This window comes from Macrotis lagotis, chromosome 1 (assembly GCF_037893015.1).
Source record: "Macrotis lagotis isolate mMagLag1 chromosome 1, bilby.v1.9.chrom.fasta, whole genome shotgun sequence".
NCBI lineage: Eukaryota > Metazoa > Chordata > Mammalia > Peramelemorphia > Peramelidae > Macrotis > Macrotis lagotis.
In genome coordinates this window covers 241185467-241443948 of record NC_133658.1, presented here as the reverse complement: position 1 = coordinate 241443948, position 258482 = coordinate 241185467, and the positions used below count along the sequence as shown (strand labels likewise).

General features: G+C 37.6%; 4 protein-coding genes and 1 long non-coding RNA gene across 5 annotated transcripts; 2 read left to right on the top strand and 3 right to left on the bottom strand.

Moving 5' to 3' along the window:
* Window positions 1–47827: 47827 nt before the first annotated feature.
* Window positions 47828–58990, bottom strand: LOC141515535 (uncharacterized). The gene is made up of 3 exons (XR_012476348.1): window positions 58912–58990; window positions 48808–49004; window positions 47828–48058 (listed from the first exon to the last, which is right to left on the bottom strand). It is a non-coding gene; the product is annotated as an uncharacterized LOC141515535 (long non-coding RNA).
* A 938-nt stretch (window positions 58991–59928) lies between these two features.
* On the top strand, window positions 59929–77130 carry GAREM2 (GRB2 associated regulator of MAPK1 subtype 2). Its single transcript, XM_074188338.1, has 6 exons — window positions 59929–59998; window positions 63232–63372; window positions 69467–69597; window positions 70855–71925; window positions 73761–73918; window positions 74620–77130. Exons 1-6 carry the CDS (start codon window positions 59929–59931, stop codon window positions 75641–75643), a joined length of 2595 nt encoding a protein of 864 aa, XP_074044439.1. The 3' UTR covers window positions 75644–77130.
* A 1454-nt stretch (window positions 77131–78584) lies between these two features.
* Window positions 78585–132889, bottom strand: HADHA (hydroxyacyl-CoA dehydrogenase trifunctional multienzyme complex subunit alpha). Its single transcript, XM_074209927.1, has 20 exons — window positions 132679–132889; window positions 119239–119280; window positions 119077–119147; window positions 117775–117908; window positions 116393–116531; window positions 115422–115541; window positions 113856–113958; window positions 112136–112258; window positions 111634–111752; window positions 107540–107596; window positions 103262–103371; window positions 99571–99705; window positions 94995–95166; window positions 91460–91546; window positions 82343–82483; window positions 81599–81667; window positions 80819–81014; window positions 79821–79935; window positions 79180–79325; window positions 78585–79092 (listed from the first exon to the last, which is right to left on the bottom strand). Exons 1-20 carry the CDS (start codon window positions 132743–132745, stop codon window positions 78947–78949), a joined length of 2292 nt encoding a protein of 763 aa, XP_074066028.1. The 5' UTR covers window positions 132746–132889; the 3' UTR covers window positions 78585–78946.
* Window positions 132890–133040: 151 nt separating this feature from the next.
* Window positions 133041–179582, top strand: HADHB (hydroxyacyl-CoA dehydrogenase trifunctional multienzyme complex subunit beta). The gene is made up of 16 exons (XM_074209925.1): window positions 133041–133121; window positions 138572–138646; window positions 138754–138795; window positions 143139–143238; window positions 149232–149276; window positions 154908–155007; window positions 159552–159639; window positions 162782–162969; window positions 163357–163537; window positions 164699–164820; window positions 168740–168819; window positions 168900–168947; window positions 174032–174119; window positions 174909–174983; window positions 175591–175755; window positions 179313–179582. The coding sequence occupies exons 2-16, from the start codon at window positions 138580–138582 to the stop codon at window positions 179346–179348; spliced, it is 1425 nt and encodes a 474-aa protein (XP_074066026.1). The 5' UTR covers window positions 133041–133121; window positions 138572–138579; the 3' UTR covers window positions 179349–179582.
* A 4773-nt stretch (window positions 179583–184355) lies between these two features.
* ADGRF3 (adhesion G protein-coupled receptor F3) lies at window positions 184356–198425 on the bottom strand. Its single transcript, XM_074209926.1, has 12 exons — window positions 198306–198425; window positions 197365–197538; window positions 195773–195991; window positions 193720–193935; window positions 192478–192621; window positions 191963–192159; window positions 191592–191771; window positions 189272–190654; window positions 187983–188024; window positions 187832–187894; window positions 186578–186767; window positions 184356–184503 (listed from the first exon to the last, which is right to left on the bottom strand). Exons 1-11 carry the CDS (start codon window positions 198400–198402, stop codon window positions 186729–186731), a joined length of 2754 nt encoding a protein of 917 aa, XP_074066027.1. The 5' UTR covers window positions 198403–198425; the 3' UTR covers window positions 184356–184503; window positions 186578–186728.
* Between the last annotated feature and the right edge of the window lie 60057 nt (window positions 198426–258482).

Here is a 258482-nt window from a genome sequence, read left to right as displayed (position 1 = left end):
GGCTTAATATTTGTAAAAATAAGGTAATTGGATTAGCTATTTTTTTGAACTCTCAGTACTATCATAGTAATTTACTACCTAAGATTATAAAATGATGGAAAAATTGGCCAACTAATGCTAAAATCACTGACCATTCTTTGTTCAGGGCACTAAACTATACCCCAAATTGAGCATTTTACTCCATTCTGACCAGTGTAGAAGGAGGATCATAAGAAATGCTGTCTCCTTTCTGTGACTTTTTTTAAAATTTTTGTTTTTAAAACAAAAATAGTATGTGTCCCTTTTTATTACATTTGGTAGCATATTCTGGTTCAGAGATTCTTTGGAACTTCCATGTTAGCTATATGCCTTCCAACTTTGGGTCATACTGCACATTTTGTTATTAGTATGACATTATGCATTGTTTCAAGTCATTATATGTTAAAATACAATAGGGTATAACTTCTTAGGGCATGACACTAGCTGTACTCTTCTGGAATGACATCATCTATTCACTAATCGGATATATTTCCATTTTCATATAGTTCACTTCTCTCCACCTTGTCCAAAAAGAGAGGCAGTCCATACAACTAGAAAAACTAAATGCCTTGCTTTTAGGGGGAACTTTGAGAGTTAATTTAGATTTCTTTAGGCAGTAGGAGGCCAGTAAAGCAGAGGAATTAGAAGCTCCTAGAAATAGTATCCAGCCAATTAGTTATGTGAGACAGAGCAGTGAATTATGTAATGGACTTTTGAGTTGGAATACATGGGATCAGATTGTTTACCCTCACACTAGCTGAATGAATTCTGGGCAAGTCACTTCAACAGAGTCCTGGTTTCTTTTGTAAGAGATAATACTTAATCTTGAGAAACTCAAATGCAAAATATTTAAACCTTTAGAGTTTAACATGATTTATTCTTAGGGATTATGTATAAAATAAGATATCCAGGAGGGAATCAAACTGGGAAGCTGCTGTAATCTAGATTTCAGTTGATGTAGGACCTAGCCTTTATTGGCAGTGGGAATGTAGAATAAAGGATATAGATAGGTAGATAGATAGCTTCTTTGGCTAAACTACCTGAAAGCTAAGTTTTGAATGTAAAACAGTCCCACTTTAATACTGGAAGGACATAACATTTAAGAGGACACAAGTAAAATTGGGCATGAAACTGATAGGACAAGTTTAATTTCGAACAATAAAAAAGTGCCCAAGGCAAGTGATGCCTAACCCAGGATTTTTTTTTGTATTTATCCTGCAGTATTTCCTCTGCATATTTTCCGCTTCCCTTTGGTTGCTCTTCTCTAGTCTTCCGTATGGTCAGTTCTACATTGGAAGGACATTAGCATTCACTGATCTTGACATACTAAACCCAGCATATTTCTCTACCTCAGTTGGAGCTGGGTGACCAAAGTGAAGAGCAAACAGGTAAATATAGTATAATAGGAAGAACTTTGGGTTGGGAAGTCAGAATTTTAGTTCCCCATGGACAGAAAACCAAACCAATCATTTTCCTCATTTCCAAACTGAATACAATGATGTCTAAGGTTCACTTATTCTAGTTCTGATATACTTAGATTATTTTAAATGTAGCAGACTACTGCCCAATGCATGTGCAATTGCTCCCCAAATTCCCATTTGATGGCACCCTGTTTGCTACCTTTTGAACTTCCAGATTGCTAACTCCTATGTAGTTAATGTCATTGGTCTCCTTTTATAAAGCTCTGCCTGGACTTGGTTTTTTTCCTCTACAGTCAATATGGCAGGGATAAAAGTTGAAGTCTCTGAAGGATTGAGATAGAGGTAAATAGTGACAAACCCATAATGGGCTACAGGTTAGATTTCTGGGATAGCGCTTACTAATGATTTCCAAATGTTATTAAAGCAGAGGCTGCTTCAATTAAAGCATTTATTAAGATTAATATTTTTTACCCATAATCCAAGATTAATTTGTATTTTTTTACTCCGTTTTCCTTATTTCCCTCCTGCCACTACCTTAATCCTCACAGTCCTCACATTTGGAGTCTCCTTATCTTTATTCTCTGCCCTCTTGTTCTGCATACCAAAGACAGTCCTCTCCAAAACAATTCATTCTCTGCTCAGAAACTCAGTATTTCTCACTGTTAATACTAAACAGTATTCTCCAACAGTTAGAATCTCTTTGGAACTATTTATCACCATTCCCTTATGATTATAGGAAGGGGAATTAACACAGTGATTGTCACTTGGGTATTCAGAAACTAGTACATACTACTAATAACTTTCCGCCCTGCCACTCAAAAGATTTAAGGGGGAGCAGTTAGGTGGCACAGTGAATAAAGCACTGACGCCAAAGTCAGAAGGGCCTGAGTTCAAATTTGGCCTCAGACAATGATTACCTAGCTGTGTGACTTGGGGCAAGTCATTTAATCCCAGAAAAGATTTAAGGCAAATCAAAACAAGCTCCTCACATGAAAATGGTGAGTAGAACCTGGTGTTAATGGAAGACAGGCTTTTCAACCAAGCATTTAAGGTCTGTCTGCAGGTCTCACATGACCTTTCTACATATTCTCAAAAGAGTCTGCATTGCAGAAGACTCAAATGGCAATGGAACTCACCACGCTAGGTACCAAAAAAAAAAGTGCTACATTGTTGGAATGAAAATAATGCCTATGAAATAAAAGCCAAGAAAACTGGCAATTAAAACCTTTGTCCTTGGATGTTAGAAAACAAATTAATCCAGCCTCTAAGGTTTTTATCACCTCTGTAACTTTGGGCAAGTTCCTTAATCTGTTTAATAAACCAGTCTCTTCACCTGTTAATGAGGAGATTGGACTAGTTAAGTCTTTCAGATCATTTCCAATTCCAGACCTATGATGTAACAAGTGTGCATGGCAAGCAAATGAACAATAATAAACCTAATGGGAGGAGAAAGGTTTGGCACAGATAATCACTTGATTGAAATTTGATGAGATGAGAACCCATGACTAAGGCTTTGAAAAGACATTCAAAAGAAACTGGATAGGTAAAAGAAGGGATAGGAAAACGATATATGAAGATAGACTCGTGAAGGATTCCAGGAATTATAGGGCAGCATGGTGAAAAACATTTGAGTGAAGAAGATTCATGAGAAGAGAAACAAAATTAGCTATGCTCCAAAACCCTTGGACAGAAAAAATATATAAATGATATAAAAAGAATTCTTTAACAGTTGGGGGAAAAGCAATTCAACATGTCAGAGTTTTTAAAGAAGGGAAAAGTGATTCATCTCAAGTTTGAAACATTGATCACTCTTCTTTCACAACAAAACTAACATGGATCTTTTATACATGATTATATATGTATGGCTTCTATTGATTTGCTTTATGTGGGGAGAAGCAAGGGAGATGTAATTTTTTATATCATTCAATTATAATTTCATAGGATTTCTTAAAGCTTAAAACATTGTTTAACCAAAAATAAAACATTGAAAACAAGCCTGGCTTAGAGGCATTTCAGAGTAGTAGAAGATAGTTCTAAATATTCTGAGCTTAAGTTCATAGATATAGGACCTAAAGAGAGGTTTTAAGAGGTACAATGAATCCAACTGCTTCAGTTTGCTGGTAAGAAACTTAGACCCACAAAGGAAATGTGACTGGCTCAATCCCATGTAACCAGAGCTGGTATTCTTATAGCCATGTCCTCTAGCTCTAAATTCAGCATCCCTTCCTCTCTCTTACCATCTCACAATCTATTGGACTTGTTTGTCATATGCATAATGCATAATCATTCTTGGCCTTAATGACAATTTCATCCTTCAATAGAAAAAAATGTGGGAGCTGCAATTCTAGACCTGATGCTGATTGAGAAGAATGGAATTGCTAGTGACAGTGATAGCAATCTTGAGGAGAAATGACCTTTCATCCTAGATTTGGTGGTAGAGAAAATATTAGGAAAGTAGATTTCAAAGAATTTAGAGAAGGGACATGTATATTTATATAGATTAAAATTAAGGAAGTCAGTTCAGGAAGGAGACATTGAAGGGGACATCTAGGTGGCACAGTGGATAGAGCACCAGCCCTGGCATCAGGAGGACCCAAGTTCAAAGGGGGGCAGCTAGGTGGCACAAAGAATAGAGCACTGGACCTGGAGTCAGGAGGACCTGAGTTCAAATTTGGCCTCAGACACTTAATTACCTAGCTATGGGTAATTACTTGGGCAAGTCATTTAACCCTATTGCCTTGCAAAAAAAAAACCCCAAAAAAGTTCTCAAGAAGATTATAAAACCTCAAAGAGAAACAATTATAAAAGGAGATAAAAAAAAGGGGGAATTGTCCGAAGAGATCAATGTGAATGAACAAAAAAATTGACTAGATTTTTTTTTAAAAGACATACAGAAAATGGTTGCACAAAAGTAGATTATGAAGGGTAGAATAATAGAAATTCGATGTATATAGGAGAAAAGCCTGGTTCTATAAGAATAGGGTCTAGGGTGATTAAGTTCATAATGGAAAAGTAATGATAACAAAAGTGCTTTGTGTGGGTTGTGGTGGGGGGCATGTTGTAACCTATATGGGGAAAAGAGGATCAAAGAATAGACAGGACCACTGCTCAGGGTGATGAAATGAATATAGCTGGAGAAAAGGTCAGATTTTCCATTCTTTTCTTGCCAGGGAGAATACCAAGCTAAAAAAAAAGATTAGTTATTAGGTATTTAAAATAAATCAAGTAGGGAATAGAAGAGTTCAAGTCAGATGAAATTCAACCTAAAGTACTGAGGGAACTAGTAAATATAATTGCTGAAGCAAGATCAATGACCTGAAAAACTACAAAGAATCAAAGAGATACTATAAAATTGGAGAAAGGCAAACAAAGATCCAGATTTTTCAAAAGAGCAAGTCCCCAACACAATCCAAAAATTCTATAGCAATGAGCCTTACTTTGATTCCTGGTAAAATTTTAGGACATATAGGATACAAGGGGTAGTGGGGTGGCTAGGTGGTGCAGTGGATAAAGCACCGGCCCTGGAGTCAGGAGTACCTGGGTTCAAATCCGGGTTCAGACACTTAATAATTACCTAGCTGTGTGGCCTTGGGCAAGCCACTTAACTCCATTTGCCTTGCAAAAACCTAAAACAAAAACAAAAGATACAAGGGGCGGGGCAGCTAGATAGAACACCAGCCCTGGAGTCCGGATTAAGTTCAAATCCAGCCTCAGACACTTAATGATTGCCTAGCTGTGTAACCATGGCATCTCACTTAATCCCATTGCCTTGCAAAAACCTTAAAAAAAAGATGTAATTGGCAATTAGGTGGTACGGAGTACAGACTATGGAATCAGGACCCGAATTCAAATATGACCATAAACACTTACTAGTTGTGTGAACCTGGGCAAGTCATTTCAACATGATTACCTCTGGAAGAAAGATATGGTTAGCAAATGTCTAGGAAAAAAGCAAACAGAGAACCAGTAATGAGTTTAAGAACAAGTCAATCTAGATTGTGCATGTACATTACATTGGTAATCTTCAGAACACCCTACTCTGATGCTACATCATTATGGTAAGGAGGTAATCCTACAGGTAGGTTCAACTATGCTGGAAAGACTACACTGATCCCTGAGAGACCATATCTGGTTACTAAGAACCAGCCTAGCTTAGCACGAAGATCATTATTTTGACCTCCGAAACCCATGAAATTAAGAAAATGAAAATGATTCTCAGAATGACCTTTGTGGTCATTTTCATAGACAGTAACACAGTAGAAAGTAGTTTTAATAATTACACTGTTTATGGACTATCTCTAAAAGTAGCTCAGCTCTGGGTACTCTTGAGATCTTTTCCACAGACCAATTAGTGGTATACTCCTTATACATATTTACTATCCTATCAGTCTTGATATTCTCAATATAACTATAACCAAAAGACAAGAGTCAGAGCTGAAGAGAAGAATGACTTGCAGGTTCTTGGTGGAGAAGAGAAAAGAGTTGGTACATAATGGTTTTATTGGGAATTCAAAGGCAACAGTAGACATCATGTTATGGAATGTTAGGTAATCTCAAATTGCATAATGAATATTTAAATAGAGCACCATGAAAATTGTTGTAGAACTATGATGTTCCAGAGAATAAAGAGGTAGGGGAATTCTATGGGGAACTTGAAAAATTAAATCAAACTATACTTTTATATTTGATTTATGAATGAAAAAGTATGGGGATAGGCAAGGACCTAAAAAATAAGTTGGAAGGGGTGGCTAGGTGGCACAGTGGGTAAAGCACCAGCCCTGAAGTCAGGAGTACCTGGGTTCAAATCCGGTCTCAGACACTTAATAATTACCTAGCTATGTGGCCTTGGGCAAGCCACTTAACCCCATTTGCCTTGCAAAAACCTTAAAAAAAAATAAGTTGGAAAATATTGTTCAGCATGACGTCAGAAGACTAATAACAAAGCATGCTACTCACTTTCTGACAGAGAGGAGGCTGATTAAGGCAGCAGAATGAGACAAATTTTTTGAATGTGGTTAATATGGTAATTTTTTTCATTTGACTTGTTACAAGGAGATTTTTTTCTTTTTCTTTAAGGAGCATGGAAAAAATAATTTTTCTAATTAAAAAATTTAAAATAAAAAGTGAAATAGATTCACATATTTTAAAAAAATAGAAAAAAGAAAATAGAGCTTAGGAATAAGAAATTGACCACCAAAAAAACCCCCAAAACAATTATACATCCTAAATAGCTTCATTGAGAAAAGAATCAGAAGATTCCAGATAGGTAAGCACCAAATAACACTATAAAAAATAAAATTGATCATATTTAAAAAATATGAAATGACATAACTAATGTGGCAGTCATTCCTGAATCAGCTGTTTGTGTGTACTCAGACCACCAATTTATTAGAGCAAAGATTAAAATTAATACAAAGCTGGAAGATTAAAAATGAGGAAAAGATATGGTATTTAATCAAAACTACTGAATCCTGACCTAATTACTGAGAACAAAATAAAAGGTAAAAAATAGAGGAAACAATATAACACTAATTGCAAGATGTTATATTGAACTATTTTTTTGGTATTTTTTTAGTGTTGTTTTTATTTTTTTGCAAAGCAATGGGGTTAAGTGGCTTTACTAAGGCCACACAGCTAGGTAATTATTAAGTGTCTGAGATCAGATTTGAACTCAGGTCCTCCTGACTCCAGGGCTGGTGCTCTATCCACTGTGCCACCTAGCCACCCTTTTTTTGGTACTTTTGTTGGATTTTTTGTTTTATTTTTAAGGCAGTGGGGTTAAGTGACTTGTCCAAGGTCACATAGCTAAGTAATTTTTAAAATTTATTAATTTTAAATTTTACAATTTTTTTCCCCTAATCTCACTATCCTCCCACACACACACACAGAAGGCAGTCTGTTAGTCTTTACATTATTCCCATGGTATAACTAATCTAGGTTGAATGTGATAAGAGAAAAATCATATCCTTAAGGGGAACAAAATAAAGTTTGAGAGCAAAATCATATAATAAGACTTTTTTTTTTTAATTAAAGGTCTTTGGTCTTTGTTCAAACTCCATTTCTCTGGATACAGATGGTATTCTTCATTGAGCATACCCCAAAATTGTGCCTGATTGTTGCACTGATGGAATGAGCAAGTCCATCAAGGTTGATCATCACCCCCATGTTGCTGTTATAGTGTACAATGTTCTGGTTCTGCTCATCTTGCTCAGCATCAGTTCATGCAAGTCTTTCCAGGCTTCTCTCAATTCCTATCCCTCCTGGTTCTATTAGAACAATAGTGTTCCATAACACATATATCACAATTTGTTCAGCCATTCCCCAATTGATGGACATTCACTCTTCCAATTTTTTGCCACTACAAACAGGCTGCTTTGAATATTTTTGTACAAGTGATATTTTTGCCCTTTTTCATAATCTCTTCAGGGTATAGACCCAGTAGTGGTATTGCTGGATCAAAAGGTATGCACATTTTTATTGCCCTTTGGGCGCAATTCCAAACTGCTCTCCAGAAAGGTTGGATGAGTTCACAGCTCCGCCAACAACGTACTAGCGTCCCAGATTTCCCACATCCCTTTCAACATTGATCATTGTCCTTTCTAGTCATATTGGCCAGTCTGAGAGATATGAAGTACCTCAGAGATAAAGCTAAGTAATTATTAAATGACTGAGGGCAGATTTGAACTCAGGTCCTCCTGATTCCATGGCCCATGCTCTATTCACTTCACCACCTAGCTGCCCCCCCCCTGTTATATTGAACTTTAACAGATATAAATCAGTTGACATGAGAACAAAATTCAATTCAAGAAGCATTTATTAAATTTCTATTATGTACACAGCATTGTGTCAAATAGTGAAGATACAAAGACAAAAACAAAACAGTCCCTGCCCTCAAGCTTATAGCCTTTTTTTCTTTGCAAGTGACTTTCCCAAGGTTACACAGCTAAGTATTAAGTGTCTGAGGCCACATTTGAACTCAGGTCTTCCTTTCTGTCTGTTTGTCCTTCACTCTCAAAGACCATGATATCAGGGAGATGTCATGATAAGCACATGAATTGGATTTGAGTGGGGGGCTGGGGGAGGGGCTGTGTTAAGTCACCAGCCTCATCTGGGTCTAGTGGCCAGATATAAATCAGGACAACTGGAGATGACCCTGGATGTGAGGCAATCAGGGTTAAGTGACTTGCCCAAGGTCGCACAGCTAGTAAAAGTCGAATGTCTGAGGCTGGTTTCAACCTCCTGGCTCCAAGGCCAGTGCTATATCCATTGCACCATCCACCTCTCCCTAACTTATATCCTCTTAAAAAATAAAGATGCTCCTTTCCTATCAAGGCAAACCTAAGAACTATATGTACACAGTTTCAAGATAGTTTACACACAAAGATAGATCTCAATAATTGGAAAAATATTAATTGCATATGGGTGGGCCAAGCTAATTAATAAAAATGACAATTTTACCTAAATTAATTAATGCATTCAGTACTACATCAATCAAGCTACCAAAGAATTGCTTTATAGACCTAGAAAAAAATAAAATTCATCTAGAAGAAAAAAAAGGCAAGAATATTAAGGGAATCAAGGGGAAAAATGTGAAAGAAGGCAGCCTAGAAGTACTAATTTCAAACCATATTACAAAGTGGTAATCATAGTAGACATAAACCAACATCTTTTTTTTTGTTTGTTTTTTGCAAGGCAATGGGGTTAAGTGATTTGCCCAAGGTCACACAGCTAGGTAATCATTAAATGTCTGAGGTCAAATTTGAACTCAGGTCCTCCTGACTCTAGGGTCAGGTGCTCTATCCACTGCACCACTTAGCTGCCCCCATAGACCATTATTGTTTTGGCTATTTTTTCAAAATGAATAATATGAAAATGTTTTATATGAATTCATATGTACAATTTCTATATCTTGCCAAAATAAAGTGAAAATAGGAAAATGATTTAGACACAAAGGGTTGTTATAAGTAAATTAGGAAACATAGAAAAATTTGTCTGTTAGATCTATGGGTAAGGAAAGAGTTTGTGATTAACCAAGAGGTAGAGATGACTATAGGAAGCACAATGAATCATTTTGATTACATGTAAGGTTTTACACAAACAAAATTAATCAGTCAAAATTAGAAGGAAAACAGAAAACTAGGAATTTTTACAACAGGTTTCTTTGAAAAGGGTCTCATTTCTAAAATATATAGGTAACTGAGCCAATTTATAAAAATAAGAGCCATTCCTTAATTGATAAATGGTCCAAGCATATGAACAAGCAATTTTCATAAGAAGAAATCAAAACTATTAATAGTCACATGAAAAAATGCTCTGAAACACTATTGATTAGAGAAATACAAAATAAAACAGCTCTGAGATGCCATCTCATACCTATCAGATTAACTAACATGACAGAAAAGGAAAATGATATATGTGGTAAAATTAGGACACTAATGCAGTTGGTGGAATTGTGGACTCACAACATTCTGGAAAACAATTTGGAACTACAGCTAAAGGACTGGGCATACCTTTTAACTCAAGGATACCACTACTAGAAATCTGTATCCCAAAGAGATCAAAGACATAGAACAATATTTATAGCAGCTCTCTATGGGGTGGCAAAGAACTGGAAATTGAGGGGATACCTTACAACTGGGGAATGATTGAACAAGTTGCAGAATATTACTTGTGATGAAATATTGTACTATAAAAAGTGATGAGAAAACCTAAAAAAAAAATATAGGGTGGCGTAGTGGATAAAGCACTGGCCCTGGAGTCAGGAGTACCTGGGTTCAAATCTGGTCTCAGACTCTTAATAATTACCTAGCTGTGTGGCCTTGGGCAAGCCACCTAACCCCATTTGCCTTGCAAAAACCTAAAAAAAAAAGTGATGAGTAGGATGGTTTCAGAAAAACCTGGAAAGACTTAATGAACTGATGGAATGTGAAGTGCTCACAATTTACAAAGTAGCAGCAATATTGTGCAATGATTAAATGTGAATGATTTAGTTATTTTCAACAATACAATAAATTAAGAAAATTCCAAAATACTTTTAATGAAAAAATGCTATTCATTCATCTCCAGAGAGAGAGAACTGATGAACTCTTGATTGCAGAGTGAAGCATACTTATTTTGTCTTCTTTATGCTTTTTCTTTTTATTGTTTTGTTTTTTCAACATGGCTAATATGAAAATGTTTTGCATAAATTCATGTGTATATATTGCTTGCCTTCTCAATAGTGAGGGAGGGGCAGAAGACAGAATTTAGAATTCAAAATTTTTAAAAGAAAAATAAATATAAATTTAAAAAAGAAAAAATGATGAATCTTTTCTATCATCTTCATATATATATATATATATGTAGAGAGAGAGAGAGAGATGTTCTTCCTTGCAAAGTAAGCTACTACTTGTACCGACAGAGAAACAAAGACTGACTCAGAGAAAATAAGAGAGAGGGAGGGGAGAAAGTGTCACCATCTTTCCTAGAAAACCTAAGCAAGCATGGTCTCTTATCTTTACCCTGGGGATATCTGCAGTTTTGGTCTCTTGTCATAGCTGCAGTAACAGAATGGCAATAAATGTTATCACTATCTTTCTGGTTTCAATCACTCACTCCAAACTTTTCTTTTTTCTTTTTTAGTTTTTCAAGGTAATGAGGTTAAGTGACTTGTCCAAGGTCACACAGCTAGGACTTAATAAGTTATCTGAAGATTTCAACTCAAGTCCTCCTGACTCCAGGGTTGTGTTCTATCCCCTGTGCCACCAAGATGCCCATTCACTTCAAACTTTTCTTCCAAACTATATGCTGTCTCCTCATTTGGCACAGGGATTCTACTTCTCATGATGTTTAAATTTCACTGAAGCTGAGGTGGGGATGGGGGGAGCACATGGGGAATCAATAGATTTTCCTTTAAAACTCACTCAATTCTTTTATCTCCTAAAAGTTCTGTGTCCAGGTGCTGAAAGGTGCTATAGATCACTTCCTCAACAAAAAAGAGGTAAAGGATTGATAGACATCTTCAGAGAACCTGATATGTAATTTAGGTCAAAAATCTTAAAGAATTACTTTTAGAACAAGTAGATCTCATTCCACTGAGTGATAATAACTGAACCTCATATACCTCTGGATAGAGCCTAGAAAATGGTTAAGAGGGGTGGCTAGGTGGCGTAGTGGATAAAGCACCGGCCTTGGAGTCAGGAGTACCTGGCTTCAAATCTGGTCTCAAACATTTAATAATTACCTAGCTGGCCTTGGGCAAGCCACTTAACCCCATTTGCCTTGCAAAAACCTAAAAAAAAAAATGGTTAAGATCCAAGAATGAAGGCACAAAGTCACAAGTGGATAACAACAATGAACAATATTATGTTTCATCAAAGAAGCACTGAATAGTTAAGCTATGCAGGTATCTTTGTGGAAACAAAGGATTTATGATGGTAATTTAGGATCAGGTATTCATCACCAGAAATTACAGAAGGGTTATTAGTAAGGAGTTTGGACTTAGTGATATACAGATTATGCAAAAAAATCAGAATTGCAATGCATCATTGCAATCTACAAAAACTGACCATCTACCGAATACCTAGCTTAGACAATCTAGTGACTAGATTGCAATAAAGCATGATGGTCAACACTGAAAATCTGATCAACTGAATCAAATATGTATCTTCTATTGAGAGCCTTCCCTTACTCTAAATATTCTTCCCTTTCTTTGGCTAAGTAAACTGTTGGAGGAAGTCCAAGTGCTAGTTTTGTTTCAGTCTCAACTTTGAGCTTGGCCTGGCCTACTTTACTATACAACAAGCAGAGACCTCAAAATATCCTGTGCAAATGTGCCTTTTTCCTCTTCTTTGATCTCTTCAGGGTATAGGCCTGTTAACAGTATTACTTGATCAAAGTGAATGCACAATTTAATAACTTTTGGGGGATAGTTCCAAATTACCTTCCAAAATGACTGGACCAATTCACAGCTCTACCAACAGCATGAATATTTTCCCACAGCCCTTCCAAAATTCTCAAAAGATTTCTTGAGAACTCAGCCAAAAAAAGCTGAATTAGAACTGGAATATTATCATAGACTTAACTATCACCCAAAATTTCCTGGATATAACACTTGATGATTTAAAAACTTAAGAATAATGGTTTAGTATATGATATCATATGAAAAATTTGTTATCTCTAAGCTTTATGAAATGAAAACCTTTTAAATATCAAGATCTAATAAAAATCAAATAAGCACAGGACAGCAGCTTGGTGGTGCAGTGGATAGAGTACTGGTCTTGGAATCAGGAGGATCTGAGTTCACATATGACCTCAGACACTTAATAATCACCTACCTGACCTTAAGCAAGTCACTTAACCCCACTGCCATGCCATGCAACCCCCCCAAAAAAAAATCAGATAGCAATCTCAGTTCAAATCCAGTTGATGATGATATATAACTTCTTGGGCAGCTGAGTGGTCTGGTGGATAGAGCACCAGGCCTGGAGTCAGGAAGACTTATCTTCCTGTGTCCAAATCTGGCCTCAGATACTTATTGGCTGTGTGGTCCTGGGCAAAGCATTTAACTTCATTTGCCTTGGTTTTCTCATCTGTAAGATGAGCTAGAGAAGGAAATGGAAAACCACTTGAGTATCTCTGCCAAGAAACCCTAAATTGGGTCACAAAGAGTCAGACTCAACAGAAAATCACTGAACAACAACACTGCTCATCATCCTTGCCATTCTGATACTGGAATTGGACTGAGATGACTTTCAGTGACCTTACAGAAGAAGACCCTCAACCTTTTAGCAACTATTAATAGCACTTATTTTATTATCTACCTTTGCAATATTGTCTGCACAGTATTGATCATAAAGGAATAAAAGGGGGCAGCTAGGTGGTGCAGTGGATAGAGCACCGGCTCTGGAGTCAGGAGTACTTGAGTTCAAATACAACCTCAGATTCTTAATAATTGTTGTGTAACCTTGGACAAATCACTTAACCCCATTGCCTTAAAGAAAGAAAAAAAGAAAAGTTATAAAGGAATAAAAGCAGGATAATAGATAGCAACTTGTTCTAGGACTGTTTTTATCTGAACTCTATGAAATAAGATAAAAAGAATGAGAGAATAAAAAAACCAGGGCATCTAGAAGATGTCCAATCAAAAACCCATACAACAATAAACCTACAAGGGTCATTATTATCCCAGAGATCTTTGGAAGGACAAATACTTTTATCACAAGGGAGAATGAAAGTCAACAGATGATCTTAGAGCATATGACAAACAGATTTTTTTTTTTTTAGTTTTTGCAAGGCAATGGGGTTAAGTGGCTTGCCCAAAGCCACACAACTAGGTAATTATTAAGTGTCTGAGGTCAGATTTGAACTCAGGTCCCTCCTGACTCCAGGGTCGGTGCTCTATTCACTACACCACCTAGCTGCCCCCGACAAACAGATGTTTTAAATGTCACAAATACTTTTGGTACAGAGACCTCATTACACAAGGTAATAGTAAAGGATGATACTAGGTATATGCCACTTTTGACTTTGTCTAATATAACTAATCTTTGTAATGAACCAGTTAATGTGGACAAATCCAAACACTACATGGGCCACATCCAAAGGAACTTCAGCCACAAGGTGCTGATGTCAACAAAAAAATGTCAAACCATTGAATCAAGCACAGTTGTTTATAGAAATGGAGGAGTTTGTACAGGTGATGCAAGATCAGTCTTTGCTTCTGAAACTGGAAAAAGTTCCCCTTCATGAACTAGATTTGTGATACATCAGATTAAGCAGCGGATGGTACAAAATAAGTAGTAGAAACTATGCAACCACTTTATTTGTTTTGTTTTTGTTTTTGTTTTTTCAAGGCAGTAGGGTTAAGTGACTTGCCAAAGGCTAGGTAATTATTAAGTGTCTGGGGTCGGATTTGAACTCAGGTCCTCTTAATTCCAGGGCCAGCACTATCCACTGCACAATTTATCTGCCCCTGAAACCACTTTAGAATACAAAAATCTGTGTCCAGATATCTCAAGACACAATGTCTGACTCCTTGCAATCCCACTTTGGGGTTTTCATGGCAGTGATACTTTTGAGGAAACAAACAAAAAGCCTTAAATGACTTGTCCAGGGTCATTGAGCTAGTAAGTGTCAAGAGATTTGATTTGAACCCATCTCTTCCTGAATTTCAGCCCATCATTCTTATATTACATATTCTATTAAATATTACATATTTTTTTTAGGTTTTTGCAAGGTAAACGGGGTTAAGTGGCTTGCCCAAGGCCACACAGCTAGGCAATTATTAAGTGTCTGAGACCAGATTTGAACCCAGGTACTCCTGACTCCAAGGCCAGTGCTTTATCCACTACGCCACCTAGCCGCCCCATAACATATTTTCTTTTAAGCAAAGTATGTATATATAATATTTGTCCATATATTGTGTGAGATACTATTGTGATATAGTTTATGATACTCTATAAGATTTTTTAAAAGATATAATAATGAAATCACCTTTTTCAATAACTATACTATTAATAGCAGAGAAAACATAAAACAGGAAAACAAATTCTTGCCAAAGATGTTCACCACTGTCTTGGAGATCAAATTTAGTATTCAAGTTAGAGTGATCCCCTATAAATGGTGAAGTCTTATTTAAGAATGGTATTATACTAATTGCCCCAGTACACTGCAGGGCCTCCTAAATGATGTCCATAATCACTCAAGATAGTTCTTTCAGTCCAATTATCCTTACTGGAAAAAAAGTCTCATTTATGAGAAATGTCTGGCATCAAAAAAATGATGATACCCAGCTGGATGGATAACCTAGAGAATTCATCTAGTAGAGTAGATGTTTGGGAGAGACACTATAATTGGTCTATGAGTTGGACTGACAATGGGATAAGAGGTTGAGAATGGACAGGAAGACTTGTGTGAAATTGCAAGGTGCTTTGAACAATCCCATGATTCTCCCTGAAACAAAGTTCCATATTTTTTTTTAAGTTTTTTTTTCTTTTTTGTAAGGCAAATGGGGTTAAGTGGCTTGCCCAAGGCCACACAGCTAGGTAATTATTAAGTGTCTGAGACCGGATTTGAACCCAGGTACTCCTGACTCCAGGGCCAGTGCTTTATCCACTACGCCACTTAGCCACCCCCCCACTATGCCACCTAGCCGCCCCCCAAAATTCCATATTTTTAATATCAATTTTCTATTATTTGCCTCAGAATCATGGGATACTGCAGTCTTAGAAGGATTGAAAATAAGGTAGGTTGCAACACAACAGGCAAGGAGCTACAAAGAAGTTTAATAAGATAATAAAGGTTGTCATTAAAGAAAATATGATGAATGGATAAAAAAACAGTAAGGACTGGTTACATTGTGAGAATGAGCAATAACTGGTGTGAAGTCTGACATTTCCATTGATATATCTTCAATGTCAAGAAATAGCAAGGAGAGCCCTGGAATATAGATTTTTATCAAAGAATTTGAAAAAACCATTATTCTTGTTTAATATAAATAGGAAACTAATGGGTACAAACTCCCCATATGTGACAAGCATTTACGCTATAGTATATATGTAAAATGGCTTCTATGGCAGTATAGTTTCATGAGTGACATGGGTTACCGTCTTTCATATAGCAAGTAGTTGTTGCTAGTTTTGAAAAAATCAATGACATAATGTGGTGATGTCTTGTCTCCTGTGTAAATTGGATTTAAATGAGTCAGAGTTGCATAAAGTCATCAGTCTCACTTTTTTCTGAGTCATTTAAGTCCAGTGGCAGCCACCTTCATAGTCATTGAAACAAATTGCTTTTATCTGCCCAATCCTCTGGGGAATATGCTCGGGGTAGACAGCTCCCTACCTTATTGATGGTTTGGAGGCTCATAGCTTCTCCTCAACCCATGAATTGAGATGGTTTTACTGGAGTGTGGCCACAGCCCATGCTACATGTGGCTTCTTGAAACCACAGGTGAGAGTTGAAGGTCAGGTAGACACCAAAGGTGGATGAGCAGCTCTGAAAAATGCCTGGCCAGGGATCAGCTAGGTGGTGCAGTGGATAGAGTACCAGTCCTGGAGTCAGGAGTACCTGAGTTCAAATCCGATCTCAGACACTTAATAATTACCTAGCTGTGTGGCCTTGGGCAAGCCACTTAACCCCATTGCCTTTCAAAAAAACCTAAAAAAAAAAAAGGAAAAAGAAAAATGCCTGGCCAGCTCTCTCACCAGAGATGCCAGCCCTTCTTGAATGCCCCATTCAACCAGAGAGAGAAGTACAGTGCTTAAGATATGGGAGGCAACCATTTTCTCTAACCTGATCAGATTCCATGGAATCTTGTTAATCTCTGGACATCACAATTTTAAAAGCTATTGGTAAGTTGGAAAACATCCGAAAGAAGATAACTGTTCCCAACCCATACACCTTTTAAAATTTATCCCAGAATCTTCATGAGAATGGGTTCATTTGTATATAGACTCACACTGCCCCCTTGTGACTTTATCTGGAAATTGCACCTGGTGTCCTGGGAGAGATTCTGTCTCTCCATCTCCAAACTCCTGAGCTCCACCCCTACTCAGGTTCAGAGAACATGGACAGAGTCATAGCTGGGAAACCAGTTAATGACCATAGCCTCATACCCAGAGCTAGACACTGTAGCTCTGAGCAGGGGTGGGGGGGGGTGGAGGTGGCAGGTGGATTTTTCATTATCTCCCCCGCTGCCCCAGCACACGGGGAGGAAAATAACAGCCTTTCCAGCTTTGTGTTGACAGTGAGATGGTTTTCCTTGGATTCTGTGAGCTAAGGACACCTAGGACTACATCTCTAGTCTGCCACCTTTGCAGGTGAATTCTGAAAACTGAGGTAGCTAAATGATGAAGTTTACAGAGCATTAGACCTGGAGCACTAGAACTATCAACTGAGCCTGAGCAAGTTACATAACCTCAGTTTCCTCACCTGGCAATTATAATAGACTGCCTCCTAAAATTATTGCAAGGATCAAATGAAATAATATTTGTAGAGTGTTTGTTGTTTTTCAGTCATGCCCTACTCTTCATGATCCTATTTAGGATTTTCTTGTTAAAGATATCAAAGTGGTTTGCCATTTCCTTCTCCAGCTCATTTTACAGATGAGGAAACTGAGACAGACAGTGAATAGTGACTTACCGAGAGACACACAGATAACAAATGTCTGAGGCCAGTTTTGAATTCAGGAATATAATCTAAGCACTCTATTCATTTCTCCAACTAGCTGCCCAACCTGATAATAATAATAAAAAATGCTTGTATCCTCACTTCATATTTTCCTACACTCTTAAGGTAAGGGTTCATTTAACAAATATCTGTTCCATGGTCACAGATTCCCAATTAATATCATTGGTTGGGAGGAAGTGAACCTCAAAGTGTGACCAGCTTAGTTCAGAAAGATTTTGTATGCATTTTGACTCTGTCTATATAAAGACAGAGGTAAACCCAATTACTCTACTAAAAAAAAAGATTGAGATGCTCTATCCTCTGAAAGCTTTATCAGGTGAGAACGTATCTATCTACTCAATCAACCAAAAGCATTAGACTCAGTATGAAAAGTTATTAGTCAATTTTGGTGGAACAAAAGCTTAAATGAATTAACACAACACAGGGACTGTACTGGGACTGAATGAAGGGTAGGTCCTGTCCTATAAGTGCTCAGATGAAGTCTGAGATATAGCATACTAGTGGTGAACCAAATAGTAATGGAAATAGTTCAAGTCAGAGGATAAGTCACTAGGGCAGGAAGGAGAGAACTACTGACTCCTACCCCTCCCTTTCTTCTCCCTTCACTTCCCAACTTCCCCACCAGAGAATGTCTTGATGACCTTCAGATGGTTGTGAGATTTTAGACTTCCCAGTGGGTCCAGCAGGGTCCTCAGAGTAGCAGAGACTGACAGCTTCAGCTGTTTTAGGATCTCCAGAGACAACCTGGAGAAAAGCAACTTTGGAGCTCTACTAATAGCCCATAAGAAAGTTATATCATGCATCTAGGAAGCAATCCCAAGAAAGACAGAAAAGGACTTCCTACATCATTGCCCTATGTATTCTCTAAGTTATCTACCTTCCTCTGGATTCTATACCTATTGATAGGAGAGCATGAGCTCATGAGCTAGACTTTCTTTTGGGAGAAAGGAAGTATTCTTTCTATTCCAATAAAATGAAACATGCATTTAAAAAAACTATTTAACTCCAAAATAATAATCAGGAAATTTCCTGAGGAAGAAGCTATCAATTACCATATGGAAATGTTTGAAAATCACTAGTACTTAAAAAAATACAAATTAAAGCAACTCTGAGGTTTCACCTCATACCCATCACATTAATAATAATAAAATAATAATAATAATAGCTGGCATTTACATAGCACTTACTTTGTCTCTAGCATCGTACCAAGCACTTTACCATTATTATCTCATTCGATCCTCACAACAACCCTGAGAGGTAGGTACTATTATTAACACTATTCTACAGTAGAGGAAACCAAGGCAAACAAATGTTAAATGATTTGCCCAATTTCAGACAGTTAATAAGAGTTTGAGGCTGGTTTTGAGCTCAGGTCTTCTTAATTCTAGACCCACTGTTTTATCTGTTGTGCCACCAAGCTTCCTCTTATTGGCAAAAGAAGACAAAAAAGGAAAATAACAAATGTTAAAAGGTCTATGGAAAGCCAGGCACTTTAATGCACTGTTGATGGAACTGTGAATTGGTTTGGCCAACTGAGAATACCCTTCAACTGACTGATAACCCAACAAGATTAAAGAGAAAGAGAAAGAACCCATATGCACAAAAGTCTAGCAGCTTTTTTCATGGTGGCAAAGAACTGGAAACTAAAGGATTATCCATCAAATGGTGATATGATGGACTACTATTGTGCCATAAGAAATGAAGAGGAAACCCAAGAAAACTTGTATGTACTGATGCAAAGTGAAGTGAATAGAAATAGGAAAATAATTTATATGATAATTATAATAGGGTAAAGAGCAACAACTTTGAGACTTAAGAACTCTGATCAATATGATAACCAACCAAGGCTCCAGAAGACCAATGGTGAAATATGCTACCTACCACCTCACAACTGATAGCCTCAGGGAACATATTGAGAAATATATTTTTGGACATGGCAAATAAGGGAGCTTGTTTTGCTTGAATGCATATTTGTTAAGTGTTTTTCTCCTTTATGGTAATGGTGAGGGGCTAGGTGGAAGAGTAGGAGGAAGATAAAATAGATATTTTGTTAAATAAAAAAATTAAATTAAAACTAAAACTTACTGTAACTAGTTAGTTGATAACTAATGATAATCAGTGGAGAAGAATATACTGAGTGGGGTTTATAAGCAATAACATTGGGAAAATATTCCTAATCCTTCAGGGTTACCCCTAGAATTTAGCAGGGAAAACTAGTCAGCTTCTGGGAATTCCACCTGCCAGTGCAAATGGGATTTGAGAGCCTGGATCCTATCCTACTCATCAATGTATATGTTGCTTTCCCAGATCAGATCTAAGTTTGGAGCAAAAATAGTTTCACTTTTATTTTTTATCCCCAGCTCCTAGCACAGTGGCCAGCATATTGTATGCATTTAAGAAATACTTACTGAATTATGCCAGTGTGTACTACAGATAGGACTTAAATTTTGGTCTTCCTGACTCAAAGAATCACTCTCTTTCCTCAAAGATACTACTTTTTTGAGGCCTCCTTTGAGGCATATTTATCATAATCTTGGGAGGATATAAGCAAAAGTAGCACAGCTTGGACAGACATGAATAGATTAGGATCTGCATCATTTGAAGGAATACTATCATTGAGGAGATTCCAGATATTAAGAAAATAAAATATACTTTTAATGAGGCTTGACCTATGAAATATCCTTTATCAGACTATGTGGCCTGATATCAGATTTGATAAAGGAGAAGAGATTCCATGGGACATGAGAGAGTTATTGTTCTCTTTTCCCATGCTTGAGAGAACTGATCCAAAGATTCCAGGGATTGTTTTGAGAAAATCTGATAATTTAAATTTTAAAACATTTAAAGAATTAAAATCAGCAACAAGCAATAACCCTTATGTTTTAACTATGATAGAAATATTAGCTAGACAAAGATTAGCCCTAAAAGATTGGACTACAATAGTAAACACTGCTCTTACACCAGGTGATTACTTAATATGGAAAACTGAATTTTTTGAGAATTGTACTAGTCAAGCTAAAATAAATGAAGCAGTAGGGTTAAGAATAACATTTGAAATGCTCTCTAGCACTAATCCATGGGCAGTAGAAGATAATCAAATTGGCTATAGTTCACAGGCACACGAACAAACAGCCATTGCTATTTAACAGGGGTGGCTAAAATTGCCTGAAAAGGAAGGAGGCAATTACTTCATTTACAAAAATAAAACAAGTAGCTAATGAAGATTTTGCACAGTTTCTTGCTAGGCTGCAGCAGGCAGTACAACGGGGTGTGAGAGATCAGATCGCTTGCTTGCTTATGGCTTGTTTATCTAGATCTTGAAGTTAACTGAGAGAGGAATTAAGAAAAAGCACTAGATAAGAGAGAGGGAAATGTTTCATGAAGACTTGATAAAATAAAATAAAATGTTAAAAAGTAATTTATTTGAAGTTTTAGAAACAGAAAAGTGACAGTGAGTATTTGCAGATGAGAAAGATATGTGTTAAATAAATAACCACAAAAGAAATGCTATTTAACATTAAGAAAGCTTTGAAGAAGTAAATTTCAGAAAGACAAGATAATCCGGTTTGTTTGAAAGTATATAATTTGATTATTATAGAAAATAATGTGACAATTGAGGATTTAAAAAATAGAAGACTCCCCTCCCAGAAAAGATTTAGGACTCTTCCTTTAAAAAAGAAATTATTTGATTTACTCTAAGTTGAAGGCGGACAGGGGATATTCCAATTAGACTGAGGGATTTTTGAGTGACTGCTTTCTTAAAAGTTATAGTTAATTTATAGTTAAAATCAAGAAGTGTTAAATATTAAACCCTATGAATGGAAAAATGTATTGTGAAAAATGGAATGTTCTTTGCATTTTTCCTCTGGTTTCTTGAAAATTTGTCACCTTTGGTGGTGTTTGTTTTTGTTTTCCAGAGTCTATGTGTGTGTGTGTGTGTGTGTGTGTGTGTGTGTGTGTGTGTGTGTGTGTGTATCTGGTATCCTGTTGTTTTTTGTCTTTGTGTAATGTTTAAAGGGAGAGCAAGGTGGGGTTTCCCCGGATTTCGGGGGCCTCTCTGGTTCTAAATGCTCTGACTCCATTTATGTGTCTATATGTGTTTGCTTTAAAATACGGGCAGAGAGAAACTCTCAGCTGTCTCTCAGGCCTGCTGTTCTCCGTGTTCTGATTGGCCAATCCTCTTTTCATTCTCTCTTTTCAAAATTAGATCTTTTTTTCCAAAACTCATGATTGGCACCAAAAAAGGAGATTTTCCTGAGAATCATATTTTTTGGAGAAGAAGGGGTTTTATTATTTTCTCTTATTTTCTATTGTATCTTTTCTGGTCTGATAGACTAATAGAATTTTATTTACTGATTTGGCAAATTATACTTATAAGGGACCTAGAAGAAATTGAAATTGTCCCTAAAATTATTTTTGGACTGGTCTTAGCATGTTAAATATATATATTTATTTATAATATATAATATAATATGTTATGCATATTATATATAATATATATAAAATTAATAAATATATATAATATAAAAATTTGGAGGAGTGAGCAAGGAATGATAAACAGTAAAGGTAAATAATTAGTGCATACTACCTTGATATCTCAAAAATGTGAGGAATCTCCAATTCTCAGAACATCATTTTGTCAGTGAGGATAGAAAGCTCTTTTAAGTTAGAGCATTGAGAAATTAGAATAGTACTGATACAGATAAGAAGAATTTGCAAACTTTTATATTTTGAAAAGGAAAATAATTTAAGATAATTTTGAATATGAGTTTGAAATTTATAAGATTTTTTAAGAGAACTATAAAGAATATCTTGTAATTAAAAAAGGGATTTTAGAAACATCTGGTCTCAAGAAATTTTTATGTATAACAGAGTTTTAGGAAGTAAAGGGAATATACATTAAAATGTATTATGTATAATTAGTAAACTTTGTATAAGAACAGATTCAGAAATCTTTTTGAAACTTTAAGATTGTGTTACAATAACAAACAATGAATGAATTGAAGTATCATCCATCACCTTTGTAAAGATTTGTTATAAGAAAACTGGAAAATACCTTGCCAACAAGGTTATATTTCTCAAGATCTTTTGGTTCAGAAAGATTGTGAAAAGCTGTGCTCTTTCACCTAGTGTTTCTTAAAGGGAATATTTCTATGTAAGATCAAAGTAACTTATTTAATATCTGTTATTTAAGAAGAAATTCTATATGTATCCTGTAACCCTGGTATTGGTAAAAGTTTTACATTGGAGTTTTTGAAATTTCATATATATATATATATATATATATACATATATATGTAAATTTATAGAGAATCTTATTTTCTTTTTGAAAACAGTAGTATATTTGAACAAGAGGAAGATAAGCTTATAAAACAGAGATGTGAAAGAAACTTATGTGTAACAGATATTTATTTATAAGGTTAACTTTAAGAGAATGAGATGTCAGTATAGAAACATTATGTTTCATTTAAGTTAAGAATTTTATGTTTAATTTAAAAGAAGCAAAAATGATAAACCTAGAAGAAGGTTGTATAAGAGACTGGGAAGTATAGCTTAACTGCCATTATTTCCAATAATACGGAATAAATGTGAGAGGCTTTGAAAAATGACTGGGAAATTGAAAATTATGTAACCCATAGTTAAGTAACTTACTGATGAGCAAGATGTTGAAAAGTTATATGATTTAGTTTTATCAATATAAGCTATTTTACTGTAATGATGTCAAAGTCTGGAGTTAATGATTGATTACTCTGTAGAGGTAATGAGGGAAAGATCTGAAGTTCCTGAAATTTTTAAATGATGCGATGGACCTTATTCTAGACCTGTAGGTCCAAGAATAAATGCAATAATAGAAAAGAAATTACAAATTCCTTTTAAATCAGAACAAAAGAATGAATTATATGCCCAATTAATGGTATTAAAAGAATAGTCATAAATCCCATGTGGTCAGATACATAGAAACAGCTTTTATTGAACATAGCACTGATGAAGAATTATATCAACTCTCTAAAGAATTACAAGAAGTTATAAGAAATAGATACAATTCCTTTTTTATTGAAAACATACATCCCACACTGGATTGCCTGGACCCATATATGAAGGCAATCATAGGGCTGATCAATTTACCCTTCCACTTCTTGTAAGCTTAGTAGAAGAGCAAGCTAGGAGTTTCACAAAAAATTTCACCAGAATGCCTCTTTATTAAGGAAAGAATTTAAAATCACCAGATAACAAGCGAGGACTATAGTAATATCCTGTCAATTATGCATTCCATATTTACCTACCCCTCCAAATTATTCTAAGAATCCTAGAGGCCAGGTTCCTAATGAATTGTAGCAGATGGATGTGACTCATTATACATTTTTTTGAAAAATGAAATTAATTCATGTTACTATAGATACTTTAGTTCATATACAATGGCAACAGCATAAAGTTCAGAGGTTACACAAGGTGTGATTGATTATTTATTCCATTGTTAAACAGCTATTGCAGGGATACCAAAAGCCACAAAAACAGATAATGGCCTTGACTATACTTCTATGGCATTTAAACAAATCTGCCTGTATTACAATATAAAACATATTACAGGTATTCCCAATAACCCCACTGGTCAAGCTTTAGTAGAAAGGAAACATAAAGATCTTAAGAGATTTTTGGTAGTGCAAAAGAAGGGGGAATATATAGGAACAAAAGGGAAACAAAAGAGGAGAATAACTCTCACCTTATATACTATGAATTTTTTTAAACATTGAATGATAAACAATTAACACCTGCAGAAAGATTTTTTAGTAAGGATATGCAACATGAAGACATGGTCACATGGAAGGACCCTAAGGCATCAACAATTATAATGACTGGATCAATTATTAACCTGGGGTCCAGGGTGTGCTTCTCTTTTGTCCACAGATAGAGAAACTGTCTGGGTACCAGAAAGAAACATCAGACCGTATGGACCCAATGAATCAAGTAATACAGAAAATGGATAATTTACACTTAAGAAATCGAAAAAGAAAAGATAAGAGGAGAAGGAAGGACAGATCATGCAAAAGGAGAGCACATCATGGACTTATGGGACAATTTATGACGCTTACATTACTCATGAACAATTTGCGGATTGTAAAAGAAATTGAATATTGGACTTATGTTCAAAACCTTCCATGGTTCACTACTCTACAATGGGGAGAGAGTATAGCTGAAATTGTATTAATAGGGGAAGCTTCAAATTATTTGGGATATAACAAAGTTCCTATTGGAGATATCAAAGAAGAGATGCTGAGAAGAGAAGTTAGGCACAATTTTTCTGGTTTAAATACTATGACACCTATATATTTTTGTAAAATGTGTACTGTTGAACCATGTGTTAAATTAAGTAAAACTAATCATTCAGCTCATCCAAATATTTATAACATGGGAGTATTTAGGACCTTAGAAATATCAGGAATTTCATTTGTAGAAAGTATTGAAGGTAGAAAGCTATTTCCTACAGAACCTCCTTGTTTAAATTTACGTGCTTGGGATTTCAAACATGAACATTTTCCACCCTGGGTTGCCTGTCATATCCCAAATAGAAGAATTTATGATCATTCTATTTTGCTACAAGTGTGGAATTCTCCTTGTAGACTTATTCCATGGGGTATTCCAGGCTCTATTAAACCAATTATATAGCCAGAAATAGGGTTAGCTAATTCAGAGATATGGAAGGCTATGGCAGCAATAGATGAGATAAGGTATAGACAATGGAATAAGACATCAGGCAAAATATCTTATGCAGAAAAGAAATCATCTGTGACCACATGCACAGGACCAGACATTGCTTTCATGATAGGATCTTTCTTTTTTTTATTATAACATTTTATTTGTTTTCCAATTATATACAATAGTAATATGTATCCATCATTTTTTGCAAGGTTCTGAATTCTACAATTTTCCCCCCTCTTCCCTTCCCTCCCCGCCCCCCGCCAAAGGCTGTCTGATAGTCTCTACATTGTTTCCATGCCATACATTGATGTAAATTGAATGTTATAAGATTAAACATAAGAATAAACATAAAACCCCTACTCCCCTAAGAAGATGGGAAACTTCAAGAATAGAGAGAGAGAGAAAAAAAAGTACTTTAGTCTGTGTTCAGATTTCAATGGCTCTGTCTCTGGGGTGAGTTGCTTTCCCTATCATAAGTCCACCAGAGAAGTTGCTTCAATATTTTTTCCCTCAGTTGCTATAACTAGCGGTACCTCCATTCTATTTTCCCCCACTCTCATTTATTCTATTCTCTCTCTCTCTCTCATTTCATCCTGGCCCTGTCCAAAAGTATATTGCATCTGAGTACCCTCTCCCTCGATCTTCCCTCTCTTCTATCACCTATTCCCCCCTTCCCTCCCCTCATTGCCCCTCATCCCATCCCTTTCCTCCCATCCTTCTCCAGGGCAAGACAGTTTTCCTCACCCTATTAAGTATGTATGTCATTTCCTCCCTGAGGAATTTTCACTCTTATGTGAAATCTCTCAGCTTCTTCTTCATCTCCTTTTCCTTCCTCCCAGTACTTTCCCCCATCGCCCATTGACTCCATCCCTTTACCACATCATATCATTATATTCTGCTCCTTCCTATGTCTTGTCTATATATGCTCCTTCTAACAGCTCTTATAAATGAGAAAGTTCATATGAGTTATCAATATCTTCTTCCTGTGCAGGAATACAAACAAATCAACATTATCAAGTTCCTCATAGTTAGTCCCTCTCTTCCGCTCCCTCTATGGTTCACCAGAGTCCTGTACTTGGAGATCAAACTTTCTGTTCAACTCTGGTCATCTCATTAGGTAAGTTTGAAAGCCCCCTGTTTCATTGAAAAGCCATCATTTCCCCTGAAAGAAGATGTTCATTTTTGCTGGGTAGTTGATTCTTGGTTATAAACCAAGATCTTTTGCCTTCCAGAATATCATATTCCAATCCCTACGAGCCCTTAATGTAGATGCTGCCAGATCCTGTGTAATCCTGACTATGGAGCCTCGATAGTTGAATTGTCTGTTTCTGGCAGCTTTTAGAATTTTCTCTTTGATTTGGGAGTTTTGGAATTTGGCTGTAATATTCCTGGAAGTTTTTCTTTTGGGATCCCTTTCAGGGGGTGACTGGTAAATTCTCTCAATTTCTATTTTACCCTCAGCTTCTAGGATCTCACAGCAATTTTGCTGTATTATTTCTTGAAAAATGAAGTCTAGGCTCTTTTCCTGACTGTGGCTTTCAGATAGTCCAATAATTTTCAAATTATTTCTTCTGGATCTGTTTTCAAGGTCAGTTGTTTTTCCAATGAGATATTTCACATTTTCTTCTAATTTTGGGCTTTTTTTGGAAGAGTTTTATTTCTTCCAGCTTTCTTGTAAAGTCATCAGCTTCCTTTAGTTCCATTTTGCATTTGAAGGAGTTATTTTCTTCAGAGAGCTTTTTTTATCTCCTTTTCCAGCTGGCCAACTCTGCTTTTTAAGGCATTCTTCTTTTCATTTGACTTTTGTTTTTGCTTTTTTCCCGTTAGGCCTAAACTGCTTTTTTAACATATTTTCTTCAGTATTTTCTTGTATTTCTTTCACCAAGCTTTTGATTTGGTTTTCATGATTTTTCTGCATTGCTCTCATTTCTCCTCCCAATTTTTCCTCCACCTCCCTGAATTGCTTTTCAAAGTCTTTGAGCTCATCCACAGTCTGAGCCCATTTTTCTATTTCTCTTGGAGGTTTTGGATATGGAAGCTTCAATTTTGTCATCATCTGAGTATGTGTTTTGATCTTCCATAGGACTGAATTAATTCTCTATGGTCAGATCCTCCTTTTTCTGTTTTTTACTCATTTCCTCAATCCAAGACTAATTTACAGCACTTCCAAGGTTTAGGGTTGTTTTTTGGGGGGGAACCCCACTGGGACCTTTATTCCTCCAAGGTCTTATGCTCTCTAAGCCATGCTTTGATATGTAGATGACCACAGCAATGCCCTCTGCCCTGAGGCTATAAGGTGGGATCCAGCTATCTTAATATGGAGGCCCAAACTGCACCCTGGGTATAAGTGTAGGCAAACAGGAGAGTCCTACCCCAGGGAGAGCAGAGAAATATCTGCAGACTTGCCTTATGTCTCTAGGAGTGCAGGCTTCTTTTTCCTGGTTCTAGCTGCTGGTTCTGCAGCAGTGCTCCTCACTCTACACTAACCCAAGTGCAGCAGAGTTCTCTCACCGCCCCTTCAAGCTGTTGTGGGTGATCTCTGGGATGTACTGGGCTGCACCATGGCTTTTTTTCCCAATCCCTGGTCCTGGTGAAGCACACCTTTCCTTCGGAATTTCTAAGTTATCTTGGACTGGGAAAATGTATCACTTAGTCTTTCTGTGGGTTCTGCCCCTCTAAATTTTGGCTAGAGCCATCTTTGTTTGTTTTTTTTTGGGTTTGGGGGGCCGGAGTTGTCGGGGAATGCTGCCTTCACACTGCCATCTTGGCTCCACCCCCTCATGATAGGATCTTTCAAAAATGTCAATGTTATTAGAGAAAAAAGGGGGGTATAATGTTAATTGTTACTATTGCACTATTTGAGATGTGTAAATAAGGAAGTTATGGATTATGATTTTTTTTATGATAAGACAACCAAAATTTGCTATAATTCCCACCAAGGTAGAAGGCTGGTATATGTCTCCCGCTGATGAGTTCTTAGAAAAGGTATTAAAGAGAATTAGGCAAAAGAGATGTGTTAGTTGCATTGTGTTTGGAATATTAAGCGTTGTGGTGGCCATTGTGGCAGTCATCTCTACAGTTATTTCTGTACAAATAAGGAATAAGGAAAAAATAGAAGCTAAATATATTCAAGAATTATTATATAATGCTATTAGAGCATTAAAGGCTCAGGAGAGAGTTAATGAAGATCTTTATCATTTGACTAATGAGTCACAAACCTCTGTAATGAACACAAGGGACAATTGCAATGTAATTATAGATTTTCTGCTATTTGTGTTACTCCTTTAAAATATAATACTTCACTTATTCCATGGGACAATCTAAAAAGTTATTTGAATGGAATATGGTATAATGATTCTATTACTATGGATATGAATCAACTGCATAAAATAGTTAATGATATTGTATTGGCACCTCCAATATTCAATTTCTTTTACAATCCCCAAATTGTTCATGAGTAATGTATCAGGTATTGATAATTTGTTTAACTTTGTCATTAGGTTTCATCCTTTCCATTTTATGAACCTATTAGTGAGCATGCTTCCTAGTATCTTTGCATTATTTTTGATATTGTGTATTATTTCCATTTGTCTCAGATGTCTTTTTTCTCTGGGACAAAATATAGATGTCCTAACATACCATCTAAAGCTTCAGCATACCTAAGAAGGGGAAATCTGTTGAGGGCCAGCTCCTGGGAGTGATTTACACATATCTTTGGTGACCTTTTCCATCAGAGATATATATGTATTCTTGCTCATTAAATGAATTTGTTGGCTCTCCAGTGAACCCTGACCTGGGACAATCTGTGGCTCCAGAGATGGTTGTAAAAGGCTTTTCTGATAAAGAAGTATGCAGATTTCTAAAAATAAATATTGTACATTTAACCAGGAAATTGTGAAACTTGGTCTCCTTTAACCACTCATTCCTGAGATAAGTTTTTGTTATAAAAAGTCTAAGTTTCCAAAAATAAACCAGTAGAGTTGTATCATGACCTTGTGTATATGTCTCTATTTGACCTAACTCTCTCAAGTCAATGTCCAGACACACACACCAGAGCTATCGTGGGCAATAGAGGAATTCTGATAAAGGTCTCATTTCTAAAGTATATAGAGAATTGCATCAAATTTATAAAGGTCACAAATCATTCCCCAATTGTTGAATGGTCAAAGGATATGAACACACAGTTTTCAAATGAAGAAATTAAAGCTTTATATAATTATATGAAAAAATACTCCAAATCACTATTGATTAGAGAAATGCAAATTAAAACAACAATGAGGTATCATCTCACACCTATTAGATTAGCCCAGATGAAAAAAAGGGAAGATGATCAATGCTGGAGAGGTTGTGGGAGGATTGGGACATTGATGCATTGCTGGTGGAATTGTGAACGGATCCAACCTTTTATTTTGGAGAGCAATATGGAACTATGCCCAAATAGCAATAAAACTGTTCATACCTTTTGACCCAGCAATTCCAATTCTAGGACTATATCCAGAAGAAATTGCAAAAAAATGGGAAAAGTCCTATATTTTCCAAAATATTCATGGCAGCTCTTTTTGTAGTAGCAAAGAATTGGAAATTGAGGGGATGCCCATCAATTGGGGAATAGCTAAACAATACTATGGAATATTATTGTTCAATAAGAAACCATAAAGGTTTGGACCCTAAAGAAGCATGGAATAACTTACAGGATCTGATGCTGAGTGAAGGACGTAGAGTCAAGAGAACAATATACACATTATCAACATTATGAGATGAATAACCCTGATGGATGCAACTCCTCTTGACAATCCAGAGAGCTAGGACAACTGCATTAGACTGGTTATGGACTATATTATCCCCAACCAGAGGAAGAAAAACAAAACAAAACACACAGGGAAAAAACCCACCCCTACCAAATCTGACGAACACTTCATTAAAAAGTATCTCATGTGTATCTCTTTCCCTTAATCCTAATTCCTCATGCCAAAATTACTAATTTGTAAATATGTTTAACAAAATATGTATGTAAAATGCTAACCTGACTGTTCCCTACTGAGGGGAGGGGGTTGGGAAGGAAGGGTGGAGGGAATTTTTGTAACTTGGAAATATGCATGTATAAATGGACAAAAAAAAAAAGAAAAATGAGGTCAACATGTCTATAGACAGTTTCTTATCCCCAAATGACATTTTTCCTTCCTTCTAATTCAACATTCACCCACTGCTTTATTGAAACTGCTGTTTTCATGTTTCCTAACCAAATCCAGTGGTTTCTCCTTCTATTTTTTTTAGCTTTTTATTGATTTTTTTTTTGTTTATACACTGTATAAGGATAATCTGTATCCTTTCCCTTCTCTCCCAGAGAGAATTCCTTAGGACAAACAAGTTTTTGAGATTAAAAAAACACTCAGCAAAATTGATTAATAAATAAAAAATATTATGTGCAAAGTTGTACACCCATGGATCCAACTTTTACTCTGTACCATCACTTCTGAAATGAAGGGTTGGAAGGTCATCTTCTTATATCTCTTTTTGGGGGTTAAAAAAATTTATTGATGTTATTTGTCGTGTACATTACAATAATTTCTCTTAGCTTGCCACCCTCCTCCCAGAGAGTTATCCCATATAACAAATATTATAGAAAAAGAGGATAAAGGAAAAAAAAATCAATCAGCATAACTATTCAGTACATCAAAAGATCTGAAAATTTTATGCAATATTTCATACTTTGGAATTTCCAGCTCTGAAAAAGGGGTTGGGGGGTATAGTTGTAGTCTCCTCTCTTCTCTTTAGACTCATGTCTGTTTGTATTTTTGCAATATTTTATATCTCTCTCTCTGTCTCTCTCTCTGTTGTTCCTCCTGTTGAACTTATTATATAAATTGTTTTCTTGTCCCTGCTCACTTCTCTCAGATATCTGTCTTTCCATGCTTTGTGTGTATCATTTTAGTCTTTTCTTATAGAACACTAACAGCCCATGATATTCATGTACCACAATTTATTTAGCCATTTCCCAATCAGAGGGGCATTTTCTTAGTTTCCAGTTTTTTACTTCCATAAAAAGTACTGCTATAAATATTTTCATACATATAGAATCTTTCATGTCAGTAATGCTTTTCTGGGGACTATGTCTAGTGGTGGAAAGTCTAGGTGAAAAAGGAGGGACATTTAATCTTTTTTTGTAGAATTTCAAATTGCAATCAAGAATAGCTGAACTAATTCCCATTTTCCCCAACAATGCATTAGTGAGCCTGTCTTTGTACCATCCCCTCCAATATTTATTATTCCTCTTTAGACATCTTTGAGAATTTGCTGAGTGTGAGGTAAAACATCAAAGTCATTTTTATTTGCACTTGTAATTATTTATTGTTAATATCGTATTAGTCAATTAACAACCATACCATATGCTAAATACTGGCCATTGTTATAAGCATCAATATACCCAATACTTGAAAACTATTTACATTTAATAAATTCATTTTAAAGCAGAAAATGTCATAACAATTTTCTTCTTCCTTTTAATTCTCCATCAGGTGATTTTTGACTGTTCAGGGCTTTTCAACTCCTCACAATTGGTGATCTTAATTGTATTTCGACATTATCCTATCTTTAGATTTAGGGGCAAATACAAATAATAATTTCCAAAAAGTTTGGAAAAAGTGACTTCCCTGTCTCCCCCTCCCCCCAAATATTTTCAGTGTAAACTACGAACAATGCAATTATTGAATGACAAGTAACTTTTATTGTATATTGCCAGATTTCTCTCCAAAAAGGTTTTACCAGTTTGCATCTCACGAACAATGAATGAATCTATCAGTTTCTCTACAACTTTGTTATTGAGTTTTGTTGCTTTTAATTATTTTTACCAATTGTCAGTACAATGACACCTCCAATGAGTTTTAATCTCCAACCCTTTTTTAGTGAGGTTGAGTATTTTTCAAAGGATTATAAACAATATATTTCCTTTTTCATAAATCATCTTTTCATATCTTTTGGTCATCTATCAAAGGGAGACTTTAGAAACTTTTAACATTTGCATATATATACTTTAGATAGCATATCTCCAAAAGTTGTGATGAGAACCAAAGAAGATAATATTTGTAAAGTATTTAGCACAATCTTCCTGAATTCAAATCTGGTCTCAGACCCTCCTTAACCCTAGATAAGTTACTTAACCTAGTTTACCTCAGTTTCTTCATCTGTAAATGAGCTGGAGAAGGAAATGACAAACCATTCCAGTGTCTTTGTCAAGAAAACCCAAAATCATGAAAGAAGAATTGATCATGACTAAAACAACTGAATAGTAACAATGAAAACAAGTCTACTGATCCTTAATAAATGCTTAATTCCTTTCCTTGTCTAGATGTTGAGTTTCTGTCTTTCTAATTTGTTACAAAATTTTTTTCCTCTTCCAAAGTCTTTTTTTTTTCAGTGTGACCCAGGTTTGTCTGGGAATACCCAGTACTCCTGGGAGGGAGACTCCTTGAAGTGCCTTTGAGGCATGTTCAGATTGCCTAACATGGAGGACTCTAACCACTGGGGTAGGTGTAGCCTCCTTTGGTTGTGTAACCAGAATGGGCTAAGTCTTTAAAACAGGCAAGACTGAGATGGTTGCTTTCTTTTGTTTCTGTTCTTTATTTTTTGTCCTTCTTGATCTCAAGTGCAGGCCACAATCCTCAATGGATCCATGTGTTTGAACTTGTACAGCAACAACACCCCCAGGCCCTTTTTCTGAACAGGGTAAAAGAGAGAGTAGTTTAGTTCTTGAGACCTGTTCTGTGAGTGAACTTAGAGACAAAAAGAGATAAGCAGAAAGGCCAGAAGAAAGTGATTGTCTCAGTCCCACCAGTTTTAAAAACTCAACCTGTTCCAGTTACATGTCCAATCAGAGAAGGCTACACCTATCCCCATGGTAAGAGTCCTTCAAGTTGGGCAATCTGAACGTGCCCCAAAGGGGATACTTCATGTTGGGAGCACTGGACAGGCTCCAACAAGCCCAGGTTTCATCAATCCTAGTTCTTCTAGACATTTCAACAGTATTAGATACTATGGATTGCCATTTCCTTCAAACTTTCCACCCTCCACTTCAATGACACCAACAATGTCCTTTTCTTAGAGTTAGAAGAGACATTTTTTAGAAGTCATCTGATCCAACACCTTCTTTATTAGATGTGAGCAAACTGAGATCCAGACAAGTTTAGTGACTTCCTCAACATCTTATTCTGTGTCCTCTGACTTTAAGAGTCATTGTGGTGGAATGGACAGAGCATTGGGCTACAAGCTAGGAAGAAATGGGTTCAAATCCTGTCTTAGACATTTCTTAGTTATATGACCCTGGGGGAGTTACTTTTCTACCCCCCAGTTTGCTATCATTGAGTCTAATTCAATGATTTCTAAGATCTTTCCTGCTCCAAATTTATGATCATATAAAGAACTGTTCAAAAGGGATTTAATTTAAAAAGAACAAAACTGAAAGTGAATAAAAAATAGAGCCGTGGGGACCTTATCCTGGCATGAAGGGAATAGTTACATTTATGTCAACACCTAGTTGAGCTATGAAAACATCTAGACAGCAAGAGGGGTAGGAAGATAATTAGAAAAACCATATAACTAGAGCTACACAGCATAAGCCAGAGAGTGGTGCGAAATCAGAGGTCATTCAAGACCATCCAAAAAGACTTTCTGACAATGACTCCAGGGGCAGCAAGGTGGTGCAGTGGATAGAGAACAAGGTAGCAAGAACAGAGTTGGAATCCAGCCTCAAACACTTAATGAGTTGGGTGACTCTGGGTAAATCACTTAACTCTGTTTGTCTGTGTTTCCTTAATCTGAAAAATGAGCTGGAGAAGGAAATGGCAAACTACTCCAATAACTTTGCCAAGAAAACCTCAAATGGGGTCAGAAAGACTGGGACACAACTGATGCAACCATAGCAATGACTCCATCAGGTGACCTATAATATTTCTTACCAATATTCAAGAATGTGGCCCAAAGATATGGTGTCAAGGAGGGTGAGTCTGAGATCTAATTTATTCCTTTTCCTATCACTAAATTGTGAGATACTTCAGAACAATCTTTTTTTCCCCCCTGTGCTTAAAGAAATATCTATTTTTAACATTTGTTTTTAAATTTTGAGCTCAAAATTCTCTACCTCTTCATGTTTCCTTCTCCCCAAACCATGAGAAGGCAAGCAACATGGTATCAATCATACATGTAAAATCATGCAAAGCATTTCCAGATTCAACAAGGGTCTTAAAACTTTTTGTCCCTCCAGAGGTACTGAGTATATGACTGGCAAGGAACTGAAGAGAAAGAATAGTGAACTGGTGCAGGCCCTCATCACCTCACACCAGGAGGATTGCAATCCCCTCTGGGGGTGCTGCCTGTCACAAGTCTCTCTCCAATCCAGCCAATCCTCTACTTAGTTGTCAAATTAATCTTACTATAAAAGCTGTAGCTAAGTAGTATAGTTACTTGACACATCCTAGCAGTGGGACCCTGGACAAATCATTTAACTTCATAGCTTCGCAAAAAAAAAAAAAATTATAAAGCACAAGCCAGACACACACTCCACTCCCCCTCCCCCTCCTCTCTCTCTGTCTCTCTCTGTCTCTCTCTGTCTCTCTCTCTCTCTCTCTCTCTCTCTCTCTCTCTCTCTCTCTCACACACACACACACACACACACACACACACACACTCAAAGGAAGGAGATGGAGTACTTAAGAGTGTGAGGAGCAACAAGACCTGTCTGACTGGATCATAGAATCTCAGAGGTAGAAAGGACTCCAGAAACTATATATTCCCACCCTTCTCTAACATCTATAACCAGTGGTCATATAATTCTTACTACAAGATTTCTAGTTAAGGAAGTTTAGCCCATTTCAATTTTGAATGGCTCTAATTATTGGCAAGCTTCAACCAACTTGGTGGCATAATAGATAAAGTATGGACCTGGAATCAAAGCAGATCTAAGTTTAAATCCAGCCTCAGACCCTTACTAGCTGTGTGATCCTGGGCAAGTCACTTAGTCTCCGTTTGTCTCAGTTTCCCCAACTGTGCTATCTACCTCCCAGAATTGTTAAAGGGATCAAATGAGACATTAATTGTAAAGTATCTGGCACAAAGTAAGCACTTAATAAATGCTTGTTCCCTTCCCCAGCTGTCCTCATTATTGTTATTCAAGATTCTCACTAAAGACATATCTCCTCTCTCAGAGAGAGTTAAGCCTTGTGGCCCCACACACTCCATCCATTTTGGAGGTCATCAGACTGTCTGAGGAATTTGAGTAAGCATCTGGGTTGCCCAGATGACCAGGCAGTGAAGATACAATTGTCTGTCATCTAATACAGTATTGTTGTGTTTGAGGAACTCCTATAATTCTAAAACTTTAGTATGACAGAGAGGTTGATTTCATTTATAGTTGATTAAGAATGAATTTTTCAAAAAAACATACCGATGTCTTTCGTTTTTATATCTCAGTTATTTTAATATTCCCTCTTCCAGAATAAGCCTCCCCTTAGGGAAAAAAGAAAAGGAAAAACAATTCTGCAAAAGCAACCAGTACAGCAATTCTTGTCTAATAATGTATATACCATTCTTTACCTATAATCTCCCACCTATCCTGTCTTGGTTGGAGTCAATTATATATAAATTAGGGGCAGCTAGGTGGCACAGTGGAGAGATCTCTGGGCTTGGAATCAGGATGACTCATCTTTCTGTGTTTAAATCTGGTCCCAGATGCTTTCTAGCTGTGTGACCCTGGGCAAGTCACTTAACCTTGTTTGCCTCAGTTCCTCAACTATAAAATGAGCTGGAGAAGGAAATGGCAAATACACTAGTATCTTGATATGTCAAGAAAACCCCAAATGGAGTCATGAAGAGTCAGATATGACTCAAAATAACTGAACAATAACAACATTATAAAAATTTGTCCTTGAGTCTCTACTATAGAAACAGTATGGGATAGTGAGTTATACTCAGAATAAGGTCTTCAGGCCACACCATAGGTTACATGACCCAGTGTAATATTTCTGAGTTCTAGCTGATTGTCTACAACTATAAGTTGCAGAAACAGCTCCTGGCCTCTTGCCTCTCTAATTAATAATCATTTCATTGGGCCATGTTACAATGTTTTTATTGGAAAATTAAATTTTGATCATAAACTTAAGAGCAGGAAGGTAGAAGGAAAACTGTATCATTTTGCATCCTCTCATTTTACAGATGAAGGTTAAGAGAAGAGGAAATGACTTGCCTAAGGTCACACAGCTCATAGGCAACAGAGTCAGAATTGGAACCCAGTCTAAATCCAGTCCTTTCTCCATTGTACATTGTTACCAGCCCATGATTCTATTGTTCATCTTTCATTGCCAGAATAGTTCTCCTTTCCAACCCCATTGCTTAGGCAAGATAACATCCATAATAGACACAATAACTTGTCCATGGCACAGATATTAGGAAGCTGAGATTTGAGATGACATAAGGAGCTGAGGACTTGGTCTCAAGCTTCAAGCTCAAGTTCAGGCTGATTGTGGGCTACCTTGACAACAGCCTTGGCTCTAGAAGGGCTGAGTGTGGCAGGTGTGGGACATTTGGAAAAGGTCATTTGTAGTATAAGAAAGTCACAGGTCTGGGAAGCCTCCAATTGGAAGCAGGGCTGGAAACTATGAAGTCAGAGGGGTGGGGAGCTAGCAGACTAACCTATCACCACAGGCAGGTCTTGGAAGGAGGGTCTATGTCCTTGACACTTGGCTATTGGCCTGGGGAGAGAGAGAGCAACTTGATACCTTCTCTCCTCCTGAGCCCTTGGGCCAGATCTGTAGGAAGAGGGAAGAGTATAGGAGGTCAGGGCACAGGATTCTAGTAGCCTAAGAGGAGAAGAAATGTTCTCGGAAAAAATAGTAAGACTGTAAACATAGGACCTTTCACTTTCTGATTCAAAATCCAGGGCTTTGGAGATAGATAAAGATCTGGGCAACTAAGGGCACAGGAGATAGAACCCTGGACTTAAGAGTCAGGAAGATTTATCTTCCTGAGTTCAAATTCAACCTCAGACACTTCCTAGACCCTGGACAAGTCACTTAACCCTATTTGCCTCAGTTTATTCATTTATAAAATGAACTGGAGAAGGAAAAGACAAATCACTCTAGTATCTTTACCAAGAAAACCCCAAATGACCCCAAATGGGATCATGAATATTTTTGACCTGGCTGAAAAATGACTGAACAAGGTGAAACAGGACCAAGCATGTTGAGAAGCAGGCATAATAAAAGGGAAGATTTCAGCACACCTATGGTCAGAAGGCTTTGCCCAACTATGTGACTGTCAATAAGCTACTTTATTTCTGCCCTTAGTTTTCTTGGTAACATTTCTGTCCTTAGTTTTGTCATATGTAAAATTAAATGTCTGATGCCACCAACATCCACACACACAAAAAAAAAACAACCCCCCCCACAGAATCTGAATGAACACTATACTCACTTTTAAAAAAAAAATCTCTTATGCTTTTCCTTCCTATCCCATGGTTTCCCTTTTCTCTTAGTCTTAATTTCTCAAACACAAAATAACTAATATGTAAACATGTTAAATACAAATGTATATGTACAATGTTCAGCAAGCTATTCAGTGCTAAGGGAAGGAGGGTGGGAAAGGAGGTGGAAGAAAAATGTGTAACTTATAAATATGCAAGTGAATGAATGTTGAAAAACTTTTCATAATATATAATTGGAAAATTAAATATCAGTCAAAAAAGTTACAGAACACTGATGAAAAATGATTTCAAACAAATAAAAGGTTTTTTTAGGGTAATGACTAAGAAAAAAATAAAAGGTGGGGGTAGGGGAAAGGGAATAATATCTTCCTTCTTTCCTCTTTTATTTACCATACTCTACCTTTTAATTTAATTATTTATGTTCTCATCTTATCTCCTGTATTGGATTATAAACTCCAAGAGAACAAAATCCATATCTTATTTACCATAAGCAAGTGATTTAACTTCTATGAGCCTTAGTCTCATTTGTAAAATGGAAACAATACCTATAGTTTTCAGCTGACAAGAGGTGTTGTATGGTTCAAATATGGAAAGGAGCTAGTAATCAAAAGAGTCCAGGCATGAAAGAATTGAAACATAGCTTGGGTCCAAGGGAGAGAATCACCCATGAGGAGAGGAGGGCTCCAGGGTGGAAGTTTCTAGGAGTATCAGTGCAACAGCTAAAGAGAAACAGATTGTTGAAATACTGGGGAGTGGCATTTTGGTGTTCAGAGCTCCAGGTTCCTGATTTTCCTGTCCATGACTTTCGGGGGCAACAGGGAGAAATGTTGTAATTTGACTGGAACTCTTTGTGTGCTAGGTTGTCCCCAGGTAGGAGGGGGCCAAGCATCCAGACTGACATCTTGGATGGAGTCATCATCAGCACCTCCTCCAACATCTCCCAGAGACAGGATCAGTGCTTGGGAGAGCCCAGATCCAGATCCTAGAGCACAGGCATCAGCACTGTTAGGATCTGCAGAGAAGGTGAATTTCAGAATATTAGAACTAGTAGGTCTTGAAAACCTCATCATTTGTGGAGATGAAAGGATGATAGCCACCTCTCACCACATAGTCTCTGCTTTCCATCTAACATAAATTCCTGACTCAAAGAAGAATTACATACAACTCCTTCCCCTAATTTTTCTATAGCCCTGGAAAGCTGGAAGAATCAAATGGAAGAGGTCTCAGTTTTGGGAGATGGTAAGAGACAATTTTCTTGCATTTTTCTTAGGTACAAAATACAACATGCCCACAAAATGCTGATTTTCTATGAATTTAGGAGTAGAAACTGGAAAGGGAAATTCCTAATTGGGGGTGGGGGTGGGCAAGAAGGAGAGATAGTGAAATAAGTCAGAGATCTTCCTGGTGGGTAGTGAGTTCAAATACAGTCTCATACATTTATTAGCCAAGTGATCTTGAGCAAATTACCTAATCTGGCTTAATTTCCTCAGCTGTAAGATGGGGATCAGAATAGCACCTGCTTCCCAAGGTTAATGTAAGGACTAAATGAGATCATATCTTTAAAGCATCCCCACAGGGTTATGTCATTAGTGCATTGAAGTATTTGAAAGGATAGAATGTGGAGTGGGGATTAGCTTGTTCTGTTCAGTCCCAGAGGGCACAACCCAGGAGCAATAGGTGGCCATTGCAAAGAGGTTAATATAGGTTTGCTGTCAGGAGCTGTCCCAAAGTGGGACTGATGGCCTGCCCTGACAAATGAAATCTTCAAGCCAAGGTTGTTGACAGCTGGTTGGGTATATTGTAGTGGAAATTCCTTTCATGTTATTAGTTGTTGGTGGATATTGGTATTGTTTGTTCCAACAACTTTTCCTGTTATGGGTTGGACAAGTTGGTTCCTGAATTCTCTCCCAATTCAGAAATTCTTTAATTCTGTGATTTTCCAGTTAGATATGATCCCTGCCTCCTTGAACTTCTGGGTCACTTTCCTTAACTCATTCCATTTACTTAATCATATTCTAACTTCTATTATAATTAATTCATGTTCATGCCCCTCCCCCTCCATTCGGATACAAACTCCTTGGAGGCAGGAGCTATGTTGGTTTTTACCTTTGTATTTCCAGTGCCTAGTATATTGTCTTGAACATTTTCTTGTTGATGGAACAATAAAATGGTCTAGCCATTCTGGAAAGCAATTCAGAGCTCTGCCCCAAAGTCATTATACTACATTTTGACCCCAAAATGCTACTGACTATTAGGCCTATATCTCAATGAGACCAAAGAAAGAGGAAAAGGACTCAAGTACATAAAAATATTTACAGCAACCCTTATTGAAGTGGCAAAGATCTGGAAATTAAAAGGGTATACATCAGTTGGGAAATGACTGAACAAATTATAGTATATGGATGTGATTGGACTATTGCCCTATAAGTAATGACTTTGAGAGACTTGGATGAACTGATGTAGAATTAAGTGAGCAGAAAGCTGAGAACAATTTATACTTTAACAACAAGATTGCAAAGGAAAACTTTGAAAGATGAAGGAATTCTGATCAATGAAATGACCAACTGTGATTTCAGGAGACCAGTTAAAAATTCTCTCTCATCCCTGAGAGAAAAGTAATAGACTGGTAGTCTTTAAAAACATTTTAAACATGTGATTCCTTATTTCAGTTCCCACTCACATTGCTTAGAGGGCTGCTATCTATATTCTCCCCTTAGGATTCTAGGGATACCCTAATGGGTTAGGGATGTCTGTCTACTGCCCCTATTCCAGTGTCTTCCCTGCCCCCAGTATCAATCACTAGTACCAGATGATATCTTATTTATATCACTGATTAAGTTAGGGATTAGTGTCCTGTTATCAATTTAACTAATTAATATCAATTAGTTTTTATGAAGGGATATTTATTAAGAAGATTTTCAAAAGAACAGAGGTTAGCATAGGAACATATTCCTCATGCTAGGTTCATTTTTGAATGTGGTATAACTGATGGACAAGTCTTTTCCTGAGTGGAGGATGTGCTATTTTTAGCTTTTCATTGCTGGGCTGGGTCAGACAGATTGCTATTCAGGATGCACCAGCAAATAGGGTTCAGCAGTCAACAGTCTCTGATGTGGACTCCTGTTATTTTAAATTATGTTCCTTCTTCCTTCTGGTATCTCACAAGACCCTGTACCAAAAGGAAGGAAGATAAAAACAGGAGGTAGCTCAATCCTAGACAATGACTTGTGGCCTTATGCTCTGAAGAATTGTGCTCATTAGCTTCATGGAAGCTCTAGAGAGAAATCTAATTTCTTGGACTGAAAGGCGGACAGTAGGTCCTTTGCCTCACTCAAACACAGACAGGAGAAACTTCTCTTTGCCTAATTAGTTTCTTTTATAGAAACACTCACTTTGGCTAAGCCACCAATCAAAATATCATTCTTCATTGCACAGTAAGTGATAGGGAAAATAGCAACAGAATACTTGCATATGCTTTAAAGTAGAGATCAGGTCTCTCCTTTATGCATGCATGGAGGCAAGTTGACCAAATTTTCCTTTGGGACACCTCATCAAGCAGAGCCCACTATATATACTCCTATGGAAATTGGCCATTGGTGTAGACATTGGCTCTCATTGGTATAGACAAAATATGTAGAATGAGATATATATTTTTTTAATCTGGCCAATGCAGAATTTTTTTTGTTCAATTATACTTTGGGAGGTAGGGAGATGAGAAGATGAGGTGGTGTAGAAATACTATGTCTTTTAAAAAGAAAGGCAAACTTTATACATTGGAAATTTGTAGTTTCATGTATAGTCATGAAAAAATACTCATTTTACTTAGTGCTCTTAAAATTCAGAATTAGGGGAATTCAGATGAATTTCCAATTACATGCAAAGGTAGGTGAATTCAGAATTAGGCAAATAGAGCACCAAGCCAGAAGGCTTGGAAGATCAGAGTTCAAATTCCTTGAACACAACTGAAACAACTGAATAACAATAAATACACATACACACATATGAAAGAAATTATATATGTATGTACACATATACACATAGGTACATATAAAAATAGCTTAATATCCCCATAGATTAGCATTTCCTGTTTAATAAATGAGCATTGACTTAATACATGCTTGTTGACTCTAAAACCTGTTGTTCAGTTGTGTCTGGCTCTTTCTGGCGTCCTTTTGGGTTTCCTTGGAGTGGTGGACACTAATGGTTGGTGCTGTTGTAAAATGATTCAACCTTTCTGGAGAGTAATTTGGAACTATGCCCAAAGAGCAATAAAATTGTGCATACCCTTTGATCCAACAATACTACTACTGGATCTGTATCCCAAAGAGATCACAAAAAGGATTAAAAAACCCACATGTACACAAATATTTATAGCAACTCTTTTTATAGTGACAAAAAATGGGAAATTGAAGGAATGTCCATCAATTGGGGAATGGCTGAACAAGTTATGGAATATGAATGTAATAGAGTACTATTGTTCTGTAAGAAAACTTGAGTGATTGAACTTGAGAAAAGCCTGGAAAGACTTGCATGAACAATGCAACTCCTTTCAATAGTTTAATGATCAGGCACAACCCTGAGGGGTCCTGTTATGGAAAATGACATCCATATCCAGAAAAATAAACAAACAAGAGTCTGAATGCAGAGCAAAGCATATTATATTCACTTTTTAAAATATCTTTTATGCTTTTTCTTTCTTTCTCATGGTTTTCTCCTCTTAACTCTAATTTTTCTTTTACAATATGACTAATAGGGAAATATATTAAACATATTTGTACATATACAACTTTTACCAGATAGTTAGCTGTGAGGGGGAGGGCAGAGGGCAGGGAGGGTGGTAGAAAAATGTGGAACTCATAAATTTGCAAATTGATGAATGTTGAAAATCACCTTTGCATTTAATTAATTAAAATTATAAAAAGATATTGGAGTAGTTTGTCATTTCCTTCTCCAGTTCATTTTACAGATGAGGAAAGTCAGGCAAACAGGGTTAAGTGACTTACTCAGAGAGTGTCTGAAGCCAGATTTGAACTCAGGAAAATGAATCTCTCTGACTCCCAGCACAACATTCTATCTACTGTACAACCTAGTTGTCCTTGCTTTTGGATAGGGTATGTCAATTTATCCTGCAAAGTACTCACCATGCCCTTAAGTTTCCCTGGTACTGTCTGCCTGATTGAATATAAGCTTTGTGATGGCTGGGACTGTCTTTTGCAAATGGGTGACTTCAGTCAAGAAGACTTGACTCAAATCTGGAAACAGACACTGACTAACCATATGATTCTGGGCAAGTCACTTAACTTCTGTTTGTCTCAGTTTCCTCCTCTGTAAAATGGAGATAATAATAGCAACTACCTCCCAGAGTTGTGAGGATCAAGTGAGATAATAATTGTAAAGTACTTAGTGTAAATCCCTGTCAAAAGTAGGTACTAGGGGCAGCTAGGTTGCGCAGTGGATAGAGCACTGGCCCTGGAGTCAGGAATACCTGAGTTCAAATCCGGCCTCAGACACTTAATAATTACCTAGCTATGTGGCCTTGGGCAAGACAATTAACCCCATTGCCTTGTAAAAGCTAAAAAAGTAAGTGCTACATAAATGTTAGATATTAATTATTAGTAGTATATCTCCAGCACCTAACACAGTCCTGGCCATAGAGTAAATCTTTAATAAATATTTTTACATTTGTTCATAGGATTCTGGAAAAAGTGGGGAGATAGGATTGAAGAGGCAGATTATAAGATATAGCAGATTTTGGATGCTTGATTGAACTTTATCCTAAAATAAGAGGAAGCTAGTGAAGACTTTTGAGGCCAGAAATGACACAGACAGAATAGGGCTGTCCGATTTTTAGAAAAGTGTTAAGTAGAATGACTTTGAAAGGGAAGATAAAGGAAGGGAGGACACACATGCTTAAGAGACTACCTCAGCAATCTAGATGAGGCAGATTCATGAAGTGGGAAAGGTTATGGAGGTGGGGTCTCCAGGCTAGGCCAACAGAAAGGAGGAAGAAGAGATGATTTCGAATCCAGATTACTTTCTGTGGTTTAAATTTCTTTAAGTGGAGACAAAGCCTTTAGTATAGAGATGAAGCCAAAATATAAATACCTCTGGAAAAGAAGAAGAGATGAATAAGATTCCTCCCTTCTGAAGAATTAGATCTATATGTAGACAGACCATAGGACCCAGCTGAAACTGTAGTGGTCTTCTAATCCATTGACCTCCAATTCAAATAGAAATGAGAGACAGGCCACCAATCCATATATAAGTATTCCTGTGGACTGCATCCTGACTTTGTTTTAAAATGTAATGTTATCTGTGTTTTGTACTTTATGAAATCTTTCTTAATTTCATCCTAATCTGGATCAGGGCACATTGTGGAGTGTTGCAAATATATCTAACACTTCTAGTCTGTCTCTAATCTACTCACCCATTTTACAGATTAGGAAACAGTTTCAGAGAGGTAAAACAATGTGTCCAGAGTCACACAAGTAGGTGGCAAGTGGTAGAGCCAGGATTCCAAATCAGGTTTCCAGACTCAGAATCTCCAAGGTGGAAGGAACCTCAAAGGGCACAGGTGCTGGAAGGATAATCCTCTATATTCTGCTAAAGATTGTGGAGCCTTTGTTTGAAAACTCCAAACCCTGTATTCTTTCCAGAGAACATTAGACTGGGAGCAGCAGAGGACTAAGGACAACAACAAACAAGAGGAACAAGGTGTCTGAGGTCAGTTCCCTTGCAGCTTCCTCACCTTCCCCCAGCTGAAGGAGGGAATTTTGTCTGATGAGGGTTCTAAGTACTCTTGCTGGTGGGGGGATCCTTTTCCTGCACCCACACTTTCATGGTCCCTGTCCTGGAGTCAGGAAGACCAAAATTTGAATTCAAATCAGCCTCAGACTCTTCCTAGCTGTTACCTTGGGCAAATCACTTAACCCTGTTTGCCTCAGTTTTCTCCTCTGTAAAATAGCTAGGGTAGAAAATAGCAAACCACTCTAGCATCTTTCCTGAGAAAATCCCAGCTCAGATCAATCAAGGCCTCTTGTAAGAGAGAATTAGGGGTTCCCAAAGGCAGAGGGAGAGAATATTTCAAGTAAGGGGTGGGACAGCTTATATAATGAGACAGAAATTGGAGACAGGGTCTTTTCTATAAGAAAAAAACCCAGTAGATTCTAGCAGCTCCTATCAACTTGAAAAGACAGGAAAACAAGTGTTTATTATGACCAGTACTTTGCTTTAGCCACAAGGCTAAGGACTTGGCAAATATTATCTCATTAGATCCTCACACCTGGGAGGTAGATATTTTATTATCCCATTTATTGTTGAGAAAACTACAAAAGGTGAAATTAAGTGACTTGCCCAGGTTCACCCAGCTAGGTAAGTGTTGGAGGGGAGATTTGAATTCAGGTTTTCCTAACTCCAGGCCCAAAAAGCTTTGAGTGTGGGCTGTTATGGACTATCTGTCTCTTGTTTGAGAATCAATCTAGCAAAGTTTGTAGATCTCCAGGGCTAGAAGGTTGATTGTCAGATGATTAATATTTTGGCTGTAGCAATTCAGAACAACCAATCAGTCAATCAAGAAGTATGCTATCGACCAGAATTGGTCTGGGCCCTGTTGATAAAAAAAGATGAAAATGAAACAGTGTCCTCAAGGAATTGATTCTCATTGAAGGAAACAACATTGTAAATATGCAAATAATATGTAACCTGGTAACTTGTGGGGGAAAGCATAAATCATGGAAGAATTGAGAAAGGCCTTATTGATGGCACTTGGGTTGAGTTTTACAGGAAGGTGGGAGGAATTCTAAGAATTGGTGCTGAAGGAATACGTAGGCAATACATTGGGGGTAATAGCACTGGACTTGGAAGTCAGAAAGATCTGAGTTCAAATTCCATTACAGACACAGAGTAGCTGTGTGATTCTGGGCATGTCACTCAAACTCCAGCCTCAGTTTCTTCAACCATAAATGGAGATCATAATAGTACTTACCCCACAGGACTGTTGTGAGGATCAAAGGAGAGAATATTTGGAAAGCATTTTGCAAGCTTTAAAGTGTTACATGAATAGCAAATATTATTAGTAGTGTATTCTTTGCATTGGGGAGAATTTGTACAAAGATATAGGGATGAAAGATGGAATGTTACATGTGCAAAAATAGGAAAGTCAATTGGACTGGACTGAAGATTGCATGAAGGGGAATAATACACAATAAGTATAGAAAAGTAAATTTGGGGTCTGATTATAAAGAGCTTTTTTTGTTTTGGGTTTTTTTTTAGGTTTTTTTGCAAGGCAAACAGGGTTAAGTGGCTTGCCCAAGGCCACACAGCTAGGTAATTATTAAGTGTCTGAGACTGGATTTTAATCCAGGTACTCCTGACTTCAGGGCCGGTGCTTTATCCACTACACCACCTAACCACCCCTATAAAGAGTTTTAAATGCCAGGAAAGTTTGTATTTGGAGCTGGAGGAAATAAGGAGATAAAGAAGTTTACTGAGCTGGGGAATGACACACTTTAGGAAAATCTCTAGCTGCTGGTGAATGGGAGAAGGGAAGTATTTAAGGCAAGAAAAACAATTAGGAGGGTACTGAAATAGTTCAGGCCAGTGGTGATGCTAAGTTAGAGGCCATGTGAGTAGAGAAAACAAATTAGAATCCAACTATTCTGGAGAGCAATATGGAACTATGCCCAAAGATCAATGAATTGATCATACTCTTTGACCCAGCATACCAATACTAGGCTTATGTCCAGAAGAAATCATAAAAAAATGTGAAAAATCCCACATATTCAAAAATATTTGTAGCAGCTCTTTTTGTAGTGGTAAAGAATTGAAAACTGAGGGGATGGTCATTAATTGGGGAATGACTGAAAAGTTATGTTATATGAATGGTATGGAGTACTATTATTCTATAAAAAAACCATGAATGATCAGACTCTAAAGAAACAAGGAAAGAATTGCATGAACTGATGCTAAGTGAAAAGAGCAGAACCAAAAGTACATTGTACACATTAACAAAATAACATTGTGAATTGATCAACTATGATGGATGCAGCTCCTCTCAGCAGTTCAGAGATCTAGGACAATTTTGGAAGACCTGTTATGGAACACCATCCACATTCAGATGAAAAAAACCAACAACAAAAAAGTCAAAGAATCTGAATGAACACTATGTTCACATTAAAAAAAAATTTCTCTTATGTTTTTCCTTCCTATCCCAAAGTTTTCTTTCTTTTCCCTTAGTCCTAATTCCTCATAAATAAAATGACTAATATAGAAATATGTTAAACACAAATGTACATGTACAACCTTCACTAGACTGTCACTGAGGGGAGGGAATTGGGAAGGGAGGATGGAAGAAAATTGAGTAACTTTAAAATATGCAAGCAGATGAATGTCAAAAAATGTAACATAATTGGAAAAATAAAATAAAATAGCAATAAAAGGAATTAGATAAAAGAGTTATTGCACAGGCATAATTGATAAGGCTTGGAAATTGATTAGATCTATAGGGGAGAGGGAATCAATGATTGACTCCAAGATTTTGAACCTGGTTAATTATCTACAAAAGATATGATATTAGATCTCCTTCTGGAGAGGAAGAATCTATCCATACTAGTAGAATTAGAGCCAAAGAGTATTGGAGTTTAATTAAGCCTAAATATTTTTATAGCTCCTACAATGTTTCAGATATGATAAGTGCTTTACAAATATTATCTCATTTTTGATTCTTGATTCTCATGTAGCAGACTCTCTGCACCACTTTCCCAACTTGCAGTTAAACTTGTAGGTTGGATCTCCAGAAGGTGTTGTATTTTAAGGGTTACTTTGTGGGTGGGTGGCTACTCCTACTATTATAGCTCCCTTGGGTGTGTACCCCTTTAAGAGGTATTCCAGAGACACAGTTCTTAAAAAAGCATTTATTAAAATGGTATCTTTAAAACAATTACTAACACACATCCTTCATAAAACTATAGTATACTCTCCCACAAATAAACACAATAATTATGTGAAGAGTGACCTCCAATATAAGAGTAAAATGGTAGTGAGGCACATGAGAGGATCTCATCTGATGTGTGTGTGTGTGTAGTAATGAGGCGCAAGAGTACCTCAAACATAACACAGGATACATGAGGGTCAAAGGCAGTTCACAACTCCTAGTGGTCCTGCAGCATTTGAAATCCTTTCTTTAGAGTTCTCATGCACCTAGCTTTGGGTGCAGCATCCATAGTAGATCTTGCCTTTGTGTTGGGTTTCCAAGATATCCTCTATCACAGCTAGGGTTCTCATTCTTTGAAAATGACAAGAAAAAATATTTATTAAGACTATTACAATCAATTAATCAATACTAAGTTTCATTGTGTACTTAGCACTGGCAATAGAAGAGGCTAAAGGTAATTCCTCTGTCAAGGAGTTTGCAATCTAACTGGCAGACAGGAAGCTGAAAAACAAGGGGTGAGGAGAAAAAAGAGAAAAGAGGGAGGGAGGGAAGGAGGATAGAGTATGGAGATTCAGGAGTAAAGAAACTGAGGAATTGGAGGCAGGAGCAGAGAGAACTTCCAGGTTAAGGAGGCTTTGTGGCATAATGATGAATAGCTCAGAAAGGTAGAGTCAGAAAACAGAGGAATAAATTTGAATGAATCCTTGAATTGTTTCAACCCTCCGCTGTCTGTCTTTGTATTTATATCTGATTTGGAATGTGAATCTCTCTGCTCCTGGATGGATTCTGTGCCATTCTTCCTGGTCCAGAAGTCTCCTTTCAAAGCCATATAGGAGGGTGAGGATGGAAAGAAGAGAGAAATTCTCAAACCCCTTCTGCAGGGATTTCCTTCACAGGCATTTCATAATGTCTCAGAATTCTTGAAATGGGATGGATATCCTGCTCTGATACTAGATATGCTGCCTGGTGGGACAGAGGAGAAGAGATAAATCCCTAGCTTCCCCCTGAGGGTCTCCCTGTATGAGGACCACTTCAAGCCTTGACTGTCTCCTATCTCCTTAGGGATTTCTCCCACCTTGGCACATTTACAGTTATTTTACCAGTTTATGATCATCTGTGATTATATTCTTGACCTTTTCTGACTTATATCAACTGAAAACTGAAGCTTGGAGACAGAAGCATCCTCTTCCAGTCTCTTTTCCAGTTCTTTACTCTCTTTAAAAAAAATTTCTTGATCCATTCATAGCTATCCTTTTGTTATCCTTCTCATCCTAGGTTCACGTCTCTTCCCAATTCCCTAAAGGTCAAATCAGAGAAGAAAAAATTAAGGTAAAGACTTGCAATAGCACTACTTCTTGAGAGTTTATTTGTTTGCATTTTCTTTTGCAACATGGCTAATATGGACAGTGTTTGACTGCATATATATATATATATATATATATACATACATATATATGTATAATCTATAACAAATTGCTTGCCTTCTCAAGGGTAGGAAGAAGAGAGAATTTGTAACTCAAAATGTAAAAAAACCAAATGTGAAAACCTAGAAAGACTTGCATGAATTGATGCTGAATGAAGTGAACAAAACCAAGAGAAAATTGTAAGCGTTAACAATAACATTGTGAAATGATCAGCTATGATGGATGCAGCTCCTCTCAGCAGTTCAGAGATCAAGGGCAATCCTGAGAGACAATGCCATTCACATCCAGAGGAAAAAACTATAGAGTCTGAATGTAGAGCAAATTATTCTGTTTATTTTTTAAAAGTTTCTTTCATGTTTTCCTTTATTTATCATGGTTTTTTTCCTTTTCTCTTAGTTCTAATTCCCCTCTAAAAACATGACTAATATGGAAATATGTTAAATACTAATGTACATGTATAATTTGTACCAGACTATTGGCTACCATGGGGAAGGGGAAGGGAAGGGAAGGTGGTAGAAAAATGTGGAACTCTTAAATTTGTAAATGGATCAGTGTTGAAAAACTATGTAAAAAGTATGTAATTGGGAAAAATAAAATTTCAGTTGGAAAAAATTATTTATGTGCAATAAAATATAAATTAAAAAAGGAAATATAGTGCTATTTTAACCCTGAGGTAGCTCTTGTAGACAAGAGAATGAATGAGAATCTATAGGAAAGATGGTTTCTTTATCTCTTTTTTCCTCTCTCCCTGACGTGCTAGCATTCCTGGCCCCTCATAAGGTCCTTCTAGAGATAACTGAAAGAAATTTCAATTTCTTGGCTTTGATCACCTAAGATAAGACTGGTGACAGATTTGGTAAAATGGATGTTTCTTGGTGACAGAAGAATAGAAGAAACTGTTTTGGGAATAGCAGTGAAGATCTATCTGGAGTAGATAGTTGAACAGGTTGTAACCTAAGGTATTTTCATATGCAAGTCCCATGTGAATCATGGCTTAATAGATTTGAGCTGAAAGAGACCCATTTTATAGATGAGGAAAGTCACTTGTTCAAGATCACACAGGTAGCAAGTGTCAGGGTTGGAACTCAACTTTCTCAATGCAGTTCTCTGTCTCAGTCAACAAATATTTTTAAACAGTTTTTGTACAAACAGAACCAATTTAATCAAGAAAACTTGGAAACAATTTTTACAAACAGCATTTCAGATATATACATATATATGAAAAACCAAGTCAAATTTCTAAAAATATAAGCCATTCCCCAGTTGATAAATTGTCAAAGGACATGAAAAGACAGTTTTCAGATAAAGAAATTAAAATTATCTATAGTCTTATAACGATTGCTCTAAATCACTAATGAATAGAGAAATCAACATTAAAACAACTCTGAGGTACCACCTCATACCTATCAGTTTGGCCAATATGACAAAAAAAGGAAAATGATAGGGACATCTAGGTGGCACAGAAGATAGAGAACCTGCCCTGGATCAGGAGGACCAAATCCAGTCTCAGACACTTAATAATAACCTAGCTGTGTAACCTTAGGCAAGTCACTTAACCCCATTGCCTTGCAAATCCCTCCCCCCCCAAAAAGAAAAATGATAAATATTGGAGAGGATGGAAAAATTGGGGTATTAATGCATTGTTGGTGGATTGGGAACTGATTGAAACATTCTGGAGAGCAATTTGGAACTATACCCAAAGGGGTATAAAATGATGCATACCCTTTGATCCAGCAATACCACTTCTAGTTCTGTATCCAAAAGAGATCATAAGAAAGGGTAAAAAACCCATATGTACAAAAATATTTATAGCAGCTCTCTTAAAGTGGCAGAGAGTTGGATGAGGGGAGACCCATCAATTGAAGAATGGTTGAACAAATGGTGGAATATGAATATGATGGAATACTGTTGTTCCATAATAAATCATGAGTAGGTGGACTTCAGAAAAGTCTGGAAAAAGACTTGTACAAAATCAGAAGAACATTGTACACATTAACAACAACACTATGGGATGATCAACTATGACGGATTTGATCATCTTGGCAACATAATTATCAGAGCCAATTCTAAAGGATTTATAATAGGAAATGCTATCTATATAGAGAAAATGAAGACCAAAGAGTATTATTTTCATTTTTTAAAAAAATTGTTTCATGTTTTATAATTTTTTCCCCTCTCATGGCTTTTTTCTTTTTTGTTCTGATTCTTCTTTCACAACACGATTAATGTGGAAATATGTTTAACATAGTTAAACATATATAATGCATATTAGACTGCTCTCTGTTGGGGAGGGCAGGAAATAGAAGGAAGGGAGGGAGAAAAATGTGGAACTTGAAAACCTTGCTAAAAATGATGCTGAAAACTATCTTTACATATTGTTGAAAAAACAAATAATTAAAAAAATTTCATTTGCATGTCATATAATATAAATTTAAAAAGAAAATATAGTGCTACCATAACCCTTAGGTATCCCCTGCAATCATAGCTGAACTCCAAGAGAATGAAAGAGAGCTATGGGAAAGATAGTTTCTTTACCTCTTTTCCTTCTCCAATTCAATTTACCTACCCTCTCTCTCTCTTTCTCCTTCTGTCTTACCAAGCATTCCTGGCCCCTCATATGGTCCTTCCAGAGATAACTGAAAAGAAATTTCAACTTCCTGGATCTGATCACCTAAGATAAGGCTGGTGACATTTCTAAAATATATAGAGAACCAAGTCAAATTTTTAAAAATACAAGTCATTCCCCAAATGATAAATTGTCAAAGGACATGAACAGGCAATTTTCAGATGAAGAAATTAAAGCTATCTATAGTCATGTAAAAAATGCTCTAAATCACCATTGATCAGGGTTTTCTTGGTGGCAAAATAGAAGAGACTTTGGTTTGGGGTATCTGTTTGGAGAGGAGAGCTCTATGGTAGTGACTTAAGGTATTTCCATATACAAGCCCCATGACAATCATGACATCATATATCATAGATTTGAGCTGAGAAGGATCCATTTTATGGATGAGGAAATTGAGGCCTAGAAAAGTAAAGTGACTTGTTCAAGATCACACAGATAGCAAGTATCAGTGTTAGGATTCTGACTCCAAATCCAACTTTCTCAATGCAGCACTGTGTCTCAGTCAACAAATATTTTTTAAAAAGTTTTTGTACAAACTGAACAAATGCAACCAAGATTAGCAGAAAAGCAGAAAACTGAGAAATAATTTTCACAACCATTGTTTCTGATAAAGGCTTCATTTCTAAAATATATAGAGAATCAAGTCAAATTTTTAAAAATACAAGTCATTCCCCAATTGATAAATTGTCAAAGGACATGAACAGGCAATTTTCAGATGAAGAAATTAAAGCTATCTATCATCATGTAAAAAATGCTCTAAATCACCATTGATCAGAGAAATGAACATAAAAAAACTCTGAGGTACCACCTTGCACCTATCAGATTGACCAATATAACAAAAAAGGAAAATTATAAATGTTGGAGGATATATAGGGAAACTAGGACTCTAATGTACTGTTGCTGGAGTAGTGAACTAATCCAACTATTCTTGAGAGCAATTTGGAACTATGCCCTAAGGGTAATAAAGCTATGTATATCCATTGATCCAGTAATACCACTTCTAGGTCTGTATATTCAGAAATGATATGAAATAATTACAAAATGAACTAATAAACAAAGACACTGTAATCTCTAGAACACTGAACCAACTCGATCAACTAGTTTTTCTTTTCTTAGCCCCTATCCACCTCCATCTCCACAAAAAAGATTATTTAAAAAGAGAACAGGAACCATATGTACAAAAATATTTATAGTAGCTCTTTTTGTTGTGGCAAAGAACTGGAAATTAAGGGGATGTCCATCATTTGGGGAATGGCTGAACAAGTTATGATATATGACTGTAATGGAATACTATTGTTCTATAAGAAATGAAGAGCAGATAGATTTCAGGAAAAAAATCTGGAAAGGCTTACAAGAGCTAATGCTGAGTGAAGTGAATTAAATCAGGAGAACACTGTACACAGTTGGAAAGAAGGGAGAGAGGGAGAAAACTTTAGAAAAATGAATCTTGAAAACTATCTTTACATGTAATTGGGGAAAATACTATTAAGACAAAAAGACCCCAAATATTTTTAGTATACTTATTGTTTTTCAGGCTTTAGATTCCCTCAATAGATTTTAAATTCTTGAGGGCAGGAACTGTCTTATGACTCTTATGTAAACTCAGAGGTTTAACACAGTGTCTGAGACATAGGAAGTGCTTAATAAATATTGATCGATTGATTAATTCCAGACATTGTGTCATATGTCATAGTGAGGAATAAAATATTTGGGGGTTGGAAGAGGGATTGGGAAGGGGAATCAGAGTTGATAGAGTTAGTTAAGAGTATCTTTGGTTATTAATGCATTTTGTGTTTATTTCATATTGTTTCTGAACATATTTCACCCTCACTCATCCATTGTGCTATGACATAACAAAGATTTTTTAAAAAGAAATGAAAAAAAAACCAGTTTAACAAAACTAGTCATTTTCATGTAAGGGACAGAGAATATTTCCTATCTATAGTCTCATATCTCTGCAATTTAGGAAGGAGTTACATTTTCTCAATTCTTTCTTGGCCATTATAATTACACAGTATTTAATTTCCATTTTTGTTCCTCTGTTGAGAATGTTTCAGTCATTGTCTATTTCTTGTTTTTCTTTGCTTACTTTACATCAGTTCATATAAGTTTTCCCATACTTCTCTGAATTCTTCAGTTATCATATCTTATGACATAGACATAAAACATTATGTACCACAATTTGTTTCACTATGAGAGAAATGATTATTTCTCTCTCCTATCAATAGCTAGTTATTCAAACTGGGGAGACAAACTTTTTTCCCTATCCCATTTCTTTGACCAAAGCCCAGTTTCTCAAGGAGAGAGCTGACAAAAGATAGGATTAACATTCTCCTCATTCTGGGTATTAGCTACTCTGCACTAGATTGCACTTCTTATCTAAAATGAATTCTTCCACTATGGATGGAGGCCATAGTGCTACATCAAACTAATTTGGACAAAGTGAATCCTCATCTAGGTTGCCCAAGACTGTGGGTGGTCTCTGGCTCTGAGTAGCTATCACTCTCCCAGTCCTTCACTTGTAAAGTTTACCTCTCATTAATTATTGAACACTTACTCTTCTAAGGGCATATATATTGTGAGTCCACCACTATGAAGGGGGGGCAGTCTTTAGCATTTGAGAGTTGCTAGCATTATTAATAAATGATTAATTACACAGTAACTATGTGAACTTTTTAAATGTCCCAACTAGCACTCAATCAATGAGCCCCCACTTTATTTCTATTTTTACTACCACTAAAAGGGCACATAGGGAACTTTCTTTCTATCTGACTTCCTTGGGAGTCCATACAAAGCCAAGCAAGTACTAGGCTAAAGAGAAGAAATAATTTAGTTAATTTTTAAAAAAAAAACACAGTTCCAAATTTTTTCAGAATGTTTGGATCAATTCACAGCTCCACCAACAATATATGCTTTCCTCAATTCTTCCAGCACCATTTGACATCTCTCAGTAGCTTTTTCTTAATCATGATCTATTCTATAATCCCTTGAAGTACAGGTATCAAATTCATTCTGGTAGCTAATGAGGGAATTGAGGGAATTGAATGAACAATCTTAGGAATCAATTCTGGATCTAGTTCAGTTCCCTTTATATTCAATTATGGATCTAGTCCAGTTTCTGTCTTGTGAGAAAACTTTATTACATTCTTTAAACCTGCTACTTAGAAAACTTAACTAAGAACCTAGGTTATGATGAACAGAAACTAGTCAGATCCAAAGACTGATGCAAGGAGTTTTCTTACAATTATATATGTCTCAAGCAACCCATATGTTTTATCTGAAAACTGAGCCTTAACTATTACAGTTATTATTTCTTTATTTCTTTGATAGAATGCAGACACTTCAGGGAAGGGAGAATAGGCCCACCTCTTTTTCAGATTTCAGGGAATTGCACCTGCTTCACTCTCTCCCTCCCAACTTGGAAAGTCCCTGCTCTTTCCTCCTGTAAGAAATCAGATTACCTAATCTTGCATCCTAGTTTATATCCTGTTAATTGTTTTCTTTTACTGCATAAAAATCTATCTCCCCCCCACCCCGTTTTTGGGATCCAGTGCCAAGCTGAAGAGGTCTGGTTCTGATTTGTTATGCAACTGAAATTCATTCCTTAATAAATCAATTTGCCTAAAAGTTTGAAGCTTTGTTTTCTCAGGTATTTCAGATTTCATCCATCTCATCAGGAAAAACTCCTAAGTGCTGCCAGAATTGAGTTAAAATGTAATTGGGAATGTTTAACAAAATAAATAAAAATACAATACAATAGAGTTAATTTGTAGCTTTCTAAGTCAATATGTGGCAGATAGGTTTCCTCTTGACTTTGACACCACTGTTCTATAGTAACCCTTTAGTGATGTGGGAGAGGGTGCCTGGTAGACAGAAGGTATGGCACAATGGGAAAAGTACTGAATATAAAGTCAAAAGAATCCTTGGACCTCAGTTTTTTGATCAACAAATAGATGAAGAAATTGGAATAGATAAAACTGTAAAGACCCTTTCAGCACTCCTTTTGCTCTAGCATCCTATAGGTTCCTTCACTCTGAGTCTCACTTTCCTGAGGCTCATCTGGGAATTGGGGATGATTCTTATATTGCTCATCTCACAAGTCTCGTGGGAATCAAAGATGGATGAATGAATATAGCATACTCTGGAATTACAAAGCACCATATAAATGCAAGTCCTTAAATGATTAGGAGTCATAGTTCCTCATTGTGTATTGCAAAACATGAGAAAATGGAGAGAAGCATGAGGAAGCTTATTAATGGGCAAGGAGGCGGGAGGTGGTATGAGCAGACTTCAGTTCTAGTCCCAATTGTGCCCCTAGTTAACTAGCTGTGGGACTTTAGACAGCTCACCTCTCTGGGTCAGGACTTTGGGTTCTTGCCTTTGAGTCCTTTTTCTTCCAGTAACTAGACATCCTTGAGGGCTACAACTAAGGAGGATCCTTTTATGAAAGTGGTTTAATCCTGAGCCAGACTACCCTGGCTTCAGTAGCTACTCTGTGTATTAAAATAATTAGATTGATCCTGTCTTTTAAAAAAATTGATTTTGGGGCTGTAACTGCCCAAACCATGATTCTTTGCTCTGAACTTAGTTCAGAAATTCAGTTGTCTTGTAATGAGTTAAGTTTAGAAATCTAGTTCTTTTATTTATCATTGTTCTATACTTGTGTCAAAGAAATCTGTTACCTTTGAAGGATGTCTGGTTTGTTATCTAAAGAAGTCTGGTCCATTAACTTTGCAGGTGGATACAAGCAATAAACATAGTCATAGGAGGGAAGGAAGGGTTGTTGTTAACCCCCAGTCCCAGTTCCTAACCGATTATAACTTGTTATAACTTGTTTCTTATCTACAAAGTTCTGTTCTTTGTTCTGTACTTCTCTAAAAACTATAAAAAACAAACAAAAAACCTGTATATATATATATATGTATATATATATGTATATGTATATATATATATATATATATATATATATATATATATATTATACCCCACCTTAGGGTCTTAACTTGCAGGGGAAGTTGAGATCCTATTTATTAGTAAATTCATGTTTTCCTAATAAATTGATGTGCTTGGAACTCTGTGCCTCAGTCTACCTTAATTAATTTTAAATGTTTAAAGTATTCTCTTAGGCACCAGTAGAGAGCAGCCCAGACGTACAGAGATAACTAGGCTCCTATTACACTATGGAGGTTGCTTCAGTCTCCACTCTGGGGACCTTGACCCTATTTTCCTAAGGCTCTTGGCTTTCCCATTACCTAGAGGTAGTATTCTATTTTATCAGCCTCTTTCCACTGATGGGACCAATTGAGCTGAGGGCAGAAGTTTGTAGAAATGGATTAAGAATTTAGAAGACAAGGAAAGATAGGATGTTTTTTGAGAAGCAGTGTCATAAAGGAGTAGAGGAGGAGGGTGGCAAATGAGTTAGGGAAAGGAAGCAGGGCAGGATGTCAGGAAATGTCACTTGTTTTGTAGTGTGGAGAGAAAAGGAGAACAGGAGAAGCCTTTGGGGAGGACCACAGTCATGCTTCAAGGAAGTAGTAGAAAGAGCACTGATTAGTAGATGGCTTCATCTGAAATGAGTTTTGGACTGGAGGACTCTCTAGGACTTGCTCCAGGTCCAGCTGGCACCTCATTAGCATAGTCCCTGGACACTCAGGGTCACTTTTACTCCTTGAAGAAACATTTCAGAAGAATAGTCATTCAATCTAATACATCCTCCTTTTTAACTGCAATTACTATTGGGTGACTCTGAACTACTGATTCCCCATTTTAAAGTCTGAAATATATGCTTAACAAATACGTTAATATTGCTTCATCCATATTACTAGGAGTAAGAATACTCTATCAGTGTTACACAAAAGGAAACTGAGGCATGATTTAAAATTTATACATGACCACGCAAGGCAAGAACCTGGTTTTCCAATTTACAGCTTAGTCATCTTTTTGAGACCCTCTTCATATTCTTACTTATCACAGGTAATAGGCTGCAGAAATTCTCTGAAGATAAAGTTTCCAATTCTAGTTAAGATTTTTTTCACATTCTGGAATAACCCAGGTATCTCCTACTTTCTAATTCTATAGGACTTAAAAGAGTAATTTACTTAGCACTTTCATAGTATAAATGCAACCAACTTTAGAGAACTTAAATGTTCACCTAGAAGGACACCCTAAGGTGAAGGTCCTTTCCGTGTCACAGACCTCTTTGGCAGTATAGTAAAGCCTGCCTAATCACCCCCCCCCCTCCTTTTTTAAGAATAATGTTTTTAAATGCATAAAATGAAATACATTGGATTATAAAAGAAACCAATAATATTGAAAATTATCAAAAAATTTTCTTAAAGTCCACAGGCTCCTGGTTCAGAACCCCTACTCTAAAATTTCAGTGGTAAAGCCCAAACATTCTTACTTGTTGACCACCCCTCCTCTTCCTCCCAGTTAGTTTCTCACCTCCTTTGATTCCCTCTATAATTCTCCACCCAGTTACCAGAGTAATCTTAGAGCACAGGTCTGATCATATCACTTTCCTACTCAAAAACCTTCAATGACTCCTACTGCCTCTAGGATAAAAACTCAACTTAGTGTTTTAAGCACTCTTAAATCTACCTTTTTAGAGTCAAACTCTCCCTGGTTTCAGCTCCCACAGGCGAGTTTAGCTGGCACCTCTACTAGCCCACTAGCTGTTCAGGAACTCCCCAATCTTTTTTGGGGGGATTACCCTACTCTTAATTATCCCCCTCCTGACCCAAGCCAAGCCCTATCCTCTATCCCCCTCCCACATTATAATTTATATCATTCATTTTAGTCAATTTGCAAAAGCTGTTGGTTCCCTAGACTTAGAACAAATTCCCTCCCTCCCTCCTCAGTTCTAGATCTTTACTTTGGGGTAGTAGATTAAACTATGGAAGATCAGGAATAGACCTGGGTTCAAATCTCTCTTCTGACACATATTAACTGTATGACCCTTGCTAGTCTCTTACTTCCTGAGTCTCATCTATAAAATGAAGGTGTTGAATTAAACATCCTATAAGGTCCTTCCCCTCTAAATCTCCGATTCTTTTTTTCCAACCTCTACACACTTACTGTTTTCTCCAAAAAGTCTTCTGACTCTACCCAGTTATTAATGTTTTATCCCTACTGAAAATATCTTTGAATTTACTTACCTATTTACCTGCTGAATATTGTCACCCGCAATAGAACGTAAGTTTGTTGAAGGCAGGCTCTCATCTATTTTTGTATCCCTAGAACTTAAAACAGAATAGACCCTAAATAAATTTTATACAATTGAATTGGATTTCTAAGGTCCTTTTCCAGTTCCTAAATCCTATGGTCCTATTCTTTTTACCTTCAAGGCTCTCCCTGATGTCATTGGAATTTGATTTCACTGCATATAAATTGGGGGTGGTGGGAGAAATAGGACTAGAGGAGACACCTGAGAAACAGAAATAGGTGGATAGGGGAGGGGAAAGAGAAAAGGAGAAAGAAGAAATGAGAGAAGAAACTGGAGAGCAAAGCCCAAATGCCAGGAAAAAGGGAGGAGGGGGCTAAGAGAGAAAGGAGAAAGTGGGGAGAAGAACAGATTGGGAAAGTATTCCCAGGCTTGGTAGGGGAGGGTTTAGTAAAAGGAACTAGAAGAGAAAAGTAGGGGGAAAGAAAGCAGATAGAGAGAAAGAAGTAGAGAGATGGGATGAAATGAGAAGGGTTAAAGAGGAAGGGGAATGAAAGAGGGAGGGGGAATGGAGAGATGGAATGATGAGGAGAGAAAACTAAAGGGAAAGATTGAAGGGAAGCTGGGAGGGAGAACTGGAGGAGGGGGTGGGGTAGAGGAGAGGGCTGGCCTTGGGAAGGGGAGGTGGGGCTTGGGTCAGGAGGTGGGCAATTAAGGGAGGGGAGGAGAGGGGCCCAAAGGGATGGTGGGGTTTCTGAGCAACCCGGGGGCTAGAGGAGGTGCTGGCTAGGCTCCGAGCTGGCAGTGGAAGCAGGGGGAGCATGGTGCTTTTGGCTGTCCCTGGCCTCCCAGAGCTGGGGTTGTGGGTGGGGAGAAGGGCATTGGGCAGCTACTGGGGCTGTGCCATCTGAGCCCCTGTCTGGTCCCCGATTCCCTAGCTTCCCTGGACAGGAGCCTTTGGAGCAATGCTATGGAGAAACTGGCAGCCGGGCTAGCTGGTCTCCACTGGAGCATGGGGGCTTTCCCCTTGGACCTCATCGTCAGCCGCTGCCGTCTGCCTACCCTCGCCTGCCTGGGGCCAGGTAGGGGAGGGGAGGGGAGGGGAGGGGAGATGAGGAGGGGGAGGGGCAAGTCCTGGGGACCAGGTGAACCAGGACCAGGATGCCGGAACAGGAGCAAATCGGGAAGGGACAGAGGGGCACCAGAGAGAGATGGGAGGGAAGGAGAGAGAGACAGCCTGGAGGGCAGAGGAGCCTGGGGGCTTGGGGGACTGGAAGCAGGTGGAGCCTGGGGGACAAGGAGCTGGGGGTGCACTGTTCTGTGAGGCTTTGTGGGGTCCAGAGAAAGTTTTTTTAAGCTCTTTCTGCACACAGTGCTGGTGCCTCTCTGTTCCTGCTTCCAGCAGAGTCCCTCTTTTTTCTTCTCTTCATCCTTCCTCTGATCCCTCTTGCCTCCCCCTCAGCCTCCCTTTGTCCTTTTGTCTCTCTGTCCTTTCACCTTTTGGTCCCTCATTTCTCCGCCAGCCCTCTTTCCTCTCCCCATTCCTCTGGTCCTTCCCCCTCTCCCAGTCCCATCCCATTCTTTGCAAGATTCATCCCTCACCCTTTTCTCCCAATAATCAGTTGGCAGCCACCTGTGCCTCCCTAGGCCGATGCCATTTCTGTGCTCCCTCCCCCTTCTCTTGACTCCTATGTTCCTTCCCTTCCCCCTCGTCCCTTTCTCTGTTCCTTCTCCCAGTGGTCCAACACACCAGTCCAACCTGGGGAGGTGAGAGGGAGAAACTACTTTGTAGTAGGAGAAATGGGAGGAATGGGAGGGGATGGATGCCTGCCTGGTTGGGGTGAGAAGGGGGAGGGGAAGGGAGAATGGGGCCTGGCTGCTTGGCTGGGGGTTTTGTATAAGAGAAGAATAGGGGTTTGGCCAGCCTTGGCACACTCGCTTCCCGGAATGCTAATGGGGCAGAGAGGCCCACCAGCCCCTCCCCCCCAACCCACACTACACAGTGCTGAGGATGGCCCTGTACAGAGACTTGGAGATAAGGTTGAGAAAGGTGGGAAGGAGAGAGGGAACGTGAAGTTGAAAGTGCTATGCATGTCCTGGGCATGTGTCAGAAGGTGGGAATCTGTCCAGGCAATCTGCCCAGTAGAAAGAAGTCAGGTCCTGGGTTCAAATCCTACTTCCTATGTGAACTTGGACAAATCACTTGGGCTTTATTTTTCTTATCTATAAAAGTTACAGCTCTGTGACTTGACCCCTGTGCATGCCCATATGGGGTGTAAATCAGCAGGTGTGGGTAACAGTGGCACAGGACCAATGGACCTGGAAGTCAGAGAGCAGGTGTCTACCTACCAATGAGACATTTGAATAAGGCTCTTCAGGAGAAAGCTCTGCCCCAGGTAGATGATGGAGGGTTAGAATAGTGGAATGAAGAGCTAAGAGTCTCACCCGTATGATTCATAGTAAGAGCACATGGGTGAAAGCTGGGATTTCTGACTGCCAATCCAGTGTTCTTTCCTCAGCCTCACCACCCTAGACTGGCTGTGCAGCTGGTTGGGGGGGGGGTAGGGGACTATTATTAAATTCCTGGGCCATTCCTTTAAGGTCAGCAGTTCTCTTCCCCCCCCCCACCCCAGCAGGTCCTCCCCATGTAGCCTGGCCCTTCCACACTACTTAAGTCCCAAGTGATGAAGAATTTATCTGGGTAGTAGTTATCCTTTGGGAGAGGGCATAAGAAGGGAAATGGACAGAGCCTTTGATTCCTGGCAAGGAAGCAATAAGGAGGGTGTCCTCTTCTCCTCCCCACCCCCCACTGTGCCCATAGCTGCCAGGATTGAACATTCTAGGCCCCTCCTGCTGCCCTGGTAACAGTTGCTGGGGTTAGAGTACCCATCGGTCCAAGCCCCTCCCTTATACCCTCTTCTCTTAACAATCTTTGGCCAATGTTTCCTTTCCTCCCCTTCCCTCCCTCCTTCTCTCTGATTCTATTCTCTCATTCCCTCCCCCTATTACTGGTATCTTCCTGAGCAGGACAAATGGGAGAGACAGGGAGGGAGCCGGGGCTCTTGGGAGAAAGATTTTCTTCATCAAGGGGCCAGGCTCTAGATTTAAAGTCCAAGAACAGAGTTACAGTTCATTTCCTTCCCTGGGATTCAGGACTTGGCTTCCTCAACTGTAAAATAAGTAAGTTGAACTATGTGTTCTTGAAGGCTCCTTCAACGTCTAAATCTTATATTTCTAGTTAAGTTGGGGAATCTTCTCTCTTAGAATTCAGAGATGAATCCCAGAGATGGAACTGTTGAATGAATGAATGCATTGGTGATGTTTGTCCTTAGTTCTTGAATAAGACCATGACATCAGGGAGGTAATGCCATGACAAGCACATGAAGTGGATTGAGTAAGAGCTGCTATGTGAAGTCAGGAACCTCACTTTCTGCTCTGGAGCCATCTGGGTTCAGCAAAATCAGAATGACAGGAGATGACCCTAGATGTCAAAAAATCAGGATTGTCTCACTTAAGATCACACAGCTAGTAAGTGTCTGAGATCGGATTTGATTTCAGGACCTTCTGACTCCAGGACTGCTGTTCTCTCCATTGTTCCCCTTGGCTGTCCTGATTGTATTAAATGGGAATTCAAAGCATCTGTCATAGGATTCAATTTGAGGCTGATATCCTTTATGGCATCATGATATCATAGATAGAGCTGGCATTGGAACCAAGAAGTCTAGGTTCAAGTCTTGCCTCTTTTCACTTAAAAGCCATGTGATCCTGGGTAAGTCACAATCTCCCAAGTGCCATAGGCAGCTTCCTAGAATCATAAGTTACCCAAAAGAGGGTTATTGTAGAAGTTCCTACTTGGAATTGCCTGATGAAATCATTGGTCAGGTTAATAAAAAGGAAGTGAGAAGGGTAAGTCCCAGAGACTCAGCCTGGTAAGTGGCTGAGGATACTTAGGCCCAGATAGGCCCAGAGGAAGGGAGGGACAGCTCTCTCCCTGGGAAGGACCCCTTTGAAAATGTAGAAAACCTCAATAATGATGATGGTTCTTAGTTGTCACATGAATCCTGCTGTTTCTGTTGATAACCTATTGTTGTCTGTGCTCTTTAAAACATGATTGACTTGACTGGACAGTGGGGGGGGGGGGAAAGGAGAGTGGTCCCCCCTGGGTGAGGAGTTACTCTTGAATGCTGAGCTGAGGGCTGGACAAATGAGTGTTCTTTCCCTGGGGAGGCTCACTCTGAGCCCTTCCTAGGGGAGGATGGGAGTTAATAACCCTGTTTGCTGAGTCTGTTCCTTCTCTCTCTCCTTCCTGGCCCAGGGGAATATGTGGAGGGGGTGAGCCAGCAGGATGTCCTGCTTATCCACTCCTGCCGCCAGTGGACAACAGTGACGGCCCACAGCTTGGAGGAAGGACACTATGTCATCGGACCTAAGATCGATATCCCACTGCAGTATCCAGGTAGGGTCTGGGGCCCTGGAGACGTGCAGGAGGATGTCAGTTGTGGCTGGGAGGAAGAGGAGTGGGGAGCTGAGGCTGGGAAGGGATGACCCTTCAGTTTTCCATGTTGCTATTGAAAGAGGACCCAGAAGCCTCAGAATCTAGGACCATGAACTTAAACCTGCAAGAGACCTCAGAGGCCATCTAGTCCAAAGCCCTTATTTCACAATGAGGAAACTAGGGCCCCCAAAAAGCTTAGTGACTTGTTCAAGGTTAGTACATAGCAGAACAAGAGTTCACATCTGACCTCCTAGGTTGGAGAGCAGGGCCCTTCTTGCTGTCACTTACTTGACTGTGAGTTGTTGGAGGATCCATATTCTGAGGACCTCGCCATGGGCTGGTTTCATTCCCTTCATGGCAAATTCTTCTTCTTTTTATGCCATTTTCCTGAGGGCTCTGTGGACTGTGGGTGGGCACAGCCTCTTGGATAGTCTTATGGACACCCTAAGCTTTGGGGGCAGCCCTCCCAAGGTGCTGAGTGAAGACCATCCTCCAGGCATTGCTGAATGGAGGAACACATTTCTTATTTCAGGATAAGGGGCAGGTGTTACCAAAAGGGACATCCTGGCTCCTGGTTCTAATTTAAAAGTAACCTGACCATGTGTAGCTGCCCTAGTGGGGAGTCAGGCTTGTATTTCAATGTTGTCAGTCATGTGACCCGATTTGGTCTTTTCTTGGCAAAGATGCTAGAGTGGTTTGTCATTTCCTTCTCCAGTTCATTTTTCAGAGAAGAAAACTGAGGCAAACCAGGGTCTGAAGTCAAATTTGAACTCTGGTCCTGCTGACCCCTGGCACCTTAGCTGCTGATCCACCTAGCTGCCTCTAGATAGTTGTTAAATTCTTGGAGGAGCTCTAGCTTTGAGACATACTAAAGTAGTGGTAAGAACATCTGACTTTGAGTCAAGAGAACTCGGCTTTAAGTTCTGGCTTGAATATCCCCCCAAGGGTGTGATTTTTGGACAGATCACTGAACCTCTCAAAGCTTTGGTTTTTCCTCTATCAAACAGTGATAATATTCAATAATTAATTACGATCCAGGCAATATACTAAACACTGTGGTGGGGGAGGGGCTGATGGAGACAAGCATGAAAAAGAAAGATGATCCCTGCTCTCAAGGAGTTTACAGTCTAATTCGGGAAGACAAAAAGTCTCAAAATAGTTGTGAGGGGGTGGTGTTGGGAGGGAAGAAAGGAGAAGTAAATACCTGGGGCACAATGGTGACATTCAAAGGAGTGTAGTGAGGAAGGAAATACAGAAATGGCTGGCCTGGGCATCTTCCTTGAATGGAAGTGTTGGAGCTTGTTCTGCCATCCAGTCAGAACTATTCTTTACACACCATGGAAGTTTGAGTTATTGTTATTCCTGACTCAAGTTTCACCTCTCTGTGCCTCAGTTTCCTTCTCTGTCAAATGGGGAGATTGAACCAGTTTGGTTTTCTTAGTTTCCTGCTAGCTCTATCATTGTTTAGGCTCCATAATTTCAGGAACTGCCTTTTCTTTCGGACCCTAGAATCTGTCCTGCAGCTTTTGAGTGAGGACTACCAGAGCTAGGGTCTTTCTAGATCCTGCCGGTCACTGGTCAGTTTCTAGATTGGTCTGAGGTGGGGCATCTCAGATCTGCAGCCTCTGCTGGAATGGCTCTTCTCAGCTGCTATTTGTGTTGAGGGATCCAACCCCCTTCCAGTTTTGTCTACCAAGCCCTGAGTCTCCCAAGGGACCAGAGAGTAGAATACTCTCATCCAGTTCTCCTGTTCTTCTTTCTATCCTTGATTGGCCAGCTGCTTCTCCCTCCCTCTTCTTCTCTCCTTCTTCCTCCCCCTCCTGCCCGTTTCTTTCCTCTTCTTGCTCCTCCCTCCCTTTTCCTTCCTCTTATTGGTCCCCCCCTCTCCCTTTCCCTTCTTTTCCTTCTCCATCTCCTTCTTCCCTCTCCCTTTCTTTCCTTCTCCCTTTCTTTCCCTCCTTCGTTCTTCCTATACCTCTTTTCCCCTTTCTCCCTCTCCCTGCTTCCCTCTTCCCTTTGCTTTGAGATGGCGATCTGAGTAGGGAAGGCTTGCAGTGGATCATGACAAACTGGCAGCTCAGTTTCCAGGTCTCTAAAGTTGGGTGCTGATATTGGACAGGATGTGGGGGAGGGAGGGAGGCAAACAGGCGAAGGAGTAAGGATCTCAGAAATGAGAGGGTGGGGGAGGGGATCCCGAGAGCAGCCAGGGAGGGGATAATGAAGCACTAAGTGTGGTCAGCCGGACACTGATTCCTCCTGATGAATTAATAATGAGAAATAGAGCTTGGAGAGGGGGAGCAGGGACCTGGGCTGCCCAGCTCTTCTTACCATATAGGAGGAAAGGAGGGGTATGGAAAGGGACAAAAGGGAGCAGGGACCCTTTTTGTTGGAGTCCAGTGGGGTTCCTAGACTATGGGACTTGACTCTTGGCTCCATAGGGTAAGCTGTGGTAGGTGGAATGGGAGAATCAATGAAGAAACCTCTATCACCTGCTAGGTATTTTTATTTGAATTTGAGGAAGCAACTTAACTTATCTGGCCTCAGTTTCCTTATTTGTAAAATGACAGTATTTGACTAGATTTCTGAGGGCATTTCTAGCAGTAATATTCAATTGTATTGAGGCATGAGGCTGATTTTTTTCTGAAGCAGAATTCATCCATTCATTCAGGAAATTTTTACTCAGCACCTAGTAACAACAACAACAACTAATATTTAAATAGCAGTTTACAGTTTATAAAATACAAATATCTCATTTTATCCTTACAATAATCTTGGAAGGTAGACATTATTATCCCCACTTTCCAGATAAGGAAACTGAGGCAGAGGTTAAGTGACTTGCTCAGGGTCATATAGCTAGGAAGTGCTTGATGTAGGATTTGAACTTGGGTCTTCCTTTCTGCAAGCTATGTGCTGGCTAGGTGGGGTGGGGAATATAAGAGAGAATAAAACCTAGACAATCAAATCAAATAGGGCAGATGGCATTATCTTCGATAAAGCAAAAGAAACAAAAGATGAAGGCTGATTATTGAGTGACAGGCAATTTGTGAGTGGCACAGACACCCCTTAAGGGATTTGAATTGATGTCTCTATGTCCAGGCATAGACCCTGGTCAGAACAGCCCCTTCCAGTGGGGCTTGGGAGGAGAAGGGGATGGTTTGGAACTGGACAGAAGCTGGAAGAGGAGACAGACACAGAGAAACAGTTGGGTCAGGATCCCAAACACAGAAAACACCGTTGCTGCTCTTCCATCAGTTCAGCTGATGAGGAAGCTAGACTCCAGACTAGGTGGAGGAAGGAGTGGATTGGGTACCATGGTTACATTGATTCTCCTGACCACATCCTCTCCCCCCAGCCTCCCTGAATCAGCCTAAACCTCTCCTGTCTAGTACTCTGGCTTTGGCCCATCCTAGCTTTGCAGAGGATAATGGGACCAATTCTTCCTGGTCCCTCACTGGTCAGTTGTAGGCTCCCTATCCTCTAATCAGCCTCTCTCCCTCTGGGCATAGATATATGTGGGACTTGCTCTGACCCCGGGTTGAGCAGACCACTAGTCTAAGTACTTGAGCTCACACCATCTGCTTCCTGGCTCCTTGTCATCTGTTGATCCCTGGAATCCTCTTTACTCTTAGCCACATCTGTCTGCCCTCTGGGGCTAGTGGAAAGCTTCCCCTTCTTCCCAGGAGGGCCCTAGTCTGGCTAGGAAAAATATTAACAACAACAACAACAATAATAATAATAATAAACATTTGCACCACATTCACTATATGGCAGACATTGTGCAAAGTGCTTTATAACTATCTCATCTGAATTTGATCTTTATAACAACTCTGGGAGTTATTATCTGTTTTACAGATAAGGAGATTGAGGTAAAGAGTTCAAATGAAATGTCTGTGGTCACAAAGCTAGTGAATGTCTGAAGCAGGATTTGAACAGATCTTCATGATTCCAGGTAGCTAGGTAGAATATTGGACTTGGAATCAGAAAGACTTATCTTCCTGGGTTCAAAATCTGACCTAATTGGGATTTTGAGCAAATCACTTAATCCTGTTTGCCTCAGTTTTCTTATCTGTAAAATAACCTGGTGAAGGAAATGGCAAACCATATCAGTATCTCTGCCAAGAAAACCCCAAAACATTAAGCTCTTACTGTGTTTACATTAATTAAGCATCTCCACGAATAAGGTGACACTTATTCATCAAGGTTAGAAAGTTGTGGTCCTTGATTGGAGCTTGGTGGGCCCTTTTTTTAGGTTTTTTTTTTTTTGCAAGGCAATGGGGTTAAGTGGCTTGCCCAAGGCCACACAGGTAGGTAATTATTAAGTGTCTGAGGCTGGATTTGAAACTCAGGTACTCCTGACTCCAGGGCTGGTGCTCTATCCACTGCACCACCTTAGCCGCCCCTCTTGGTGGGCTCTTTGAGATAGCTAGGTTGTATAGAGTTTGAATGTTGGACATGGAATCAGGAAGCCCTAATTTTATTTCCTATGAATTAGAACTCACCAATCCTGAAATCAAAGCAATGGACACTACCTCTCCAAATTTCAGTTTCCTTATCTTTAAAATGAGGATAATAACAGCACCTAGTGACAATCAAATGAGATACACCCATGCACAATATGTCATTTTACAAATCTTAAAATGCTAGATTAAGGTCAGCTTCTTAATTGTAGCAATAAAAAGAATAACGTATTATTCCTAACTCCTTTCTGCCATTGCTGCTATTTTTAAATATACTTTCAGTCAGTAGATATTTCCAGTCTTTTTTTTCCCTTTTTTTCTGGTCCTCTGCATTGATGAGAACTGACCTACAACTGACCAATTTCTTCAGGTGTTCCTGAATCACTGAGCATACGAACTGTTCAGTTTTTCTCCATTAAAAATAAAGCCCTAAAGATATTAAAATTTTTATACATCTTTTCCCCCCCAGAAGATTGTCTTCTTAATCATCTCCCCTTCCTATTATTCAACCTCTTGTTGTCTACTGGTTCCTTCCCTGCTACCTAGATTCAAAGCAAAAAACAAAAACTCACTTGAACAGTGAGGTGACACAGTAGATAGAGTGCCACGCTTGGAGTCATGAAGAATCATCTTCCTGACTTCAAATCTGATCACAGACACTTACTAGTTTCATGACCCTGAACAAATTATGCTACCCAGTCTGCCTCAGTTTCCTTACCTATAAAGTCGGAGGTCCAAATTTGGAGAAGAAAACTGAAAACCACTTTAGTATCCTTGCCAAGAAAACCCAAATGGAGTCAATAAAGACTTAGATATGACAGAAGAACAAAAAAGAGATGGGCACACATAGATAAATATGCCTAAATAAACACACACACATACACACACATTTATATTTACAGATGGTGTTCCAGAAGTCTTAGGGCATTTTTTTTTGCTATTTGTTTGAAACTTCCCTAAGACTTTGAGGACAGATTATGTATATTTGTTTATAAAATATTAACAACATGGACATGTAGGTGCATATGTAAATATGTGTGCCCACATAGAATGTATAAATGCATATAACTCTATATACACATGCTATCTTGCCTAAAGGGTACCCATGACTGTTTTGTCTTGTCTCTATCCTCAGGACCTCGTACAATGTTAGCATTGTAGGTATCTAATAAATACTTGTTGATTAATAAAGTCGAAAGCATCTTCTTATACAAAAGAGAAAATCACAACCTTATGACAATGGAAATGGCTCTCCCACACTTAGGCAGTGGTAGAATTGGGTCTAGACCCCAGGTCTCCAGACTGAGGTCATTCCTAGTGCTCCTGCCCCTTGGGAACTGATGCTTACTCACAAGCTGTCCATGCATAGCTGAGGAGTGGTAGGCTCTTTGGAGCTCCTGTGCCTGGAGGGCCCATGAGGTTATTTGCTCTCAAGGGAGCCATGGGCAGGGTCCACCTGTGAGCAGGCAGGCTCCCCATGTGGTATGACATGGAGAGGGTGCCATGAGGCTGCTGGGGTCTGGGAGCACTCTTGAGAGGGTGGAGGACCCCGGGGAAGTGGGAGTGGACTTGGTCAAAGGTTCCTGCCCCTCCCACAGGGAAGTTCAAGCTTCTGGAGCAGGCGCGAGATGTTCGGGAGCCAGTTCAGTACTTCAGCAGCATTGAAGAGGTAGCCAGTGTCTTTCCTGACCGCATCTTTGTGATGGAGGCCATCACCTTCAGCGTCAAGGTCAGTCCCCTATCAGACAGCATCCCCCAAGTGACCCCCACAATCTGCTAGGTGGATGCCTTGGCCAAAGTCAAACTCCCTTTGATAAAAGGAAGAGGGTGGCTGACTCTCCATTTCCAGTGAAGAAGACATGTCCTTATGTTTCAGTGGGAAGGATTCAAGAGGACTTCTTTAGAAAGAAGTCAGACAGGAAAAGTTTGGGATTTTTTTCCTTAGAACCCCTGAGTTGGAATGAATTTAAGAGTCACAGCCTGATCCATACCTGAACAGCAACACCCTTTTTAGTATACACTGCAAGTGGAATGAAAGATTCCAAAATGGGCAAACCCAATCTTTCCTTCAGCAGCCTGTTCCACTTGAGACAGCTCTCATTGTTAAGAAATTTTTCCTGATATCATGCCTAAATACAAATTTTCTTTCATACTTAGTTCTATGGCCAAACAGAATAAGCCCAATTTCAGTTCCATTTGACAGCTTTGACAGTCCCTACTCCCTCACTTCTAAACCTTCTCTTAGCTGAAAGATTTTTCTAGAGATACATTGAAATGTATCTCAAAGCAAACTTTAGCTTAAACCAATTTTTTTTATGCCAAAGGTCATTTGTGTATTTATAATTTCATTTGTGGGTCATACAAAATTATCAACTTAAAAGTTAGCCTGCTATATTTGGTCAAACATTTAATCAATTTACCCCTAAAAAAGCTCTTAGATTTATTAACTTTCAAGTCTTGTAGTTGCCATGACAATGCCAGAACAAATGCTTTCTCAGGTAATCCCACCCCTGACATAAAACATACCTGGTCAACACACCCACCTTGATCTCCAGAAAATATTATACCTCTTGATTTAACCAAGGATAGGAGTAAATCTTGTTGCAATTTTCCCAATACTAAAGTAGTTTCATATTTTAAAATTCTGTTTATCATTTTGATTTTTCTTTGCCTTTCTAGAGTAGGACCAGTTGGCAGTTTTGTGTGTATGTGTGTGTACATATGTATATGTGTGTGTGTGTGTGTGTGTGTACATAAGCATACAAAAATATGTATATTTATGTATGTAAGATGGAATGGGAAGGGGAGGGAGGTGAGGGGAGAGTCTGGCTGGAAGGATCCTCTAAGAGGGAAGGGAAAAATGTCCTCTCAGGGTCTGAATAGTTCCCCTGATTTGCCCAGGTATCCTGGTGGGAGATATACTGCTTTCCTGAAGCACCTCAGAAAATGCTGCCTCCTTTTTTTTTTGTCTGTCCTTGCCCACCAGGTGGTGTCTGGGGAGTTCAGTGAGGACAGTGAGGTCTACAACTTCACTCTGCATGCTGGTGATGAGCTCACCCTCATGGGTCAAGCTGAAATCCTTTGTGGGAAGACCCCCAAGGAACGTTCCCGCTTCACCACCATTCTCCGAAAATTGGGCCGGGCTGGGTCCTTGGCAGGGTCCCTGGCAGGGATGGGGAGCATCAGTGGTGGCTTGGGCACCAGTGGAGCAGGGGGTACCATCAAGCCCATTAAAGGCAAGATGCCCTGCCTTATCTGTATGAACCACCGCACCAATGAGAGCCTGAGTCTACCCTTTCAGTGCCGAGGTCGGTTCAGTACCCGGAGCCCCCTGGAGCTGCAGATGCAGGAGGGTGAGCACACTGTACGGGCCATCATCGAGAGGGTCCGACTGCCTGTCAATGTGCTTGTGCCCAGCCGACCCCCCTGCAACCCATATGACCTGCACCCTGTGAGGGAGGGCCACTGCTACAAGCTGGTCAGCATCATTTCCAAGACCGTGGTGCTGGGGCTGGCCTTACGCAGGGAGGGCCCGACCCCCCTGCATTTCCTGCTGCTCACTGACATGCCCCGATTCACCCTGCCCCAGGGGCTGCTGGTTGGTGATCCCCAAGTGGAACAGCTAGTGAGGGATAGCGCTTCCTACTGCCACGAGCGCTTTGACCCAGATGAGTATTCCAAAGCAGTCCGGGAAGCCCCTGGAGACCTGGCAGAGGAATGTGCCAGCCCCCGAAGGGCAAGGCTCTGTTTGCAGGGCCCCAGGACGGAGACACTGCCTCAGCTCTCTCTCTGCCTTTACCCCCCCACTGGGGAGGGGGAGCAAGAATACATGAGTCCAGACTGGGCCAGCCTATCAGAACCTGCCCCTCAGGTGGAGATTCCCTATGAGGAGCTATGGATGCACCAGGCCACTGAGAGTCACCCAGAGGGAGGGGCCAGGGGCAGAGGCAGGCAGCTACTCTCGGGACTTAGACAACCGGACCTCATCTCATTTGCTGGAGCTACTCACTTGGAGACAGAAATTCCCCCTCCTCCTGTCCCTCCCAAATCAGAGGCGGTAAGTATAGATGGGCAGCTAGGTGGTGCAATGGATGGAGTGCCAGGCCTGATGTCAAGAAGACTCATCTTCCTGAATTCAAATCCGGTCTCACTTACCAATTGTGTGACTCTGGGCAAGTCACTTAACCCTATTTGCCTTAGTTTCTTCATCTGTAAAATGATTTGGAGGAGGAAATGGCAAACTACTCCAGTGTCTTTGCCAAGAAAACCCTGAATGGGGTTATGAAGAGTTAAACATGACTGAAGAACAAGTATAGATGCCTTTTTTGGTCAGAGGACAGAGAACGAATCCTGGGGTAATAGAATCATAGATTTAGAGAGGGTGGAGATCTTTGAGTTTATTTCAATTCCATCATTTCAGAGATGAGGAATCTGAAACTCAGAGAGGTTAAGGGTCTTTGCTTAGAGTCACACAGTAAGTTTCAGAGATAGGATTTGAATTTAGGTCCTCTGACTTCAAATCTAACCCAACTTTCCTGCCAGTCTAGAAGAATGGGGAAAGGGAAACTGTTCTTTGAAATAACCTTAGAATCTGGAGACTTTTCTGCCTTGTATTTGAGGTGCTTCCCTTCTTCTTAACCACCCCTCCCTCAGAACTTTGGGGCACTTGCCATCTGCCTATGTTTCTTTCTTCTTTAGTCAATAAAAAAGGGCTTTTTTCCCAGACCTGGAGAGGGGAGTCTTGGCATCTTGAGCCCAGGTTATTGCCATCTCTTGCATGACTTTGGTCAAGGGGAATAGAAGGGGATGGCAGAAGGGTCTATGCACATGTGTATTTGGAAGAAGAGTGTATGTATATATGGGAAGGCATCAGAGTGTGTGTATGTGTGTTGACTTTGATATTCCTTAACTGTGGAACTTTGGGCAGGTCACTTTTCATCCCAGTCTTAGTTTTCTCATCTGTAAAATGGGAATGAGGATCTTTGCAACTACATCTCTTATAGGATGATACTAAAGTGCTTTGTAAAGCTTTTAAAGGGTTATAATTTTACTAGAGAAAGGTGTGTGTTTAGCAAAAAGTCAGGCTTACAGGGATATGTTCACATATTTGTATTTAAGATAGACAACCTGAGGATTCGGTTCGCCATGGGAACCTAATTTTGTTGGAAGACACACTTATCAGGGTTTGGGCCTAGGAGAATTTGGGTTAGTCCCTTTTTCCTCCTCTCCTGTCCAGTCCTTTTCTGCTCTCTTTATTCTTTTCCTTCTCTTTCTTCCAAATCCAAACGTGTTGCTAGTCTCCTTCAATGATGATGATGATAACTGGCATTTAAATAGTGCCTTAAGGTTTTCAAAGTGCATTACAAACACCAATTCATTTTATCATCACATCTACCCTGGAAGGAAGTTCTTATTATTATCCCCATTTTCTAGATGAAAAAAACTGAGGCAAACAGAGGCTGGGTGACTTATCCAGGGTCACTTGACCAGCTAGCAAATGTTTCTCCATAGAATTTGAACTTGAATCTTGCAGACTCCAGGTCCAATATTCTTTTCACTGGGTCACTGGTGTGAATGAGATGAAAAATTTTCTATTGTTTTAAAGCAGATTTTGGTTGTCAGTTCTTCAGGGTTTCCAAGGCTCCAGAGGTTAGGGGAAGAACCTGAGGGAGGGGACTAGAAGGGGATGGGTTAAGCTTTAGTGACTGGTGGGGTAGTTGACAGCTGATGCCCTGTCCCCTTCCAGATGTCCCTCAAGACCTGAATGATGCAATGTAGCTTGGACAAAAGGAGAGGTCAGTAGCTGTCCAATGTGCTGGGCACTTGGATCTGGGCAGCATCCCACCTGCTATCCTTCTTCCTGATTTCTAGGACTTTGTGTTTGACTTCTAGGTCAAGGAAGAGTGTCGCCTACTTAATGCCCCACCAGTACCACCAAGGGGTGGTCGGCCTCCAAGCAGTCCTCCTATCCCACCACGCTTTCCCAAGCTTCAACCTGCTCACTCCCCTAGTCCTGGCCTCTCCTATTACTCTTCTGGCCTACATGATGGGTGAGTATCCACCAGTCAAAACTGAGGTTGGGACAATTTAGGGGAAGGGAAGGGGATATGTGACTGTCTAGAGGAGACATTTGCCACAGGTAAAGTGGTTTCGGGAGAAGGTAGCTGGCCTTGAACCTCTTTGAGTTTTATAGCAAGGAAGCAGGTTCCCTAGGGAGACAGAAGCCTCTATGTTAGCCCCTGGGGGCAAAGGCCCATTCTTCCCTCTGGATTATGGCTTTGCTCTTCTTTCTTCTTTGGGATCCTGGATCCTTCCTAGGGAAGACACACCCCAGGGGAGGCATTTCTCTTGAGTCATTTGGCTCTTTGGGCAAGATCCACCAAGGCAATGTGGAATAGTGGAAAGAGCACTGACTAGGAAACAGGAGATCTGGGTTGTGGTCCTGTCCCAGTCATGAAGTAGCCGCATAGCCCTTAGATTCTGTGAATAACTGTGAAAAGGACCAGACGTGACTGCTCTGGATTTTGGAAATGAACAGCAAATAAATACACAAGGGTTCTGAATTCTCCTCTGGGGATTGGCGGGGCGGGGGGGGGGGGGGTGTCAGGGAGAAGTTGTTCCACAGGGGTCAGATCAGTGAGACCTTATTTAACAGGGGCAGAGTTTGGAGTCATGCATGTATACTAACCAGTTCCTTTCCTTTTCTCTCTCTCCGCCTTGCATGTTTTTTCCTCTCCTCCCACTCTCCTAGATCTGGCTCTCGGAGTGGTAGCTGCTCTCCATCCCCAGATTCCTATTCTCTATACTGTTACCCCTGTACCTGGGGTGACTGCAAGGCAGGTGACTGTACCAGTCGTCCACTTCCAGGCCCCCTCCCCTCTACGACACAGCCCGGCCAGGCCTCCTGGGCCTATCCTGAGCCTGGAAACAGTCGTTCTACACCATTGCTTGGGGGTGAGACCCCCAACAAGACATACCACAGCTGTCCCCCTCCACCTAAGCCTGTACACCCTCAGAAACGCTTTGCTCCATTTGGGGCCCTCAATCCATTTGCTGGTCCCTCCTTTTCCTCAGGGCCTACCTCCTCCTCCTCTTCCTCTTCTTCCTCTGGCCCCACTTCTACCCCTGGCCCCACTTCATCCTCAAGCCCTTCTTATTCTCCAGGTCCTGCCTCTTCCAGTCAGGCCTACTCATCTGGTTCCCCCTCCTGCCCTACCTCCTCCTCTTCATCCTCTGAATGGCAAGAAACGGCCCTGGAACCCTTTGACCCTTTTGAAGTGAGGCAGGGCAGTTCCCCTGAACCAGAGCTGCTACGCTATCAGGAGCCTAGAGGAGTGGGCAGGCCTGGACCCTTGTCCCCACTCTGTCCTACCAAGGATGTCCTACCAGATGGCCTGACACATCGGCGGATGCCCACCCCGTTGTCCCCTCCTGTCTTACAGAGTCCAGAGGGAGGCAGGCTCTACCTTGCCCAGGGGCGCCTGGATATGCCCCCTCTTAACCCACGGGAGGGGGCAGTGGGTCGGGTTGGCAGGGACAGCACCTCTTGGCAACCCCCAGCTGATCTATCTGCGCTCTCACTGGAGGAAGTCTCTCGGAGCCTGCGCTTCATTGGCCTCTCAGAGGATGTGGTGAGCTTCTTCTCAAGGGAGCGCATCGATGGCAGCATTTTTGTGCAGCTCAGTGAGGACATCCTGGCTGATGACTTCCACCTCACCAAGCTGCAGGTGAAGAAGATCATGCAGTTCATCAAGGGTTGGAGGCCCAAGATATGAGCAGCCTGTTCTAAGACCAGACAGAAAGAATGTTTGGGGCCTCTTGGGGGCAGGAAAAGAACTCTCCAGCAAGTTGCTTCGGGCTCCAGTTCCCCGGGGCCCCAGACTCTAAAGAGGCAGTGCCACAGCTCCACAGAGCTGGTTGTGGAGCCCACTTGATCTCCTGGGTACGAACCAATGGGATCTTGCACGAATAGCAAGATTTTATCAGTTTCAGAGACTTCACATGGAGAAGCTACAGATGGTATTAACACAAATGGCTCTGCCCTCCCTTTAGAGCCCAACAGAATGATGAAATAGGCTTCCCAGATCCCCAAATTTCTAGATTCAAGTAAGAAAAGTGGCACCAAGGGGAGAAAGATGACCACCTTGCACTCAAGCACCAGGCTTCCCAAGGTGATACTTGGTACTCAGTCTGAGAACCGAGCTATTCCCCAAAGCCCCCAGTTTTTCCTGTCTTCCCCCCTTTCCTTCCCCACACTTAAGTCATTAAGGGTCAAGCTTGGAGGTTGCTTTAGCCTTTAACCTGTGCATTGGTCACACCCCATTCCCCCCTCTTGATTCACCCTATTTTGACAATTACTGAACACAATTGTAGGATTATGGGTTCACTGACAGAGCTGGAAAGCACCCTACCTAGTCCGACCCCCTTTTACCGATAAGGAAACTGAAGCTTGTAGAGGGGAGGGGATGTGGACAAGGTTCCTGTACTCTGGTTGCTCCACTGACAGCTACCCCAAGAACAGTCATCTAATTAGATTAGATTGGATGAAGTGACCTCTAGCATCCCTTTCAATGCATACTGTCCTGCTATTTATTAGGGCATTTCCTTCTCTCTCAAGTTGGGAAATCCTAACTTTTAAGTATTTGTGAGATTTCTATTACTTATAATCTTCTCATGGGAAAATTTAAGAAGCCATAGAAGCTCAGGAAAAATTTTCCAGTACCTTAACTTTGGGGTTTGTGGATCTCTTAGTATAGAAGGGAAAAAATACTGAACATGGAATCATCCTGGTTCTGTTACTTTTTTTTTTCATTAACTAACTTCCTTGGGTCTTAAATTACTTATTTAGAATAAGGAGATTGGACTAGGTAACTTTTAAGGACCCTTTCAGCGCTGGATCTATGATCCCCACTGAGTGTTGGGGAGGGGGGTCTTCATGCATAGGAACTGCAGTGTAGTCATCTAGAATACAGGACCTAGGAATGCCACTCTGGATACCTGCATGCACTTCTCTCAACTAGTCCAATCAAGCCCCTAATGGAATCACTTCTCTTTGACAGTTTGATACCCATGGAAACCACTTATAATCTTACCTCATTGGGTTGCCTGGATATTTATTTCTTCATAAATTGGGGGGGCTGTTGCTGCTACTCACCATGCCAAGGGTGCCTCGGCTCTGGGAAAAGGAGCCAGAATAGTGGGTAACAGGAACACTATAATTGGGCGAATTGGTTCTAAGGCGTTCTAATGGATCAACAAAATAAATATTACAGATCCTGCAGAAGGGTGTCAAGTTGAATTATGTGTGTGTGTGCTAGGCCTAGAAGTATAATTTCTTTCTATTAAGGGTAGTAATGTGCCCCTAGGTTAGTGTCCAGGCAAAGGCCTAGTCTTTTAAGACCCCAGGATCCATGGTTAAGTGCTCTAAAGCTTTTTTTACTTAGATAAGGTCCTCCCCAGCCCACTCTTCTGAATAGATAAGACAAAGGGGTAGGTAGGGCTTGATGCTAGCAAATGCCAGAGCTCCATTTTCTAGCCCTGGATGTAGAGCCCATGAGCATGCCCTATGGCTTTAAATGAACAGAGAGTACTTGTCACTTCTGAATTAGGGCAGGAGTTTTCAAGTCCTCCATGAGAGGTATGGATAGCCAGCTCTTTTCTGCCATAGGCTAGAGGTCTGAGAATCATAGTTCTGGAATCCTAGGATTTCGGAATCTCCACTCTCAGTAGCTGTGCCTAGATTTTTGCTATATAGACAGTATTAAAACCCATTCTATAACTTAAGCAGCTTCCCAACAGTTCTCACCCCAAAGAAAAGCTGTCTCAGATAAGGCTGAGCTACTCTGGGATTCTTTAGCAAAGACTAAAGCAGGTCACAAAACATTGGATCCATGGAGTCAAGAGGCTCTAGGTTTAAGCCAATAAGCTTTGGCAAGTTAACTGTTCTGGGTTATATATAGAATGAAGGAATTGGGAGTTGATATCTAAGGACCCTTCTGATCCTAAATCTATACTCCTTTAATCTTAAGAATCCTAAAATTTCTCTAGCTAAACCTATGGTCCTAGAAATTGCTACCCACTGGCATGAAATCCAGGTTTGAAAAGAAACAGTTAATTGAGACTTCCTATATACATGAGACTCAAAAGCATGTGTGGCTCCCTTCAGTTTGGTGTGCTTCAATACACAGAAGATCAGACTTAATTGAGGTTGGGGCTTTTTCTGCTGGTACAGAAAGCAACTTCTCCATATTTAAATGGTGTCTACAGGTTGCTGTGATTAAGGAATTCATTCCCACATGGGCAATCTGGTACTTGGGGCTCTACTCACCAGAACACCCTCCATTAGGATTCCTTGTTTCAAGGAAGCAGAGGGGTAGAGAAACCAAGTGGTATGGGATAATCAAGTGTGGAGAATGGGGGGCAGGGGGGTGAGAAGAGCTCCATTTTTTTCCCATTCTATCTCTCCCTTCTCCTTTAGTTCTTGAGAGCAGCAATAAACATAACTGCAGCTGGGAAAGCCTGAGATGCAAAGAACACTGACTGACAGATTTACAAGGAATGGCCATGAATCACCACTTTCTATCTGAATGGCCTTTTCCTCAAGGTACTGATGGAAGACTGAGGGGGTTTTCTCAGTCCTACACTTCTGGGTCTCTTGGCTCCAGGAAGCAGCTATTTACCCAAGGGGAGGTTCAACAAAGAAAAAAGAAAAATGGGGAGGCTTATGAAGTTTGGTTTTATTGTTAGGTGTGAGTCATTCTGGCAGGAATTGATCAGTCCTGCTGCTGGCAGCCAGTGTGGCTCCAGCTGCGTGGACCAACTTGGTTTGGAATTCAGAGCACAGGAAGTTCCCATCTTCCAGGTGAAGTGTGATATACCCAATTTACAGCTGGAGGAACTGGGAGCCACCAAGGGTTGGTTAGAACCTAAGGCACTTTAACCAGGAGCTAGACTGTAAAGACTGAGTGAGGGTTTCTTCCATCAGCTTACCTAGGCAAATCTAGACACTGCATCTGGAGATAGCACTGCCTCCAAGCTGGAGGTTGTATATGTCCTGCTCAAGGTAAGACTGAGACTGTTCATTGATAAAACTTTTTGCTAGGGTTGTTCGCATGGTCAATTAGTAGTTGGCAAGGGGTGAACTGCTTCCCATAGACTGCCTCATATCTCTTCATCCGATCCACCAACTTCTGAGCCCCATACAGATCTGTGAAACGGAAGGGACCTAAATAGAAAACAGATAACAGATACTGAGGCAAAGAGCAAAAGAACATTTACAATACAGCAACATCAATTTTCAAGAGAGACAAACCTCCAAGACAAGGTGGAAAGCCAAGACCAAACACTGCCCCAATGTCTCCCTCTTCAGGGGAAGCCAGGATTCCTTCTTGTAGGCACATGACTGCCTCATTCACAAATCTTGATATTAATCGATACTGGATCTCTTCTGGGGTGGAGCTGCCAACACAAGAGGTGGTTAGACTGCAGCATATCCATCCAAAGGGATGAAAGATGGATACATGCAAGTGAGGAATGGTAACTGAATTGAAATTAAATTCAAATATTCATTAAAGGGTTGGGACTGAACTAGTCTCTTCAGGATCTGAACATAACTATAAGGCTTTTAATTTGAGAGATTTGTTCATGAATCCCACTTTCTCTGTCCAAGACCCTCTTCTAGGAGAAAGGAAACAGGGCACAGAAGAAGGGTCCATAATTGCCTAAAATACAAAATCAATGCAACGATTGGCTCATTACCCCTAGGATTGGGAGAGCAGGATCAGTCTACTTGTTCAGGGTTCTGGAGCAAAAATTTGACTCTGCAACAGCTGTATGGACTGATAACACTTTTGATTGATACAGAAACCAAATAAGAATGTAGAGGGAGAGAAATATGATTCTTTTCTTTGCTACACAAATGCATTTTCACACTGGGCATCCCAATGGACTTACACCTCAGACTGAGGAGACACCTTCATACTAGACAGAATTTCATCCATGCCAGAATTCAAATTCTTGCTTTTTGCTCCTTCCTGGTAAATGTAAAAGCCCTTCCCAGATTTACGACCTGTAAGAGACAATAAGAAAGAGAGCCACGAAATTCTTAGGTCATTACATGAATCCTTATTAGTCTCCTGAGAAGACTAGATGATGGATGATCACCATTTCTTATATGCAAAGCAATGTTCTGAGTACAGAAGAATATATAAAAATAATCAGGGAGAGGAGATAAACAAATAGTACAAAACTGAGCAAGTATAGGAAACAAAATTTGAATGCTATAGCTAACATAACTATGTTAAGGATTCTAATTTTTCCTTTCTTGAATTTGTATAAATAAGGAAAACTGAAATCTCTTCTTAGGAAACAACAGCTACTGAAAGAAGATCTTAAAATCTTTCTAGAGACTTAGAATGTGGCAACTAGATAATTGGTATAGCCATTAGGATATTTTTAATACTTTAACATCCCAAAACAAAGAATTGGCACCTAAGACATCAAGGTTCTCTATTCCTGGTTCAGCTGTAGTTTTATGTTAACTTGACTAGTGCAAGTCACTAATCCAGAGTGCCTCAGTCACATCCTAATCTTTAAGTCTTTAGAAGTATGCTGAAAGTTAAAGACATCTCTTCAAGTGGGATTACAGAAGCATTTACAAAGTCTATGGTGCAATGTAAATGCCTGTCTAGTACGTGGATCAAATGATGGCAAATGGAACATTTAACCAACTACCTCAAGGAATTTCTGTTTATTCCATCAGCCTATTCCGTAATAGGGTAAAACAAAAGCTAATTTTGAGCTACCACAAAAAAGCAACTTCTCATGAAATTTTAGAATTTTATCCAATCCTTGATTCCACCTTTAACAACCTATCTATTCCATTTAGTTTCCCTGTAATTCCTTTATCCTAAGACTGATTGGGAAACTTAGGCTTTGCTGAGCCAACTCACCCAAGAAACCTTTGTTGACCATTTGTTTCAGCAATTCTTGGTTTCCACCTCCAAAGCGTTCCCCAAAGGCTTTGCCTAGTTCTTCTGATACATGCTGAGCTACATCAACACCAACTTCATCTACAAGTGTGGCAGCACCCACAGGAAAGCCAAAGCTTGTAGTGAGGGTGTCCAACTTCTTGGGTTCAGTGCCTTCCTGCAGAAAAGAGGAAGAAAACATGACAATGAAGGTGCATATTCTAGAGAAAAGTGGGCACAAAGCACACTAGTAGCCATAACCAGGGTCTGATGAGCACAGATGGAAAGGCAAAAACTCCTGCCTTTTTCTTGGCCTCCAGGCACTGACTGAAATCCACTGGAGAAAAGAGGCACAGAAGCAATACTACAGAACTCTATGACCAGGTGAGTGCTGAGGACATGTTGGTAGGCTCATTTCATCACCAACCCGTTCTTGCCATGGACAACCAGAGGAGTAGCCTCTGGATTACAGAGTCAAGTGAGGAGTCACCTCAGAAAAAGGGTGCCCTATGCCAAGGGTCTGTAACTCTGCAACTGATACAGAGTGATCCCTGAAGCCCAATTTCTCCTAGTCTAGGATGTAGATCTCCCATTACCTAGGGCAAATGGGACAAAAATGGTACCAAAAAAGCCTATGGAAAGTGAACTTGTATCCTACCATGTCTCTGTCAATACAGTAAGGATTAGGATTAGTTTTGAAGTTCTACAAGCCTAGTTCAAAGAGCAGAGTTCATCTGAGACTGTTTAATAGGTATAACCAACCTGTAGAATTCGGATGACTTCAGACATCATGGGTGCAAGACATCTGGTGGTATAGAAGCCTGGTCCATCCTACCAAATGAGAAGATACAAAAACACAATAGTACCTAGGCAGCTGATGTTACTGGAGTATTAAATAATTAATGGCCCCTAACTCAGGAATCATTTTGAAATTTAAGTTTGCTTTTAATCTCAAATCGGCTTTAAAACTAAATTATAAAGAAAAGCAGGGCAGTAAGCCTTGGTACAGGGAAGACCTTGCATTTAGTTTTCATCTGTAGGCATGAACAGTTAACCTCATCTGACAAAAAGCTAGAAGGAAACTGGAATTCTAGGTGAGGGTAATAGCCAAGGTGGAAGAAATGATACCACCACAGGTTTCCTCTTTTGGCTATTCATATTTGAAAGCTTATCGTAGTAGAAGATAGGACTAAAAGTCTGAACACCTAGATTCTAATCACATTCTATCACTTATTAGTTGTATGACTCTGGGAAATTCCCAACCTCTGAACTTCAGTTTCTTTATCTGTCAAGTGGGGATAATACATGCTCTGCCTACCACAAAGAGGTGCTATGACAAGCAAATGAGAAGATGGATGTGAAAGTACTTGGCAAGCAATAGAGTGATATATGCTTCTAAGACATGATTATTAATGAGAATAATGTATTAATTACTATTATTATGAGATGAAGAGAAACGGGTCATATGATACCTTTCCAGAACAAGCAGCTAAATAATCCTGTTACCTTAACTACAATGATCACTTTGCCCTGCTTGAGACCAACTGAGACTGCTGAGGCAACTGTGTCTTTGGAAGTTTTTTCTGTTGTGATGATCTCTAGGAGCTGCATCTTGTCCACAGGAGAAAAGTAGTGCATTCCAATGATCTAAAGTGGGGTATAAAAAGCAATAAATTCATTAGTACTTAGGGAAATTAAAATCAATAACCAAGCTGACCAATGTGGCAAATAACTTTCATATGGAGATGTGTACTTCTTGGTAAAAATTGTAGCTTAAGCACAGAAAGACTTTTGAAATAAGGTATAGTCCTTCCGCATCCACCTGGAAGTCTTGCCTCATTAAGGGGCATTTTGCTCCCATTAATAGTTAATACAGAAGTCACCTCCAAAGACTAGCACTAGAATTACTATGACAGAATAATAGTTGGAAAATTACTAATTAGGGCTCTGTTAAGAGATCTGTTAATCCAGCTCACATTGTATTAATATATTTCATTCAGAACAGGGGTCAATAAATGCCTTTCATTTTCACAACTAAAATTACATTTTACACCAAGTTTGCCTCAAAGTTCAAGTGTTGATAAGTGAGGCAATGAGGGAGGGAAACTTTGCGAAACTGCAGAATTGTTTTTAATAACCCCAAACTTTATCCTGAAACAAAGGCCCTTCTCATAAATACAAGCATTTTATGAATATTATATGAAGAGTCACGTAGAACTATGGTCTCTGAGAAAAATGAGTGTTGTACAGAAAATAATAGAGGCATTTGATGGGTGTGAACAGGCTGCCACATAAAACAAATAAGGAACTTTTGAAAAGATAAAGAACAAAAGATTTCATCTGGGAAATAAATGTTTAAACAAAAAAGATGGGCTGGTTACATGATAAGATGAAGGAATGAAATGGGGCCAGCTCAAATGCTGCACAGTAAGGTTCTTCATTTATTGAATTAGCCTCAAAAACTTCTTGGAAGGACAAGGATGAGAGTTACATGAGATTGGCAGAGATGGATGGACTGTGATCTGTATCAGAGGAAGAAATATCCAACTTAATGAGATCAAATATTCATCTGGGTATCTGAGAAAGGCAGAAGCTTATTTAAATTTTGAACCTCAAAATGCCACAGTCACTGGTCAGTCCTTTTCCCATTGGAGTCAACTGAAGGATAAGGCTCTATATGGAAATGGAAACTGCAGGGGTGGTCTTCACCTGAGGGTCAACCCTCACTTAGTACAAGTGACTGTTGGTATACTACCTGGAAGGGGTTATCTGCCAAGGATATCAAACAAGGAAAATATTAAAATAGAGGATTCTTTAAACCATTATTCTTATCAAAACTCTGGAGCCCCCCTTAGTCCATAAGATTTTTCCTGCTAGGCAATCTCAGATAGGGACATCTATGAATGTCAAAAGTCAGGAGATGAAACATAATCTTTCCTAAAAGGGCTCCTTTACTGGTTACCCATACAGATAGACTTCCATTTTATGTAAATTCACATTATGCAAATTCAAATTTATGTAAAAAATTCTGAAAGAAATCTGCATTCCAAAAAGACACGATGTTAACTTTACTGAACAGCATTGTACTTTCTCTCTCTCACCCTCTCCTGCCCCTTGACTCTATAGCTTCCCACTCCAACCACCCCACCACCAAAAAACAAAACAAAATTCTTGAAAAAGACGCTAAGAAAAAATCCTCTATATGAAGAATGGAAGTATTACTGTCACTGCTCAATCTGGGGCTTTACTTGAGATCTATAGTGCCAAGAGACCTCTGCCCCACTCTGCCTATTCTACCCAAATGCCTGGCCATTTTGTGTCTGATTCTATTCGTGCTCAGGTACCACGTTTCTATCTCAGGGCACTGCATGTCACCTATCATCTCCTGTGCCCATGTCTGACCCCTGTGTGTCTGCCCTTTCCTCGTGGTTCTGGGCAGGTCTCATGTGTCTGGTTTAAGCTCCCACCTGTTCCTCCTGCTCTTGTTTGTCTGCCTGTCCTTGAACTATTTGTCTGCCCCCTCTCTACATGGGCAAAGATCCCTTTTCGGTCTTTCTAGCTACTCCCTCCCTTCTCCATATTTGTGGGCAAATTGACATTATGTAAATCTCACTGCACAGACTCTGTTCCCTCTACTGTCTCAACTCCTTATGGTCTGGATTATAACACCACCAATCTACTGAAACTTCTTTTACAAAGGTTACTTTTTTTTCCTTTTTAGGTTTTTGCAAGGTTAAGTGGCTTGCCCAAGACCACACATCTAGGTAATTATTAAGTGTCTGATGCCAGATTTGAACTCAGGTACTCCTGACTCAAGGGCCGGTGTTCTATCAACTGCGCCACCTAGCTGCCCCGAAAATCTGATTTCTAACGGCACTTTTGCCACTTTGCTAGATATGTGACCTTAGGCAATCAGACCTTGGCTGATTTTCCTTTCTCTCTGACTACTTCTATGTCTCTTTTACTGGATATTCCTCTTCTTTCCCTCTTTTAAGACAGGCATTTTCCCAAGTCTCTACTCTTGACTATATTTTCTCTAAACTCTAGGCCTCAGTTTCATCTGCAAAATCTTCATAGGACTACTGTGAGGCTTAAATTAGATATAAAGGTAAAGCACTTTGCAAATATTAAAATGTCATATAAATATCAGTTATTCTTCTTTTTCCTTTTATACCCACTAACCTATGAACTACCAAATTGTTAAATTAATTCTACCTCCAGGGAATTCTCAAATCTGTTTTCTTTTCTTCACTCACATTGCCTCTATCCTAGTTTAGGCACAGATTATTGGAATCATCTCCTAACCATTCTAACTTCAGGCTCTCCTCTATCCAATCACCAACTTCCTAAGTTACAGGTCTGCCCCTGTGTACCACCCCACCCCCCATGGAAAATCTTTGTGATTCCCTCCTGTCTTTAAAATAGAAAATAAAGTAACATTAGATAGTTCCTATAATTTGGCTTCAATCTACTTTTCCAGTTTTATAGTCTTATTTACAACTATTCCCCTTCACTCAATATTTAGGATAAACTGGACTAATAGTTATCCTTCAAGCTCAACCTGGCATTTCCTGCTTTACACAGGAAGTTTCCTAGTTTCCTATGCCTAGGATGGACTCTTTTCTCCACTGGTTTTTAGAATCCTTATTTTCCTTCAAGATGCAGCTTGGGACCATGTCCTTTATCAATAAAATATTCCCCTCTTTTCCCAGCTAAAGGTCATTTCTATTTATACAAATTTTTTTCCAGTACCTGGTCTAGATTTCTCCCTGAGAGACCATCTCTGGTGTCTACCTCTTAGCTTAGTAGAGCAGAACTCCTGGAGGGCAAGGATTGTCATTAAAAAAATCTTTGTATTGCCAACACCTAGAACACTGCTTTTAACTGTTCCATTAAACTGAAATTATACTTTGTTATGCAACTAGAAAAGACAATAGTCTTTGATAAACTTCACTGGAAAATGAAAGTTATGAATTAGGAAATTCTTTTACTTCCCATATAATAATTATACTGAAAACATCTATTAAATTTTTTTTAGGTTTTTTTTTTTTGCAAGGCAACGGGGTTAAGTGGCTTGCCCAAGGCCACACAGCTAGGTAATTATTAAGTGTCTGAGACCAGATTTGAACCCAAGTACTCCTGACTCCAGGACCGGTGCTTTATCCACTACGCCACCTAGCTGCCCCCAACTACTATTAAATGTTGAAAAAACATTTTTGAAAAAACATATCTAGTTTCTGAAAATAAGCTCCTCAAAATTCTGGACATGTACCAAGTGCAGGAAATTCCAAAGTCATCTTGGCATTTGTGACCCTCCATGATCTAGCTCTCACCTATGTTTCTAGCCTTTTATCAAACTACTGTCTTTAATATGCTTTATGTGCCCATGACCACACCGGCATTATTACCTGAACATGTCATATTTTCTCAGAACTGTTCCTTTGTCTTCTCTATTCCTCATGCTCAAAATCCCCATCTGTTGATGATATCCCTACCAATTGAAATCCTACTCATATTTCAAGATCCAGCTACAATCACCATGTAGCCACATGTAATCTCTTGCTTCCTTTGAACTTCCTTTTTTAAAAAAATCTAATATTTTATTTTCCCCCCAGTTATATGTAAAAACACTTTGACATTTTCTTAAAACTTTGAACCCCAAATTTTCCCCTACCTCCACATAGGTTATACATGGAGTCATATAAAACATATTTACATATTAGTCATGTTGCACAAAAAAAACCCACAAAAACTTCAAGAAAAATTTAAAAAATAAAAAAAAATCAATCTTCATTCAGATCATCAATACTTTCTCTGGAGATAGCATTCCTTTGAACTTCCAAAGCATTTTTACATTCTTTGTTGAGTCACTGTTATATTTGTATTCACGCTTTAATCCAAAGATTCCTGGAAGATAGGGAACTGTATTTGTTACTCTATGTACCTTTGTACTTAACAGACTGATAATAGTAAATGTTTGTTGAACTGAAAACATAACTACTTAAGTACTGTTAGGTATCCTCAATTCCAAAACAAAAATATAACTACATTCATAAAGTATACAGTAGAATGGAAAGTTAGTTCAGAGTGCAAGAACAGGTAAAGAATTACCCATTATAAGATTATTATGATTATATAGAATGAGATGAGGTTAAGAATGCAGGGTGATACAACAGTGAATGACAAAAGTCTGAACTTGACTTGGGAGGCAAGAAGGAGACTTACTGTAGAGATCTGAGGCAAGAAGGAGACTTACTGTAGGGATCTGAGCAAAGGAATTACATCACCTGGGAGATGGGGAAGCAGATGAGGAAAACAGGGAGGTAGGTATCTGGAGATTGGCAACAATTTGGAACAAAAAAGAGATTCCAGGAGATTGAGCTATCATCATTTTACACTGCAGATATTTATATTTACTAGAAAAATTAAGTTGTATTATTAGATAAAATAAACTGTACAGGGAGGCTACTTGCAGGCTGAGGGAAAATGACAGGGTAGATTTGGAGAAGAGCAATAGGTAAGCAAACTAGATAACTGGATTTTTACTTATGGATTGGATTGTTTCTATAAGTGTGTACTGTCTTTACATTATATATCTGTGTCATTTTTTCCTATCTGCTAAATAAATGGAGTGATAGACAACTAAGTATAGGAGCTATCTGGAGAGCAGCAGCAAGAAGAAAGATAGTAGAAAGAGATATCATGGTACAGTAGACTTTTAAGAGGATCTGGAATCAAATCCCATATAACACTATGTTATCTTGGGCAACTGAACTTCCTTTGGCTAAAATTTCCACATTTGTAAAGTAAGAAGGTTGGTTTAACCAGAAGGACAAGTGATACAGATATCCAAGGGTAGCATTCATATTTACACAGCTCTACTCTCTGGCTTTACAGATGGCCTATCACTCAGTTTAGAGTCTATCTCAAATTCTGATATTTTTTAATAACTCAAGTTGTAATGCAGAGACCGTACATACAATGATAGTTTATTTACCTAGCATCACGGAATGTCCTACAAAAGTAATATTTCCAGGTAACTAAAAAGTTATCTACTTTAAGTACTAAAGTGTTTTCATTTTAATCATTTTAATCATTCTTGTTTGGGATTATGTAAAATGTATCATACCCTTAATTGTCCTCATAAACAAGGTGCAATGGACATTAATTATTTCTTGATTATTCAAGAATCATCAAGATTAACATCAATTATTTGTATTGTAGCATAAAAGAAATGAGGTATTCAGAAGTTAAAACTGTCTATCAAAACATTAAACTGGTTCTAGACTTTGCATCTAATTTGCTTCTTATTTTACTGTCAAGCGTACTTTTCATTCCCATTGGTATGTTTTCCTTTTGTTATTCAATCATTTCAATTGTATCTTACCTTTGTGATCCTATTTGGGGTTTTCTTGGAAAGACCATTTCCCTTCTTCCAGTTAATTTTGTAGTAAATTTTTTTTGTAAATTTACCAAGGAAACTAAGGTAAATAGGGGGAAGTGTCTTGCCAGTGTCTGAGGCTGGATCTGAATTCAGATTATCCTGGCTCTAGTTCTCAATCCACTGCACCTTCTAGTTGCAGATAACAGTTCCCAAACCACTACTAATCAGTGCTTTTCATCAACTTTAAGCTAGGAAAATACTTAAATTTGTTAGCTGTGTCTAGAAAGGATCAAATAGATTAAAAATAAGAGCCTCTTCTGAGAATAAAGTATGTGAACTTAAATTTTTTAAAATTTATTTAAGGTTAGGGTTAAGTGACTTGCCCAAGGTCACACAGCTGGGCAATTAAATGTTTGAGGTCCAATCTGAACTCAGGTCCTCCTGACTCTAGGGCTGATGCTCTAGCTGCCACCTAGCTGCCCACCATGGACTTTTTAACATGTACCCTGAAAAGTATCACTTTTGGCTTCCAAAAACAACTTGTGGGGGGGGGGTCTATTTCCTGGTTGTTAGTCGATTTCTAAATAGATGAGATTATTAAATAAGTGGTTCCCTGTTGATTAGTTTATACCGAGTGATTAAGCAAAAGTTCAAAATACCCTCAAGGAAAAACAAGAAGACTGGGGATTCTCTAAATGTGAACTGATATTAACAACCTCTTTTCTGTCAAAGGCTCAAGTTCTCTGTCTATATAGTCCTATAGTCCTCAAATAGCCAACTACTTTCCCAAGCTTTTGCCCCATACTATCAATTTTCCTCAACTCCTCACTTAATTGAATCTTCTGAATCTTTGCTTTTCTTCTTCAACCTCCTATTTCTTCTTCACAGATCACAGAAATGTCTTAGTTGTTTTCATTGACTAGTTAACAGCATTTTCTTGCATATCATTCTAAAGGTGCAGAGAAAGCATCATTATTCTATTCTCTCCCTCTTTTCAAATTGCCCTTTCCAGGAATCTGTTAAAGTAATTTTTCTTCCCCCACCAATCCAGTCCTGGATTATTTATTGTTGTCTTACACAGGACAGTGCTCAGTCCTTGTTGAAGGCTTGTCCTTCAATATCTAATTCAAAGTTAATACGTATGCGAGAAAACTCTCCTAGTGTTTCCCTATTAAGTTCTGTACTTTAAATGAAATGATTCTTCATCTGTTTGAGTCTAAATGACTTTTCATTTCTACAATTGCAAATAACTGGAAAGCACTGAAGAACACTGTATCTTGAATCAGGAAATTTGGGTTTAAGTACTGCCTCTGTCACTTACTGCTTAATCCCAAACAAACCTGTTTCTAAATCTGTTTCTTCACCCATAAAAGGGGGATGATAACTACACTTCAAAAGGAACAAATATTTAATCAGTATTCACTATGGATTTAAAGGTATTGTGCTAGGGATACAAAGGCATACAAAGGAAGTGTTCTCAAGGACCCTATAAACTATTGGAAGCATATGACACGTAAGAATATAAATAAAAATAAGGCAACATAAAAAATAAGGCTGAATATCAAGTGGTAGGGTCAGAAAAGAATTCCTATGACAGCTGGCATTTGAGCTGAGCCTTCAGGATTTGAAGAAGTGAAATGAAGTGAAAATGACTTCCAAACATGAAAGGTTGCATATGCATGGAGAGACCAGAAATTGGATGCTAAATTTTGAGAACAATTAACAGGCTAGTCTGGCTGAAGCACTGAGTATATGATAGAGAATGAGAAATGGGAAATAAGTTTAAAAAGATAATTTGGAAGCAAATTACAAAGGACTTTAAATGCCAGGTTGAGTTTCTATTTTTTAATTCAGAGACAAAATGTTTCTTGAATAGGGGAGGGATATGGATAGATTAAGTCTCAGGAAGATTTCTTTGATAGTTTTATGGAGGTTGGTTTGAAAAAGTGGGAGACTATAAGTAGAGAGATGAAAAAGAAGGCTAACTGTACTGATCCAGGTGAGAGAAAATGAAATCATGAGTGGTGGGAGGGAGGGAGGGAGGGAGAGAGAGAGAGAGGGGGGGGGTAGGTGAGAACTTCTGTGGAGACAGAAATGTCAAAATAAAGCAACTGATGAAGGAAAGGGGCAGGCAGAATCAAGGATAATTTGGAGACTGCACACTTGAGTGACCCTTAAAAGACAGTGATGCCTTCAACACAGGTTCAGGTGGACATGAAAACAAATTTTCTTCTGGACACATTAAGAAATACTGATGGGGGTGACTAGGTGGCACAGTGGATAGAGCACCCAGCCCTGGAGTCAGGAGTACCTGAGTTCAAATCCGGCCTCAGATACTTAATAATTACCTAGCTGTATGGCTTTGGGCAAGTCCCTTAACCCCACTGCCTTACAAAAACCTTTAAACAAAAAGAAAAGAAAAAAAGAAATACTGATAGGCCCAGCAGGGAGTCTGTTATATGGAACTGATCAGGGAAGATATAAAAAACTGAGTCATCTCCAGTCTTGATTCACATCTGGTCAATGGAACCAGATGAATCTGGAGACTTTGAACGATCCTCCCTCGCTAAAATCCAAATAATTTGCAGTCATGGCATCACTTTCTTGATGTACTAGCCCTCTTTGAGAATGAAGGACAAACAACAACAAAAGTTGGGTATTAAAACTTAATTCGTGTTTCAGCATTGCCCAGAAGACCAAATAAGAATGCATATAGATTACTTTGTAACTCAAAGTGTTATACATTAACTATAATTTTGATAGGTAAAGTGTTTTACAAATGAAACAATATTACATAAATATAATTTTATATTTATTAATATAAATTTATCTTTACTAGAGTCATATTTATTAAATGCTGGATGATGTGGAGAACATTGTGCTAAGTTCTGCAGGAAATACAAAAAGGAATAAGATGGGTTGCCCCTTAAAGAATAATAATTATAATTCGGTTGGAGAAAAAAGATATACATGCAAATAACTATACAAAACAGAACAATGTACACAGAAAATACACTCAGTGTTTTCTGAGGTCTGAGGTTCTGCCTTTTGGAGAGATTTATATCACACCTCACCATTTCCAACTAATAAATCCCACTCTTCTGGAAATTCCTAACTCAAAGACCACCCTCTGTCTTCTACAGAAAGCTCTAAGTAGTGAGTTGTTTTCAGTTTTTTCATAATTCATCTTTATTAAACCACACAACATCTAATTAGAAGCTTAGGAAAAGAAAACTTACCTTTTCAGGTCTTTTGCTAACAGAAGCAATTTCACTGATTGGGAGAGCTGATGTGTTACTGGCAAAGATACAATGAGCCGGAACCACCTGACAAAACAAAAAGGCATTAAGAATATTCATCAATGTGTCTTTAAAGAGGCCAATAAAAAGCCAGTCAATAAATTTCACTCCATACTGTCTTGATAGAAATTATCATTCATTACTGTAAAGTATAATTATAATTTTACCACCTCCATAATATCCATAAATATGGTTTGTGGACATTCAGAAAAAAAAATCAGTAGAAATCACAGGAATCAACCTCAGTTCACTGAGAATGAGTGATATCAAATTAATCTCATTCTTTTTTGATGACTAGAATGGCAGATCAGGACAACAGTATCTTAGACATAGTAGGTGCTCAATCCTTTTTTTGTTGATTATAAAAAAAAGTTAAAACTTGTTTTTAATAGAACATCTGACAAAATTTCTCAGAGTATTATTAGGGCTAAACTGGTTAAATATGGATTGGATGACCACACTGTTAGATGGAATTGCAGTTAGATGTGCAGCCAACAAGTATTGATTCAACAGTTTATTTCCTTGATAACAGCCTCTAAAAATCAAATCAAACTACATATGTGGTCTCCTGGACTCGGACAAGGGTAAAATTTGTTATCAGTCTTGGGGGGAAAAGCAAAGTACATACAATTAGAAAAAGGAAGACTATGTTCTCTTAAGTATTGGAAAGGAAGAATAGTACACACTCTGGCCAATCAAGAATGTGATGGCAAGAGATTGCCCATATTCTCAAACCAGAGACTAGTGGGAGTCAAGAAACTTCAGCTACAGAGCTTTATAGCACAAAGCAGAAGGGAATAAGGAACCACCTAATAGTATAAATAGCAGAAGCAGCAGCAGCACCATCAATTAATAGTTCTGTCAACCCACATAGTCTTCTCTAGTGGAATTTCAGTGTTTTGCAATTGCCCAATCTGCTCTTACTGAACATTTTTATCTGTGATTTTCTTGAAAAGTAATAAGCCGGGGTGGCAAGGTGGCACAGTGGATAGAGCACTGGCCCTGGAGTCAGGAGTACCTGAGTTCAAATCCAGCCTCAAATACTTAATAATTACCTAGCTGTGTGGCCCTGGGCAAGCCACTTTACCCCATTTGCCTTGCAAAAAAACCCAAAAAACCTAAAAAAAGTAATAAGCCATTTTATTGGTTTTTGAAAACAAAAATCTAGGAGGGATGGATGGTACTCTAGGTAACAGAATCAAGCTGCAGTCTCTGTAGAAATCCACTTGAATCAAGATTCAAAATGTTTAACAGGCTAAAATAATAGGCAGAAAGTGAAATAATGAAATTCAATAGGTAGAAATGTAATTGGTACATTTAAGGTTAAAAAAATCAATTTCATAAGAGTAGAACAGCCAAGATTTATGCATGGTAGTAACACTGAGACAAATATCTGATTAGCATTAAAGTTCTTTATCTAGGTCTGTCTGATAAGCTGATTCCTGGGTTCAGATAGAAGCAAATCTTTGAAAGACCAAGAGGAAAGATTATATCTGGTGACCCTTCATGACTAAGATGAGGAAAACAGAGAGAATGATTGGAAGCTGAATTTCTAGGTTAGACCTTACAGATAAGCACTGAAGATAAGAATCAGATATCAGAAAATAAGGACACTAATGCACTATTGGTGGAGTTGTGAACTGATTCAACCACTGTAGGGAACAATTTGGAACTATGCCCAATGGACATCCAAACTGCATATCCTTTGATCCAGCAATACCACTACTAGGTCTGTATCCAAATGAGATTATTAAAAAAAGGGAAAAGGACCTATATGTGTAAAAATATTTATAGCAGCTCTTTTCATGCTGGCAAAATATTGAAAAATTTGGGGAAAAAAGCTGAATAAGCTGTGGTACATGAATGTAATGGAACACCATAGCGCAATAAGAAATGATGAGCAGGCAGATTTCAGTAAAACTTGGAAAGACACGTACTAACTGATGCAAAGTGAAATAAGCAGAACCAGAAAAACAGTGTACACACCATCAACAATATTGTTTGAGGATCAACTGTGAATGACCAAGTTTTTCTCAGCAACATAATCCAAGACAAGTACAAAGGACTCAGGAAGGAAAATGCTATTCACATCCAGATAAAGAATTGATGGATTCTGAAGGTAGATCAAAGCATATTTTTTCAATTATTTTTTTCTCACTAGTGATCTATTTCTTCTTCCACAACTGAGACTAATTTAGAGACAAGTTTTACATGGTAGCACATGAATAATTGTCTACCATTTTCAGAAGAGGGGAGGGGAGAGAAGGGAGTTAGAAAAATTTAAAACTCAAAATCTTGTAAATTTTTGGAATTGAGGAAAAAAATTTAATTATATAAAAAAGATAGGAATCAAAAATGAGAGCAAATACCATTAAAAAGTTTCAAGAGCTTCCAGGAGAGTACAGAACAGTGTTCAGGTACATTACTACAATATACTACAGTACAATGTACTACAGGTACAATGTAGCAAGTGCAACAGACCTGAGAATTTCTACTTTATAGCAAGGATGGAAGACAAGAATATATTGCAGTAATCTGTAGAGACTGTGCTAGGTTTGTGTTTTTAATGGTATCAACTTCTATATACCAAGCATAGCTTAGTATGAACTTCAGTGCTTCATTCTTTCTCAAAGTTTCTGACATCTTGTTTTACCTGGGTTCAGTATCTAGGGCATTGTGCTTACTGGCTAACTTCTTTAGAGGTTACTTAGAAATTCCCAGGAAGGAGGGGGGGAGAGAGAGGGAGAGAGAGAGAGAGAATGCTGCTAGAGAAGAGATCAGAGGAATCCCCAAGACTTGGGCCTCTTCTAAAGATTCTGGTAACATTATCCATTTTCTCAGTTTCAACTGTCATTTACAGAAAATACAAAAATCTTCCTAACAGACTACTAAATTCTTATCTAGAGTAAAGCATTATCTTTTTTTCCAGTCCTTCCTTCTTTAAACTATCTTCAACAATGATAACAAAACTGCTTTCAACGCACAAATGCTTTTACCATGTTATCTTCTTTAGTTATTTACAGTGACATCCATTACATTATGAAGCAAGAAATATCTAATATTTCCATGAAATAGATTAATACTAAGAAATCTGCTTAAATTGTTGTAATCTACTTTTTATGCTACAAGAAGCACTGAGGATGCTTAGCTTATTTTTACAGCTCATTTTTATAGTTTTACAGTCATTTTACAGAATCTCAAAATCTGTGGCTGTGCTATGAGACTCTGCCCCTTAAATGGCTGGATTTTCCCATGAACAAGAAAAAGGATAGAATTTTATGACGAAATATACATGATAGACTTTTTTCCCCTTCAAGACTTAGAACTATACATTGCTGTTCTACTTGAAACCTGCTCCTAAATAATTTTGTAAAAATATTAGAATTTCCTTGAATCCTTTCCTATCAAGAGTTGGAACTTTTGATTTCTGTAACATACTATACCACATACCCTAAAGAGAAAGCTGATAACCTACCGATTCAACCTCCTTTAGAACTGCATGCTTAAGGCGAAGGTCCTCAAAAACGGCTTCAATCACCATATCACACTTTTCAAATCCCTGATAATCAAGTTGTCCAATCAGATTGCTATAAATAGAATCTCTTTCAAACGATGTTAAACTCTTCTTCTTCACTTTATTATCCAACCTGAGAAAATAAATTTTTTTGGCAAGGTTTTGAATCTTACAATTTTTTCCTCTTCCCTACCTCCCCCCCCAACAAAAGACAATCTGACAGTCTTTATATTTGCTTCCATGATATGCATAAAATCAAAATTGAAAAACAGATCCATAAGGAAGAAAGAAAATATGAGAGACAGCAAAAGTATGTAATACATAAGACAACTTTTTAAAAATTGAAGCTGACAATCTTTGATCTTTGTTTAAACTTTACAGTTCCTTCTCTGGATATAGATGACATTCTCCATCACAGATCCCCTAAAACTGTCCTTGATCATTGATGGAGTGAGCAAGTCCACCAAGGTTGATCATCACTCCATGTTGTTGATAAAGTATACAATGTTCTGGTTCTTCTCATATCACTCAGCATTAATTCACTGAAGTCTTTCTGGGCTTTTCTGAAATCCCATCCCTCATGACTTCTTATAGAACAATAGTGTTCCATCACATGCATAAACCACAATTTGTTCAGCCATTCCCCATTTGATGGACATACCCTCAATTTCCAATTCTTTGCCACCATAAACAGAGCTACTATGAATATTTTTGTACAATGGACTTTTTTTACCCTTTTTCATGATCTCTTCAGGGTATAGACCCACTAGTGGTAGTGTCAGATCAAAGGGTATGCACATTTTTATTGTCATTTGGGCATAATTCCAAATTGCTTTCTAGAAAGGTTGAATCAGCTTACATTCAAACAACACATTAGTGTCCCAGATTTCCCACATCCCCTCCAACACTGATCATTAAACTTTCTGGTCATATTGGCCAATCTGAGTGTGAGGTGGCAGCTCAGAGATGCTTTAATTTGCATTTCTCTAATCAATAATGATTTAGAGCAATTTTCATATGACTGTGGATTGCTTTGATTTCCTCATCTGTAAAATGCCTTTGCATATACTTTGAACATTTGTCAATTGGGGGAAATGGCTTGTTTTTTCATAAATTTGACTCAGTTCTGAGAAAATACATTGCCAGTACTACATAGAAACTGCTCAAATGCTTTCTGTGAAAAGAAACTGGCATAGTGCTACAACAGCAAAATGGGAAAAGATTTTTATAGCTCCTGTAAGCTAAAAAAGTACTATTTTATTAAGTGTCAAGATTTCTCAGTTTTATATTGATTAACATGACATGTGTAATGAATGAATTTAATAGCAGTTTAGTTTCTAGAGAACAGGCAGCCTCTGGGCTTGGGAAAATAGTGAAAACAAAGTAATAAAAGTCATCTGTCAATCATGACAAGTCTGGCCCTGAATTATGCTTTCCTGTGTTAAGTGAAGTGTATCAGTATAACCTGTACTGTACTGTAACCCTGAAAATTATGTAATCAACCTTGTTGTTCCCAAAGGATTCCTATCTGAATGGTTAAAAGTGATGTAATTGTTTTATTGTCCTGTATGGTAGGCTTTTCCTGAGAAGATCACTTGAGCCCCAAATATGATTATTCAATGATACACCTACCCACTTATGATCATGTATAATATATCTGGCTCCACAACAGCAAAATGGATCTCTAGGAAATGGAGCAATCCTTTGCAAATCAGTTCCATGTAAAGAAAGCAATTAATAAACGGGTATCTGCTTTACTGGCACTATGTCTCCCACCTGCTTTATCCCGCTCAGATTAGAAATGATTTAGGAAGACAGCCTGCCATGGTCATTAAAAATCCAAGAATGAATAGAATTTGATACTTAATATACTCTTTAATTCAACATTTCCATAAAACTAATTTAATCAGAGAACAATATTGGGCTTGAATTATATTGAGGAAACCTGGAAGTATATACCAAGGGAATACTCCTAGAATAAAAGGTGATGGGAAAAGTTTGGTGCCAGATTAAAGTCTCCCTATTTTCATAGTAATTATATTAGGTAACATTTTTATAAGAGCTTTAAGATTTGCAAAGTATTTCATAGCCACTATATCATCTAATACTTAAACAAACTTGTGCGGTAGATGCTATTAACTCCTATTTTACAGAGAAATAAATTAAGGCTGACAGAGGCTAAGTAACTGGGCCCAGGGTCACATAGTTTTCTATCTGAGCCAGGATTTTCAAATCAGGTCTTCCTGATTTCAAGTCTAGTGTAGTGATGTATCCACTCTGTCACCTTGCTTCCTTCAAATAATTACAGTAACACATAAAAATTATGTATATATATGTAAAACTTGTAACATGAATATAAATTTACATGTATGTATACAAAATGTACAAATACATATAAATTTATATTACTTCATATACAAATAAAATAATATACTATCAACACATAATTACATTAAAATTATTTTAAAAATTAGATAATTTAGAAGTAGAAAAATAACATTCTTTCTTCAGTCATACCTATTCATTTGATACCTGAATCACCAAAGTTCTTTAGAACACAGTTTTTATAAATACTTTGGAAATGGTTTCAAGTGTGTTTTTCTTGCTTCCACAGATTGTACAGTCCACGTGAGCAGGAAGGGAACATATCTTAAAATTACTTTTTATTCTCCCAGCATAGCTCTGAATGCTTACTACATATTTTACCAGCTATTTCAGATTTAGCTTCAGGGAGCTGAATATATATTGTTTCTTTAATACTAAAACTTGCATGTACTCAGCTGTATTCTTCCAATGAAAAAGCAGGACTACTAAGTTGACCCTACTTTCCTAGCAAAGGATTTTTATAGAATCAGATTTAGAATTAGTAGAGATCTTCAAGCTCTCTTGTCAAGTCTCATATTAAACTGAAACCTAAAGAAGTTAAGTGATTTATCCAAAGGTCATACAGGTATTACGTTTAGACCCATGTGCTATGACACCAATTCCAGCATTCTTTCCAGGGAACCATCCTTCTTCATTTTAATAAAGAGATCAGTTGAAGTCCCTGTACTAATTCCCTGGATCAGGTGTAAACTTAATACCTGAAAGTTAATTTATTAAACTTCTAGTTGAGGTCTCAAGCAGGGTTTAAATCTCAATACGTCTAAACTACTTTTTGGTGTAATATCTTGCAAAGAGGGAAAAATCTTCCTAAGTGGGAAAAACCCCCACCAGTTTCTATAGTCTTAATCCTTTTGCTGTTCCAATAAGCTCTTGTGAGAGGGCAGGAATACTCACATAAACAGACTTAGCAACACTAATGGAAGCAAGGCTAATGGATAAGAGAAAAGAAAAACTTAAAGATAAGGAAATTCTATCCCAAGGAAAGTAGGATGTTAGAGTGACCATAAATAAGTTTTATAGTTGCATGTAAAATTAGTACAAAAATAGGTAGGGCCTGAAAGATGCTCTCATAGCAAAGTTCTCATTCCAGAGAATTTATAAATTCTTGGGATTTAGACCAAAAGGGACCCTGGAATAATCCAGATCAATCCTATCACTTTATAGATAAGGAAACTGAGATTCCCCAGGAGGGAAGTTTCTTCTTGAGGTAGCATAGCTAAGAAGTGAGAGAACTAGCCCTGGAATGTATACTTCTTAAAACTTAAGTCCAGGTTCTTTCCCCCAACCCTTCATTTGCCAATGAAAATACAATCTTCCAGAAAGTGCAGGCTTGTTTAAGGCTGCAATACAAGAACATTAAGCTGGCTTGTTATTTTTAATTAAAATAATAATTCACTTGATTAAGGCTTATGTTATCAATCGCATAAATGTGAACTGCTTATCTAGCAAGAACAGAACAGACTGTGTTTTGAGATTTGAAAAAGTCTGTGCCTTATTATTTTTCACTTTAACATAAAAGGAATCATTAATTTCAGAGATAAGACAATGATGGCAGCTCTTAAATCCTGGAATAAATGGCTATTCAGTGACCATTTCAGATATTACAATTACCACTATACCACTCTACAGAGCTTAAATACTAGCCTAGAAACTCTTAGACCCATGAAATCCAAACCCAGTCCCATCCTTTGTATTTGAATAATTTTGAACTCTGAGTATGTTTTTTTCATAAATATAGAAAATAAGTCAGAAGGAACACATAGCCATACCTCAGTAATATTGTACCATTTTCACAGGAGTCTTATTAGAACTAATGAATCCTAGAGTTTCTGGTTTGATGCGAAAGGGAAAGGTAAATGATATTTTTGAAAATAAGTAACTAAGATAAACAATATAGACATAAATTTCCCCTGTTGACAGACAGCAAAATTATACCACCATTCATAACATAATATGAGATAAGAGCAAAGAGGTGATATTATTAAGCATCAAAGAGAATCTGTCTAATTATACAGTTGCTGTATTTTCTATGAATTAAATTCAGGTAAATAAGATATTGGAAAGTGAAAAATTTCTTATTTCCCCATATGGAAATTTGTTTGTTCAGGCAAGATAAAGTAGAGTTTCATAAGCCTATCTTCTTTAGTCTTACCCTTTGAAAATTTGTTGCTGTCCTCGTCCTAATCCCGCCACTGAAGTATCTTTGAGTATGGTCTTCAGTCCTTTATCCACAGAGACTTGGGCAATGCCAGCTCCCATAAGACCAGCTCCAAGAATAGATAGTTGCCTAAGACAAGAGGACTGTGATTTGAATTGCCAATTTCAACTTTTGCTTATTTCATACATAATTAATGAGACAGGTAACTTAGCTAGTAGACAAGCCAGGAGGTAATCAAAGCAAGACAAAAAAAAAGTGATTTATTTTCTCATATAGTAAAGTATACCTATAAATATATTTTAAATAACTGGCAAATTCCTACAATTTAAAATTTTACTTAATAGATTCTCAAAAATAAACATGAAATGCAGTCACAAGAACTACTATGCAAGAAATATAATTCTGATTTCAATTGTGATAAATCAGGAAGAAATAGGTTTTCATTATAATCAAAAGGAAAAACTATTTTTTTAAAATTTTTTTAGGTTGTTTTTTTGGGGTTTTTTTTTTGCAAAGCAAATGGGGTTAAGTGGCTTGCCCAAGTCCACACAGCTAGGTAACCAGATTTGAACCCAGGTACTCCTGACTCCAAGGCTGGTGCTTTATCCACTATGCCACCTAGCCGCCCTGAGAAACTCTTTTTTTATACAAACAAATAGCTAAGACTGATTATTATATTTATTCAGTTCTTGGTCTCAATTTAGTTTCTTTTCTTCATATTATTTTAGTAACTGTAAATGCTGATTTTCTCCTTTGCTCTGTATCAGGTTCCCCAATCTGGCTCAATCCTTCAATTCTTTCAAAAGAGATCCATGTGTACTCTGGTTGATTTAAATGCTCTTCAAATCTTTGTCTTCTTTAGTAACAATTCTACGTCCTTAAATTATACACTGGAGATTAAAGTTAAAAGAAGCTCAAACCTGATGAGTCTCAATGTTGATAATAATGAAATTACTGGCAGATTTGTTCAATTTTTTTTTGTGTATTTGATGATCTCTGCCTAGTTTTATCTAGAAATGGTCTAGGGATAATATGGTATAACTAGTCTTCCTGCCAAGCTTCCTTAGACTTGTTTTTACCTTATGAACTTTTGGCTGCTTCATTAGGCCTCATCTTCTAACATTCTGATGTTTAACTTCTTTCAAATTTATCTGTAGCTCAAAGTGGCACTTCACTTGGGTTCTTCCCATTTCTTCCTTTTGCATTAGTAGATCACATGTTTACTAGCTAGGACAGTTTGTGGGCTTAATTGATCTTCTGTGGTAACTTGCTTTCTATCAAGCTTTAACAGGAAATAATAGAAATCAATGGCAAGTTTTCCTTTATTCATTTTTGGTATCAAAAATTTTTGATTAAGTAAGATCAGAGTCAGGTATCTTTTCATTTAGTCATTTTGACCCTTCCTTGAAAGAATGGCCTGATAAAAAGAATGATTCAGAAACTAGTTCCACTAGTCCCATTAAAATACAGTAAATTTTATATTTTGTAATGCTGCTTGCTGTTATAACATCTCTTGACTTTTAAAACTTCTGGGGAAAAAGTATCTGTATAGATATGAGGATTCCACAAAATACTGATCTCTTTCATTTCCTAATTCTGAACTATGTTTTAATTGTCACCAAAACCTACCTTCACTACTTCAGTCACTGTGATTATTAATATACATTCTGATTTTTGGGGGGGGGGGTAGGGAATCGAACTTGAGATCTTCTTCACCCTTAGCAACAGAAGTTAGCAAATAAATTGCAATTACCTTCATAATGCTTTTGAACACTATTATATATATATATATATGTATATATAAGAATTTCATTGAAATGATGTTTCTTGTCTTTGAATCCATAATAAAACTAACCATTAATCCTTTATCTATTTCCTCAAGCCATCTTGTAATTTAACTTTGAGTTCTTTGTATGCCTTCTGGTTTCAGCAGTCCACAACAGAGGAGAGTAGGGAACACTGTACCTGACAGATTTAGGATGAAACTAGGCTCAAACCTGACTACCAAGCAGAAATGGGTAATGTTTACATTGTTAGATCATCTAGTCCAAACCTTCATTTTACATATGAAGAAACTAAAGTAAAAGAGAAGCTACAAGTCACTTAACCAGGGGGCTATGTCCTCCATTCCTCCAACATTTTAACCTTTATGACTAGCCTCCTTGATAAAGAATAGACCAAATCCTGCTTAACTCCTTCTGCTGACCCCTGTTTCTCTCATCATTCCTTATGGTTTCTCCTTTTTCTCTCTCTATCCCTATAACAACATTCAGAAGAAGACTGTCTCCTGCCTTCTCATCTGTCTGGGCAAGGTTGGTCTTATACTGTGCCCTCTAGAAATCCTGTTCCATAAAGAACAAATTACCCTTCATTCCAGACCTCTCCCTTCCACATTTTATCCATGTCCTAAACTTCACACAGACCTTGATAACATTTCATCTCCTAACTATTCTCTATTGCACTAGATTTTCCTTATCTTCCTTTCTTATTCTTGAAATGCAGCTAAATACTAAAGGGTATTTAAAACTATAGTGGTAATTACCAAGATCAGTTCTCAGTTTGTAAGAATACTTATTTGTATTTGGTTCTAAAGTGGAATACAAATTCTCAGTATTTTGGTAGGAACATGCAGAAGTCAAGTATCAAAATCAATACACCATACTTCTGACTTTCTAAAAGGGCTTTCTCTAGAAGTTCAGATCAAGGGAGAGTCTAAGAATTTAGAATCAGAAAGACCTTAAACATTTATCATTTAATCTAACCCCCTCATTTTTACACAGAAGTAAAGTAAAGGAGAGGTTAAATTACTTGCCCAAGATCGCTCAGGTAAGTACCAAGTTTTGAGTCAAACCTAGTAACTATAATTCTAAATCAAGTAGTCTCAGCACTAAACTAATCTTTCTTTTTAAATTGGTAGAAATGAGAATCTGAAAAGGAACTAAAGGGTCACAGAACAGGTTATGTAGTATGAATATGAATACTAATCTCTTTATATGACCTAAGATTATTTTCTGGTTCTACAAATAATTACTAAATCATCAACCACTGAGAAGAAAGGGAAGATTGAATTTTTATGTGGATTAAAGCTGTATATTCTGTTTTGAAGCAATTCCTATTTCCTAAAATCTTTTAAGTCATAGTCAGTTTGAAAATTTTCACAATTTATGTATTTTTCACAAACATTAGTTGGGTCTTCCTCTTCAGCTTATATACTCTCAAGGCAGAGGACCTAAGAGCAAGACATCTGGAAAACAGAAAACTGAATGGCTGAGGTATAGAAAAAATATATCAATTTTAGATTGTGAACTCACAGAATTTGAACTCCACATTTGAGTGCAACTAGGAATTAATAATTTTTTGTTTTGTTTGAAATGGTACACAGAGGATCAGCTCATTAAACCAAACTTATGTGTGAATGTCCACATATGTATGTAGATACAGATTATGTATGTATGTTTAAATGGTATAGGAAAAAAGAGATCATATTTTTTGAAGATTTCTATATCAGTGAAACTGTTGACAAGAAAAGTATAAAAAAACAAGAAAGGATATTGACTTTAAAAGCCAATAGTTTTAGTAGGAGTAGAGAAAAAGGCAAAGAAAGTCTCAAAAACCAAGAATTCATTAGAGAGTTGTTGCTCACTAGACAATTTGGGGTTTCCTGCCAGTTTGGGGTCTGACTCACGTGACAGCCTTTTGTGGAGATCCAAACTTATTCTTCTTGCAAAGAACCTGACCATAGTAGAGACCAATCAAAGCCTTAGATTCTTTAGTCATTGCAAGTTCACCAAATTTCTAAAAAGCAAAGGAAATCAAATAAAGGAATATTTTTAAGAAAAGAATTCTCCATCAGAAGAGATATGTTCTTTGATTTGAATTTTATATCATTAGTTCTTAACCTTTTAAATATGTCAACAATGTTATGGACCTCCATAATCAAATTGTACTATTATTAGCACGTATTGAATAATAAAATACAAATCCATAAAAAAATCAACACTAAATTCCAAGTAGTTTTGTGTTATCTTCTATTTTTTATTTTTTTAGTTTTTTAGTTTTTGCAAGGCAATGGGGTTGAGTGGCTTGCCCAAGGCCACACAGCTAGGTATTTCTGAGGCCAGATTTGGACTCAGGCACTCCTGACTCCAGGGCCGGTGCTATCCACTGTGCCACCTATCTGCCCCTATCTTCTGCTTCTTAATCAAGAGGCAGGGTGAATTAGTGGATAGAGAGCTGGACTATTACTAAGACCAGAGTTTAAGTTCAACAATTTTTCACTGCTAAAAACAGAATATTTGCTCATCTATATTTGTAGAGGGAGTTTCCCATACTAAGGAAATCACAGGCCCAGGTAACTCAAAATGTCAATACTTGATACACATACTCAGAACACCTGTAATAACTCAGTGACTCTCAAGGTTTTTTTTTTTATCAAACAAGTTTTTATACAATGAGTAATTCTTACAAGTAATATTTCTGCTGTTTTCCTGGTAACTGCTATTTTTTTTGCTACTTGTATTGATAATGAACTTTATATTGCCATTATAAAGCAAAGTTGATTCCTTACTATTAAATGTTCCAAATATTTAAATACTTAAGCCAATAAATAGGAGATAGATATACATGGACAGGAGATTAAAATGTAATAGTTGGGGGGTGGAGCCAAGATGGCGATAATAAGGGATAGTCTTAGGAGCTCTCTGATAAAATTCAGCTAAGGACTCTAACTAAACTTTTGAGAGACAGAACCCACAAAGGGACCCAGTGAGGCAGTTCTCCTACTCAAGGTAACCTGGAAAAGAGCAGAAAGGCTCTGCTCCCCCGGGGTTGGAGGGGTGGCCCGCCAGAGCCAAAGAACTTCAGCCTCCCGGAGGCAGCCCCAGGGCACTGGGAGTCTCAGCTCACAGCAGCGGGGGAGTCTCCTGAGCTGCACCCCGAGGAGCACCAGGCACAAAGTGGGGGAACAGCAGGGGACCTCTGCCAGAGGGAGCACCTGGAGCCCAGCCCTCAGGGCACACAGCAAGCAGCTTGGTCTTTCCCCAGCCCTGATCCAGGAAACAGAAGCAGGCTGAGCTGGTAAGCAGGAGCCCCCAGGGCATGAGCCCATTGAGCTGAGGGAGGGGAGTGAAGAGAGAGAGACTGCTGAGCTCAGTCCTCTGCCCCTAGAACAGGACTCTGGGGCTCTGACCACATTCAGATCGTGATCGCAGTCTAGGCCCCCCCATAGAACAGCAGGGCTCCCCCACCTCAGCCCCTTGGCAGAAGGGGGTGCTTATGGTCATTCACAGACCAGGAGGGAGGACAGAGCTTCACACACTGAGACCCTTGTGGGAGTGTCCCAAAAGCTCAAGAAACACCCCAAACCAGGCCCAGGCTGGGAAAATGAGCAAGCAGAGAAACAAAAAGAAGACTATTGAGAAATATTTTGCATATGAGCCCAAGAAGGATCAAAATACTCAGTCTGAAGATGAGGAAACACAAGCTCCTGCATCTGAAGACTCCAAGAAAAACAGAAATTGGGCTCAGGCTATGACAGAGCCCAAAAAAGACTTTGAAAATCAAATGAGGGAGTTGGAAGAAAAACTGGGAAAAGAAAGGAGAGAGATGCAGGAAAAACATGAAAATGAAGTCAGCAGCCTAGTCAAGGAAATCCAAAAAAATGCTGAAGAAAATAGCATGCTAAAAACCAGCTTAGGTCAAATGGATAAAACAGTTCAAAAAGTTATTGAGGAGAAGAATGCTTTAAAAAGCAAAATTGGCCAGATGGAAAAAGAGATAAGAAAACTCTCTGAGGAGAACAAATCCTTCAGACAAAGAATAGAATTCAGGGAGATTGATGAATTTAACAGAAATCAGGAATCAATACTTCAAAACCAAAAAAATGAAAAATTAGAAGAAAATGTGAAATAGCTCATTGAAAAAACAACTGATATGGAAAACAGATTTAGGAAAGATAATTTAAAAATTATTGGAATACCTGAAAGTCATGATCAGGAAAAGAGCCTTGACATCATTTTCAAAGAATTACTACAGGAAAATTGCCCTGATATTCTAGAAGCAGAGGGAAAAATAGAAATGGAGAGAATCCACCGATCCCCCCGAGAAAGAGATCCCAAAAAACCAACTCCTAGGAATATTATAGCCAAGTTCCAGAACTCCCAAGTCAAAGAGAAAATATTACAAGCAGCCAGAAGGACACAGTTCAAATATCATGGAGCTGCAGTCAGGATCACACAGGACTTAGCAGCAGCTACAATGGAAGCTTGTAGGGCTTGGAATACAATATACCAGAAGGCAAGAGAGCTTAGAATGCAGCCAAGAATGAACTACCCAGCAAGGCTGAATGTCCTCTTCCAGGGAAAAAGATGGACCAGGGGAATTTCAAATGTTCCTTTTGGAATGGCCAGAGCTGAATGGAAGGTTTGATCTTCAGATACAGGACTCAGGTGAAGCATGGAGATTGGAGGAGAGGGGGGAAATATGAGGGACTTAATGAGGATGAACTGCATGTATTCTTGCATAGAAAAATGACACTGATAATACTCATATGAACCTTCTCAGTTAATAGAGCAGGTAGAGAGAGCTTTTATAGTTGAAGCACAGGAGAAAGCTGAATTCAAAGATAAATATGGTGTAAAAATGGAGGCAATAGAAAAAAAGGGAAATGGAAAGGGAGAAAGAAAAAGGAGAGGGGGAATAGTCCAAGATATTTCACATAAGATTTTTTTTATTACAATGAGCTATTGCAATGATATGGAAGTGGGGAGGCAAGGGGGAATGAGGGAACCTTTGCTCTCATCAGAGATGGCTAGGAGAGGAAACAGCAAATATACTCAATGGGGTATAGACATCTGGAGTAAGAAGGAGGGGGGAGCAGGGGGAAGGGGTGGGGATGTGAATAAAGGAGGAGAGGATGGACCATGGGGGGATAGTGGCCAGATATAACACATTTTCTTTCTTACTTCTTGCAAGGGGCTGGGATTGGAAGGCCTGCCCAGGACCACAGGGCCAGGTGGATTCTGGGCCTAAGGGGTGGTATGGGGGCTCAGGGCTTCTTGGCCCCAGGACCAGGGATCTGTCTGCTGTGCCACTCAGCGACCCTACAGCAGAGTCAGAGTAAAAGGAGAGAGAAAATAGAGTACGTGGTAGTGGAGAAATAAGAAAGGAGGGAGTTGCGATCAGCAATGGCAACAGTGGAAATATATGGAAATAACTTTTGTGATGGACTTATCATAAATAATGTGATCCACCCATGACAGAGTTGTTGGTGTTGGAACAAAGACTCAAGCACATTTTTTGTTATTATTTGGGGGAGGGTGCAGGGCAAGTGGGGCTGGATGGCCTGCCTGGGGCCACATAGCGAGGTGATCTTTGGGTGTCTGGGGCTGGATTTGGACCCAGGTGCTCCTGGCTCAAGGGCCAATGCTCTGTCTGCCACCTAGCCACCCTTACTATTATTACTATTTTATTTTATTTTGGGTCTTTTTTTCTTTCTTTTTTTTTTTTTTGGTTTTTGCAGGGCAGTGGGGATCAGATGGCTTGCATGTCACATGGCTGGGTGATTGTTGGGTTTACGAGGCTGCATATGGACTCGGGTGCTCGTGGCTCCAGGACTGGTGCTTTGTCCATTGCGCCACCTGGCCATACCTACAATTATTACTATTATTTTTTTATTTTAATTTTTTTCTCTCCCCTTTACTTTTTTCGCCCAAGCAAGTCTATCTATATTCATGGGGGAGGAGGGGTATTTTGTTTACTTGTAAACAAGAATATTTTATTAATGCAAAATAACATTTGTACAAAATGAGAATAAAATAAATTAAAAATGTAATAGTTGGAAAAAAGCAAACAACTTACTGAACTCATGCACAGTGTGTTTCCTTGGCTTTATACTGAACTATAATTATTAAAATGTGGAGTTTCCTAAATGTGAAGGAAGAAAGTCACACATATTTGCTTTTACCTGGGATTCAGAGAGATAGCCAGCTTCACTCCCATGTTCAATTCCAGTCTTCACCACCTAAAAGACATAACAATATCACTTAGTAGTATTACAATTTTTAAGTGGCAAAAATAAAAAAAAATTTCAAGTATAATTAAACTGAATGAAAGTGTGAAGTCTCTGAAACTACCTGGCTATATCATAGCCCATGTGCTCTGGCCACACTGGAAACTTTCAACTAAGGCTTAAATAAGGAAAGAATGCATGGTATTTAACTTCTAATGATTCTTTCCACTTTTACCTAATAATAACTGAAAGAACAGTAAGCTCAGAAGCAGCACCCAGTTCAACTTCTATTTTCAGTTTTCATTCAACAGTACCATAACTCTCCTTCTGTTTCAATGATCTCAGTACATCAGAAGTAACATTCTGTGTTATTTCTTGTATTGTTAATTAACTTTTTAAAAGCCTGCCTTTTCCTAATTTGAAAATGGATTTTATATGATTGTACATATATATATATAACCTATATCAAATTTGCTTATTGTATTAGGGAAATGAGAGGGTAAAAAGTGAGAGAGAGAGTCGCACCTAGGTGGCACAGTGGATAGAGCATCGGCCCTGGAGTCAGGAGCACCTGAGTTCAAATTTGACCTCAAACACTTACTAATTACCTAGCTGTGTGACCTTGGGGAAGTCACTTAACCCTATTGCCTTAAATAAATAAAATAAGAAAAAAATAAGAAAGAAAATTTAGAACTCAAAAATTTTATAAAAAATGTTAAAAATTGTCATATTGTCTTTACATGTAATTAGAAAAAATAAAATACTATTAAAAAGTTTATCTTTTCTACCTTAAAACTTTATATCCCTGCAACACCTAACAAAGGCCCTTAGTTTAACAATTTTTTCAATTGATTGTCTGGTCTATAAAGGGATGAATCAATTTTATATCTCTCTTTACCCACTGCCTTTATTGGCTGAAGTGCTGAAAAATCTGGCTCTAAAGAATATAACTTGAAGCAATGTGTAAAAATTGTATATGAGAAAACTTGAGACTCAAAAAAAGGAAAAATTTTCCTAATAACTAGCTGCTAGAAAGTAAATTAGGCTGCCTCACAAGATAACTTCCTTCTCTAGAGAGTATCAGAGTTTGGATTCAGGTTACTTGCTAAGATATTATACAAGCATCACAGAATCACACAGAGAATTATATCCTCAGCCACTAAAAGCACTACAGATGTAGCTGTTGAACTGCTGTCAGGGATCCCCTGAAGAATCACTGTAGAAACCTGCAGAACAAATATCCCAATTACAGAAAAAGGGAAAAGTCTTGAGTCTGCAAACTACAGGCCACTAGGTTTGGCTTTCATTGCTGGGAAATGGATTCTTAAAGATTTGGTTGAGGAACAGAGAGAGAGATAAGGAAGAGATCATTAAAAAAAGAACAGCTTGGCTTCTTCCAGGATACATTATATATCAATGGATAAGTAGTCAAAGGATATAAACAAACAGTTCTAAATAGAATTACAAACTATAAAAATCATATGAAAGAATATTCTAATTCATTCATTCTCACTTAGAGAAAAGTAAATTTAAAAGTTTTAATTTGACATATCCAGCACACAGGCAAAATAAGATGAGAATAGCCAATGTTATAGTAACTGTAGAAAAAAGGAAGGCTAGTATGCAGCTTGTGGGACTATAAATCAGAATAACATTTCTGGAAAGCAATTTGGAACCATGTTGAGAAAGTGACTAATGTTCAAACCAAGAGACTTCATTTCTAAAGACATATTTCCCGAGGGGGTCAATGATAAAAAGAAAGGTTCCACATATCTATATCTATACATTTATAGCAGCACTTTTTGAAGCACCAAGAACTAAAAACAAAATGGGTGCTCAACAAATAGGAAATAATTAAACAAACTGTTGTATATGAAGGTAACAAACTTGGTTTTCTATAAAATACTATGAAGACATATGAACTGTTTAAAGCAAAGTAAACAGAATCAGGAAAAAGCACACATAACCACAATAATGTAAATGAAAGCTACCAAACAAAACAAAACAAATGTGGTTCTAAAGAAGAGTTTTTGATTCTTTGTAGAGAGGGGCAAGAAATTATACATAGAATAAGATATTATCATGTGATAGAATAAACTGGTTCTTGCTCCTCCCCCTTTAAAAAAAATTCTTGTTTTAAGAGCTGCCCTCTGAGAGCAGGGAGGATAGATTGAAAAATGTAACCCAAGGCAAGTCACCTAACCTTTGTCTGCCTCAGCTTCCTAAGGATAATAATAAAATCTACCTCAAATGGTTGCTGTAAGGATCAAATGAGATATTTGTTTTTTTTTTTTTAATTTTATTTATTTAAGGCAATAGGGTTAAGTGGCTTGCCCAAGATCACATAGCTAGGCAATTATTAAGTTTCCAAGGCTGGATTTGAACTCAGGTCCTCCTGACTCCAGGGCTATCCATTATGCCACCTAGCTGCCCCCAAATGAGATATATGTAAAAAAAGGCTAAGCACAGGGCCTGATAGCAATAGTATATATGGTATATATGTTTGTGTGTGTGCGTGTACAGTCATATAATGGTTTGTATAATCAGATAGTCAGATAATGGTTTGTATAAATATGATATATATGTGTGTATATATATATATATATAATGTGTATATTATATATAATACACACAAACATATATATCTCTCTATATGTAGGCTCTTTAAAATTGTTTATTCCTTTTCTTCCTAGATAGTTTGATAATAGGCAGGGAAATGGGGATATTTTCTCCAAATTGATCCCTTTCTCCATACTTCCCTATTTCTATTGACAGTGCCACCATCCTGCCAGTCACTCTTGTTCACAAATGAATCATCCTTGACTTTAACCTCATATCCAATTGATTACCAAGTCTTGCTGATCCTTTTATCACTTCTAGCCAAAAAGTCGTCTCTCTGCTTCTAGTTTCTACTTTCTCTAATTCATCTATAATACAGACACCTGATATTCCTAAAACAGTTATAATTATGTCACACTCCCAGTCAAAGAACTTCAATAGTTACTTATGATCTCTGTGATTAAGTACAATTTTCTCAGTATGGTATATATATATTTTTTTTTGCAAGGCAAATGGGGTTAAGTGGTTTGTCCAAGGCCACACAGCTAGGTATTTTTATTAAGTGTCTGAGACCAGATTTGAACCCAGGTACTCCTGACTCCAAGGCCAGTGCTTTATCCACTACGCCACCTAGCTGCCCCTTCTCAGTATGGTATTTAAAACTCTCTCTACATATGATTCCCCACCTAACTGTTCAGTTTTATATAATATACCCTTCTCATACTTTCTTGTTCCAGTCAAAGTAGACTGCAAGGACTTATCTGTACATGACATTCTATCTTCTACATTAGGAGGTCTTCCATTTCTTTATCTCTCTCTCTCTTAGGATCTCTAACTTCCTTCTAAGCACAGATCAAGTGGTATTTAATCCTCTTTCCTAGTTTTCCCTTCCTCCATCCAATTATTAGTACGCTTTTTCTCTTGAAAATACTTTACATTATCTGGTTACATCAGTGTTCTCAAACTTTTTTTTGTTTATGGCATAGCATGAACTTCTTTGCTGTGAGAAATCATGTTAAATTGGTAACCTACCTAGTTGAGTGTTGGAAACTCAAACAAGTACATGCAATTTGCAAGTATAAGGTCCAAACAATTTGTGGTATACCTAGATAAACTATGATGCGGTATTCAATCTGAAAACCAGTGATGGACCAGTAATCCTCTTCTCTCCCTTCCTGGTAGGACACAGGCTCCTCAATGGCAAGGATTGCTTTGGCTTTGTATTCCCACTATTTTGTATATCAGTAGTGCCAATTTCAAATTGAAAGAGATCTCTGTGGCTATAAACTAATTTAGAAAACCAAAAACTAACACTATCTATATTGTATTATAGTTTTATTTATTTGTTAAACTTTTCCCAATTACATTTTAATCTGGTTCTGGTTACAATAGGGAGTTTTATAAGACTTCCCTAGGTCAATTCAAAATACATAGCAAGTATTTAATAAATATTTGTCAAATTGAATAGAATAAAAGGATAAGAAACTCACATCAATTATTTTCAGAGGTGCTGGATAAAGACCTTTGGTTTGTTTTTGTACCTTCTCTTCAACTTTTTTGTAGACCAGTTGCCTCACAAATGGAAAAGTCATAACGTATCCTGTTAATTCTGCAAGGCAAAAATATTTTTGGACACTGACTGGGAAGAAACATACTTACTTTGCAGTGTTTTTTCTGTAACCTCTATTAAATGATATAGGACTAGTAGTTTCAAATAACTGTCTTTTTTTAAAAAATTCAAGCAACATTTCAATTTATATCTGACATTAATTAAACTTAACTTAAAGTAAATGGAGTAAGGCATACAATGTGATTCTAAAATGAAGTTTTCACCTTCCTTAAGTCTGCTTTTCTAGTAGTAGAAGTGAAAATTACTCCTCAAAGATTTCACTAATTATTACTGCATAGATTCTTCCATGCCAAAATGCAGCTAATCACACTCAGGGTCCAGATAGAAGATCTAACTTTGCCTTCTCTAACAGACATACTTACTATCAACCAGTCCTTTTTCCTTCTTCCCAGAGATCTTCTTATCAGCTAGTCCTTTTGCAAAGGTGACTGCTACTTCCTCTAGGTATTCAATTGTTCGTTCTTCTGGTTGTTTCAAACCTGGTCCTGAAAACATTAATGTAACAGTTAAATATAACTTGTGCAAGCGAGAAAATGAAAGATCAGATAATATTTTAGCAGTCTTATTAGAAACTCATCTAGACAATATGACATAGCATCAGATAGTTTTTAATAATATCAGATCTGCCAACAGTGTTCTTTGCTTTAAATCAAATCTCCCTTTTCCACCCTTTTAGGTGGAGATACTGAAACATTTCTAACAGAGGATCCAGAAAAGTTACATGACTTCTGATACACTATAACAAAAGAGAAATGAAGGGAATCCAAATCTACTAACATCAATCAGGTAAAATTCAAACTACTTAAATTGACTAATAGCCACTACTCTACATAATCTGGCTTTATCTCACCTTTCCAGATTTATTTATCCCCTTCCATATACTCTATGCTCCAGATAAATTAGACTACTCTCTGGTACCTGTACTCTCCCACCATTCTTTGTTCATACTGTTCCTTATTCCTGGAATGCCCTCCCTCTTCTACTTCTTCAGTTAAAATCCTATCTATTCTTTTAAAGCCAACATCATCTTGCCTTTGTGGTTATTTGCAATTCCTTACTCAACTATGACTTTCCACAAGACTTATTTTTATGCTGCAACTTTCAATGATTTATAATGTAATATTGTATCATTATTATAAGTTATTTCCATTTGTCTCATCCTCCCTACTTAGCTGGAAACTTGATAATCACTGGGATTCTGTCTTATCTCAACTTTATGTATTCCCTAAAATAGTGCACTGAAAGCTGCAGGTAGTTTATAAATGTTCACTGAAAAATGATACTGAAACACTCTCCTCTCAGTAGACGGACAGGAGACTGATATACAAAATGTGTTATATATGAGACACAGTTACCATGTCAGTTGGTTTTGTTTAGTGTTTTTGTTTTTATTTTCTTTAAAGAAGGGTTTAATGGAGGAATGATTCAAAGGGAAAAGCAATGATAAAACTAAAAATTAAAATTCTCAATGAATTAATGTTGAAATAATGAAAGTTACCAAATACTGATATCTGACCTACTACAAAAGACTTGGGGCAAATCCTGGTTCTATTTCTATTACAAAGAATTTCTGAAAAAGTTGTCAAGTATACAAGATGAGACTGGAATCTCCAAACCAATGAAAAGCAACTTGAAGAACCCTTAAAGCACAGCAATTTGGGTTCACTTAGTGAGTAGTCAAACAATCTCACAAGCCTCAATGGGTTGAGAACATAACTGTATTATAGCAAAGTATAATAAATGATATTCTAATGGGTTAGGTTCTGATTTTTTCTATTTAAGAAGGTCAAGAAGTATGCAATGTATTTTTAGAAAGATTTTCACCCAAAATGATTAAAATAATAAAATTCTGAACTTAAAAGGAATAAATCCCTTAACAGAGAAATAACTTTTCCAAAAGGTCTTATTCTCTGAGGGGTCCAGATGGGGTTTTCCTGTTAACAGTCCCTTGCTTCTACAGGTCCCATACTATTAATAAATTGTAGGATTTCTGGGAAAGAGAAAACTAACAGTGGGCTTATTCCTAAACTTGCTGACAATTAAGCACCTAAAGTAGATCTTTGGGATATTCTGAGCACTTACCCAGAGGGTCCACCAACTGGTCAACCAGACCCATTTTCTTTGCTCTATCTGCACGTATGTTTCTACCAGTCAGCATCATGTCAAAGGCAGCAGGAATCCCAACCTAACATGTAAGTAAAAGTCAGGGAGCACAGTAAGCAATATCTACAATTATAATCTGAAGAGAAACTGCTGCTTGCCATTTAATCAAGCTGGATTTTATGTTGTTTACAGAGTAGAAAATTCTATAGTCTTGATTTTTTAGATCCATTGTTTTCAAATATAAGCTGCATCCCAAAGGTTCACATGGCAGCATACTTTAAAGATTATTCCTTTAGTCATTTTAGTTTCTATCTGACTCTCCATAATCCCATTTGGAATTATCTTGGCAAAGATACTAAAGTGCTTTGCCATTTCTTACTCCAGCTCATTTTACAAATGAGAAAACTGAGGCAAACAGGATTAAGTATTTTGCCCAGGATCTTACAGCTAGTGGCTGAAGCTAGATTTGAACAAAATAATGAACTACACTAAGATAGGAAGACTATTTTTTTCATAGTTAAATGTTAATAGAAAGAATATTTCATTGGGTGTCTGAGGCCGGGTTTGAACCCGGGTTGCTCCTGACTCCTGGGTTGGTGCTCTGTCCACGGCACCACCTAGTTGCCATTATTATTATTATTATTATTATTATTATTATTATTATTATTATTATATTTAAATTTTTTTCTCTTTATTTTATTGCTCATGAGGGTCTATATTTTTGGGGGGAGGGGGTATTATGTTTACTCTTAAACAAGAAAATTTTAGTAATGTATAAAAAAATTTGTACAGAAATAAAAATAATTAAAAGAGGAAAAAAAGAATATTTCAATTTTTTTCTAACAATATGGATACAACACTTTCCTATTTGACCTATATCATTCTTGCAAGTTGTTAAAATTAAAGTTCTGGGGCAGCTAGGTGGTGCCGTGGATAGAGCACCAACTCAGGAGTCAGGAGTACCTGAGTTCAAATCCAGCTTCAGACACTTAATAATTACCTCGCTGTGTGGCCTTGGGCAAGCCACTTGACCCCATTGTCTTACAAAAAAAAAAATTAAAGTTCTTCTAGGGGCACTAATTGGAGTAAACTAATTTTTTCAGCTCTTAATTTAAAACATATTAAGTCAACAAATGTAATTTCAGAATTATGACATCAATAGACTGGAAATTAATCTAAAATACTGCCTAAAGTATTGGCAATGGCAATTCAGATTTCTCTTTTAGCAACTTGTAAAACTGAAATTTCGTAGATATAAATATATGGTCCCTCTATGATGACTCCCAATGGAAAACATTCAGCAAGATTAGACAGTGGCCTGGATATATGAAGCAGGATAAAAATCACTAGAGATCATTACAAAGGATGCCACAGATATGCTCACTGTTAGAAAGTACTCCCAAAGACAAAGTGTTATTAATGTGCTACTACAATAATGTACACAAAAAATGACACTCCAAAGTCACTGAGAAATCTGATTAATTGTAATGTCAAGTTCTTTCTCAGGAATCGTATATGACTATGGTTTGTGAGATCTTAACTTACCATCTTTGGGAGCCTTTGAGTGCCTCCTGCTCCAGGCAATAGTCCCAGTAACACTTCAGGGGTCCCCAATATTGTCTTTCTGTCTTTTGTTGCTATTCTGAATTGACATGCAATGGCAAGCTTCAAATATAAGAATGAGAGAAGTTAAAAGATATGTCAGCAATCAGAATAGATGGGGCTCTCATAGAAATATACCAACATAGATGTCTAGGTTATTTAGCTTGGTATTTAAGTCTTTCTAAAATAGAGCTTTCAAATCTACTACTAGAAAGTGTTATATATGCAAGGTTACTCATTGCTCAAATCCTGCTCATTCCTGCTTTTCTCTTGGCTGTAGCACCCCCTAGAATTCCCTTATTCTTTTGTACCTAGCCAAATCCCATATTCAAAGACAAATATAACATTACTTATTCCATGAATTATTCCTTTCTACTCAAGCCCTAAGTGGATTCTCCCCTCATCTTAATTCCATGGGTCACAAGTTACTTAATCATATACTTCCTTATACTGTTCTTTGGGTAGCTTGTTTCTTCAACTAAATGGTTAACTCTTTAAGGCCACAGATGCCATACCTCTATATCTCCAATGAAGCATAGTACTATACATGAAATAAATAGTCATAGAATTCATTAGATTATAGAGATCTTAAGAGATAATCTAACCCAATCTCCTTATTTCACTGATGAGAAAACTGAGGTCCAAAGGGCTTAAATAATTTATCCAATGTTACATAGTGAATTAGTAGGAAAGCTTAGGCCAGGACCACTGTGAAATCTGAACAAGCAATTGATTCTACCTCCCCATTCATTTCTGTTCCATTACCTGTATACTTAAAGAATAAGTACTTAATTCTTAAGTGGCTAAAATTTCTTTGAATCCATTAAACTACTCTTCAGGTATATACTGGCAGTAGGTCTCACCTTCCCTTCATTGTTTTATAAAGTTTTAGTAACAATGATATAAAATTGTACCTCAAGTCCTCCTCCCAAGCAGGACCCACTGATGGCAGCCACAATAGGTTTTGGAGACTTCTCAAGTTTTTCTAACATTTGTTGTCCCTCTTGTGATAATTGTGATACCTCCTTAGCCGTCTTGCAAGCAGCGATCATGCTGTAGTGTACAAGATAGTGTAAAAATAAAACTATTTTTTCCTCTATTGGTTTTAACTTTATTAATATATGCCACTCCCACATCATACCATGACTTATTTGGTAATGAATCTTCTTTTGTTCAAAATGATAAACAATTGGAATAAACACTGGAACATTTTGGAAAGATGGGTCCACTAATTTGGAATATTAAGCAACTATTTAAAATGTTAATACCCTTTAATATCCAACAATTATCCTAAAGATGTCAAAAGCAGAAATATACATAGATACCAAAATATTTATAGCAGTACTTTTATAGAAACAAAGGAAGTGCCAATAGATGACTAGGTTGTTGTACACGAATTTAATGGAATTCTGTAAAAAAACTGACATGAATTTAATGGAATGCTGTAAAAAAACAATGAATATGAGAAACACAGAGAAGCATGGGAAAACTTATATGAACTGATGGAAAGTGAAATAAGTAGAATCAGGAAAACAATAACAATTATGACAATAATGTAAATGAAAAGAAAATGAACAAGCAAAATTAAATGCTCTGAAATGATAATGACTAAAGACAGGTCAAAAGAATAGACATGGGAATATACTTCTTTGAGGAGATGGGGAACTAAGTGTATAGAACACTTCATCACAAACTTGTCATGTGTTGGTTTGCTTTGCTGAACTATTTCCCCCTCTATTTCCCCTCGCCCTCTTTTAAAATCTATTAGTTTTCTGTTTTGTGAACAAATCCCAACATATGACAAATAAGGAACTATAAAGATCAGGAATAAAAATTATCATGAAGGAATTATATGTTAGGAAGAAAAGATGAGTGGGCTATGTAGAAAGAGAAAGATGTGATAAGAAGACAGCTACAATATTCTACCAGTATCCTCACAATGTCAGGAGAAAGGATATTTAGCAAGAATTATGTAGGATAGACAGGAATGGATGGATTGCAATCTGTATCATTTGAGGGAACTCCCCAATTAATTAAATCACATTTGAGTATTCTTTATTCCATGTTTTAAGGAATTATCTGGGAGTTGGAGGGAATGTCCTGAATAAAGAAATCATGTGTGATATAAAATCAAGGTATAAATAAAAATTTATTTTAACAGAGAACAGCTTTTTTCCTCCACTTTATTTTGAAGAATAACACCTATACACAAACAGATGTATAGAAAGACACACACACACACACACACACACACACACATATCTTCAAGCTTCACTAGCTAAAATGACATACTTACTTGATATCAGCACCAGCAATAAAACAACCTGGTTTTGCAGAGATAATGACAGCACTTCTGATTGTATCACTAGTCCATATTTCATTCATCACTTGTACAAAATCTGACTGCAACTCTTTATTTAAAGTGTTTACCTGCCAAGGAATGACAATGAATAAGAATAATGATAATAAATGGACAATCCTTATATAATATTTTCAGATTATCCAACCAGAAGGTAGATAAGGTATATATTATTATTTCCACTTTTTTAACAGATAAAGAAATTAGCCCAGAAAGAATAAGTGATCTGTCCATAGTGAAAAATTCCACTACATTAACAGATTATCTTTTGATTTCAATTCCAATATAATTTCTATTACTTTATATTTATTACAGATGGCTCAGATCTAACAAGATCAATATTTAATTAAAAATGAAATATCTTGGAAAAAGAGAAACAATGTTTTAGTCTATACATTCTTCTTAAAAGGCAAATTATCAGTTCTTTTTTCTTTAAAAATTGGAATTGCCAAAGAAGGAATTGAGGATTATATTTAAGGAACCTGCCCAAGTAGCAGCAGGAATCAAGATATACTCTAAGGGCAAAAAAGATCAGGTCAAATTGTAGGTAATTGAGAGCTAAAGAGTAACTATTGCTTTACTTTAATGCATATATCAACTGTCTTAGTTCAGAAGTATTTTTCATTGCCTGAGAGTCTACCTAATTTCAGCAATATTAAGCATTAAATCAACTGTCCTTTATAGAAGGCTAAACTAATGTAACATGCTTTGCTGGAGTTTGAGAGGGAGGAGGTGAAAGAAGTTCTAGTTGGTGGGAAAACAATATCTAACGGAGAAGCTATAATTTGTAACCATCATCTTTTGAAATATACAAGAGCTTGAGCACATTTAAACCAACCTGATCAGGCAAATGATAATTTATGTCAAAGCTATAACATTTCTAACTATAAGTCACCTTTCTGTAACTAATCTGCTTTCAATTTCTTTTAGTCATCCACTTCTTCATTTTCCTCTTCTCTCTTGTACCAGAAGGTTGGTCTTAAGTGTCCTTGAAATTAAACTGACAGTAAAGTTAGAGGGAAGGAATGTAAAGACAGGATTTCTGCTTCTGACTCTCTTCTCTCTTTGGGCAGATTGTCAAAACCCAACACAGGTTAACCTTCAGGATTAAGAGTCTATTCATTATGTCTAATTACTATCAGAACATGGATTATTTTCTATTTTACACTATACAAAACCAGAACAATTTAAAAATATACCACAAATGATGAAAAGTAAGGATTCTTAAACAACAAATACCTTTGAATTGGGGGAGTTAATTCGCACAACTGCCACATCTCCTTTGACTGCATAGTTGACATGCGATCTGGCTAAAAATAAAGAGAAGTTTTATTTGCAAACAATGTTATTATTAAATCATTTTTAAAATGTTAAGTATTTCAATCAAGGTTATAAACTTACTTAATACAGCAGAGGACTTGGTAAAGTTCCGGCAAGTATAACCTATTGAGAACAAAATATCAAAATGAAATCCTTTGAAAAACTCAAGGAAAGAACTTATGGGTATACACATAGTAGTTAGAAAGTAGTTCAAAAGTACAAAGATAGAAGCTACAATACAGATAGACAGTTCATCAAAGCTATTTTTATATTAAGTCATCTGGGTTAAAGCTGTATCCACAGGCAAATTTTATGATGTGGCTGTTGAAATGATATCAAGCAGTTTGGTCTTCAACCTATAATATCTCAGAAAAGCAAAAAAAATTTTGATGCCCTGGAAATGTGAAAAGTTATCTCAAACAGCAATATGACTACAATTAAACAAAACATTTTGTACCTCAAATAAAATTTGTTTTACTATAAATAATTTAATAGTTTCAAATACCAAAGTAGCATAAATCTTCAAATAAGACCTTAAAATTGAAATAATTACAATTTTTACAAAAGCACTAAAAACAATTCTTTCAGAAAATCTATTTTCATTTAGCATGACTGTTTTGATGATTACCATTTTTATAATCCAATTTGTGATCTGGTACAGTTAAGACCATCTTCTTTTCTATTTTTTCCTCCACTGATTCACTTGATAGTACTAACCTTTTGTCCTACCAAATGAATTATTTTTTCTACTGCTATAAAATAATTTGTTGGTACTTTGATTAACGTGATTAGGAAGACTAATTTAGGTAGGACTGTCATTTTTATTTCATTGACTCAGGATAACCAGGAGCAGCAAATATTTTTTTCCAATTTGTTTATATCTGACTCTTTGCATGAAATGTTATATAATTGAATTCATATAGTTCCTGGGTTTGTCTTGGCAGGTAAACTTCTATGAATTTTATATTGTCTATCCTTCCTATCTTTAGATAATATTTCCAAACCTTGAGTTGTTAGATTAAGGGGAATGATCATTTTTGAGATTTTTAATACAAATTGCCAAGCTCTTCACCAAAAGCACTTACCAATATATAATTTTGTCAACCATGTAATTGGTATGCCTGTTTCCCTGAAGTCAAGACATTTAATTTTTTGAAACATTAAAAATATTGTTGATTTCTTGCTTTTTACATCACTAAAATTACTCTCAGTATTTCTTCCCTTTTCTCTCCCAGGAAACCAAAAATAAACAGAATTTTTAAAGAAATAAGAGAGAAAAAATTCAAATGAATTAGAACATTGAAAAAGTATGAAGATATATGAATTTGAAAAGGAGAGGGGGATGAGGTATCCTCTCATATCTTTTTTTTTGGAGCTATGTTTGTTCCTTATAAATTTGCAGAATTCACTTTTGATGGATTTATGGCTGTCCTTTCCATTTCATTGAATCATTAAGCATTTTGTTTTCCTGGTTCTACTTACATCACTCTGCATTCAATTATGAAAAAATTTTACATGCTTCTTTGTATTCAACATATTCTTCAGTTCTTATAGCAAGGTCATACTCTACTTACACACACATTTCACAATTTGTTCAGCAATTTTCCAACTAATTTCAACTTTTTTTGTTTTCAATTCTTTGCTACCATAAAAAAGTGCTGTAGGGGTAGCTAGGTGGAGTAGTGGATAAAGCACTGGCCCTGGAGTCAGGAGTACCTGGGTTGGCCTCAGACACTTAATAATTACCTAGCTATGTGACCTTGGGCAAGTCATTTAACTCCTTTGCCTTGCCAAAAAAAATTATTACCATTGCCAATTAACAGGTGTGAAATAAAACCTTTGGGTTCTTTAGATTTAAATTTATCTTACTAATTGTGATTTTGAACATTTTTCACAAAATTGTTAATAGCTTATAGTTGTTTTAGAAACTGTTCATATCCTTGGACCACTTCGTCTATCAGGGAAAGCCTTTTAGTTATATATGCATCTGCTAATATCTTGGTTGCCACACTCTCATCTGAGAATTATAATGCTTTTTCCTACTGGACTAATTTCTGTCTTATACTAGCCACATTAATTCTGTTATGTAATTTTTCAGTTCCATGTAACCAAAATTATTTATTTTATCTTTTGTATTTGCCTCCATCTTTTATTTGGTTAAAAATTTATCTCATTCCCATAGTTTGTGAAAGGTACATCATGTACTTTTCTAATGGCATGATCCTTAACATTAAAGTCATGTATCCATTAAGAATTTATTATAGAATATGAGGTAAGATACTGGTCCTAAGTCAACTGCCAAAATGCTTTCCAGTTTTCATATCAACTATTAAATAGGGAGTTATTTTATAAATATTCTTTATTTCTCCAAAAGAATTCTCTTATAATTTTGAATTCTATAAAATATATTTTTGAACTTAAGATTTTCGTGAACTCTTGCTAAGTGAATTAAGAAAAACTTGGAGAATATTGTACACAGTACAATAACATTGTGTGAGGACCAATTATAACAGACTTAACTCTTCTCAGAAATAAAAGATACATGACAATTCCAAAAGACTTGTGAAGATGTTATCCACATCCAGAGAAAAAACTATGTAGTCTGAATATAGATCAAAGCATACTATTTTCACTTTTTTTTCTTCCTTGTGATCCCCCCCCCATTTTTCTAATTCTTCTTTCACAATCTAATGTGGAAATGTTTAACATAGTTGTATATGTATAACCTATGTCAGATTGCTTGCTGTTTTGGAAGGGGGGGAAGGAAAGAAGAGAGGGAGGAAAATTTGGAACTAAAAACTGAATATTGAAAACTATCTTTACATGCAATTAGAAAAAATAAAATATTTTTAAAATATTGTTTGATAGTTAAACCTATAAATTAACTTATATAGTATGGAAATTTTTAGAAGATGTACATGACATAGCAAGAATGAATATTCCTGCAGTAATATAAATTGCTGCTTTTTTTTTTATTTTTTAAGGGGCATTTTGGAATAAGTTCCCTTTCTATCAATGCTTCTTGGATTGCTATTTCTGGAAATGCTATTGAATTTTATCTATGTATTTTGTAGTCAACTATGCAGATTATTAGTTATCTCAATTAGTATCTTTGCTGATTCCCTAGCATTTTCTAAATAAACTATCATTTCATCAACAAACAGGGACAGTTTTATCTCCTCTTTGCTTATCTTTACTCTTTTAAACTCTCTCATTGCTATTGCTAGAATTTCGAAGATACATCAAGTAGTAGTGGAGAGAATATGCTGCTATTTACTGGGAAAGGTTCTAGTGCATCTCCCTTGCATATAATATTTACTTTTGATTTCAGATAAGCACTTTTTATGATATTAATATCCTTTGAAAGGTTTTTTAAATGCATAAATGAATGTTGCACTTTGTCAAAGACTTTTTCCATATCTACTGAAATAATGTGGTTTGGTGTTTCATCTTGAGTACCTTTGCTCTTTAGAACATATTATTCCATTACCTTCTGCAATCTGTATAGAATTGTCACACATAACCTGAATTTCCTTTCCTTTATATTTGAAGGTCTTTCTCCAAGTCATTTGAAAATTTTGTTGCTTGTCACAGGAACTGCTGAATTCAACTACTATGTCATGAGATGTTTGTCCTTTGTTCTCCAAGAAGACCACTAACATGATGCCATGACAAGCACATGAATTGGATTTGAGTGGGGGGGGTTCTGTGTTAAGTCACCAGTCTCACTTTCTCCTCCAGAATCATCTGGATCCAGTGACCAGATATGAATCAGGACTAGAGAAAGCCCTGGGTGCAAGGCAGTCAGGGTTAAGTGACTTGCCCAACAACACACAGACAATAAGTGTCAAATGTTTGAGGCTAAATTTGAACTCCTGCCCTTGTTAGCTTCCTAACTACTATGTATCTTGGAATTTATAGCATGAGGATTTTTTTTCTTTCTGGTGGCAATCTGTGTATTATTCTGATTGGAACTTTGTTTTCCAAGTTCAGAAGTCCTGAGTGGTTTTCTTGCATTATGGTACTCATATTATTTGCCTCTGTCCTTATGGGAGAACTATGATCCTTGACTTGTCTCTACGAATCTCACTGAGAGCAGTATGTTTTACTTGCAAAGAAATTATGTGCTCTTTTAATTTTTTAAATTTAGTGTTTTTCAACATTGTTTTTTTTATTTTTCTTCTTCCAGAATGACCTTTATTTATTAGTAATTGTATTACCAATTGGTTGTTCTCTCATTTGTTTCTTGAGGAGATCGCTGTCAATTTGAGTTTTTCTATTTTGTCAAATTAACCACGTAGGGCATAAATTGTTTTCAAAATTATTACTTCTTTTGAACTATTCTTTGATTCATGGTGTACATGCTTATTTATCCTTCTTTAGTCTCTGTTTCATTAAATGAATTTTAAATTATTAAATGAATATCTAAGGTACTTATTGGGACTCTACTTTTTCAAGTGTTTATTTTCCTTTGCTTTCTAATATTTATTCAGAGACTTTTGTAATATTTGTTCAGAGGCTAGCTTCCCTTCTTTCCTGTTGATTTATCGGTTTGTGCTTTTTCCCCTTTGAAGTGGATACGTGGAGGACTAAACCTGAGGTCCAGTTGTCTCAGTATCATCTTATTATGAAAATTTCATTTTTCACCAGGTGTAGTCCCTTACCCAAGAGTTTTCTGAGGGAGTGGAAGAATTGGTCAAGCTATATGCTGGTCCCCATTTCTTTAGGTGTGGTGTGGTACCTCACATACATTGGTCCCCTGCCCAGTTCCTTCTTTTTTATTCCTTGACTCAAATGCTTCTCCTTTTCCTGTATGACATCCTTCTCTGCACATGGAAGGACAAGGAAAAGAGACGAGTTCTGCTGTTTGTTGCCAAAGAATGATGAGAAGAGGCAAAAGCAGGGGAAACATGCTGGCAAAAATTATAGAATTAGTATGAGAAATTCTGAGTGGATATTTTGATAGCCTGCATACATCAAAAGGTGGTTTTAAAAAATCCATTCTCTTATTCTTTTTCCACTCAAGTATTTAGTTCAAAATCTTCAATTTTTTCAGTAGATAGAAGACTGGGTCTGAAGATGGGAAGACCAGAATTCAAATCCAATCTCAGACACTGACAAATGACCCTGTACAAGTCACTTAAGCTCTATTTGCCTCAGTTTTCTCAACTGTAAAATGAAAATAATAATAGCACCTACATCCCAAAGTTGTTGTGAGAGTCAAATGAGATCTTCTGTAAATCAATTAGCACAGCGCCTGGCAAAGAGTAAGTGCTTCTCCTTTTCTTCCAATGTCTTTTTCTTTTAATATTTCTTTTTCTTCTCTTTTTTTTGGATCATAGGATTTATCCTTTTTTAAAAATTGAGCCCTTTTCTTTACTTTGTCTCTTCATTATTTCTCTTCCCTTCCACTCAAAAGAACCTGGGAGGTCAAGCCTAAACCCCTTATTTTTCCACTGAGGACAATGAGTCTGCAGAGCTTAAGTGACTTGCCCAGGTTTTGGAGGTAGGATTTGAACTCAGGTCTTCCTGAATGCAAGTCCAAATTTTGTCATTTAGCTACCTATTTTAATTTTTTTTAAGTTATATAAAGTTTCTGAAACAACAGATTAAGTTCTCTTTCCAATCAATTTCTGTTATTATCTTTTTATTTTTTTGCAAGGCAAGTAGGGTTAAGTGGCTTGCCCAAGGCCACACAGCTAGGTAATTATTAAGTGTCTGAGACCGGATTTGAACCCAGGTACTCCTGACTCCAGGGCCGGTGCTTTATCCACTGTACCACCTAGCCACCCCCCTTTTTATTATCTTTAGATCTTTCCCAGTTCTCTCCTTTTTCCTGCAGTCTTATTCTTAGACATATCAATCAGTGAGGAAATTATCCCATGTCCCAAATCTTGAGGCTCAGGTCTATTCTGTGTCCTGTGATCAAGTCTGCTCCCAACGGCTGTGCCATCTCATCTCTGGCTCTATTCCTTCTCAACCATTCTGGGTATCTGCTACTTTGAGGACCTCACCTACCCTGTTTTCCAAGGGTAAGATGCTATCTATGAGGTATAACACTCTCAGAGAAGACCAACATCCAAAGCTTAAAATTTCTTCCCCGAGATAAAACTCATCACAACTCCTCTTGTGGTTCTCCTCCAGATTCAGTTTCTCCCATTTGTTGCCCTCTCCTTCATGTAAAGGAACAGCCACCCCATCACGGATTTTAAGACTTTATTTCCTTGTCTCCCTTAGAGACATTGACAGAGTAAATCAAACATGTCCAAGATCAAGCTCATGTGTTCCAAATACTATTACTTCTGACTTTATAATTTCTCTATGACAATTGCCCCATAAAATAATACTGATTGTTTGAAACCCTGGGTTTATCTTTGACGCTCCCCTCTCTCTAAATTCTTTTATTGATTAAGTTAGCTAGTCTTGTAGAACTAAAAGTTTGGGACAAAGCCAACTGTGCCCCATAAGTAGAACTCAATTTTAAGAGTCACAAAATAGGCTGAAAATCAACAACAAAACAAAAAATTCTGACAGTAGAACACCACATTGGATGATCCAAACACAAACTCAGGAAAGGACAAAGATGTAGGTCATTTATTTTTTTTCCTCTTTCTTTAAAAAAAAAAATCACAGGGGTGGCTAGGTGGCGCAGTGGATGAAGCACCGGCCCTGGAGTCAGGAGTACCTAGGCTCAAATCCGGTCTCAGACGCTTAATAAATAATTACCTAGCTGTGTGGCCTTGGGCAAGCCACTTAACCCCATTTTGCCTTGCAAAAACCAAAAAAAACCAAAAAAAACCCCCTAAAACAAAAATCACAGCCAACAATTTATCTATTTAATTGCTTTTTAAAAATGTGTATATTTATTCATGCAAAGTAGATACATCAATTTGGGGTGTGTGTGTGTGTGTGTGTGTAAAGGGGGAACGTAGAAAGAGACTCGAGGTTGTAAGGTGTGGCGATAAAAGACATTCCCAGTCTTGAGGGGGAATACAATTTATGCTGAAGATTGTAGACAGGAGATGACATGTCAAGCATTAGTTACAGAAAAGTGGTCACTTTGTTCACAAAATATAATGAGGTATAATGTATAAGACTGGAAAGGTAATTGGGGGGGGTAGGATGTAAAGGGCTGAAATACCCAAGAGAAGAGCTTATATTTCATTCCAGGGAAAATAGGGAACTATTGGAAAAATCACTTTCAGTAGTTGTATGAAGGATGAAGCATAAGGGAAGGAGGTCAATTACTGTAATAGTTCAGATAAGAAAAGACTGGAGCTAAAAGGATTATTAGGTAATCAGAAGTAGTTACAAAGAGATTGAAGAGTAAATGTAGAGGTGGCAAAAGATTAATCAAAAAGATTGGATATATTGGATGACAGACTTGGAGGTTTTGAACCTGGGTGACTGGAAGGATAGTGATGCTCATGACAGTAATAGAAAAGTTTGAAAGAAGAGTGGTTTTAGGAACTGAAAGTTTTGAATATGTTGAGGTTGAGATATCCAGTTGGAAATGACCAAAAGACAGTTGGTCATGTAGGCTTAGAACTTAGAGAAGAGAAAAGCTGGCTAGATATCATAGGAGTCATCTACATGGAGATAATTAAACCTATTGGAACTGATGAGGTCACCAAGTTAGAGTATACTAGAGAGAAAGCCTAGGATAGACCTGGGGTTAACCCACAGTTAAGGGATTTAACAATAATGATGATTTATTTGACAAAGGAGATAGAAAAGCAATAAATAGCAGGATGAGAATCAGGACAGAACAATATCACAAAAATCCAGAGAAGAGAGAGGTGGTCAAACATGTAAATGTTGCAAAGAGGTTAAGAAAGATAAGGATTAGGAAAAGGCTCTTGAATTTGGCTGTTAAGAAGTCACTGTTAACTTTGGGGAAAAAACTAATTGAATTGGAAGTCAAGTAGGAAACCAGATTTACAAAGTGTTGAGGAGTAAAAAAAGATTGAATGAGACTAAGAGAAAGGTATTTGATGACAATGACAATCTTTTAAAAAAATAGCAATAAAGGAACCAGAAGATGGGATTATGGGTAAAAGAAGAGAGCCATTGTTTTAAATGAGAAGAGCCACTTATTCATCAAAGACTGGAGTAAAGAAAAGAAAGATGATGACTTTAAAGAGATATGATATAAAGAGAAAGGGAGGAACTTTTAGCAAAAGATTTTGGTTTTTCTCATTAAAGCCAGCTCAATTTTATGACTTTCTCCAGCTCTAATAAGAGGCATGGGAATAGGCATAAAGGAAGAGCAGTCCAGGGTTGAATTGTGGTAAGGTGTAAGCCTACATGAGGAAAAGGGCAAGAAAGAAAAGGATTCAAGATCGAAAGGCAGCTGAATTGCCTAACTAATGAATGGAATTTGGGAAAGGAGGAAAAGTGGAGCCAGAAGAGAGGTGATAATCTGGAAAAGGGTAGATGAATTGGTACTCAGGATGAAGTGTCAGAATAATTACTCTTAGGCATACTGTGATTCACATCTCATTCAGCTGTACTCTGTACTGGTCATCGTGTGTGTGTGTGTGTGTGTGTGTGTGTGTGTGTGTGTGTGTGTGTAAATATACACTAAAGCTCATGAATTTAGTAGCTCAAGAAATCATCTCAGGATATTTTTTTCACTGCCCATCATTACCATGTGTTAGTTCCTCATTAGTGTGGCTAATCAATGATTTGGAGTCAGAACTGGTTTTGAAAACTCAGTTCTACTCTATATTAGCTTTTCAACTTTGGAGTAAGTCACTTAACCTATGTGGGTCTGTTTTCCTGCTCTGTAAAATAAAAGTCTTTTACAGTACTGAATCATATGATATTACATTATAATTGTTTTACCTTTCTGAAAGCAGGATCCATATCTTTAGTATCTTCCCCAGTGCTTACCACAAGTCTTTCAAGTGTAATAAAGTGGAATGACTTTTCAAGATGCCCCGTTGAACCTACTTATAAGAGTAAGTTAAAAATCTCTCTAAGCCTCAGTGTTTTCATCTATGACATGGGCAAAACATCTATAGTACCTACATGGGGGACATTATAAGAATCAAACTACAAGTGTTCTTGGAAATCTTAAGACACTTTATAAATGTCAGTTATTTAACGTTTGTGGAATTAATTATTAGAGGTTCTGACTTCACTATAACATTAATGATCAAAATGTTAAAAGTTGCAAAGGAAATAAGATGGGGTAGGCATAAGTAGGAAGTGGCTTGATTCAAATTAAAAGTTATAACTCTAAAGTTTTAGAAATAACTTTGAACATTTCTGTTACTATACAGTAATATATATAGCCTCAGTATTTTCCTCAAGAATTTAATCTTCTGGGATTTGACTGTGTGGTTGGTGTGGGAGGAGGTTGGGGGGAGGTATATGGCGTAGTAGGGAAAGAAGACAGGAGGACCACAGAGAAGTTACCAGATATCAACTAGAGACCCTCAGGAGAAGCCAAGAACTTTCAACTATCAGGGCTCAGGGTCAGGATAATTAGGCTGTTACAGATATGCAAGCACAGAAAGATTGTACTGTTAACAGGTCTAAACCAAGAAGGTTGGACTATATCAGTTACCAATGATACTATAATGAGCCAGGACATCTTGGCTCCTATTTGAATGATCTGTGGGAGTGGGTAGAAAAAGATTTTATATATATATATATATATATATATATATATATATATATATATATATATATATTATATATAGGCTAAAACTAACACCAGTGAGTTGCATAAAATGTGGAGAGATGTGCTTAGTGAATATGAAGGCCTATACTTCCCAAAACAGGTGGAGTGGATTTTAGTTATAATAACTTCAAGGTTGTTCCTCTTAATTGTCAAATGTTATGTGGACCAATAAAGCAATTAAATAAATCCAAGTGTTTGCTGTCAATAAGGCAGTAAGAAAATAAAATCCAGGTTACTCTACTTACAAAAGTCATAAAAATGAAAATTGCTGAATACATAAATATTTCAGAAGCGAGTATTTAAATGGTTGATTTAAAGATAGCTTTTTCTTTAATGCAGAAGACTACATCCAGATCAATCAGTAAATGATTACAAATCAAACAAAAAAAGTTTTAACCAAAAAAAGGTACTTGCATTGCTCATATAAATAAACGCTGTTGAAGCCCAGCTGTGAATGAGCCTGGGCAAGCCATTTAACTTCACAGTTCCTCAGTTTCCTTATCTGTCAAATGGGAATCATGTATCTTTTTTTAATTTTTGCAAGGCAATGGGGTTAAGTGACTTGGCCAAGGTCACACAGCTGGGTAATTATTAGATGTGTGAGGCCATATTTGAACTCAAGTCCTCCTGATTCAAAGGCCACTGCTCTATCCCACTGCACACCTCCCAGCTGCCCCAGGAATCTAATATTATTGCTCTCAAAGGATTCAGTTAACACATTTTATAAACATTTAAACCCAAGCTATGTGCACTGTGCTAATAAATCAGTCTTGAGACACAAAAGTAGTCTATGATTTCAAAAAGCCTGTATTCTTCTGAGGAAATGTAATTAAGTCAAAGCACTCTGAAAATTCTGAAGTACTAAATATGAATTTTACTATGATGCCTGGTCAAAAGCCTTAGAATGTGGTTAAATTTTAAATGAACTTTCAAAGGTATTCCACCAAGCCACTCAACAACTATGGACAAAGAAAACAGAACTTTTACATTGACCAGGAAATATATATTTTTCTTCTTAATTAAAACCAATTTCCTAACTAGTAGTTTAACTGCTTAATTTATAAAATGTTCTGGAGTAAATGGGGAAAAAAGTCTTCTACAGAAAGCCAATCTGCTTTGAGAGGTGGGGGAAAAGTAGATGGGATGATATTGGGAGAGGATTTCCAGACTACAAAATATGTTTAATCAACATCAACCACTGAAATCACAGAGTAAACTAACAAGTTCTTTTCAACAAAAACGGTACCATTTTCCAATTAACTTAAGTCAGTTCATAGCCAGGAGCGTCAATAAACTTTGGCCTACATTCCAGTTTGCTTGCTAATGAGAGATTAACCTTTGTCCTACTTTCTATATAAGCCAGCAAATCAAAATAGCTCCAAGTTTTAGGAAAATATCCATACGTAAGTCTTCCACTAACTATGATTCCAAAAGAAGATAATGTTGAAAATTAATACAATATTTTGAAAATGAAAGCTTTAATCATTTTCTAAACATCTCAAATGGGGGGAGGGCAGAGGAGGAGTCTTGAAGGAATGGCATTAGGCTAAAAAAGGAAGAGGGCTAGGCTAGTAAAAATATCCATTCTGCCAGGAAAACCCTTCAAATTATAAAAACAATGTTAATTCATTTAACATATAATTAGGAAACTATATTAAACTATTATTATAATAATACATTCCACATTCTGTAGAAGATAAAATGTTAAGAAAATTCAATGTTACAAAGTTAATTTTGACCAGATCAAATTCACTAGGTAGTCATTCAGCAACAAATTTACATAAAAGTCATAAAGTCATTAGCCCTTAAAAATGAGGGGTCAAATTCTTCTCTGTAAAAAATTGATTAATTTGTAGGCTTGTGTTCAGGACAGTTTAAGGCAGAGATTAAAAGTAATTCACAATGGGAAAATAAAAATTTCCAGGCATAACCTTCAACTAGTCAAAAACTGTGGCTATATTCAAAACTTTAAATAAGATTACAATGGATTAATGATCTCATCAATGTAGATATTACCCAGAAAAATATCAAATAATACTTGCATTCCTATTTTGTGCAATACTTGTACATGCTTTTCTCTAATAACAATTTAAGCCTTTTTGGCTTAAGACATTTGATTTCATTTGTGGAAATTTTTAGCAATCTATCGACGATTTATAATTTAGAGACCTGCCTGGGAGCAGTGACTTGCTTAGGTCATTAACCAGTATGTGTCAGCAACAGGACTTGAACCCAGGTCTTCGAAACTCCACAATTAGTCCTCTCTCCACTTTTAATAATAGTGAAAATTTATATATCACTTCAAAATCTGCAAAGCATTTTACATATATTATCTCATTTAAAAAACTGTTTTACCCCTATTTTACAGATAAAGAAACTGAGGCTGATAAAGGTTAGTCAAGGAACTTGCCCAGTAAAACAACTAGTAACTAAAATAAGTTTCAAGCTGGAATCTTCTTGACTCCAAGACAAACATCTTATCTATTTATACCACTCTCTATGCTAGGCCCCTCAACATTAGTATAAATGGAAACAATTTCCAAATGATAAAGATTAGGGAATCATAGACTGTCAGAGGTGGAAAGGATCTCAAGAGAGCCACTCTAAAAGGAAAGACTGGAATAACTGGTGAAACAAAACCCAATTTAAAAAGGCTGACTCAATCCCTAGTAAAGCAGACTCTATATCATCTGCTTTCTAAGCTCTAACACTGTAGCCAGAAGACTAGTGTTCAATTGAATTTTTAACCTTTTAATGAATTAGCACAAAATAACTATTTGAAGAAAAGTAGAACAAAAGCAGCAGGGCTCACCATCCTAAGGTGCCAGAATCAGGAAGTTTAAATGGGAAAGAAAATCCCCCCAAATTCAAACATTTTTTAAACTGCAAAACCATCCCAGAAAGTGACTGCGGGAGGGGGGGGTGTAGAACTGTCATTTCCTCTCCTTCAGAAACTCAAAACGAGGAAGTCCAAATTGGCCACTTGCAGGTAATTTAGTCTTAATTAAGGTGCCTCCTTAATTAAGGAGCTGTTAGAGTTAAGACTTTCTGATTAGATAAATAAAAGTGTGCTGAATTGAACCGAGACCCATTCCATCACTACAGTCTCCGGAATGCTGCAAGATCAGGGAATGTAAGAAAACCCTCTCTTCCAGGGCTAGACAACCCTTTCTCTGCAATTTATCCTTAGCTGCCCAGCACACAGATTGAGATTAAGTGATTTGTCCGGTGTATCAGAAGCAGGATCTGAAAACAGCTTCCCCGAGCTCCAGGCTGGAATAAATCTCACTATGCCAGGGAAAAAAAATCTCACCTACTGCAAAAATAATTTAGTTCCTGAAAACAGACAGGGAAATATAATCAATCAGCACTTTTTTCTCTCACATTTTCAACTTGATTTCAATTCGCTAGGGAACGTGGGTAGGGTCTTGGTGAAAGTAGGCAACTTTAAACAAAGATAACTAAGCTTTCTAAAGTTTACAGGGGGTCATTATGTCGTTTCATTGGTGGACCGAGCAGCGATTCTCTCCCCCACTTTCTTGCCGGGTCCCCCCCAGCTGGCTTATGCAAAGGTGGCGGCGGAGGGGGGATTCGAACCCAAGATCCGAGCTGTTTCCCCCAGACCCCGAAGGCAACTGAGGAGTGGAAACCCGCGAAGGGCCTCGCAGGGGCCGGCGTGGGCGCGGGGCGGCCTCCCCCGTCCCGGGGGCAGCGGCCTCCGAGGCCCGGGGGCAGGGCAGGGGCGGGTGGGCGCCCCGGGGGCCTCGCCTCCCCCCCGGCTCCGGGCCGCCGGCTCCCTCCCTCTTCCCGCAGTCCCCGGGCGGCCTCACCCGTGAAGCGGCGGGCGCGCGAAGCCGCCAGGCGGCCGAGGCTGCCGATTGCCCGGGAGGCCACCATCTTGGACGGGAGAGGCCCGAGGCGGGGGAGGACGGGGCGAGCTCGGGCCGGGGGCCTCGGGGCCGGGGCGCGGCGGGAAGCAGCCGAGACGCGGAGAAGCTTCCGCCGCCGCCGCCGCCGCTGGCCTCTGCGCAGGCGGGCGCGGGTTCAAGGGCGGCGGACGCCCCTCGCCGGGGGCGGGGCTGCGCACGTTCTGCCGGGCGGAGGCGCGGGGCGGGGGAGGGGCGGAGGCGGCGGGGGAGGGGCGGAGCCGGGCGGGGGAGGGCGCGGAGCCCGGGCGGGGGAGGGGCGGGGGCGGGGCCGTCCGCTGCCTGGGCGGCCGGTCCGTCAAGTTCGGCTCCAGTTCCGGGCGTCGCCGTCGGGCCGAAGGTCTGAGGTGAGCTGGGAGGGAGCAGCCGGTCCCCGAGCCCGGCCCGGGCCCCCTCCCCCACCTGCACCGCCGCTTCCGGGCTCGGCCCCGGCCGCCCCGACTCGCGATCCCGGCGGCCGCGGGGCGCGGGGCGCGGGGCGCGGGGCAGGCCGCGGGCGCGCCGCTTCCTCCCCGAGCCTCCGTTTTCCCATGCCACGCCGAGGCTGGGCTTCCCCGCCGGGGGCCGCGGCTTACAGACCCGAGAACCGAGGGAGCCTGGACCGGGAAGGGGGAGGGCGGAGGGCGGCGCCTCGGGGGGCGGCCTCGGGCCCCCGCCTGTCTGTGCGCCCGGACACGGTGGGCTCCCGGGCCCCAGGGGCCGCCGCCGGGCTCCCGGGCCCCGCGCCTTCTGGAACGCAGATGGAAGCCCCGGCCGGGGCGGGCGCTTCCGACCGGCGCGGGCCGAGCGGACGGGCCGCCTCGGGGACGTGGGCTGAGAGGCCTGCCCCGGCCCCGGCCTTCCCGGCCCCGGCCCCGGCCTTCCCGGCCCCGGCCCCGGCCTTCCCTGCCCCGGCCCCGGCCTTCCCTGCAGCCTCCTCCGCACAAGCCGAACCCCGCGCAGCCGGCCTCAGTGACCCCGCTTGGCTTTATCGAGCGCTGCGGATTCGCAGTTTTACAGATTGAGGCTTTGTGACGAACTTGAGTCAAGTTTGGAGGGGGAGCAGGAGAGATGTAAAAAGTGGGATCGCTAAAATTCCAAACAAGACGGAGATTTCCAGAACAGGAAGAGGAAGCAAGAGGAAACAGTTACTCCTTTTACTTATGTGATCCTAGACTCCTTTTTGGCCTCATTTTCTTCCTTTATAAAATAATCTCTGAAGTTTTTTTTTCCAGAAACTATTTCATTGGCTCTCCGGGGCACCCTGCCTCGTGGGATGCCAATTTTAAGGATTGCACATCTGGTACAAGTAGCTCATAAACCTGCAGGCAGACAGCCTGCATTTACTGAATCCTTAGGGGATTTGAGGAGTTTTGTCCATAGCTCCACCCGGATGATCATTGGGAACCCTATCATATAGGGATTAATTGAAGGAATGTAGAATGTCAGATCTTAAGAAGATCCTTTTTTAAACTACTTGAGAGTCCAGTCCTTTGAAGGGCTGCCCTATTGAGAAGGGATAGGATGGATAAAAGTTGCTACGATAATTTTAAGCTTAATAAAGAACTTCTTTGACCAATGTGGAAATATTTTGCATGACTGTACATTGTAGCCTATATCAAATTGCTTACCTTCTCAAGGACAGGAAAAGGGAAGAAAAAAAAATTGGAACTCTTTTAAAAAAACGAATGTTAAATTGTTTACATGAACTTGAGAAAAAATAAACAAGACTTGTAAAAAAAAATCCAAGAGTGTAGACTCAAAGTGAAATGAGATGCCTCCAAAGATAACCAGTTTCTTAGGGAGATTTGGGTAATGTCGGATATGAAGTTGTTTTGAGCTTTGAGGGAAGCTAGGGATTCTAAGAGCCAAGATCAAGAACTAATCCAGGGAAGACAAACAGAAAAGGTGGAAAGGAAGGAAATGTTCTCTGTAAATCTGTAAATGTTCTTTGTAAATCCAATCGGGCTGAGATATGAAAGGGAATAATTTGTAGTCAGCCTGGAAAAGGTTGATCCACTAAAGCCAGATTGCAAATATCTTAAGAGCAATACAGAGGAATTGTGTTTATCCCAGAGGCTATTTAGGAAGCCACTAAGCTTCTTGGATAAGAGAACATGATCAGACCTATAGTCTATCAAGATCAGCCAATCAACATTTATCAAGTACTATGTCCTAGACAATTTTCTAGGCCCTGGAACTACAAATAATTGAATGAAGTAGTCACTGCTCTCAATTAGTTTACATTCTATTGAAGAAAACAACATGTAGTAGTTTGTGATATTGAACCTGCATTAGAAGAAGCTAGACTAGTGACTATAGATTACATTTGACTAGATCACTGCTTTGGAAAAAGATAATCTGTCACTAGGGTCCTACTTAAAACCATTTCAGTCATGGTGGAATCTACTAGACAGAATTCAGCTAACAATATCCATAAGAATTTGGGGTTACATTGTTCTTTCTATTATGGTTCAGATTTTATAGAAATTTGTGGATCTTTTGTTATATAAATATCTATCTTAAGTGCTATTCTGATACCTCATCTTAGTCATGAATCTTTTGAGGAAGTGTCCAGCCCAGTTATGTTCACTGATCTCCTGACTTTCCTTCTGATTCTCTGGACTTCTCTGCCAAGGATACTTTTCTCTTTTTCAGCTCCTTTTATGTGTTACCTTCTCCCTTTAGAATGTAAACTCTTTGAGGGCAGGGACTGTCTTTCTTTTAGCTTATATTTGTATTAGTTAAGTACGTGACACAGTAATAAATGCTTGTTGACTTAATTTCTGTAGTGAAAATTGCAAAGGGTGCTAATAATGAACAATTTTTAGACAGTTTACAAATGTTAACTGTTAGAACTCTAAATGTGAGATCCTTGTCCAGTGCCTAATGGGGGAGAAATACTGCTGTCAACAACTGAATCAATTTAATCTCGATAGATTAAGTTATAAATGAAGCCAGAAGTCAGGGAAATTGCAATTAAATGAAAGAATGGCTAACAGGTTCTTCTTGGAGAGGAAATAAAGGAACTGGTAGAGTTGATATGGTGATGAGAAACATTTCCTGAGCTCCTTAACTCATCACATATAGAAAATGTAAATAGTGTATAATGTAAGAAATGCTGAAAAATATGATGTAGGCGTAAGAATCAAGAGTTCAGTGACTTATAGACTGCACAGATAGATGCCTCAAGCTTATATTTAATATTTTCTTCAACAATAGATTTGGGAGCTCCTGGAAATGACAAGCACTGAATAATATCACAAAATATGAACTTAGCTATTACATTAACAGAGAGGAAACTGCTTACCTATAGGAGAATCATTTCTGAATCAATTGTGAATCGTTTAACCATGAACTATTGGAGCAAACATAAAAATAAAAAGCAATTTAAAATGAAGAATAAAGTACTGCAAACAGTTAAAACAACTTCAACCATATGCAGCAGGTAGTACAGTGTATAGAGAGCTGAGCCTGGAGTCAGGAAAATATGAATTCAGTTATTTTTTCAATTGATGTTTTATTTTTCTAATTAAATGTTATGAAAGTTTTTCAACATTCATCCATATGCATATGCATGTTTTTAAGATACATGATTTCCTTCCACCCTCCCTTCCCACCCCATCCCCTCTGTGGCAAACCATCAGGTGAATATTGTACCTATATATTTATGTTTAACATGTTTACAGATTAGTCAGAAAATAGGAATTTAAATCTGGCCTCAGCTGTATGACCTTGGGCAAGTCATTTAACTTCTATTTGCCTCAGTTTCCTGTCCTTTATAATGAAGGCAATACTAGCTCATATCTTGCAAGATTGTTGTAGGCCTCAAATGAGATATTTCTTAACTGTGCCTGGAATATAAAGGGCATTATATTAAATGCTAAATATTGTTATAATTACTTATTGATGCTGAGAAATGAGAACTATATTAGAAGCTATCAAAATCAACATCACCTTTTCCTAGGGAAGTTTAATCCTCGTGATTTCTTTTTTATGAGAAACTTTCACCAATTTGGTCACCCTTCTATGATTTAGGTCAATAATATCCAGAGGTTTAAAAAAAACCTTGTAGTATGTGGGGGTAGAACCGTATGAAAAATTTATAGCTAGACATGGATAAGAAGAATGAATTCGTGGAAATTTGTGGAAGTTTGATATAAAATGAAAATTGTGTTTCTCTGCCTAAAAATGATGGAAATAAAGGGGAAAGTATAGAACTTACAAAAGGGAAAGCTTGATGGATGTTTGATATTTATGTAAAGCCAGTGGATTAGAAAAATGTTTTTCAAATCTATTATATATGAACTTAGAACCTTAAGATGTTTATAGAAACTTTCTTAGGTGAATGATCTTATTAAGATGCTTTTTAAAATTAAGGAATATTTAATTATAATTAAGTTCAATTTCTTCTATAGAAAGACCCTATTGACCACAACCTAAATAAAATTTGTGTGTAAAACCACAGTGGTAGGGGAGAGGTATAGTGAAAGTTCTTGATTAAAAGTCATTTTGAGGGCCATTGCTAAGTGGTAGGTGGCATAGCTTTTATTTTAAAAAAATTAAAAAGAACATAAACCATCTTTCTAATATAGCTAGCTTTTCTTTCAGGGATAAAGGGCTAACTGTCCTTTGATTCTTTTCAAATTATTTTTTAGGTAATCCTTTGAAAGTTATAGAATAGGGACGGCTGGGTGACATAGTGGATAAAGCACCGGCCTTGGAGTCAGGAGTACCTGGGATCAAATCTGGTCTCAGACAATAATTACCTAACTGTGTGGCCTTGGGCAAGCCACTTAACCCCAGTTGCCTTGCAAAAACCTTTAAAAAAAAAAAGTTATGGAATAGACCAACAAATATTTGTGCAATGTTTGCCTTGTGTCTCTCTCACAGGAACTAATACAGTTCATTGATTTCTGTTATAAAATGTACATAAATATTCCTATAGTAGAGACAACTTCTAATTAATGGAAACGAAAGCCTGGGTCATGATTAGTAATCATGTGTAATTAGTAATCAAGTAATCTGTGGCATCAGGGATTATAGAGCTAGACTACAGAAGAATTAAGGATGTTGTTACATAAATTTTAGATTTATACTAATACCAGGATCTTAGCCCCCACACCTACTCTGCCTTTCCTTTATTCTCACTCTTTCTCTACTAACCTGGCAACATGACATTGTGAAGAAAGAGCAGGCTTCAAAATCAAAAGGCCTGGCTTCCACTGAGGCTTCTGACATCATATGGTTGTAGATTTCTGGAGAAGACATTTTCCCTAAGATCTTAAGATTGAGAACAGGTACTGATCTGCATTGGCAAAGAGAGTTTCCTCATCAGGAGTTCCCTCTACCAGTGGAAATCACAGATATTAAAAGATTCTCCACCTTTTGCCTCCTAAATTCCATTATATTTCTTCTATGCCTGCCTGAAAGATCTCTTGACACTCCTCTTAAAGCTTCTGAATAAATTTAGAACCTCTTCTTTTGTTTGCCTACTTAAAAATGTCTTATGGTTACATTAAACCCTGCTTAGTTCCTGCCAGTACTGCCCCATCTTATAAATTCCTCCAGGTTTGAAAAACTACAAATCAGGAATTTTTTTTAAATGAAGAATACCTTCAAATTTAGCCAGAGATGGAAAGCATCATCTCTAATCCTAATCAAGCCCAGAAGTTCATCTTGACCTTGAAAAAAAAATATTTTGCTATTTATTAAGTATTAAATTGACTTTAAAATGTTACACATACGTTGCATTTTATAGAGCTAGCTATAAAACATGCGAATAATTTAGATGATCTTTATGTTTCTTTTTTTCTAGACTTAAAAATGACTTCCATATTGACTTGCAGTTTTAGAAATCTGCCTGTAACATCAGCCTGGGCTATCAAATTCTGTAAGTTAAATTTTTACTTCTCTTTAAAAAAAACCAACTTAAGATCTAAAAAATTATAAACTTTTTTTCAATTTAAAAAATAAATTTATAATTATTTTTTGTTTCAGCTGTAAGGTCACTGAGTTGTTCCTCCCAACCACTGTTAACAGGTATAGTCATTTGCATGCAGATTGGGAATCTTAAATCTTGAATGGTTAAAATGGGTTGTGGGAAGACTTAGCATCATACCTTTGTGAAGAACATCATCAAATAAATTATTAGTTGTGTAACTGGGTTCAGTAGTATTATAATAAGAAGGGGTAAGTCTGATTTGTCATAACAATAGCTTAAATAACAATAGACTATGGTACTTAACATTTTATAAAGCACCCTTCTTACACAATAACCTTGTTAGAGGCAATGAAGTTTTGTCCTCCATTTTATAGAATTTAAGAGTCAAAGCCAAGATGATTTGCCCACTGGCAGAACCAGGACTTGAACCCAGGTCTAAAGATTCTTAAGTCCAATGCTCTTTTCAGTACTTTGTACTAAAGAATCTTGGGGGCCTCATGATCCAGTTATGGGATATTGATGGCCAGTTGATCTGTCCACTTGTGACTCTGCTACAAAGAATGCAACTCCAAAGGTCTGTCCATGTTGTTTGAATGCCAAATGTACATTTGCCAAAAAGACTTTTTATGGAGAACTCACAAGGGCAAGTGCCCATATGGGGTCAGTAAGAGCAATACAAGGACATTCTCAAGGTCTCTCATAAGAACTTTGGAACTTATTGTGCCCATGTGAGATATTGGCACAGGACCACCTCGCATGACTTGCCTTGGACAGAGAAGGTGCTGTGCTCTATGAGCAAAGCAAAATTGTAGCTCAGAAGATGTACAAATGTAGAGCTACTTCTACTCCATATATGTATATATATGTCTGTTTGTGTGTGTGTGTGTGTGTGTGTGTGTATGGAGTATTTGTGGATTATGTATTATTTTATGTGCCCACTTTGTGATAGAGTCTTCCAAGTTTGTATTGTTCTTAACAACTACAGTTGGACATGCTGTATTTTGTCCCTGACATAGTGATGTCATTTTGGTCCTCTTTGAAAAATTGGCTTATATCACTCAAATTTTATATGAGCCTGATTTATACCTAAAAGCTGGCTTATTTATTTTCATCGGAAATACCTAATTACTGGAATACTCGTGTCCTATATTCAGGATACCCCCTTACAAATAACGAGATAACAAAAAAATCAAATTTAATCCAAAGTTTTCTTACTGAAGGTAGTTATAGTGATATTAATTGATTTCATAAATCATACATTTAGAGCTGGAAGGGTCCTTAAAGATCATCAGTTCCATCTCCCTCATTTTTACAGATTAGGAAACTACCCAGAGAAGACTGTAATTTACTTATAGGTTTATGGACTTTGACTCCTGAGCCATTGTTTTTCTTCATTCCATCCCTTCCTTATTGCTCTGCCCTATCTACTGTCATGAATTTGACTTCCTCATAATAATGTATATGATGATGTTTGTACTTTATTCTTGAAGAAGACCATGTCATCAGGGGAGGTGATGTCATGACATGCACATGAATTAGTTTTGAGTAAGGGAGATGCTGTGCTAAGCCACCAGCCTTACTTTCTCATCTGGAGCCATCTGGGTCCAGTGGCCAGATGAATCAAGATGACTGGAGAAGGCACTGGATGTGAGGTCTTGCCTATAGTCACACAGCTGGCAAGTGTCAAAATGTATGAAACCAGATTCAAATTCCTGTCCTGACTCCAAGATCAGTGCTCTGACCATTGCATCACCTGGCCACTCTAATAATGTATGCAAGACATTTATCTGGGAGATGACATTAAGCAATAAGAAGAAGAATAAGAATAACTGGCACTTATATGGGATTGTAGGTTTATAAACTAATGGATATAAGGCATTTTGCAAACCCTACAATCCTATATAAATGCCAGTTATTATTAAAATTGTTAATGGCATCTCCCAGATAATGTCTTTTTTTTAAATATATATATACAACATTGAAAAGGCTGAGAAAAATTTTACCTTTAGATTTCTAGCTTTGTGACATCAGTCAAATCATCTCAGTTCTCTGGGCTACTATTTCTTCGTATGTAAAAAGTTAGGACGTTGGACTAGATTTCCTAGGTTTCATTTAAGTTTTATCAATGTAGCAAGGTCCTGTCATTTTGTCCATGAGGGAAATTCTCTATAGACAAAACCCATATTTAATTTATAGTCTGAAATGGGGTAAACAACTTGCCTGGATCACATAATTAGTGTCAGGGCTGGGATCTGAACTGGGTCTTCTTGACTCTTTAGCCTAGCCCTCTGTCCTCTCTATTAAACTATTCTTAATTTGAGTTGTAATAGTAATAGTAATAATAATAATAATAATAATAATAATAATTCACATGTATATAGGAATTTAAGACTTACAAAGGACTTTCCTTCCACAGCAGGGCAGGTATGTAGTACACCTATTGTTCAGTTTCCATTCAACAAATGTTTATTAAACACATTACACCAATCCATGTCCTTAGGTTTTCTCTGTTCTATTGGTACACAAAGAAATAAATATTAATAAATATTAAGTAATCACTGGACTGGGTGATAAGAGATTGGATTGATTAGGAAGAACCTCTATTAGGAAATGGTTCTGGATCTGAGCCTTATCTGAAGGAACCAGTAGTTCTAAGCTGGCGGCTAGTGGCACAGTGAAGGGAGTGCCATGCCAGGAGTCAGGAAGACCTGAGCAAGTCACTTAACCCTATTTGCCTCAATCTCCTCATCTGTAAAGGGAGCTGAAGAAGGAAAAGGTAAACCACTCCCAGTAACTTTGCCAAGAAAACCCCAAGAGAGATCATGAAGAATTAGATATGACTGAAAAAAACGACTAAACTGGAACAAAGTAGTACTAAGATATGAGGTGAAGATAAAGAACATTGCAAGCATGCTAGAGAGCCAGTTTGACTGGAGGAGGTATGAGAGTATAAGGGGCAAAGCCTGGGTGATTAGCTTGGAAAGACTGGAGTGAGAGTGTGAAGGATTTTAAATGACAAATAGAGGAGGCTGAACTTTATCCCAGAATCAGTAGAGAAAGCAAATGAAGTTGGAATGAGGATCTCCTGACTCAAACATTCCTGCTTGAGCTTTCTATCTTTTTTGATATTGCCCCTCAGCTTCTGATTTCCCTTTCATTGCAGAAACTTTATAGTGATCTTATTGTTTGAATAAATGTCTGAGGCAGAGTCAGAAAGAACCTCCAGTCTTTTGAAAATAATGACTCCAGTCAAAAAACAATATACATTCTAATGTGGCTTTCAAGACACCTATCAGACTTTTTAGTCTTGTTAGCACACACAGAGAGTAATCAACATCTTCTCCACCTTCATTCCTTCTTTGCCAAGGAGGAATCCTGTGCCTGAGAAACATGGAATTGATATGCTTTTTCCCCTTTTCTATGTGCTTTGTCTCCAAAGATGATATACTAGGGAGGGGAGAAAGATAAATTTGGAAATGAAGGTGATATAAAAATAGAAACTATCAATTAAAAGTTGGGAAAAACTCCAATAATAGTATTCAAGTAGAAGGGGAAAAAAACAAATTGCTTTATAAGAGGTAGTTAAGTAGAGCATTGAATAAAAATAAATATCTCCCAGCAAGAATACCTGTTTACTGGTATTAGCTCTTTTGATAGGTGCATTTCCATTCCTTAGGATTGAATTTTATTTAGAATAGTTAGAAATACAGCTGTCAGTATTTAAGTAAATTTCCTAACCTGCCATTTTAGTTAATCCACAGTTAATAAACCTTTATTATGTACTATGCTAAGTGCTTGGGATATACATATAAAAAAGACAGAAGGCCCTGCCTTTACTTCAATTCCAGTGAATTCCAATGATTATAAGGATCAAATATAAACTAGTGTTTGATGTTTAAAGTCCTTTGTAGCCTGATCTAATCTGCCTTTCCAGCATTATGCTACTTAAGCTTATTCTTTCATTCAATGTACTTCTATCCCTACCACAATATTTGGTCTTAATAAATATTTGTGGGTTGATGATTGAATTGCGCATTCTACCCATGCTAATCTTTTTGATATTCCTCATACACTCCATCAACGCTTTGCTTTTGCAAATCTTCTGGGGTGCTCTCTCTTTATCTTCAGTTCTTAGAATCATTTCAAGTTGTTCCTACAATTCTGCTCAGGTGTCACTTAACCTCAATATACTATTGCCTTCTCCTGCCCTCCATTCCTGCCCCCCTCCCCGAAATAATTTTCCCTATGTCTGTTTTGTGCATACTTATCTGTTGTCTCCTTAGACAGACTGCAAATTCTTTGAGGGTTAGTTCTGTTTCACTTTTGTCTTTGCATCTCTTGTACCTGTCAGACTGCCTTGTCGCATAAATTGTGCTTAATCAGACTCTTGAGAAAGACTACTGATTTGTTTTTTAGTTAACTGTTGAACTTTATCTTAAAGCTGTACAAACTCAAAGTAAGAAGACCTTAACCAAGCCCAATGTAAAGAATATTGTGGTGGTGGATGGCGTACGCATTCCCTTTCTTCTGTCTGGCACTACGTAAGTATGAAACTTTCATGCTTCCTTTCTCCAAGTCAGCCACCAGTGGTTGTTCTTGGTGGTGGATTGATATCTTCATTTTAAATGGAGCAAAGTTACTCTCAAATAACTAGAAAGAACAGGGTTCTGACATTCTTCGGGTCACCTGTGACAGAAGTCTTCCAGAATATTGGAAGCCAGAGTAAAATGTAGCAAATTGAATCACACTTTGGTTCACTTCATATCTTAGATTATTATGATTTCAGCTGAACCTTTAGGTTATTCTGAATAGCTTTGAAGAGACCAATTAGTTTGGGGCATTGATCTTTGAACCCAGGGTGGCTCCAGGGACAGGGACATCCTGAGTCAAAGATCGTCACAGACTTCTTAGAGTTTTGTTCATTAGGGGTGATTCAGGGATGGACTGAATCTTTTTTTTTTTTTTTTTTTTTTTTAGATTTGAAAAGGCAATTTTACTTGTCTGAGGTCACATACTAAGTATCAACAAAGAATAGAATCCATGTTTTCCTAATGCTCATTATAAATGTCAGGGATGTCCAACCTTTCTTTTTTGTAATTGAAACAATAGACAATATATTTTGATTTGCCATTTTAGTGAGAGCTCTGTGATAGTTTGGCTTTATTTACTAAAGCATTTAGTAAACCCACAGGGAGCTGAATAAGATCACAGTATGTGCCACATTTTGGACAGCCCTGGTAATATGTCATATGAAAAAGAAAAAAATAGTTCTTAATTATGTTTCTACCCTTTTCCATTCTTTCTTTTTTTAATTTTTATTAAAGATATTATTTGAGTTTTACAGTTTTCCCCCAATCTTGCTTCCCTCCCCCCCACCCCACAGATAGCACTCCGTCAGTCTTTACTTTGTTTCCATGTTGTACCTCGATCCAAATTGGGTGTGATGAGAGAGAAATCATATCCTTGAAGAGAACAGAATTCTCAGAGGTAACCAGATCAAACCATAAGACATCTGGGGTTTTTTTTCCGAATTAAAGGGAATAGTCCTTATACTTTGTTCAAACTCCACAGCTCCTTATCTGGATACAGATGGTACTCTCCTTTGCAGACAGCCAAAAATTGTTCCCAACTGTTGTGCTGATGGAATGAGCAAGTCCTTCAAGGTTGAACATCACTCCCATGTTGCTGTTAGAGTGTACAGTGTTTTTCTGGTTCTGTTCATCTCACTCAGCATCAGTTCATGCAAATCCCTCCAGGTTTCCCTGAAATCCCGTCCCTCCTGATTTCTAATAGAACAATAGTATTCCATGACATACATATACCACAGTTTGCTAAACCATTCCCCAATTGAAGGACATTTACTGGATTTCCAATTCTTTGCCACCACAAACAGGGCTGCTATAAATATTTTTGTACAAGTAATGTTTTTACCCTTTTTCCTCATCTCTTCAGGGTATAGACCCAGTAGTGGTATTGCTGGGTCAAAGGGTATGCACATTTTTGTTGCCCTTTGGGCATAGTTCCAAATAGCTCTCCAGAAGGGTTGGATGAGTTCACAGCTCCACCAACAGTGTAATAGTGTCCCAGATTTCCCACATCCCTTCCAACAACGATCATTATCCTTCCTGGTCATACTGGCCAATCTGAGAGGTGTGAGGTGGTACCTCAGAGACGCTTTAATTTGCATTTCTCTAATAATTAATGATTTAGAGCATTTTTTCATATGGCTATGGATTGCTTTGCTCTCCTCATCTGTAAATTGCCTTTGCATATCCTTTGACCATTTGTCAATTGGGGAATGCCTTTTTGTTTTAAAAATATGACTCAGTTCTCTGTGTATTTTAGAAATGAGTCCTTTGTCAGAATCATTACTTGTAAAGATTGTTTCCCAATTTACTACTTTTCTTTTGATTTTGATTACATTGGTTTTACCTGTGCAAAAACTTTTTAATTTAATGTAATCGAAATCATGTAATTGGTTTTTAGTGATGTTCTCCAACTCTTCCTTAGTCATAAACTGTTCCCCTTTCCATAGATCTGACAGGTAGACTAATCCTTGATCTTCTAATTTGCTTATAGTATTGTTTTTTATGTCTAAGTCCTGTAACCATTTGGATCTTATCTTGGTAAAGGGTGTGAGGTGTTGGTCTAATCTAAGTTTCTTCCATACTAACTTCCAATTATCCCAGCAGTTTTTATCAAAGAGGGAGTTTTTATCCCAGTGGCCTGACTCTTTGGGTTTATCAAACAGCAGATTACTATATTCCTCTCCTGATTTTACACCTAGTCTATTCCACTGGTCCACCACTCTATTTCTTAGCCAATACCAAACAGTTTTGATGACTGATGCTTTATAATATAATTTTAGATCTGGTAGTGCTAAGCCACCTTCGTTTTCATTTTTTTCATTAAGCTCCTGGCAATTCTTGACTTTTTATTTCTCCATATGAATTTACTTACAATTTTTTTCTAGATCATTAAAGTAATTTTTTGGAATTTTGATTGGTAGGGCACTAAACAGATAGTTTAGTTTTGGTAGAATTGTCATTTTTATTATATTAGCTCTACCTATCCATGAGCAGTTGATATTTGCCCAGTTATTTAAATCTGATTTAATTTGTGTGAGAAGTGTTTTATAATTGTTTTCAAAAAAGATTCTGAGTCTGTCTTGGCAAATAGACTCCCAAGTATTTTACACTGTCTGAGGTTACTTTGAATGGAATTTCTCTTTCTAGCTCTTCCTGCTGTTTCTTGCTAGTCATATATAGGAAAGTTGAGGATTTATGGGGGTTTATTTTATAACCTGCAATTTTGCTAAAATTGCTAATTGTTTCCAGTAGTTTTTTAGATGATTTCTTGGGATTCTCTAGGTAGATCATCATGTCATCTGCAAAGAGTGAGAGTTTTGTCTCTTCCTTCCCAATTCTAATTCCTTTAATTTCTTTTTCTTCTCTAATTGCTGATGCTAACATTTCTAATACAATATTGAATAGTAGTGGTGATAATGGGCACCCTTGTTTCACCCCTGATCTTATTGGGAATGCCTCTAGCCTCTCCCCATTGAGTATAATGCTTGTTGATAGTTTCAGATAGATACTGCTCATTATTTTAAGGAACAGTCCATTTATTCCTACACTCTCTAGTGTTTTTTAATAGGAATGGATGCTGTATTTTGTCAAAAGCTTTTTCAGCATCTATTGATATGATTATATGGTTTCTGATAGGTTTGTTATTGATATAATTCAGTATACTAACAGTTTTCATAATATTGAACCAACCCTGCATTCCTGGAATAAATCCTACTTGATCATAATGTATTATCCTAGTGATGACTTGTTGTAGTCATTTTGCTAAGATTTTTATTTAGGATTTTTGCATCTATATTCATGAGGGAAATAGGTCTATAATTTTCTTTCTCTGTTTTAACTCTTCCTGGTTTAGGTAGCAGTACCATATTGGTTTCATAGAAAGAGTTAGGCAGAGTTCCATCTTTCCCTATTTTTCCAAAGAGTTTATATAGGATTGGAACCAATTGTTCCTTAAATGTTTGGTAGAATTCACTTGTGAATCCATCAGGCCCTGGAGATTTTTTTTTAGGGAGTTCACTAATGGCTTGTTGAATTTCTTTTTCTGAGATAGGGTTGTTCAGGTATTTAATCTCTTCTTCATTGACTGAATCTTTCTTTATCCAGCTTAATCTAACTTTTAATCCATGGGTTTGACTGGATTCTATTGAGTTAAATGATTATTCACCTTGCTGATTTTATTCCTTTTCAGTAAAAGAAACCTAAGTAAATCTGAAGAGAGCAGATAAAAAAATCTATGGAGAGTAGAAGTGAACTAAACTAATGCAACTGTTCAGATTCAGTGAAGAGAGTAATTAAGTTTTGTTCTGCTTTTGGAGGGTAGGAAGTCCCTGTTTTATAAGTGTCTTGGATTGTGAACTTTGAGAAGTCAAAATTTGGAATGTTGATCTCATTTTCCTTTAGAAACGATGTTATAAATAGTAGTTTTGGGGTAGCTCATGGAAACCCATTTCAACTTAATTTTACCCTAAAAATAGCAGTCTAAACTTATAGGTACTATATATGGCATCACTCTGAGTTCTCTCAATAACCATTTCTCCCTTAATACTGGTACAAATTCTGATACAGCTCTGATTAGGCTCCTTTTTTTCAGCCCTGGGTCTTTGGGCAGAAGGGAGAGATAGATACCAAACATTCTCAGGAGTTGTCCCTATAGAAGGAATATATGGCAGGATAGGTCATGTACAAACCCCATGTTCAAGGTTCAGCAAAAAGTTAACGTTTATGGGGCGGCTAGGTTGCACAGTGGCTAAAGCACCGGCCCTGGAGTCAGGAATACCTAGGTTCAAATCCAGTCTCAGACACTTAATAATTAAGCTGTGTGGCTTGGGGCAAGCCACTTAACCCCATTTTGCCTTGCAAAAAAAAAAAGCCTAAAAAAAGTTAACATTTGCTTGTAATTTCCTTTGGTTTCTGCAGATTAGTTGACACTTTTGTTTCATAATTTAGCTCATTAATTGAGGAGGAATTGAAGGATGAATTAAATATCTAATTCTCCACTGCTAGATACTTTTAGCAATGGGAAGTGATGGGAGAGGAAGGAGAAATTCTCTTCTCCTGCACTACCTCTGCTAGTATTGTATTACCCTATAATTGCTCTAAGCATTGACTGCTTCCTCAACGTTTAGTTATTTAAAGCCCCCAAAGGAGTGAATAACAAATTATTTCTTTTTTGAATCATTCCTAGGTATTCACTCTGATAAAAGGATCTGAGAATAGACCTTAGTTTACTATCTCCTTAACACCTTCTAAGATATTAGCTTCAGTCAAACTGCTAGGATTAGGGAAAGAACTACTTCCCTTTCTCTATTTTGCTTGAAATAAGTTTTCCCAATGCACATATCAAAATGGGGGTTTGAGAATTGCCCAGATTTTACCAGTGTAAAATTATTTATGTAGCCCTTATCCCACCTACCCTACCTCTTGGAGGGATTATAATATCAGAATAAATTATATTGATTTCTTTTCCTTCTTGCCTGGAATAAATTGACATTCAGTGCAGGTGACTGGTTATTGAGAAAGTTAGGTATAGAGAACTGTCCAACAAAAGCATTTAGAAATAAATAATAAATAAATGCTAAGGAGAGCAAAAAGCAGATGACTCAATAAATCTGGTGTACATATGTTGTTTGTCACAATTCTAAATTGACAAATAGTTAATTTTGGCATTTTAACATTGGTGAACTTTAAGACTGAAGGGATAAGTTTAGTTTATAGGTTACAGAGTTATTGGTTGCTAAATGACCCAGAGTGATTTTAAGAAATTCCTTCCCATTGAGTCTCCCAGTATAGACTTAATGCAGGAAATGTGGGCTTGAATAAACACAGCCCTGTTTGAAAAAGTTGACTACTCTTAGAGAATTTTTAGTGTTATGTCCTTCTCTGGCAGGCATTGTACCAAGGCTCTATAAGATACAAGAACAAAGCAACCTCTCCACTCCAGGAACTCACATTCTGATAGAGGAAGAACAGTCATCAGATGAAGCTGGAAGGGGGTGGGGGGGATGTGGGTCCTTGTTTGGGGGCAGGTTTGCTGGTGAAGAGATGGAATGAGTTTCACTGGGCCCCCTCATGAAAAGATTATCCTGGCCAGGGACTAGTCAATCAAGAGCACAGAATCCAGGGAAGAGGTGGGAGCGGGATGGCAGGAGGGGGTATGGTGGGAAAGACACTGGGTAGACAGCAGCATTTCTGTTAATTATTTAGGTATTCAGTAGCAGTTGAAGCTTTCCTGGAGCTTAGCTTATCACATCACTTCAGATCTGGATTTCCTTAGCAGTAAAATGAAGATAAATAACATATATGGTTCCTATCTCACAGGGTTTGATGAGAAGACTTTACAAACTGGAAAGAGCTGTATAACTGCAAGCTCTCTTGATCTTCTTGAAGTAAAAAATCTTAGTGTATTTTGTGTATCTTGGTGAATTGGTGTATTTTGTTCTCCCTAGATACAAAGATCTGATGCCACATGATTTGGCTAGAGCAGCACTTAAGTAAGTATATACCCTTCCTTTCTTCTTTCTCTTTTTTCCAAACTTACCATTTTGCTTTAGCTCTTTAACAAGAAGCAATGCATATAGTATAGTTTTAAAATGACCATATCTAAAAAATCATATCTTCAGTTTCTGTGCAATTCATATCTGTTGATTTTTCCTTTACAGCATCCTACCCTTTCCTCTTCATTCCTCACACATCCTTATTGCCACTTACTGGGCTCTATCAGTAGCATCCTATTTGGTCTCCCTACTTCTCTTCTAGTCTTTCCCCTTTCCAGTCCTTTCTCCATACAGTTACCAAAATAATCTTTGGTAAAGCACAGGTCCAACTATGCTACTATCCTGATCACAAATGTTCAGAGCTTCCTCCCTCTAGAATAAAGGCTGGCATTTAAAGCCTTTTGTAATCTATATATAGCCTATCTTTGCAGACTTATTTCACATTCCTCTCTTTTATACATGCTGTATTTCAGCCAAACTGACCTTGCTGTTCCTTGAACTTGACATTCTATTCCCAGACTCCATGCCTTTGCAAATTTCTTCCCAGTGTCTAGATGTCCTTCTTCCCTCTACTTCTTTGCATCCTTAGCTGCTTTCCAAGCTTGACCAAAATACCATATCTTCTGAAAAGCTTTTTGTAACTCCCATGATTAGTGCTCTCTCCCTTATGTCACTTTGTATTGACTTATCCCATAGGCATGTTGTATTCTCTGACCTTTCCCTGTCTGTACAGGTGCCCTATTCTCTTTTCACTCTCTATAGTGCAATAAGATAATAAGCTCCTTCAGGGAAGGAGTCATTTTTTTTTATACTTTCACTCCCTTTGTTTACTAGTTGCTTAGTAAATGTTTTTGAATTCAATTGAAAAAAGTATAATAAAACAATTGGCTTTTAGGATATGCTGCTATTTTTTATTTAAAAAATTACACTCATAGAAATGTTTGTCGATGCAAGGAAATTATCCCATATTGTTTGTCTCCTTATGTCAACTCTGTTATAGCTACTATTGTACTCCAGAACCTATCTAGAGTGCACAACTCTACCCACTGTGTAGCTAACTCAGTAGCTGAAGATTTTGCACATAATTACCCTTTGTCAGGTTCCACAAGCTTCTCTTCATTAATATTCTTGAATTGGTTTCAGCTAATAGGATACCAGTCATGAGGTAAGTTTGAAGGAAACAAAATTTCTTTCAAATGAGAATATTCAAACAAAACACATAATTTGCTAATGATAATGTTTCTAGATAATTACCGCTTTTGTGTACATTGTCTGTGTGTGTGTGTGTGTGTGTGTGTGTGTGTGTGTACATTGTAAACAGTAGGAAGATTTATTGTGGTTATAGAAGCTTTAACAAACTATACAGATAATAATTTTTGAAATGCCAATATAAAAATCATCTTATAGAGGGGTGGAGCCAAGATGGCGACAAGAGAGGGTGTCTCTTAGGTGCTCTCTCTGAAAACTTATAAACTAAGGACTCTTAACTAAATTTTCAAGAGATGGAAACCTCAGAGAGACCCAGTGAAGCAGTTTTTAACTCAAGATAACCTGGAAAAGAGCAGAAAGGCTCTGCTCCCCAAGGTTGGAGGGGTGGCCCGTCAGAGTAAAAGAACTTTAGCCTCCTGGAGGCAGCCCCAGGGCACTGGGAGCTATGGCTCACAGCAGCAGGGGAGTTTCCTGATCTATGCCCCGGAGAGCATCATGCACAACTTGGGGGATCATCAGGGGAGACCTCTGCCAGAGCGAGCTTGTGAAGCCCAGCCCTCAGGGCACACAGCAAACAGTGTGGGCAGCAGCCCAAATCTGGGAACAGGAAGCAGAAGCAGGAGCCCCCAGGGCATGAGCATGCTGAACCTAGGGAGGGAGCAGAGAGAGACTGCCAAGCTCTGTCCTCTGTCCCTGGAATAGGACTCTGGGGTTCTGACCACATTCAGATCCTGATCGCAGTCTAGGCCCCCCATGGAACAGCAGGGCCCCCCCACCTCAGCCCTTGGCAGAGGGAGGTACTTACGGTCATTCACAGACCAGGAGGGAGGACAGAGCCTCACACACTGAGATCCTTGTGGGAGTGTCCCAAAAGCTCAGGAAGCACCCCCAAAAACAGGCTAAGGCTGGGAAAATGAGTAAGCAGAGAAAAAAGAGGAACACCATTGAGAAATACTTTGCCTGTGATCCCAAGAAGAATCAAAACATTCAATCTGAAGAAGAGGAGGTACAAGCTCCTGCATCTAAAGACTCCAAGAAAAACAGAAATTGGGCTCAGGCTATGACAGCTCAAAAAAGACTTTGAAAATCAAGTGAGGGAGATAGGGGAAAAATTGGCAAAAGAAATGAGAGATGCAGGAAAAACATGAAAATGAAGTCAGCAGCTTAGTCAAGGAGATCCAAAAAAATGCTGAAGAAAATAGCATGCTAAAAATCAGCTTGGGTCAAATGGATAAAACAGTTCAAAAAGTTGTTGAGGAGAAGAATGCTTTAAAAAGCAGAATTGGCCAGATGCAAAAAGAGATAAGAAAGCTCTCTGAGGAAAACAAAGAATAGAACTCAGGGAGAGTGCTGATTTTACGAGAAATCAGGACTCAATACTTCCAAAACAGAAAGTATGAAAAATTAGAAGAAAATGTGAAACATCTCATTGAAAAAACAACTGATGTGGAAAACAGATTTAGGAAAGATAATTTAAAAATTATTTGAATACCTAAAAGTCATGATCAGGAAAGAGCCTTGACATCATTTTCAAAGTATTAATACAGGAAAATTGCCCTAATATCCTAGAAGCAGAGGGCAAAATAGAAATGGAGAGAATCCATCGATCTCCCCGAGAAAGATCCCCAAAACCAACCCCTAGGAATATTATAGCCAAGTTCCAGAACTCCCAAGTCAAAGAGAAAATATTACAAGCAGCCAGAAGGACACAATTCAAATATCATGGAGCTGCAGTCAGGACCACACAGGACTTAGCAGCAACTACATTAAAAGCTCGTAGGGCTTGGAATATAATATACCAGAAGGCAAAAGAGCTTAGAATGTAACCAAGAATCAACTACCCAGCAAAACTGAATGTCCTCTTCCAGGGAAAAAGATGGACTTTCAATGAACCAGGGGAATTTGAAATGTTCCTGTTGGAATGGCCAGGGCTGAACAGAAGGTTTGAACTTCAAATACAGGACTCAGGTGAAGCATAGAGATCGGAGGAGAAGGGGAAAATATGAGTGACTTGATGATGAACTACATGTAGTTCTGTATAGAAAAATGACACTGCTAATACTCATATGAACCGTCTCAGTTAACAGAGCAGGTAGAAGGAGCCTTTATAGATGAAGCACAGGAGAAAGCTGAATTTGAAGATAAAATGTGGTGTAAAAATGGATTCAATAGAAAAAAAGTGAAATGTAATGGGAGAAAGAAAAAAAGGAGAGGAGAAATAGGCTAAGATATTTCACATAATAAAATTTTTCTTGATTGCAGTGAGCTATTGCAATGATATGGAAGGGGGAAGGCAAGGGGGAATGAGGGAATCTTCACTCTCATCAGAGGTGGCTAGGAGAGGAAACAGCATATATACTCAATGGGGTATAGACATCTGTAGTAAGAAGGAGAGAAGAGGGGACAGGGGAAGGAGTGGGGATGTGAATGAAGGAGGAGAGGATGGGCCATGGGGGGAGAAGGGTCAGATATAACACATTTTCTTTTTTACTTCTTGCAAGGGGCTGGGATTGGATGGCCTGTCTGGAACCATAGGGCTGGGTGGATGCTGGGCCTAAGAGGTGGCATTGGGGCTCAGGGCCTCTTGGCCCCAGGGTCAGGGATCTGTCTGTTGTGCCACCCAGCTACCCTACAGCTGAGTCAGAGTGAAAGGAGAGAGAAAATATAGCACATGGTAGTAGAGAAATACAAAAGGAGGGAGTTGTGATCAGCAATGGCAACAGTGGAAAAAATATGGAAGTAATTTTTGTGATGGACTTATCATAAAGAATGTGATCCACCCGCAACAGAGTTGGTGGTGTTGGAACACAGAATGAAGCGTGTTTTTTATTATTATTTTTTGGGGGGTGAAGGGCAAATGGGGCTGGGTGGCCTGCCTGGGACCACATAGCTGGGTGATTGTTGGGTGTCTGAAGCTAGATTTGGACCCGGGTGCTCCTGGCTCAAGGGCCAGTGCTCTGTCCGCCACCTGGCTGCCCCTACTATTATTACTATTTTATTTTATTTTGGGTCTTTTTTTTTTCTTTTTGGTTTTTGCCAGGCAGTGGGGTTGGGGTGGCTTGCATGTGACACAGCTGGGTGATTGTTGGGTGTACGGGGCTGGATTTGTGCTTGGGTGCTCCTGGCTCCAGGGCTGGTGCTCCATCCACTATGCCACCTGACCATACCTACAATTATTACTATTTTTTTTAATTTTAGTTTTAATTTTTTTCTCTCCCCTTTACTTTATCACTCAAGTAAGTCTATATTTTGGGGGGAGACGGGGTATTTTGTTTACTCTTAAACAAGAATATTTTATTAATGTATAAAAAACATTATTTGTACAAAATGAGAATAAATGAATAAATTTTTAAAAAAGAATCATCTTATAAGTCTGACCTCTCCTCTAAATTCTAATGGCATTTATTAACTTTTATTTGTATAATTTAGCTAGATATACATAAATCATATCCCAATAAATATCATATCTATTTTGTACATCCTATAAATTTCAGTCCTATGAGACATGAGTCCCAGAATAGTCAGAGTTATTGTAAGTTGTCTAGGGATCTAATAAGTATACAAAGCATTTTCATTTTGATCTTTCTTTAGTTTCAACAAAATATTCATTATGATCAAGAGTTATAAATAAGTAATTGTGCAATGGACAGGTGGAAATCATTCACATACGTGGTGAATTTTAAAAGCTCTGATTTATTCTTGAGTTATAGCATTGGGACAGCTAAATGGTGCAGTAGATAGAGACCAGCCCTGGAGTCAAGAGCACCTCAGTTCAAATCCAGCCTCAGATACTTTCTAGTTCTGTGACCCTAGGCAAGTAACTTCATCCCATTTGCCTCAAAAAAAGCTATAGGATAACATCTGTGGCTTACCAGTTTCATTGATTGGGAAAGTAGTAGTTATCAGAAATTCTACTTAAAAATGCTTTTCAACATTCTATTAGTTATAAGTTATATAAGTTACAAATACCTGTACATCTGGATTATGGAACAGTATATAACAACATCCTTTACTTTGTTGAGTTAGAATGATAAAGAAATCTAGTAGAATTTGTGTGTGTGTGTGTGTATCCATACACATTTCATTATCTTTGTGGTCATTAACAGAGGGGTAAGTGACCTATAAATTTAAATTTAGGTATAACCTTCCATTTGTGGTTTTGCAAATATACCTTAGTATATTATTTAGGATTTTTTATCATTTTCATTTAAATGATTAGTCCCCAGAATTTACATTCTGTTCAATATTTTGTTCAAAATGTTAGCCAGCATCAGAACGTTTTCCCTTATTTCCTAGAGTCAAAGATATTATCTCAGCATGAAAATTTTCCCATTTGGGAAAAGTGCCATTTGGCATTCTCTATCCTATATCTTCTATTCATATGTTGGAACATATATTTCTGATTTTTTTTCTTTTTAGAGGCTTATTAAATCGAACCAATATCCCAAAGGATAGTGTTGATTATATTGTCTATGGTACAGTTATCCAGGAAGTGAAAACAAGCAATGTTGCTCGAGAGGTAAGTAAAACAAAGTTGTGCAATTAATTAATCTCATAGGACAATAAACCTGATCTTCAGTTGACTAATTTTTATATTTAAAAAAAGTTTATAAGGTCTATTTAACTTGAAAATAAAATTATGTCAAGTATTAAATCATAATTTTGATTCTTAAAATCCCTGATATATATATATTGATACTGTGGACTACAATGCTGCTCTTACACAACCTGATAGTGGTGACATGCAACTTTTAATGGATATTCAAAAATAAAAAATGCCCAAACTAATAGAATACCAAATAGTGAGGTTATGTAATCAAGTCTGAGGAAAAAGAACTAGAACTGCCTGTAAAGGAACTACTAAAGAAAATATATCCTGATCCTGATGAATTCACTGGAGAATTCAATCAAATTTAAAAAAAAACAATTAGTTCCAATGCTAATTATTCTCAAAAATTGAGAAAACTCCTCATCCTGTACCTTTTGTGAGACATATCTAAACCAGGAAAGGGTAGAGCACAGAAGGACAGCTATAGACTGATATTATTAATGAATATTGATTCAAAATTGTAAATAAAATCCTTTCAGACAGAAAACAGTGATTGTTCCAAGAAATTCATAATGACCAAGTTGAGTTCAAGGATGCAAGGAGAGTTCAACATATGGAAAATGATCAATATAAGTAATCATTTCAAAATCAGAAATTCTAATTACATAATTATCTCAATATTTCCAGACAAAGTCTTTGACATATGTATAGCCTCCATTTATAGCCTCTAAAACCCTATAGAAGTATGGATAGAGAGAGACCTTTTTTTAATTCATGAAAACGTCATCTAAAATTAAAAGTATCATAGCCAATGGAGACCCCTAGAAGTTTTCCTAGCAGATACTGGGGTAAAGCAAGAATGCCCATTCTGCAACCTCTCATTTGATGTAGTTTTAGAAACACTAGATAAAAGGACAAAGCCCTTTTGGCTGATGACATGTTGTTTTACTTAGAAAATGCTAGAAATTAGCAAAGAAACTCTTTGAAATGAAAAATAGCCTCAGCAAATTTGCATGCCTCAAAATAAACCCTCAAAAATCAAGTTTGTTTTTATATAAACCTTAAGAAGGAGTGACAAAATAGGGAAATTTAATTTCAGGTAAGTACAAAATGTATAAAATATTTGGGGTTCACAGTACTGATATATAGATTTAGTTAGAAAGTGTTCTCTAAAGAAATATAGAGCAGTTTAAATACCTGGAGGAAATTCAGTGCTCATGATTAAGATGTGCCTCTATAATAAAATTTCAATTTCTAAAGTTAATTTAAAGTTATAATGCTATACCATTGAAATTGTCAAAAGGATATTCTGCAGAACTTGACAAAATAGTAACACAGTTCATTTGAAAAAGTAAAAGATATAAGTTATTAAAGGAAATTAGAGAGATAGTGATGAAGGAAGAATGAAATGGCCTTTCAGATTTCAAACTATATTATAAAGAAGCAAGTCATCAAAGCTATCTGTGACTGGGTTAAAAAAATAGAGAGGTGGATCAATGAAACAGACTGGGCAAGGGAGAATCAGAATTAATATGAAATGGAATACCTAGATGTCTTAGGAAAGATAAATTTGTTGAAAAACTGGAAAGTAATCTGGCAGAAATTAAGCTTAGATCAACATCTTACATCATATTCCACAATACATTCAAGATGAATTGATGACTTTAATATTAAAAATCATACCATAAAAATTAGAATAGATGCAAATCATATGCTTTTCACAGCTGTGGGGTAGGAGATATATTTTTAACCAAACAAGGGACAGAGACCATTACACCAGATAAAATAAATAATTTTGATTATATGAAACTTAAAACTTTTAAAGATTAATTAATTGCTTATTTTGACCTGACCAACCCAAACTTGGTTTTCTATCCTTTAGTGTAATTACAGAATTGTATATTGACTTTATCCTTCCAATTTTAGTAAATGTGCTGCCGAAGTGAGCACTGGATATTGACTTTAAATGGAATGTAACATTACCTAACATCTCAGCTGATATGGAAAATACTTTGTCTGCCTTTCATGATGAAAGAATAGAGGTCATGGGAAGGAATGACTTTAGTCATCCTTGGAAGCTTCCTAAGTAACAATTCTTAAAATTAGCCCAAGTCTTCTGTTTAGGCAGGCATTTCAACAAGTTGCAAAAAAGAAATACACCCTAATTTGCTACTTTTCTCATCATCCCTTGTCAGTATTAGTTAATGAGTTATTTTTGCTTATTCACATGGTTCCATGACCAGATAACATTTACAAGGGGGAAACTCTTAGGAGTTTAATTTTAACTTTGTAGCGTGTTTCAACTTTATTCCAGTAGGCATGATGCCACCATGTTTTGTCATTGGAAACTCAGGACTTCAGATTTCTATTGCTTACTTATCTCCTGCAACTAGCATGTTACTTTATATAGTGGAGGCTCATATTATTGAGGCTTTATGTTCCAGTGAAAGTATTTATTTCAATCTTTCCCAAAGATGGCTCACAAACTCCTATATTACCTAGATTAAAATATTGATACAGCATTCCAGAAGCAGCACTTATTAAGTATTTGAATGATTCGTAGAAGTTTACAAGTATTCAAGAAGCAATCATTAAATTGATTTTACATAAGAAGCAAACAAGCTGACACTCTGCCAAATACTCAGCTGGGTGCTGAAGAGACAAAGACAAAAGTGAAACAATCCCTGCCCCCAAGGAACTTTTATGTTGGGAGAGACACTATAGAAGTATATAAGTACAGAGAATATAGTATATACAAGATAATTTTTGTGCAAAGGACACCAGGAGGTGAGAGGGACTCTGGAAAGACTTCCTGAAGAAGGAGATTCTTAAGCTAATTTTTTAAAGTAATCAGAGATTTTGATTTTTTTTTTAAGGAAATCAGGTGAGGAGGAACTTCATTTTAAACATGGTGATCAATTAGTGCAAAAGGACAGAATTGGGAGAGGAAATTTCATGTGTAAAAAACAAGGCTGTTTGATTGGGCTTAGAGAATAGGAAGAGGAATTATATATAAATAACAAGTCTAGAAAGATAGGTTGGGGCTAGGCTGTATCTTATTCTAGAGATAATAAAGAACCACTAGGGAGCAGTTAAGTGGTACAATAGATAGAGTGCCAGACCTGAAGTCAGGAAGATCTGAATTCAAAGATTGCCTTAAACACTTCCTAGCTGTATGACCCTGGACAGGTTACCTACCTTTTCTTTGTTTCATCTGTAAAATGAGCTGAAGAAGAAATGGTAAATCACTCCAGTATCTTTGCCAAGAAAATCCCAAATAGAATCACAAAGAGTTGAACGCCACTGAAACAACTCAACAAAGTACTGAGTAGATGGTGATGTGGTAGATCTGTATTTGAGGAAAATCTCTTTGACTGGTGTTGGAAACTTTTTTTTGAAATCTAGTTCAATAAATATCTTCTACATGAAATCTTTCCTTATTCTCCCATCCCCCCATTGTCTTTAATATGTTTTAAGGGTACATATATACCTGCAAATGTGTGCCCATTATATACATGTATACAAACATACATACTTGTGTGCATATACATATTATCCTCTCTTATAATGTAAACTCCTTGAAAACAGGAATCATAATTTTGTCTTTGTGTCTCTAACACCCAACATGGTATCTGGCATATCATAGGTGCTTAAATGGGATGGATTAGAGATTAGAAAGATTTGATACAAGAAGAGACTATGTCAGTAATCCAGGCAAGAGGTTGAGGGTTTGAATAAGGATATGAAAAAACAGAAGGGGATAGATATAAGTGATATTTTAGATGTAGAAAGTATGAGAATTGATCATTGATTGCCTTTGTGGGTTAAGAGTTGAGAATGACTCTGAGTTGGCAAACCTGGATGATTGCAAGGATGGTAGTGCCCTCAACAGAAATGGGAATTTCAGTTTTGTTTTGAACATATTGAGGTTTTTTTTAGGTTTTTGCAAGGCAAACATGGTTAAAGTGGCTTGCCCAAGGCCGCACAGCTAGGTAATTATTAAGTGTCTGAGACTGGATTCGAACCCAGGTACTCCTGACTCCAGGGCTGGTACTTTATCCACTATGCCACCTAGCCGCCTGGACATATTAAGTTTGAGATATTTATGACATTTATTTATGATTTATGAGGTATATTTAGACATTGAAATGCCTAATAGTAGGAGTATAGGAGTATATGGAGATAAGGGAAAAGTAATGAGAAAAAATTTGAATAGAATTGTAGATCTGGGAATAATCTTCCTGGAATGGTAATTAAACTTCCAGGAGGTTATGAGTTCACCAAGAAAGAGAATGTAGAGAGAAAAAAGAAGAGGGCCCTGGCCTGAACTTGGAAGTTAATGGGGTATGACATAGATGATGACCCAGAAAAGAGAATTAGTGTGGTCAGTAAGATAGGAGAAGAACCAGGAGAAAGTAATTCATGAAAATCTAGAAAGGAATGTGTCATTCAAGAGGAGAAGAGAGTGGGTCACAGTGTTCTTTCTTTATAAGTAATTGTTGTGTCTTTCAAAGGCTGCACTGGGAGCTGGCTTCTCAGACAAAATTCCTGCTCACACTGTCACTATGGCTTGTATCTCTTCCAACCAAGCCATGACAACAGGTATGTGCTCACTTACAAGTTCCTTAATTTGGATAATTTCAAAATTAAAATCCTCATTTTACTTCCTTGTTCAGGGAATAGGTAGATTTTTTTAAAAGAGAAATTAAATGGTTTGCCTAATATTTTAGAAGTTGTTAGGTAAGAAACAAAATCTATAACACCACCAATATTTTAAAATTAACTAATGAATTATGAGTTTTGAAATTCATCCTTCACATGATTCTACTATAGTTGTTATTCCTCTTCTTCCTATTCCTTTTATATAATCCTTAAATTTAAATCTAAAGATTTCTGGATGGAGAGCTAGCTTGGAAGTTAGAAAAAACTGGGTTCAAGTAATGCCTCTTACCAATGATTCAATATGTCACCCCCGGCAAGTCCTTAAGATTATAAGTCACAAAATAGTGGCAATCTATGTTGGCAGATAACCAGAAGTTATCTACATTGATGGAGTTATTAAGAGGGAATTATGATTAAATGGAAAATAGAAAAAGTACATATAGCAACAAATTACCAGAATTTCCAATGTAACTGAATTAATTCAAATACAAGAAGTCTTAAGACAAAAACCTTCATAGCTAACAAACACTTGATTTCTTTGCTAAGTAGAGAGAAATCTGAGTTAAAGGCAAAAGTAGTTTAAAATTGAAACATTTTGGCAAAAGTTTATGGTGGAGCATGATTTAAGATAAACTTTACAAGCAAAGACATTTCATACAGTGAGAAAGAGACAAATTTACAGAAAGCTTGACCAGATCATTCCAAGATCATTTTTGTTACAAATCGTCTGATTCATTACTATCTAAACAAGTGTGAACTTGGCAATTACTAATATTTTACAATAAAAGTTTTCAGTTCCTACTGAAGAGTGGAGTTTCAGACTACATGATAGGATAGGTGAGCTACATGACTTCCTAAGTAAATAGAGGTTTGGTTGTATCACAGCCTAGCAACACACTTGAATATAAGTATTTTGATGACAAAGTAGACATATCTTATTAAGAGTAAAGATATTTTCAATACTGACAAAATGTGATTACATGGTAAGGAGGTTTAGGGTCTTTGGATTTAACAACTGCTAAGGTTATCAGTGAAGGAGAAGAAGGAAAAGTACACTTTATCATAAACTCAATGGCATTACATTGACAGACATTGACCTATTTAAGATTCCCAGGATTTCTTAGAGAGGTAAATAAGGAGATTGAGAAATAAGGAAATATTTCCTACCATTTTTGGTCTCTAAACACTAAGCACAGTGCTACCATTCACATGAGGTCACCTAAAAAAATATTCTTCAGGACTGGTGGAAATACGAGAAATATCAGAGCCTGACTGATGCACTGTAAGAAGCAGGTGGATAAATGGGAAGAGCTAAAACTAAGAGGAAATCAGGGCAATCAAAGCTGCTAGTTTAATTTAGTCAGGTCATATAAATAGGGAGATAAGGAAGAAGCCACATCAAGCAGCTATGGGAACAAACAAATAAGAAACAAAACATGAATGGAATAGATCTGGGAGAGATAATAAAAGAAGACCACACTTGGCAGGGTGCATAGTTGGGAAAACCCTAGACCCCAAAAGCCAGAGTTGAAGCCATGGAGAAACTGGAAAGAAGATAGTTCACTATTGAGAAACATTAGCAGTAATATGACTTAATCTGACCCTGTAAAGTATTAAATAGAACAGTCAGAATTTGAACCTAGGTCTACTGACTACAAAAATCTGCATTTTAAATGTTGGCTACCAATTTGTCCTAAGTTGTAGTATATCATCAGTCAGTCCTTGTGTTTTCATGCTATAAAGATACCTTAAAGATTCATTTATTTTACAGAGGAAAAAACTGAGGCTCAAAGAAATTATATGATCTGCCCAGGTTCACATAGATTTTACTGATGGTAAAGCCAGGACTAGAGCTCAGGCCTCTTATTTATGTGGTCCCCTTTATACTTCAATATTTCTGTTTCTCAACATCCACATAGAACAAAAGGAAATAGCATTAAATTGCAAAAGAGATTTTTAGAAGTTTAGACATAAGAAAAAAAAATTTTGACCATTAAGGACTGCTAAACATTGAAATTAAACAAGTAAGAGTTGTGGGTCATATTCCACAGAGATTTTTTGTGCAGTATGGATATCCGTTTGTTTGATTTGGCACATATGCAGAATTGTATAGAGGCGGGGATATCTGCTAATTGGATGACTGTGAAGGATTTTCTCAGAAGATAGTCGTGCTTTTATTATTACCCTGTTGATATTTGTCCTTCATTCTCGAAGACCAGGATATCAGAGAAGATGATGCCACGACAAACACATGATTTGGAGTATGGGGGAGCTGTGTTTAATCACTGGCTTCACTTTCTCCAGAGCCAGCTGGGTCCAGTGGCCAGATATGAATCAGGACAATTGGAGATGGCTCTGAATTCGAGGCAGTCAGGGTTAAGTGACTTACCCAAGGTTACACAGCTCTTAAGTGTGAAGTGTCTGAGGTTGGATTCAAACTCCTGTCCTCCTGACTCTAAGGCCAGTGCTCTGTCAACTGCACCACCTGTAAAGAGCACATATTTAATTATACATTTTCTGCTGTGCTGATCCTCTGATCTCCTGGTAAGCAATTTCAATGACCATGGACCATGCAGACACCTGACATTGAAATACTCTACTCACCTCCTAGAGGGAGATGACAGTTTTGAATGAATCAACTATTTTATTTGACATTGCCATTGTGCAAATTTGTTTTGTTTGACTATGCATATTTATTACAGGGATTTTCTTTTTCTCTTCTTTTTCAGTTTTGGGGGGTAGGTAAGAGGCAGAAGGGACTAGTAACACAGTCTCTATAAACAAAGAAAGAAAAGAATATCATTGCACCATTTTTTAAAAGGCATAGAAGAAAATAGAAATACAGACTAGCAGGAAAGCATTGAAAAGTCCATACTGCATTATTTTATATTTATAAGGAAAATCAAGTTGTACATAATGGTTTACAGTTTTCATATATAGTTTTCTTTCTATTTTGCCTTATGTATGGAAATGCTTATATTATTTGTTGTTTAGATTCATATTACAAAAAAATTAAACATACCATGATACATTATTAACATGAAACTTATGTCATAAAGTCATTATTAATCCTTTCCTGTAGGTTTTGGCTTGATTGCTTCTGGCCAATGTGATGTGATTGTGGCAGGTGGTGTGGAGTTAATGTCAGATGTCCCTATTCGACATTCTAGGAAGATGAGGAAACTGATGCTTGAGCTTAACAAGGCCAAGACCCTTGGTCAGAGACTATCTCTAGCTTCTAAATTCAGATTGAATTTCTTAGCACCAGAGGTAAGGTTTTTAATTTCTCTGGAGAGAATTTTGATTGTCAAGGAACTTTTTTTTTGAAGTAACATAAAAGTTGGACTTTGTACATGTTAAACACTCATGAAGGAAGATCTTGCTGGCCACAGTGAAAGTTGAATTATTTAATTTACTATGCAAGAAATAATATAGTAGATTTTGAGAACCTTCACTGTTCAGGTTCTGGTTTGGGTTGGCATATGAATGCATGTGTAGTTCTCAGAGAGCTTTCTTTTTTTTTTTTAGTTATAAAACACAACCAACAAAACTTTTAGGTTAGATTCTTCCAAAGAGAGTAAGCAAAAATCATGTTGTGAAAATCCTCCCCTGTTAGCTGGTCATCAGAGTTCCTGATTCTCTTCATTCTCTTCCCAGCTTCCCGCTGTGGCTGAGTTCTCTACCAGTGAGACAATGGGCCATTCTGCTGACCGACTGGCTGCCGCATTCTCAGTTTCCCGCACAGAGCAGGATGAGTACGCCCTTCGTTCTCACAGCCTAGCCAAGCAAGCACAGGAGCAAGGATTCCTCACTGATGTTATCTCCTTCAAAGTTCCAGGTGAACAGCAACTTGCCTTTTCTCTTACAGGAGAATATAGTATAAGAACTAGCTGCAGAATCCCAAGACCTTCCCTCAACACATTAGATATTGGTCCCACCAGAAATTCCTAGTCTTAGTATCTTAATGCTTGAAGAATTATAACTATTTCATTTCACTCTTTCTTTCTTCATGATTTTGGAATTAGAAAACTCTTTATTAACTGGACCCTTTCACATTTACAATGCTTGCCTTTTGTGTTCCTGAAGGTAGTATAATAGAATGAGCTTGGTCTTAGATTTGGAAAACCAGAGTTTGAATTTTGAGGGTCAAAGTTCTGTAAAATGGGAATAATAATTCTCATCCTACCTACCTCAGAGGGTTCTTAAGATAAACCAAGTTGGGGCGACTAGGTGATTCAGTAAATAGAACACCAGCCCTTGTTCAGGATGACCTGAGTTTAAATCCATCCACAGACACTTGTCATTTCCTAGCTTTGTAACCTTGGGCAAGTTACTTTAACCCTGCTTGCCCCACCCCCCCAAATGGAGATAAGTATTTGAAAGCACTTACATTATATAGATATATGATATTATTAGTGTTGTTAGACCAATAGACTAATTGACAGTGCATAGTGTCAGACCTGGAGTCAGAAAGACCTGAGTTCAAACCCAGCCTTGGATAGTTATTGTCTCTATGAATCTGGGAAAATCATTTAACGTCTGTTTGCCTTAATATCTTAATTTGCCTGGTGAAAGGGGGTTAATAATAGCAGCTACTTCCCAGGATTGTGGATAAGGTTAGATAATTCTCGTAAAGCACTTAACAGAACCAGGCACATAGAAAACGCTGTATAAATTAACTATTTATTTACACATCACTCTTTTATTTATTTACATATGCCCTCTTTTTGTTGATTGCTGATGGTGGAATGATAAGTACTAATAATACAAATTTTAAAAGAAACAGAACTTTTTTCTTTAGTCTTTCAAGTTTGCCCACAAACATCCTGATGGTTTTTTTTTAAGTAGGTTCATTCCTCAGATTTTGCAAAAAACTTCCTGTTAATTGTCTAAGCTGGGCTCAAATTTCTTGTTTTTGTGGTTTTTAAAACTCTTTTCTACAAAATAGCATCTGATAATTGGTGTTCTTTCAAATCAAAAATAATTTTTTTTTAAACAGGAAAAGATACAGTTACCAAAGATAATGGCATTCGTCCCTCTTCAATGGAACAAATGGCAAAACTGAAACCTGCATTCATTAAACCATATGGCACAGTCACAGCTGCTAACTCCTCTTTTCTGGTAATCACATGTTATGTGTGTTTGTCAGCATTTCTTGTACTTTTTAACAGCTAGAAACAAAATGTGCACCACACACAATACAGATGTGGTTGAGGTCATTATCAAACTTGCCAGTGTTTGCCTCCTTATTGCTTCTACCCCTGAGCCCTAATGTTGTCCTCCAGAGCAACACAAAACAAGTTTGCTCTGACTTCACTATGACAGCCATTCATATTTGTGAAGGGGTGGAATATGACCTTAAGGCTTTTCTTGAAAATTTCAAGTTTAGTGCCTCATCGTCATAGGACATGATTTTCAGATCTAACTCTCTTGATCGCCTTTCTTTGAACATACCCTAGTATGTCTTCTTTAATTTAGAATGCCTAGACTAGACACAGTATTCTAGAGTGCAATCAATAGTTTACTCCTTTCATCTGGGCACTGGTAATATAAGTTGAATGTATTTTTGAATTGAACATCTTGACACACCCTTGTCACACAACAAAAATTTTCAGTTCTTTCATGCATTAAACTAACTGCCTTCAGGCCAAGTCTTCCCCCATTCAGTATTTTGGTCACTGATTTTTTTTGTACCAATGTTCAGCATAAATGTTGTATGAATACATATACTTGATGGTTATCTGTGGTAGCCTCAGTATAGGGGACTTCTGCTGTTGGAACTCCTTCCACCAAAGTGAGTAACTCAACAATCATCTCTAATTTTAGGCACAAAAAAGCTAAATTTCTTGCCCAGGGTCCCATAGCTAATAAGCGTCAAAGGTAAAATTTGAACCCAAGTCTGTGGCATCAAGCCCAGCTCTCTATTGACTATGCCACAGTAAATTTAGGTCAAGGAATCTTAACTGGTTTTAAAAACTAATTTGATAGCTATTTTAATATAATCAATTTCCTTTGTAACCCTATGTTTTTTATTTTTTGCATTTAAAAATATTATTCTGAAAAAATTAAAAATAAAATAAAAACATTATTCTGAAAAGAGAGCCATAAGCTTCACCAACTTGCCAAAGTGGTCTGTGACACAATAAAAGTTTGGATCCTTGTTCTCTGTGAATATATACATTCCTGTTAAAATAGTGTATCCTTATTTATGGGCCCTTTTAACCACTTAATGAGATCACTTTGAATCCTAATTGTAACCCAACATATTAGCTATCCTCTTAACTTTATTGAATTTGCCAAACATGTTTTCATCCATATTATTCCTGGAAATTTTCCTCAAAAGTGGAATCATTCACCAAACCCTACAGTTTGCTACTAGCCTGCTCTGTGAAGGCCAGGGGCACTTAACCTTTTTGTCATGTACCCTTTTGGTATGTGAGAAACCTACTGACTCCTCAGAATATTGTTTTTAAAGTGCATGAAATAAAATTGTATTGAGATCAAGTTATCAGAATGTTAAAAAAAAAAAAAGTTCACGGAGCCCAGGTTAAGATCTTTGGATCTAGGCTGACACTGATTCATTATTCAATAATCATGAAGGTATGATGGTTCACCACACTGATTCTGTCCATCTGGGCTCTTAGCTTGCATTTCTACCTTTCACTGGAAAACTCTTGGGAGTAACTCTTGCTTTTAAATCAGGTATTTTTAACCTCCCTAAACTGCATTTAAATTTTTAGTTCAGTCTTCAAGTTTAGTTATCCTTATTGTCATTGTTGCTAATTTACTAATAGTTCATTAAAAATGTACCTATGATTCAGCGTTACAATTCTCTACTCATTTGCTGCATATTAAAAGTTTTACTCTCTGAAATTCAGGTGCCATAAGTACCCAAAACTATTACAGAAGAGGAGGCAATTTTGAGAAGAAGCAAGTGCTGCCTCATCAACTCCAAAAGTCATAGGAAAGTACAAGGGAGTCAACAGAAATCTTTGTTAACTCAGGAGAATGATCGCAAATGGAATTTCTCTGGGTCAAAGAATACTTAGTCCCTCTCATCCCCTTCTACTCCTCCTGGAAATGTGTTCTGCCCCTCCTTGCCCATAATCTACTATTTATCAGAAACAAACTTTTGTATTCCAAATTCCATTGAAAAACTCTGCTCCAGAGATTTTCTGCGAGAAATTAGGTGGGAAGATGGATGAGTCCAGGGGCCAGAAATTTATCCAGAAATAATAAGTAAAGACTCTTTATCTTTTATAATTTGCAGCTATATAGCAGCCTAACTAATGACTGCAACACTTTAATTTCCTCTGCTTCTTGATTTCCATGCTTTCAAAAAACCCTTTCACTTAGGGCAATCACTAATCTAGATACCACCTGTTGTAGCCCTTTTCTTCTAAATCATTGAACTTGACTCCACCAGTCAACCTAGACAATTTTACCTTCTGAAATCGTTTTTTCCCCCTTCTCTACCTAGTGAACATCAAATTCCCATAATACCTCTAACTTAATAAGCAAGGGAACTGTTTCCCTGGTGAATACTTAGTGTGGTATACAGTACTTAGTTTTTCTGAAGACCTGGATTCAGATTCTGATTCTTTGCGACCTTTTGACTTCGCTTCTCAATTTCTTTATCAGCACAATGTGGAAGTTGGAATAGATAGCCTTTAAAAAGGTCCATTATGGCTCTTATTCAGTGCTCTGGTACCCTTTATGCTCTCAATCTGTGATTTTGAGGATCTCCCAACTCAGAGTAGTCTCCCATAGATCCATATTGATCCTAATTAATGTTCTCCACTCCAACTTTCTCATTATAAGTGCCAGCTGAATACTGAGGAAAATAGAAAGTGAAATGAAAGGCTCCCTGACTCAAAAGCCCTTAGATTTCTTATAATAAACACATATATCCACTGATATACATATGAAGCAAAATAGCTCTTAGAAGGTATTGGTTTGGTTGACTATAAAGATAAAGGGAAGAGATAAATGTGAGGAATTTCAAATCCAAAGCACCGCAGGGATAATGAAGCTCCAATTTACTGGCCCTTGAAGGAATGTACTAGTTCTTGTATTGTGTAAAACTGAAAACAAGCAAGAAACTCAGTTTGGAAACTTAGGAGACTAATTCCATTTCAAATTCCAGCATACAGTAAATATCTTATACAAAAAAAATTGTCACTCCCCAGCCAACAATCTGCTTATTTGAAAGAATATTTGATACAACAAAAATATAGTGTGGCAAAAGCATGTGGTAATATGACTAGATAATATCTTAATTCCAGGAAACAGTTATAACAAGCTATAAAAATATGATCCAGGATATCAGGTGGGATGTGTACTTTGACTTTTAAAGAGAGTAACATTTCCATTTGAACTCTTGTCCCTGTACCTATTTTATTTTTTGAAGTACAATAAAGACTGCATTTAGGTAGGCATTTTGGTACCCTGATGTCATTTCATGTCAGGTTAAAAGTTTACATCTATCTGCAAGAAGCACCCTTGCATATGATAATTTCTGCTTCCTGCTCACAGCTTACTTGTCTGTTTTTACTGCTCCTATCATCACTGCTTCCTCCCATTGCAGAACCCAGAAGTGAGAAGGATGCTTAGAAGACACGGGCACAAAGACCTCAAAATATATAGAAAAAGTTCAGTCTGCTAGGAGAACATTGCTGTGGGCTGAGGTATAAAATTGTTGGTATTCTGTGCCAAAAGCACAAAGCTTTGATTCTGAGGAATGAAACAAGGCATGCTTTTTAAAAAGTTTCTAAAGGTTGAGATGGAATGTTTTTGTACATCCTTTGTTCTGTGTTAACCCAGCTCCCAGATAAAAGGTCATAAAGTGATCTTAGGTTGTAACTTAGTGGTGGCTAAAACTAGGAAAAATGAGTTATCAAGTGGAATTGTCATAGTACTATTGAATTATTTGCCTTATTCAGAAATAAGATAAACAGTCGAGCTAAGAAAAGCCATTTAGGTGACCTAATCACTCAGTACTAAGATATGAATTGGACTGTCATTCTAATTGCTATTTCAGACTGATGGAGCTTCAGCAATGCTGATTATGTCAGAAGAAAAAGCTTTGGCTTTGGGCTATAAACCAAAGGCTTACTTAAGGTAAAATGAAATATTAAACTGAGTCATCTACTATTTCCCTTTTTTTATTATTGGAACTAACACAATATTTTTCTGCCTAGGGATTTTGTGTATGTGTCTCAAGATCCAAAAGATCAACTTTTATTGGGGTAAGTGGCATATCACCTTTGGATTTTATCAGGAATGTTTAACATGGTCAGATTTCATATATATTAAGGGCAAGAAATGACCTATTTAGTACTAATTGTATAATAGCAGTAATCGTAATCTCAAAATCCCAGTGTTCCTTGATTCTCTCTCTTCTCAAACACCACCATAGTACATAGCCTCGTCATGTTGCCTGGCCTAATTCAGTTGCCTCTTTTTTTTTCTTTTTAATTTAATATTATTTATTCTCATTTTGTACAAATGTTTTCTTATACATTAATAAATTATTCTTGTTTAAGAGTAAACAAAATACCTCCTCCCCCCAAAAAATATAGACTTGCTTGAGCAATAAAGGGGAGAGAAAAAAATTAAAATTAAAATAAAAAAGTAATAGTAATAATTGTAGGTATAGACAAGTGGCATAGTTGATGGAGCACCAGCCCTGGAGCCAGGAGCACCTGAGCCCAAATATGGCCCCATACACCGAACAGTCACCCAGCTGTGTGACATGCAAGCCATCCCAACCCCACTGCCCAGCAAAAAAACCAAAAAAAAGAAAAAAAGACCCAAAATAAAATAAAATAGTAATAATAATAGGGGCAGCCAGGTGGTGGACAGAGCACTGGCCCCTGAGCCAGGAGCACCTGGGTCCAAATCCAGCCTCAGACACCCAACGATCACCCCGCTATGTGGCCCCATGCAGGCCACCCAGCCCCATTTGCCCTGCACCCCCCAAATAATAATAATAATAATAATAATAATAATAATAAATGTGCTTCAGTCTGTGTTCCAACACCACCAGCTCTGTTGCAGATGCATCACAAAAGTTACTTCCATATTTTTCCACTGTTGCCATTGCTGTTCGCAACTCCCTCCTTTCATATTTCTCCACTACCATGCACAATATTTTCTCATTCCTTTCACTCTGACTCTGCTGTAGGGTAGCTGAATGGCGCAACAGACAGATCCCTGGTCCTGGGGCCAAGAGGCCCCAAGCCCCAGTGCCATCTCTTAGTTCCCAGCATCCACCCAGCCCTATGGTCCCAGACAGGCCATCCAATCCCAGCCCCTTGCAAGAAGTAAAAAAGAAAATGTGTTATATCTGACCATTCTCCCCTCATGGTCCATCCTCTCCTCCTTCATTCACATCCCCACCCCTTCCCCTTCCCCCATCCCCCAACCTCCTTCTTACTCCAGATGTCTATACCTATTGAGTATATATTCTGTTTCCTCTCCTAGCCACCTCTGATGAGAGCGAAGATTCCCTCATTACCCCTTGCCTTTCCCCCTTCCATATCATTGCAATAGCTCACTGCAATCAAGAAAAATCTTATTATGTGAAATATGTTAGCCTATTCCTCCTCTCCTTTTTCTTTCTCCCATTACATTTCACTTTTTTCTATTGACTCCATTTTTACACCACATTTTATCTTCAAATTCAGCTTTCTCCTGTGCTTCTTCTATAAAAGCTCCTTCTACCTGCTCTGTTAATTGGGAAGGTTCATATGAGTATTATCAGTGTCATTTTTCTATGCAGGAATACATGCAGTTCATCATCATCAAGTCCCTCATATTTTCCCCCTCTCCTCCACTCTCTATGCTTCACCTGAGTCCTGTATCTGAAGAGCAAACCTTCTCTTCAGCTCTGGCCATTCCAAAAGGAACGTTTGAAATTCCCCTGGTTCATTGAAAGTCCATCTTTTTCCCTGGAAGAGGACATTCAGTTTTGCTGGGTAGTTGATTCTCAGTTGCATTCTAAGCTCTTTTGCCTTCTGGTATATTATATTCCAAGCCCTACGAGCTTCCAATGTAGTTGCTGCTAAGTCCTGTGTGGTCCTGACTGCAGCTCCATGATATTTGAATTGTGTCCTTCTGGCTGCTTGTAATATTTTCTCTTTGACTTGGGAGTTCTGGAACTTGGTTATAATATTCCTAGGGGTTGGTTTTTTGGAATCTCTTTCTCGGGGGGATTGGTGGATTCTCTCCATTTCTATTTTGCCCTCTGCTTCTAGGATATCAGGGCAATTTTCCTGTAGTAATTCTTTGAAAATGATGTCAAGGCTCTTTTCCTGATCATGACTTTCAGGTATTCCAATAATGTTTAAATTATCTTTGCTGGCTCTGTTTTCTATATCAGTTGTTTTTTTCAATGAGATGTTTCACATTTTCTTCTAATTTTTTCATTCTTTTGGTTTTGAAGTATTGAGTCCTGATTTCTCATAAATTCATCAATCTCCCTGAGTTCTATTCTTTGTCTGAAGGATTTGAAAGCTCAGAGAGCTTTCTTATCTCTTTTTTGCATCTGGCCAATTCTGCTTTTTTTTTTTCCAAGGCGATGGGGTTAAGTGGCTTGCCCAAGGCCACACAGCTAGTTAATTATTGAGCGTCAGGGGTCCAATTCTGCTTTTTAAAGCATTCTTCTCTTCAATAACTTTGTGAACTGTTTTATCCCTTTGACCTAAGCTGGTTTTTAGCATGCTATTTTCTTCAGCATTTTTTTGGATTTCCTTGACTAAGCTGCTGACTTCATTTTCATGTTTTTTCCCTGCATCTCTCATTTCTTTTCCCAGTTTTTCTTCTAACTCCCTCATTTGATTTTCACAGTCTTTTTTGAGCTCTGTCATAGCCTGAGCCCAATTTCTGTTTTTCTTGGAGTCTTTAGATGCAGGAGCTTGTGCTTCCTCATCTTCAGACTGAGTGTTTTGATTCTTCTTGATCTCACAGGCAAAGTATTTCTCAATGGTGTTTCTCATTTTTCTCTGCTTGCTCATTTTCCCAGCCTTAGCCTGTTTTGGGGGTTCTTCCTGAGCTTTTGGGACACCTCCCACAAGGGTCTCAGTGTGTGAGGATCTGTCTTCCCTCCTGGTCTGTGAATGACCATAAGCGCACCCCTCTGCCACAGGGCTGAGGTGGGGGGGGGGCCCTGCTGCTATATGGAGGGGCCTAGACTGGGATCAGGATCTGAATGTGGTCAGAGCCCCAGAGTCCTGTTCCAGGGGCAGAGGACCGAGCTGGGCAGTCTCTCTCTCTTCACTCCCCTCCCTGGGCCCAGCTCATGCCCTGGGGGCTCCTGCTTACCAGCTTCTGCTTCCTGTTCCTGGATCTGGGCTGCAGTGGAACCACTTTGCTCACTGTGTGCTCTGAGGGCTGGGCTTCACGTGCTCGCTCTGGCAGTGGTCCCCCGCTGTGCCCCCAAGTTGTGCCTGATGCTCTCCGGGGTGTAGATCAGGAAACTCCCCCGCTGCTGTGAGCCGCAGCTCTCAGCATCCTGAGGCTGCCTCCGGGAGGCTGACGTTCCCTCCCTCTGGCGTGCCGCCCCTCCAACCCCAGGGAGCAGAGCCTTTCTGCTGTTTTCCAGGTTACCTTGAGTAGGAGAACTGCATCACTGGGTCCCTCAGTGGGTTCTGTCTCTCAAAAATTTAGAGTCCTTACTTTGTAAGTTTTATGATAGAGCGCCTAAGAGAAGATCCTCTCTTGTCGCCATCTTGGCTCCGCTCCCCCTCAGTTGCCTCTTGATTGATCTTTCCCTTCTATAACCATTGCTCCCCTGCTCCCCTGCTCCCCATCATTGCCAAATAGATACTTCCTAATTATATGTCTCCATGTCAACCCCCCTACTCCCACCCTTGGTTGAAGAACCTTTAGTGACTCCCCATTACCTTTAGAATTAAATTCAAACTCCTCTGTATAGTATCTAAGTCTCTTCAGAACCCAAAATGTATTCCCTCCTCACCTTTGCCTTTTAGTACCCTAATTATCTTTAAAGCTTGACCTTGCAAATAAGTTCTTTTCTGATATCCCTTCATCTTTGAGACTCTGCATTTGCCTACCCCTCAAATTGTTTTGTGTTGATCTCAAGTTTGTGCATGTCAAGGGTAGCCTATGGTCATATGCAAGTTCTCCCTTGGGATGGAGATGCTTTTTGATGTTTACATTAACCATGATACTAGAGGTCACATTCTTACACTCTTACTGCCACTGTATAGGGTGGAAGGAGCAGGGTAGTTTGGTTTAATGGCTTTACCAATGTCTAGGAGTTCCCTCTCATTTTACCATATTGGTGGCAAAATATACAGTTTGAGGGTTCATATTCGTATTCATGACAAATTCCCAAATCAGTCAGCTTTGTAGTGGAAGTGTTCCACATATTTTCCCCCTTACACATTCAGGATTCTAATTGGTAGGTTCAGGAATTATGGTGCAGGAGAGAGAAGGGGATGGTAACATTATGCTGATAGAGGTCTCTAGTGAGACAATTTGAGAGGATGTCATGCAAAGTAGATTCTGGCCATCAAGGATTTCTGATCTCAGATTATAATTGACCAAAGTTGAATTTTTAAAAACTGATTAACAAGAATTTATCAAGTGATAGTTATGGGCAATTGTCCTTTTGGGAATAGAAATACAAAAATGAGACAGTCCCTGCCTTTAGAAGGTTTATATTATACTGGGGGATGGGGAGCATATAACAGTTTCACAAATGAGAGAGAGAGAGAGAGAGTTTGTGTAAATAAAATAGAATAAAATATATATAGGATACATATACATACATACACACACATGCACATATATGAGTATATATAAAATATTCAATGATAGGGAGTGGAGCACTAATAATTAGAGGAACAGAACAGATTTCTGATAGAATGTGACATTTGAGCTAAGCTTTGATGAGAACTAGGAGTTCTAAGAGTAAGAAGAAGGTAAGAGCAAAGAAGAAGAGCATCCCAAGTATAGGGAACAACCTAGACAAAGGCATGGAGGCAGGAGAGTACTGTCCCTTACAAGGAATAGCAGGAAACTCACTTCGGCCAGAAAACAGTTTTTATGAGGAGAGGTGTATAATCAACCTGGAAAAACAGGATCATAACATAGATCTGGAAGGAACTTTAAAGGGCATAAAGTCTAACCTAGTTTTACAGATGAGGAGACTAAGGCACAGAAAAGTGAAGGGACATGCCAGGGCTACAAAGCTAGTAAGGATCTTAGGCAGGATTTGAATCTGGGTCTTCCAAATTCAATGCATTGTCTTCCCACTATGCTAAACTGCCTTTCAAGTTGAAGTGTTGTATCTTTTTCTTTTCAGGCCAACATATGCTACTCCTAAAGTGCTAGAAAAAGCAGGCTTAACGTTGAAAGATATTGATGCTTTTGAATTTCATGAAGCTTTCTCAGTAAGTCTTTTTATTTTATTTTAGGTTTTTTGCAAGGTAATGGGGTTAAGTGACTTGCCCAAGGCCACACAACTAGGTAATTATTAAGTGTCTGAAGCCAGATTTGAACTCAGGTCCTCCTGACTCCGGGGCCAGTGCTTTATTCACTGCACCACCTAGTTGCCCCTCTGTAAGTCTTTTTAAAGAATTATAATTATATAAAAATGTTAGAAGTTCTAGCATAATTCTCCCTCCCCTACTCCCATATTTTTGCTTTTAAACAGGGAAGAGGAGATGGAATTAGATGAGTCTGTGGACCCTGGTTCATCTTTGGCTTACAATGAAAAAGGTTTTAAATATTGGCTTTATACCTTACAGTGATTTGTGTGTGTGTGTGTGTGTGAGAGACAGAGAGAGAGAGAGAGAGAGAGAGAGAGAGACCGAGACCTAGCAGTGATCTGCAAAGTGACTAAAATCAAAATGAATAACCTTGTTTGCTTCTTGGGACCCCTAACCCACTGTATTGGAAGAAAATCAGGCAAATGACCCAAAGGGTGGTGAAAAGCACTTTGGTTTAGAATGCTTCTCAGAAGCTTAAATATTTTCTACCAAAATAATCAGCATCATTACCTTTAAAGTCACTTAAACCCATACCTGAAATAATTTTTGGGTCAAATTTTTGTTTTAGTAATATAATATGTAATATATTATTTTTATTTTATTTAGTAAATTATATTTAGTTGTGTAATATAATATATGGCTTTACATGACATTACAAAGCATTTCTTGCTCAATTTTTTCCTTTCCTAGGGTCAGATTTTGGCCAACTTCAAAGCAATGGATTCAGATTGGTTTGCACAAAACTACATGAATAGGAAAGTCAAGGTAAGTTTTGAAATTAAGCCTGTGTGAATTTCCAATATATGTATGAACATTGGAGTAGAATTGCATGCAAACACATATTCAAAGAGAAATTTTCTATTTATTTAAATATATTTCTTTGCAGCCTTCATAGCTATATAACTTACAAATTCTTCAGCAAAAGCAAAAAAGTCAGATTTATCATGTTTTGGTTATTCTTTCTATTTTTGCTGATGATGAAAAGTATTTGACCATGGCCTTTCATTAATTTAAGGATTACCCTAGGAAGTTTTTGCTTTGCAATAAGATCATAGGATGATATGGAGATCTAGAGTTAGTACATCTCCTTAGAGTTCATCTAATCCAATCACCTCATTTATAGATGAGGAAACTGAGATCTGGAGAAGTTGCAAGACTTACCTGAGATCATATGCACGTAGATAGTAAGTGATAGATAGGATTCAAACTCTAGGTCTATGTTTCCAAATCAGCCTTCTTTCCACCACATTAACATGATTACCAAATGATTGGTGATATGTCTAAAGCCCCTTGTATTGCAACAAATGCTACAAGCCCCTTTCCCTAAATCTGCCTAATGTTACATTCTTCCTTTTCTTTCTATGGGCAATAGGTTGGTGCACCTCCTTTGGAGAAGTTTAATACTTGGGGTGGATCCCTGTCTCTTGGACATCCTTTTGGTGCCACTGGTTGTCGTTTGGTCATGGCAGCTGCCAATAGATTAAGGAAAGATGGTGGTCAATATGGATTGGTTGCCGCCTGTGCAGCAGGAGGACAGGTAAGTTCGATCAACAGCACAGACTCCTAAAATTCACTTTCTGAAAATTTAGAAAAGAACTGAAAAAAAAATTTTCTGTGTTTGGCTTCATGCTAATAGCGTCTCTTCTTTTTAGACAACCATTTCGAAAGGCTTTGTTCTCATAAATAGTATTTAGGCAACTTGGAGGTGGAAGAAATCATTTTTTATCTTCTCTTTCCTCATAAAATTAATTTGGATCTTGTTAGCTATTTTTTTTTAGGTTTTTGTAAGGCAAATGGGGTTAAGTAGCTTGCCCAAGGCCACACAGCTAGGTAATTATTAAGTGTCTGAGACTGGCTTTGAACCCAGGTACTCCTGACTCCAGGGCCAGTGCTTTATCCACTGTGCCACCTAGCCACCCCTTGTTAGCTATTTCTAAGAAAGGTACCTTGTCCATAAAACTGCTTCAGAAGATATAATTTTTTTTAGAGAATTAAATTGCATCTTCATTGCCTAACTAGAGAATTGATTTGCCTCTAGCTATTGAGTATGTAAATACAGAGGAAAAGATCTTGTTATTTTCATCCCATTTACAGTAATCTTTCCTGGATGGCAAACTAAAGACATTAAATTATTGAATACCCTTCTCACCTGCCTTTTAAAAAAATACTGTGTGGGGTTGATAACAGATTTCTCATAATTGATAAACAGCAAATGACTGTTCTTTTTGAATGGTGAATTAAACTAAGGAAGCAAAAATTATAAAAGTGTTTAATGGACATTCCTAATCAAAAGATGGGGAAATTTCTGATATACCACTGACTTCCTTCACATCATTTGAGGTAAGTAATGGAATTATCATCTCCCTTATGCAGATGAAGAAACTGAGGTCCAGAAAGGCTAAGCATCTTGCCCAAGATCATAAATGGTAAATGGAATTCAGACCCAGGTTATCTAACTCTGAATGTAGTGTTTTTTTTCTACTGTATCATAGTTTTCTTTTCAGAACAATGACAGCTATAGATATCCTGAATTTTTTTTGGCATTACTGCTAACTAAAGGAAATTGTGGAGACAGAACAGCAATTCATTGTAAAGACACTCCAGAAAGGTTAACACCTTTTGTAACTGGTGTATGGTTCTGAGCTCCTACTATATGTTTAGAACTGTGAGAAGATATAAAAAATATAATACATGATTCTTCCCCTCAAGGATCTTACAATGTAGTTGAAGAGGCAAGTTATGTATGCACTTAAAAATTTAAATAATAATACAGATCATGAGAGTAGGGGCAGAAAGAATGGTATTGATGTATATTGTAGTAGAATCAAAGGTGAGTAAAGATTAATATGTGCTTGAGTGTTCAAGGAAGGCACCTGAGGGAAGATGGAATGTAAGCTGGCCTTTAACAAGTGGGCAGGTTTCATTAGGACAAGGGGAGGGGAAGAAAGGGAATGACATGAGAAAAGGCCCAAAAATGAGAATGGTATGTGATCTATTTGAAGTGTACATTCGGCAAGTATTGACAGGAGAAGAGGGTTTGTGCTAGAGAGAAGGAAAAACTAGGATAAGGTTAAAGGAGAAGTTAGGTAGGGCAATACCAGATGGAAGAGAACCTTAAAATCTCAGATTAAGAAGAATGTACTTTGTCTAGTAGTTATCAGGGAACCACAGAAAGCTTTTGAACAGAAGAATGGCATATATTAGAAAGGAATATATTAGTTGGATTACTCTTACAGCAGTGTGCAGAGACTGTATTAGAAAGGGGAGAACCTGAGAGTAGAGAAACTGGGTGCAGTAATATATTCATGAGTCTTGACTTGTAGTATTTTCAGTGAGAATTTAAAAGAAGAGATAAATAAGAGAGGCTAAGAAAGAAATTTGGAAAATATTTGTTAATGGTTACATATAAGGGAGGAAAAGAAGTTAAGATTCCCAGATTTGGAAAAGAACTTGAATGATGTTAAAAATAAAAATAGGGAATTGGAAGAACCTACTAGAAGATAGATGGAGAATTTGGTTTTTTACATTTTTGAGTTTAAGATGATGGCATATCCATATAGAAATGTTCAACATTATTTTGGAGATGTTCAAGTAGAGCTTAAGAAACAGGTTTAGGACTAGACATATTCACTGCTTACAGAATGTCTGCTAAGAGGAAGGTACTGTGTAAGGCATGGTGAGATACAGATTTGGGAGTGTGGGAGAAAATTTGGGAGAAAATATTTGAACTAAAGTGTCCCTGAGAATATAAAGACCAGAGAAGGCTAATAACAATAATGATTTGGGGAGTGTCCACATTTTAGGAGGTAGAAAGAGGTTCTGGGCTAAGAAAGGCAGAATGGTCAAAAAGGTAAGACAATACCAGATGAGTGGATGATAATGAAGTCCAAAGGAGAGATTTTCCAGGAGAACAATGATCATCAGTCATGTCAGATTCTGAAGTTGGATTACTTATGAGGTCTGAGAAAAAGCCACCGAATCTTAAAGACAATTAGTTCAATAGAGTGATTTTAATGCAAAGGAATGAATAGGTGATGAGGCTGTGGAGATAACAGGTATAAGGCTTTCAGCCCAAGAAGTTTAGCAATGAGTACAAAAGAAAACAAGCAGGCTGGTGGCTGTGGGGTTTCAGTGGCAGTTTTTTCCTTGTGTTAGGGTATGGGAAATTGATGACCTGTTCATGCTTGAAAGGTATAAGAGAAATCTATTGTATGGGGGAGATGCAAGGGCCAGGAGGAGATGGAGGGAATAGCAGAACTGGAAGATTATTTGCTCCAGAGAACAAGAGGGATGGCCTCTTCTTTGATAGGAGAGATGATATGCATTGAGACGATGTACAGAGAGCATAGGTGCTAGAAAGGAGGGAAGGCAGATGAAGGCCTTCATATTTCTATTTTCCCTGTCAACTAGTAGGTGAATCCCTCTGCTTCAAAGGAAGGGTAGATGAATTTGAGGACTTACAGAGAATAGAGTGGACTAAGGAATCACCAAGAAGTAAATAGACGATACAATGGCCTCATAGGTCTGTCAACTTCTTTAAGCTCTGAACTGCAAACCAAAAAGCTACAAGATTCACAGAATGTTAAGCAGAAGCTTTCTTAAATCCACAGAGAAATCAAGGTGATTGATCTTTGGTCAGTATCAGTTCTCGAGGACCCAGCTTGAGAACTGGGAGGGACTTCAGAGGTCCTTTGTGTCACCAGGCAGACTTTGGTGACCCTGTCACTGCAGATGGACAGATGCTGCTTTCAAATAGAGTTCTTTGATATACTGACTAGATCCCTTTTCCTTCACTTCCTTCATTGTCAGCTAAGTGGCTCAGTGGATAGACCCTGGACAAGTTACTTAACTTGTGCCTACCTCAGTGTTCTCAACTGTAAAATGAGGGTGGTAATAACAGTTACCTTCTAAGGGTGTTGTGTGAAGCAAATGAAATAATATTTGTAAAGTGCTCAGCACAATGCCTGGCACATGATAGGGACTATATCAGTGCTAGCTTATTATTAATAGTATGTGAACATTGATAACATAAGTGATAATAGCAAGAATAGCAATTATTATGATTATATGACAACACTTCTTTCTTCTCTTTAGGGTCATGCTATGATTGTGGAGGCTTACCCCAAGTAAGAAGACTAGAGAATCCCTGAAAGATCTATGGGAGTTCTATGCTGGGCAAGGCTGTTTCAGTGCACTAATAAGAAGTGATCTCTTTTTGTGTGCTTCTCTAGGAAAGCAGGATTTGTAGCCTTTTGTTAAATCTCTCCTCAATAAGCCCTGTGAATGTTCTGAGCTATTCAGTTATCATGGCTTGTAACTCTTTCCAAGGATTTCTTAACCTAACAATATAATGCTTCCAAACAGGTCTTTGTTTCTTTTTTAAATTTTTTTGACAGTTTCATTAGAAACTAAATGAGTGGTTATAATCCTGGGGAGAGAATAATTAAGATTTGACATCATCTCTGTAATATTCTCAAAAGCTACTGGATCAGAATTTTATTTTGCTAATAACATACAGGTAAATACAGTTTCTTTCTAAATAAAATACAAACCAAGTGCCTAATCTAATTTAATAATGAAAAGATGATATAAAAACTAAACTATATTGAGAAACATCAGTAAATGTTTAGACATGGAAATATCATCCCCATTTGCCCAACCTAATAAACTGAAGAAGTATTAGAGACTGGCTGCTTTTTTTTTTTAAACAAGGTGTGTATTGAGATGTGGGTAAGGAGTTCTTGCTAGGTATGGTTAGGGTTAGAGTCAGGAATCAGGATCTGGGTTAGGGTTAGAGTCAAGAAGTGGGAGGAGTACTTATGGTTAGAGTTAGAAGCAGGAGGTGGGAGGTACACTGTATGGTCATGTCTCTGTATGGTCAACTCTTATTCATGTAACCCAGGCATAAGAATCAGGAGTAAACATCAATGGTTTCTTCTTAGTAATTTGCTAGAGATATTTAGCTGAAGTAAAAAATTTTGCCCTTGAAGACAGAAGTGTCTTGGTCAAATGTTTAACGAAATGTTGGAAAGCTCTGCATTAGACCCCTTGTATCCTAGATCTTTTGGTCTATTTTTTAAAAATCCAATAAAGAAAAGGTGCTTTGATAAAGGAAACAGTGCCTAGTTACTGTTTAATTTATCTTGCTAAAATGTTATTGGTTTGCTATCAAGATTATCCACAGGCTAGGCTAAACAGGATGGGTCAGGGAGACCATTATCCTTTACCCCATGACCTTGTCAGCATGGGTCTTTCTACATATGAGATTTTCTTTAGATTTTTTCTTTTTTTCTTTTTTTTAGGTTTTTGTAAGGCAATGGGGTTAAGTGGCTTGCCCAAGGCCACACAGCTAGGTAATTATTAAGTGTCTGAGGTCAGATTTGAACTCAGGTACTCCTGACTCCAGGACTGGTTCTCTATCCACTACAGTACCTAGCTGCTCCCTACATATGAAGTTTTAAGGTTGAAAAGCATCTATTAAATAGAATAAAAATACAAAAGGAAAAGAAATTGCCATTTTCATTACCACCATATGTCTTCAAAAGTTAGCTTATTTTAGACTTCTAACGTTAAGAGCTTGAAATCCAAGCCCACCAGCCCTTTGTGTTTACATAGGAACTTAACTGATATACTCCTAGCAGATGGTTGGCTTCCTCTTTGTCATGACCTCTGCAGGGAACTCACCCAGGGTAGTGATGAGATTTTTTTTCTTCACTAAGTAAAGTTCTGTTACTTATCAGCTTTAATTATACCTCCTTTATCCTAAATTTGTTTAACTCAGGGTTCAAAGAGTGGCCATTATTCTCATTTCACTTTATCAGTTTATATTCATGTTCCATTTGATCTTATGAGTTTTAGGTTCCATCTTCCTGTTATTCATCATTTTTCCAAAGAAACCTAATCTTTTTAATCAATCTTAATACATCAATCTCCCAATTATCTTATTAATTTTATTTGCTTCTCTCCAGGTAGTTCTCCAACTCCTTTGTATCTCATCTGAGGTGTGGATCCTTTATAGTGACATTTAGACACTTTTCCTTAGGGAGTTAAGAGTTCCAAGTTTCTCAGTCTATAACTTGTTCACTTAGAGGTCTAAGCCTGGAGTAGTATGCTTTAACATGTCCCATCTCTTCTCCTTAACTACCTTTGTGACCCTGACTAAGTCACCCTTCAGAGCTTCAGTGAAATGAGAGGGATGACCTCTGAGGGCCCTTCCAGCTCTTAAGTCTATGCTCCTAAATCACATCAGATCCCAGTGGACCAGACAATGAAGATTAAGAAATAAGTAAGTTGTCAGTCTGGATCAACAGAGGGAGTTAGTTCCCCTTAGTAATGAAATCCTACCTTCATCCGGACAAAAATCAAAATATTCTTGGTAGGAAGGGAAGGAGATCTGAGAAGAGATGGAAGAACAAAACTTCTGGAGATGGAAATCAAAAAACAATCTGAAAAAGAAGTGAGCTATTTCGGGGACAGGGCTGGGTGGGGAAGAAGAGAATTTATATAGATCATCACTCCATATTTATAGCAAAATGTCAAGTTTTGCAAATTAACTTTTATAGATAAGGATTAATGTCTTCCAGAAATTTTTAAGTACAATAGCAATTCTCTAGGCAAAAGTTCCAAAGTTTCTTGTCAGTAGCTTTTATCACCAAGTGTTAAATAGTTAAATTAAACCAACTTGTGATTTTTTCAATCTTTCATTGTGGTGTTGTTGCATTCATTCAAATATTCAGTTTAGCCAGTGAGGGAGTGCTGATGGGTGTTTTCCTTTTAGATTGTCCATGACATCTAATACTGGGAGTTCACTTAGCCTTCCTGCCCATCTCCCCTCTGTCCCCGCTTCTAAAAAGCATGATTTGAACTATGTGAACAGATACTTTAAAAATAATGTTTTAAATGACCTATCAGGTACTGCCACAGCCTCCAGAAATACTATAAAAACATATCTCTGAATGATCTTATGGGAACACTAAGCCAGATGCTGAGTCAGCTCCAACCAACTTGCCCCTGATTGTTAAATTTTGAAGATGAGCATTTATACTTTGGAATCAGAAAATGCTATAAATCAGGGCTTGATTTATTGTTCTGTTGCTTATCCAAATGATGGAAAAATAACTAAATTAGGAATGCAGATTAAATTTAAAACTCTGCACACTTTTTTTCCCTGGAGAACTAATTGTTAAACATCTAACAGCACACTCCTGGCCCAGAGATCTTTGGTTTATGTGACAATTAGTTTTAAGATACAATTTAAATTGACTGCATCTCTACAACCCAGACTTGAGTCTAAGGCAGCAGGGCTGAAATTCCAGCTGAGGACTGCCTAAGAGATTTGACAGCATCCACCTTACAGAATCATGCAAGCAGTATTAGGTTATCTCATTGCTGTAGGTCAGTGACTGTCAAACTCAAATAGAAACATGGGCCACTAAAATGTAGAGAAGTATTTCTGCTGATTTCAAGTGAACATAGACAATCACATATTAACGTTATGTTCTATTGTATTTTTATTTTGTCAAATACTTCCAAATTACATTTTAACCTTGTTTGACACCTCTGCTGAGGCTTACTATAGGACCAGTAAGTGGTTTTCCATTTTTTTGTGGTTAGTATCTTAGTTTTACTACAAGCTTCTCCCTAACAAATGTTTCTGAGATTTCATAGGGTTAGTCTGATTAAACACAGTATCAGAAATCTACCTGGTAATTAACAAATGAAGGTATTAATTCTAGTTTCCAGCTTCTTAAATTTTCCTAGGTTTTTAAGATGTTTAACAATTTTCTATATCCTTTAAATTATATCAGTTATCTAAGTTGTGGAACCAAAAGTGCTACTGTGGGAGTCAGGTACTTTTTAATCTATTGTGCTACATGATGGAAGATATTTCAAATGAATCAAGTAGAAAATAGTGGTTTTGCTGGAAAGTTTTGCATTGGTGGGGGGGTGGGAAATGGGAGTATATAAACCCAGACTTACATAATACAAATCTATTATTTGCTGGTTGCTTCCAAACTGAGGGGATGATGGGGCCCCTCAAACTGATGTTAGGATGACAAGATTGTCAACTGGACAGACAGAAACAGAAGTGTGTGTAAAGTGGCTCCCTTCATTTGCAAGATGTGCTAATCCATGTGTAGCTATTTCTGGGACTTTTCAGCAAATCATTAAAAATTCTAAATTTTCCCTGAAAAAAAAAGTTTCCTCTAACAATAAAATCCCTATTTATATGAAAGAAGGGCAAAATTCAGGATTATCTCCCTTTTCACATATCTTATTCTACAAAATACTTCTTTCAAAAAACTGGTGTTTTCTTTATGTTTCTTCCATAAGGATATGATTTCTCTCTCATCACACTCAATTTGTATCAATGTATAACATGGAAACAATGTAAAGACTGACAAATTGTCTTTTGGGGGGGGGAGTAAGATTAGGGGAAAAATTGTAAGACTCAAAATCATGAAAAAAAACTGGTATTTTAAATTTTTGAAATCTGCCCTTCTTCAGCACTTCATGTAATATATATAGCTCCCTTATATCTGAGAATGTGTGAAGACTTTCAAAAAAAAATCATGTCAGTCCTTGGGGTCATTATAGCTTGGGTTTTCTTTCCCTTGAATTTTTTTCTTTGATATAAGGGAAAGAATCCCTGTAGGTTCTGGTGCCTTTTGTTTTGGGGCATGCATGATGGAGGACAAAATAAAGTGAATCAAATAAAATTGTGATTTTCCTAGAAAGATTTGTACTGGTTGCATATAATTTTCTTTGCAGGGGGTGGGGAGGGCAGGGAAAGAAGAATGGAAGCGTATATACGCAATCATAAGCAATATAAATCTGATTTACCTGCTGGTTTTGAACTGGTAGGGGATGCAGTGGCAAAAGTGGTCATTAATTGATATAAAAACAAAATCCATTAATAAAACTCTTTAAAGAATTTGACATCCCACATCAAAATCCAACTTTCTCTTGCACTCTGAAATTTTTCATAATTACATTTAATACTCTAAATAAAATAGTCCCTTATAGAATTATAAGCTATGCTTATAAAATTACTTAAATTGGTTTCTATTCTTGAATTTGAATAAATTTAATATATGAAACATCTGTAAACTTCAATTCAATTGGTAAAACTTCAATTTGTACAGTTGAAACCTCCATAAAGCAAGTTTGAAATAGCAGATTTCATTTTTTTGGAATGGAAAAAAAACAGTAAATCAACTCTCGCCTTATGTCCCAACAGTATATGTGAGAACAGAATCTCCATCAAGTCAAATCTCTTCAAAACCTGGAATAGAAAAAAAATCAGCTCACTAGCTATTTGGGGAAAAGATTAATGCCATTTTGCTAAAAATTTACACATACCATATCTAGATAGTTGCATCAGCTAAAATAGGAGCAGCTCAAATAAATAGTTTTGGACTTTGTAGTCTCTTGCCATGGCAAGGAAGAACTGTTTACTAAGGCTTTAGTTATATCAATCCATAAATTCTAATACTTTGCTTTGGGTAGCTAATTGTAATGGAAGTTTTCTTGAAGGTTTCATTCAAGACTCTTCCCCATTCACAGAAGTTGAGGATAAAACCCAAATCAGAATCATAGTTTGATTCCTAAAAACTTAGTTCCAGTGCCAGTCTTTTTGTTTTTAGGTTTTTGCAAGGCAATGGGGTTTAAGTGGCTTGCCCAAGGATACACATCTAGGTAATTATTAACTGTCTGAGGTTGCATTTGAACTCAGGTACTTGTGACTCCAGGCCTGGTGCTCTATCCACTGCTCTATCACCTAGCCTCCCCCTAGTGCCAGTCTTGCTGGTAGTCTAGTCCTATTCCCCAGGAATTAATGCCCCCACTCTATTTAAAAAGTACATTGTTCTTTTTCTATGTATACTTTTGTCCCCACCCCTCCCCTAGTAGAATGTAATCACTTTGAGAATAGGGCTTAATTGTCTAGCACAAAGTTCAACATTATAAGTATTTAATAAGTATTTGTTGGTAGCTGGAGAAAATGAAACTCTCCTCAGAGGTGGAGGATAAAGTTGTGAAATGCTGTATTTTCTGATAGATCTGTTGCTGAACTGTGGTTCCCCGCCCCCCTCCCCCACTGGGGTCTTCAGTCATTTTTAGTTGTGTCTGACTCTTTGTGATCCTATTTCAGGTTTTCTTAGCAAAGATACTGGAGTGGTTGCCATTTCCTTCTCCAGTACATTTTATAGATGAGGAAACTGAGATGAAGTTAAGTGACTTGTCCTGGATCACTCAATTAATGAATGTTTGGGGTCACATTTGAACTCAGGAAGATTAATACCTACTCAGGTAGGTCTTCCTACCTCCAGGCCCAGCCTCTATCCATTGTACCACTTAGCTTCTCCTTTTCAAATCTTTATTTAAAAGGCTAATTCACTGATTAGTGATAATGAGGGATATATTCAGAAATAAAAAATAATAGAAAAATAGAAAATCATTCTCCGGATCCAGCATAACATTGATATAAGGAACTTTGGATGAACAAACTCCTTCCAAGTTGTTGCAGAATTACACCTGCTAAGAAAGTTGTCTAGTCACATAGTCAATCTGTATCAGATAGAAATTTGAACCTAGATGGTCTTGACTATTCTAAACCAGCCCTCTAATTCACTCTGATTCACTCTTATATAAAAGTAATACCTAGAAAATGTTCATTGAATGAATGAATGAAGATAGTAGCTTCATATGGTGTGAGAAAGCCTTGGAGGGTTATCGGATATCAAAATACGTGGATGGATATAAAACCTACATCTTTTCATCAGACTTCCTATCCCTAGATATCTTTCCCACTATAGGTAATTTATAGCATATTTAATTTACAAGGAGGCAGCTAGGTGGAACATGGATAAAATGATGGACCTGGAGTTAGGAAAACTCATTTTTCTGAATTCAAACCTGACCCCAGACACTTATTAGCTATATGACCTCGGGCAAGTTACCACCCAGTTTGCCTCAGTTTCCTCATCTTTAAAATGAGCATAAAAAGGAAATAGCAAATCACTCCAGCAACTCTGCCAAGAAAACCTCAAATGGGGTCATAAAGAATCAGACATGACTGAAACAATTGAACAACAAAAAAGGTAAATTTGTTTGGGGCCTCACAGAATGATTTATTGGAAACTCAGAGGCTTTTGTGACATAAGAAAGATTTTTTAGAGGGAATGTGTATACCAGTTAGATGATACCACTGTCTTTTCCCAAGACAAAAGTTGCAGGTATTCAAAATTGTAAATACTCAAGACTCACCAGCAGCCTAAAAGCTGTGATTGATCCAGCTACTCCCCTGCAGATCTGATCACCCCAAAAAAGCCTGTGTTCTTTACATAAAGATATTCTACCTCTCAGGTGTGAGTGCTGACGTGGCTCCTGAAGAGGACCACATTTGTTCAAGCTGAAAAGATCCTCTCTGTCTCCAAACCACCTTTCTGAAGCCCTTGTCTCATGTAGTCCCCAAGGAAGAGTTTAATTCATACCAGCATTCTCTGTTCTTCATTTGTTGGATTCCAAGTCACTCATATCATTTGTGGCCTGATATGGAGCAAAAGAACCCAATTACTGAGAAGTTTGGCTAGTTAGCTGTTCCCCTCACACATCTGTGTCTCTCCTGGCCCTTTTTTTCTTTTGTTGCTTAGGTCCCTAAAGCACCACTATCTCAATCTGTAGTTTGCAATGCCCTGTTCCACACCCTTGTGGACCTATACTACCTACTTGCCTCAAAGGATAGATGAGGGGAAAGAGGCCCAGAAGAGACAAGTGAACCTGAACCATAATTAGGAATCCAGCTATTCTGATTTTCTAATATTCATCTTTTTCTTTTGATGATAAATAGAATAGAAAATACAGTATGTAATTAAATTAAAAAAACAATATTTTTTTTTATTTTTTTTGGGGGGGGTAGATGTGGCTACTCTCTTCCCCATGTAGATCACACTCCTTCCATGCCATGGTAATATTTTCATAAGTTGTGATTTAAAGCAGCAACCACCTGGTAGCCAGCCTTCTGGAGATCATCCTCCTCACCCTTAGGCTAGTTCTTACCTGAAGCCTTTTCACGTTAGTAGGGCCTATCAGAGTTGGCTCAGGAAGCATCCAAGTGATACTTAACAGGGTTGAGGCCTAGGCCTGTGATATCACTGGTATAGATGAGGAAATTCTCTTTATTACAATCCATACAGGTTGGCACCTTCTCTGCCTCTTCCAGAATTTCCCAGAGCACTGAGAGGTGGAGTGATTTTCCTAGGTTCACCTAGCCACTATTCAACAAAGACCAGACTTGAATCCTGGTTCCTAGGTTTGTGGTCAGATGCCTCTCCACCTAGCCACACTTCTTTTTCTTTCTTATTTTTGAAGGCAATAGGTGTTGTGACTTTCCCAAGATCACATGGCTAGTACATGCCAGAGGTCAAATTTGAACTCAGGTTTTCCTGACTTCAGGGCTGGTGTGCACTGCCTCTTTATATGTATGTTAAATAAAGCAAGCATTTCTAAAGACATGTCCTAAGCCTAGCCACATAATTAAAATTCAGGTCCTAACTACCTTCTGACTAATTTAGGGACTGTCTCTGCTGGGGACAGGGATGTTTCCAACTCACCAGAGAGACAGTGGAGACAATAGGAAGAATACAGCAGAAGTGTTTGAGTAATTCTTCTTGTATCTGCAAAGGAAATAGAACACAAGTTGGTAGAACTGGCATGTCCTTGTTGTCCAGAACCCCATCTAGAAGGGTGGTCAAGCACTCTCACCTTTTTATCCATAAGACAGCCAAAGAGTAAGATGAAGATCCCCTGAGAAAAGAGATGGAAAATGCATCGGTGGGGACCAAAACTTGCCTATACCACCTTTTTACTTCTCTTGCCACTGTGATTTGAAAGCCTGTCATTTCATCTTTCCCAGATTATTCTCCCATATACCTAATTTCTGTTCCATCTGCCAACATCAGGTCCTAAGATTCCTCCACTGGAATATTTGTGTAGTTTAGTTAAAAATAATATAGAGGAAATTTCTGGCAACTTCACAAATAAGCTATATTTTGAATATTATATTCATTTACTTTCTTCAATACTTAACAAGAGATTCATGGGGATGAACATGCTCTCTAGTACTTCAGATGACAACCCCTCTATACCTCAGTGGATATTATTTGAGTTGCTGGGGATGAACATGCTGTAGATGGCAACCCCTCTATATCTTAGTGGCTGTTATTTACGAGTTCCTATGACCAAAATAATACATCAACTGGTGTCCAACTTTGTAGTGATTTATCAAAGCTCATTTTCAGATGGCAGTCCATCTCCTGGAATGTATTAGAAGCCTTTCCGACTTGAGCCCAGGATCACCTTCACATTCTGCCACATTCACCTTTATTGAGTCTCAGTAAAATGAGGGGTTGGACTAAATGGCCTGAGACCCCTTACAGGTTTAGTTGTATAATCCTGTAACAAATTATCCTTTGATTCACTGCCTCATAAGTCACTGAAATAAATCTTTAGTGATGGTATCTTTATGTAGGACCTAGCAAAAGAATTTGAAGTATCGACAATTTTAGGGGGCCCAGAAATTATGTTCTTGGTATCCAGAACTCAGTAAGTGTTAAAGTAAATGTAAATGCCAAATGCTGCTCATTTTCTCATTTACCCCTCCCTCAGCCTCCCTGGGGAAGGGATTTTAATTCTTGATCTTTTGCAGATGGGGAAAAAGATTCAAAGGAAGGAAAGAATCAAGACTTGACTACAATAAATCTGGGAATAGAGCCCAGTTATAATAGTTCCTAGGACTCTGCCCTATTGACAAGTTCCCTAGATAATAATATCTCAGGAGAAACCATGTCAGTGGTCATACAAATTGGAATCTCAGAACCTGGAATTCCTTGGAAATCTTAGCAGATAGGGAAAGTAGGGAAGAAGAAAACTGAAACTAGGAAGCTGATTAGTGCAAGTAAATGGGCCATGGAAAAATAGTTGCTATTAACTAGCTAAGCATCACTTTGCCAGAAGGCCAAGAGCAATATGAATAATCAGGGACTTTCACGTACCTGGGAGGTATTAAGAACTGTGAATAGGTAGTGAGGGAACTTGTTGCCTCCGTCCATCAAAGTGGCCAAGCCCAGCACCCAAGTCAGACCGAAGATGGGCATGAGGATGAATAGTGCCTTGATCACACCTAGAATGGCCTGCCGCTTCTCAATCTGGGGCCCCTCAGACAATGAGGGCCTCAGCAGTTTCACCACAGCCATTGCCAGCACCAGCCCATTCACCCCTACTATGACTAATACTGGCCCCACAAAAGTATAGAGTGCTCCACCCTTCCCATCCAACCAGCATGCATCCTCCCGCAAATATTTTCCTTGAGGGATGTACAGGCCCAATGTTGTACCAGCTAACCCCAAGGGGCACAGGTAGCCTAAGATAAACATGATAGGCAGTACATGGTGCTTCGACAGGTGGTGAAAGACAAAGATGAGCTGGTGAGCTAGCACCAGGGCTTGGGCTAGCATCCAGAAGAAAGTAGCTAAGTAGAAAAAATGGCAAAGGAAGGTGACAGGTAGGCAAAGTGGGCTGTGGGGGCCAAGAGATAACAATGATGTCCCAAGAAAGAAAGTGTCAGCAGCAAGCAGGCAGAGCACCACATTGAGCAAGGCCACGTGTCGAAAATAAGATATCTTGTTCCGGACTATCACCCTCCATACAACTCTGTATATTCCTAGGCATAATAATAGGGCCAATATTGAGGCCCCCAGACCCACCTGACTAAGTAATGTCAAAGTCGGGTTGTCTGGGACAGAATGGAGGGACATAAGGATGGAAAAGGAGGTTAAGTGTGAGCAGATACACTGAGTAGTGCTGTGGGTATCACCCACTCCAGCCTCACAGCCCTCCCTAGACCAGGCACCTGCACCCTGAAACAGGTTGTGGTCCCAAAATACACAAGTGGGAGAACCCTTTGTACCCCCAAAATCCATGATGATTTTCACTTTGGTTATAGTCTGATTACCATCTTTGATGGAGTTTGAGAGAACCAAGTCAGGAGTGTCATAGACCAAGTCTCTTAACCCTTGCCCATAGTTCATGGGTAGTATATGACCCAATTTACTCAGAACCATGCTGCTGATACTAACTTGGCCAGTCTCCCAAGCCAATTGAGCCAGTGCATGGTGGGGGATTTTTGCCCTGAGGGGAGGATGAGTGGAAAAGGAGACACTGTAGTCCTCTGGGATCTTAGGTTCAAGAAGTTTGGTCTGCAGCTGCACATTAGGCAAGATGAGATTGAAGGGGTGGTCACTGGAACACAGGCTTTGACCCAGGTTCTCCACAGCCTGGAGGATTGTTGAACTCACCGAGGGCACCTGGGCCAGGGCTGGGGCCCAAAGAGAATCAAGGTCCAACTCCAAAAGGTCATTTGTGGCCACTAGAAAATCCTAGTCATAAAACACAGACATTAGCATCCAATGGACAGAGTCCATGGACTCAGCCAAGAGCACAGCTAATTTTGCTTCGGTCCCTCTCCCCAGAGAAAATCAAAAGTAGAGAAAGAAGGGCAGGTATATGAAAAAGGAAGTCATCTATCCAGTAAGCTAGACAAAGCTACACTGGCTATAGAGTATACTTCCAGGAGCCATCTGTAGGCTAGACAGTCCACAGTTTCACATCCCTTGTATTACCTTAAAAGAGAGTCTCTCTTTGACTCCCTGCTCCTGGACATATCCTAAGGTTTGTGGAATCAATCACTATGCATAGGAGTCAGTGGAGTGGGTCAACACTGAGATATATATGCACAAATTGGGGGAAGAGTATCTATCCACATGTGATAGATATGTAATTGTGTGTGTTCATATGTATTATATTTCCTAGATTCTGGCTACTTTTGTACCCTGGATACATGTGCCATGAATATACATGATCAGCTGGACAATTCTTTACATGTACATCTAACCCTGCCTTTTCAATGGGGATCTAAGCAGATCCATTTGCCCTTGTATAATTATAATTGTATGCAAGTATACTGGTATGTGTGCATTTATGTGCCTGTTAGGGTCCATGTTCATGCATCTGTAAATGGGGATGACCTCCCAGGTAGCTTTGTTTCTGTGCTTATATGGCACAGCCCTCAGCTCTCAGGCTTTCAACCAACCTCTCCAGAACAACATGTTCCCAATCCCAAGCTTGCAGGTGTGGTGCTAGGAAGGGACAGGTTAGAAGATAAAGATGGGTAATTTGAAGGAACCATTATCCCCCAGCCCAAGGTTTGCCTAAGAGGGCAAAGATTCCCAGGACAAGGTCAAAAAACAAACTGGCCTTTAGCATTTCTCCCACCTGCTGTCTCCTAGACTCTGTGACTCCTGACATTGTGCTCACCTCCATGGTCTGACTGGGAAGTGCTGTCCTGGTCCTGGTCACCACCTGGGCCAAGATTTTCACAGTATCCAACAGTGCTAATAAGTCAGAGGGGGAGTTCACGGTCACTACATGCTCCCGCAGCTCTGCCATGAGCTGTGGCACCTTCTTCTTTGGGTTGCCTTGGCCTGCCAACAACAGCTGCATCACAAAGAAGGAAAGAGGAGTCAGGGAAGAAAGGGAAAAGCAGTGGGTAAGGACCTTGGCATAAAGGCTCAGAAAACAAACTGACAAGGTCCTCTCTCTTTGTAATCTCACACATCCTGATTCAGGAGGTGAATTTAGCTTAGGACCTAAGTTCTGCAGCATTCAAAGTGCTTCAAAAGCTTCACCTGGGCTGTGTGAAACATGGCCACTAGCCTCACATCAGTGCAGCTGCTGGTGATGGGTCCCCAGATGCCTTTGGCCCCACAGTTCCTCTCAACCATTCCTGTCCTATTCACAGGACATGGGATCTGGGCCACATGTCCAGCTTTAGTGATGTTCCAGTCACCACCCAAAGAGTCTTGGGGGCAAGTAATATCGTGATCTGAAGGGATAAACACAACACTTTCAGTAGTTTTACAGGAGCACTTCTTGGTGAAGAAATTTCCTATAATTGGGTTCAAGTCTTAATCCTGTCCACCCAAGCTGGGAGTATTGAGCAATTCTAAGTCTGTTTCTGTTCTGGGATAGAGCAGACAGACCTAGATCTATCTTGGAATAACAAAGACCTATAACCCTTCCAGGCATAGGTCACTAGTCATTAGGCACTAGGTACGTTGGACATATCTGAGACAAGACTGCCTATCCTGAATCATGGTGATGAAGATAGGGACCAAAGAGTGTCTGGGCAAGATCTTCCTACCCTGGATAATGGAGACGGAGATAGGGATGCTCACAGGGGCCAGTCCAGGGCTCTGCAGCTTACAAGTGTACTTGGTATCATTCTTAGGGCAGCTTGGCTCAACTAGAGTGAGACACTGTGTCCCAGAGGTACTGGACAAGAGTGCTGGAGAATAAAAGGAAAAAGGAACTCTCATTAGAGTTTGGGCAGTTGCCCAGGATCTTGACAGAATCATAAACTTAGAAGAGATAGCAGAGGCCATCTCATCCATCTCTTCATTTTACTGAGGAGGAAAATAGAAGTGACCTGTTCAATATTACAGAGCTAATAATAAAAGAAGTAGGATTGAATACAGATCTTCCTAAATCCAAGTTCAGCAATTTCTTCTCCCATTATGCCATGGTACCACCCTATGTTTTTGTGAAGTAGAGAGAAGTTAAGGGTATGCAGACAGAAGGGGGAAAGAATTGATGCACTACTGATATAGTTGTGAATTGATAACAACATTCTAGAAAACAATTTGAAATTATTTGAGAAAAGTCACCAGATATTCTTATCCTTTGATCCAACACTTCCACCACTGGGCATGTACACCCACAGAAGTCAATGATTTAGGGAAAAAAAGATGTCCTATATCAACGAAAATCATTATAGCAAGATTTTTTGTAGTAGCAAACAAAAAATGTTAACAAAGGAGGCTGCTTTCATTTGGGGAATGACTGAACAAATCATGATATAAAAATATAATGGAATAGTATTATGTGATAAGAAGAAATAAAGGTAAAAAATTTCAATTGATTGTGAAATATGAGAAATCTTGTATGAATTTGTGCAGTACCTGGTAAGCAGAGTGTATGTGTATGTGTATATATATATATATATATATATATATATATATATATATATATATATATATGTATATGTGTGTGTGTGTAGATACCCACATAAAAATCACAATAGTAGAAATGAAAAGAGTACAAAAAGATACTTAACTTTGGGATAAATATGAGTGATATTGCATCCAGAGAACAGAGGGTTAACAAAAGTGTCAGATATGGAGGGACACAACTGTATTGGCCTATTTTGCTTGGTTCATTTTTTTACAGGGGAAGATTATTTAATTGAATTTTCAAAGAATACTCACAGAGTCCTATCTTAGCAAGGAAAAGCCTTATATAGGAAAAGCACCATATATAGAAATAGAGTGAGAGTCATAGAGGACACTATATTCCCCCCAACCCCACCCTCCACAGTCTTTCATACCTGTGGTACTGGAAAGGTATTGAGGGCTCCAGGAGGCAGCATAGGTCAGATTTGTTTTGGGAATGCAGCATCTCAACTGGAAGCCAGAGAAGGCATTACAGGAAATAGAGAGCTGACTTGGATGTCGAATCACATCACTGGCCTTCAGGGGCACTTCCACCATCTGATGCAGCTCCCACAGGAAACCCCGGGACACAAAGCGGCAGATATACTGGCCTATGGGCACATGAATTGATCTGTGTGTGCACACACTGATTTTCTTACGTTTCCCTCAATTGCTTCTGACCTTGACAGTTTGTAGCATAAACCCTGGCAGATTAGAACTCCTCCCTCCCTCTCCTTCAGCCCTTTACCCCATTCTCCTACTGTGTGATCCTAGTGCTGACTCAAAGATGGAACCTTGGCTTGGGGAAAGGATGACAAAATGCAGCTGTTGTTGTTCAGTTAAGTTGTTTTTCCCCCCATTGTGGCCAACTCTTCATGATCCCATTTGGGGTTTTCCTGGCAAAGATACTGGAGTGGTTCATTATTTCCTTTTCTAGCTCATTTAACAGATGTGGAAACTGAGGCAAACAAGATTAAGTTATTTGCCCATGGTCACACAGCTAGTAAGAGTCAGAGGTCACATTTGACCTCAGGAAAATGAGTCTTTTTGATTATAAACCTAGCACTCTATCCACTACACCAACCAGCTACCTCAGTTGGTTTGACTTAACTATATTTCTTTATTACAAGGAAGGATTCATAGGGTCAGGGATAAGTTTGGGGGAGAGAGGGGCATAAATGGGAATCACTTATTCAAGTATAATAAAACATTATAGAATCTAACACAATATGTAAGCATATAATGATTATTGGTTTTTTTAAAGAAGAAACTTTAGAAAGAAAGAATATCAGATTATAAAACTGAAGACTAAATAGTCCTTTAGAGGGCATTCCCTTTTCCAAAAATAGGAATCTGATGTGGAGATCTGATATCTTTTATTGTTCAATTAGTTCAGTTTTGTCTGACTCTTTGCAACCCCATTTAAAGGGAAAAGTACTAGAGTGTTTTGCCATTTCCTTATCCATATCATTTTGACAGATGAGGAACTGAGGCAAAGAGGGTTAAGTGACTTTTCCAGAGTGACATAGCTAGTGTCTGAGGCCAGATTTGACTCATCTTCCTGATTCCAAGTCCAGTGCTTTATCCACTGCACCATCTAGCAGACCATCTAATATCTCTAGGGATAATAATTACAGTTTATATTTATATAGCTTTAAACTTACAAAGTAATTTTTATAGGGTACTAATTTCATTCAAGAAATTCTATGAAGGGCAATGTGAAAATTATTAAACCTATTCCACAGAAAAAGAAAATAAGAGATTAAGTGATTTGCCCAAAGTAATATAGTGGTAGACCTAGGATAAGGAACATAAGGTCACTGATTCAGAACTGGAAGAAATCCTAGAGGTCATCTAGTCTTCACCAATCCTACCCCCATTGCATTTGACAGAAGAGGAAATAGTTCTAACTTGCCCATTATACAGGTAATGAGCAAAGACATGATTCATCCCCTGACTACAGCTCCAAAAGACCTTCCACTGCATGTCATGGCCTCTTGCCATAGTATTTTAGATTTGGAAGGAACCTTGGAGATCATCTAATCTCAAATTCTCATTCTACAGATAAAGAAGTGAAGTGATATGTCCAAGGTCATATAGCTGGCTGATAGCAGGGCTGGGGTTTCCCCCATCCCAGAAAGACTAGAACCAAATCTTTGGGTTCTAGATCCAAGGTTCCTTTCTATCTTCTCTCCTTGCCCCTTCATTAGCCTAATTTCAGCTAATCCAAATGCCTTTCATATTGATAACAAATCTCACAATCAAAATGAGAATTTACTATAGTTTCATTTCCCTTTTTCTTGTTCTCAGTTGAAACAGCCATCAACTTTTCTACAATCTCCATCTAATTTACATACTTATTACCTTCCCTCTTTGCTATCAAGCCACCTGGTTCAATCATCAGGACAAGGAAGAAAAGCAGTAGGAAGAAGAGAAGGAGGAAGCTACCTGCCCAATCTTGAGAGACATTGGTGATGGTGAGGATAGCCCGGTCTGTCTCAGCACTAAATGACACCTGAGTTCCAGATTGCAGTATCACAGGTTTATGGTTCCCCAGTGGCTGCAGGTGCCAGCTCAGATGAGTGGCCTCATGGCTAAGGAATACTGCCAAAGACACAGTGTTTCCAGAACTGGGCATTGCTGAATTCAGACTTAGGTTCCCAGGGACTAGTGAAGAAGCCAAAATAAAAGAAAGTCAGGAGGAAAAGATGAGATTTTCAGAATAAACGTGGTGTTTCTGTTGCTGCTTCTCCACCAATTAATCAATCAACAAAACATTTATTAAGTGCCTCTTCTGCACCAGGCATTGGAAATAGGGAAAAAAATGAAATAGCCCTTGCCTTTTAGGATACAATTGCCTATTTTCCAGAATGACTTATCCAAGATTTTTTTGTTTTTGTTTTTCTGAAGGTTATGAAGACAGAAGGAGGGAAGGAAGGCATGTACACTGGACACTCAAAGCCATCTCACTCTCTCTCACTTCCTAGGGATTTCCCCTGCCCTGAACCAGCTTGATGGACTTCATGTTGGTTGCTCAGGATTTGAAATCACTATGGTTTCTACTTCCCACCTGTCTTCTTGTCCTTTTGAAATGACTGTTTTCCTCAGCTTTGGCTTACTCTCTCTGTTATTTACTCCAATCATATTGGCTTCTTCCCCTAAAGTAAGGGAATTTGCCTGGTCTCCCTAAAGTCAAGGTTCCTATTTTGCTGTTGTCTCAGTAATCCCTAGGAGTTCAGGAAAAGGATGCCTGCATAAGGTTGGATAAATCTCTTTGTCTTGACAAGTATTCTGCATGTGACTGGGTGTGGCTAAGAGCTTCCAGAGCCCCATCAAAGATAAGTAATAAGAAATAAGGGCCCTGTGAAATATTATCTAGATATTTCCTCCCCTTGACCAGATGTGGAGTAACAAACCAGTAGAGACTCCCATCCTGTCCATTTCTGTCCATAGGTCTCATGACTTTGAGCCATAAATCCAGGATCTGTGTTTACAAAGAAATTTGTAATGTACTACCATCCAGACTCAGTATTTTTACAAGGATTAGGATTTTTCCTTATTGCAGAATCTGAGAACTTCAAAGGGTTTGAGGGTAAAAGATTCAGATTGGATTAGAGGCCAGAATGGGCTTGCTACACTGATTGAGAGAAATGAGGAGGGTGGTGACCCAGGCACACAAATCATCTGGTCTTATACCTGGTGTTCCCTTTTGGTATTTGCTTTGATTAGCTCTATGCTGGTTCTTCAGGATTTAGAACCTCCATAGTCTCTCCCATCTCCCATCTTGCCCCTTTGGCATAAATGCTCTGATCAACTCTAGCTTACTCTGTTAGTCAGTAAATAAGCATTTATTAAGCAATTACTGTGTTCTCAGCATTGGATAAACAAATAGAAAAAAAAGTCAATACCTGTCCCCAAGGAACTTACATTTCCTGATCATGACTTGAGCCATCCCTCTAATGGAAGGGGGCTTGACTGGCCTACTCAATGCCATACCTTTGACAAAGGCCTAGTCAAAATCAATACCAAATCCTCCTTACCAGGTGGCAGTAACTGGCAATACCCAGTATTAGGTTGATGAAAGATGATGCAGTTATGGGAGTGGAACCAATATGAGTCATGGCAGGTATTGTGATGGTAGAAGACACTGGCATTCCATCCATGCCCGGGTAGACAGAAGCAGTTGAAGCCCTCATCATGTTTTGTAGCACACACTGTAGAAGGTGCAAAATGGGCAAATTGATCAAGAAAATCAAGTCCCGACCACCATCTCATGCCCAAGAGCCATTCAGAAAGAATACCAAGGTCTTAGAATAATGGGAACATTCATAATCAAACATGAATCAATTACTTGTTATGACTCTATATAGCAATACAGAGGAGAAGTCAAGATCCATGAGAGGGCTTAATCCCTGAATCACATGTGCTGGAAAAGGATAGGTCAAGGACATGGTCTGGATTTGAACCAGCATCTAGGATGGACATTATCTGCAATGCACTCTCTCCTTGAGTCTGATCCACAAAATCAATAACCCCATTTAAGGCTTTTTTAAAACTACCATCCTGAAAGACTCAAGGTCTTTCCTGATCTATCTCTTCTTCCCCCCTTCCCACACCATTGTAATTACTTCTCCCAATCTCTCTTTTTTTTGTATATGCTTTAAACTTACTTCTTGTGTATACTTGCTTTTCCTTCCTCTGAAACCTCTTGCTGAAATTGAATTGAAGTTTGAGGATGAAGGGGAAAGGGAAGGAAGGAAGGAAGCCCATGCTTTCTTTGAAGAAAATAAGAGCACATACCTGTTCGGTGTCTTGATAAGTAGTCCTAGCTTCATTCTCCCAAGGATTGTCCTGAACATTTTAACTGAGCTGGCTTCATGAGGACTGAGGAGTATGGTTGCCAGATGCCCACTCCACCCCTTAAATCCCCTTTCCTTAAAAGAATTGAGAGGCAGAGAGTAGTGTCTTACTGTTTTCTTACCTGTGGTGAGACTGATGGCAATGAGATCTCTTAGGGACGGGGGAAGAATTGGGTTACTAAAGAAGGAAGGGACCCAGGTCTTTTCCAGCACTTCCATTCGAACATAGGCAGTAAAGAGAGTTGTTTCTAGAAGAATAGAGGTGGATATAGAATCCAGGGTACAAGATGAAAATTGTCTCTGTTCTAGCTGCCCTCGTAATTCCTAAACTCTTCTACAAGAATCGGGTGCAATTGGCAACTAGTGCTTTGACCCTCTGGTTTAGGAGTCAGCCAGATAGACATTTCTTCCTGTATCTATCCATTGTCCCATCTCTTACGTCCTCCCTTTGTTCAACCTGAGGTTCCCCTAGTGATCATCTCACCAGCTGCTTGCCTCACATGGTATGTGGGCCTCCTGGTTTGTCCTTCTGTTGCCAGACCCCAGGTTTCCTGGAACAGAGTACAGAGAGAACTCAAAGAAAGTCAAGGGAAAGGACTAGATGACCTCCTGCTCTGTCCCGAGGACTTCCCTCCTTCAGGGACCATTCCCCTCTAGTTTTCTTCTAGTTGGTTTTTTTCCTAGCCTTCTCTCTTGGTCAGGAAACGATTCTGAGTAGAAGACAAGATTACTTATGGCAAGATCAGCCTTCATCTGGAAGGAAAGATTATGCAAACTCAGAAAAGTCAATACCCTTTGCTTAGTCCCTTCCTGCATTTACATATTTCCAGGTTGGTCTTCCTTGGCTAGATTTCAGGAGTTTTAGCCCTAGGGAAGAAGAACAGAGCCTGGGGGACTGACCAACCTATTTCCTTTTAAAATCTGCTTGCCAAGTGGATAAAGTAGAAACTCCTGGATGACAGGGACTATGATTGCATTTTATTTTTATAACCTTTTGTAGTGCCTGGCCCATAGTAGGCATTTAATAAATGTTTGTTAATTGACCTGGGTCATCAAGGAGAGTAGACCTTTCCTTTTTCTAGGCTGTCTTCTCTCTTGTATTACATCTTTCTGTTTAAGAAAATAAAATTTATGTATTTCATACCCATTTCTCAAAATATTCATATGCACAAACAAGTACATTTCCAAAGAGAATGTGTTATTGTAAACTCCTGTTACTTGCAGTCTGTTTTGTAAAGTATTTTAACAAGGTAGAAAGGTAACAATAAAAAAAAATCTTGTTTGTTTCTGTAACCCTTTGGGGAGCAGGTAGAATGTTGGACTAAGGTTCCAACTTGCATCATATATTCCCTGGCTATGGACCCACATCCATAAATTGGGAATAAAAAGAATACCTACCTCACAAGATTATTCTGGGGATCAAATGAAATATATGCTTTTAAAGCTTCTGACAATATAAATTAAGTGATTAATTATTATTAATTTCCATCTTTACCTAAACTCAGTTTTCTCTTTTCCTTCACCTCCCCAGCAGACTATCTTTCTTACATATGCCTTTCTATCTCCTATTCTTCTTTCCCGAAGACCCTCTTATCCTTCTAGGGAAGACCTTGCTGTTTTTCTTCAGACTCTACTTTTCCAATGGGCTTTATTTCTTCTGTCATATTTAATCTGGAGAATATCAAGTCACTTCTGATGACATTTAGGGATAGAGAGTAGAAAAATGGAAGAAGTTATTTTTACTAACAATATAGAAGTGACTCATAGTACCTGTCAGATTTTAAATATCCCAATTCTTTAAGCTGGGTAACCTTGGATAAGTAATTTCATTTCTCTTGGCTAGTTTCTTCATGTGTAAAATGAGTTGAGTAGGACTGGATGATTTATCATTTAGGTCCCAAATAGCTCTAAATCTGTGAAAATTTCATGTGATATTTTATTTCTCTCTATGCATTAGAAAAGGAGGAAAGATTTAAAATACAGGACCAACTTCTTTATTTATAAGAAGATATCAATTTTGAGAGAGAGACAGAGAGATAGAGACAGAGACAGAGTCACAGACACACAGAGACAGAGACACAGAGACATAGAGACAGAGCATCAGAGACAGACAGACAAATAGGATGTCTGGAAATTCTACACCAAACCTGGAATCTGTTTACATGTTACTTCTTTTCTAGTAATCGTTTTTTTTCATCCCGCACCTACTCAAACCCTACTTCCCTCTCCTCAAAGCACGAGTCTTTGATATACAATATTCCTTCCTAACAATCCGTTTCCAGAGGTATACCATCTTTCCAAGACCTTTTTCTCTTCAGGCCAAGTAACTCTGGTAGAAAAAAAGCCCAAATTCTCAATGATACTCACGGTTTGAGATGTTTTGACAGCTTGGGGGCCCAACAGGTAGAAGTTCATGGCCAAAAGCAACAGGCCAGCCATCAGGGTAGCAATGGACAGATTGGGCAGTTGAATGATTAAGATTTTTCCTGTTAGTTGTCTTATGAAAATTTCTACCATGGGGAGGGGACAATGAAAAAATGGAAAGGTGCAGGGATGGAGCTTAGAAAGGGAAGTGTCACACACCACAAATGTATCCAGTCAAATGGATGGAGAAGGGAGTGAGCTTCTACTATTCCCACCTGAAGCTCATGGATACTGTTGAGAGCTCTGATCTAGCTTCCTTCTAGGACTTGGAATAGCCAGATTCAATTCATTTAAACTCATCTCAACATTTATTAAACACTCATTACTTGCAAGGACTTAATAAGCAATTAAGATAGTTTGCACCCACTCATTTAGCTAGAGACATTTTTAGTTAATGGTATTTTCCTTGTTAAACCTTACTTACTGAACTCTTCCTTCCTACTGACCACATATTTGCCAGTACATTTTGGAAATTTATATAAGATAAATATTCTAATAGGGGTAAGCAATATGAATACCAATAAGTGCAAAAATATTTTAGACTAGATCTGGATTTTGTCAGTATCACACCTCTCCAGAAAAAAGAACCAAACAAAAAGAATGCAGTCTAAACTTTTTTTTTAATTAATTTATTTATTTTAAATTTTACAATTTTTTCCCAATCTCACTTCCCTCCTCCGACCCCCCACAGAAGAGCAGTCTGTTAGTCTTGACATTGTTTCCATGGTACACTTTGATCTAAGTTGAATGTGATGAGAAATTATATCCTTAAGGGAAAAAAATAAAGTATAAGAGATAGCAAAATTTCATAATAAGATAACTTTTTTAAAATTAAAGTAATAGTCTTTGGTCTTTGTTCAAACTCCACAATTATTTCTCCAGATACAGATGGTATTCTCCATCACAGATATCCCAAAACTGTGATGGATTGTTGCACTGATGGAATAAGCAAGTCCATTAAGGTTGATCATCATCCCCATGTTGCGTGCAGCCGAAATTTAACCTGCACTATTAACATTTCTCCATCACTTTTTTGAGTCTAGACAGTCAACAAAACGACCTATCAAGCCCTGATTTGTAAATTTGCTAATTTCCCCAAATATAAATGTTTGCCCTGAAAATGTAACAATTTACTCTGGAGCAAGCTGGTTCTGGTAGGCTCTTGAGAAGGACACTCTAGTGAGGAACTTCCTTGATCAGTTTGAAGATTAGTACTTAAAATCTTAGCAAGTTGCTTGGGGTATCCAGAGGTTTAGTGAAAGTTCCAGAATCACAGAGCCAGCATATGAATTTTGATTAAGAAAGATTATCTTTTAGGCACATATCTGCTACAATTTTTAAAATTAATTTAACATTATTCTAAATTCAAGCATTGTCCTTTTTTTTTAAGGTTTTTTGCTAGGCAAATGGGGTTAAGTGGCTTGCCCAAGGCCACACAGCTAGGTAATTACTAAGCGTCCCAGGTCGGATTTGAACTCAGGTACTCAAGACTCCAGGGCTGTACCACCTAGCCGCCCCTGCATTGTCCTTCTTAAGAGAAAAATGTCCTAATCATTAGGGTCCCTTAAGTCACCTCTGTTGCGTTTCTTTTTTTTTTAAAGGCAAGTGGGGTTAAATGTCTTGCCCAGGTTACACAGTTAGTCAATGTGTCTGAGGTCAGGTTTAAACTCAGGTCCTCCTGACTCCAGAGCTGTACCACCTACTTGTCTGCTCCCTCCCCCTCCCCCCACCTCATATGTTTTTAACCTAGACATTTTGAATTAACATTTACAAGAAAATAAGGAAAATGTTACAAATGATCAAACACAATTTGGAGTTAACATTCTATTCTGTGAAATAGAATTTGTTGTTATTCAGGTGTTTTCACTTGTGTCTGAGTCTTCATGACTCCATTTTGGGTTATCTTGTCAGGGAAACTGGAGTGGTTTGTCATTTCCTTCTCTAATTTATTTACAGATGAAGAAACTGAGGTTTGCTCAGGATCACATAGCTTGTTAAGTGTCTGATGTCAGATTGAATTCAGGAAGATGAGTCTTCCTGGCTCCAGGGTCATGCTCTATCCACTGTACCATATAGCTGCCCTAACAAAAAGAATAATCTTAATCTTTCTAGAATTCTCTAGAGAGTCATTTTTTTTTAAACTACTCATCCTCTGACCTCTCCCTCCCTTTAAAATCTCATCTCTGGCCTTCTCCCTCCCTGGTGACCTGGGGAATGATGTTATTGTTCATCCTTCCTTCTCAAAGAGGATCTGGTATGTCAAGTGGCAGGACATATTAAAAAAAAAAAACAACAGAGGTCAAAGATAGCCTAGTTTGCCTTCACAAGAGAATCAGCCTGGGAAGGGAAGTCCCTTAGAGTTTCAGAAACAGAACAGAAACAATTGCTATTTTTATTCACTCTAAGCCATGAAAACCCAAACACTGAGCAAGTGAGGCTTGTTGTGCTGGGACCTGTTATTGACCAATCAGTGAGAGCCAGAATGATTTGGGTTTAAACACAAAGTTATGTAGCTCCATTTGAATTCCACTGCACTTGATCAAAAGCTGGTTTTTCAGAGCTGTATTTCAAGAAATCATAAATGAAAATTACTTAGGGGACTAATTCCCCTTTATCAATGCCCTTAATTCCTTCAGGAAGTAGAAAAAAAAGGAATATTTCTCTTAAGTGGACCATAAATCTAATACAGAGATTTTTTTAGGTTTTTTTTTTTTTTTTGCAAGGCAAACGGGGTTAAGCGGCTTGCCCAAGGCTACACAGCTAGGTAATTATTAAGTGTCTGAGGCTGGATTTGAACCCAGGTACTCCTGACTCCAGGGCTGATGCTTTATCCACTGCACCACCTAGCCACCCCTTAATACAGAGATTTTAATGCAGAATCAATAGATTTCAATAGTCCTATTGAATGGGATAAAGTTTGAGATTTTTTCAGTAGAATATTATAGATTATAAATAGTTGAACTGTGTGTTACGTCTCTTCTGCCCCTCCTGCCCTGCCAAGGAACTTAATGTTACCTTGACCAAAATGTAAAGAGTAAACTGACCCTGTCTTATCTGGATTGAAGTCCACGATATTTTTACGTTCTTTGTTCTGGAGGGGGAGAACCTGTCTCTGTTTGAATTATATGCTTTTTCTTTAGATTAATTTATGCATCTAGATTGTGAAGACCATATTCCTCACTAATGAAGATGGGTGGGTCGGGAGAATCGCATTAGGATAAATAGATTTTGGATTCCTTGTTCCATTACCTCTCTCTCTCTCTCTCTCTCTCTCTCTTTCTCTCTCTCTCCTTGTTTTAAGGCAGAGTGGGTGGGGTCTGATTCTTGAGAAGTGAATAAAACTTTTCTCTTCATACTTTGAGAAATCTCCAAATTTTATTTATTTTTTATTTTTTAGATTTTTTCAAGGCAATGGGGTTAAGTGGCTTGCCCAAGGTCACACAGCTAGGTAATTATTAAGTGTCTGAGGCTGGATTTGAACCCAGGTACTCCTGACTTCAAGGCCAGTGCTCTATCTGCTGTGCCACCTAGCCACCCCTCAAATTTTAAGTGGGTAAATTCATCTCATACCATGAACTTGGAAAGAACCTTTATTTTCTTTATTTTCACCACCCTCTAAATGAAATTTAGTGTTTCTTTCAAATTATTTAAAATCATTCTGAGAATCCACATGCCAAAAGAATCCACAGTCCCCCCCAAAAGTTTAAGAGCTGGTTTCTAAGGAAGGCAACTAGACATGAGTTGCTTTTCCTTATAACTTTGGCTACCATTCTTTAAATTCATTTTTTAAGATCTTAACTTTCATTTTTGATCATTTATATACTTTCCTAAGATAAATGATTAGACCTGAAAGAAATGGTGAATACTTAAAAGACTGGGAAATATTTATTTCTTAATATTTTCAGTTGAAATAAAATGGTTTTTAATATGCCTTCACTGTGTCAAAGGTAGGGCTTAAATCCAGTTTTAATGACTTTGAGGCTAGAGGCTAGGTGTAAAGCAAATGTAAAATAAATCAAAGAAAAAGTTAAAATTGTCAATGGGGTTTGATGGAGATTAGAAAAAGCCTCATTTTATACGAAGGTGGCACATGAATTAAATCTTGAAAGGAGCTAAGAAGATCTTGGGGAAACAGGATCAGTTCTGGGATTGTTGGAAAATTCAAAATGCCCTGGGGATTCCAGACCAAACCAGATGTCGAAGAACCTTCAAATTTGGAAGAGAACTCCAAGAAAGTCTTGAGAGGTATCTGTGAAACTAAATCTATCTACTCAGGACTCTCAGGATGAATGGCATATAGATGAGCTAAGCACTGGCCATATTCCAGCATTCTTTGGAGCTGGGCCAGTAGGGAAGAGATTCAAACTCAAGATTTTGATTTAAGTGGAGCCAGAATAAAATATTCATTTAGCTCATGGCATTGATGAATCAATTTTAATATACATTGGGAAAGCAGAATCCAAAAGCAATCTCCCACTAACTTTTAAATTCAGGACATGGGAAAATACTATAAGGAGAAATGGGAGTGTAATGGGGGGAAGAGGGTGAGAAGTAGAAGAGAATGAGGTGGAAAAGTTCAGTTACATCTGACTTTTTGTGACCCCATTTGGGGTTTTCTTGGCAAAAATACTGGAGTGGTTTGCCAGTTCCTTCTCCAACTCATTTTGCAGACAAGGAAATAAAACAGAATTTAAGGGACTTGTCCAGGATCTTACAGCTAGTAAGTATCTGCGGTTAGATTTGAACTTCATACCTGGCACTCCCTATATAGAGGCCATGTAGGGAGGTCATGAAGAAGAATTCTGAGGTTGGGGTATAGGGTTCTTCTCAAAAACCTTGGGGACTGAGGGAGATTGTAAAAATCTTCTATTGACATTACTTGTACACTCAGATAATGGCAAACAGGCCTTAGGGTGAAAGTTGATCTAGGAATCTTAAAGCCCAGGTAACTCAAGCCACTTTTTAGCTCCACAAAAACCACAAATATTCTTTGGACTAACACAGGATTACTCTTTTTCTTTCATCCTAGGCAGAAAAAGAAAACTGACTCTGGAATCACATACCTCGCAATTGAACCCCACCTCTAACACATCCCACCTGAATTATCTTGGTTAACTTCCTTAGTTCCTCTGTAAAATGATGGTTCCTCTATAAGATGATGGCCTTGGCTGAGGTAGCCTTTGACATCCCTTCTAGCTCTAGCTCTATGATCTTTTTCATTTTGTATTTTTATTCCCAACATCTATCAGGAAGGTTATTTATTGTTGTTTAGTCATTTCACTCATGTCTGATTCTTTATGATCCCATTTGGAGTTATTTTGGTAAAGATACAGAGTGGTTTGCCATTTTCTTCTCCAACTCATTTGACAGATGAGGAAACAGAGGCAAACAGAGTTACATGACTTGCCCAGGGTCACACAGCTAATAATTGTCTGAGGTCAGGTCTGAACTCAGGAAGATGAGTCTTCCTGACTCCAGACCTAGGGCTCTATCTAGTGTGCCACCTAGCTATACCAAACCTGCTAAAATATATCTATGGGATGACAAAAAAAGGTAGAAAAGAGGCTTCCTTTAATTTGATTTCACACTTACCAAAATACATTCTGATTTACACAAGGAGGGAACATGTCTTTCTAGATAAATGCATCCTCTATGAGCCTGTGCAAAGAGAAGGAAAAGAAAGATGTTGCCTAACTTGGACTCTAGTTGTAGGGAGCACTACATTGCATCTGGTGAAAGACAGGAACAAATTCTTATGGTAGAGATGAATCATTGGAAAATTTGAGCAAGAGACCAGAAAATATAGAAGGAAATAAGACTACTTTGCTCCATAGCTGTATCAACAAAGGCAACTAGGTGAGCCTGATGGATAGCATTCTGGTTTTTCAAAATTCTTGACTTAAAATGTCACTTACTAGCTGTTCAACCCTAGGTATGGCACTTAAGAGCTGTTTGCCTCAGTTTCCTCAAGTGTATTACTAGGAATTATTTATTCCTAGCTGAGGATATTATTCCCAGTTGAAGGTCATCATAGCATCTACCTCCCTGGATTGTTGTGAGCATCCGATGAGATAATTATCAAGCTCTTAGTACATGGCTGTAATAGAGCAGAGACCCTTAATAAATCCTTTTTTTCTCCTCCCTCTTTTCAGTGTCAGGAAGCACTAGCTGCAGAGGTCTTCCAAGCCACAAGAATTTCATGTTTCCCAGATCCTCTGTTGAGATTCAACATTTTTCAGGCTCTGAGACTCCTGGGATCAAATCTGGATGAGTTCTCTCTCCCCTCCCCTCTCTTACTGCAGGGTGTGAGCTGATGAGGAATGCTGGGGGAGTACATTATCAAATGCTTGTTTTTCCTGTTCAACTTGCTTATGGTGATAAATGAGTATGGAGCCTCTGGAAGGACACCTTACAGACATTTTCTGGAAATTTGGGTGGATTTTAGTTTGAGAGGTGGGAGAAGATGAGAACATATATTCCTCAAGACTCATTATTTCCCTTTCTAGCTTGAATTCTATTTTAAATAACTGAAACAAGTATTGAGAATTTTTTTCCTCTCCAGAGTATATTCTTTACTCTTCCTGGAAGCTTACTCCTCCCCTGGATTTCACATACTAACACATTATTGGCACTCTCCACTCTCTCTGATTTGCTGGTTCTTTTCAGAATCTCCATTTTTAAGGAGGGATCCCAGGCAAGGCATGTCTTCATTTTTCTCCAGGTTATATTCTCGACTCTACTCTCCAGAAGTACAATATCAATATCTGTGAAATTCCTGTATAGAAAGGGGTCCCTGACATCTTTCTGGGCCCTGAGAAACTCCTTAGAAATATAAATTTGGCTAGGCACCTTTGGGTCTGAAAATAATCTGATAGGACCCAAATGCTTGACTCTGGGGTCACAGATATACCATACATTTGGCTAAGATTTAGAAAGCACCCTTGTTAGCCTAATTATCTTGCTGCTGTAAAATTCCTGCTTTCTTGCAGGACTGCCTCCCCTTCTCCAGATGTGACTGGAACCATAATATAGTAAATTTCATTCCCTCAAACCTGTGGGAAGCCCATGAATATGTGACTCCCTCTGTCTCAGGAAACAAGTTCAGACATAACAGACCCTTTTCCTACTTTGTCTAGCCCCCTATCTATACTGAGCCATATGTTTACATATGTTTGTATTATTATGACAAGACAATATATCTAACTTCTGTCTTTGCTTCTGTATTCTGCTTGCTTTCAGTACCCCCCCCCCCCGATGCAAAAAAAAAACACTATAAAAACCCTATCCCCTGAACACTTAGGTGCTGTCTGATTTGGGTACTCTTCATCTCCAGGCAGTCCCGGGAAATAAAGATCTCCAAACTTATCAAATTCTCATCTCTGTCTCACTCTTTGGGTTCAACACTGGGTGTCCTCAACATACTTTCCCAGAATCAATGATTAATCAAATGATCAATCAAATGACGATTGCTGTTTTATAAGTATAGCTTGATCCCATATTCACCAGCAGAAAATCTCTGATTATTTTGTACATCATTAGAAGTCCAAGAGATTCATTTACCTATCTACCTGTCTATGTATCTGACATCTAATATTCAGTGTCTTCCTATGGCTTTTTCTCTAACATCTACAAATGTGTCTACATCTCCCCAGTCCTTTAAAAGTTCTTATTTGACCTTAGCATACACTTAAGCTATCATCCTAGATTTCTCCTCCCTTCATTGACAAACTCCCAGAAAAACTTGTCTATACTTGTTACTTCCATTTACTCTCTTCTCATAGCACATCAATCCCTTATAACTGGTTTCCAGCATTGTTTTCAACCTTATTTAACTGAAACTGCTCTTTCCAAAATTACCTGTAGCAATTACTAACCTGGTCTCTATTGCCTGAAGGTCAAGGATGATAAATTCTAGCACTTTTCCCAGGGTTCTCCAGTATTCTTGGGTAAAGGGTGTTGTCTAACCTGTCATTAACTCAAATACCCATTGATTGTGTTTCATCCATTTTGGGGGTTCTCTATATCCCAGTTCTATTTAATTATTTTATAGTTAGATTAGTTTTATATTATATATTCAATAGATGTTTTCTTAATAAGGTGTTTTCTTCATTGGGGAAGCTAGATAATACAGTGGATAGAGCACTAACTAGCCTTACAATCAGGAGGACTCAGACACTTCCCAGCTATGTGACCTTGGGCAAGTCACTTTACCCTGAATACCTCACATCCAGGGTCATCTTCAGTTGTCCTGATTAATATCTGGCCACTGGACCCAGATGCTCTGGAGGAGAAAATGAGGCTAATGACTTAGTACAGCATCCTTCTCACTCAAATCCAATTCATGTGCTTGCCATGGCATCACCTCCCTGATGTCATGGTCTTTTGCAAGAAAGAAGGGAAAACATCATTATCTTAATTGATAAAAGTATCAGGGCATAGGGGCGGCTAGGTGACGCAGTGGATAAAGCACTGGCCCTGGAGTCAGGAGTACCTGGGTTCAAATCCGGTCTCAGACACTTAATAATTACCTAGCTGTGTGGCCTTAGGCAAGCCACTTAACCTCATTTGCCTTACAAAAAAAAAAGTATCAGGGCATGACATCTTGTTAGTTTCTTCATTACAAGTGGAGAAGTGAGGTCATAAATCGATTGATTTAATTCAAATAGTACAGTTCAGTTCTCTCCTACAATTTCAGGCCAAGTAGTGATTGGAAAATCCTAAGAGAGAACACCCTGAGCTATTTTTCCAGTCTAAGACTTCTGATTTAACCCAAAAGCAAGTAACCAAATAGTGAACTATGGATCAAGGATCAGCTAATTTCATTCATCCTGCAGCAAAGTAACAAGGGTAGGGATTCTGAACTGTTCACTATTAATGTTATTAACTCTCCTTTGTAGGTTATTTCCAATTTATTATATTTGATGTTGAGTGTGAGCAATAGATAAATAGATATATATGGAAATGAAACATTTTTAAAAGAGTTTAAAATATCATATATGTATGTATATGACAAATTAGCTATTTTTTGATAGAACTATTTGCACATTGTCTCTCCCATTAAATTTTGAGCTCCTAGAGGGCAGGGGCTATTTTGTGGCTTTCTTTGTATTCTCTGAGCATAAAATAGTACCAACATAATGGGTACTTAATAATGCTTGCTGACTAGATTTGACTTGACCATAGGTAAGATTATACATTTGTCACACTGAACCTGCCAAGACTAGCTAGTAAACATAGGCTGGAGTCAGCAGCTGTCTATGGGAGGTCTAATAAGGTAGAAATCCACAGCTGTGGTGTCAAACCAGAGTTGGGAACCAGAAAGCTCAGATTAGCAGGACAGCAATCAGACCTCATTGAAAATTTGCAGCTCCTCAAACTGACCCATCCCTAAGATCCTTAAAGACCTTACATAATATAAATCAAGGTTCAATATTCCCTCCAGAAGTATGCAGAACCTGGCCCTAACAGAAGGTCCCACATTGGAAATTGTAAAGCAAGAAAAATGGGAAAATGAAATAAGACACTGGCAATAAGAGTTAACATGAATCCAGGGATACACATTCAGAAGAAAAGAATAATGCCCAAACATCTACAAACTAAACCTTGTAGTTCAACTAGAATTCTTTGAAAAAGTGAAAAAATAATTTTTAAAAGAGTTTTAAAACTATATAAATGAGGGGCGGCTAGGTGGCGCAATGGATAGATCACCAGCCCTGGAGTCAGGAGTACCTGAGTTCAAATCCAGCCTCAGACACTTAATAATTACCTAGCTGCGTGGCCTTGGGCAAGCCACTTAACCCCATTTGCCTTGCAAAAAACTAAAAAAACACTATATAAATGAAAAAAAAGTTTCTAAGTAGAGATGTCAAATGTGCTGCCTGTAAAACTGAATCAGATTTTAATGTAATTTGGAAATGTTTAACAAAATAAATAATACAACATAGATAATATCAATTTGTGGTTTTCTAAGTCAATATATGGCCTGCAGGGATCAATTTGTTTTTAAGTTAAATACCACTACGTAGTTGAAAAGAAATTAGAGTTCTAGGTGAAAGACTTGGTAGGAGAATTAATAACTTAGAACAAGAGATATAAATTCTTTCTGAAGTAATAGACTTTGTGATTGACTCAACCCTTACCCTAACATAGTAGACCTACTCAGCACAGTGCATCTATAGTTCCACTTAGTGACAAATGAATGGGAATTGGGGAGGCAGATAGTGGGAAGTGATTCAGGATTGTAGTTTGGCAAAACACATGAAGCATTAGGACAAGAGATAAATTAGTAGAGGATAATATGGAGTTAAACTGGTAAATTATAGGATCAAGACACAGAAGAAAAGAAATTGAAAAAGCAATGGCTTGGGAAGGTACTAAGGAGTGTATGGATTGGAATTCATCTGGAAGTCAGGGTATTGACAGCTTGCACTAGCAACAAGTTTTGAGTAAAGTTCAGTAGTGAAATGGTGAAGTGGGTGAAGATGAGATTACAGTTCTTTCCAGCTCTGGCATTCATTTTAGAATGCCAGAATTTAGAACTAAAAGGGGCTTCAAAGATCATCAATTTTGTCATTTTACAGAGGAGGAAACAGAGGCCCAGAGAGGTAGATTTGGCAAATGAATTTTGTACTTTTGCTCTGGTTTAAGTATTCTTTTCCCTATAGTGGATTATCTTTCTTCCTCTATCTCTGAGACCTCTGGACTTTGGTTTCCCATCTATAAAATGGAGATAAGAAATGCTGCCCTATTGACCTCACAGGATTGTTGGGGAGAGCAAATGAGGAAATGGATGTGAAAAGCAGTATTAAACATAATGTTTGATAAATTAAAAAAAAAGAAAGGAAGTGGGTGAGAAGGCATAGGAAGAACAAAGTTTATTTGGGGAGATGTACCTAGTATACAGGTTCAACCAAACATAAAGGTTGATACCACCCTCTTTTGATCTAAGACCTCTGGATGAAACCAACTCTGCTTCATTCTGAGGGACATTTATATTAGCAAGCTTTAGGAGGCAGGTATAGTTTGAATGGAGAAAAAGGAATTATCCTTGCCATTGAAACAGAAACAAGATGGATTCTCAGAGTTGTTTTAATTTGCATTTCTTGCTCATTAGAGAGTTCGAAGATTTTGGGAGTTGTTATCTGCAACAAAACTTAATGCTAATAATTTGTATTCATTCCTTGTAAATTCTGAAGGTCAGATTTTACTGGAAATATTTTTGCCAAAAATTCTGATGCCCTTTCCTTGTGACTTCTCTTTTTTATTTTAGAAGCATTGATTTTTGTGTAAAGAATAATAACTATCACTAGTAATTATGGCACTTTAAGTCTTACAAAGTGATTTACAAATATTATCTCCTTTGATCCTCACAGCAGCCCTGGAAGGTAGGTTCTATTATTATTCCCATTTTACAGATAAGGAAATCAAAACAGACAGAAGTTAAATAATTTCCTCAGGATCACATATCTAGTAAGTATCTAAGGTCAGATTTTAATTCAGGTCTGATACTCAATCCACTAAATCCTGAAAAATCTTTTGATTCAAATATGATCAAATCCATCTATTTTTGTCCATTATAATTTTTAGTAAAAAAACTACAACTAAGTTCTCTGGAGCAGCAATGTAGATATTATTATGTCCTTATAGAAATCCCTGGGATTTGTGGAGTGATCCCTGGCATGCCAGGTATCAGAGAGGAAGAGAAAGGCAGGAGCAATAGATACTGTGTAGAATGGGAAGGAAATAGGCACCTTATAGCCAAAGCAATCTTGGTCAATGAGGATACCTTGAATGGGACACATAAAATTCTAATTGAGGCCCAGTTCTCAGAATCATAGACAATATTCTTTGCTTAATGTCATCTACAGATGGTTAATGATCTTACTTTTGGAAGTTAGTGATGACATGGAATGGAAGGACCTTCCCTTTCAGACACTTACAGCTATTTTGAACTTAGTTTATTTCTCTTACTGTGTGATGAAGAGAAGGTTTTTGAATGACTTCTGAGGCATGACCTTGTAATGGTCATGACAAGGACTTCTGTGTGAGTATATGGTGGTATGACCCATTAGAAATAAGAGTTAAAAACAAGACTAAGGTACAGTAGTGTTGTGGGTTGTGAGGTCCTCTTCACCCTTTACAATGAAGAGCAAAGAGTGAGAAAAGACTTGTGCCTGAGATTAGTAATAATCCATAGACCAGGAAGGAAAGAAGACACTGAAGTGGGATGGAGAGTAAAGGTATTGTTTTAAATAAGCTCAAAAGGGAGAGAATTTCCCTCAGGCATTTAATATGGAAATTTAGAAAGGAAATTGTATCATAGTAAAAAAATGCCAAACTAAATAGAAATCCATTTTCAGAGAGATAGGTGGGAAAAGGGCAACTAGGTCACACAGTGAATAGAGCATGAAGCCAAAAGTCAGGAAGACTCATCTTCCTGAGTCTATCTTCATTTGCTAGTTACACTAGGCAAGTCACTTAACCCTGTTTGCCTAAGTTTGCTCATCTGTAAAATGAGCTGGAGAAAGAAATGGAAATTCACTCAAGTATTTTGTTTTGTCCCAAAATCCCCTACAGAGGGATATTCAAGGTTTCCAACATGATACCAAAGAAAGAGACCAGGAGCTCCAGACTGATTATATAAGTAATTTAATAATCAAACTGGGATATTTAAATCATGGCAGTCTGGGTTGGCCACCAGATGACACATTTGGATCCCTGTGAAGTCTCCCCCCCCCAAATGCCCTGTGGCAGTTATAGAAAATAGACAATGGAAAGAGGATCTATAGAGTATGTTAGTGCAGATTGGTTGATATTTTGGGGTTTACTTTGCTCAACACTGGGCTTGGAGTCTGGGATGCTGTTTGGACTGGAGCGCTGGACATGCAGGGTTATGGACTATACATATATACTGGTCATGTCCCAGTCATGTCTTATCAATGTGCCTTCTTTTGACTTAAATTTATCTTGATTTACATTATCTATGAGTTTCACTGGTAGAGTTATTATTATTATTATTATTATTATTATTATTATTATTATTATTATTGTCTTTCATCAATAGGAACCCCACAATATTTTTCAAGATCAGCCAGGTTTCACTCTCCAAACTTAGCCATCATGCTTCAACTGCCTTCTCCTTCTGCTTCTATGGTCCCTTTCTCCCAGTGGTGAATTCTTCTGGGCCTCTTATTTTTGAGGAGAATCCAGCTGACCATCCTTCATTCCCTTGACAATTCTGCTTTTAACTTTTTTGACTTCACCACCTTGGTACCTCCTCTACCCCATTTTCAGCTTCCTCTTATGTATTGACTTCCCTCATTAAAATGTAAGTTCTTTGAAAGCAAAATGGCTTTTTCTTTACTAATATTTATATACTCAGTGATTAGCACAATATGCTCTAAGCATTTAAAAAATGCTTGTTGACTTAATAAATTATTGATTATTGATGCTATTAATGCTAAGGCTTGTTGTTCAATCATGTCTAGCTCTTCCTGATTCCATTTGGGGTTTTCTTGGCAAAGATGCTGGAGCAGTATGCCAATTCCTTCTCCAACTCATTTTACAGATAAGGAAACCAAGGTAGACAGAATTTATTAATTTGCCCAGGATCATACAGTTGGTAGCTGACTGAGGTCAGATTTGAACTCAGGAAAATGAGTCTTTCAAGCCCAACACTCTATATATTGAACCACTTACCTACCCAACTCTAAAGGCATCTAAATTGTCTATATATATATATTCAATTATGTTCAATTCCCCTCCATTAGAATGTAAACTCTTTGAAGGAAGGAAAACTGACTTCTCAAATGTCTTCTTAAAATTTCTCTCTTCCTTTTTCTTTTATGTCTCTTCAATGCATTTTGATTAAACCCTACCAACTTGGAAATTAAAATTTTGTTTTACACTGATTCTTTGTTTCTCTTTACCTATTCTATTTTCTTAAGTCTATCTCATCTAATTTTTTAATCATATTCTAGTCTAACATTATACTTCTTAATCTATTTCAATTTAGGTGATTTTGCTACTAATTTACCTAAACAATTGAAATTTGTTGAATCAAGTAACACCAGCTTTAGTAGTGCATATTTTCTATGTAGGAAAAATTAACTTCTACTAGAACAAATACATCTAGCACTTTCCTGAAAGGAGAGAGAAGGGTGTGCTGTTTTAAGTCTATCTTAATCCTACCTATAAACCTTCAACACCCACATAAGTGTTCTAGCAGTTGCCATAATTTGGAAATTTATAGTGAAGATAATACATTTCAGTTTCATTTTCAGTCTTTAATTTTGTAATATCATAAATTTCTACAATCTGGGAAAAAGATTTCCTACTTTTTCTTGTATGTCTTTAACTAAATCTACAATTTCCAATCTGACAAAGGTTGTGAAGGCCACTTCTACTAGTAGTCTATTGTTAGGAAGATAACCACACAAACCAACCTATGATTGGAGGTGTTAGTTGCACAATTATGTTTATTTTAATGTTTATTTTCTATGCAAGGCATCCTTCTCACTTGCCTTTACCAGAATTGTTCCATCCCAGGGCCTGATTTTTAGGAAACAGGACTACTAGAGATGGTCTGGCTATTCTGAGAATCTCTTGGCTTTAAATGGTTTTGATTCCTGCTGTATCAGTGAGGCAACCACCACACATCAACAATGCGGGGACAAGCACCAGCTTGTGCTATTTGAAGATAATAGTCAACAACTTGGTATATCCTAATCTGTCACTCAATGGACTAATTCTCAGTAATGTGTTTCTTCTGAAGCCTTCCATCTTTGAGTTGTGATGGTCAGAAGTAAGATGATTGCTCACCAGATGCTGCAGAAACTGCGATGCTTACCAAGATGCAGGCCACCGTCTCAAGGTAATGCATAGAAGGACTCTGATAAAATGGAGAGTTGTCCAAAGAGAGAAACTCATATAAAATGAGAATTATTTGAAGGAATTGGACATGTTTAACCTAGAAAAGATAAGACTTAAGGGTAACATTTCTGTCTTCAGATGGAAGATTGTGCTTGTTCTGTTTATTACCAGAGGGAGAAGATGTTGCAGAGGACAACTGAGGTTTGATTTCAGGAAAATCTTCCTAATGTGGCATCTAAATTGATTTCTCAAGAAGAAAAGTCCTTCTTTGTATCTGGAACTGAACCTGATATTCCAAGAGTAGTCTGACAAGGGCAAAGAACAGAAGGGTTAATATTTTCATATTCCTGGAAGCTATGTATCTCATTTAAAAATATTTATTTTGTTTTCTCAATGAACAAAAATCTATTTTCTGTCTCCCACTTCTCCAACTGGAAACAAAAATGACACTTTATAACAAATGCATATAGTCAAGTAAAACTAGCTTTGAAATCTCTCTCAATAATAGACCACTATCACATTAGTTTTTTTTTTTTGACTGTCAAATCACAATGCTGATCCATTGGACTTGCAAAGCACTAAAACTCGCAGACCTTTTTCAGAATAACTACTATCTAATCATACTTCTTCTATACTTATAAAGTTTATTTTTTATACTCAGTGCAAGACTTTACATTTATCCCTAATGAACTTCATTTTACTAGATTTGACGCAATGCTCTGGCCTATCAAGATCGTTTTGAATCCTTACTCTCTCGTCTTATAGATTAGGTATCTCTCTTAGTCTTAGGATATCTTCAGTTATGCTAAAAATCTTATCTATATCTTTAACCAAATCATTGATAAAATTGTTAAATGGAACATGGCCAAAAATAGATTTCTTGGTTATTCTGTTGGAGTCCAATCATAAAATTGTCATTGAACTAATAACTTTTTGAATCAGCTTGTCTAAACAAATTTGATTATTTTATCATCAACTTTATCTCTCTCCATCTTTTTCACAGTTGTCTTGAGACTCAAATACATAAGATGTTCAGTCTATACATTATAACTGTCATGTGATTTCAGAAATAATCCACTTAAATTAACTGCCAAGCTTTTAGTACACTTACTTTTCAGACATTATTGCTAGTTATAAAATATCCTTTCTTTCCAACCCCACTCTTACTAAAGCTTAAGGAACAGAACCTTTCCCCCACTATCTGGACTGTCCATTTTTTTTGAAATGAGAATTCTTTTAGTAATATTGTCTCTGATTAACAAGGTTTATTACTTCAATTCTTTTTTTAATGTATATTTTATTTATTTGTCTATTTATTTTTGTGAGGCAATGGGGTTAAGCAGTTTGCCCAGGACCACACAGCTAGGTAATTATTAAATGTCTGAGGCTGGATTTGAACTCAGGTACTCCTGACTCCAGGGCCAATGCTCTATCCACTACAACACCTAGCCGCCCCTATTTTATTTTTTAATTTAAAGTTTTTACCCCAGCTACATGCAAAAACAAGTTTCAACATTTACTTCCAAAAGTTTCACGTTCTCTTCCTTCCTCCCACACACCCAAGAAAGCAAGTTACTTGATGTAGATTAAAAATGTGTAGCCATAGAATCCCAAAAAGTCATCTAAAAAACTACCAGAAATAATTAGCAAATTTAGCAAAGTAGCAGGAGATAAAATAAACCCTCATAAATCCTCAACATTTCTATATATGACTAGCAATATACAGCAGAAAGAGCTAGAAAGAAAAATCCCATTCAAAGTAACCTCAGACAATATAAAATACCTGGGAATTTACCTGCCAAGGCAGACTCAAAAACTTTTTTGAAAACAATTACAAAACACTTCTCACACAAATAAAATCAGATTTAAATAACTGGGAAAACATCAACTGTTCATGGACAGGTCGAGCTAATATAATAAAAATGATAATTCTACCAAAACTAAATTACTTGTTTAGTGCTCTACCAATCAAAATTCCAAAAATTTACTTTAATGAATTAGAAAAAGTTGCAAGTAAATTCATATGGACAAATAAAAAGTCAAGAATTTCCAGGGATCCAATGGGAAAAAAGTACAAAAGAAGGTGGCTCAGCCTTGCCAGATCTAAAATTATATTATAAAGCATCAGTCATCAAAACTGTTGGTATTGGCTAAGAAATAGAGTTATGGATCGGTGGAATAGACTAGGTGCAATAGCAGGAAATGATTATAGTAATCTGCTAACCCAAAGAGTCCAGCTATTGGGATAAAAAATCTCTCTCTTTGATTAAAAACTGTTAGGAAAATTGGAAGTTAGTATGGAAGAAACTTAGATTAGACCAACACCTTACACCCAATACCAAGATAAGATCTAAATGGTTACAGGATTTAAACATAAAAAACAATATTATAAGCAAACTAGAAGATCAAGGTTTAGCTGTCAGATCTATGGAAAGGGAAGCAGTTTATGACCAAGAAAGAGATGGAAAACATCACTAAAAACAAATTAGATAATTTGATTATATTAAATTAAAAAACTTTTACACAGACAAAACCACTGTAACCAAGATCAAAAGAAATATAGTAAATTGAGAAACAATTTTTACAACTAGTATTTCTGACAAAGGCCTGATTTCTAAAATATACAGAGGACTGTATTTTTCAACTGTATTTAAAAAAAAAAAAACAAGCCATTCCCCAATTGACAAATGGTCAAAGGATATGCAAAGGCAATTTACAGATGAGGAAATCAAAGCAATCCATAGTCATATGAAAAATTGCTCAAAATCATTACTTATTAGAGAAATGCAAATTAAATCATCTCTGAGATACCATCTCACACCTCTCAGACTGACCAATATGGCCAGAAAGGATAATGATCAATGATGGAAGGGATGTGGGAAACCTGGGACACTAACACCTTATTGGTGAAGCTGTGAACTTATCCAACCTTTTGGGAGAGCAATTTGGAACTGTGTCCAAAGGGCAGCAAAAATATGCATACCCTTTGATACACTGAAGAGATGAGGAAAAAGGGTGAAAACATCACTTGTACAAAAATATTCATAGCAGCCCTGCTTGGGCTTCAATTGGGGAATGGCTTAACAAACTGTGATATATGTATGTCATGGAACACTATTGTTCTATTAGAAACCAGGAAGGATGGAAATTCAAGGAAGCCTGGATGGATTTGCATGAACTGATACTGAGCAAGATGTGCAGAACCAGAAAAACATTGTATACCCTAACAGCAACATGGTGGTAATGAACAACCTTGATGGACTTACTCATTCCATCAGTGCAACCACCAGGGACAAGTTTGGGTTATCTGCAATGGAGAATACCATCTATATCCAAAGAAAGAATCATGGAGTTTAAACAAAGACCAAAAACTATTACCTTCAATTTAGGGGGGAAAAACCCATTATCTTATTATGTAATTTTGCTATTTCTTATACTTTGTTTTTCTTCCTTAAGGATATGATTTCTCTCTTATCACATTCAACTGAGATCAATGTATACCATGGAAACAATGTAAAGACTAACAGACTGCCTTTTGTGGGGGGTGGGGGAGAGGGAAGCAAAAATAGGGGAAAAATTGTAAAACTCAAAATAAATAAAATCTTTCTAAAAAATAATTGCCTAGCTGTTGGGCAAGTCACAACCCCTTTGTCTTAAATCAATAAAATTAATAAAAAAAATGTGTAGCCATGAAACACATTACTACAATAGTCATGTTGTAAAAGTAAACCTAATCCACCCCTCACTAAGAAAGAGAAACCTCAAAAAAAATACAGTGAGAAAAAAGGTGTGCTTGTTACTGTATTCAGACACTATCAGTTCTTTCTTTGGAATTTATAGCTTTCTTAATCATAAATTCATCAGAGAAATTGCTTCAATATTTTTCTCCCACAGTTGCTTTTGCTAGCTGTATTTCCCTCTATTCAATTCCCTCCTAACCCAGACCCCTGTCATTTACTCTATTCTCTCTCTCCATTCACCTTGTCTCTCCTCAAAAGTTGTATCCGACTACCTTCTCCCATGATCTTCCTTCTCCTCTATCACATACACCCCCCTCCCTCTTTCTCCTTTCTCCCATCCCTTTCCTCTTCGATTTTCCTCTAGGTTAAGATAGATTTCTTTTTTTTCTTTTTTCTTTTGTTTTTGCAAGGCAATGGGGTTAAGTGATTTGCCCAAGATCACACAGCTAGGTAATTATTAAGTGTCTGAGGTCACATTTGGACTCAAATCCTCTTGACTCCAGGGATTAAAGTCAGTTACATCTCTTTAGATAGCAGTCTCATGGATAGGTCATGAGTGTCCATCATTTCTGGCTAGGTATATTCTCTCTGTTAGAGTTACAATTCTCAAGATTTATGAGAATTTTTTTCCCCATGCTGGGATATAGCCAGTTTCAACTTACTGGATAGCATTTTTTTTTCCTTTTACTGACCCCCCCCCTTTTTTACCTTTTCATGTGTCTCTTGAACCTCCTGTTTGATATCCAGATTTTTTGTTTAGCTCTAGTCTTTTCATCAGAAATTTTTGGAATTTTTCCATTTCGTTAAATGTCCATCTTTTTCCCTGGAAGAGAAGGCTCAGCTTTGCGGGAAAGTAGATTCTTGGCTGCATTCCAAGTTCCCTTGCTCTTCGAAATATCTCCTTCTCATTCCAGGCCCTTCAATGCCTTAATGTTGATGCAGCCAGATACTGCCTGATCCTTACTGTGGCTCCTTGATATTTAAATTGTTTCTTTCTGGCTGCTTGCAGGATTTTCTCTTTTATCTGATAGTTCTGGAATTTGGCCACAACATTCCTTGGTGTTTTCATTTTAGGGTCTTTTTCTGGTGGGGACCAATGTACTCTTTTTTTTTTTGTTTGTTTGTTTGTTTTTGCAAGGCTAACGGGGTTAAGTGGCTTGCCCAAGGCCACACAGCTAGGTAATTATTAAGTGTCTGAGACCAGATTTGAACCCAGGTGCTTCTGACTCCAGGGCCAGTGCTTTATCCACTATACCACCTAGCTGCCCCCCACTACGCCACCTAGCTGCCCCCAATGTACTCTTTCAATAACTACTTTGCCCTCCGATTCCATGATATCAGGGCAGTTTTCCATCAGTAGATCCTGAAATATTAAGTCCAGGCTTTTTTCCTCTTCAATGTTTTCAGGAAGTCCTATAATTTTCAGGTTGCCCCTCCTTGATCTGTTCTTGAGGTCAGTGGTTTTGTTGATGAGATATTTTACATTTTCTTTTTCTTACATTTCTTTTTCTATTTTTGATTTTGTTTAACTGACTCTTGCTGTCTCATGGAGTCATTAGTTTCTGTAGACTCCATTCTTTTTTGGCGGGGAGGAGTTTTCTTCATTAACCTTTTGCAACTCCTTTTCCAATTGGTTTATCTGATAGTTCTGGAATTTGGCCACAACATTCCTTGGTGTTTTCATTTTAGAGTCTTTTTCTGGTGGGGATCGATGTACTCTTTCAATAACTACTTTGCCCTCCAATTCCATGATATCAGGGCAGTTTTCCATCACTAGATCCTGAAATATTAAGTCCAGGCTTTTTTCCTCTTCAATGTTTTCAGGAAGTCCTATAATTTTCAGGTTGCCCCTCCTTGATCTGTTCTTGAGATCAGTGGTTTTGTTGATGAGATATTTTACATTCTCTTCTATTTTTTCTATTTTTTTGATTTTGTTTACCTGACTCTTGCTATCTCATGAAGTCATTAGTTTCTGTAGACTCCATTCTTTTTTTGGGGGGGAAGGATTTTTCTTCATTAACCTTTTGCAACTCCTTTTCCAATTGGTCAATTCTACTTTCGAAAGAGCTTTCCATTTGACCAATTGAGGTTTTGAGAGAATTATTTTCTTTTTTCATTTGCCCAATTGAGGATCTGAGAGAATTATTCTCATTTTGTATTTGTCCAATTGAGGATCTGAGAGATTTATTCTCATTTTGTATTTGTCCAATTGTACTTTCTAAGGTTTTATTTTCTTGTGCCAAGTTATTAATTGTCTCTCCCAAATTTTTAAGGTCCTTCCTTATTTCTTCAAGGAAGTCTTTCTGTGCTGAAGACCAGATTGTATTCTCCTCAGAGGTTCTAGGTCTTTCTGAGTTAGGGTCTTTCCCTTCCAAGAATTTTTCTATGGATCCACCTTTCTGCTGACCCTTCTTCATTTTGCTAAGACCTTGAGTTGGGGAGGGGCTGGTTCACAGGGGCTTGGGATTGCTAAAGGCTTTACTCACTGAGTGCGATTTCTCTGGATGGCCAGTAGGAGGTGTTGGTTGCTTTCTCTGGAGTGTCTGTGACCTTGATTGAGGCCTTCTCCCTTTGCTTGAAGGGAGGAGTTGGAGCTATTGAATTCTTTTGCCTTCAATCAATGGTGCTCTTTACCCTGGCCTGAGGTCATTCATCAGCTGGGCTGCTTCTTCTGCTCACACACCTGGACCTGAGGCAGAAGTAGTCTGCATTTGTTCCAGGAAGAGATCTGAGCTGTACTGGAGATGTGGACTCTGAGTTCCTCAGACCAGAGGAGCCCAGGCATGGTGTCCGTAGCTCTCTTGTACCGGAAGTCTCCCCCCCCCAGCCCTGTCCGCAATTTCCCAGGAGACAGCACCAACACCAGTACCTCTATTCCCTGGTTGACTCAAGCCCCTGCCATCTAGCCCCACAGCTGATCCAGCAGGTCCAGCTCTCAGGCCCTCAGACTCCCAGCTACAATTCAGCTGTTAATCTGGTTGATCCGGGGATAATCCTCCCTCTAAGCCCAGACTCACCCAGCCGAATTCGGCCAATGCTGCTGCCGGAGACAAATCCTGAGGTAGATGTTCTTTCTCCTGGCTTTCTGGGCTTTGTGGGTCAGGTTTCTTTTAAGAGGTTTGTTTCATATGATAGATGGGGAAGAGATCAGGAAACTTTAGAACTGTGCCTGTCTTCTCTCCACCATCTTGGCCGGAAGTCTCCATTCTCCATTTGAAGGAATTTTCTTCAAAGAGCTTTTGTATCTCCTTTTCATCTGGCCAATTCTGCTTTTTAAGGCATTCTTCTCATTGGCTTTTTGAACTGCTTTTTCCTTTTGACCCAAACTAGTTTTTAAGATGTTATTTTCCTCTATTTTTTTGTAATTCTTTTGCTAAGCTGCTGACTTGGTTTTCATGATTTTCCTGCATCATTCTCATTTCTCTTCCCAATTTTTCCTCTACCTCCCTTACTTGATTTTCAAAATCTTTTTTGAGCTATTTTATTGCCTGAGACCAATTCCTATTTTTCTTAGAGGCTTTGGAGACTTTGACTTTGTTACCTTCTGAGTGTGTATTTTGAATCTCCATTGGAGTAAAATAATTGTCTATGGTCAGATTTTTTTTCTTCTATTGTTTGCTCATTTCCCCAATCTATGACTTGCTTTTAGCTCTTTATTAAGGTGGAGCTCTGCTTCTAGGGAGGAGGGTGCACTGTCCCAAATTTTTGAGGGTTTTTTTTCAATTGTTTTCAGGTATACCCCCAGGGACCTCAGTTACTTCAAGGTCTTATGAGAGGCTTTGATTGTTTTCCTGGCCTGTACTTTGGTCTGTGTATGACCACAAGCACTCCCCTCTGCCCTGGAACTGTGAGGAGAGTCCCTCTGCTGTGGTATAAAGCTCCTTTTCCTATAAAGTCACAGAGTCCTGTCCCAGGGATAGCAAAGAGATCTCTGCAATCTCCCCTGATACCCTTACCATCTGTGGGCTGAGGTCTCTGGAAGTAGCTGTTGGGTGGCTCCCTGCTGGGCAGCTCCCCAGGCCTGCTTCTGTTTCCCAAGTCTGGGTCTGCACTGAGGCCTGTGCTTGGACTGGGATCCACTTTCATTCTGGTGTGACAGAGTTTTCCTGCTGACCTTTCAAATTGCCCTTAGTAATACCTGGGCTGAAAGCTCTGGAAACAGCCACCTCTGCCATGGACTCAGGTGTTCCCAGGGACCCAGGTGCCCCATGGTCTATTCCTGGATGTCTGGAGCCAGTTTTGTTCCATTGCAGCCATAGCCAGCAAGACCTGGGATGTGCTGTGGCCCATTTCAACCCTGGTGTAACAAACCCTTCCAGCAGATCTTCCAAGTTATCTTGGACTGGAAAAGTGTTTCACTCAGTCTTTATGTGAGTTCTACCACTCTAGAATTTAGTTAGAGTCATTATTGGAAAGTATTTGGGGTGCTGTGGGGCGGAGCTTGTGGGAATTTCTGTTTTTCCTGTGCCATCTTGGCCAGGTGCTGGCCCCTTTACTTAAATACTTAAACAAAGGTTTCAATTCAACTCAGCATCTGTTTAGCCAGGTGTCTCCGTCTAAGATTTGTTGGTTTAGGAAAACAATCTTGGAGGAATTTGTGATCTGAATAGGGGAGTTTGCTTTGGAAATATATACCGGATATTTGGTCTCTGGTAGTATTTGGTTTGCCTAATGATTTGCACTTCTGTCTCTGGCTTAAGTCATACTTATTATGTTTTTATCTTTGTCTAATATTTTGATTTTTAACTCTCCATATTTAGGAGATAAGAATTGAGAGAAGGTTGCTGGGACCTAAACTAGTCTGTATAGGACTTCCTTTGAGAGATATAAAGGGTACACTCCGCCAACCTACAGAATTGGTGTTTAATCATACATGGCTGCCAAGCTGGTAAATAGGGTTTCAAAGGAAGAAGGCAGGGTGAGGGTGGAGGAAAGACAAAGGGAAAGGGAAAGTGAGAGATAGAATGACTGATCTATATAAGTGAATGACAGTCTGCTCACTGGTACCACCTCAAACCAAGTGTCATACCTTTCAAACATAGCTCTTCATGATATCTGCTTTGGGGTTAATGATTTTATCCCTGAAAATTGTGAAACACTGGAGAAATCATTCTATAAGACCTGATGAACCAGTCTTCCATTACAGGATCATAAACTTAAAGTTGGAAGGCACTTTAGAGATTTTCTAGTTGAACTATTTCACATTTTATAGATGAGGAAAATGAGGCCTAGGGAGACTAAGTGGCTTGTCTAAAATCACAAATATATTAAGTAGAAGGGCTGGAATTTGAACTCTTGTCCTCTGATCTTCTTTCTCCCATGCTACATTACCTCTTACTCCATTGATGTAAATAAATACTCCTGAATTTACTTTTTGTTGTTGCTGTTATTGAGTATTTGGCTTTTTAGCATCTGTTTTTTCTCAAAAGACTAGTATATCTGTTTAAGAGATTTAATTATGGTACTGAATAGCATTCTTAAGTTCAATATAACTTACTTCTATCACATGCTAATTGACTAAATTTTATTCTCAACTTTATTGAGACTAAAGTGAATAATTTGTAAGATGACTATATTTTTCCAGACTTTTCCTAACCTATCATTCTATTTCTTTTCTTTCCATCTAGACAGATACCTAAAAAAATGTTTCAATTACAAGTGTCCCAACAATCTTGGTGCAATTTAAAGGTATTGAAGCTCACAACTTCACTAAAACTTTTGGGGCACCCCATACCATTCCCTAACTTTTCATACCTTTAAATCTAGTTTATAAACCTCATTTCTCTCTTTTTTTAAAAAAAGAATTTATTTATTTTGAATTTTACAATTTCCCCCCCATTCTTGCTTCCCTCTCCCCACCCCCCAAAGAAGGCATTCTGTTAATCTTTACATTGGTTCCATGGTATACATTGATCTCAGTTGAATGTGATGATAGAGAAATTATATCCTTAAAGGGAAAAAATAAAGTATGAGAGAAAAATTACATAATAAGATAACGGGTTTTTTTTTTTCCTGATTTGAAGGTAACAGTCTTTCACCTTTGTTCAAAGTCCATAAATCTTTCTCTGGATACAGATGGTATTCTCCATTGCAGATAGCCCAAAATTGTCCCTGTTTATTGCACTGATGGAAAGAGCAAGTTCATCAAGGTTGATCATCATCCCCATGTTGCTGTTAGGAGTGTACAATGTTTTTTGGTTCTGCTCATCTTGCTCAGCATCAGTTCATGCAAATCCTTCCAGGCTTCCCTGAATTCCCATCCCTCCTGGTTCTAATAGAACAATAGTGTTCCATAACATACATATACCACAGTTTGTTAAGCCATTCTCCAATTGAAGGACATTCACTTAATTTCCCATTCTTTGCCACCACAAACAGGGCTGCTATAAATATTTTTGTACAAGTGATGTTTTTACCCTTTTCCATAATCTCTTCAGGGTATAGATCCAGTAGTGGTATTGCTGGGTCAAAGAGTATGCACATTTTTGCTGCCCTTTGGGCTTAGTTCCAAACTGCTCTCCAGAAAGGTTGGATGAATTCACAGCTCCACCAACAGTGTAATAGTGTCCCAGGTTTCCCACAACCCTTCTAACATTGATTGTTATCCTTTCTGGTCATATTGGCCAGTCTAAGAGGTGTGAGATGGTATCTCAGAGATTATTTAATTTGCATTTCTCTGATAAGTAATGATTTAGAGCAATTTTTCATATGACTATGGATCGCTTTGATTTCCTCAGCTGTAAATTGCTTTTGTATATCCTTTGACCATTTGTCAATTGGGGAATGGCTTGTTTTTTTGAAAATTTGACTTAGTTCTCTGTATATTTTAGAAATGAGTCCTTTGTTAGACATATTAATTGGAAAAATTGTTTCCCAATTTACTACATTTTTTTTATCTTGGTTACAGTGGTTTTGTCAGTGCAAAAGTTTTTTAATTTAATATAATCAAAATCATCTAATTTGTTTTTAGTGATGTTCTCCTTCTCTTCCTTAGTTATAAACTGCTTCCCTTTCCATAGATCTGACAGGTAAACTACTCCTTGATCTTCTAGTTTGCTTATAATATTGTTTTTTATGTCTAAATCCTGTATCCATTTTGATATTATCTTGGTATAGGGTGTGAGGTGTTGGTCTAATCTAAGTTTCTTCCATGTTAACTTCCAATTTTCCCAGCAGTTTTTATTGAAAAGAGAGTTTTTATCCCAATAGCTGGACTCTTTGGATTTATCAAACAGCAGATTACTATAATCATTTCCTTCTATTGCACCTAGTCTATTCCACTGATCCATGACTCTATTTCTTAGCCAATACCATTCAGTTTTGATGACTGATGCTTTATAATATAATTTTAGATCTGGCAAGGCTAAGCCACATTCTTTTGCATTTTTTTTCCACTGGATCCCTGGAAATTCTTGACTTTTTATTTGTCCATATAAATTTATTTTCAACTTTTTCTAACTCATTAAAGTAATTTTTTTGGAATTTTGATTGGTAGGGTGCTAAACAAGTAGTTTAGTTTCAGTAGAATTGTCATTTTTATTATATTATCTTGACCTATCCATGAACAGTTTATGTTTTCCCAGGTATTTAAATCTTATTTTATTTGTGTGCTCTCTCTCTTTTTTTAAAAAAATGTTTTTTTTTTTTTGTGTGGCAATCAAGGTTAAGTAATTTAGTCACAAAGCTAGTAAAGGCCTGAGTCTGAATTTGAACTCAAGTCCTCCTGGCTTCAGGGCTGGTGTTCTCTCTACTGGGCCATCTCCCTGCCCCATACTTTCTCAACAAAAATAGCTCTGCAAAGTTACCAATGATCTCTAAATGTCATATTAAAGAACTTATTAAATGCCTTTGATTTTTCAGGTACTATACTAAGCATTAAGAAAACAAGATAGTCCTTGTTCTTGGGTGAAGGGGCAGTGTATATGGTGGAAGAACTGAAAAATGGATTTTCAAATATAAGACTCAAAAGAAGTATAAAAAGATAAACAAGAAAAGGAAAGCAGAAGATATTGAATAAGTTTAAACAGTTTACATTCCTATATGGGAGAATGTTATGTGTAGCAAAGTTGACCTACCACTCCTTCTGGATGCTCTTTGCTGTTTGAGTTTTTATGACACTAATTTTTCTTCATTTTCCCACTTTTCTGAGCTGTCCTCACTTTCCTTTCCTTCATTTAATATCAGGCACCTTTACTGTTGGTTTATCCCAAAGCTTTGTTCTGGGACTTTATTTCTTTTTCAAAACTCACTTATCAACCCCATTAGTTCCCAAAAGTTCAATTATAATCTCTGTGGTGATAACTCAGTTCTAGTCTTTCTTCTAAACTCTAGTCTCACATTACCAACTACCTATCAGACATTTAAACTGAGTATGTAGTCATATCAAGTTAGCCTTTTTATTGTAACTCAAACAGGACATCACATCTCTTGTGTTTCTGATTTTACTGTCTCCAATACCTTCTGCTTTCCCTTTCTTGTTTACCTTTTTATATCTCTCTTGAGTCTTGTATTTGAAAATCTACTTGTCAATTCTGATTGTTTTAGTAGGAATGCTTGAAAGTCCTCTATTTCCTTAAATACTTAATTTTTTTTCCTTGAAGTATTATACTCAACTTTGTTTGATAGGTGATTCCTGGTTGTAAACCTAGCTTTTTTGCACTTCAGAGCATCATTTTCCAAGTCTTAATGTGGAAGCTGTTAAATCTCATGTAATCCTGATTGTAGTAGCTCCATGATATTTGAATTGTCTCCTTCTGTCTGTTTGCAAATATTTTCTCCTTAACCTGGAGAACTCTGAAATTTGACTATATTATTCCTGGGAGCTTTCATCTTGAGATTCCTTTTAGGAGATTAATGGTAGATTCTTTTGATTTTATCCTCTGGTTCTAGAACATTCTAGATAATTTTTGGAAGATGATATCTAGGAATTTTTTTCATAGCTTTTAAATATACAATAAATCTTTTTTTATATTCCATTGCTTTGCTGAAGCTGTTGTTTCAAGTAATTTTTTAGTTGATTTTCTAGGGTTCTCTAGGTATGCCATCATATTGTCTGCAAAGTGAAAGTTTTGCTTCTTCATTACCAATTCCAATTCCTTTTATTTCTTTTTCTTCTCTTATTGCTAAACCTGACATTTCTAATACTATATTGAACCATAGTGATGATAATAGGCATTCTTCTTTTTCATCCTTGATCTTACTGGAAATGTTTCTAGTTTATTCCCATTACATATAATGTTTATTTTAGATAGATACTGCTTATTATTTTAAGGAAATTTCCATTTATTTCTCTACTCTCTAGTGTTTTTAATAGGAATGGGTGTTGTATTTTGTAAAAGTTTTTTTCAGCATCTATCAAGATAATCATATGATTTCTGTTGGTTTTGTTATTTATTTGTTCAATTTTGTTGTCTTCCTAATATTGAACCATCCCTGCCTACCTCATATAAATCCTACCTGATCATGGTGTAATGTCCTAGTAATAATTGGTTATTATTTATTTCTTTCCTAAAATTTTATTTAAGATTTTTGCATCAATATTCTTTAAAGAGATTGGTTTATAATTTTCTTTGTCTGTTTTAGCTCTTCCTGGTTTAGGTATCAGCACCATACTGGTGTTGTAAAAGGAATTTGACAGAACTGCTCCTACTTTTTAAAATAATCTATACAGAATTACAATTAATTGTTCCTTAGCATTCACTTGTAAATACATCAGGACCTGGATATTTTTTCTTAGGGAGTTTACTTTTATTTCTTTCTTCAATTTTTTTCTGAAATGGGGTGATTTAAGCATTTTATTTCCTCTTCAGTTAATCTGGGTAGTTCATATTTTTGTAAATATTCATCTATTTCACTCAGATTGGCAAATTTATTGGCAGACAATTGGACAAAATAGCTCTGAATTATCATTTTAATTGTTTCCTCATTGATGATGAGTTCACCCTTTTCATTTTTGATACTGGTAATTTGGTTTTCTTCTTTCTTTTTTTTTAAAATCAGATTAATTAGAGGTTTATCCATTTTTTAAATAAAACTAACTCAGTTTTATTAGATCATTGGTTTTCTTGCTTTTGATTTTATTCATTTCTCCTTTGATTTTTCAAAATTTCTAATTTCCTATTTAATTGGTAATGTTAAATTTCTTCTTTTTTTCTGACTTTTTTAGTTCAATGTCCCATTCATTGATCTCTTCTTTCTTGAATTTTATTCTTATAAGCATTTAGAGATATAAAATTCCCCCCAAAAAAACTGTTTTGACTGCATCCCATAAATTTTGGAATGTTGTCTCATTGCTGCCATTGTCTTGGATGAAATTGTTGATCATTTCTATGATTTGTTGTTCAATTCACTCATTCTTTAAAATTAGGTTATTTAGTTTCTAATTAATTTTTGGTTAAACTTTCCATGTCCCTTTATTACACATAATTTTTATTGCATTATCATTTGAAAAGGATGCATTTAACATCTCTGCCTTTCTGCATTTCATTGTAAGGCTTTTATGCCCTAGTACATGGTCAGTTTTGGTGTAGATGCCACATACTACAGAAAAAAAAGGTATATCCTTTCTATCCTCTTTCAGAGATCTATAATATCTATGTTTTCTAAAATTCTATTGACCTTAACTTCCTTCTTGTTTATTTTGTGATTAGACATATCTAATTCTGAGAGAGGGAGGTTGAAGTTCCCCACTATTATAGTTTTGTTATCTCTGTCTTCCTGTAATCTGTTTAGCTTCTCCTCTAAGAATTTGGATGCTATACCACTTGGTGCATATATTTTTAAAAATTATTTTACTTCATTGCCTATGGTGCCTTTTAAGAAGATGTAGTTTCCTTCCTTATCCCTTTTAATGAGATCTATTTTTGCTTTTATTTTGTCTGAAATCAGAATTGCTACACCTGATTTTTTACTTCTGCTGAAGCATAATATATTGTGCTGAGTTGTGCTCAGCACAACCTGAGTTGTGCTGTGACTAAAAGCTTCTTGCTCTCCTGCCTACACTATGCCATATTTTGCTTTTACCCAGAAAGAGACAGAGTTTTACTGAAGATCCTCCACAATATCTTGAGGTGAGAGCTTGTTTTACACCTTTTGGGTAGGATCTGCAGTGTTAAGGTCTAGTTAAAGGTTTCATTTAAAGTTATGTCAGGAAAAGCACTGGGAGCAGGCTAGCTGGGCACTGCCATCTTGGCTCTGAGGCAGAAGTTCTATTTTTTCATTCTTTTGATTAGTTTATAGTATCCTGATGTCATGGTATCATTAGCATTTTTGCACCAAGTCTGTTTTGGGGTTTTTTTAGGTTTTTGCAAGGCAATGGAGTTAAGTGGCTTACCCAAGGTCACACAGCTAGGTAATTATTAAGTGTCTGTGGCCAAATTGACTCCAGGGCTGGTGCTCTAACCACTGTGCCACCTAGCTGCCCCCCCAGTCTACTTTTTAAGAAGTTGTTTTTTTTAGTGAGTCTTTATAAATCTTTTTCCATTTTTTGTGTTTCCTTTACCAAACTATTGATTCTTTTTTCATGATTCTCTTTCATCTTTCTCATTTCTTTTCCCAGTTTTTTACCTATCTTATTTGATTCTTTTGACATTTTTGTTTACTTCTTTTTTCTAAATTAAATTTATTTTTATTAAAGATATTTGAGTTTTACAATTTTCCCCCACTCTTGCTTCCCTCCCCCCTCCCCCCCACAAAAAGCACTCTGTCAGTCTTTACTTTGTTTCCATGTTGTACCTTGATCCAAATTGGGTGTGATGAGAGAGAAATCATATCCTTAAAGAGAAGAGAAGTTTAAGAGGTAACAAGATCAGACAATAAGCTATCTGTTTTTTTTCTAAATTAAAGGGAATAGTCCCTGTATTTTGTTCAAACTCCACAGCTCCTTATCTGGATACAGATGGTACTCTCCTTTGCAGACAGCCCCAAATTGTTCTTGATTGTTGCACTGATGGAATGAGCAAGTCCTTCAAGGTTGAACATCACTCCCATGTTGCTGTTAGGGTATACAGTGTTTTTCTGGTTCTGCTCATCTCACTCAGCATCAGTTCATGCAAATCCCTCCAGGTTTCCCTGAAATCCCATCCTTCCTGGTTTCTAATAGAACAATAGTGTTCCATGACATACATATACCAGTTTGCTAAGCCATTCCCCAATTGAAGGACATTTACTGGATTTCCAATTCTTTGCCACCACAAACAGGGCTGCTATAAATATTTTTGTACAAGTAATGTTTTTACCCTTTTTCCTCATCTCTTCAGGGTATAGACCCAGGAGTGGTATTGCTGGGTCAAAGGGTATGCACATTTTTGTTGCCCTTTGGGCATAGTTCCAAATAGCTCTCCAGAAGGGTTGGATGAGTTCACAGCTCCACCAACAGTGTAATAGTGTCCCAGATTTCCCATATCCCTTCCAACAATGATCATTATCCTTCCTGGTCATACTGGCCAATCTGAGAGGTGTGAGGTGGTACCTCAGAGACGCTTTAATTTGCATTTCTCTAATAATTAATAATTTAGAGCATTTTTTCATATGGCTATGGATTACTTTGATCTCCTCATCTGTAAATTGCCTTTGCATATCCTTTGACCATTTGTCAATTGGGGAATGGCTTTTTGTTTTAAAAATATGACTCAGTTCTCTGTATATTTTAGAAATGAGTCCTTTGTCAGAACCATTAGTTGTAAAGATTCTTTCCCAATTTACTACATTTCTTTTGATCTTGGTTACATTGGTTTTATCTGTGCAAAAGCTTTTTAATTTAATGTAATCGAAATCATCTAATTGGTTTTTGGTGATGTTCTCCAACTCTTCCTTAGTCATAAACTGTTCCCCTTTCCATAGATCTGACAGGTAGACTAGTCCTTGATCTTCTAATTTGCTTATAGTATTGTTTTTTTATGTCTATGTCCTGTAACCATTTGGATCTTATCTTGGTAAAGGGTGTGAAGTGTTGGTCTAATCTAAGTTTCTTCCATACTAACTTCCAATTATCCCAGCAGTTTTTATCAAAGAGGGAGTTTTTATCCCAATGGCCAGACTCTTTGCGTTTATCAAACAGCAGATTACTATAATCATCTCCTGCTTTTACACCTAGTCTATTCCACTGGTCCACCACTCTATTTCTTAGCCAATACCAAACAGTTTTGATGACTGATGTTTTATAATATTAGATTGGGTAGGGCTAAGCTACCTTCTTTTGTACTTTTTTTCATTAAGCTCCTGGCAATTCTTGACTTTTTATTTCTCCATATGAATTTACTTACAATTTTTTCTAACTCATTAAAGTAAATTTTTGTGTTTACTTCTGAGTTTGTATTTTGATCTTCCCATTCAACATGGTAATTTTCTATGGTCAGGTTTGCTCATTCTCCAACCTATTTCTTGACTTAATTTTATATTAAAGTTTATCTCTGCTCTTGGGTTGGAGGGACCACTGTTTCAAGCTTCAATTTTCTTGTGCTGTTTTTAGAGCTGATTCTGGAGGTTTATAAGTTTTTAGTTCTAGAAGCTTAAGGTCTGTGATCTAAAGTCATCCCTCTCCTGGTATGTCCTCTGGTCTGTGAGTGACTACAAGTATTTTTTTTTTTTTTGCCCTGGACCTGTGACCAGGATTCCACTTCCCTATGGATACAAGCTCTTTTGTGCTAGTGCTTCTTTTCATCCTGGGACAATGAACCAGGTCTGTGATATGGATCCTTGTTTGGGCAATGGAATAGAATCCTGCACCTAGAACCAACAAAATGTCCCCTGTAATCTTCTGACCAATTTCCTGGTCCTCTTATAGTGTATTGAGAGTTCCAGGAGTCACAGCTGCTGATTCAGATGTCCCCAAGACTTACACTGGCTTTCTGGGTTAGGGCCTACTGCTGGCTTGCTTGGGGTGTTTAAAGGGGTTGGGGTCTTGCTCCTGGCTTCCACCACGGTCAGGGGAGTGCCTCACTGTTTGCTTGTGTAGGGTACAAAGCTCAGTTGCTGGCTTGCTGGGTTACAGCCATCTACTGACTTGCCCAGGCTGTCTGTGTTATACTGTACTCCACACTCATTTCAGTGAGGTAGACCTTTCCTGTCTACTTTCTTTATTGTCTTGGACTGGAAAATTGTTTCACCTCATCCTTTTGTTGGTTTTATCACTCCAGAATTTGTTTTGAAGCATTATTTTAAAGTTGTTTGGTGAGAAATTTGGGAGAGCTCAGGTGAAATTTCTACCTTATTCTACACCTTGACTCTATCCATGCAAGAAATAGTATTAAATAATTCCAGAAAGAATGCTAATACTCTCTAGATCTTTTTTGTTTGTTCATTCATTCATTCATTTATATGTGTATGTTCCGTCATTTCAGTTATGACTGAGTCTTCTTGACCTCATTTGGGTTTTTTTTTGGCAAACATACTGGAGTGGTTTGCCATTTCCTTCTCTAGCTCATTTTATGAATGAGGAAAGTGAGGCAAACAGGGTTAAGTGACTTGCTCAGTGTCTCTGCTCCTGGGATGGAGGGAGCTGGTAAGTGTCAGCTTACAGATTTGAACTCAGGACCTTGAATCTTTCTGATTCTAGACCCAGTGCTCTCTCCATTGTGCCACCTAGCTGCTTCTCACTCATCTATAGCTATTTATTTATCTTTCTATCATCTATTTATTGACTTGGTCCCCCCTATAGTCTAGGTTAGAAGTCCATCAGCCACTCATGTGTCTGATTCCATTACTGATGATTCAGGATCTCTGACATACCCCATTTATGTCTTCAACTAGTTTGCCCTTTTGAAGGGAGCCTGGTGACCCCTCCCCATTTCCAGGGTCTCATGTGATTTGTGCCAGACTTAGCAAGGACACCTAGTCTTAAGAGCTCAAGTAATCCACCAGCCTACACAGGTGGAAGGGATCACAAGTGTATGCTACCTTATCTCTCTTCCTACACCTCTTAAGTGGGGTCCTGTAGTAACTGTGGTCAAGGATAGGTAAAAGAACATCCTGGTTTTAAGGCTAGCTCTAATACCATCACAACTGAAATAGACAGAAGTGGAATCTTGGAAAAATTCTAACTGTTCTTTTTCAACCTGGGAACTTCAGTTTGACTACTTCTATGAGTCTAGGATGACAAGGAAGAACAAGCTATAGGGTAAGAATGAATCATCTTTTTGTCCAAAATTTTCTTTAGATCTAATTAATCCAAGGGTGGAGAATATCTGATTCAATAGCTCTAAATTTAATTTCATTATTTCTACAGCAAGTTTCCTTAATTTAAATGTTTACTGGGCAGCTCTTCCTGTGCAATTAAAGTCTACTTAAGTTTATAATTAAAAAAAAGGAAGCCTAATATTAAACATCTTTAATGGTAATATTAGAAAAGACCACAAGATGGGGATATAATTCTCTGTGGGTAGGGCACTAGGTTATTTCACCAACTCCACTGACCTTGGGCAAGTAAACTTATGCAAGGTCATTAATATGATTGGAACAAGGTCTCCTGACTCCTCGTCAGGTATTCTCATCACTACAGGGTCATATTATCTTAAAGTCATAGTAAACATAGTGCCTAAGACCTAATCACAAACCAAAGGCAGTGCAGACTGATGCAGAATGAAGTACAGAACCAAAAAAAACCAACAATGTAAAGCAAAACAATTTTGATTCAAAGATTTAAGAACTTAGAAAAATTTTTGAAATATTTAACAACTATCAGTGCAACTACCAATCATAACTTCAGAAGACTGATGAAGCATGTTTCGTACCACTTGGAAGATGGGCTAGTAATGCACAATGAGACATTTCCAGACTGTCAAAGCTTGAATATATTTTGCTTAGTTATACTATTTATGAGAATGAAAGATGTCTATTTGGAAATGGAAGAGAATTATTGAGGGGAAATATATGATGATGAAAAAAATAGTAGAATATCAACTAAATGTTAAAAAAAATGCAGAAGAAAACAGAAGCAGACACAGAAAAACAAAGCAGTTTTGTTATTCCAGTGTTATGTTTAATAGATACTTAATTATTTAGCTCATGTACCATCTACTACATGCTTGAAATTGTGCTAAGTGTTTTTCAATATTATCTCATTTGATCCTTACAACAACCCTAAAAGAGAGATTCCGTTATTTTCCTCATTTTACTGTTGAAGAAATTGAAGCAAACAGAGCTTAAGTGACCTGCTGTCACACAGCAAGTGTCTGAGGATGGATTTGAACTCAGGTCTTCCTAATTCCAGCCCCAGTTATTTGTCCATTATACCCCTAGCTCCCTTCAAAACAAAACAAAACATCTTATTAAAAAACCCTACAAATTATATAATAGCTCAAAGTTTCAAAAACAATCGTCTTTTTTATCATTTTTTAAAATTTTAAACTTAAGTACAAAATAAGAAAAGAAAAAAAATCCATATGCACAGGAGACCATGAGAAAGGATTCAATATAAAACAATACATTTCCATGTCCAAGAAAACCTATATAATAAATACTACACATTGTCTTCAAAGTTACCCAGTTTCTGCTTCCTTGTTGGTTTTCTTTTGTTCTATGTTGGGTATTTTTTATTTTTTCCCCCTCTCTCCCCTGAGCACCCTAAAGAAGGCTACAATTAAGTAAGGAAATATATATATATATATATGTCTATAAATAATCAAACATATGTGCATATGCATTCATACACACACATATGTAAAACTGTACTATGCTTATTTCCTCGATCATCTGTTTTTGTGAAGATGGATAGCATCTTCTTTCCTAAGTCGAAGTCTTTCCATGTTTTTCTAAATCAACCAGATCATCATTTCCTATACCACAGTAATATTCCAACCTAATCACATCCTATCTGAGAGATGCCTATGAAAGTTTTTCCTTGTTTTCTGCATTCCTTCTATTCTTAGCTACATAGGTTTTATTTATACAAGAAATTTAAAATTTAAAATAATGCAAATATTTTTACACGTCAACAATGCTCTCATCTTATAACATAGTTTAATGTCTGATATGGCTGAATCTACTTCCTTTACATCTTTTCCCCTCATTTCTTTGGAATTCCTATCCTTTTATACTTCCAAATGAACTTTGTTATTATTTTCTCTAACTCAGTTAAATAATTTCTTGGTAATTTAATTATTAGAATAACATCACATAATTAGATATGGTAAAATTGTCATTTAAAAATTATATTGATTTTATTTATGCACGAACAATAAATATTACTTCAATTATTTTGATCTGAGTTTATGTGCATAAAAAAGTGTTCTATGCTTATGTTCATATAGTTAATATATTTGGTCAGATATTCACTCAGGTATTCAATACTAAGTATTTTTAAATGGTCTAAAACAATATTGAATAATATTGTTGACACATGGTATAGTTTCTTTATTCTCCACTTTTGATTAAATCTATTTTATCTTTAACTTTGAGATCATGATTACTCTCTCTGCTTTTTTTATATACTAAATTCTACTCCTGCCCTGTATTTGATCTTTGTATCTCTCATTTTTATGTTTCCTGAAAGCAACATATTGTTGACTTCAAATTTGTAATCTGTTCTCCGTTTCCATTTTATGGGTTTATTTGATCCATTTGCATGCTAAGCTGCAGTTATTTCTTGTGCATTTTACTCCTTCCCATTTTTCTTCACTATCCTTGCTTATTCCTCCCCTGCTTTACTTCTACCTGCTTTCTTGCTGTCTTATTCCTTAATCTATCCACCCTTCTAAGAATCTCTCCCTTATCATCTCTCCCCACCCTTTCCCCTTGCCCTTTTATTGCTTTCTTAATTTAGAAGACTTGTATATCCTTTTAGATATATATGTTGCAATCTCTCTAGCCAATTATCAATGCAAGTGAGGGTTCAGGCTACCCATGCTTCCCCATACTAGCTTCTTCTGTAAAGATCTTTCCTTTTAAACCTCATTTATATGAGATGTTCTTTTTTATCTCTCCCTCTACAATTTTATCATACTCAGCTCAGCACACACCTTTTTTCAAACCACACAATTATGAGTACTACTAATATTTTCACATATATGAACTTGTTAGGTGCCTGCTGGCTAAATTATACTTTATTCCTTACCTATAATTTTATTCAGGTGAACACTGAGGAGCGGAGAGACAAAGATGGCAAACGTTCTCTCTTTATTTCACAGGAAACAAATGCTTAAATACCCCTCCTTATCCCCGGTGTTTCTCCAAATCAAGCAGTGTTTAGTCTCTCAGGCTAGTTACTCCCATACAATGTTGCTAATCAACAGTCTCTTATAATCAAGCAAGTGTTTTACTCCCTCAGGCTAGTACTGCCATACATGTTGCAACAGTCTCTTACAGATCCCCCTGTTTTGGTTTTTGAGGAGAATTCTTCCCCTTCAAATTATTCAGGACCAGATTCTTCTGGGCCTTTCAGAGTCCATTTAGAAAAGAATGTATTACGTGAGGGTGTCATTGAGGCAGGGCCCAGGGAATGATTGACTGGCCTAGCTAGTTGGCATCCTGCAGAAGCTGGTCTTGGAACTATACAACTAAGAGAAGCAAAACTCAAGAGAAAAACAGTAAGCAAAAACCAGAGACATTGTTACAGAGGCTATTTAACAAAGGTCCAAAATAGAAAAAACTAGAAGGTCTGTAAGTGGCAAGAATTATACTTTATGATCCTGACTGAAAAAAGCATTTTAAAATTGCCAAAAAGTAATTTACAACAAAATGAACACAAATTCTAGTAGAAGAATGGATCTCTCCTTTAAAACCATCACATATGACATATAGGCATCATCCTGATCCATTGGCTTACTAATTATGATGCACCAGGGATGATCATGGCAATATGTTATTACAGAGCTTCAATAGGCCAGGTGAAGGAACCTTTAAAAGAATCCTAACCTAGTTCAGACTAGGGTCGTTCTTTCAAAGATCCGAACATCAAACCCCATAGGGCTAAATGGCTTCATTGGTGTACTGTCTTTCTGTCATACCTGATGTCAGGCAGATCAACATGTTGTAATATAGCAATGATATAAGCAGAGCTTCGGGTGGTTTGAGTACTAAGGAGAACCAAGAGTGTGCCAGGCTGTAACTTGTTATTAAGAGATCCAGGGGAAAAACAAATCATAATTCAATTTGTTGCTCACATAGCTAAGGACATAACCCATTTAACAGTTTAAAATAACTAAACATCTCCTTCTGGCTAGGAGGTTGCCCATTATTTCTATACTTCTCACATAACAATTGGCTATAAATATCTATACTTAAACTTTTAACTACTAGCCATCTTTAAAAATACAAACAAATTATTACTTTCAGAGTTTTTTTTAAACCATTAGGACATCTTAGGTATCCTTAAATCTCTAACGTGTTATTGATTCCAAAGCAATAAAACAATAGTTAAAAAAACCCTAGGCAAATGTCAATGAACAAGAGTTATTAAATTTTACAATAATATTTCCAATATATTATGCATGAATCCACAGATTCATCCCAGAAGGGGGTTACAATTTGTAATATTTCCCTTACTACCCCTTCAAGGCAATCACATGTTAATTTCTATGTTTTAACATTTACAGCATTCAAATAGCTCACATGTTCACAAGAGAACTAAACACTGTTAGTATTTCTTTGAAGTTACAATAGAACACATAACTGATATATATATACATATATATATACATTCCCTTCCATAAACATATGATGATAGATGATGAGATAAATATTATAAACTTTCTTCCTTTACCAACAAAAGACCTTGTGATATTGTTGACAGTTATCAATATTGATTTAACATCAAAACAAATCAGCTTACAAAATTTAATACAATATTTACTAAACCTTTACTAAACTAAAGTCTCAATTAACCTCAGTTGAACACAGTCCTCAATCAACACTAGATAGGCCAACAAAAACCTAGCTCACAGCTGAAATCATTTCAAACTTTGCCACTTATAAACCATTAAATGGTATAAGGTGATAGGTTCATATCCCAACTTCATTAATTATTTACTTTTAAATTGGACCTTTTTAAACAATTAAATTCAACACCCAAACCAAAAAAAAGCAATATTAACTCAGGTAACAATAACTACATCAGATATGAATTACATACACACATACACACACACACAGACAGACACAGGAGTTTAGACACAGGCATAATTCTTTTATATCAGATTTCAAATTTACCAAGGTGAGATTACTAGATACCCTGGCCAGTACCAGATCTCAGAACAGAGAAACATTTTCCCACCTCTCCAGGCCAGTAGAGAGATGTAAAATGTCATATAGATGATGAAATACAAATGTACACACATATACACACATATATTTTATATTTTGACTGGTCAAGAAAAATAACTTTTTGAAATCAATCAGGATTTCTTGAGGAACCTCTTAAGATTTTTGAAATAGTCAATCAAAAAAAAATTAAGCAACTTCACAAAATTCAAAGTTAACTACTCTATTACAGAGATATTCTACTTCCTCCTGATGTTGATTCTCTCCTTTAGTGATAATGTGGACATTCCTTTCAGGAACCTAGATTTTTCCATTTCCTATGGAAATGCAAACATATCCTGGCCCTCAGATTATTACCTGTTCGGGTCCTTTACACTTTCCTTCCCTATTTTTCCACATTACTTTTTCTTGCATGGGGTATTCATACTGACCCTCTTGAAATACTCACTTATTTTGCTTGCATTGTTCAGTTCCCCAAAATTTCATAGCTAGAGAAAGCCAATTGGAATGAAATTTCAAAATATTGATAGTATAAGATGCATAGTTCAATCTATTGGCAGGCAGGCTTATCATATATTCCACCTTTTTGTTTTTGAAGCACAATTTTAATCATCTGGTTCATTCTTTCAACCATCCCTCGCCCCCTGTGGATTGTAAGGAATTCCTGTAATATGTGTGATAGCAAATTCTGCACAAAAGCTTTTAAACAATTGAGCCAGATAGGCCAGATCATTATCAGACTTCAAAAGTCTTGAGAAGTCCACAAGAGAAAAGCAACTCAATAAATGAGTTCTCACATGTTTAAATGCCTCCCCCGTTTGTGGAGTCGCCCAGACGAAACCTCTATAGGAATGAAGGCAGACATGAACATACTTCAGTCTGCCAAACTCAGATACATGAATGACATCCATCTGCCAAAGAGAATTCGGACCCATCCCCTTTGGATTCACAGAATCCCTTGATGTTTTGGGGAAAAAAGGTACACAATGAGTACATTGTAGCACGATTTTCCTAGCTTGTTCTTTGGTAATCTCATACAAACCTTGTAATGTTCGCACCAACAGATGTAATTTATCATGAGCCTTCATAGCTTCAAAAATAGGAAAGCTAATATAGCATCAGCAATAGCATTTCCTTTAGCTATAGGACCTAGAGCATCAGTATGAGATCTAATATGTAAGCAAAATAGAGGATGAGTATGTCCTCTAAACAAAAATTACAATTCCCAAAATAAATGAATAATACTCTGGTTATTGGTGTCCGTGATTCAGGAAGTTTCTAAATGCTGTATTACACCCCAAACATATCTACTATTTGTGATAATATTGATGGGTTCATTAATTGTCACCGCTTATATTACTGCATAAAGTTCATTTTGTTGGGTGGATTGAAATGGAATAATAAATAAATCTCTTTTATTTCTATCTGGAATATAAAGGGAAGCTTTGTTATTTCTTCTTGCATCTGTAAAGACATTTAGACTGTCTACAGGCTCCTTTTTCCCCTATCTGCTCCACAATCCAAGGCCACGAAGAGAAAAATTTACTAAGCATTAATGGTGATTTAGATGTTATTGGCATATTCACCAAAATCTGCCATTCTTCCAAGTGCTTAATACTGTCATCTATAACTTCTATCCGTAATGGAATGTAAATCTTGAAGGTTCTTTTCCAAATAACGCTATCACTCTATTTCTAGCCTTTTTAATCAAAAGTGCAAGCATTTAAAAGTACATATTGAACATGTTATTTTCCTGCACACTTAATATACCCATTCCACAATGCCTTGTCCCTGATGTATAATCCCAGTAGGACACTCTCCAGTGTCCAAAATAGTTATCTCAAGACCCTGCAAATGATATACTCTTATACTGTGTTGGTCATGAATCAATTGCATAATGATCTGAATGCTAGACTTTGCCTCTTCAGTCCATTCCTTCTTTGATAACAGATTCTTGTCTTCTCTCAGCATTTCATACAGTGGTTTCATAAGATCATTAGAAATCCCGACCTGAGGTTGTATCCACTGTATATCACCTATTAACTAATGAACATCATTTAATGTCTGTACTTTGTCTGTATTCAGTGCAGGAGGTTTGATTTTTATGGTGGTGGAATCTACCTGGAAACCTAAATATTGAAAAGGGTGGGGGGGTGTTTTTGTATTTTTTGTCTGGAGCTATCACTAACCAATATTCCTTAAGATCAGCTATGGTATCTCATAACATCTCTTCCAATACTTCACTATTTTCATGAGATGCCAAGATGTCATCCATATAATGTAAAAAATCTGCATCCTTATATTTATTCCTAACTCCCTTTAATGCTTCATGTACAAAATATTGACATATAATTGTACTATTTTTTATCCCTAGTAGCAACACCTTCCAATGATACCTATCATGAGGAGCTCCAAGGTTTGTGCTGGGAATGGAAAAGGCAAATTTCTCATAGTCTTGTGGGTGAATGGGAATAGGATAAAAACAATCTTTAATGTCAATTATCCACAATGGTTGCTCTTTGGGAATCATGTTAGGAGAAGGTAATCCTGGTTGTAAAGCACCCATGTCTTTCATAGCCTCATTGATTTTTCATAAATCTGTTAACATCTTCCATTTCCCTGATTTCTTTTTTCTAGCAAACACAGGGGTGTTCCAAGGGCTGTGACTCTTTTCCACATGCCCTTGTTCTAATTGTTCCTCAATTATATCTTTTAAGGCTAAAATCTTTTCTTCTGTAAGGGGCCACTGTTCCACCCATATAGGTTGAAGATTCTTCCATTCTAATTTAACAATTGGTACACTAATCCTTTCCAACTCAACAGCAGCTCCAATCAAAATATCCATGCTAATTTTTGCCCCTAATTGACCCAATATATGTCTTCCCCATAATACTGTAGGGAGTCCTTCAACTATGAAAGGAATGACAGTCCCTTCTTTTTTCCATTTCAAGGGTTGACAAGAAATTTCTGTTTCCTGTCAACCTCCAATGCATACTAGGTCAGTTTGGCAGCTTGTTTCAGCCAAGTTTATGGCCACTTCTTTATGGGGAACACAGTCCAATCTGCCCCAGTGTCAATCAAACCTAGAAAAGCAATTCCCCCTACTTAGATAACACAAAGAGGTTTTTCTGAAGGAATTGTACTAGTGAACATGGTTTCATTATTGTTTCTCAGTTTTGGCCCCTTTATCAGCTTCTTTTTCTTACAATTTATACAAGAGCCTGAAAACACAAGTAACTGAGTTATACATTGGTCCTCATTTATGTAGCTATCATCATCAATAGCATTCATTATTGCAATAGAGAAAATTTCCCCACTCACGTGCCTTACTACAGGTACGATGTGAGTATATTCCAAATTTGGTGGAGCCAAAATGATTGCACATTCCTTATACATTAATCATAAAGGATTAATAGGCACTTTAGTAGAAACATGTGGAAGTACCCTAAATTTCCCAGCACTTTTAACCATCAATATTTTTGTATGGGTTGGTTTGCTGCCAAAGCTGCATACTGGTTTTTCTATTCCATCCCCTGCTGTTCCTGAACTGTCATATCCCAGGATTGTTTTTGAGGGGCCCCTGGGAGAGGGACCCTTTCCCCATTTCAAATTTCCTTGTCTAGATTCTGATGCTCAGTGTCCTGCCTTTTTACACTTTGGGCACAGAATTTTAGGACAATGTGTCCTGACCTTTCTAGGTTTAGCTCTTAGGACACTCCAACAATCTTTCTTTAAATGTCCAGATTTTCCACAAACAAAGCAAGTCCATTTCTCTTTATTTCCCATGTGCATATTAGTAAATGCTTCTGTCATCAATTCTGCATGATACACCTGAGACCCTACTCTGTCACATCTGTGAATCATTTCCTCAATGGTGGCATTCCTTCTTAAGCCAATCATTGCTTTCTGACAATCAGCATTTGCATTAGCCCATGCTAATTGTTTTATTAATACATCTATTCCTGCTACATCTCCTAAGGTTCTTCCTACTGCTTCCTGCAATCAGGCAAAGAAATATACAAAAGCCTCATAATTTCTTTGTCCAATACGTGTAAATGGTTCTTTCTTTTCATTTTGTATTGGAATACATCCCCAAACATTCTTTACACAAATAGCAATTATTTCATGTTTCTAATTCTTAAATTGTTGTGAAACTGACCTGTGCCACTTAATTGTTCATAATATGTGATGGCATTGGGACCTTGCACATATCTCAAAGCCATCTGTCTACACTGTTCTGCAAACTCCATCATCCAAAAGACAAATTGTACGAGTGATAAATATGCGCTATCTGCTTCCAATCATTAGATGTTAATATGGAGTATGCAAGAGTATCCAATTGTAACTGGACAAAGGGTGATTTTGCCCCGTATTCCCCCACTGCCTTCTTTAAATTTCTAACCACCTTTATATCTACTGGCCTATATCTTCGCCTAAGGTTTCCTGGATTAAAACAATCTTGCTCCTCAATAACAGGATATGACTGAAATTCAGCTCCTAAATCTCTTAAACTCTCACCCCTCATTTCTGGCCCTCTCAATGGCTTTTTGTAATGCTGAAGTTTCTCTATTAGATGGTGCTGTAGGACTAATCCTAGTCCTTTCTTGATAATAATTATTTATTTATTTATTTTTCCTTGGTACTTTCTGTTTCCTCCATACTTTCTTGCACCCACTTCCTTTTAAATATCCTTAATATTTGCCCCATGGTAACAATTACCTTGTTACCTTCTTGGAAGTCTTTGGCTCTGGGATGTTGCCTGGAAGCTTTTTCCTTGCTTGTATAACAGCTCAAAGTCTTGGTTCTTTGAAGCCTTTTCCTTGACAGCCCAAAGTCTCAGTCCTTTGATGCGTGGTTCTACTTGGTCCTTCTCCTGGACTCTGAACAGATGGCCCCAAACATGCTTATTTCATGCCTTAATGCCCCACGTTTGAGCACCATATGTTGAGTGCCTGACGACTAAATTATACTTTATTCCTTACCTATCATTTTATTCAGGGGAACACTGAAGAGCCAAGACAAAGATGACAAGTTCCCTCTTTATTTCACAGAAAACAAATGCTTAAATACCCCTCCTTGATCCTGGGTTTCCCCAACTCCTTAAGTAGCCAATCAAGCAGGTGTTTTACTCTCTTCAGGCTAGTACTGCCATATATTGTTGCAACAGTCTCTTACATGAAGTAAACAATTTGACCTGATCAAGCCTTTTATAATTGGACTTTAATGATTACCTTCTATTTTTCCTGGATCATATATGTCAATTTCCCCCTTAAGTTTGGGGGCTTCAGTCACAAAAACCTAACAGTCTTTGAGTTCATTAATTTTTTTTTTTCTTTCATTTAAGATCACATTTAACTTTGTTGTGTAAGTTACTCCTGGTTGTAACCCCATCTCTTTTGCTCTATGGAATATAATATTCCAAAAACCTACAGTCTTTCAATGTAGTAACTGCTTGGTCTTTATTGAAGCTCCACGATATTTAAATTGTTTTTTTTCCTTATTGCTTCCAATATTTTCTCCTTAATCTAGGAACTTTGAAATTTGGCTTTGACATTCCTGTAAATTTTCCCCCTGGGATCTCTTTCAGGATGTGATTGGTGGATTTTTTTTCTATTTCTACTTTGCCTTCTTATTCTAGAACTTTCCTTAATAATTTTCATCAATAATTTCTTGTAATATTGTCTCAAGCATTTTTTGTTACTTTCAAGTAGTTTTTTAACATTATTTTTATATTATTTCTCTTTGATCTGTTCTCCAGAAGTTTTTCTATGAGATGTTTTACTTTTTTTCTATTTTTGCATTCTTTTGATTTTATTTTATGCTTTCTTGATATCTTAAAATGTCTTTAATTTCCCCTTCTCCAGTTCTAGTTTTCAAAGAATTATTTTCTTCTTTAAGTTTTTGGTTCTCTATTTCCAGTTGGTTGACTTTTTTTTTCATAATTTTCTTAGATTGCTCTTATTTATGTCTTCCAATTTTTCCTTGGAATCTTTTATTTAATTTTAAAAATTCTTCTTAAATTATTCCATGAACTTTTTGTGTATAGGATCATCTGATGTTTCTCACTAAAAAAAGGAGTAGCTTTTTTTTAGCTCCATTATCTTCTTCTTAATATGAACTCAAATTTTCTCTATCCCCATAATAACTATCTATGATTGGTTTTTTCTCCTTTGCTTACTCATTTTTATTGATTTATTTTTATTAGTTTTGTTGTTAGCAGCTATTAATTTAATCAAGTTATAGTCATGAGGTATGGGGAATGATGCCCCAAGTCTCAGGTCCCTCTTCTTCTTATTTTCTTGTGGCCCAAACTTGGGTTCTCCTCTTCACTTCTAAGCCACAGTGAGGGCCCCCAGTCACACTGTCCTGCACATGAGCTTGTCCTATGTTCCTTCAGATGGCTACAAACTACTGCTATCCTCTCTGCCCTGGAACTGAAACTGGGGATTTTAGGGTCCCTGCCCCTTGCTACTGCACTCACCAGGTGTGTGCAAGGTCTGTATCTGGTCAGCAAGCTATACTTGACATCCCTTGATAGTGGAAGGTCCTTTAATCTTCTACTCAGTTTTCAAATCCCTATATTGGAGGGGAGATGAATTTCTAAGGCAGAGGTTGTCCTTCAACCCAGCTGTCCCCAGGTCTTGCTTTTTATTGATTCTGCAGGCTCATCCTACTGGTGCTTGTGCTTAACTAAGGTTAATCTCCCCCACTAGAGGTTCAATTTTTCCTGGGGCTTTCTCAAATTATTTAGGACAATTGCCTTACCCTTATTTATTTCTGTTATTCTGAGGTGATATTCTGTCTTTTTTTGTAGAGGAAATTTGGAGAGTTGAAAGTTTTCTGACCTACTCTGCCATCTTCCCAGAATCCTCTCCACAATCTTTTTACTTTTTTGTTTTGTATGTTGAAATTGTCACATTTGTTAAATCCATAATAAAGGAGGAAAAAATAACTGGCCAGAGTTGGTGGAATACACCTTTAATTTTGCTACTGCAGAGCTGGAGGCTGGTAGATAACTTGTGTTCATGATTTCCAAACTTCAGTAGGGATAAAAGCCTACTTCATTCTAAGTCCTCAACCAACCAGTAAAGTGAGTCCCTAGGAGAGGATAAGGGTGCTATCTGAACTAGGTCAGAAACAGAGTAGTCCAAAGTTCCAATGCTGATCAGTAGTAGGACTGGGCTGTGAGTGGTCACTCTCTTTTCAGTTTGGTTGATATGAAAAATCCAGTCTCAAAAAACCAGATCCATAACCTATGAAGACTTTTTTAAACCACATCTGCTTTTTTTTATTTATATGTCCAAAAATTCATCTTGAATTAATATGTATATTATTGTGTCCATACATGAACTTTTTGGGTTTTTCCCTATTAAATGTGTTATTAATTCTCTCTTTTTTTAAATCACTGTTACTCCCAATAACTTTGCTCCCTCCCCATAGAATTCAAACTATTACAGTAAAATAAAACAAATTAAAGAAAATTACTCATCAATATCAAACTTTTTAAACAAAGCAAAACATGAAAATTTTGAGGTTTTCCCCATTTTGAATGTTTTATTAATTCTCTTTCTTTACTGTTACTACCCAATGACTTTGTTCCCTCCCCCCATAAAATACAAACCAGTATAGCAAAGTAAAATAAGTCAATATAGTTTACATTTATGAAAAGGCATGTTTGCTATAATGTGAGAGGCATACTCTAGCACCATTCTTTGAAATCACCTATGGTCACAGCAAAGTAGCTTGGAAGTCTTTCATTACTATTTTCCTGTATATTATTTTGGCCATTGTACACATTATTTTATTGGTTTTGCTTATTTTAATATGCACTAGTTTATCTAAAATTTTACAGGTTTCTTTGAATTATTTGTATAAACCTGTTTTTGAGCATACCTAGTTTGCCTACTGGGGAGTGTTGGTGCATGATCTTTTGTTTGCAGATGCTTGTGCACTCAATGCAGCCTCTTAAACTGAGATGCAACAAAGTATGGATTGATTCTCTGCTGCTTATGCTACTTTTGGTCTAACAACGAATTCCAAGAAAACACAGGTGCTCAATCAGTGCTACACCATCCATATGTGGAACCATCAATTACAGCAAATGGAGAAGTTTTGAGTACTGTGGACAAGTTCATTTACCTTGGCAGTATCCTTTCCAAGAAGGTACACATTGACAATGAGGTTGACACAAGCATTACCAGAACTAGTTCAGTATTTGGGAGGCTCTGAAAGAAAGTGTGGGAGAGAAGAGATATTAGTTTGATTTCCAAACTGAAGGTCTACAGAGCCATTGTGTTGACCTCATTGCTACATACCTGTGAAACTTGGACAATCTACCAGCACCATGTCAGGAAACTGAACCACTTCCATTTAAATTGTTTTAGGAAGATTCTGAAGATCACTTGGCAGGAGAAGATACCAGACACTGAGGTTCTTTCTCGAGCTAAACTGCCAAGCATACAAATATTACTACAGAGACTGCAACTATGATGGGCTGAACACATTAGAATGCTATAAGAACACTTGCCAAGGACAAGTGCTCACAAGGGGATCAGAAGAAGCTATACCTAGACATCCTGAAGGTCTCATTAAAGAATTTTAGAATTAATTGTACAACATGGGAGACACTGGCACAGAACTTCCCAGCATGGTGTGCCCTCATCAGTGAGGGGCTGCACTCTTTGAGGAAGGCAGAATTGAAGCAGCTCAAAGGAAACGTGATAAACATAAGTTTAAAGTATTTATCCTAGGTGTTCATATGGACTATTGGTGCCCAACCTGTGGCAGAGCATTCTGGGCTCATATTGATCTAATCAGCCATAGTCGAACACACAGCAATTTGTCTCAAACATAGTGATGTCATTTTGGTCTTCTTCAATAACTAAGGACAAGAACCAACCAACCAACTTGGGAGTCCTTTGAATTCCTATAATGGATTCAGCAGCCCCCTCTGATTAGCTGCCTGCATCTTTAGAATTGATGAAACCCAAGTTGGTCTCTCTCTTTCCACAATCCTCCTGCTGGGCCCAGTGTGGATGCCATGAGGCTGATCTAGTTAAGGAGGGAGGGACTTAACCTTCTCTCTCTTTTACCCTGGCTCTGAGAAATGGGTTAGAGGGTGTTTGTTTCTCATTGGGTCAGGTGCTGGGTTTAATCTTCATAGATATGGGAGTTTAAACCAGGGCTGTCCAACCTTAGGTTATCTTAGGGCTGCATTAAAATAAAATAATTATTTGAGGGCTGCACCAAGAATAAAAGTACAGTATACTAATATAATAGTTAATTTGTAGTCTTACCTTAGGTTTAGCAAATGCTATGAAAAGCCATTATACTTTCAACTTCTTAGAAAATGTAGGAATGTACATTATCAATACAACAGGTGAAGACAAAACATGAAAACAAGCACAAAACACAAAGTCACAATACAACAGTATAAAGGTCTGTGCATATTGATCAGTCTGCATTATACAGACCGAATGCATTCCACAGATTGAGTGAAAATTCTCTGAGATGTGTTCCATCTGTAATACTACTTAAAAACACCAAAGAAAATTAACATAAATAAGATTATATATTAGTGAAAGAATTTTTAAAAATTTAATATGCATTCCATGCAAATTATTACTTTTTTTTTTATCTTTTTTACTTTTGAATGAGCATTAACAGAATGAATTTAAAGAGATTGTGTAACAACTTATAACAACTGTTACAAAATGCTGGGAGGCTGTTACATACCATCATTAGCACATAAAGCAGTTTGCAGTATTGTTTATTAGGCATCTAACATTTTGATTTAGTTCAGCATAGTCTTTGCAACTTTGTTGGTAAATTGGCTAGGTTTGGACCTGTTCTCTTATTGGAGGCTGATCTCTCAGAGGTAAAATCTACACTTACTGCAAGTCTCAGGACCTCTAGGACTTTTGAATTCACAAAGTCATCTCCAATTCTAAATGTATTAATCTCAAGATAAGTATATTTTCACCTAAACTCAGTAAAGTACAAGCATAAGACAGAGGCTTGCCTAGGCAGGAAATGTACTTTTTCTGTCATATGGTTAAGGCCTCATGGAGGCCATAGCATGTAGCATAAACTACCTATCTCCTATTCATCATGAAAAGAGGGTTAATACAATCCTGCTAAACTCATAGCTAGAAAGGAAGAAAATCATAGTTCAACTATTTTGTATATCCACTGAGTTTTCATTTTTGATTCAGCAACCAGTTAAGAGACTCTTCATTACCTCACCGAGCAAGCATCTCAATAATGAGTCAAATATGTCTGGAAGTCTACTCCAAAACTCCTGTGAATTAATTCAGAGACAGTAAGGGCAATTCTGACCACACTCTAAGTGCTATCCTTGTTAAACTCAAATTTAGAAAAGAGGACTGTGGAAGAATAAGGAAATAAGGAAGAATTAGGAAAAAAAATTAAAAGAGCTTTTGTAAAAAAAGTAAAAAAATTAAAAAATTAAAAGTAAAAAAATTAAAAAATTAAAAGTAGTAAGAATAAGAATTATAAGAAAAATATAAAAGAAAAAGATAAAGATTTGAAGATAAACATCTTGCAATATTTATCTTTGCATCTAGCTCATTTCTAACAAGGCTTTAATAAAGTAAGCACTTAAAAATATGTACTGATGATGCTTAATGAAGGAAGATTGTAGATTATTTCAAATCAACACTTTCCTGGAATCATTAGTCATATCTGATTCATTGACTTACTGTAAAGATTAATGTATACAAATAATGCAGGCTTCTCAAAATCTCTCCAGCATAACTATCTTGACTTCCGAGAAAAGAATTAAGAGGAATAAGTTGTTGTACCTTGCCAGCTAACTTATCTGTTACCTGTAACTAAAACTTGTCTCAGATGAATGTTGAAGAGACAAAGATTAACAAGTTCTTTATTTTACAGAGTGCCAGAGCTTAAATATCCTCTTAGTCCCTGGTTTACCCCCAATTCACATGGAGTTCTCCAATTAGCAAATCAAACAAATGCTTCCCAGCTAGTGGACAGCAGATGGTAAAGTTTATTTCCTCAAGCTAGTACTTCTCACACAATGGTACTATTAGGAGCTTAGGGTTAGACACAATGCTCCAGAAGTGCCAAACAGGAGGAACAGATAAGAAGATCCAGAGAGCTGAACCAGAAGATTAGGCCAAGGATGAACCTGGGCAAGAGGGCAGTTAGGCCATTCCCAGGCATGCAATGATCTCTCTGTGACTCTCAACAGTCTCTTACAGTAAGTAGAATGTATAGAGATGCTGACTCAGGCTCAAAGAAAATAACATCATAACAATCAGAATTATCCAAAAGAGGAATATGTTTTCTAACTATTTAATGAATTCTCCTTCAGTGGAGGTCTTAAAAAGAATTGTAGAGATTATTGTTCAGATATGGGTAGGAAGAAGTGCCTTAATTTGGAAATTCTATGATTCTGTGACTAAAATATAATGATACCAATTGAATGACTTGAGGACTCAGTCTCATATTACAACATTATATAATTTATAATCCAGTGTTAAATTATGAATTGAAGATTATCATATTGGCCTAGAGGAGCTGAGTCAAGAAGGCAGAGAATAATGAAGAATTCATCTGAGCTTTCTCAAATCTCTCCCAAATAACTAAAATAATGCTTCAAAATGAATTCTGGAGTAACAAAAGGAAGGAGTGAAATAATTTTCTAGCCCAACAACTTAGAAGTTCAGCAAAAAAAAGTCTATCTCATTGGCATGAGAGTGGAACACAGTTCAGTGCAGGCCAAGCCCCGGCAAATCAGCAGCAGAACTTGGAGACAACTAAATCAGTAGTAACAACTTCTGGAACTCTCAGTCCACAGACCATAAAGAGATAGTCAGAAAGAGATTACAGGGATCCTTTTCTGGCACTAGGAGCAAGACATTGTTGCACTGTCCATGTGATGATTCAGGATACAGGTCCAGGTTGCAGTCTCAGAGTGAGAAGGAGCACCAATACACTAGAACTTAGGTTCACAGGGGAGCAGGAACCCCAATCAAAATTCCAAAGCAGAAAAGAATGCTTATCAACTCTCAGAGATCAGAGCAGAGACCAGTGCAGTGACCACACCCCTCCTAAGATCATACCTCCTTGGAAAAACTGACAACTTATACACCCTCAGAACTAACTCTGAAAAGAGCCACACAAAAAGTATGAAGCTAGGAGCAGAGCCCAACTTTAATATAAAGTAAAAAGTCAAGAAATAGTCTAGAAAGAAAAACAAAACAACAACCAAAAAAACTTGACCACAGAAAGTTGCTATGATGACAGGGAAGATCAAAACAAAGCTAGAAGACATCAAAGTCTAAACAACTACATTCAAAGCCACAAAGAAAAGTGTGAATTGGTATCAGGCTTAAAAAGAATTCCTGGAAAAAGCTCAAAAATAAAATTTTTTAAAAAATCAAATAAGAGAGGTAGACTAAAAATTTGGAAAAGAAATAAGAATGATGCAAGGAATTCACGGAAAAAAGAGTCAATAATTTTTTAAAGGAGGAAGAAAAAATACTGAAGAAAATAACACCTTAAAAATAGAATTGATCAAATGTTAAAAGAGGCACAAAAATCCACTGAAGAGAACTTCTTAAAAAACAGAATTGGCCCAAAGGAGAAAGATGTACAAAAATTCACAAAAGAAAAAATTGGGGTGGCTAGGTGGCACAGTGGATAGAGCACCATTCCTGGAGTCAGGAGTACCTCAGTTCAAATCTGGCCTCAGACACTTAATAATTACCTAGCTGTGTGGCCTTGGGAAAGCCACTTAACCCCATTGCCTTGCAAAAACCTAAAAAAAGGAAAGAAAAAGAAAAAGAAACTCCCTAAATGATCACATGGAAAAAGAAGTACAAAATCTCACCAGCAACAGCTTGAAGTGGGGATGAGAGAACTCTGCTACACCAGACTGAGTGTGGAGTGATGAGCAGCGGCCACAGAATCTGCAGTGAAAATTTGGAGAAAGCAGCTTGCACCCCCAGAGTTGGTAAGGGAAATCTGCAAAGATTTCTCTGCTTTCCCTTGGGGTAGGACTCTGCTGCTAGCCTACACTTACATCCAGGTTGCAGTTTGGACTTCCATACTAAGTAGCCAAGCCAGAGCCCTCCTTATAGCTCCAGGGAAGAGGGAAGTATGGGGGGGGGCCATCTACATATCAAAGCACAGGCAAGAGAGCATAAGACCTTGGAGGAATAAAGGTCCCAGTGGGGTGTCCCCTCCAAAAAATAAAAACCCAAAGCCTTGGAAGTGTTGTTGGGCTGAGGAAATGAGTAAACAAAAGAAAAAGAAGAATCTGACCACAGACTTTAGTCCCATGGAAGAACAAAATACATACTCAAATGATGACAAAATCGGAGCTTCTGTATCCAAAATCTCCAAGAGAAATAGAAAATGGGCTCAGACTATGGATGAGCTCAAAAAAGATTTTGAAAAGCAATTAAGGGAGATGGAGGAAAAATTGGTAGGAGAAATGAGAACAATGAAGAAAAAGCATGAAAACCAAATCAACATCTTGGTGAAAGATATACAAAAAAATAATGAGGAAAATAATATATTAGAAACCAGTTTAGGCCTAATGGAAAAAGCAAAACAAAATGCAAATGAGGAGAAGAATGCCAGTGGGAAAAGGAGATAAAAAAAGCTCTCTGAAGAAAATAACTTCTTCAAATGCAGATTGTAACTAAAGGAAGATGATGACTTTGCAAGAAATCAGGAAGAAATAAAACTCTTCCAAAAAAGCCAAAAATTAGAAGAAAATGTGAAATATCTCACTGGGAAAATAACCAACCTTGAAAACAGATCCAGAAGAAATAATTTAAAAATTATTGGGCTATCTGAAAGCCACGATCAGGAGAAGAGCACAGACTTTATTTTCAAGAAATAATACAGCAAAATTGCCCTGAGATCCTAGAAGCAGAGAGTAAAATAGAAATTGAGAGAATTCCCCAGTCACCTCCTGAAAGAGATCCCAAAAGAAAAACTTCCAAGAATGTTGTAGCCAAATTCCAAAATTTTCAATACAAAGAAAAATTCTAAAAACTGCCAGAAACAGGCTGCATAGTCAGGATTACACAGGATCTGGCAGCATCTACATTAAGGGCTCATAGGGATTGGAATATGATATTTCAGAAGGCAAAAGATCTTGGCTTACAACTGAGAATCAACTACCCAGCAAAACTGAACATTCTCTTCCAGGGGAAAAGATGGACTTTCAATGAAACAGGGGAGTTTTAAACTTTCCTATTGAAACAACCAGAGCTAAACAGAAAGTTTGATCTCCAAGTACAGTACTCTGGTGAATCATAGAGGGGGTGAAAGAGAAGGACTAACTATTAGGAACTTAATGATATTGAACTGTGTGTATTCCTGCATGGGAAGAAGATATTGATAACTCATATGAACTTTCTCATTTATAAGAGCTGTTAGAAGGAACACATATAGACAGCATATAGGAGGGAGAGGAATATATGGTATAATATAGTAAAAAGATGGAGTCAATGGGTGATAGAGGAAAGTACTGGGAGGAAGGGAAAGGAGATGAAGAAGAAGTTAAGAAATTTCACATAAGAATCAAGAAAAATCTTTTTCAATGGAGTAGAAAGGGGGAAGGCAAGGGGGAATGAGTGAGCCTTCATTCTCATTAGAAATGGCTCAGAGAGGAAAACATACACACTTAATAGGGTGAGGAAATCTACCTTACCCTAGAGAAAAAAGAGAAGAAAGGATGGGATATAGGGGGAATGGGGGGGGGGGCGGGGAATAGGTGATAAAAGAGAGGGAAGATCAAGGGAGAGGGTACTCAGATTCAACACACTTTTGGACAGGGCCAGGATAAAAGGAGAGAGAGAGAGAGAATAGAATAAATGAGAGTGGGAAGAAATAGAGTGGAATTTCAGCTAGTAATAGCAACTGTGGGAAAAATATTGAAGCAACTTCTCTGGTGGACTTAGGATAAAGAAAGCAACTCACCTCAGAGACAGAGCCATTGGAATCTGAACACAGACTGAAGAACATTTTTTTCTCTCTCTCTATTCTTGAGGTTTCTCATCTTCTCTGGGGGTGGTTATGTTTACTCTTGTGTTTACTCTTATAACATTCAGTTACATCAATATATAGCATGGAAACAATGTAAAGACTATCAGACAGCCTTGGGGGGGAGAAAAGGGAGGGTGGGAGAAAAATTGTAAAATTCAAAACCTTACAAAAAATGATAGGTAGATACTACTATTGTGTATAATTGGAAAACAAATAAAATGTAAAAAAAAAGAAAATTAAAAAATTAAAAATGGGCATATGGAAGCTAATGGCTCCACGAGACAGCAAAACAACAACAACAACAACAACAACAACAACAAAACAAATGAAAATAATAAAAAAAATAGAAGAAAATGTGAAATATTTCATTGGAAAAATAACCGTCCTGGAAGATAGATCAAGAAGAGATAATTTAATAATTATTGGACTATTTGAAAGTAATGATAAAAAAAGAGCCTAGACATCATCTTTCAAATAATTATTAATGAAAACACCCTGATATCTTGGAACTAGAGGGAAAATATAAATTTAAAAAATCCACTATTTACTTCCTGAAAGAGATACCAAAATGAAAACTTCCACAGTTATTATAGTCAAATTCCAGAGCTCTCAGGATGCAATCTGAATGAAACAATTCAAATATCATGGAGTCACAGTCAGGATTACACAAGATTTAATTACATTAAAGGATCAAAGGACTTGGGTTATGATATTTTGGAGGGCAAAGGAGTTAAAATTACAACCAAGAATCCTCTATCCAGCAACACTGAATTTAATCTTCAAGGGAAAAAAAAAATGGGTATAAAATGAAATAAGGGACTTTCCAGCATTCCCTATGAAGAGAACAGAACTGAACAGAAAATTTGATTTTCAAATACAAGACTCAAGAGAAACATAAAAAAGTTAGCAGGAAAAGGAAAACATAAAGGATTCAATAAGGTAAATTGTTTAAATTCCTACATGGGAAGATGAAACTTGTTACACTTAAGAATTTTACCATTATTAGAGCAGTTAGAAATATACATATAAAGAGGGTATGAGTGTGTATTGACTATGTTGGGATGATATAAAAAAAAATTAAGGGTTTGAGAAAGAGGGAGACTCTAAGAGAGGGAAATGAGAGATTTATAATGGCTAAATTATCTCACATATAAGAAGCAAGAAAGTGTTTTTAAAGTAAAGGGGAAATTGGGGTGTGGTAGACAATACCTGAACCTTTCTCTCATTTGAATTGTCTCATAGAGAGAACAACATCAGTTGGTTATAGAAATCTAGGTGGGGGTGGGAAATAAGAGAAGGAAAGATTTATAAAAGGGAGGGTGGATTGAGTGATGCAGAAGCAAAACCTCTGAATGGGGAAAATGTGAAAGGAGAGTAAGATAAATAGGAAAATAGGCTGGGGGAAATACATAACGTGAAAACCATTTTCAGAAAGTTTCTCTTGATAAATACTTCATTTCTCAAATATATAGAGACCTGAGTCAAATTTATAAGAAAAAGTTATTTCTCAAATGATAAATTGCCAAAGGACATGAAGTTTTCAGATGAAGAAATCAAATAGAAATATTTACAAATACTCTAAATCACTATTGATTAGAGAAATACAAATTAAGACAATTCTGAGGTACCACCTCATATCTACCAAATTGAAGAAGAAGGAAAAAAAAAGAAAAATTGAGCACTAATGCACTATTGGTGGAGTTGTAAACTAATCCAACCATTCTGAAAACAATTTGCAACTATGCCCAAAGGATCATAAAACTGCATATCCTTTGATCTATAAATATTACTATTAGGTCTATCTCCCAAAGAGATATAAAAAAAAATAGGAAAAGGATCTGTATATATAAGCACATTTATATGTATATAAATATATGAATAAAATAGAGAAAGAGATCAATGCAACTAAAATGCTAGAAAAACATTTAAGATCCCCAATTAAATATGAAATTAGAAATTCTGAAAATCAAAAAAGAAATTAGTAAAATTGAAAGCAAGAAAACCATTGAGCTAATAAATAAAAGTAAGAGTTTGTTTTATGATAAAATAATAATAGATAAACCTCTATTAATCTGATTTTAAAAAACAAAGAAAAAAACAAATTACCAATATCAAAAATGAAAAGAGTGAACTCACAACCAATAAGGGGAAAATTAAAGAGATAATTCAGAGCTATTTTGCCCAACTGTATGCCAATAAATTTGGCAATGAATAAAATGGATGAATATTTACAAAAATATAAACTAACTAACTTAACAGAAGAGGAAATAAAATATTTAAATAACACCATATAAGAAAAAGAAATTGAAGAAACCATCAATAAAGAAACTGCCTAAAAATAATCTCCAGATCCAGATGGATTTACAAGTGAATTCTAACATTTAAGAAGCAATTAATTCCAATTATATATATATAATTTTTTTAAAAAAGAGTTCTGCCAAATACCAACAGTCAAAGAAAATTATAAACGAATCTCCTTAATGAACATTGATACAAAAATCTTTTTTTTAGTTTTTTTTGCAAGTCAATGGGGTTAAGTGGCTTGCCCAAGACCACAGAGCTAGGTAATTATTAAGTGCCTGAGACAGGATTTGAACCCAGGTACTCCTAACTCCAAGGCTGGTATTTATCCACTATGCCACCTAGCCACCAAAAAAAAGTTTTTTAAAAAGATTATTTGTACATTTCTTTTTTTAAATTTTTATTTATTTAAGACAATGGGGTCAAGTGAAATCCCTTGCTCTTGAGTTTTGTTGTTCATTCATAGAAATGCTGGTGATTTATGTGGGTTTATTTTATATCCTGCTACTTTGTTGAATTTGTTAATTGTGTCAGGGAGTTTTTTAGATGATTTTCTCAGGTTCTCTAAGTATACCAACATATCATCTGAAAAATGTGAAAGCTTTGCTTCCTCATTGCCAATTGAAATTCCTTCAATTTTTTTTCCCTTTTGCAGCTATAGCTAGCATTTCCTAATAGTATATTGAAGAGTAATGGTAGTAAAGGGCATCCTTTTTTTCATCCCTGATTTTATTGGAAATGTTCCGAGTTTCTTCCCAATACATATAATATTTGTTGATGGTTTTCAATAGATACTTTTTATTATTGTAAGTAAAGTAAAGTAAGTAAAGTAAAGTAAGTAAAGTAAATATTGTAAGTAAAAATCCATTTATACCTAAACTTTCTAGATGTTGTATTTTGACAAGAGTTTTTCATCATCTATTGAGATAATCATATAATTTATGTTAGTTTTGCTATTGATATGTTCAATTATGTTGAGTGTTTTGCTAATATTGAACCATCCCTGCCTACCTGGTATAAATCCTTCCTGATTGTGGTGTATGATCCTGTTAATAATTTGCTGTGGTCACATTGCTAAAATTTTTTTAACATTTTTGTATCAATATTCATTAGGGAGATTGGTCTATAATTTTCTTTGTCTGTTTTGGTTCTTCCTGATTTAGGTATCAACACCATGTTGGTGTCATAAAAGGAGTTTGGCAGGACTCCTTCTTATCCTATTTTTTAAGTAGTTTATGTAGAATGGTAATAAATTGTTCCTTAAATGTTTGGTAGAATTCAATTGAAAAATCCATCTAGATCTGAAGACTTTTCTGAGGAAGTTTATTGATGGTTTCTTCAATTTCTTTTTTCTGAAATGGGGTTATTTAAGTAATTTGTTTCCTCTTCTGTTAATCTGGATAGTTTGTATTTTTGTAAATATTCACCCATTTCATTCAGGTTTTCCAATTTATTGTCATACAGTTTGGCAAAGAAGCTCCAAATTATCTCTTTAATCTCCTCCTCATTGGGTGGTTTTTTGATGCTGGTAATATGGTTATCTTTCTTTTTTTTAAAATCTGATTAACCAAAGGTTTGTCTATTTTATTGACTTTTTTTTTTTTAGGGTTTTTTGCAAGGCAAATGAGGTTAAGTGGCTTGCCCAAGACCACATAGCTAGGCTAGGTTATGTTATTGACTTTTACATAAAACCAACTCAGTTTTATTTATGAGATCAATAGT

Coding starts and splice junctions, on each gene's coding strand:
- GAREM2 (XM_074188338.1), top strand. CDS start 59,929: ATGGGGGCTTTCCCCTTGGACCTCATCGTCAGCCGCTGCCGTCTGCCT. Junction 59,999..63,231: donor CCTCGCCTGCCTGGGGCCAG/GTAGGGGAGGGG, acceptor TTCCTGGCCCAG/GGGAATATGTGGAGGGGGTG. Junction 63,373..69,466: donor TATCCCACTGCAGTATCCAG/GTAGGGTCTGGG, acceptor CCCCTCCCACAG/GGAAGTTCAAGCTTCTGGAG.
- HADHB (XM_074209925.1), top strand. CDS start 138,580: ATGACTTCCATATTGACTTGCAGTTTTAGAAATCTGCCTGTAACATCA. Junction 168,948..174,031: donor AAAGATCAACTTTTATTGGG/GTAAGTGGCATA, acceptor TTTTCTTTTCAG/GCCAACATATGCTACTCCTA. Junction 175,756..179,312: donor CCTGTGCAGCAGGAGGACAG/GTAAGTTCGATC, acceptor TCTTCTCTTTAG/GGTCATGCTATGATTGTGGA.
- HADHA (XM_074209927.1), bottom strand. CDS start 132,745: ATGGTGGCCTCCCGGGCAATCGGCAGCCTCGGCCGCCTGGCGGCTTCG. Junction 119,148..119,238: donor CAAGTCCTCTGCTGTATTAA/GTAAGTTTATAA, acceptor CTTTATTTTTAG/CCAGATCGCATGTCAACTAT. Junction 95,167..99,570: donor CAGCAACAAATTTTCAAAGG/GTAAGACTAAAG, acceptor TTATTTTCTCAG/GTTGGATAATAAAGTGAAGA.
- ADGRF3 (XM_074209926.1), bottom strand. CDS start 198,402: ATGGAAGTGCTGGAAAAGACCTGGGTCCCTTCCTTCTTTAGTAACCCA. Junction 192,160..192,477: donor CTCCGTCTCCATTATCCAGG/GTAGGAAGATCT, acceptor TTATCCCTTCAG/ATCACGATATTACTTGCCCC. Junction 186,768..187,831: donor TTGTCTCCACTGTCTCTCTG/GTGAGTTGGAAA, acceptor GCTCCATATCAG/GCCACAAATGATATGAGTGA.